The sequence below is a fragment of the Thunnus thynnus genome, chromosome 20, assembly GCF_963924715.1.
Source record: "Thunnus thynnus chromosome 20, fThuThy2.1, whole genome shotgun sequence".
Taxonomy (NCBI): domain Eukaryota; kingdom Metazoa; phylum Chordata; class Actinopteri; order Scombriformes; family Scombridae; genus Thunnus; species Thunnus thynnus.
This window is the reverse complement of record NC_089536.1, coordinates 19,998,086-20,277,742: the sequence shown is the minus strand read 5'-3', so window position 1 is coordinate 20,277,742 and position 279,657 is coordinate 19,998,086. Positions and strand designations below refer to the sequence as shown.

Here is a 279,657-nt window from a genome sequence, read left to right as displayed (position 1 = left end):
CAATCAATACAAACAGTAAATTTAATAAGCAGAGTTGATAAGAACCTGATAAGTCATTAGCATCATTAACTGTTACTGTATCTATAACAAAGGGATTCATTCAGCACTAGCAGTGAGTCCTGCAGTGAACCTACAGTGTCACCTTGTGGCTGTTCCTGCTATTACATGAAGCCAAAGCTTTCGTCATTATTGTCCTCAGATCTTAATCTACTCAGCTATAATGGCAAAAATAAGAGGTAACATTATCCTTCACAGGTCCATCCTAATCCTGTAAAAACCATCCACAAAACACTTCAGAGCACAACAATTTTAAGGAATAAAAGGATTATTTAATGCCACAACTTGAGTCAAGTTTCAAATGTCACACATTTAACAAAGTGCAGGGTATCAGAGTAAATTTAGTGCTTTTAGGACTATTAAGAAGAAGTTTTAGACTGATACTAGTGCAGATAAAAATGCAAATGTTTCTGTTAATTTCTCCATGCAGGTCAATATGTAGAACAAGCTTTTACCGAAAACGTACAGCCGCTTATTATAAGGTTCAGTGCAGCGCTACACTTCTGCTGTTGAAGAAATCCTCCACTACTAAAATTAAATAAGATTCAAATTTACAGTAAGGAAAATGAAGATTTCACAAATTTAGATTTATTTTTTTTTAATTTGGTGACTTTGGGGATCTTGCATGTTTTATAAAACTGAATTTTGATATTTTTTAATGACCTGCAAACAGCATTTAAGTGCAACAAGGTGTAATAAAAATGAGAAAAACAATAACAACAATAACTTCATTTTATAACAATTCATTAAACTCACTTCTGTTTTGTCCTAAAATGAGAATAAAGACACTGATGGTTTTAACAATATGTTTTTCCTTAAGGAGGAATTAATGGCCACACAATAATGGAGGTAAGTGGCAGTTAAGCTTATCATATAAGTCACAATGCCTGGCTGAGTCATGTAAATACAAACAATACAAATTATTAAAACTTCCATGTCATTAGACACATTTCCTGGATATGTCAAACTCTTTATAAACTGAACACATTGTCTGACTTGGCAGATGAAGGAACTGAAAGATGTGCAGATTGAACAGATATTTTAAAAAGCACAATCCTGGCCTATGTGGTCGTTAAATATACCTGAATTAGACAAGTGTACACTATCAAATCAGCACCTCAGATTTGGTCAAAATGTATTTCATAGAACACTGAATAAAAAGACAAGCCAGCAGAACATTTCACTGAGAGCTGTTTCCTTCCTTTGTACTTTCAATTACGCTGACCTTCCCTCGGAGTGCAGTCTAGTCATATTAATGACCACAGAAAAATAAAAAAATAAAAAAATACAGAAAATGCCACCTTACAAAGAAGATAGATTCAAATTGCAAGGAAAACAGTACAACACTAAGTAGTAAGCACACTAACACCTGTGCAGCAGTGAGCTAAATAGCTCTTCCTTAAAAAAACAAAACAAAAAAAACATTAAATTTACATTCACATGACCCTCAGCTCCTTGGGAAAGAAACTGGTCTTTCTGAAATGTACTACCTCTTCCAAGGAGGTTACATTTTTGGTCTTGTATATCTGGATCCAGATGTAGATTTAGGAGCTTTTCAAAGAACTTCTTGCAAGACACTGCGAGATAGAGCACTTTTGAACATTCACACTATTTTCTCAAGAATTTAAATTATTGGAATGACCAAAATTGGGCACTTATTTACTGTATCACTACAGTATTTTTAAAGACGATTCAGATCCAAATGCAGATTAAAAATTCAAAATATTTTCTGTTTTCAAAATAACAAATTTTGTGAATCACAGAGCGTTCATTAAAAAGCAATTTCTCTGAGAGCAGTATAAGATCTATTATAAGATCTCTTAAAATGATGCAAAAATATTGATTTAAGTATAACGTTGTTCAACATTTGAATTTTTTTTTAGAAATTCTAATGAACTTAACTGTTAAGAAACAGAGGCTGATCATCTCCTAATATCTGAATTTGTATATGTCAATCCATTTCTGGCCTGATGTAATTGTAACACACTTCTTGATCGACTGCCATAGTGACGCATCTCTGTGAATGCTGATAATATGTATTCAAATTCAGTGCCTCCCAAGAATACCAGGATCAATTTATCTGCTAAAAACTACAATTTAAAAAACATATCTGGAGGATAAATAATGATTTTGTTAAAAAAAAATTGAAGTATCAACACTTAAAGGACCAGTGTGTAAGATTTAGTGGCATCTAGTGGTGAGGTTGCAGAGTGCAACCAAATGAATTCACCTCCCCTTCCAAGCATGTGGGAGAAACTACGGTGGCTGTAAAAACGGGAAAGGCCCTCTCTAGAGCCAGTTTGTCCGTTGTGGGCTACTGTAGAAATATGGCGGTGCAACATGGCGGCATCCGTAGAAGAAGACCCACTCCCTATGTAGATATAAAGGGCTCATTCTAAGATAATGAAAACACAACAATTCTTATTTTCAGGTGATTATACACTAATTAAAACATATTTATGAATATTATATTCCATTTCTGGCAATAAATTCCCCCAAATCTTACACACTTGTCCTTTAATGAGCACACATGTGTAGCTGCAACTAATATAGCTGTCACATCCCCAACCAGTAGGAATCTTTTTAGTTCACTGGCCACAGAGGCTGGTATATGTTAAAACATTATATAGATCAGGTAGAATGTGTAGAAGAGCTTCCAAATGATGAGTGGTTAGCTGGAAAAGTGACTGGTAGCATATATCAACGAATCATCCACAGGCACAAATGTTATAAAGGTCTGGCTGGTGGTGAATGTCCCATTCTCACCCAAACCCTTAAATACAAATATTTTCTTTCATATGTTCAACCCTGTCTACCGCTGTCCAGTTATGTTGTTGCCTCCAGGATTTATGATGATGGAATCCAATAAGGGACGGAGAGCCTGGCCAAAAGGCCTACAGAGGAAACATAGCAGACAGAACAGTTAGAGTGAAACGAAAAGGCCTAAAGAGAGTCTAAACAAACTACAGTATGTGAGCTAGGCGACGGGGAAGGGGAAACAATAACCAGACCACAACACATCAAGACCACAGTCGAGACACACAAGGAAAGAGAGCTAGAAAAAGAGGCTCACAGATCACAGTGTTCACAATAATAAAGATTTCAATACTAGTGTTGCAAGCAATTGTGTTTGTAATGTTGATATTTTATAAATGCTTAATACAAATGTTTTAGTGTATTTGGAAAAGAAATAATGAGCTGTACTTTCACTTAAGTATGTTTAATTGGTTTATGTAAGATTTGCCAGCTGCACCTTTATTCATGAAGGTTTTTCCTGTCTCTGCTTCACTGGATTTCTCCCAATTCTATAACTGGTGAATACTGATACAAAACAGTAAAACTCTACTGTATCTATACTGTTTTTTTCCCACTTAATGTTATGTTTGTTTTTTTTCTGTTAAGAAACGATAAAAACGATAAAATGTGTGCACAAGAACAGTTTTCTGGTGTTTGAAGTTACCCGGGTAGATGAAAGATTGCATTAGCCTTGCTAACAGTGGAGTCAGAGTAGATCATGTGACAGCATTTGAAACACCAGGACGCCCTGAACTAAAACCAAGTTCACCTAAACTGATTGACAGGAGCCAAATATGAGGCCACTTACCGTACAGGGCAAGCAAAAATGGACATTAAATTTGCTAAAAAGTTGCAACTGGTTTGGTTTGGTATCAGTTCTTTAGGTACTAACCATAATTTATGAATCAGAGATTCAGTATAGACGGAGACACTTAAAACTACAAATGCAGAGACTAAGACAGAGAAAAAGAAGAGGTGCTTTGGTGATGTAAGAGCAGCTTTATGAAGCTTATTAGATAAGACTTGACTCACGTGGCTAGAACTTCTGATGGAAGGTCTGTGATGTACGATGGGATCTTTTTGCCCGTGAGGAACTGAGCCACCTCATTGGTGAAGGTGTTGCAGTTGTGTTCAAACAAGTTGTACTTGTCACCTCTGTGCACAAAGAGAATGAAAAACAGTAATAAAGAAGAACAGACAGAGGGAGGAAAAGGCAGAGATGTAAATTCAGTAAAAAGAAAGAGAGGCCAGAGAGGCCAGAGAGGGTGGAGAAGAGCAGATGAGACAACAAGATAGACATTTTGACAGAGAGATAACCGGAGGGACCGAGGAGTGTGAGACCAAGATGTTTTTGGTTTCTTTTTTTTGTTTCTCCTCTCTTCCTTAACGTATATCTTTAATGTATATTAGAGATAATGTGCCAGAAATTCAAAATCATGTTAACAAATAATCATCTGTAACGTGAAATAATTAAGAATTCACAATTTAAGCCAGGGTTTACATCCAGAGTGAAAACATACTGTAGTATTACTGTAGGTTATATTACATAATTCATTGAAAGAGTTTCCAATAGAGAAATTATGACTTATATCACAACTATGGTGTCGTAGACAATTTAAATTAATTATCAGTTAAATGTGACCCACAACTTTACCTCCCGAACGGTCTCACTGAGATTTAAACCTATGTTAAAACTGTCTGGTGAGCCTGAGTCTTTACCTGTATGTAGACTCTGCCAGTGAAGTCAGATAGTCCATAAAGATCTCTGCAGGCACCTCAGTGGAGCCCAGGTCCACCACGGAGTCAGGCTCCCCTAAAGGAGTGCTACCCTAGGACACAAACACATTAACACCTCAGTTAATACCTTATACTATGCACTTTTAGAAACACATCCCAATCCATCACTGTTTTCCTGTACAGCAGTAAAAGTTAAAAATATTAATGTGCTGCATGATTGGGGAGAATGTGGGAGATGATTCTTACAGGTGAGCAACTGTTGATGCCCTCTCCAACAAAGAAGAACTCCTTTCCATGGACCACAATAGCAGTGTGCCTGTAAGACACCAAAACACATTAATCCAATAAAACCAGGCCAATGAAAGTGGTTAAACACAGTTAACAGGATTTTTAGGGAAGATTTCCACAGAATAAACCAGTAAAAAGATGCACTCACCATATCCCATCAATCTGTTTCCCTGTAGTGACCGAAAAACCACAGAATTAGTCAGAGTAAGGCTTACTTAAAATGCATATAGGTATCAATTATTCTAGTAACAAGGTCACAGCTCAGGCCTGAGAAGCATCCCCGGTCTCTCGTGCTGTCTCTCGCGGGACTAGGCGCGCTCACTGCGGCTTTCATGAGGTCAACCAACAGGTAACAAGACAAAACTCACCTAGCATGAGAGGACTCAGCTGGCGGGCCATTCCTCTGGACAGGTCGTAAATATACACTTTCACCGGGTAAGGGCCAGTTTGCTCCATGATTACACAACGGAATTACTTCAAATTGTTTTTAAAAAAAAACTGCAGCTAACCATGCATAAAGTAAGCTGACTCACACCCAAACAAAACTTTGATAAAAATAGTTACATAAAGCAAAGCGTTGAATTGTTACGCATATAAACAAAGGCAAAAGACAATAAAATGTAAACGTAAGTGAGAAAGTAGCTAATTTAAGTTGTAAGGTTGAGCTGAGGATTGCCGGGTGCTGACAGTTTATGTTGTGTCACTGTCCGACTTAAAACAATAACATGTGGACCTCTTCCTGCAAGGACCCCCTCTCTGAAGACACGTCCCGCCTCCTTCACTGTGATTGGCCAGTATTATAGATTGGCGTACGAGGGTCCAATAGATGACGAGACGTCCCGCACGCCTCTTTAGCATGCTCATTCACGTACCTCAGCGCGCCCGTCATTGAAACTAGTCCGGACTTTTGTTGTGCTCAAAGTTGCAGCGTACGGTAAGTGACTGTATGCTTCTACAATGATTTAATACCTCCACAGGTTATTCCTATAAATTGTTTAGTCCATACAGTTTGTGTGCATCATCGGGCGTTTGCAGTTTGCAGCTTAGCAAGCCCAAAATACCAGTGACGCTAATAATGGCTAATTACAGGCTAAGCTAACTTGCGTTGCCTGTCAGAAGTTGAAACATCAATTAAACAGTAATAACATCTGTATTAAACACCAGTAATGTTTGCGAATGGCTCTGTCTTTTACACAATTATTGCTGCCTGATTTAATTAGCACCACTTCTTTATTACGACGCTTAAGTTAGCATCCGATTCAGGGTTGAGGGAAAAGTTCAGGTAAACATAGATAGTGATATTTAGCGGCTGATTTTAGCAGAGCAATATTGACAAGATCTAACACAATAATTGGCTCTATACCTGAGTTCTGGTTACGTTCCTTGGGTGTAACTATTCTTGATGAAGCTCCACTGCAAACAAAACTTGATGAGAGTCTACCCTGCATCAGTGTTATGTCCTGATCCAGGACACCATTAACAAGCTGCCGTCAGCCAAAAAAAGAATTTTTGTGGATCCAGTTCATGTGCACACACAGAGTTTAACACATTTAAGGGTTTCCAAGCTACTTCAGTTTCCTGTTTTTGTCGTCTAAAAGCTGCTTAATCCTTTGACAGGACCAACAGCAGCACCAATGGCAGAGTGGAATGCCTACTACCAGAATGATGAGGAGGAGGAAGAGCAGGAGGAAGGAGAGCAATCTGGAAGTGAGATGAAAGCCCCCTCATTATTTCCTCTGATGTGCTATTAATACATGATCAGCTATCATTGATCATTTTGATTTGGTCATTATATGTTAGCTGATATGATCTAATATAAAAAAAAGTAAGAATTTAGGCTTAAATATTCAGCAAAAACAAATCAGGGTCTCTGTTTGTCAGGAGAATACAAGATCACAGGCAGAGACAGTTTGGTGTTCTTGGTTGATGCCTCCAAGGAAATGTTCATCAAAGGAGAAGACGGAGAGCCATCCAACTTTGATATGACCATGCAGGTAAGCTGGCCAGTTGTCTTTGTCTCTTCCTTTGTCTTTGCTGTGTAGTGCTCAACCTGTTAATCTATCAGTCACCTTCATCCTCTAATAAAGAAGCTTCTGCACAGATCAACACAATCTAGAAATGTTTGGTATTGAATTTGATGATGATCTAGATGTTAACATGCAAAAAGGGGGTTTTGTGGGAAAGGTTGGATTTTGTTACTGAACTGAAGTGAACATCTCTCAAGAATCCCTACTTTAAATAACAGTATTATAGAATAATATAATCTGTCCATTTTTTCACAGATAAGTTTTCAGTCTCATGATAATAAGCGTCTGTTTGCTAGGTTGTGCGCAGTGTGTACTCCAGTAAGATCATCAGTAGTCACAGGGACCTGGTGGCTCTGGTGTTCTACGGCACAGAGCAGAGCAAGAACCCCAGGAACTCCTTCAAGCACGTCTACGTGTACCACAACCTCGATGAACCTGGTGAGATGCTACATACTTCAAGCTCACGCACAATCGATCATGCTGTGTGTTGCGCAGATCTCATGTTTCAAATGTGTTTGGATAAAACAGATTCCCGTTTGTGGCTTATTGTTGTGTTAACATTTTCTTCCAATTTTTATATCCACCTGAAGTACTGTTGTGCTGTTTTCATCCCAACAACACCCTTATCAATTCTGTGTTTCCTTATCTGTCGTTGTACTGTCTTTTATTCTACTCTGTCATTATCTTTCTTTCTACAGGTGCAAAGCGAGTGCAGGAAGTGGACTCCCTGCGCGGGGAAAAAGGTGCCCAGCTCGCGGCAGAGACCATGGGCAGCGGGGAGACGTCATTGGGTGATGCCCTATGGTGCTGCGCCAACCTCTACAGTGACATCAAGTTGCGCCTCTCACACAAGCGGCTCATGATCTTCACCTGCAGGGACGAACCGCATGAAGGCGACAGCGCGAAGGACCGGCAGGCTCGCACCAAGGCCAGTGACCTCAAAGAGACCGGTGCGTCTGAAGCAAAGACCTCTGTCATTTTTACGAAAACCTGTAGTAATGTTTTGTATTAGAGCTGCCCTTGGAAACTTCACATAAATCCTGTGAGTTTACAACAGCAATCTGCACACAAAAAGGTTTAGCTTTATCAACCCAGGTAGTCTTTAAAATGTACAATTTCTCTGTGACAGTAGCAACACTTTAATGTCACTTAGTAGCATTCTTGGTCGCAGTCCCATTTTATGACATAGGCTGATAATACATGTGCAACTGCTCATTAAAAACTTTGCACTGCAGCTTTAAAATATGTTTAACATATATGTGACTTCATTGACTCATCCCTCCTCTCTTAGGTGTTGTCATAGATTTAATGCACCTGATGAAACCAGGCGGCTTTGACGTCTCACTCTTCTTTTGTGACATTATGAGTCCACCAGAGGATGAGAATGAATTGGGGCTGCAGCTGGAGCCTTGTTACAAACTGGACGACCTCCAGAAGAGGGTTCGGGCCAAGGAGCAGAAGAAGAGAGCCATTGCCAGGTAGTGATACAAGATTTTTATGTATTGTTCCAGATTTTGCTCAATTTTATACACATCCTCAACTTCCTCTGTCTGTGGTTTGTATTTAAGTCTTCTTAACCACTAACTCTTGTTTTCTTCACACCAACCTGTCCTCTCTGCCATCTTCAGGCTTAATCTGTGTCTTGGCGAGGGCATAAACATAGCGGTGGGAATGTATGCGACCGCTGTGACTGCTCGGAAACCACCTCCCATCAGACTATACAGGGAATCCAATGAGCCAGTCCGCAGCAAAACCCGCACCTTCCACACCCAGACCGGCAGCCTGCTGTTGCCCAGTGAGATAAAGAAAGCCCAGGTAAGAGCAGACTGAATGAAGTGCCTGTTTTTTTAGTTGTTTTATTCATCATCCAACTGTGTTTTGTGAAAGATTACGCTCATTATCCCCACACGCTTGTGTCTGCTGCAGGTGTACGGTAACAAACAGATAGTGATGGAGCGGGACGAGGTGGACGCCATCAAGAAGTTTGAAGATCCTGGATTTTCTCTGATCGGATTCAAACCTATGGAGAAGCTCAAAGTGCACCACCACATCCGGCCTGCTGTCTTCATCTACCCTGAGGAGGACGAGGTGAAAGGTAACACTGTGTCTGTGTTGTCTGATTTTACTCCAAAACTAATGAGATTAAATCTTAGAACCACAGTTAAGAGGATGGATATTTCCACGTTGCACAGGGTTGAAATAGTTATCGATGGAAATGTGTTTAAGCCTAATAACTTGCAACTTTTTTCATAATTGGATCATTTAAGTCATTTTTTTCAGGCAAAACTACTGAATATTCTCCAGTTCCAGTTTCTCAGTGTTGAGAATTTTAATGTATTACTTTTAATACTTGCAATTTATTGGACAGTGTCATCAAAAGTGTCTTATATCATCAGCCCAGTGGGAATCTAAGCTTCTAACTTCTCTGTTCTCTGAGCTACAATATATTCTGTGTTTTCCACCTCAGGCAGTGCGTGTCTGTTCTCTGCCCTGTTGACGAAGTGCAGCGAGAAGAATGTGTTCGCTCTTTGCCGTTGCACCTCCCGCAGAAACTACCCTCCTCGATTTGTTGCCCTGGTGCCTCAGAAAGAGCAGGTTGACGAGGGGAAAGTACAGATTACACCGCCAGGTAATACGCTGCTGAGCTCAGCAGGAGATGTGATGGATTTAATTAATCCCAAGAGTTTCAGGCAACAAAGGTGAAGCAGTCTTTAAACTCAAACTTTAGTTCCCTCTGCAGTGACTACGACTGTATTGGACTAATCTAGCTTCTTGAGAAAAAAGCTGATCACTTTACAGTAGTAAGCAAGATAGGAAACAACACTATAGCTTAGATCATTGTAGTGTACTGTAACTCAGTATCTCTTATGCATATCAGGTTTCAACGTCATCTCCCTGCCGTACGCTGACGACCTGCGGACTCTGGATCCCCCTCAGTGTCCGTCTGCTTCACAAATGCAGGTGGACAAGATGAAGGAGATTGTCTCCAAGCTCCGCTTCAAATACAGGTAGCTGTACATGACATATGTACACAGTATAAAGTCTCAACAACAACTATCTTTAAAGGTTACAATGATCTTTTAGAAGAACACCAATCTATGATTTTATAATTGCTTTATATAGAAAAACTCTAAGAAAGTGTCTTTGTTTTTTCAGGGATACATATTTAGTGTGACACTTTCTTGTGGAATCTGTGGACACCTCATTGATAAATGTGTAAATAATACGTGTGATTCTGCTTATAACAAGGTAATTCAGTTGTTTTCTTTCCGTAAGGCGTTTTCATTCTTTGTAACAAATTGCAGGAGTGATGCTTTTGAGAATCCAGTCATCCAGCAGCATTTCAGGAACCTGGAGGCCTTGGCTCTGGATATGATGGCTCCAGAAGAAATAGAAGACCTCATCAGTAAGATGCAGACAAACATACATTCATGCAGTCAGATAACCTGGTTTCTCTTTTTTCTTCTACAACCATTGCCTGTTTCTCTTTCTTATACTTTCTGTACCTGTCTGTCTCTCTCTCTCTCTCTCTCAGTGCCAAAGGTGGACCAGATTGACCGCCGTCTGGGTCCTCTGATCCAGGAGTTTAAAGATCTGGTCTACCCCGCCGGCTACAACCCAGAGAACAAACCAGCTGCCAAACGCAAAGCAGGTCAGAGCTTGAATCATCACTGAAATTAAGGAAGACTGTGTTTGCTTGTTGGTGCAATAAGTTTAAGTTTGAATTTGATCATTTTTGTGTATGATAAAGGATTAATCTGATTCCTCTGACTGAATGTTAAATTACTGAACCCACAGATGATAACGGAGGAGGAGCGAAGAAGCCCAAAGTGGAGTTGCCAGAAGACGAGCTGAGGGCCCATGTGCAGAACGGCACCCTGGCAAAGCTGACAGTGCCTGTGCTGAAGGAGGCGTGTAAGCAGTTTGGGGTCCGGACCACTGGGACCAAGAAGCAGGAGCTGATAGATGCTCTGACAGCCCGAATGGGATCATGAGGCGTTACATATCTGACTCACTGTGCCTTCATCTGACTGGTTTCAGATCAGTGCTTCTGTGTCCCAAAATTGATTCCAAGTGTAGGAATGTCTCCAGCTACTTTTGCATGAACAGAGTTCTGGTCAATTTAAAAGCTGTTTTAAAAGCAGGGAGCCAAGCATCACTTGGGGGGTCCTGTGATTGTTTTAAACTCACTATGCGTAGATTTTTGGACAAGCAGCTGCTGCGTTCAGTGTACAATAGAAACAAGTTCTGCTTGATAAGATGAAACCTGTTGCTTTACCCCCTTTTGAAAGGCAGCAGTGTTATTGCCTGCAGTCAGTGTGTTTGTCCCACAGTAACCTCTTACATTATTAATGTTTGAATGGCTGGATCATGTTGGTTACGAGATTGTAAAAGAAGCGACTGCATTGTAAAACCCTGTACTGTAAACATGGTCATCAAAATACTCCAACCAGGAACGACACTTTTTTGATAATCTTGTATTTGCATTAATAAAAAACAAACCTTTTATAACCTGCATCAAATTTGTTTTATTGTCTTAACTGTATGAGTTGGTATACTTTACATGTTAAGCAGCATTTCAAGTTCTTCTTGTCCCTAGAAAAAAGGTGCGTCCTTCTAAAGTAAGACTACAGGATTATCAGCATACCAGGACCTTCCTGCTGCATTGTTTTGCTACACAGCACAATAAAGTGAGAGCAGTGTTCCTGCTGAGGGCAGGCCTGTGCAAGCAAATGCTTCTGTACAGCAGCAGAAAGAAGGGATCACACACACTATGACCACATGTCAGTTGCGTCAGGTTTTGACCGACTCAAAGTAGATGGCATTCCTGAAGGAATAAATCTGACTACACAGCAGGTAATGGAGCTTTAGCATAACATTTCTCCATGGCTATGGGTTAAAACAGACTTTTATATTATTATACTGTATATGTGGAGCTGTGTGTTTTCATTTTTGATCTTTTCTTGAAACTTTGCTTAATATTGAAAACACCTGACTGGAAGTGGACTGGATTCCTTCTCAAGTCTAGTTTATGTGTTGTGAAATTCTTGGAAAGCAGTTGTGTTTTTCAAAATGTATTCCAGGTTTTAATTTGTTTGTGCAACCACATTAACGTTGCAAAACAACAATTCAACCCAGGTGTACTTTTAACTTTATGGGCTTTTGTATTGAAAGCTCTGTGCAGAAGTTTAATCACATTTTCTCTTGACACAGACTGAGAGTCTGTCAGCTGCAGAGAAATGGAGTGTAAATGTGAAACAGACAACTCCGAAGATGCTGTTACGGGTGAGAGAGTTTTAATAATTCATCAAACATACCTTCAAAAACATTAAAGATGAGGTGCTTCATAGGATTTTTATATTTAAGCTCTAATGGTATGATAATGCAATTTAAATATGGACTTAATGAGATGTTCATAATTCACTTAATGCTCTTTTTTATCTTATTGTAATATTGTGCCTTTATGGTTACACAAAGCAATGCATTCAACAATAGGGGTTTTCTTGGGTTTTAGAGTGTTTCATTCTGCATGCCACATTTGGGTGAAAGGTGAACCTTATGATAAGTTGTGAACAACATTGCAATACTCATGTCACGCTTGACTTCCTCTCCTCTCTGTTTAGGCTGGTGGCTGAACGGGAACAGCACCCAGATGGGAGTTTACACTGTGGTGGGGTATCTTCTTTACAGATTCTCACAGAGTCAGTCATTCAACACAGACACATACATTCACTGACATTTGTAAAGACAGAAAGATTCCCCGACATATAAGCCACACACTGATTGATTGACTTGTCCTTTACTGAGATAATGAGTCTAGAAACTAGATAGAACAGCAGATGTGAGACTTGATACATTTGCTAGAATCCATCAGAAAATGGCTTGAAGTTAAAACAATTTTTTTAAGCGACCATTTTTATCTCATACCATTTCACAACTTAAACAGACCCGTGTACATTGATTTACTGATCAAATACACATAATATATATCTGTTTTAAATTCAAAGTCGCCTGTTTGAAATCTGTTTGAATTTTCTTTAACTCAGTGCAGGAGAAACCCTTCAACCACAGATGAACATATGAATTATTTATGAATACACACTTGAAGACAGCAAAAGGTATTTTAGTCAGTAGTCGGTGTCTCGACTGCAGCACCTCAGAGTTTTAATTTCAAAGGAACAGGTTGAATTTAGCACTCAAAGGTTTCACGTAATGTGAATATACATTTGCTGGTGGGTTCACTCAGGTATTGATTTACTGAAATCTGTCCAGTCAGGAATGTTTACACAATCTCACTTTGAATTGTCTTCTAACTGGCAGATTCACCTAAGTTAAATTAGAAAAGCTGCTACTATCAGCCAGGGGAGGTTTTAAAAACAAACTCATGAATATCGAACAATATGGGACCTTCATTTTTACCATTTTATATCATATATATATATATATATATATGCACACAGTATATGATCAAGTGTATGATGTATGTATGTATGATGACCCCTACAGTAAAACTGATCACTGGCACTCTGTTTTCCCTGCAGCTCTTCCAGCTCTGATCCGATGGCCAATTCGTCTCTTCTGCTCTTTAACTGGTGAGGTTACTTTGAGTCATGTGTCAGAGGTCACAGGTCACTTTGTGCTCCCCCCTTATTGGCTATTTAGGACTGATTCTAAAGGACAGGTTCACAACTTTTCAAGTCTGTCTTAAAACAACAGTCAGGTGCCCCTATGAACATTGAAACAGGTTTTTCTTGCTGTAATCATTCCTCATATTTATACTGAGCAATAAAAATCCCTTCTTAATGCACTTTCAATGTAAGTGATGTGTGACAAAATCCACTGACTTCTTTCTTTGCCAACATACATTCATGTTTAACTGAAACTAAACTGAGGCTTCAGTTGTCTAAATTAGTCAAATCAAGAGGAAAAGTTACAGGCTTTTTAGTGCAAAAGTCCCTCTTTTTGTTACAGTTCTTCCACTGTAGCTCAACAGAAAAACACTTCATCAAGACACCAAGAGGGAATTTTCCACTGAAAAGTTTGGAAGTTGGAACTTTGGAAGATTTCCACCAACATTAGACAAAGTTATTAATACATTTTTGAATGGAAAAAGGTCTTCAAAATCACCAGAAATGTAACATGTTGCTTTTTTGGCCTCAGGTCTATCAGCTCTTTGGAGCTGGGTGAGCCGCCTAGTAGGGACCCTCCGTGGTATGAAACACATCCCGAATTTCACACCAACAAATCAAATGTTACCTAAAAATCTGAAAAGGCATTTGCTGACTTGTCTATCTATGTCTTGTGTTTCAGGAATCCAGAGCCTGTTTAAATGGCTGTCTCGATTTTGGCGGTTTATCGTAGGTAAGCACACTTCCTGCTTTTTTTGAAGTGTTTTGTTTACTCTTCACCGTGAGCTGCAAATTGGCCTTTTAGGAGAAGGTAAACAAGTCAGGAGAAGTTTGCATTTTGAATTGGTATGTTTGGATAGCCAGAGGAAGTGAGAGACTCAGAAGTTCAGACACATGACAGCAATTTAGTATCTGAAGAGACTGGGGTTATTGTAGTGATAGGTCTACATGATGATTATTGGCTTAACAGTTGACTTCCAATCTACTTCTCCATCAGGATTTTCCTCAAAGTGCAAATGGCTGGTTGCTGCCATTAAAGCCATTACAGGTCAGTTCATTTTCCTCTGTGTTTTCTGAGTTCTCTGCTTTTTCTTGTTTCTGTCAAATGAAATATATTGAAACAAGAAAATCCTCCCATTCTGGCATCAGTCCTCATCTATCACTCAGCCATTCAATTCATTCAAATGCCTTTTAATGCAAAGCTGCAGGGCTATAGTGACCAAGATAGGTCTTCCTCTGCAGGGTCATCCGGTGATGGACCTTTGGAGACAGATCAGAACAGCAGCAGCATGAACATGACCGCTGACTTCTCCAGCAGCGGTCCCATGAAACCTGGCCTGAGACTGATCCTCCTGGGGCCTGCTGGTGGAGGACGGACTTCCCTAGCAGACAGTTTGTTGGGCTGCAGTGCAGCCCCAACTGTGGGACCCCTGATGGAGAGCACCAAGAGAAGGACAGTAGTGAACGGTAGAGAGGTTGTAGTGATCGACACCCCAGATCTTCTGGAGCCATCACTGGGGGACAGTAAGAGAGCCAGAGAAGCTCTGAGGAGCCTTCAGCTTGCTGGTCCCGGACCACATGCCTTCCTGCTGGTGATCCGGGCACCAGGCTCCAGCATGGGGATCGACCAAGATGCCACTCAGGCAATCCAAGCCACCCTGGAACTATTTGGAGATGGAGTCTTGGGGTACATCATCCCAGTGCTCACCCATGCAGACCATCTGGGTCGAAGGCGTACTGTAGAGCAGCTGCTGGATGTGGATGCTGGGGGTCTGAAAAGGGCTGTGTCTCTATGCGGCCAGATGCCTGAGCTGGTGGACAACAGGCCAGATAGCCCTCCAAAGGTACAGAGCGTGATGCGCAGGGAGCTGGTGGAACGTGTGGTGGAGATGGAGGAGCTGAGGGGGCATTTTGTCCACGAGCTGCAGAGGAGGGAGGACCGCGTCAGGGAGGAACTGCTGGCTGACATGGCCTCTGTACTGGCTGGAAAACTGGGACACATGTAAATAGGAGAAGGAGAAGAAGTGGTGATGTTGTTGATTGATGTGTGTCTGTGTCTGTGTCTGTCTGTCTGTCATAGGCTACTTTCAAATTTACACACATACATACAAATAAATACAAATTTCAGACTTAAGATCAGTCAATTGGGGATGGTAAAATTGATTGAAAACTGATTTTTGGGTTAGTGGCTAAGGTTAGGGTTAAGTCTCCAGTATGTGTGTATGTGTGTGTGATTTGTGGTCTGTCATAGGCTATTTTTGGGGACAAATTTCAGGCTTAAGACTAGTTAATTAGGGACAGCTTGTCCAACTGGGGACAAAAGCCATGTCCTCAATTGGGAAAAAGCTGATTCTTGGGTCAGTGGTTAAGGTTAGGTTCAGGTTAGGGTTAGGTTTAGGCAAATAGTGGTAATGGTTAGGGTTAGAGTTCAGTCTCCAGAAAATGAATATAAGTCTATGTAATGTCCCAAAAAGTGACCATGCCCTCATGTGTGTATGTGTGAGTGTGTGTGTGTGTGTGCGTGTGTTTCTGTAAAAGAACTGCTGGGGTAGTGAAAAAACAAGAAGGCAGGATTCATTCAAGTGTTAAACAGGCAATTTTGAGTTTTAGTGCAAGTGTGCTTCTCTGTCTGAGGTATTTTTGTCACTCTGCTTGGTTCCCACTGTCCAATGAATTTACTACTGCTGGCCTTTTGGTTTTCAACATGCCACAGATGCTTTTGGTTAGATATCATGGTCACACACACTTAATTTTCCTATTTTGAAGTGTTGTAATTCTTTGACATCTGTGAATTCTTGTGTATTGGCCTGTGCCTCATGTTTTCTTACACTGCTCCAGTGCTCCTTCTTCTCTTTCATAATTTATGAGACATATCAAACTTTAAATATGATCAAGGAAAATGAACTGAAGTCATATTGGGACTAGAGTTAAGAAATATGGTTTGATGTACTCTACTGCTTTTCCTAGACTGATGATGTGAAAAAAGCCCCTGAAACAGCATTTAGACAAATTATTTAACAATTGTGAAATAAAATCATTGCTATTTTTAGTTTGCTACCTTTTCATTTGCAAAGTTGTGGTCACCCACATTTTGAGGTAGACAAATCTTAATGGCCTGGAGTAGGCAGGCCCTGTAGTTAATGAGAGACCATTCAACACAGACCTTCAACAGACCAATCAGGTTCATCAAGGGCATGATGATGTATAAACTCAAAGGACAAAATATCACCTACTGGTCTGCTGTTCTGACACCAAGCCTGATCTCTGACCTGGGAAAGAGAGAGATTGGACTTAAAGAAAACCGTCAACTCAAAATGGAAAAGCAGTCATTATCTTTAAGCTGATCTGGGAGTGTTCAGGAACCCTCGAGGTAGGGCTGGAGGATGTTGTTTGCACTGCTCTGCTTGCTTTCTTGCCATGGATTAAAAGGTGAATGAGTGGATGGATGAAAGGAGTCCTTATAATTAAACACTACGAGTTAGGATGATTTGCAGTCAAACAAATGTAAAATCCAATATCTACCTCATTAGATTCAAGAGTTTCCACTGTCACTGTAGGATAGATGACAATAGAATAAATCTGGGGAAATGAGAGAAGAGGAAATAAGAGGTAATTACTGGACTTTTGAACCCACAGTAATATTGTTTAGCAATAAAGCTTGACCCTCCCTGTCTACACTTAAACCCAACACCAGCATTTTCCTGTGGCTGAACATGACATTAGCAGTGGCCGAAATACACAATAACATTTATCTACATGTCAGTGAACATATCCTGGTGGTCCTAGAAACTTTTTAATATTTTATATACTTTTTATATTAAAACTGAATCAAATAACTCCTGTAAAGTGAAAGTGTCATTCGTAGTGTAGAACCAATTGTTAACACCAAACTTTTCGTTACTTTCATAGCCATTTTTAGTACTGTTTTTTAGCTTTGCTGCCTGCATAACATTTTCGTGAGTTTGCAGACCAAACAAAAGCTACAAATCAAGTGAATATCTAACTTTTATTTGTCAGGTAGGCTGAAACCAATAGGATGCTTTGTGTCTGCTGGATGTGTAAATCATGGATGTATAAAGAGAACTGGATACAGGAAGAGCACTGGGCTTTGAAGCAAGTTTGACATAGCGGCCAAACTGTGTAATTATAATGTCAGGTGATGCACACTGGCCTAAAATGACTTTTTCCCATAGACTTACATTGTGAAAGACACATCTGTAAATCTGCGGATAATTTTTTTTGAGCATCACAACCCCCGCAAAATGACTTGTCTCACTGTCAGAATTTGATCCATTCAGTTTGATCACATTTCAAAAGCCTAGAAGAGCCGCACGATTGAGTTGTTTTATCCCCATTCACATTAGCCGGAGGGCTAAACCAGAAGTAGCCGACTTGGCTGGCGAAAGTCACTAATGTGCTTGCTCTATGGGCCCCACAAATGCAGAGGCAATGCAGAGGAATTTGAACTTTTTTGGCTTCATGCGCTACTGAGCAACTTTCATAGGAATGAACGGGGCGCCGCTTCTGACGTTATATCCAGTTCCCTTTATACATCCATGGTGTAAGTGGACACTTGTTTGCTAACATGTTGAGCTGATAGCTTCTCAAGGTTGTGTTTGTTGTGCCCCCTAGTGGTCAAAAATTGCTAAATGCAGCTTTAAGATTACGGTCCTGGTTGCTTAGGCCACACCTGTGGTTACTGGTGGCATGGCAAGTGTATTTTAACAATTTTAACAAAGAGTTACATCTGAAATTACTAGTTGACTACAGGGGAGCATCAAACACGCCTTCAATAGCTACTCCTGTATCTGTTTACAGCGCAACCAAGCAACAATAGGCTGAAAGAGGTATTTCAGTAAAAGAGACTAAAGAAGACCATCAACACTGTCATTTAACAGAGTCATACTGAATTCATGATCCAGTGATGTCTTACATATGATGTAAAGTATATCTTAATTGCATTGGTTTTTGTGTCCTACCTAGTGTCCAGTATGTGAATCTTTTGTTTTCTGTGAATCCTTTGTGTGTTGGTTTACAATTTGAATTCTACATGGGCAAGGCAGACATTGACATCATTGTATAAACAGGCAATTAAAAAGTGCTAATATATTCAATGGCTATTGCTGAGAAAGTGCCAGCCATAAATACTGGAATCAGAATTGGGATTGAATATAATAAAAATCTTAAGCATTATAACTTTAAAGATAGTGATAAATAAATATTGGCTCATATTCACATCTGAGCTGTAGCTGGATTAACCCACTTGGGAGCCCTGGGGCAAAAATGGGCCTCACCACCACAATCTTTCTGTGTATTGTGTATTTACAGTGTCTTATCATCTTCACCTAATTAAATGAAAAAGATTTATGAATTGTACAGTGTGAGTATAATATAAACTCAGATAATTAAGGTATTAAAACATTTTTTTTGACAAAGGGCTCTTCTATGTAACAGGGTCTCAAGACTAATGCAGGTCTCAGTCAAAGGACCTTGTCATTTCAATTTGAAGGTCTTGGGCCTCGTGACAGTTGCCTGGTTTGCCCAGTTGGATATCCAGCCTTGTTTTTTTTCCAACCCACATTCCACGAAGACTCACCCTACTCTGCCTCTGATTGGCTAGTACTTGTTGCCTTTGTTAGTTAGGTTGGTTAGGTTGGTTAGGGTTAGGGTAAGAATATCATGGTCAGAGCCAACTAGAGTCAGAGTAGGTGTGGGTCTTCACAGAATGCAGGTGGGAAAAAAATAACGCAGATATCCACTATTGGCAATATATCATATTGACTACATTGTAGCCTGCATTAGTAGCTATGTTTGGAAAATCGTAAACAGTGCCCCCTGTTGGCTAAGGGTTCATTTAATCAGTGTTGGCCTTCTGATCATTTTTGCATACTTGTTTTTTAAAACTGCATTCTTTGATTTTTTATTTATTTATTTATTTATTTTGGCTACCTAGAGGCAGCAGACACAAGCTGTAAACACAACAGCTTACAAAGTTGATATGGCAAACAACTGTCTTACATATCCAGTAGAAAAGGAGCAACATAAGATTTATTTGGAGTCATGTTTCTGGCCAAATGTAGGTCCTAAATTCACAATCCTTTCAACTCTATTTTTGGTCTCCACACTAGCTGTTGAGGTATCTCGAGTTAGTTCTCTGTTCTTTGTTCCTAGTTCCTCCTTTCTGTGCTCATTGAAAATATCTGATTGTGAGAGATGGGCCTACAAGCAGGATTTGTGACATCACAACTAGTTTGAAAGCCAATCCTGGTCCAGTATGCAATGTACAAACTTGTAGCCTCCAGTGCACAAACACTGAGAATGGACTTTCAGAAGTTCAACTTCTGAAATGAAAAATATTTACATATTCATAGATCCTAGACTTTTTTAATGAGGGAGAAGGAGTAGATGCATTTTACAGGATTTAAACAAGATAATCAAACTTTTTTGGTGGAAAACACGTATCAGTCTTTTGAATCTGTCATTGCAACAACTAATAATTACCAAGGAAAGTTTTATGAGGTTTGGTCTAATTTTCTGATGTATATAAAGGAAGGAACCTAACAGGAAGTTAATATTCCTACAATTTGTTTTTTGGGGGGTTGTTGTTGTTGTTGTTGTTACTATTTATTTTTTAAGGAAAATGTGCTACCCCACTTATTGATACACGGTGCCCCCTTTTTTATCTTTCATTTGTCTCCACAGTTTACTGATTGTTTTTAACTGTACTTGTAGCTAATTCTGTTTGTTCTGTTACTTATTTTTCATTGATTTACTGAAACAACTGGTCTTGTGTTTCATTATGTTTGTATATATTGAAAAAGTTAATAAAAACTTAAGTTACAAAAAACCCCATATAAGACACAAATTATTATCCAAATTAGAGTATTTTATATATGTCACTGAGTGACGGCAGCATAATGTGCATTGAATGGATGTTCATATTTTGTTTTGGGGTTTCAAATTAATCTTGTGTTTGTATATACTGTGTTTTGGTGATTTTAACATGTTGTATAGTTGTGGACAACTTTTTTTTTATCTATTGCATGATGCATGTAGAATGAACATTGTATGTTTGGGACTTGACACACCTGCACCTCATTGTGCTGCAAAGTTTAAGAAAAAAAATGTCCACAACAATGCAATATATTAAAAGCACACATTAGATGATTTAAAAAAAAACACAAAAACACAATATATACACACACGACTAATAAAAAAAACACCAAAACAAAATATGAACACCCATTCAATGTACATTATGCTGCTGTCACTCAGTGACATATACATCTTAAAACATGTCTGGAGGGGATCTTTAAACTTTTTTGTAATAAATATACATAAATGCTGCAAACAGGGTGTAAAGCAGTGTTGTGTTATCTATGTATTGAATCAATCAGGTGAAATTAAAGTGGAGATGTGGGGTTTCGCAGTCTCAGGGGAGGGACTGCTCCGCTGTCTACTGACGCAGGCGGTGACAGCAATACGGAGCCAGGGGGACGCTACTGCGCATGTCCGCGTCTGAGACACTCACACATACACACATACACACACACAGGGAGAGAAAGAGAGAGCTCACCAGGAAAAAAGTGGCAAAGACAAAGGACTGAACAGCCTTTTGGGAAGGAGTAGAGAGCATATTAACGTTTTAAAACCGGTTTATGACAGTCCAGCTGTAACACCACCGGCTGGAAGCGGCTGGGTAAGTGGTCGTTGAGAGAAAACGAAGTTATAAGTCGTAAAGGAGGCGTTGTGGTTGTGTTTGCTGGAGACACGGGAGTCACGTAGAGTAGCCTGAAGACTTAACGACAGATCTCTGTTACTATCATGGATTAATAGCATCTGTACATGTATGTTTTTGAGTATAACAACGGGTATCCGTCCCTAATAAGAGCGTAAACCTTCCAGTGTGTGTGTCTTGATTTGTACGGGGCTGTTGTCATATTTTGCTAGCTAACAGAACAGCTTCCTCTATCCAGTCCAAGCTGCTGGAAATGTTTACCTTCTTCTTATTTTGGTGTCTGCTGACCAAGCAGAGATTGTAGCAGCTTATAATGTTATCTCAGCCATCTACCAACTGTAAGTAGTGACTTAAGAACAAAACTAACATTGCTATAAAGTGGTGTTTAAGGTGTTTGGCTGCTGATCAGATTGAGAAAGCAGTTTTAAAAATGTCACTAACTTGTGATGGGCATTTGTAATGTGACATTTTTTTGTGCCTTTAAATGATAAATTAGAAAAATAAGTTAATAAAGGGAAACTTCTTTTCTTCTTTCTTCCAGCAGTTTTCTTCTAGACATTCTTCTCCGCTCAGCATCAAATCCCCGTCACATTTGTTCCAGTGGAAGTGAGGCTTCATGGTCAGCAGCCTGCTGATGGAAAGAACTGCACAGCTATAGGCTTTGGTGGAGTGGATGGAAAGAGCTGTCAACACACACACAAACGCACAGAGGATGGAGGAAGTGGAAACACACACAGAGCCACAGCAGTTTGACTGACAACGCTGACGACTGCGGCGTTGTTGGGGGAGTGATCTTTAATTTGGGATTGTCTCTGTTTGCGAGTTTGACCAGAAATCCCCTCTGGAGTTCCACTGTTTGCCCCCGCACCCTCCCTCCTGTTGAGCTGTCCTCACATCTATTCTTTAGAGGAAGCAGGTGTTTGCTGTGTTAAAACAGCCACAGGTCTCATTTACCTTGCAACCCCCGCCTCCCCCCCTCGAAACACACAAGCTCCTCTCTTCCAAGCGGCTGAGAGGTTGCCATGGCAATCATTGTCATGATGCCGATGTAGCGTCCTGAAGGTGGTAGTTGTGGAGGTAGTGGTGGAGCTGGAGGAGGTGGTGGCGGCGGTGGCGGTGGTGGTGGTGGTGAACGCCCAGGAATGGGAAGCGCTCCGTATCCAGCTGGTGAGTGGAAGGGGAAGGGGAGAGGTGGCCTGCAGGAGCTGGGCTGCATGCCCTGGAAGGTCAGCAAGCAGAAAGGAGGAGGAGGAGGAGGAGGAGGAGGGGAGGTGGTGGGAGCAGAGGAGCGAAGGTGCAAGGATCCCAGGGACTCTCAGCAGCAGCAGCAGCAACAGCAGCAGGATCTCTCATCCTCCTCTTCCTCCCTCACCCCCCCAGCACCTGCCCAGCCCTCTCTAACACCTCCAGCTATTTATCATGAGAAGCAGCGGAGGGAGCTTTGCGCCCTGCACGCGCTCAATAACGTCTTCCAGGACGGGACAGCCTTCAGCAGGGACACCTTGCAGGAGATCTACCAGAGGTGAGTGAGTTTGTTTACTAAGCTGTACCAATATTTAGCCCGTGTGCATAATATGTTGTGGATAAATCTGTCAAGTCTCTCTTGTCAACCCGTTGCAGGCTTTCTCCCAGCACTCTGGTGACACCTCACAAGAAGAGCATGCTGGGAAATGGGAACTATGATGTAAATGTCATCATGGCAGCCCTGCAGACCCGAGGGTTTGAGGCAGTTTGGTGGGATAAAAGAAGGTATGTCGCTGAAAACTGCCACCGTCTGATGGCTTAATTCTTGCTCTACAAAAATCTAAGGCAGTGATTTTATTTATTTTTAGATTTTTTTTTTTCCACCCAATTGCTGATGGTGTTGCTGCGGTATATCTCATGACTGCTGGCCTAGTTGTTTCCCTAAATGGTCACTATGAGGGTCAGGCAGACGGAGCCTGAAAGAGAGAAAAACAATTTGTCTTCATCCCTGGTGCTTTGTTTCTTTTGTTACTTTCTCATCCTTCAGGAATATACAAGGTGACAGGAACATTTCAAATAACCACTGCTAGCTCTGATATCTGCAGTATAGGAGCATCCACTGAAACTGTAAAATGCAAATATAAGGTAAACGTTGTAAAGAGGCTCCCTATGTCCTCCTCTGCAACTCCGTCATCTAATTAGCTGGGTCTTCAATAATCTCTTTGATTAGTCAGCGCTTCCATTAGCAGACCAACTCTCAGAGACAGTTTTATCAGCATTCCTACTTCCCACATTATCAGTCTTACATGACTGTTGACATGAACAACGACCGCTGACTTGCTTTTATCAGTCAAATGTTAATGTTATCAGAAAAGCCATATTCCTGTTTCTCTGTCTTTGGCCCAAACAGGAACAAAATCACAGCTACTCTTTATCTGGTGACAAAATCAACAATACTACTCTCTGCTTCTGATTGGTTCATCACAGTAGGAATAGAACCTATAGCCAGTTCATGAAAGCTTTTACGTTTTTGCTGTTGTAAATATTCAGTGGTGATATGTTTTAAGTTTCAAACCAGATATAAAAAAACACAATTTACAGACTACTCCTTAAACCTCACAGTACAAATAATAAGCCACCTTCGTGCGACTTGCTGAAGATTTCCTACAAACGTGTCAGGGGAAAAGATGAAAGACATTTGTTGCTTGGTAATGTAGCTGCAACCTTTGTCTGATTTTAATCACTCTACTTGTTGGTGCATTCAGGTACTTTTTGGAGACTGTTGACATATTCACAACATTAGTGTTTGCCTATTATACCATACAATTATAATGTAAATTTGACAAAGCTCACAGAACTACATGTGAATTAAGAAAGAGACAGATCATCGATTCTGCAACATATTGTGAAACGCTGTGTTCCAGTATATTTTTGTTATACTGGGAACAATACTGAAAGTGAAACATCTTGACACTGAAACACAGATGTGTCAATCTTTTATTGCCACAGACATTTCAATACTGAAACTTTTCTGATTTGTTGTGGTTTGGCCTTTTGTGAGATTGTGGTTGTTTGGCATTTGATGGATGGAAAGTTTGAACACTGAAATGAATGGTTGGAATGTATATGACTAATTTAAAACATGTAGTGTGCTTTAGAAAATGGTCAACAGTAATGTTAGGCTTACAGAATTTGTCGGTAATGGGTAAAAGAATTTCCACCAGCATTACACATAGACCGTATTTACTACTATAATAAATTGCAGTATGATACAGCTATCTTGTCGACCATTTCTCTATAATGTTTTCTCACGGTCTCGGAAATCTGCCTTATCTAGTTGCTGATCCTCTTGTCTCTCTGCTTCAACACAAAAGGGAAGTTTACAAAAAACAAATGTTGCCTTTGTTCCTCCAGGGACGTAGGAAGCATCGAGCTGTCCAACGTGACGGGCTTCATTCTGAACGTGCCGTCCAATCTACGCTGGGGGCCTCTGCGGCTGCCGCTCAAACGCCAGCACTGGATAGGAGTCAGAGAGGTGGGAGGAGTCTACTACAACTTGGACTCCAAGCTGCGTAGCCCTCAACCTATCGGCAATCCGGATGAGCTCAGGTGAGAGTGATGGGATGTGTGCTCACTATGACAGCGATGATCAAAAACTCAGAATTATTGTTTTGTTGTTGGAGAGCGTTTTAAGGGTTGGGATGATTGTGCCATAGATGTACTGGATGTATCCAGCACATGCATAACATGTGTTAAAGGAATACACCAGCCAGTGTTTTGGTCTCTTTAAGTATGCAATCAATAACCTCTGATACTTAATTAACACACAGTAAAAGCCTTGAAATGGTTTACAGCTGGAAGGCTTTCTACTGTGAAGCAGCTGCAGGAAGTGTTGAGTTTTTCTTTAAAATTTGCTAAATTTACCAGTATACTCCATCAGACTTGCTTGTCAGATGGTACCTCCACAACTTTGTGACTTTGGAGTTGGGGGGCTGTACCCGACAATCTCCATAATTTTCGGAAAACACTTGCGTTTACACTAGAGTGCAAGCCTATGAACGCCTCGTAGGAGAGACTGTCTGAACATGTGTGCCGTTATCCCCATATGAAGGCTAGATTTTCACCCTGCCATCGTGTGGTCGGTCAGAAACGGTTAAAAACACTTTTGCCTTCTGACGTGGTCGAACAACACGTCGTACAAACTAGCTCTTTACTAGCAAACCCGGACCTAACACTGCAGTGCAAATCATCACAACTTTTTTAACATAGAAGAATAGAAAAGTGGGTCAGAAAAATGTATAGCTCCAATCTGATAGATAAAAGTCAGAACAGGAATGTTTGAGGAAAACAAAGCTGAAGTGACGCCAAGTGCTACTGAACGTAGCTTGTCATTCTCTTGATTTGCCTGCATGACCACATGCAGACGGGTGACAAATGAAAGGAAAATCCGGTAAAGGCCTGAATGCTTGACCCCCTACAGTGAGGGGATCTGCTGGCTCTGTTATGCTTTGTGGGGTATTTTGCTGGCATGGTTTTGGATCCACTTGTCCCCTTAGACGTAAGGGTCACTGCAAATCAATACAAAGTTGTTCTGAGTCATCAACTTTATCCTATGATGAAACATTTCTATCCTGATGGGAGTGGTCTCTTCCAGGATGACAATACCCCCATCCATAGGGCACGAGGGGTCACTGAATTGTTTGTTGAGTATGAAAATGATGTGAATCATATGCTATGGCCTTCACAGTCACCAGATCTCAACCCAATTGAACAACTATGGGAGATTTTGGACTGACGTGTTAGACAGCACTCTCCACCACCATCATCAAAACACCAAATGAGGGAATATCTTTTTGAAGAATGATGTTCATCTCTCCAGAAGAGTTCCAGAGACTTGTAGAATGAATGCCAAGGCTTAGGAACACTGGTGACTGCGTAGGCCATAGCATATGATTCATATGCTATGGCCTTTTTCATGCTCATCAAACCATTTAGTGACCCCTCCTGTCCTATGGATGGGGGCACTGTCATCCTGGAAGAGACCACTCCCATCAGGATAGAAATGTTTCATCATAGGATAAAGGTGATGACTCAGAACAACTTTGTATTGATGTGCAGTGACCCTTCCCTCTAAGGGGACAAGTTGACCCAATCCATGCCAGCAAAACGCCCCTCACAGCATAACAGAGCCACCAGATCCCCTCACTGTAGGGGTCCATTCAGACCTGTGTTTTTCCTTTCATTTGTCACCCGTCTGTGTTCAGCAAGTCACTTCACCATGACGATGAACACTGCTCAGTTGAAGCCAGGGACCACCATCATTTGCTTGTGAGCAGAGCTATGATTTTCCATTTTTATTGTTTGGTATCGCCCTACTGTGTGGCAAAAGTGAGCATGGTATGTCATAAGCCAGGGGTTTCCGAACATGTAGGTCAGGACCCCAAAGGGGGTCGCAAGATGAATCTAAGGGGTGAGATGATTGCTATGATAGGAAATAAGAAAATCTAAATTCTTTTATTTTATGTTTATTTTTTCAGGCTTTTCTCTCATCTTTGCTTTTTTCCTGTGAAAAACTGTAGTGTTGCAATATTGTTCCAGTGGAAAAAGGACAGTGGTGTGTTTATTATGGCATGAGCAATCTAGCAGGAACACATGGATTGTTTTAGTGTCTATATTTTAACAGCCATTGTTGCAAAAAATGTTAACCCCTAAAAATGTGTTGTCTTAAAGCTGCACTAATTAATATTTTTAAATCCACAATAGATCAAATGACTATGTATGATGTGAAAAGGGTCACTCATGGTGACAGTGACGAACCCGCAGAGAATTATAAGTTTACTCAGCAGTTCCCCTCAGCTCTATGGAGCATTTTAACATCTTTAAGCTCACCATTTTGGTTTTCAGGCCCGTAAAGTGCTGCTCTCATGCTTTCAGGAAAAAAAGCTCTGATAAATGCAATGTATGGTACCTGCCCAGCAACAAACCACAGATAAGATAGACAAAGTAGGTGACTAGCTGGTGAACGTAGCAGTTAAAGAGCCAGACATTTCCTTCAGTCTTTGGTGGATACAAAAACAGAGCTAAGAGAATGAAAATTGACTTACAGTTGTCAGGTGGATAGAAACATGACTCCAAATGAATGCTTATGTTGCTCCGTGTCTGCAGGATGTGTAACTAGGCAACTGTTAACAAACACATTCACCATAACAACTTTAAAGGTAATAATTTTAGTCATTTAAAGTCATTTGTGTGCTTAAAATTGGTTGCACTGCCCCCAAGTGGTCAAAAAATGAATTAGTGCAGCTTTAAAGCAGGTTCCCCCTTTGAAATAGTGACGTTGGGTATTGTCTGGTTTGGCGTTTTTCTTCAGATCAACACAAACAAATTGCTCACCTTTCTTTTCAATATCATAACTATCGCTGTCTTGTTTGCTGTCGATTTCCCAAACCAGGAAGTTTCTCCGCCAGCAGCTGCGAGGGAAGAACTGTGAACTCCTGTTGGTCGTCTCAGAGGAAGTGGAGGCGCACCAAACATGGCGGTCTGATGGCTAAGAGTGAACCAGCCAATATCAACTCCAACTAGCCCAATGGGCCAATCAGAGAATAAACATGAGAAGAAGCGGAGTCGTGCACAGCCAATCACTTGGATGCACACTTGCATATGTAATTTTTTCCCCCTTTTTTGGGTTTTGTTTACACGGCCATTGCTGGACACTTATCTGACAAGATGCAAAGCAATGAAGGAAGCAAACACTTTACAGGGAGAATCAAAGAATCACAGTCCTTTACTCACAACACAGTTAAGACTTATAAGAAGTTATTATTAAGTTTCTGCTCTTCTTGTGTTTTTATATATTGACTATTTTCAATGTCAGTTTTGATCTGTTTATTTTTTTTTTTTTCCTTTTTACTGTTCAAGTCTCCAAAGTTATGGGAGCACAGGCTGTATGGAAAATGCTGTGTTTATCTGTGTGTGTCTCCTTCAGTGATCCTCTCTGCTTCAGGCATGATGATCACTGATGTGTCTTCGTGTTTCTGTCTCTCCTTTCATGTCGTGAATCCCCCCCGTCCCCGTCCTACACTTTCACCAAAGCGTGCCCTTCCTCGCCTCAGTGTGACTCCATCTCACTCCTCTTCTCTGTCGCTTTTTCATATCACAGGTCAAAATCAGCGATTTTATCACATATGCCAACTTTCTATGTCATCCAGTTCCCTGACACCACTGGCACAGATTGAGCCCATACTGTACAGTCTGTGCTGACACAACAGTTTTATATGGCAACAAAGCAATGCAACACCCAAGCCAAGCACTCCCTCTAGTGGATGTTTGTCTTAGTTTCCTTCCAAGGAAGAAGTAACAGCAGCATTCATTTCATTTTTTTTAACTGTTCACATTCAAATGGTTACTATAAAGTAATGAAGTCTGCTCGTCATCAAGGAGATGATGCAGTACGAGAGAAAACCTCTTGTCTTAATTATTGATAAAAATCAAACTTATCAAAATCTGTCCCAAAATATAAAATGAGATAAATTGGCCATGTTTTGTATTTCCATGCGACAGTTACATGAAGCAGTCAGCAAACAAACTCAGTGTAAGGTCCACGTACTCACTTGTTCTGGAGTTTTTGACTGTGTCACATGGTCTTCATCAACAGACTGAGTTTACTCTGTTTCCATGGAACTGTAGATATTCAAACTTTCCTGTAGAGCTGACATGATCAGTCGATTTATCGATTAGTTGACCAACAGACAATTAATCAGCAACAATCTCGATCATCTATTAATCGTTCAAGTAATTTTGTAAAACTCTTTCCAGCTTCTTATATGTGAATAATTGCTGGTTTTATGAGTCATTTATGATAGTAAACTAAATATTTTTGGGTTCTGGGCTGTTAAATGTCCAAAACCTGTTCAATAAAAACAGTTAAATATGTAAACTTGGGGAAATTGTGACAGTTTCTTGACATTTTATGGACCAAACTTAATTGATTAATCATGAAAATAAACAGCAGGTGAATCTATTATGAAAGATGCTTTGCAGTATCTTCATCATCTACGGTTCCATGGCAACTGAGCAGTCTGCTGATGAGGACCGTGTGATACAGTCAAAAGCTCCAGAAAAACCAAGTAAATGGACTATGAGTTTTGTTTTGCCAATACTGAATGTGAGGTGAGTTATTGTTACAGATCATATCAATAGAAAGAAATATTATTTTTATTTGTCCATATCACCCAGTCCTGCTTAATTAGAACCACAAAAACTTTTTGCCGCAGTGGTAAAATGTCACCACACAGACAGGTGACAAAACAAGGTTACACCACAAGGGGTGACACTTTTTTTTTTTTTTTTTTGGCTCCATACCACAGCAGTCCTCTGTAGCACAGGAGCTCAGCTGATGCCAGGCTCCTCATCCTCCTCTTAAATGTTTTTTGTCAAACCTGCCAAACACAGTTCTGAGAGGATGTCCCACTGAGTCTTACATAGTCAGCAGTGGTCTCTAACGTGCAAAGGTTTCAGTCTGAGGAGGGGGTTTGATGATCGGTCGTGTGAAGGGAAGTTTGAGAAAGAAAGTGGAGGAGGTGCCTGAGGAGTAAATCATATAGAAAAAGAAAATGTGATTTTGTGTGTAGACTGGAAAGAGAAGAGAAAGTTGACTAGCGAGCACACGTCCAACTAGACGTGCGATGTTGATTATTGTGAAAATGAGCCTTACGAGAGATTCACTGTTGCTTTGAGATCTATCAGCTTAAAAAGAAACTGTTTATACTATTATACATGTATTGTCTTCTAATGACAGTACTGGCCTTAACTTGTTTACATAAAAAAAATGAATGTTCTGAAAGTTTAAGATGGGCTGTGCAGTTTGACACCGTTTCAGGAGATTTATTCCAAAGCATCAATTTATTGTAAATTTAGAGGAGAATAAGCTTATAGGTTATACAGAGCAATCAATCTCTAATGATGTTTTCACTTTTGCAGCCAAGGACTTTATGTTATGTACGATTGTTTGAAATGATTTTATAAAGACAAAGATCACGTGTTTTTCAACGGTGCATGTCTTTTCCAGCCCGGTCTGTAGACCTTTAATGTCATATTATATCCAAGTGAACCTGCATCCAGACATCAGAGAGGCTGTCACTGATTTGCTGAGATTTGTATCCAATCACATCACGACTAGCGTCTCACAACTTCATTCAATATTTGCTTTTTTTTGCCATGACAATCCATTCAGCCTTTCTTGAGTAAGGAATCCTGATTGTCACTGTATTTTCTTTTTTATTATTATTATTTTTTGCATAGAAATAAAATGCTTATAATGGCACTTTATGTATAAGCTACAGTGTGGGTGTGTTAAATGGGTCTTTATTTGCTCTGCAAGGCTGATTGTGTTATGCACATGAAGCAGAAATTCCCTGTTCTCAGCCTGGATGGGAAGGTTATCGTCAATGGTGGAAAGAAACTAAGGATATTTACTCAAGTACTGCACTTAAGTACCATTTTGAGGTGCTTGTATTTCCATTTTATGCTACTTTAGTCTCCTACTTCACTACATTTCAGAGGGGATATTGTACTTTTCACTCCTCTACATTTATGTGAGAGTTGCAGTTACTAGTTCATTTTCAGATTTAAGAATTTACATTGAAAACATATGAAAAGATTATAAAGTACTATGCATTGTTAAAGATTAAATCAAGGATTTACATCATTTTTGGCTGGTGACCCCTTACGAGAAAACAAAACAATGTCTGGTCATGTTTCAGATGTCTGAGTTGTTAGCACTTCCATCAAAGAGTGATCTCCCCTCTAAACTTCTCAGATGGTTTCATTTAAATCAGTGTTTAAGGTCCAAAGAAGTCAAATCAGATAAAAGTCCAAAAATGAATACAAATTTGTGAAGCAGAACTTTGTTTTTCTTCTGTCCTACCCCATTAATGACCAACCAGATTTATCTTGTGACCCTATAGAGAGGGTCCGACCCCTACTGTAAGTTAGAAACCACTCAGCTACACCACAAACTACACAGTACTTAAAACTATCTCAACCTAAACCTGCTGTAAAATGCTACTTTTTATTTGATGCATCATTATTATCAATCTAATAATGTCATATATATACAATAATATATCAATCACAGGGGCTATTATGCATACTTTTGCTACTTCAAAGTCCCCATCCACCCAAAAATGTGTTGTGCTTCTTGTTCCTTCACTGAGCGTCATTGTGCAGAGTGACGTACGTGTTTGACAATAGAAGATTGTTTTCATGTTTATCTGCTGAATGGGGAAAGTTTCTGAGTTTAAAACATGTACGTACAAACAGGATTTGAGACATCACAACTATTTTTATAGCCAATTATGGTCCAATATTCAGCTTACACAAGTGTGGTGTGGAAACCTTCAGTTTCAATTATGCAAAACAGTCTTTTTATATGTTTTAAAACATGTGTAGAGGAGATCTTTAAGTACATTTTGCTAATAAGACTTTACACTTTTGAATGTCAGACTTTAACTTGAACCTTTTTACATTGAAGTACTGCAACTTTTACTCACAGATCCCCTCCTGACACGTTTTAAGATGTATATAAAATACTCCACTTTGAATAATAATGTGTCTGATAAGTTTTTTTCCACAAAAAAAGTTAAATTATATGATTATAATCCCTAAAATTACATCAACTCCTTCCTCATTAAACATCCAGAATCTATGAATATGCAAATATATTTCATTGCAGAAGTTGAACTGCTGGACACAAGATGTCTCCTAATTCACTGTAAAGTCTATTCACAGTGTTTGTGCGCTAGAGGCTTCAAGTTTCCACATCACACTTGTGTAAATTGAATACTGGACCAGAATCGGCTCCAAACTAGTTGTGATGTCACAAATCCTGCTTATAAGCCCATCCCTTCAAATCAGATTTTCAATGATCACAGAGAAACTTTCCACTTCCAGCAGATGAATGTGAAAACTGCTTCTAGTGTCAAACTCTGCACATACATCATCCTGCACAGTGATGAAAAACACATTTTTGAGTGTAAGGAGATTTTAAAATAATCATTTGAGTACCTCTTCCAGCACTGGTTTTGGTATCATCCACACCATGGATGTATTATATATACATCCATGATCCACGCATTGACTGATGAGGATGATGAAGCACCCGGTAGCGCGCGCGCGCGCAACAAGGGAGCGCGCTTTTTGGGCACGGGGCCGCGCGAAGCGGTGTGCAGATGTGTCGCAGATTTTGTAAAGTCACTGGACGCACAGAAAGACTCAGCACAAGGAAGTCTCTCCTGATAAATGGGCCTCAAACTGTGAGGAAAACAAGCGGCTGAAGGGGAGAAACGCGGAGCAGAGGACGGAGCCGAGGGACCGCTGTCATAAGCAGTTAACGTTAGCTTAGTTTGTGGAGCAGAAAGACGCTACTTTAACGGACGGCGGCGTGCGCAGAGATGGAGCTGTCCGCGATTGGAGAGCAAGTGTTTGCTGTAGAAGCAATCGTCAAGAAAAGAGTTAGAAAGGTAACGTTTTGACATTTATCACCCCCCCCTCCGAAAAAAATGTGTCAGTCCATTTTGCTACGGGACGTTGTCAGCGTTTGAAGGAGACAGTTTAACACATTATTATTTTAGAGGAGATGACGCTACTTTGGATGCTAATGAAAGCTTGAGAGATTAAATGAACAGAATTGCGCGACTAATCTGGTTATTTAATTGCCGGCTGTAAAAAAAACAAAAACAAAAAAAAGCCAAGAGGGGGGGGTAAGCCAGAGGAGGATGTGTCTTTTAATGTAACGTGGAGTGTGTTGTCATTGCACTACAGCTCACCATGTCAGGTGTTTGGCTAAAGAGGCTGGAGGAGGGACATGTTATCAACCAAATACCTTCGTTTTTGGGCCTGTTCGCTCGCTAATTGGGTTACAGTCTAAGTTACCATATGGTGTTGACAAATGCAGGTGCGTAGCTACAAAACATGGCTTCCCCAGAGCTAGAGGGGCCCCTGTACCCCCCCTCTCCGTTTTACAATAGTTTCCCCACCACTGTTGCTACTGTGACAAATGTCTCCCTGAACAATTCAACACTGATAAACTCTTTAAATGTACAGGAGTGGAGAAAATAATTTAAACACTTTGAGGAAAAGGAACTCTAACTGTGTAGTAGTTATAAGCACAGATATAAAGCTTATTAACACTTTAACATGTGAGTTTGTATGAGACAGTAGATAGCTGAGAGCTATATATAGCTAGTAGCAGCTAATCTTCATCTGTAAAGGCAACAGACTCTCATATGTTATGTCTGCAGCTGCAAGTAACAGTTGATGTGATTATTAATTAAGCTGTCAAACTTTTTTTTTTGGTTAATCAATTAGGAGTGTTGTCTAAAATGCCCATCACAGAGCCAAAAGTAACTTCTTTAAATTGCTTGTTTTGTCTGATTGACAGTCCAAACTCCTCCAAACTCTTTGAAATAATATGAAATAGAGAAAACTTTTTTATAACTTCACATTTAAAAGGCTGCAAGCAGCACATGTCTTGGTTAATGAATTAAACGGTTAATCAATCATCACAGTTGCTGCCTACTGTATTATTGTTTGATGTTTACTTTGTGTCAACTTGTCTAGACCCTGTGTAACTCGTTTGATGTCAAGCTTAAAGTTGGGCTACATAGAGTATAAACTGAAAGTTTAGTAGACACAGAATATACATAGCCCAATTTTAGACTAAGTGCTTCAGCATAGATGTGATGTTGAAACCACAGATATACAGGAACTCTAACTTTGAAGTGGGTTAGGTCATAAGCACAGATACAAACATATTACTGGGTGATACCCTGTTATCGCTGTTAGAGGAGGATTGCTGTACTTATACTGCATTTATAGATAGATATCAAGAAGGAGGTTTTTGTGGTATCAGTAGTATGTTGAGTTAAACTCTCATCCAGATTCTTAATTGCCATGAAGCCAATATTTGCACATAATATTTACATAGTTTACAGGTAAAATTAATGATATAATCAATGCTGCAAGTTATGGAAAATATGGATCCTTCTTAAATGTTATACGTCCTATGTTTCATTCAGTATACAGTACATTCATGTCCTCTGTACTGTATACGGATGAGTAACCGGATGAAGTCGGGAAAAGTGATGACTTCACCCGCTGAGAATACCTTTGAGAGTGTGGAAGTTAACGGTGGATGATGTCACCGAGGATGACTAACTCTGAGTGGCTTGGCTGTTACATAGAAGACATATATTACATTTTACAATATCTGTTAATTATAGATATGGCTCGATGGCATGGCAACATCCTACAAGTACAGTAAACTCTGTTCAGTGTTAAGAATATACTGGAACATTGGCATTAAATACATTTTTCCCAAAAAATGAAATATCACCTCCAGGAATTGATCATTGTCATCAGGCAGGAGAGCGCTCATGTTACGTTTTCATGTAATGTACTGTACATCAGTATAATTATGCAGCTTGTATATGTATTATAACATTTGTTATTCTTGAAATTTTGTTGGAAACTTTGAGTGTAATCAGGGCTAAACAGGTAAGCATGTCATCTCCCACATATGATGCGGGCACCCTTGGGCCAATCATTAACAAGATGCTTCACCCCTGCAAGTTTCATTGAAATATTAATCAGTGTTGAGGCAATTACAGCCATTCAGAGTTTGACATTATGACCATAACGACCCTAATCAGACTGAAATCTAACCTGTGGTCTCTGAGATATCATATTGTATCTTACAGTTGTTTACTTTGATCGTAGAACCTTCATCAGTCCAATCAGGACTAACTTTTTAACAGTAGAACACTAGAAAAAACAAATTCCTTCAATTTTGTATGAAAATCAGGTGTGTAGCATCTGCGATAATGCATCATCCAAGTCTTCCGATGGCATTAGGAAGGCTGTGAAAAGCTACGGTGTATACTGTGATGTTATTTCTGACATGAGCTTCTTGACTAAAGCTGCTCTAAATCTTCACAGGGGAATGTGGAGTACCTGTTGAAGTGGAAAGGATGGCCTCCAAAGTGAGTATGTAAACTTGATCAGAAGTATGGATGGATAACATGAAATATTCACACTGACACGTACAACAGATTATACATATGCACATAAAAGCACCATGGCCATATGTAAATCAACTCAAAATCAGAAATATATGCTCTTTAACAATAATAATACAGCATAACATGTGTACAGAATGTTGTCAGATGACTGATGAGAAACTGAATTTATTAACAGCTCCAGAAGATACTGAAAAGTATGATTTCATTTTTAAAAAATTATTTCACAATATGTTTAAAAAAAAAAAACAACAACTTTCTTTCACATTTTGTGATTAAAAAGTAATGATTGGTAGGTGATATCATCCACTCTGACTGTTTGCTCCGCACATAGTTATTGTTTGAGTAGAGAAGATGGAGCCATTGTTTGAGCCCCTTTTTCAGCCAACACATAGTGATTAACTAGAAGAGCACGCTCAGTAGAGTGCAGGTCTCCGCCAGGTCTGTACAATGAAGATGGCAGCGAAGATAACAAAAACAGAGATTTATTCATCTCGTCTTGTGTCTGACTTTAGTGGATCATAACATATCAGGTATGGAATTAATCTGCAGATACTCCGGTTCAAGATGAGATCAAACTTTTCTATGGATGTCAGTTTTTGAGCCACGACAAAAGGCCAAAATGTGGCCAGCAACAGACTAGGTAAGCCTTGTTTTTAGCCTAGCCGATTGCTGGAAATGCCTTTTGCTATGTCGAAACACATGTTGTAAAATGGTGAGGACTGCTGAAAAGAGGAAAGTCTCTAAGCTTTATGATAGGCTCATAAGGAATCTTATCAATATTTATATGAATTCACAAGTAGCTCTCAAGGTACTGAGATTTGGCACCGATTGATCTAACGGGGCAACACGGATTGATTGGTTGTTCCCAGCAGAAACAAGATTCTAAATTGAAGCAGTTGTTGATCCCTTGCAGCCCCTACCAGCCAGTTAAGAGGAGCGAGGAGTCAGCAGTCAATGGAGGTATAAAACAGGTTTTTCAAAAATTGTGAATCACTGCAACCACAAGAGATCCTTGAACACACAGTCATAAATATGCACAAAAATATTAGACTGATGAGTCCAATAGTATGTGAGATTAGCTGCAGACAGATACGCTCACGGACACATACACACATATACACACACAGAGACACACACAACCAAATGTGTGATCCCCTCCAGGCTTACGCCTGGCGGAGATAATAAGAATCTTTTTTAATGGAAAATATCAAAGGATGCCACATTAATGGACAGACTGATTTAATTAGCTGACTGAATGCATTAACAAATGAATGAAGGCATTAAAAGGAAAACAAAGTCTTTTATATACTTTTTTTTGTAATCTGTCACAGGTACAGCACATGGGAACCCGAGGAACACATTCTGGACCAGCGTTTAGTGCAGGCCTACGAAGAGAAGTAAGGTTCCACTCAACAGCTAATACTTGTAAGATGGAAAGCCCAGAAGGTTTGACACATTGTGGAGCAGGAATGTGCAGACTAAAGCGGTTTTCTTACATTTTATGAATCATAAAGGAGATGGAAGATGAATCAGCAGACCAAGACCCAGATACAAGACCTCTCTGCTACTTTTAGTTTTAAAAGATGCAATCAAATTCAATTTGACATAACAGAGTTTAATGTTTAAATCTTATGTCCTGTGAAAGATTGATGTAATGTAAACACATTTAGACACAAGGAACGTGTAACATGTTATGTTATATGTATGTTATGTAACTGGGCCTGAAGTCAGTACTTACAGTCCTGTTAACAGTTTGCTTGGCTTTCCTAGAGAGCAGAGAGACAGAGCTCTGGGTCACAGGAGGAAAGGATCCAAAGCCAAAAGACTCATACTGCAGGTAAAGTTTGGAGTTCAATACAAAAAGTTTAAGACAGTTTTTTTAACAGACTTCACAGTGGTTCATACTTGGGTGTTCAGCTCTCTCTCTGTTTTCCTTTCCTTGTTGGATACTGTCCAGTGATTGTGCTTGCAGTTTCTCAACCTTATGTAGTTTTCTGTTTGTAAGCCACCACCTCTCAACTCTCCTTTGTGACCAGTTTGAACTTTTTTGTACAATTATCCAAATACTTCTAAAAAAATGATTTAATTCTGCTGTGCATGTTTTTCTTTTTGATCCTGATGCAGAATACGCTCTACACCATGGACCTCCGCAGCGCTCACAAGACTCCAGAGCAGCCTCCGCCTCGCCTGCGTCTCTCCCTGACGCGCTCCCTGGACCCCGAGGACGAGGATCAACCATACAGTCCCTGCAAGCATGCGCCACGACCGCAACTGGCACATCATAAAAGCAAACAAAGGAGGTCGCAGTTCAGGTTCTTCAACTCAAACCCCCCAAGTCCTACACAAGAGGACTGGAAAAGTGGGGGAGAGGAAGAGGAAGAGGAGGAGGAGGACGAGGAGGAGGAGGAGGAAGAGGAGGAGGAGGAGGAGGAGGACAATGTAGAAGATGAGGAGGATATGGAAGAGGAGAGGGAGGAGGCTGAGGAGGAGACAGCAGAGAAGAGCAGAGGCATTCTTGATGGTAAGTGTGTCAGTCGGTCAGCCAGTGGACTCTAATCACCATCATGACCCAGTTTACTTGAGTCTGTGTGAACCTCTTAGTAGGCACTGACAGACTCTCTTCACTGGGCATGCAACCAAAAAACATTAAACTTCCTTCATCCTGAGCTGACTGATGAGAAGATTATCAAGAGGATGAATCCTAATACTTGTGGTGATCCCCCGACTTTACCTCTAGCGAGACTATTAAGTTGACATTTGTGGTTCACGGTGAAAAGTTGAAAACTACAGGATTGCTGTGAAATTTGCAACAGACATTAAAGGACCCAAGAGGATGAAATCAAATATCTTTGGCAATCCCCTGACTTCTCATCTAGTGCGATTATCAGCTCAAAATTTCAACGTGTCTAGAATTTTGGTTCATGACCAAATTCCTGCAAGATGAGTTCTCGTCGGCCTCAGCTGAACATTATACCTGCTAAACATCAATACGCCATTATTGTCAGCGAAGCGCATGTTAGCATGCTGATGTTAGCATTTAGCTCAAAGCTGCACAGCCTCACAGACATTTCTAATCATTTTTATTCAATAATTCAGCCCTGCCTGTCTTCTTAGAAACACTAATAGCTGTCTGTTCACGCTGCCAAATGTGTCCTATCTGCCTTTGTGAGTTTACAACATCTATCAGAGCAGAGATAATCTGTCCAGGTCAGTCCAGGGAGGTTAACTCAATAACAGTACACGTGATAGGCTTGATGCAATCACTGTCTGACTGCAACTCTACCCTTTTCTCCTTCTGTCTCTCCCCGCCTCATTCAGGACAGAAGAGGACAGACGAGTGGAGCTCCGCTGTCGGACCGGACGAGGTCACCGCAGCAGAGAAGCCGGACATGGACTGGAGACCCGTCATCGGTCCGGGAGAGGTGACGGTCACAGACGTCACCATCAACTCCCTCACAGTGACTTTCCGAGAGTCGCGAGTGGCCAAAGGCTTCTTCAGAGACTGGGGGCTGGAGGTCTGAATGAGGGTGAAGTGGACGTGGGTTGGAGGCAGGGAGGGTTGGAGGCGCCGGCTTTTCAGTGTGTGAGTTGTGGTTGAGGGTCAGCGTTGGTGTTTCATTCCCTCTCTGCAACCTCTCACTCTGCTCTTCCACCTGCCAAATACTTCCAGTCTGGTCAGTGGTTCGTTTACATGCACAGAGTCACCTGGATATAAACTCAACTTATTTAGGTTGAGCTGCTTGCGTGTATCTTTGATTGGTTGGGACTTGAATTGATTGTGGTTTCTATGAGAACCACAGAAATGAAAAAAAACATACACAACTCTAATAAACCCAAACATTTTCTCCACAGAGAGAAAGTTGGCTGATTAGAACAGAGATCCAACAGAAACATCTGGTGAAGAAGTAAAACTTTGTATCATCATACTAAATATTAGAATTTAACTTATATTTTGGCTTTTTGGCTCTAGAACAAAAGATGTGACCCCAGTCACATGGCTGATTGTGATTGTGTGAGGTGCAATCCCTGGCGCTGGAAGACAAAATGTGTGCAGGCTCTAGCCAGTTTTAGGTAGATTTGGAGCTGCACACTTTGGCTGAGAATCAGTTCAGTTAGCAGGACTTAGGCCAGCTGTGGGCCAGTGGCAGCCCAATGAATCTTCCTTTGTCAAACAGTTGAAAATATGTATACAGTAAGTAGAGGGAATGACTGGTAATTCCCTTAAAAAGGGTACGAGTCATCATCATCATATCACACTTATCTAAGTAATCTCTGAATTTTTGGTACTGGTTAAAATGTGCAGACATGGTAAATGTTTTTTTGGCATGGGTCTTTTCCACATTAAAGGTGCCCTGGGGAGTTTCTTCTAAACAAACACAGTTATGTTAACATTCAATGTCTCTCACCAAAAAGCTTTGTAAGAACCCTACAAACGGGTTGAATACACTTCATTCCTCATAAAACATTTGCAAAGCCATTTTTTTTTGGCTAAATTGAACCCAACACTGTTCACATCCCAGTCTTCTTTTTCCTCACCATTTGCTTACACATTGCTACTTGGCATGGCACATTTCTGCCACCTGTTGATCAGTGGAATAGTGCGAAACTGGTGGCAGTACTGTGTAGCACATCAAGCACATGCTTGTGTGCATGAGTCCTCGTGCATCTCCGCAGGATACAAAAAAAACAGGGACACACTCATAAAAACATTGCTCCACAGCGCTACTAGTGGTCAAAAACTCCATGGGGTACCTTTAAAGCAGTTAACAGAATGAGCCTCATGTATTAACATTTACTTTTCTTACAAGTTTGCCACGCCAGATTCAACAGACACTCACATTTGTAAATTTCATGCAAAACCTTATTAAATAGCAGTGGTGAAAGAAGTACTTATATTCTTTATTGAAGCAAAAGTAGCAATACCAAAATTTAAAAATACTCCATTACAAGTAGTCCTACACTTAAAATGTAACAGTAATATTATCAGCAAAATGCTCTTAAGTATTAAATGTAAAAGTACTCATTACACAGAACACCCCCCCTTTCAGAGGTTTATGGTAGTAGATATATTATATTATTGGACTATTATTATTGATACATTGAAATGTAAGCAGTATTTTAATGTTGCAGCTGGTTGAACCATTTTAATCTACTTTATACAGTGTTGAGCATTTTTATCTATTACACTACATCATATTTCATAAGATGATGTGTTTTGTATCAAACATTTTAATCTGTAAAGTAACTAAAAACTACAATTTCCCCTCAGAATAATGGGAATACTCAAGTAAAGCGCATGTATGTCAAAAAGTATAGTTTTTTAGTAGTAGCAGTTACTTTCCACCACTCTTCAATAGTAACTACAGTCGTCAGATTAATGCTCATGTGTTACACTATACAGCAGCACAAAATTGAAATGGAAATTCTCATGAGTATATAACGCCTACAGAGTAAAGACATTTATATTCAATCATGTAAAATGAAGTAACCTGAATAATCATGTGAAGAAGAAGAAGAGTCCTCTGTGCATGTAAACGAAGCCACTGTTTTCCACATCTCTCTTCCACACTACTAAGCTTACCGTTCAATACTGGACTCAAACACACAGTAATATTGTACATACTTCAAACTACAGTGAGGTGGGCATAGCTGTCAGTCCCACACTAACATGCAGTGCTGTACCCGTAAACACATAGACTGTTACTACCTGTACAACACGTGGCTTAGTCCTGTATGCGTTTCAAAATCCTCTGACGATTTGAGATGATTTGATCCGCCTGCATGCCTTTCTCCTCCAGTACAGTTATATCAATGCAAAGACGTGCATACTTCTCTGTCCACCCGGCTCTTCAACAACTCAAAACACCACACGAGCGACAAGTGAATCTTGTACCAAAATCAGAAACTAGACGAAGCTTGATGACAGAATGTATTATGGAATTGCACTGTACATTACATCAAATGGGTTTGTATTTCCATCAGGAGCCTTTTGAGTTTGACCGTTAGGGTTTTAAATGCAGGTATCAATGCTGAGATTTCACTCTGAAGTTGTTAATACCTGATAGTTTGTGCAGATATTCTTCTAATTAGGTCATTTCCATGTCCAGAAGTGACGTGATGAGATTTCAGTGTTTACCCCTGAATTTAATTCTTGTGAAGGTTGATATAGACAATAATCAGACAATAAAAATGCCCACTGAAATCCAGGCTAATAGGTTTAGTTTAGTTACCATGCCATATACATTTATTCAATCATTACCTTTTAGGAATTCAAAAATCACTCTGTCTTTGAACCACTCACAACTTATAGACAACATATGACGGCGGGATGCATGGAGACATTGCATCATATTAATGGGTAACAAAAAAACAAAAATAGAAAACAGAACTACTGCTCTAAGTCTTGGATGTTGGAAATTCCCAAAGGCACTTAAATGCACCAACAAAGAGAGCTCTCCAAACAATCTCCTCATGGCATTGCATTATCATTCGATTATGTAACGGACTAAAAAAGTAAATGCAAGTGAATGTTCACTGCAGTGTCAAAGTTTCGAGTTAATACAGCATGAAAATCAAGGTGTCAGTAGATTATATAGTATGTTGAAATACTTAAAACTGCCTCAAGGATAAGAAAGTATATGCAAGTGAAAACACTTCAATAATTGCTAAATTAATAATAATAATTACTTCACCAAGAACACAGGACAATAAAAAAAATATGTAAATTGAAGGTGAAATGTTTACCCACAACTTAACAGGCTAATTTCATGTAAGTGCTGTCAGGGGTAAACACTGAAATCATTTAAAAGCGAAAAGGCCAACTCTGAACCCAGTATGTCGGTCTAACCCTGCTGGCTTCCTGCCCATTGGACACAGGAGCTGATGTGATGTGTCATGTCTGTGGAATCTCCCACAGCAGCGTCCCATTGGTCAAAAAGTTGTTTATCCCACAGTGAGGATGATGGGCGAGCGTCTCGTGATCCCAAAACTGTCTGTGTGTGACAATGAAGCTGCAGGGAATGGAAGTGCCTGATGTTGCATAATTTTGTTGTTTTGTCTGTGGAGCTTTTAGGGCTCATGTTGCTCTCTATCCTACACACACACACACACACACACACACACACACACACACACACACACACACACACACACACATCATTACTGTCCCAGCTTATTTGGTTTCTGTATGAATGCAGGATCCTCCTCTGATGTTATTAAGACTTGAAATATGAGGAGACACTAAAGCGGAGGAAGCAGGAGGGACAGTAAGGAGAACACGTATTTTTAGTCGTTATTTTTCTACATTGACCTGAATGTATATTTATTCTTTAAAGGAGATACCTGTGTGTTTGTCACGCTGAACAGAATCGTTTTTATACAGTTTGTGATAACCGATGCCATATCTAAGTGTACTGACCTGTCAAAAAACAAGCACCTGGATTTTTGACGTCGCCTAATGTGGTCGCTTGTGCTGCTTTTGTCCACCACCAAGCGAAGAACCTTGCACTTTATTGTGATGTAAACCTGCACATTACCCGCTCCTGTCTACAGAAGTGTCATTGTGTATAGAATATTTCTATGGTAATATTAAAATAAATGTTGCTCATGTTTAATATCATTTTTATCTGACTTTATCTTGCTTGTTCACGTTAACGGAGGTGTTTTCAGTTACTAATGGATGCAGCTGTGTTCAGAGATTATTACAGATTTACAAGGTGTCGGCATCAGTTTAATACTAATGAGTGAATTTTTTAAAAAGTTCAACTGAAATGTAAGAAACTTAATAAGTGAAACTGAGTAATTGTGACCCAAGAAATCGCACGCAAAATAAGTTTCACCTAAAGCCTTTAAATCCTTTTAGGGACTGTATGAAAATTATCAGGCAGGAAGGTCAGAAAAGGAAGGGGGACGTTTTTTTTTTTTTTTTTTAAGGGAAGGTAGTCTGACTCTTTTGGGAGAGCTTTTAGTCACCCCAAATTTATATTTCAGCCATCACTTGTGAGATTCTTTTTATCTTTAAAAAAGGATCAAATGATGACTTTCGTGTGCATCATGGGTCATAATGATGCATTTTGCCATTATATAGACAACGATCTTATTACTGTCTAATATTTCCCAGCACAGTCAACTAACTAATAGCACCAATATTTAATTTGTGTGACACACTAGGACATGTGGATCTTTATCAGTATTGGTGATTAAATGTTATCTCTACCAAGGCGTCTCCTCTTTCACTTCACTTCGCTAGTCTGCATCATAACAAAGTTTTTAAAAAAAAGTTAATGACTCATATTAAGTTGGCCTATGGTATAAATCAAGTTTAGCCTTGTATTTATCTAAAACAGTGTCTGTAATATTCCTAATTTTATGTTTGCCATAGATTTGGACATGTCTAATTCCACTTCAAATGTCAAGTATTATTCCATTATACTAGTTCTAAATACAGTATGCAACCTTAAATTCTTTATGCTTTGCCTCTTTAAGTTAATGGTGAGACAAATTTTGACAACTCAGTATTATATAAGATATTAAAAGGGGGTGTTGCAGGTTTTTATTCCCAAAGTTAAGGGGAGGGCCCAAAAAATATATTAATAATGTTGAGGAGGGTCTTTCTTTTTCAAAAAGTAACTTTAAAAGAAACTTTAGATTTAACCCCCCTCCCCTCCCAAATAATTTTCATACAGACCCTTTAATGTATTTATGTATTTAAACCTACTTCATAATCAATAAAGGGAAAACAAATGTCAAAGTATTTAGATTTTTCTTGGATCTGCAGATACTGAATTTCCATTGAATGATGCTCAAATGTGACAAATGGTCATTTCTTCATGTGCAGATAATATCAATCAATAGCAACAATCAAGTATTTTTCCAATGGTACAAACATACTTTATTGTACAATTAATTTATTGGCAAAAAACAATCAGACCACCAAAATAACTTAAAAAAAGAAACTAATGAAAATGGAGCAACAGTTATTTTTGCTTTCTCTCAGCAAGCACCAAAATTGTTAACAAGAGGAACGAAAAAGTGGTCAAAGATTCCATTTGAATACTAAACAAATATTTAAATAGTCTTATTTCCAGTCTCTTTTTAGGAGAAGAAATGATAAAAACAAAACTATTTGTTCAGTTGCCATCAGTTTGTACAGTGACTCAGTATGTTTACATCTATATTCATGTACATGAAACATTTCTTCAAAAAGGATGGTATAATATACTCCACGGCCTCCCCGGGGCAAACTGAATGACTGTCTGCAGTGTCTTTTTGCATCACCATAACATCTTTAATACAAAACAAAACATGTTTTATCTAATAATTCCTGTAGCTTCAAGTTTTATTTCCAAAAAATAAAATTAAATAATATATCTATATATAAAAGACAGTTTTTCCTTGTTTTTTCTTATAAAATAAGTCTCAAGATATATTGCCACCTGGTTCTGATGCGTTCCCTCCCCATACCCAGCAAGCCCAACCTTTTGAGAAAAATAGTGAGCATGTGAATATTGTCTTCAGTCCTCTCCATAAAAAGCTAAATGACCAAATTTAAATTCTTTCACATCACACCTCTAATCAACCCCTGCCTCGGCTTTAACTTTGTGCGGCTTTCAACGTCTTAAGTTTTGAGATTGTTCAGGTGTGTGACTTGTTGCAATAACCCCTCCCTCCCTAAAACCTTGTCAAAAATACACAGAAAAAGGCGCATTGGTGCTTGTGACCTACTACACCTCATACTGTACCTTTTAGAAAATATCTCAATACTGTACAGTAGCTCAGGAGTACTTTTGTAGTTTTTACAGATACAGCAAATATCCAATCAAACAAGAGGGGAAACAAGCAGCAGAAAATAATTTCTCTCTGCTCATAAGGTTTTAAAGTATGTACAGTTCTTTTTACATCTTTCACTTTCATTACAAAAAAAACAGTATCTAAGTCCACCATTTCTTACTTTGTACAGTACTAACATTGAATTAAACCTTGTGGCTGAGAGGCAGTCATGAGGATGAGGAACAAAGGGGGGAGAGAGAGAGAAAAAAAAAGACTAGTGAAAGGGGAAACCGTTGGGGTTGAGGACACAGGCAGGACTTTCTTAAACCTCTGCAGCCCAAAAACATGACAACTTCATCGACCTCTTCTCCATATCACAGTTCATTAACAAAGTTGTAATATATGTACACGCGCAACGTTTTAATATCGGCCAGCTGGAAACAGGGGCACATGCCGCTGACAGCCGGACGATCAGGCATTGACAGTTCATCCCTCCAGTTTTGGGGTAGGGGTGGGGGGGTTTCGGGGGTAAGGAAGGTGTGCACATTCATAGGATAAGTGGAGATGGAGGGTGGAGAGGTGGCCCGTGGGTGCAAGGACTTCTATCTGTTCTGCGGATCTGGCCGTCGTTTGCAGAAAAGAATACGACCAAACCCGCTGTCGATCTCGACCACCCCCCAAACACTGTTAAGGTTTAATTCAAACCTATAAAGCCTGTCCAAAAAATAAAAACGCACCTTCCCGCCCACCAAATGAAAGTAAAATATTCTATATATATACGTGAATTTTTGCAGTCGCCATACAATGTACATTGCTGCGTAAAACGGTCCAGAAGACGACTCCTGTAACGGAAGATATGTTGATGCTTGTTTTATGATCCATTGAGGGAAAAAAAAAAAATTATAATAATTCAGAAATAAAATATACTTATTCTCTGCAAAATAGATACAATCATGACTGGGTATTTCAGGAGAAAAAACAAAATAAAAAAAAGGTACATCGTGTCAACTCACTTTAATTTTTAGCCACATTTAAAATCTTAAAAATATTGATAAAAAGGCAAAATTTTCAGTCCCCAAAAATATTGTCATAGACTAAGGAAGAAACATCTTCAACCTGAAACATTGCCCTTCCACCTTTTTGTACACAATTGGCAAAAATATATAGATATATATTAACAGCAATAACTTACCATTGTTTTAATTTATTCATTTATTGACTTCTAAGATTTATGTTGCATCTCCCATAGGAAGGAAGCTTCAGTTCTTATTTATACATCACAAAAATATTTAAATAAAAAATAAAAACTTCTAAAACCCCAAAGCTGTAGTCCCGCCTCACTCTCCTTTCATGGCAGTTTGTCATTTGGGGCGACTGATCAGAGCATCAAGACAGAAAGACTGTATGGAGTCAAGGCTACATAAGGTCTAAACTGTTGTGGTTAATGTTCGTTCCCAGCTCCTGGTTGTTGTTGCTGCTGTTGTTGTTATTCCCACCCAACATGTCCGACGGCCCCCCCTGCCCACCGTGCATCCCTGTCATCCCGCTCAGCTGGGACATGATGGAGTTCTGGTCTGAGCTGAACTGACCGGGATCTACAGAACTACCTGGCTGCTGCTGAGATAACGGCTGCTGCTGGGGTTGTGGAGGTTGGGGCGGCGCCATACTGGGGTGATGTTGGCCTATGTGGCCCGGGTGAGGGGAGCCAGTCTGGGTCTGCGGGGATATGCGATGAGGTGAGGGCTGAGGTTGGGAGGAGGGCTGCATGCGTGGGGACGGGCTGGAGTGCGGAGGCTGCGACTGTGGTCTTGGCGAGGGCTGAGGTGACCTGACCTGACTGCTGAGCGACCCTGCTGGACCAAGTCCTCCTTGTCCTTGGAGATGGGGGTGGGGGGACTGAGCCATCTGCTGTTGGGGACTCATAGGACTGCTGTGCTGGGCTGGAGAGCCTCCACCAAGATGCTGCTGCTGCAGGAGCCTCTGGTGGATGTTCTGGTGAAGCATGCCTTGGGACGTCTGTGGGAGTGGGGGCCCACCACCACCTCCGCCAACTACACCTTGCTGTTGTTGCCCCTGTCCTGGTCCGCCTTGTCCAGGCTGGAGCGAAGGTCCTCCTGGTCCTCCAGCACCCCCGCCTGGCCCTCCATCTTGTCCTTGAAGCCCACCCATTGAATTTTGCTGCTGCTGCTGTTGCTGCTGCTGCATCTGGATCTGGTGCTGGAGCCTTTGCTGGAGAGCTGCAGCTACTTGAGACACAGTTCCTGAGTAGCCCTGCTGCTGGCCTATCTGTCCTGGCCCACCCTGTGGCCCTCCTTGCTGCTGCTGGGGAACCCCTACTCCTCCACCCCCAGGCTGGGGTTGGGAAGAGGGGGGTACTCCTGGCTGTCCCTGGCCAGGCTGCATGAAGCCTTGCTGACCTTGCTGCTGTTGGAGTCCTTGAGGCTGCTGGAACTGCCCGTGGTTACCAATCTGCTGCTGCTGCTGTTGTTGCTGTTGTTGTTGTTGCTGCTGCTGCTGCAGGTGTCGTCTCATCAACAGCTCTCTGAACTGTGGGTTCATATTGGACATGTTGCCTTGTTGCCCTGCTTGCATTGCTCCATGTTGTTGCTGCTGCTGCTGCTGCTGCAACGCAGCCATTTGCTGTTGCTGTAGGTTTCCAGGCAACATTGGGCGCTGTTGTTGTTGTTGTTGCTGCTGCTGCTGTTGTAACTGCTGAATCTGAGCCATGGTGGGCATATTCCCTCCCCCTGCTCCACCCTGAGCCATATTCATTCCTGGCTGGCCTGCCTGGTTCACATTAACCTGCTGCTGTCCATCCATGTTGGCCAACTGGTTAGCCCCAGGCCCTCCCACACCAGGCAGCCCTCCAGCAGCCCCCTGGAACCTCACACCTCCAGGGCCCCCTTGTGGAGGCCCTCCTGGTCCTCCAGGACCACCCTGATACCTGGCTGCTCTCTGTCTGATGAAAGCAGCCATAAGGGTTGGGTTGGAACGCAGGATGTTGAGGACTTGCTGCTGTTGAAGGGGTGAGCTTGGGGAGCGCAATGTTCGTAGGAGATCCTGTAGCGCTGCCTGGGGTAGGTTTCCTGATCCACCTGCTATAGAAGCAGGTGCCCCTGCTGCCCCTCCTGATACACCCATTACCTGCATTAGCCCACGGTTTCCTGGTTGTGGTTGTTGCTGATTCATTGCCTGCTGCTGTTGCTGGGCAACTGCTGGCTGCTGCTGTGGTGCCATGTGACTCATCATGCCTGCCCTTTGCTGTGGGTTCATGGCTGGTCCCCCAGCACTCCACTGCTGGTTTGTTGGCTGAAGTTGTCCACCACCTCCTTGCTGTACTTGCTGGAGCTGCTGCTGAACTTGAGGCGGCAACTGAGATTGAGGACCACCTTGCTGCATCCCTGCGAGCATTCCCTGTTGCTGTGGGTCTAACATAGTCCTGCCTACAACTCCCTGAGCCTGGGGGGGCATGCCCTGGGCCCCAATGTGGGGCATGCCCATCTGGGCCTGGGTGTTCTGATGTTGAGGATGTGGGGGTATCATGCCCCCCTGTCCCAAGCCACGGATTTGGGCTTGGGCCTGGACCTGAGCCATCTGTCTCTGGGACTCTGCGAGGCGCTGGATTTTTAGGGCTGTCTCTACAGCAGCCAGAGGGGGCCCTTGCTGCGGGCCTTGTACAGGCATGGACCCCTGGCCCTGGTTGGGTTGTTGCTGCTGTTGGGGTGGGGTGGCTGGGCCCAGTCCAGGTTTTCCCAAGGACTGGTGGAGAGGAGAGGCTCCTGGTGGTCTGGGGTTGTACGGAGGCAAACCACCAGGGTGTTGCTGCTGCTGCTGGAGTTGTGGGACATTTGGAGGCTGCTGCTGGAGTTGAGACACCATCTGCTGCTGGGGAGAGTTCATCATCCCCCCTCCACCTCCTCCACCCATTGGTGGGTATTGATGATGTAGATGATGTTGAGGAGGCATGGTACCACCTTGCTGCTGGACCTGCTGTTGCTGTCCCGGAGTTCCCATTCCTCCCATTCCACCCATCCCAACTGCCTGCTGCTGAGGGAGAGCGGGCATGTTCCCCTGGGTGGGTGTCTGTGGGGTAGGAGGCTGCGTGCCTACAGATGTAGGTGTACCAGGACCAGTTGCTCCATTGTTAGCTCCTGGAGAGGGTAGGCCATTGCCCCCAGGAGTTCCTCCAGGAGCAGGCTGGCCCGCTCTCTGCATGCTGGCCATCCTCCTTCTTAGCATCTGGGCTTGCTGGAGCCTGTGCTGCAGCTGCTGCTGTCGGAGCTTGTGCTTGATGTTCAGACAGAATGGGACTGGGCACTTGTTCTCCTGACAGTGCTTAGCATGGTAGCAACACAACGCGATAAGCTGCTTGCAGATGGGGCAGCCACCATTGGTTTTTCTCTTGCAGCCTTTTGTGTGCTGAACGACACGTTTCATCTTCTGGCAGGACGGCAGAGAGCAGTTTGCGTTTCGACACTGGCAGGCATGGACCAAGGACTGAATGCAGCGCTGGATGCTGAGGCGACGAGAGTCTCCAGGGCTCTGAGTGGTAGCGGCAGTCTGGTTGCTGCTCTCATCATCCAAACCGAGACCTAACTTCTCCATCTTGTGCTCATGCCCCTTAGTGTTGTAACATGTGATGCAGAGGTCGTAATCCTGTGAGGGATGACATGAATGGCAGTTAAAAATGTTTAGAAGTGATAAATGGTAAGTTTTAGAGTATAATAACTACTACAACCTACTTATCATCTTTTGTCAATACCTGTTACCACAAATCAAACCCTCCAAAACAACCTCCCTTCCCCAACTCACCTCACAGACGGTACAGTGGAAGCGAGTCTCCACGTGGTGCTTGCACAGATTGCATGTGTAGACGAAACGGTCCTGGCTTTGGTTATGCAACTCCACCAGCATGCACATGGAGCTCCACTTGGACCTCCTCAGCGAGCTGAACTCCAGGTGTTTGTCCCGGGCCAATGTCAGGAAAGCATCACGGCCATCCATGAGATCACATGCCATAAGGGGATCCAGGTCTACAATAGGGGGCAAGGCATTTGCCATGGGGGCTGCGATCAGCCGGATCACAAAGAACACCTAGGACGGGAGAAAGAACAGATGAGGGAGAGGTGAAATGAGGCCATGTAGCTTGATGGGTAGAGGAATGGTGGTTGCTTTATTTTAAAAACGGGGAAAAAACAGGAAGTCCATTCACATGATCCTCTTTTATCAATCTGCCAACAATAGTAGCTGCAAGGCAGAAATCAGCTAGTTTGAGAAGGTGTTACTTCAGTCCACTCACTTCAATAAATCATGTGAGAGTGATATACTTATTTTTCTTATACCTCTTTGTGTTTTTCCATAGTGGCATAAAGTTTCTGTGAAAGGTCGTTGGAGACGTTGGGCATCCCTGGCTTCTTCTTATTGGCTCTGCTCAGACTGCTCTTGTTCTTACTCGTCTTCTTGTTGTTCTTCTTCTTTGCATTTTTACTGTCACCTTTCGTGTCCTGCACAAAAAATAAGGGGGAAAAAATTAATCAGAGATCACCTAATCAACAAGCTCATGTGTTTACGCATCAACCAAAAACTTCTCTTCATGATACTGACACTTTTTATCCCTCAATCACAACAAAATATATACAGTCAGAAGTTTGGACACACTTAAAGGGAATGAATGGGAAGGTGTGTCCAAACCTTTAACTGGTCTTGTATATAGACTCTACATATCATTAGATCACATGGTTCTTACATCAATACTCTCATTCGAAGTGCTGTTCTCCTCCCTTTTCCTCTCCTCCTCCTCCTGCTCCAGCTCTTTGATACTCTCCTCCAGCACATTGGGCCAAAAGTCGCCCTCAAAGTAAGGCAACTCCTTGGCACTGGTCAAACGATCCTCTGTCGCTTGCTTGAAGATATCCTTTTAGAGTAAATTGAAGATAAAGTTATTTAGTTTTGCATAGATATGATCAGAATCAGTCATTACTAGCAAATATGTACATTGATGTTGTGAAAAAATAGAGACTCGAGGTTGGAGAAGTATGCTTGTAAAAGGACGTTCTTTACCTCAAATCCTGGTTCTCATAAATTACCATAATTCATAAATCACAACATAAATAAAAGAATTAAGTTAAATGTGGCCTTTCTACCTTGTAGTCGTGCACTATCCGCTCTGCCACGGCTTTGTCCAACATCTTCTTGTACCACTCCTGGAGGCGTTTGGGCTTTGGGATCTTCTGATCTGCAGGGTGACAGTGGAAGATGTAGTCGTCCCCTTCACTAGGTGGACAGGCCCAGATGTGGCCGGTGGTGTAGCTGAGGAGTAAACACAAGAGATCACACAAAGTGAGCATGATGCTAACAGACCAGGCAAACTGAGCGTTGTGATGGAACATGTCAAAACAAGGGTTGGCAAACCGTCTTTGATTGTGCTTTATGTCATTTTCTATATGTTCATACCTCCTGTTTTTTTTTCCAATAAATGAGACCATGTTCAGTTCCTTATCCACAATGCTGATTATGACGTGTCAATGTAACTAAAATCAAGCTTAAATCAATAATATAAAAACTATTTCAAAAGATACATTTTGCATAAGCATTCAGTTACACATGACCAAAACGATATGCTTTCTGTGAGCAGCAGCACTTACCCTAACTTCTTGACATACTCCAAGTAGCCAATGAGGATTTCATGGTAAACTGCTGTTCTTAGACTGCGAGGCCGAAAAAAGTGCACACTGTCCAGGTAGGAGATATATACTCGCCTGAGTGGGTGAAAGAGGAGTGAAATTCAATGTAAATGTCAAAAACAACTGAAATTGAATTTATTTGTTCTTTCATTCCATTTTCAAGTAGACAAAAAAAGAGAAAAGTACTATGTAAAATATTGTTTAACATGTACTTACCTCTGGTTGGGCTGAGGACAGTCGGACCCGTACTCTTGAACATGCATACCAAAGAAGCAGACGTCTGCTCCGTCAATGTCTTCAAATGCAAAAAGGGCTTTTGTCCTGTAGGGGAAAGACTCTGACATCTCTCCGCTGTCCACAAATCTGGAGACAAAAACATGAGTGAAACTTAGAAACTTATATAAACTTACCAACAATAAAACCGAGAAACAGAAAAAATAACTGTGTTAATAAAATATCATTTACTTTTTACATCAACAGATTCTTCACTAGATATGAGAAGCCACTATTTAAACTGTACCAGAAAATATTCAGTTGTGTGTCTTCTTGCTTTTCCCCTGAAATTTTGGCATTTGCAAGTAATTTCTACAAGGCCAAAAGCTAGAGAGAAAGATCAGTTTGTGTTGAAGTCTGACTGTTTCTACTTCCCATACCTGGACTTCATGCCTGGTTTAACCTCCACCACTTTGTCAGAGACGTGCACCACACGAATGGAGACCTCTCCAGACTCCGGGTGGTTCTGGCGCTTCAGGAAGTCATTCACCCTCGACTCTAGGTAACAGCCCAACTTTGTCTGGGGCAACCCTGTGCCGGAGAGAGCCAGGCAAAGCATTTTTACGTTTAGTTAACAGCTGATAAAAACAGCAGGGAGAAAAATGACTTGAAGCTATAAGTAACCTGTTTATTACACATCTATCAAATTTAAGTTTTCTCATGAAACTCCAGGTGCAACTGGCTCACATTGTTAAGGTAGAAAATCCAGACACAAACTGTATGTTTCAGCAAAATGGAGAAGTTTGTGCTCTGTGTGTGTGTGTGTGTGTGTGTGTGTGTGTGTGTGTGTATGGGTGTAGTTGAGGCAGAAAGGAGTGGAACATATTACCACTTACTTTTGGCACAATACTTGTTCTCTTTCCTTGTCTTATTGGTCTTCTTTAAACAGCCATCACATACAAAACTGAGATACAGCAAATAGAAAAAAAAAGAAGTAAATTCAGTTTAATTAAATAAAAAATATATTTAGCGAATGACATCAGGACTTTCACATTATCCTTGAGAACTGGAAATAAAAAATAGCTACTCACCCCGATGGCCAGATTGTGTCATTGTGCAAGACACAAATTTGGTGCATCCTGCGCCCACAGTCCATACATTCAACAAGCCTGAAGTAAAGAGGGAATGAGATACAAATTACACACTTTGGTCTTTAGAACCAATTTGGTTTCATCTTGTTACCCCATGCTCAGATATTTGAAACATTTGAGAGTGGTCAACTTACAGTTCGGGATCCAGTGTGTCATTCTTCTTCTTCTCAAACTGATCTTTGTTAATGGATCTGAAAGGAATTTAAAAAAGGTAGTGTGACAATATGTAGAATAACAAGAGGAAACTGTCAACGCACAAGCAAAACTCTTTCAAATGTATCAAAGGATCTTATACAGTTTCTCATTTACAGTTCCAAAACTTTACAGACTGTTAGTTTATAATCAAAAATATTTTGCAGTGGCAGTACCATTGACAATTATCACCTTTATTGATTCATAATATTAAGCCATATAATATAGTGATGATTCTGAAAACGTGTACTATAATCATACTGAGATGGAGCAACTTTTTCAAACATGTCTTCAGATTTTTGGCCAAATTCAAAAACACTTCAAGACTGGGAAATAACCAAACTTATTCTCTATACAAATACTTCACATGCTCATAATTTATTAGACACCCAACTTGCAACATGCAGCATTTTATATATACTTTTAAAAGATTTTTATAAATATGTAATGCAGTCCAGTTGCTAGTCTACACTTTTTATGTGTGCGTATAGATAAATGCCACAGTGACGTCTTTACAGGATTGTTAAGTAACAACCAGAGCTGCCGGCCAAAAAATGAGTCAGTTGTAGAGTTTTTCAATAGCTGTCAAACCATTCAAATGATGTTATCTTAGCTGGAAGGTCAATGGAGCTAGTTAGTTAATGTAGAGTATATAAATATAATGTTTCAAAATGTCAGGACTTTTCAACTTTTTATGTGGAGTTATCTTTCTTGTTAAATGCAGAAATACTTACGTCTGTGGCTGGGTGGGGTCGTCGCCCAGGGAAACAGTCTCTCCCTGGATCTCGTTGAAACACTTCTCGCAATAGTGGTACCTGTTAGCAAGAAGCCCAAATTTTGGTGAACTACACCGTTCCGCCCACAGCACAGTCAATCACAGACAGCGCACGGGAGGGCAGTCACCAAGTGGTACAGGACATGGGCAAGGCAGGGTGCCACAAGCAGGGCAAGCAGGAAGTAGGAGCGCGGGACAGCAGGAAGTCGTCACGCAACAGCCAGTCATGAGTTTGGAGGGGGTAGGGGTAGGGGTGGCGGGGTCAGGGGGATGGGGAATGGTTTTGGAGGTGCATGGTTGGTCAAGGCAAAAGCAAGCCAATGCGGACATCACAGCCATTGGAAGGGAGGACAGACAAGTCATATAGACCAGGAACAAGACGAGACAAACATCCAAGACAACACACAGCAGAGAGCCGAGGCAAAGCACAGATTAGCAATTTGGACATGAGAGGATGGGCAACAACAATCACCATCACAGCTAACAGAGCAGGAGCAGAATCGACAGGAACTAAATGGGAGAAGGGAACTGGAATAGGAAGTTATAACACAAGACATAATACACACACTGAACAAATGTGAACAAGTAAGCACAGACAACTGCTCAGCTGTTTGTTCATTCCAACAGTTCATTTTAAAGTCGGTCTTTTCACATTCCAGTAAGGTTTTCATGGGTGAGTAGCAAGACTGAAGACAGGTAGACACAAAAAAAAAAGATAGTGGTGTGGACTTTACAGGTGTATAAGGCATGGGTCAGGATGTTGGAACAGCAGCAACAAAACTTCAAATTTTAGCATTATTGCTGCGTCTTCCAGCCCAAAAGAAGATTTTATGCAAAACCGCAAACAGCACCAGAGAAACAAGACGTTGTCTTTGGTTTGTCTGACACCAACACCTTCTGTGTTGATTATAGATTTATTCAATCAAACTATGAACAACTGCAGGAATGTGATAAGAGAGGACCAACTGTTAAAATGCCAGTGCATTAGGCACCATATGAAGGTATTTAAAAAAAAGGGGAGAACATGAAGTGAAGGGAAGCGTTTAGGGAAACAAAATTAATCAGATGAACACTTGGTTTCTACCTTATTATTCTTTGACAGGGTACAAGTCAACTTTTACTTTTTCAAAATGCAACCGGTTTCAATCTTTTTCAATGAATCTCTACTATAATCCCTTCTGCTTTTTACTAACCCATCCATTCATGTAGTCCTCCCTCCACCCTGCATTACATGGGAGTTTTCCCTCCCTCCATACCTGTTCTGGTAGCTGAAGTAAGCAGCGTCTCGGGGAATAGTGCACAGCTGCTTTCCATAGCAGCACAGTGTCTGAGGAGAGAACTCCAGCTGATGGCCAGAAGCAAACAAACAGGATGAAAAACATTAATCATGGTCAACAATAGTAACTTTAGACAAACCCACCTCTGCTAATCAATACTAGTTTACACTAACTGCTACTCCATATGATAGGATTAAAGTGACCTTTAAGTGAAATATTAACATGGTTTCCCCAACAAGACTTTCAGTGGACTCACATTATGATAATATGATTATATTATATATCATTTTATCTCCCTGAAGAGCTGAGTGAAGTCATTTCTGATCGGCTTAATGTTGTGAAAAATAATTACAGCTAAAGTCTCATTGTCAGAAGTCAACCCTTTAGCCAGCCTCTCAGGATAAGGGCCAATCAGTTTTGTTTGCCTGCAAAACCAAAAATAGCAGAGTCTAATGAGATCTGAAATGTGATATGGCGGTGGTGTGTCCAAGGCCAAATTTAGCTATGAACCCACTTCGCTGCTTCCATTTTCAGATGTGAGTGAGGGGAGGTAAATTCTGCATCTACATACTCAAAACATTTATACGCACCACCTTATCGAGACATATTCTCAGTTCAACAAAATTGTCAAACTGTTATTATTTTTTACACCCAGTTAAACTCTGCGTTTCGCTGGAAGGTTCTGTTCACCTATTGATACGAGTCACAGGCCAAACAGTACTAAAGAACATGTTTTGTATGTATCGGTGCAGCCTGTTACTTTATCAAGTTAAGATTTACATTGACTTCTTATGTTTCAGCATCTCAACTTAAACATCGCCCCACACCAAGAGATTTCCATATCTATCCATCGAGCATTATATCTCACCTTCCTGCCGCAACAGTAGCCCAGGCCCTGCATGACAGGGTCGATCTCCTGTTCAAAGACCTCAGCCAGTTTGGAGCAGTACTTGTAGACTCGGGATGTTTTTCGATTGTACAGCCAGGCGTTGTTGAACATCAGCCAGATGTCATCCACGTACTGCCATGGATCCTGGTACTGACCTACAACCAAAACACAAAGCATGAGATGATGGAAAGAGAAAGACTCTCCTGGGTCTAATTGGAGAATCTCCTATAAAAGCAGCAAGAAAGTCAGGACTCGCTTGTAGAGATTATTGTTCATTTCCTACCCTGAGTAAAAACCAAAATTAATGTTAAATAAAAATACAGACAGTGTATTCTCCTTTATGCTGTCATTTATTTATTTATTGCATTTCTGTATATCCCCATTAGCAACAACCGCTCTTCCTGGGGTCCACAAAGCACACAAATAATAGCTTCACCACATCTACACTTATTTTGATTCATCTTGGAAAGAAGCAAAGGACAGTTTAACGAAGCCTGTTGAGTTTCTCAGGAATTACAAAACCTTTTAGCATGAAGCAGCAAATACTAACCTGTGTCTAGCTTTCGCTTGATAGTAGATAAGTCCATGGGGTTCTTCACAATGTCAAAGTAGTCCTGCAACATCACAATGAGTACGTATTAGAGTTGAGCTGTTTAAACCAAGTAAAGCAAGACAAGCTGCTCAGTTCACACAAACTGAGGGAACTACAAGAAAGACGTATAGATTGAGGCAGTGGGGAAAAGAATACACACATAGACATGTCAAATACTACACTAGGGAAACCTCCTTGCGGTTGTATGCCTCCTTAAAACAGTCAAGTTACAGTTTACATCCATATCTGTCCAGATTCATATATTTGTAGTGAAGACTTTGAAGGAATTTAACAAAAGGTATTAAGTGTATTTTTCTTGTATGTGTTCACATGCTGCCAATAAAGCTGATTCTGATAGAACAAAGTTGTAGACAGTTGTTGACAGTAGACGATGCTTCAGATATGGATGATGCTGCAAAGAAGCTACTGATTTTAAAATTTGTATGCTTCACACACATCTTCAACACGGCAGCACAAGATCTATACAATCAACACAGTTTCAAGGTGGGTACCCGAGATTAGTGTCATCCATTCACTATCTGACCAAATGTGAAATATGGTCACAATCTGCCCTTCTGTTCCTGAGTTGTGGTGTTGAATAACGGCCAGAAAAGTGTTTTTGCCGAACACGATGATCTCACAGTGAAGTTGACCTTTGACCTTTTGGATATAAAATGTCATCACTTCATCCTATTACATTTGTGTGAAACTTTGTCATAATTAGCATATGAATTCTTCAGTTTTGTGAGGTCACAGTGACCTTGACCTTTGACCACCTAAATCATCGGCATCGTTTGTCCCTCGAGGCATTCCTGAGACAGATAACCCAAAAACATAATGCTCCGGCTGCTGCTGTCGCCATCGCGGAGGCATAACAAGGGGCACTGTGGTTTATACAAGGCATAGGAACAGATAGTCCTCAACCTCAGCAGGGATACGTACAGGTATGCACAGCAGTTGTGGGTCAACGGGCATTCTGAAGGGCAGAGACTCTGGGTCTTGTCTGTAGAGAGACTCCAGAGTGGGCATCAGGGCCTGACGAAGCTCCTCCGGCTTGAAGACTGGGAAGAGGGTAAGAGATGAAGGAGTGATAAAAAATGGTTAATTTTACTCTGCTTTAATTAACCCTTTGGATTCCATGATGAAAAAAAAATATTAATGAAACAGCCTCAATTTGGATCAATAACAATATACAGTGAGATGTTTAAAAAAGGCGCACACAAGAAAAAGTTCTCCTTACTCTTCTTTTTTACTGGAGCTTGTGGAACAACCGCATCTGACGTCTCCTCTTCTTCTTTCACCTCCTTCTTCACCTCTGGTTTCCTGTCTTCCGTCTTCACGCCCGACGTCGGCGTTGTTGTTGATGTATCCATGGGAACTCCTTTACCTCCCTCTCCGGAACACTCCTCCTTTTTCAGCTCTGATTTCACAGGTTTTTCTTCCGTTTTGAGGTTGCTGAGCTTCCCTCCTTTGGAGCAGCTGCCGGCGTCACTTTCATCGTCCTCATCCTGCTGCTTGACCTCCATCTTGGAGTCGAGGTTGGCGGCTGAGGTGTTTGACTGCGGCTGCTGGGAGGAAGTGTCCAAGCTGCTGACAGAGGCTGGAGTCAGAGCCTGACTGTCCGCAGCGAATGATCCCTTTTGGGACAACTAGAGACAGAGAAAGAAACAAACTCAGGTGCATGGAAATAGGAAACGTGAGATAATGATGAGATAATGATGCATTCATGGGAACAGGATGAAAGGTTTTATCATAACTGTGGCAATGTATGAAAAAAGGAATCAAAAATAATCCTTAAATGCATACTATGCAGGATTTTCCAACAAAACAATGTGTAGATTCATACAAAAGTTATCCCACTCAATCATGACTTATGACCCACTAGAAGTGTGTAGTGGTGTATTTATCTACTCTGCCTGTATTTTCTTATTATATTGCTGTGCTCGGGACACTTCTGGGTTGCAACCTTCGGGCAGTGGGTGTGTAGCCCCCAGCCAATAACAGCGCACAGAGTGTATAAAAACATGTGACCAGGTGCCAGATCATAAGCACACGTAGAGGAAGCTACGAAAATGGTGTACACAGCGCCAGTGTACTACCTGTTCAACAGTTGTTTGATAAATTGCTCGTATTGTCTCCCTTACTGCCGGATTTTGTTGCGCTTACGGCAGTGAGCAGTCGTACTCAACTCAAGTACAGTCCATTTTCATTATGTCTGCTGAGGACTCTGCTCTGCAGAAGACTGCTGTCCCCTCTATCTGTGTGCGTGTGTGCGTGTGTGTGTGTGGAGCTCAGCCCCGCACTCGTGCATACAGAAACAGAGAGCAAAGGAGAGAGACGTTGAGCTGGGGAGGAGTGGAATGCTGTGTTTACAAACAGTAACCAACAGTAACCAACAAATCCCACATAGTCTGCCTTTAAGAACTCGAGTTACGGTTATGGAACACTGACCGGAGTGCGTGGCAGTTGAGCACTGTGTGGCGTTGAGCTGGAGGCCAGTCCAGGGTGAGATGGAGTGGTGGAACCAGCTGCCCCAATATGCGGCTGTTGGAGGGGCTTGTTGGAGCCGGGGCCCTGGCCAAGTTGGTTCTGCTGCGGGGCTGGAGGTGGAGCCAGCTGTGGTGCATTAGGGGTGTGTGGCTGTGGGGTCTGGGACCCAGCTAGTCTGGGGGGTGTCTGGTGAGGGGTAGGGGACCGGCTGTGAGCAGGGGAGGGCGAGCTGCCACGCATGGCTCCCAGGTGGGGGATGGAGTTGGGTTGCTGGTTTGTGTTAGATGGCGTCATTGAGGAAGCAGGGGCTCCAACAGCTGAGTTGGGACCTCCGCCACCCACACTCTGGGGACCCATAGGCCCTACAGAGGGGACCCCGCTGGGACCACTGGCTGAACCTGGCTGCGCTAGAGGACTAGCAACTGGGAGAGAGGGAGGAGTGCCCATCTGCGTCTGAGGATATAAGACAAGGATGAGGGTAAGGACAGGAGTGACAATCATAGGTATATAGAAAGTTATAATTCAAGAAGAACATTAAACATGTATGACATGAGATCACTCTTAAGATCCTTTATACAAGTTGAATAATATGTACTTAAGAAAATCTAGACATTAAAGGTTTATAACAACAACAACAGTGCCCAAGAAGCGGAAGCCGTTTATTTAGTCCTCAGCAGTTCAATTCTACCCATTTTTGATTGAAGAACTTTTCGATGAACCCAGGAACATTTTTTTAGGAACTCTACATTTTGACATTTAGTTTCCTAAGCCACAGCTCCTGCCCCATAAATCCCCTGCTGGGTCCCTGGTAATACTCTCAGATTGCCCAGGAACTATTGGGGTGTAGAGTGTTCCTGGTTGGTCAGACACTGGCATTTACACAACATTTTACCATAGCTATTTTTAAAAACCTCTGACAGCAAGGCAGCTGGATTTGCGAGATCACGACATCAGGCGAGAATCCATCTTGTCAGGCTTCAAATTATGCACTTGGTGGTTTGGACCAATCAGCGTCCTATGAGGATTCTTGTGTGATCTCACAAATCTAGCTGCCTCCAAGGTAAGATGGTAATTAACAGACGTTTAATACAATCACCTGCCAAGTATTTTCTTTTCTAAAGTGTCTGTCCTTTTCCAAACAGTTTCCAAAGTTCTGTGATGGTTCTGTATAACAAACCATCTGGTGCATCAGATTAGACAGTAAGCACATTTTTGTTAATTTTTTCTGTTTTGGGAAACAGAACCACAGAGAAGACTGAAGAGTTTAATCCAATTTTGAATCCTTCCACCAAGCTCAAATTTATGAAGAGATTAAAACAGATTTTATTCATTAATTCTATCAACACCTGACATCTAAAATAACATCTACAGATAACTGTAGCTGCAATTTGTGCTTCCGAATTTTAACGTCTTTCTTTAGTAAAGACCAGCTTGGAGCAACGTGCAGCTTGACACACATCTACTAGCAGGGGATCTCTTGACACACAACTACAGGTCACTTTACCTGTGCCATGCCTCCCTGTGCTCCAGGTTGGGCCATCCCAGGTTGAGCTGTTCCAACCCCTGGTCCTGAGCCAGGAAACTGCCCCTGGGACAGATACTGGTTCTGCAGCTGATTGACATTTGGCTGCCCCATCCTGGGTCCAACCATTCCCATCTAGAGGTGTATGAGAGCATGGGCAAAGTTCTTACAAAACGTTTCTACCAAGCAGTTTGATTAAAATAGCGTTTTTGTAAGCTAGTTCAAACAAAACACAGCATGATAGGCAAGAAAAAAAAAGCCCTCTCAAATATTAGTACTGTTGTATCTACCATTAATGAATATGTTATTAATAAAGTTGTTAATGATAAAAAAAAATAGCAGCAAAGATTAGTAGTAAGTAGTAAGTAACACAAGGCACCATCAAAATATTGGTAAATAATTGTATAAATATTATGTGGTTGGTCATTTTAAAAACATTAAGACTCTTTTGACAGGTGACAATTTGTCCTTTCATAAAACTAATTTTTGAAACCTCTAGACACTGGGGATTAACAAAAACCAATTACATGGATTAAAAACAATCTTCTGAGTTAAAGAAACTAAGGCAGAACCATGGCTTTAAAACAAAACAGTGGGACAAACGCTTTATTCGGTACTGACCTGGTTGCCAGATGTTCCCATGGGGAGAGGAGGCGTGGATCTCTGGCCCATGGACTGCATCCCCATCTGATTGAACTGATTCATACCTGACAAAACACAGAGACTGTTATGATACAACGCATAACATTTCATGTGGAAACTACACTACATATTGTGTTGTGTAAAAGTGTCCTAAACGCAACATACTGTCAACACCAGAGCAAGGAAATATCACAAGCTTCCAGTCTAATACCTCTTTTATGTAGATGAACATTTGAGCTGATACAACAGGTACAATGTGTTGATTTGACCATAAAGTGATCTAACTATAAAGCAAGGACTCTGTCTGTCTGTATATATGTCCTTTGCATATCTCGAGGACTGCTCATTCAATCTACTTCACACTTGGTGGGTGTATTGCTGGGGACCCAAGGACATGCAGTGTCGAATTTGATACAATTTGGACAGGTGATGTCCAATATTAATTTATTTTGAATAAACAAGCGATCCGTGTTCTGTGCAGCATAAACAGAGCTTTTAATCAAGAATGGATAGACTATCACATGTTCATTCTTCCCACAGGCAGTTCGTCTGGATTAGCGAAATAACCGATAAATTGTATGACAGAGCATATCTGTTTTAATCGGCGCAGCTTTTCTAGCCTTTACAGTATACACAGAGATAGAGGGAGAGACGAGACAAGATAAATGCAGTCGGAGAAATCACACGGCATGCTCTAAAAAGGAAACGGTAGATAGCAAAAACAGAGCTTTTAAATCAAGAATGGACAGACTCCTACATGTTCCTTCTTCCCACAGGCAGTTCAAAACTAGTATGTCTCATGTTCTGAGACCGTGGCGATTGTGAAGCGCCACTACGAGACAAAGCACAAATCTATTGAGCAAACGTACCCACTCAAATCCGGCACAGAAAATAAACCATCTAAGAGCCCAATATGATCGATCCACTTTATTTTAGGATGCACATTTTTTCCAAAAGCTCTGTTATGTGTTTTATATTTAAGTGTAGCCTATATTTTACTTGAAATAAGAACATTTATTTACTATTAGAATATTTATTATTTACAACATCTGTGTAGGTTATAACAGAATGTTAGTTTCTTTCATGTTGTTGGTGTATACACTCATTCACACCTCACATCAACTGTATTAATTTTCCTATACACTGAAGCAACAAAACCAGTGTCCAAGCAATCGGCCCGTTCCGAACAAGCACGTTTTAAACGCGCACTGCACTAGTAAATTTAAATGTTGGGTTTCAGTCCCAAGTGTCTCTTTACCTGGGCCCTGCATCCTGTTGACCATCTGATTTGGTCCAGCAGGTCGCACCATTGATGTGTCAGGGAGAGGACCGTCTGTAAAAACAGAGGCAGAAGATTAAGAAAATCAGGAGGGAAAAGAGGTGGAAATGTCCTTCACAAGCATGTGTGAAGAGGTTTGCACAAAACTTTTTTTGGTCAGGAAAGATAAGTGGCATTTGAGTTCAAGAGACACCAAATGATGACACAGAGACACCTGAAAAGGTAGTTTGATCCAAATAAACTGTGAAAAATCTGGAGAAGGTGTTTTTCTTAGAAAAAGAAACATAGCAATGAATGAGATTTAGATTAAGAAAATTGTGCCAAATGCAGCAAAAAGGACATCAAGATAATATAAATATGATACAAATAATACGGCAGTGACAAATCTGCAATCACGTACCATGTCGTGCATTAAATCTAAAAGCATGAGGTAAGAGATACAAAACAATAATAAAATGTCACAATGTCACATTCCGTCGGATTAAATTATCATTCACATGAATGCGTGCAGCCCAGTGCAACATTATCTCATCCAAGTCTACATGTGCTGCATGTCCACTCACTTGGAGGCAGTCCAGTGGGAGGCTGACCCATGCTGGCAGGCCCGAGGCCCAGACTGTGCTTCTGGAGCCGGGTCCTCCTCTTCTCCTCCAGCTCCTTCTGGATCTTGTAGATCTTCTCTGCTAGCAGGTGATAGTACTCAGCCTGCCAAAAAAGGGTAAAGAAATAAGAGAAAAGGGTAAGAGGGGCAGTAGGAAAAAAGAGTACACAATAAATACTTGCTGCTATAAAACCACAAAAAGTTTTTTGTAGAACTCGACAGGTCCTGTGCATGATCCTGTTGTCTTATTTTTTTGTTAAATTGATACCAAGCTGACTCAAGACTTTCGGTGTGACAAACTTCAATTAAACTTCAAGCCACATCCCGCAATAGCACATAAGCTATACAATTTTTCATGTTTGAGACCGACCTATGACTAACTGAGTAACTTGGCAGCTGGGTACAACACAGCTGCAAAATGACAAAATTCCCAGCATTCCCCCTCCTTTTTTTGAGTAATGCCGTGAGCTAAAAGAGAGAGAAACTTACTCTGCTGTTGGCTGACTCATACATGTCTCCTTCAACTTTTCTGGCATAGGCCACCAGGTTCTCCATCCGACGGTCCTTTAGGGCAGCAGGATCTGGAGTCGGAAAGATGGCCTGAACACTGTGGGTGAGACGGGGGGGCAGAAAGAGGAGAAAATGGGGAAGGAGGTTAAAAATATTATCAATTATATATTATTAAATATTATATGTCATAATGATAATTATTTGTTAACTCCTCTCAGTGGCATTAAAGTTCTTAAGTATTACATATGTAAATGTGTAGTAATATGCAATGGTAGATGTTTGTCAAACAGCCAAACATTAGCAACTTAAAACAAGAAGGTATGAAGCCAGAGAGCTGAGATCAAACGCTAATAAAAGTGACTGTGTAAGGGGCTGTATATGTTCCACGGTTAATACTTACAGTTTGTGTACCAAGTGGTTTCGTAGGTCCTGCGTGATGTCCTCATGCCAGCCTTTCCTCATGCCTGAGGCAGAGGGAGGGCCTGCTGTGGGCATGGAGCCAACCCCACCAGCATCATTTATCAGACTGAGAGGAGAGAGGGAAGGCATCATTTTATTAGTAACTTCTTTAAAAAACATAGATGTGGGCCTTGGTCTGATGTAGAATTGAGAAGAATTCATTTAACAAAAATGTAAAGCTCTTAAAAGGTGTTAAATGCTTTTGATTATGGTGCGTCAATTCTCCTCACCCTTGGCTGTTCACATTGAGGTGCATCATGGTGTCCTGCAGTAGGCTGGCTTGGTTCTGAGATGGAGCACCTACACCTCCATTGACTCCCATAGTATTCGCACCTACACATGGACAAGACATTATATGTTTGCATTACTTGTGTTCCTCTACTACTAATAATGCAGTTATTGTTGAGGACTTAATCAGACTGTGTCTACAGGACTATTTTTTTGCTTGGAGCCCTATGACAGCTGACAACTTTTAGTAGGCACTTTTCAGGATTCTTTCCGATAGTAAGTGAATACTTAAACACTTCTAGAAACATCTACATCTCTACATAACTCTCCAAATCTTAAAACTCAAAGTTTAATATTCTTGTCTGGGCTCTGAGATCTATCAGGAACAGGGTGTAATACAATACATCTTTTTACTTGAAAGACCTGAAGAGGGAGGCAGGTGAACATGCAAGCTAACTCACCCATCGGGTTCATAGGCCTCATGCCAGCCTGGCCTTGCAGGCCTTGGTTGGGCATATTAGGCTGGGCAGTCTGAGCCTGGATCTGGTTTCCCTGGTAGGTGAGGCCCAGAGCTGCGTAGGCTCTTTCTATGGAGCTCGGGTCAATCTGGCTCGGTGGGTTGAGGTTGGGAGCACTTGGTTGGCCACCAGAGACTGCCCCAAGAGAGCTGCCCAGACCTGCACCGGCCCCCGCCAGTAGAGCTGTGAGGACAAAAGAGGAGGAGGTGGTTGATAACACATCTGATCAGTTTGAGAGCGTATAATTTCCTGAAGCTTGAGAAAACCCTATGACTAAATAATTAAGAAAAACTCACTAAAACCATACTGCAAATCACACTTTCTCAAGTTCCTTTCAAACTGAGGAAGATTCATGCTAAGAATGAAAGTATACACTTGGACACAATAGTAATAGAAATATTTTTAGATACATGTATCAAAACATATGGCAAACGTATGCAAACTCATATCTCTTCAAACATTTTAAAACAAAACATGTCATTTTGTTATTTATTATACTTTGCTTGGAATCATTCATTTAAAACATTTTGTATAATAATGGCATAATATGATCATTCATCATTATGTTATTCCACTTAAGTTATCACCTTTCAGATCAAGTGAAATTGCTGTGTACAATAAGGATGAAGATAGTTTGCGTAATGTGAACAAAAGGAATGTATAAGAATATTGTTGTTTGGTCAGATACAGACACTCACACTGCGGGTTCCTCTTGTCCCCAGCATTCTTCAGTGGCAGGCAGACAGGACAGTCATGTCGCGTGCAGTTCTTCCAATGGGAGATGATCTGCCTTGATGATGCACAGTGAGCAACTGAGGATGAAAAAGGGGAGACAGACAGGAAGAGCGGGGAAACAGAGGATGGGGAAAGAGGCAGAACAAAGTGAGGTCAATGTCAATCAACAAGACACAGAAAACTGTTAGGAAGTTAACCTAAGGCTGGTGTTATTTTATATTTTCATTCTTATCAAAAAAAAAAACATTTCTGTTTAGTCATAACCTTATAAAGCTTATGCCTCCTGCGCCATGTGCCTAAGAGCTATACCGTTTCATTGGGCGACATAAACCTTCATTAGGAGGATTATTTCTCTCAGCTCGTCAACCTAGCAAAGCAGTGTAAATTCTGGACTGCATCCCAGAGCATGCACAGTGATATCTGCACAACACAGAACTACTCTATATAAAAGTAAAAATGCACCCAGAGTTCCTTTCAGAATAAAGTACACTAGTCATGTCCGTTGCAGTGAAGGAACATGTTACCTGATGCAACCATATGGCTGATTTATGTTTAATAGTTTTTGGAGGACAGTTAAGGTCTATAGCACAGAGACACAAGCTGTGTAAAAGTGAGGATATACAGACAGTATTTGTTAAAAGGATACAAAAATTATGCTTTTTGTCTCACAATGTGAGGATAGGATAACTCCAGTTCTTACCCTACTGTTATAATTGATACCACTTGAATAATGTTGAAACACGTGTTCTTGTCAGACACATGTAGCATCCCTTCTACTCACCCTGACAGGACTTGCCAGCCTGGCAGTGAGTCATGTGGTTGAGGACGTTCTTCATAGTGCGGCAGTGGGGCAGGTTGCACTGCCGGACTTCACCATTGGCCTGCTCCCGCCGCTGGCACTTGTGTGCATGAAGCAGGAGTACCAGTTGCTGCTGGATGAGTTTGCGCTTCTCAGGATCTGCTGTGGGTGGCGCTCCGGCTGCAGCAGATGCTGCAGAAACCTGGGCACCGGGACCCACCAGACCTCCCTGAGCACTGGGCACCATCCCAGGGGCCCCTCCCACAGGTGCACCAGAGGGACCGCCCACACCTGTCTGTGACTGCTGGGAGCCCTGCAGTAAGTGAAGTGAGAGGAATAAGAAGATGTGACATGGATGAGACAAGAGAAGTACATAAACAGGAAATAAGGAAATGTGAGGGAGAAGGTAACAGGGAGTAATGAGAGGAGAGGAGAGGAGGCGCAGAATAAGAATAGATAAGGGGTGGTGAATAAATAATAAGAGGAGAGTTGAAAATAAATAGTCACGGTTGGGTCAAATGAAAGGAAACATGGAATACAGAGGAGTAAAACAGTGGTGCAGTGGGAGGCGAGGTTCGTGGGAAGAGGTGAGACATAAGGGAATAATTTTGAGTTGTCTGCCAGTTTGGGACCGGGATTAATAGAGTAGAGTACAACATTTTCTTGCATCTGACATGTGAACATTTCTTCAGGGAGTATATATTCCTTACCATGGCAGCCATTCCTTGCATTGGCTGATTCTTCTTGTCCACATTAAACTGGGCCAGACTGTTGGCCATCGGACCTTTGTTCTGGAGCTGAGGGCCCAGCCCTGCGCCTCCAAGACCTTGATTCCCTTGCCCTGCATATGGCCCTCCAAAAGGGACCCCTGGGTTGCCCATCATCCCCATCTAGGAGGAGAAATAAGAAAACATCAAGAAGGCGTTCAACTATGTAGTTGCAAACACATTTCACTTACATTATCAGCGGCAGCATCTGAACTGAACATGTGACAGTATTTCTAGTTCTGACAGATTCCACCGTGATTTTGCAGAGTCTCCTATGATCTCAACATTAGCTGTTAAATGAGGAAGTCCTGTGGAGATTTACATACACCGTGAACCCCATCAAAGTTAACGTTAGGGGGAAGCTTTCACCCCCCCAAAAAACAAAAGAGCATAAAATCACATCTGTTTTTAAACCACTTTCCACTTCCTACTGCTCAAGAGCAATTAAGTCACCCACTTCTAAACGGCTAAAATGTACTTCTCAGTCAATTAAAGAAGTTATTTACAGCATCAAGTTTAATTGAATCATTAGAAAATTGCCTAAAAATTACACAAACCTAGATTTACACATCAATCGCTTAAAACAGACAAGCACTGAGATAGACTCAAGTTGTAACTTAAGTGACCAGCAGTGTGGGTAAAAGCAATCTGTTATGAATAGTTCATCTTTTTCTGAGCAGACTGTTCTTTCCTTTTCCCCCCCAATTCCTTCATTCATCTTCACAACCTCCATTGCATTTTTCTTTTACTGCTCCCCAAACATGACCTGGAAATCCTCTCACTGCTTTTGATCTCAACGGCTAAATCAAACATCAGTGTCTCCACCACATTCATTCAGCAGCAGCAGTCTGCTGCTGCAACATTTTTACTGTCACTCCTGTGGGAGTGCCAATCACACAAACACAACAGTTTTCTGCCACTTGAACTGCAAGCATAAGCCCACTATGCATCTCTCGTGGTTGTAAAAATACATAGATACAGTCATGGACCCAAAGCACTATTTTGTGGTTCTATAGAGAAAAAAGCACATCTTTCAAAAGAACCAAAATAAAGCCTGCAGTAGGGTAGCAAATGTTAAAAACGGCAACATTCAGTTTGTGAACAGGTTTTGCAGTTCACATAAACAATAAAGGATCACACACGTTCTTCAGTTATAATGAATCATCAATCATGTGCTAAAAACGATTTGCCATCAACTGTCGTTTATGTCTTAGCAGCAAACTAGTGATGCAATGAAAAGAATTATGTCGCATAATTATATACCTAAGTTCAACTAAGTTAGGAACAAAGTTTATGCTGTAAACAAAATAAGAATGAGTTCTTAATGAACATTTCTAATTTAAAATTAAGTGGGTAGTAATAAAAGGTTCCTGAGTATTAACTACCACATAATTTGAGTCTCACAAGTTACTGCTGAATACAACAACGTAACTACATGTGTAACATGTTTTTTATTTTCAACCACAGCTGGCATTATGGCCTTCTTGCTCCCTGTACTAAAGTCCATCAAATTAAAAGAAATGGGTGAAATATTTCCTGTGGAATGTTAAACTATTTCCACTGAAAAAAGAAAAAAAAAATTCTATGAAGGAGTTCCTACCTTGTTCAGTGCTCCAGGTTGCTGGCCTCTCATCCCAGCCTGGCCCCCAGCTCCCTGCTGCTGTAGGGTCTCAGCCAACAGGTTGCTGTTGCCACCCATCCCCTGATTCCCAAAACCCATCCTGGGAGAGCCATTCATCACCTGACTCCCAATCATGCCTGGCTGCTGCTGTCCATTATTTCCTTTCTGCTGCGCTCCCATCATGGCCCTATTCATGCCACCCATCATTCCAGCCGCAGCATTCTGCTGCATCATGTTGGCCTGCTGCTGGGGGGAGAGGTGCTGCTGCTGTCCCTGGCCCATCATCTGCTGAGGCCCCTGGCCAGGGGATGCCTTCATGTTTGCCAAGTGTTGCCCCATGGCATTGGGTCCTCCTGGGCTGCCCATAGCTCCTTGGTGTCCCGGTTGGGTCGAGGTGGGTGCCCCTGAACGCAAGAGCTCAGACAGCTGTTTGTGCTTGGCCACCGCATCCTGGCCTCCGCCAACACCACCAGGACCTCCTCCAGGGCCAAGCCCAAGACCCATTCCTCCTGCTCCTCCACCGCCTCCTCCAGGACCCAGGCCTGTAGGGCCTCCTCCAAGGGTGGTGTGCAACTGGTTGAGGTCCCCACCATTGACAAGGCCTGGATCATTAGAGCTGATGAGCTCATCTGGGAGGTCATGCTCCAAGTCGAACAGCGAGCCGAAATCTGAAATAGAAAAGAAATGCACAGTTTAGGAAAGGGGGAGACAACAAGACAAAAACAGGCAAAGGGTTAGAGGAAGACAAAATGGGCCACAGCCATGTAAGCTGGTATAATCCTTCATTTTTTAACATGACAGAGTGAAAATCAATTGCATGCTTGATGTTAAAAACTGATAAAAGCTGTTTAGAGGTGTATGACCAATTTTCTCCTGTCAGAAATAAATAACATTCCACTAAGCGCAACACAGATGAGCACCATACTACTAACTGAAGTCCATACCTTATGTATGTGTGTCAAGCAGTATGTACAAACATATATGCAAACACACACGCCCACATGGTCTGCTCACACAGATAATCCCTGACCAGCGAAGTGATTCAAAGTGTTGCAAAGACAGGTTTATACAGACATGGTGACAAATGGGTTGTTTAATAGAAATAATGCCACAAAATGGAGCCAAGTCGAGACGCATACTTTGTGTGTCAGTTTGTATACAGTGGGTTCAACAGCACACAACTTAGGCAATCAAGACAGATGGACATCATGTATCTTTCTGAATCTTTAAGCTGGACATCAAGACCAAAAAGCACACACAAATTTCTCAAGGTACAGAATCTAATTTAGACCCGACTTATGTTGTTCTGTAAATCACTGTTTTTTCTAACACAGTATACGTACCATATAGTGTCTCACTCACCCAAACAGCTTCTATACATCAATTATTTGTTCAGCTAATTTTTCAAGTTACAATACATTTGCTCATTACAGATCACAAATGTGAGAAGTTGTTTTTTTTGTTTCATATGACTACAAATCGAATACTTTGGATTTCTGGTTATATATTAGATTAAATAAACTATCAAGACATCAGTTTCAGCTCAGGATGCTTGCAGTGGTGATTCACCAGTCTTTTTTTACATGATTAATAGTGTATATTAAATGATTGGCCTACAACGAAAATACCTGTAAACTGTACTTGCAGCCCAACTAACATTAAGCAAACTAAATATAAAAATTAACAAATTGCATTTGTCACCAGCTAAATTTAATTACAAACTGCTTTTTGAAGGTAGACGCACAAAAACAAGTAACTTGCATGCAAAGAACTTGTACCAATTTCTCGACATATGCTTTTTTCCCTCAAATTAACTATTGCAATTAACAACCTGCATGACACCGTCGCAAATGATCGCAGGGGAAATACATTTGAGTGCAATAATTTGCAGATTTCGTTTTCTTGACAGCACTGGACCGATCTTCAAAATGTGCCATGCAAGGTAGCGTAACATGTGTGCAATGTCTGAATGATTTCGCCATCAAAGTCCCTTTCCACAGACGCTGACTGACACTGACAGCCTATTCCCGAGTAGACAGCCGTAAAATGCAGCAGTTCGGAGTAAAAAAATGATTAAGTGGTGAAATCTGGATGACCATTTCGTGCTTGGACGAGTGTTTGCTTGCTATCTTGACTCGGTGGTTAATATATTGCAGTGGCTGGACATGTCGCTGTCCATGCTGCACAGTTTTGCTCTCAGGCCACTATTCCAGCTGCTGCCATACGCCATCCACACACAAAAAACACACCAACAATGGCAATTTGAGTTTAACAATCAGTCGGACCCATGCCGTGGGCCTAAATTTAGCTCCCCAACAAGGCAACCTCTGCTTTGGTTAACGCTATTAACGGTAGCTAACGTTAGTTGGGAGAGGGTCCGAGTTATGATGGGGCAAAACAACAGATTGTTTCATACGTTGGGAGCCTTAAAAACTCAAATCCCTGCTTGGGAGTGGCTGTAACTTACTGCCAATTTGGTACAGCTGTAAAACATTTAAAACTTTATCATAACTTGGTGTTGAGCTTATCATCAGCCCGGCTAAAGTAGCCATTAAGACACGGGACCGTCCATTGAAGACCCGCATTCAGCTATCTAGCTTAGCGCTAGCCGAGTGTTGGCTAATCGAGCTACCTCCGGCTAAAATGGCTGTTAGCATGCGAGCTAGCTCCTCTGCACGTATCCGACACTACTAGCGCGCTAACGTTAGCGAGCTACGACAAAAACAGAAGAGTAATCCCGCGTCCTCTTCCTCTTTCAAGTACACCGAAGCCGCCGAAAAACGACAAACTTAACGAATAACACCCTTAACAAATGATATAGTTAAACAATACTCACCGTTTCCATCGCTGGCGGAGGCGGAAAGTGCCGGAGAGGAGAGTTTAGGCCTCTTGGCTGAAGGCGGGCCAGAGTCCAGAACGTTCTCGGCCATATTTTTTCGAAATAAAAATATATAAAGTATCCACAATTGCAGACGTTTTCACGCCCTTAGAAGCTCATTCCTTTTCGTTTCCAATATTGCGACTTTTCCCCCTCCTTTTGGGGGACTAAGAGGGGGAAAGTCCCGTGTACAAATTACTCCTCTTTCCCTGGGTTCGCCTCTCGATTTCAGCCTCGGCGTATATCAACCCCCCTCCCTCCCTCGTCGGATTTTTTGTTCTTTATAAATTTCTGCCAGCGGAGGAGGAGGAGGGGGTCGGTGAAAGTAAAAAGAGGGAGACACACGCTGCGGCTTCCCTCTAAACTTACACAGCCTCCTCCGATGTAAATAAACTGTCCCCGTGTCTCTCTCCCATGGTTGCATCCGTCATTTCAGCCTCCTTTCCAGCGGAGCCTGGATGAAGATAATGTCGGGCAGAAAAGGCTTGTTTGCCTGCGAAGTGATGGTGGAGCTGCTGGTGGCAGCGGGTGAGGATGAGGGGATGCAAATAAAAAAATAATAAAGCTGACAAACGTGCAGCTGCAGTGGTGGATAAAGTGTGATGTTTATTCACGGATAAAAAAAAAAAAAAAAAAGTTAGTCATTATCAGATTCCTCCATGCAGCCTACCTGAACTTGCACGTTTTCTGGGTGAGGTTTAGCTGTAAAGGCTGAAGTTGGATTATGTTCAACAGTTACCTTAAATGCAAGGAATCTAATTATTAATCAGTTTTGCAGCCTCCGCCTGTAAAATAGCTAATTAAACATTTACTTTTCCTTTCAAGGGTAGCAGACCAAGGTGGATTCACAAACACTGAGAACTGTTTGGCTGCTCATGATTTTAGAGAGGACCCCATCCCTTTTCTTTCTTCTTTGTTTGCTTTCTCATAAAATGGTGGTAAATGGTCTAAAATCTCTATCATGTAGGGCAGAATAAAGCCATTTTCTCAGCATGTTCTTGTGTTGGCATGTTTGGCTCTAGTCTTCTCATTCATGAGCCTTCCATCAAAAATATTCTTCCCTTCATGGACCAAAACCTTCTTTGGTCTTTCCTCAATTACTTGTTATTGGGTATTTATTAAGCCTACCGTGCTGCTCGAGTGTCACCCTTGATTTTTGCTCTTTTGGAACACATTCAATTTGGCAATTCAAGGCAAATGTTCAAAATCATCCCACAGACTTGTAAATTTCTTACTGCAGAGCAATGATCTGTTGGCTGAGAAGCCAACATTTTCTCATGTCTTTAACTCCAAACTGCAGCACAAGAGCTGCTCAGTTTACAGTAGATATAACTGCTGCACAGCTATTGATTCCATCTTATTCACACTGGTTAATCTTAAACTATCAACCTTCAGTGTTCTCAGTGTTTCCTAAATAACCTCCATAAGTAGTTTTAAATTAAATTGAAATATTAATATTGTACGACAATGTTTAACATCCTTTTTTGCTTGGTCCAGAAATAATTTTAAGTAGTATCATGCTTATATGAGTTGAATATTTCAAACAAAAATGTCATTTTTAATGACTACACCAATACATGAAAACATCTTTGTCTTGAGCATTGCTGACATGTTTCCCTGCAGTTCGACATGATTTTATGTTTTAAAACTTCAGCTGCTGTACTACAACTTAGAAAAAAGGTTTTGTGAGAATAAAGTTTTGTGTATCCACTTAGTATCCCTAATGACTGGCCAAACTGCAGAAGCAGTTTGTAAAAGATGAAAGCTAATGTGTTTGCTGTCAGCAGTGTGAAAGAGTGGGAGCTAGAGATGCTCGATGAAGAGGAAAGAACTTATGCACACTATGTGAAGAGATTGTCCTTGTTAAAACCTGCCTGATTCAGGCCTTCTGGGGATGTATGTTATATTCATATAAGTTATGAAATGGCACATTTGGAGGATAAAATCATTCACTGCATGTGGTCATTATTAGAGAAAACGAGCAATAACACAAAAGAATTTATTTTTTCTTTACCACACCAAGTCTATCATCTTTAATGGAGGTGGCAGCACTTTTTGAAGGTGAATTCAATGGAAATTGTCACAATTAGGAGTACAAAATCCTTACAATGGGAAAAAATGCTCCCATAATTTAACAGATTGTAGGTTTTGTGAAAAAAAATTTAACTTTTGCAAATCTGTGTGTGTGCACAGCCTAGGGAGTCAGTGTTACAATCTAGATTTCCTCATCCACAGGACTAGACAAAATCATTACCTCCATAGTGCATAGCCAAGCCATCTACTTGCCTCTAAACTTAAATCTAATGAACAAATAGCAAATATAACTTCAGTCAAATCCCCCATAGATGATATGTGTACGAACCTAGTGGATATCAATAACAGTTTTCGCATATTCTACTCTGCTTTGTATATGTGAGAGATAAGTTACAATGAACAATGTTGCAATGCCTTTCTGACCTCTCTACAGCTAACACAACTTCACCCAGAAGCCCACCTTGAATTAGATGCATCTATAATGCTGTGTGAACTCCATAAAGCCCTTGGTAACATGAACAAAGGGAAGTCACCAGGTCTACATAGTCTACCGCCTGACCTCTACTTGTCTTTTTGGCCTTAGGTGGGCCTTCATATTCTTGAAATGATTCATTCTGCTATCAAAAAAGGATCTTTATCTAATAACAATAACAAGGCTCTTATCTCTCTTATTCTAAAAAAGGGCAAGGACCCATCTATCTGTTCAGGCTACTTCATCAATTTTGAACTTAGATATGATGCTTTACACCAAAATACCAGCTTCTCGACTGGAAACATTTATGACCTCTCTGGTACGGGTTTCATCAAAAATCATCTTGTCTTAGACAATATATGTTGCCTTCTCCATGTTATGGAAACTTCACATACTGCTGAAACATCAAATGCTATTCTGTCTCCAGATGTGGAGAAGGCATTTGACCGCCTCGAGTGGCACTTCTTATGGGCTGTATTACACTGCATGGGTTTTGGAAATCCTTTTAAGCAATGGTTCAATTACTGTATACCAACCCAACAGCTATGGTGTTGACAGGTAACACTTGTTCCAAAATTTTCCCAGTCTCACGTAGCTCTTGCCAAGGCTGCCCTCTCTTATCTCTTGAACCTGTGGCCCAGGCTGTCTGGCAATCATGACCCTATTATTGTTCACAACACCAAACACCACATATCTCTCTATGCAGATGATATACTGCTCTTTATTCAGAATGTCCCCCAATCTCTTCCCCACCTTCTACATATTTCAGCTAGATCTCTGGATACAAAATCAACCAGGGAAAATCTACACTATTGCCCCTGAACGACTCTACCAGACATTCAGCTACCCCATTAAACATCCCAGCGGTTCAGAGCCTTAAATAATTGAGGGTCTCTATCCACCCCTCAGTTATAAACACTGTGTCAATTAATTACAAGAAAGTGCTCACAGAGGTAAAAACTGACCTTCCGATATTATTCTCCCAGTGGAGTAATAATTGTGTACTCACTCTTTATGATATGTTTGGGGTGGTGGGTCTCCGCTCATTCCAAGACATTCAAAAGCACTTTAATTTAAGCACTTGAATTTACCTGGATCTTTGGGTTTTTTTCTATCTACAACTGCGCACAACAATGTGCACCTATGGTGTACCTTGGGATGGCCCATTGGGTATTCATCCATTTCACACAGCACTGACCAAACCCAGTGGTCTAGTCTCTAGCACTTATGCTCTCCTGGCAAAGGCTTCTTCTAAGCCTCTTTCCATTATCCATGTGTGGAAGAGGGGCCTGTCATCTAATGGCAGCAATCTGAATTGGCAACTTATTTGGCACAATACTCTGCTATCCTCCAGGAACCCTAACCACCAAGTTATTCACTTTAATTTTATTCATCCAACATACTATAGTCCTCGCACATTACATAAAATGAAAGCTTTACCATCACCTAACTGCTGTTTATGCACTCATAACACTTTGGGCACCTTTCTTCACATGGTATGGGAATGTGCAGGGGTTGCAGACTTCTGGAAGAAGGTTTGCTGCATGTTGTCCACCATATTGTCCAAACCAATCCCATACCCACCATCTGTCCTCTTACTTAATGACAGATCTAACCTAGATCTTTCTATCAGACAGAGACGCCTCTGGTTGTCCGGCCTCACAGCTGCAAAAAGACTCATAGCCTGCAGATGGAAGCCTCCCCACTCTCCGTCTGTACAGAAGTGGTTATTAGACTTTATTGATATATCCAACATGGAACGCTGGGTGGCTGATATGCATCATGCAAAATCCAACAATGTTACATGCCGGAATCATATCATCAATACTCTTAAGTCCTTATTATAAACTTATTCTGTTCATCCATGGGGTCCTTGGGGTAGGGTTGGGGGGGTATGAGGCTGGAGGGTAGTTAAGAAGGGGAGGGGGGAGGGACAGAGTTAGGGAGGGCGGGCAAGATAGGGTTTTGATATGGCTGGTAGTTTGTTTTCCTCTCTGTGCCCCCAACCCCCCACCCACCCATCCATGTCTATTTCATGTCTATTTGTTTATTTTTTCTCTGTTTGTACTGACCCAGGGGAGAGTGACAACTCAGTCTTTCTTTTTTGTTTGTTTGTTTGTTCTGTTATATCTCTTGGGACTTTTGTAATGCAATAGGAAAATGTACGCTTAATTTCTCTCCTCTGTGAATTGAGTTTATAACCACATCCCTGTATCTTTACTCTAACTTCCAATGAAAAATTGATCACAAAAAGATTTTTGCAAATGTATTAATTATCACCAGTACATGATCTCAAGGCCACAAAGATCCTATTTAAAAATCCACCTGGAAAAAAAGGTCCCAAACAGATTACAGTCAGAAGTCAATTTACTTTTCTCCAACAGAAATCTACAGACTGTTTTGTTCCTGCTTTGCTGCAGGCACTGTGTGCTGTTTTAATATCGAAGGTGTTGAATTCATTGACTTCCTTTATTTATGTCAATAAATGGGATTCCCCTGCATAACAAAACATTATGTTCCTATTTTGGCTTCATGAAACCTGCATGATCCTTTAATAACCATAGTAACGAATCATGACACTTGTGGAAAGGCCCAAAAGAGCATACATCATACAGGGAATCAAACCCTGGCAGTGTTAGTACCATCCCCAGTCACATTACTGGGACCAGGGTTGGATTAAACCACTGGGGGGCTCCTGGGCAAAAATCTACTCTGCCCCCAACTCTGTGAGAGATCAGCCTTGCCCACTTTTGACGTTGTGCATGTTGGAGCTGTTGTCACATCTTGTTTGTACAGGATCTGAAAATAAAATAATACTTTGTTGCATCTTAATCATGTGTCAGTTACTTTGCCTAAAACTTTACATGCCAGGGTCTCGATCATGCACAGCCTTTTTTAAGGCCTCTATCATTACAGAAAAAAAAGAAACAACATAAAGACAAAATTTAAAAGATAGGTTCACAATTTTTCAAGTCTGTCTTAAAACAACAGTCAGGTGACCATATGGAGGCTGAAAGAGGTTTTCCTTGCTGTAATCATTCCTTCTGTTAATACTGGCTATTAAAAGATCCCCTTCAAATGTGCTTTCAATGTAAGTAAATCCACAGTGTGTCTATATAGTCATTTTGTGCAAAAATGTATTTAAAAGTTGATGTGAAGCTTATATGAGTTAGTCATATCAAGTAGATATCTGACACATTTACAGTCTTTTTAGCATCAAATTCCTTCCCTGTGTTTCTTTGGACAGTGTTTCCCTGTTGAGCTACGATGGAAGTATAGTAACAAAAAGAGGGACTTTTGCTCTAAAAAAACTGTAACATTGAGAGATATCTACTTGATTTGACTCATTTGGATGACTGAAGCTTCATATTAGCTTCAGATAAACCTTTAAATACATTTTTCTACAGAAGGAAGCTTGTAGATTTTGGCCCCCATCACTTACATGCAGTATGAAGGGATCTTCTAATGGCCAGTATGAACAGGAGGAATGATTATGACAAGAAAAACCTGTTTCATTTGGACACCTGCATATTCTTTTAAGACAGACTTGAAGAATGATGAACCCGTGCTTTAAGGAATGTGTTGATGAAGACATACATTAGATTACTTCAGAACAGTGGGTGGCAGTAATGCACCATTACTACCAATACCTAACTTAATCACAGAAGAAACAATTAACCAGAAGATTGAGGCAAGACTTGGACTATCACTGACATGTAGTGGCTGAATATTATTTAGAGGCTGAAGTAATCAAGTTGGAAATGTTTATTGAAAATTAGATGTTTATTTCAGAACATATTTGACAATTCCACTTTTTCAAAAACAATATTTCAAATAAAGATGCAAGCTGTCACTCATCATTAATATTTTTGGATTATGTTGCTCACAATATGTTGTTATTTTCAGTAATTGAAGTTTGCTTCCTTTCACATGCTTTAATGCTCACCAAAATAACTGACAGACAACTGGTTTGTGATTTCCAGGAGAAATATTCCAAGGTAAAGCTACTAATATTCAAAGGTGCTTTTTGTTTTCAACAATTTGGCTGATATTCAATCCAAAAGCAATGAGACAGTTAACAGGGTAATAGATAAGTGAGATAGCTGTAGGCTGAATTTGAATAGGTGCTTCTTGACACAGTTTGATATGTCTAACAATGATTTTCATCTGAGATAGCACAATTTTACTCACCTTGAATAAGAGAAGTAAAGGATGTAAACACCTATGTGACCCTAAATGGTGTACTGAAAGAATATAATTATTATCTATAGCCCCTGACATTTTCCAGAGCCCCTGTCCAGCTCTGGTCTGTGCTAATATGACTCCATTCATACACTCATACTGGCTGTTTAGTGCTCAATATATTACTCTTGCAAATGGAAGTAAATCACATTACTTGCATTAGCAGTGCATTACCTGTGCGTGTGTTGTGTACATATGTGCACGTGTTTATGCATGTAGTATTCTGTTTTTATGTGTATGTGAATATTGACCTGTAGTGATATATGAACTGTCCTCTGTAATTGTTATCTGTGAAATGTGTTGAGATCTGTATTGATGGTAATGTAGAATAAATTAAATAAATTTGGTGATATTATTTGTAATGTTTTGACTTGGAAATGTTGCATATATCACAAATATATTGCTACGGTTGGGTTCGTTTTTGTGGTGGCATACATTCCTATCTAACTGTTATGGCCTATTTATCTAATAGTTCCTTGGTTGATTAGATAAAATCAGGAAAGCACTTTTGGATTGCAGTGTGTTTTAAAGGGCCATATCGTTTTTAGCTATGTAAGCAGCTTTGGGATGGCAGTTGCGGCTGTCTATTGGTCACCACTTTGGTCCAGACCGAAATACCTCAACAATCATTAGATGGGTTGCCATCACATTTTGTTCAGATATTTGAGGTTCCTCCCAGAACCATCTCCTGAAGTTTCCTCTAAATGTTAACATTTATGGTTCTGACTGAAATGTCTTGACAACTACTGGACAGATTGCCATAAACTTTGGTACATAAATTCTGCCTCATGATGAATTGTGATTTTGCCCAAAATCACTGCTAAGCTTATGTACAACCTCACAGAGCCGCTGGGATGGTTGTAGAATTACAGGTATATTTCACATTCACAATTGAGAATTTTTACTTGCAGAAAAAAATCTCACTTTCTCAGTTGATCTCAATTGAAAATACAGTTTTGTTTCTATTTTGACAATTACTGGTGTAATAAAGCATTTAACAGTATAAGGGAACATTATTAGATTAGATTCAGTTGATGTCTGGTGTTAATATCTGTATTGAGAGAATTTAGGAGTAATGGCAGGTTCCAGTTTTGTTTAGATAACAGATTTTATGATGTTGGTACAAACTGGATGCTGTTCAGCAGGTGAAGAAATCCATGCAGAGAATGTTTACATCATATGTGTAGATTAATAGTCCAAAAGTAAAACCCTGCTGCAGACTAGTGCATTTGTGTACAATTCAATTTCTAATGATTTTAATCTTATACTGTATTGTATCTTTTAATTTTTTTGTTGTGGCTTGCTACAGGAATTTCATTGTATATTTCTATACAGTTGACAATAAACTTTAACTTGATCTTAAAGATCCCCTCCAGACACGTTTTAAGACATAAAAATACTCTGATTGCATGAGTAATTTGTGTATGACAGGATTCTTCCACAAAAGATGTACATTTACACATATAAAATGACATCATCACCTTAAAGTTACATCTACTCTTTCTCCCTCATTGAAAAGCTTCTTTAAATATGATAATGTGGTTAAAAAATTATAATTTTGCAGATACAAAACTAAAGATTACTGGAGGTTCAAAAGGAAGTAGGCTTATTTTACTAGACAAGTGGTTCCCAAACTGGGGGTCAGGACCCCCATAAGGTATCGCTGGATTAACCAAAGGGGTCGTGAGATGATAAAACAGAATAGGACAGAAAAAAAAACAACATATTTTGGACTTCAAATTTTTGCTTTATTTCTTGTGGATTGATGTGTTTTATCTCCTCAAGCCTCTAAAAGTTATTCAAAAAAAACAAAATAAGTCCTGTTTCTAGAGCTGCAAGGTTAGTCGATTAGTTGATTAGTCGATTGACAGAAGATTAATTAACAACTAATTTGATAACTGAGCAATTGTTTTAGCCTTTTTTTAAGCAAAAATGAAAAAAATAAGCCAATTTCAGCTTCTCAAATGTGATTTATTACTTTTCTTTGTCGAACACTTAATCTTTGGGCTTTGGACTGTTAGTCAGACAAAACTTTGGACTGTGGAGAACTTTAAGGGATATTATTTTCTGACATTTTGTTGTCAAAACAATTAACTGATGACTTAAGACAATAATCGGTAACTTAACTAGTAGACACTGCAATGTGTGACAAGGGTTCCCAAGTAGACTTCGCCTTATTTTAAGGGGTCACAGGCCAAAAAGGTTGGGAACCACTGCTCTACACCAATAAAACTACAATTGGTACTATTATTGCTAAATTCTACTTTATTCATTAGTGGCTAAGTTGTAGAAAACATTTTAACGCTCTTAAACCTGTAAACGTAATTATTTTTGATCAAGAGGATGGGATGACTGATTGGTGATCCCTTTCCAAGTCTGCTAAAACTCCAACTCCCATAATTCCGTGCGGAAGAAGTAACCGCTATGACGTTCAAGGTAGGTGACCACAATACTGTACCGGGGAACCAAGAAGAAACAGCTGAACAACTTAACCAAGTAGCTTTGTAGTTGTTGAAATACTTCAGTGAGTATCTAAATATTATTATCCTCTGTAAATAGTAAATTAAACTATTAATAAGCGAACTGCTGTCATAGAGTTGGATACGTGCCATTAGCAGCATTAGCAGTTAGGTTGTAATATACTGTAAGTAACGATAGCATGTGAGTTAGCCACGTTTGTGTTTATGTTTTGACTTGGTGATAAACCGGTTAGCTGTAACAATTTACTCAACAGTTGGTATAAAAGCAAAAATCAATGTAAGTTGTATATTACTGTGCTTTTTGGGTTAACTCTGTGCTCACTTTACCAAATATTTCTGGTTTGTAGAGGTAGAGGTCTGTGTGTTTAGGGCTTAATATAACTGACAACAGCACATATTAACATTTTTAACTAATCAATTGAGTATGAATAATAAAACAATATATTGTAATATAATGTTTATACATGAGAACATTTAGAGAAACTATTTTTTCTGATATGAATACACTGGCTGTGCAGATAGAGGCCTATATATTGTTAATTTTTCTCAACTCGAACTGACTGTATCATTTAACTGTAAGCATTCAGACCAAGAAGCAGCACAGATATTATATCACCTGTCATTCTGCTCTACCCGTGTCTGCCCCTGTTTACCAACTGTTTTTCATCCCTTGTGTCTAGAAATTGAGCTTACCTACCTTTAGTATAAATGTATTTTCTGTAGCACAATTAGAAAATTGTCTGCAGGTTGTAACATACAATCACCACTTCCCTCTGCAGAGCTCATAGAACAACACCTTACTGCTTAAAAGAAGAGAGGATGTTTGGGGTGTAGATCTTGCTTCAGACTCGGTGGCACTCTGTGGAAGACAGGATGCCGTACCACTGTGTGGCCTATGGATGTGGCAAAACTGCTGAAGATGGTGTGACATTGTTTAGATTCCCCAAAGACCCTGAGGAGTTTCACAAATGGGAGAAGCAGGTCCAGCGCACCCGCAGCCAGTGGCTCGCCACACCCAACTCCCACCTCTGCAGCGAGCACTTTGGCAAGGAGTACTTTGAGCCCAAACCACCCACGGGGACTCTGAAGCTGAGGCCGGGAGCCGCTCCCACAGTGTTTGTCCGTCCTCACTGCTCCTCCTGCAACGGAGATGGTTGTACTAACTGCCTGCCTGCTATACAACGCCGGGGTATTGCAGCTGAGCCAAGAGAGCGTAACATTTCTGTGAGTAGTTATTGTTGTAGATCAGGAACAGTCTCTATAGAGAGAAAGAGAGGCCTTTAAACAATCAAAATCAAGTCTGTCTGAGAGTTTAACTTTTTGATTTTTACCCTTCACAGGCAGAATACAATGAAATGGCGCCCTTACAGTTTGATGATACGGATGCAGGAGGTGACGAAGAACATCTACCGGGAGAAGGGGTGAAGCTGTCGGGAAACCCCAAAGAAGAACGAGGTGCAAATCAGCAGATGAGAGAACATGTTTTGAGAGCAAAAAATGGATTCTTTGTAAAAAAATTCTAATTTCTTTTTTTTTTTTTTTTTTTTTTACAGTGGTGTGTGAGATGTGTGGCACCACCGGCAGTAGTAGCAGCTTCTTTTCGAAGACCAAGCGTTTCTGCAGTACATCCTGCTCACGCTCCTATTCATCCAACTCCAAGAAGTCCTCCATACTGGCACGTCTGCAGGTGAGAAAGAGTGTTGCTGCTCGCATGGGTATTTTTCTAAAGTAGAAAATATTTTTCTCTCAAAAAGCTTTTATCATTTTATATATTACACCTCACAATGTTAAACTGTATTTTCATACCAGGAAAATGTGCCTGTTTTTACAACAACATACTGCTTCATTTATTTGTTCAGTTAAACACAGAGAGCTGGCCAGTACAATCACAGTACTGCTGACCACTGGGTAGCACTAATGCGGCAGTTGTTCATTGAATCACTTAATTAAGAAATTAGACTAACTTATTGGGAGTTTGACGCACTGGTAACCTTACTCAATATGTGACAAGAGGTTTTCTGACAAAAATGTCTGTAGGGTGTCTTTTTGTCAGCTCTGCCTGCCAGTCATGTTACTGTTGTATCAGACAGTAAGTTAATTATAAGTGTTAGTAATGCAGAGTTAGTATTGTTTTCCAGTTCTATAACTTGTGAAAATCTCATATAACAACATATATAACACAACCTGTTGTACCTCCACTATTGCTTGTAGACCAACAACGATGTCATTAGTTGGGGATCACTGAAGCCTTGTCGCTTGTCCATTTACGCGTGCCTTATGGTGCAGATATGCCTCTCAATACAACTGTCTACACAGTCAATGTAATAGCTCACATTTCAGTCATGCTATACACACATGAAACTGCAACCTGAAGTTTACGCTTCAAGTCTATTTTGTACACATGTAACCACAGTGGTAGCGTATGGGGTGCTGCTGCTCAGCTAAAATGCTGCTTTCGCTATGCAGACATTATGTTAGTGATGGGAAGTGGCAGGTTTTTGTTCCTGCTACCTCTCATTGCTGGTCTTCATCCAGCTGTTCTTTAGTTCTTAGATAACTTCTGTTGTGATTAGGCGCTATATAAATAAAATTGACTTGACTAGTCTCCATCTCCTGCTCATCCTCCTGAGCCACAGACTCTTTACTACTAGCACCACTGCCACTTCTGTTCATGTTTCTCTCGGAGGGTAGATTGTCGAGGCTGCTACAAAGCCTCTGCATCCCTCTTATATCGGGCAGAACTTCTATTCAGCCAGCTTGGAGTGCTTAAGACCTTTGCTTTTGTAAGCGGCCTTAACCCACTCTTCCTTTCACAGACTCCATCAGCAAATCTATAATATGTATCTGATGAAGTGACAGCATATTTTGGACCTATATCAGTACAACAAAAGCTTTTCCACCTGCTTCATATTGATGTTTTAGCTGCACGCCGAGGCTTGAGTTTTTAAAGCAATCTAAGTCAGCACAGCATTTTCTTGCTACACAGGTGAGAGCACATACAGTAGACAAAAAGGAGAAATGTGAAACAGTGTGAAAAGATTATTATTAAGGCTTTAAGGGGATGTGGCTTTAACTTCTTGTTTCAGTGCTAAAAAGAATCAGTATTAAAATATTCTTGCGGGTTTCGTTTTTTTGGGATTGTTGCTTAATCAATTGTTTTAAAAAAAAAGAGGGATTATCAGACGCCATTAATCTATGCACATTGTTTCAGTGTGATAGGTTTTAAGATTTTTACAGGTCTGTGTGTAGTGATTAAACCACAAAAAAATACTCTTTGAATTCTTAACCCTTAAATGTGGCACTCCAGCGATTTTTACACATCAAGTTCAGTTTGCTCATCATGAAGAGTAGTATGCAGCCTGTGAAAACTCATATAATGTTTTCAGTGGGTCTGGAGGCAGGTTTCCAAAGTTGTGATGTCATCAGAGTTATCTAAATTGTATCTTAAACTTTAAATTAACAAGAGAAAGCCTGAGTTACCAAGTGAGGGACGTTGAGATTGAAATGAGGATGACCAGATGGGGAGGGTCTAATGAAAAACACTGATGAGCTGCATTATGGGAATTGTAGGATCTTGTGTTTTTGGACTCATACTAGGGACTCATAAAAGTCAGGTTTAGGGCTGCACCTAACAATTATTTTCATAATTGATTAATCTGTCTATTATTTTTGCAATTAATGAATTAATAGTTAGGTCTATAAAATGTCAGAAAATAGTGAAAATACCATCACAATCAACTAAAGCCCAAGGTCAATCACATTGTTTCTTTTGTCCTAATCACATGACATGAAGAAAGGCAGCAAATCCTCACAATCTTTTTACTTGAAAAATGATTTAAACTATTGATTATCAAAGTAGTTGCTGATTGGTTTTCTGTCTATCTGCAGCTCAAGTTTTAGCAAGATGATATTTACCACCAAGTGATTTTCAAACCCAAGATTCCTAATGTTTTATAGCTGCACTGTTCCATCAAATGGACAATCCTTTGATATCTTGTACATCATTATATAGACTTTTACACACACTACACTTTAGATACACACATACACTCATGTTTTATACTTGTCTTGTTGCTTATACTCTTATCTATTACCATAGGTCTTACTATTTTAAATATTTCTTTTTTTTCCCTTACTGCATTGTCGAGGAGACAGTGTTTTTACTCACTTATACTTGTGTAATGAGATTTAACAAGAAAGAAACTTGAAACTTAAATTTACAGATTTAACCAAAACACAACCTTACATGAAATGTGTCTTGGGGAATTTTTTGTTCCGGTGTTACACCATATTTGGTGACCCATCAGATTTTATGACCCGCAGTGTTGGAAGAAGTACTCAGATGCTTTATTAAGGTAAAAGTATCTATACTACTATGTAAAAATACCTGCATTAAGATCATACTTAAGTAAAAGTATGAACGTATTACCAGCTAAATTTACTTAAAGTACTAAAGTAAAAGTACTAATTTTGCAGAAAATCGGGCTGTGACCGATATATTAGCATGCTACTTGTGCACATCAGTATTAATTATCTACTTTGTTAAATGCATTTAATATATCAGATACTTTTACCTAAGTGAAGGATCTGAGCACGGGTCTCATCTCCAGCACTGCAGGGCACTGATGGGTCACCAAATACGGTTGAACACCGGAATTTCTTTCTACTAAGTACACAAAAGGACGTTGCTGCTGAGTGTCTTAAATGTATTTTATACTTTGGGCGTTTAATTGTGTTTAAATAATGTATAATTATGCCCATATATTGGCAGTGTCTGACAAAAAGCTGCCACCATTGCAGAAAGAGAAGAAGAGGCTGACCGCGCCGTGCTTGAAATCTTCGGTCCGACCGCCTTACTTTTTTCCCCCACCCGCAATCCACGAAGACCCGCCCTCCTCTGCATCTGATTGGCTAGTGCTCGCTGCTTTCGTTGACTGGATTGGTTAGGTTTACGTACGAGGAGTGAGATTGGCTGGGTTAGTGTAAGAATATAAGGATCAGAGCCAATCAGAGGCAGAGTAGGGGCGGGTCTTCGTGGAATGCGGGTAGAAAAGATATAAGGCGCTCCGACCTGAGAGGCTCCTCTCACGCTTTAATTTGAGGGACATTTCCACTGGTTTTGCATTAAAACAGCTGAAATGGTTCACAAGTGCTGCGTTGAAACATGCTGCAACTTAAAACGTCCGAACCTCGTCTTTCACCGGCTCCCACTCGGGGACCCGGAGAGACTGAGGCAGTGGCTGTTTGCACTGAACATGGATGTAAACACGCCGCTCCACACCCTCAACAAGCTGTTCGTCTGCCAGAAGCATTTTCAGCCCGACGACTACTACAGCAGCCCGGACCAGCCGACCCGACAGGCCCGGCATCTTAAGACCACCGCCGTCCCCACCCTGTTCAGACACACAGGTGACCCCACATCGTCGGTCATTTACCTGGATCCACTGGTAAGTGGACAGCACTTCGATACCTGAAGACGTGACCTACATGGTAACTCTTACCCCGAATAAGGCAGAAATGTGTTGATCCTCTTGTTCCCCTAATTGGATGTTTGAGCTTCACTGTGCAGGATGATGTATGTACAGAGTGTGACATTAGATGGACATTTTCACATTCATCTGATGAAAGTGGAAAGTTAATCTGTGTTCACTGAAAAATGTATTTTAAGGGGTGGGCCTACGAGAAGGATTTGTGACATCACAACTAGTTTGGAGCCAATTCTGGTCCAACATTCAATTTACACAAGTGTGATGTGGAAACTTGAAGCCTCCAGTGCACAAACACTGAGAACAGACAGTGAAGCAGGAGACATGCTGTGTCCAGCAGGAAAGCTTCTGAGATTAATATACTTGCATATTTATAAAGTCTGGAATTTTTAATGGAGAAAAAGTAAATGTCATTTGATTTAAAGTGGTAATTATACTTTTTTGTGGAAAAACCACCAGACACATATTACTGTTCCAAGAAGAGTATGTATATATGTCTTAATACATGTATGGAGGGAGTCTTTAACTGAACCTGCTGAAACAAGATCAATATGTGATCAGATCAGGGCAGCATATTAAGATTATGGTTCCCTCCTTTTTTCCTGAATATTTATTTGAACTTTTATGAAATTTGTAAGTTAAGTATATCATTTGTAGCCTAAATAGTGCAAAAACTAAGGAGTGTTCAAACTTGAGCTGAAATGATTGATCACTTTAATTGGTAGACGGAAAATTAATTGTTCAAAAAAATATTTGGGATTGATTAATTGTTTGTTTGCAAAAATTAGAAGAACATCCTTGGTTCCTACTTCTGAAATATGAATATTTGCTGGCTTTTGGCTTTTATGATCCTAAATTGGATGTCTTTGAGTTTTGCAATTTGAAAACATAAACTTTGACTCTGAGAAGATTTGTTGGGTGATTTTTGCCATATTCGGACATTTTACAGACCAAATGATAAATTAATTAAAGGATAGGTTCACAAGTCTGACCTAAAACAACAATCAGATGGCCAAATAAACATTGACACATGTTTTTCTTGGCGTAATCATTCCATCTGTTTATATTGACCATTAAGAAATCCCCTCATAATGCACTCTCAATGTAAGGGATGGGGGACAAAATCCACAGTCCTCCTTCTGTGCAAAATGTACTTGGAAGTTTATTTGAAGTGTATATGATGCTTCAGTCATCCAAATTAGTCAAATCAAGTCAATATCTTTCACAGTTATGGTCTTTTTAGTGCCAAATTCCCTCTTTTTATTACTATACTTCCTCTGCAGCTGAACAGGAAATCACTGACCATAGAGACACAAAGAGGGAATTTTGTACTAAAAAGACTGAAGACTAACTCAGACAAGTGAAGCCTCATATTATCTTCAGATAGCTCAAAACAAGGACAGTGGATTTTGTTGCCCATCACTTACATCGTAAGCATGTTTGAAAGAGATCTTCTAATGGTCAGTATGAACAGGAGGAATGATTAAGCAAAATAATCAATAATGAAAACAATTATTAGTTGCAGCCAACGTTGTAAGTGTAGCTGTAATTCCTGTGTGTGTGTGTGTTTTGTATGTCTCTTATATATTAAGACTGGAAGTCTTACTGGAAAAACTGAAAACTGCCATATATTCAATAAAGGAAAAAAAAAACTGTATTTGTCAGATGTTTCTTTCTATAGTTTTGTTTGAAGAGATGTTTCCTGGTGATGACATTAGTCCAAGAGTTTGATTTTTGTCAAATGTTCAATCTGTTTTACCAGTTTTATTGCTGCCACTGCTACTCATTTTCACTTTAACAACAATGCTGTGACCTACCTGTGACTACTGCATCAACTTTATATCAAAGCATTTGCATGCAGAGAGCTATCTACTGCAGACAGGTGATTTGGGTGCCACGTCTCTCATTACATTTCAATTTTGTCAAACTCCCAAAATGTTTTCACCTTTGACAGCACTTTATGTTATAATGACTCATTCCTGTTGCCAACATTTATGAGCAAAATAGATGGCTAGTTGTGCTTCAACTTGCTTGTTGTATTAAGTCTTTTCTTTGTGCTCCTCTCTCTTCAGGGAAGACCCTCAAAAAAAGGCACAGTAGCGAACAAGGTGCACAAAGCCCCTCCAGCCCCAGTAGGACTAGATGGTGAGGCCACTGACCACACACACACACACACACACACACACACACACACGATCAAAATCACTTTATTTCATTACAAAAGTTGATGTCATATTAAATTTGTCTCAACATTTATCACCATCAAAACTCAAAGTTACAAAGTGCTTCTCACACACATTTTTAAGATATTGCTTCCTCTCTGGTAACTATAGAAACTGTGTACAGTGTTCATACACAGACTTTAATTGTAGCTGTGTGATTCCTCTCTTCTGTAGCATCTGCTGTGGGCTTTGAGTGGGGCGAATACTTGGATAAGGAAACATCTCTGGCTGCATCTGTCTCCTGCTTCAGACATGTGAGTCCTCTCTGCGATGTGTGATAAGAAACAGTTTTTCACTCACAGATGACAAACGTTGGTAAACTAATGTTGGTGGAAGGATCATTATGTGGGCTTATGTAAACGTTCATGCTTGCACACATCACAGGCGCAACATGCTCAGTGTGATGACATTAAATAGAGTAGTGGCTCACATTGTTTCACACACAGTGTCACATGTCCAACCATACCAACCAGAATAGCAGTAACTGTAAAAAGTTGTTAGTTTTTTTCCCCACAGTGTTATTTATGGCTGGATAGTGGCTTCAGCTCATGAATGTGAGGTGACCCAAGTTTGTCAGTAGTTAAAGAAAACAGTTTGATTGTCATGTTAATTAAGAAGAAAACTGAACACTAAGATGTGACAATGAAAATGAAGATTTATATGCTGTTTATGTAGCTGTAGTTTGAAGAACATCCATCATACTGAAGGTGGAAATGGCAACACCTGATATTTACGCAAAGGAACATTATGTGCAAACGAAACAGTTTAACACTAGAAATCAGCTATGCTGGCAATAACTTTTGGAAAATATCTAATGATCTGTAAGAAAACATCTGACTTCCTCACTCTACAGGCTCCCCTGTGTGCCCAGTGGGACGACATCGCAGTAGGAATGAAGGTGGAGGTCTTGAATACTAACGCTGTCCTACCCAGTAAAGTTTACTGGATCGCTACTGTCATCCAGGTCGCAGGTGTGTACATCTGGTCTGTCAGTGTTTGTTTTAGCAGGCTGTTACTCCATTGAACCGTCAGCTTCATGATCATGAAGTTTTCTAGTTGTCACATTTATTTTCTTATTCTTAATACATGTTAAGAATAAAGGGCTAAAGCACTGCTAGCATCTCCTAGACGCTCAAATAATCATAACATGATACAAAAATGTTAGTTGGGTAAAACTAATACTGGATACAAGGAGTACCTGGACACTAATCTTTTTCAGATCACCTTTGAATAAGCTGTGGTAAAGGCTTTCAATAGATAACCAATGTTATGTTAATTAAAAGTGCAGGTAACTCTTCATCAGAAGAAACTGCTTCATAATCCAGTTCTGTTACCCAATATCTGATCTTAAACAAAAAGCACATTTTGGCAAAACAGTAGCATCAACAGCAACTTAAGTCTTTCCCTCCTCTTCTTCCTCGTCTCCAGGATACAAAGCCCTGTTGAGGTATGAAGGCTTCGAGCACGACAGCAGCCGTGATTTCTGGTGTAGCCTCGTTTCAGGAGAGCTGAACCCGATTGGATGGTGCGCCATGACGAGCAAGCTGCTGGTGCCTCCACAAGGTGAGGATTCACGATCATATTCAGATAAAGGGGTAAAAAAGTTATTAAAATCAATTCAGGCTAAACGATAATGGTTCCTCAAACGGGTCAGTAGAATATGGCAATAAGAAGGTAAATATGATCAATTGAAATATGTTGTGATCAGATATATTAGCAAAAGGATATTTTTTAATTTGACAAATTGTGTGTTTGTAGATGTGAATCAGAACATCCCAGACTGGAAGGAGTATCTGATGAAAAAGTTGGTGGGCGCCCACACGCTACCTGTTGACTTCTACCTGAAGGTAAAACTGCTGATGACGTTTAATAAAGATGACAGTCTCATTCTCCCCTCTTCTACATTTCTGAGCTCTTCTTTGAATCTCTTTATATCAGGTTCAAAGCTGGAAACAGAAGAAAACTATTTCTATCAGTTTCTCATTGCTATGTAATGTCAATTTTTTAAAAAGATTTTTAGAAGTTAGAAGTTTTGGTAATCTGAGCTTCTGAAGTAGAAAAATATACAGTATAAGTTTTTGGTGAGTGTTTGTTTTTTAGAATATACTTAAGAACAGCTGATAAATGCTAACCAGAGCTGTACATGTGAAGCATTCAATATGATGAATGGCTTAATTTTACTGACTTCATTCATCACAAATTCAACATCTGTGTCCTGGTGCCGCCCTCCTTCTGTCCTCTTCCTAGTTGGCAGAGAACATGAAGCACTCTTTCAGAATAGGCATGCGTGTGGAGGTGGTGGACCCCAAATATGTGAGCCGGACCCGCGTGGCCATCATAGACTCCATTATTGGTGGCCGTCTGCGGCTGGTGTATCTAGACCAAAGCGACTCCCCTGAGAATGTCATCTCTGATTTCTGGTGCCACATGGCGAGCCCCCTCCTGCACCCAATTGGCTGGTCCAGCAAAGTGGGTCATGACATTAAAGCACCTGGTAAGTATAGGATTTAGTTTTTTGTTTTTAGTTTTATTGAAGACCTTTTTGGAGCATTTTTGCCTTTATTTGGTAGTGGAAAGTAGAGATGACAGGAAATTAGGTAAAAAGAGATGCAACAAAGGTCCCTTGTTGAACCAGGGATGTTGCAGTTCATGTTCAGTGTCTTAGAAACTAACTGAATATTGTATAACAATTAAAATACATAAAGGGAATTCACGCTGATGTGGGGAAGGGTACAAACCAGCTGATCAGTCAGTGTTAAACACTGGGGGAGGGCGGTGACTAGACCTCTACTGGTTACAATTTAGGACCCAAAGCTGTAGTCAAGAAGAAAAGAATAGTGTCAGACCTACAGAACATTTAGTAGAAAAAAATATTGATGTGGAAATCTGTGAACGGATTGATTAAATGGGAACAACCACTCATAGTTGTGTATAAATTAGACACTGCAGGTCCTATTTGATTGTTAATGCATAATTTCTATGTGATAAAGTACAAGCCAGTGGATGTGTTTTGACGTATTAAATAAAGGAATTGTGCAATGGCTAATATGCTGAAACTCGCTTGTTTTCAGTCTATTGAGTACAGCATATGGGATATTACTGTTTTTTCATTATTTTTAACACCAGTTGTAAATTATAATTCTTCGTCTTTATTTATACTGAATGGCAGATGCCTTTCCCAGAAGCCGGAGTTTCATCTGTTCGCTTGGTTTAGCAAACACGATCACACAGATTCCCATGCCAGACATCAAATGACCCCCAGGGGCCTCTGTACAGTCCAGACCAGCTGGTTGGGTTAAAGGTTTTGTTTTAAAGAAGAAATAGAAGGAGGACAAAAAAATCACCAAACACACTGGTTTATTTAGGTCAATTGTGTTCACGCTGTCCAATCTCCCTCCTACCTTGACAGGTATTATATGTGGTTAAAGTATTCTAAAAATCACAAGCAGTGATTAAAATAGTTGAAACTAGATCTGTGCTATTTGTTATCTGCCATTTGCTGTGGCTTGTGGATGAAAGAGTTAGTTTCTTCCCTCAGGTACAGGAATACTTGGAATTGACTGGATTCATTTTGCACATGTCTGAACTAAAGCTTTTAACTTTTAAGTATTTTTTATATGCCAATAAAAATGAAGGTTTTGCCTTTTTGTTATAGTAAGCAGTGCGGAATCTGCTGCCGGTGGTTTTAAGGGTAACTCTGACAGTCCGTTCCAGCTCTTTAAAAAGGTAAGGAAATGTTAATGCCTAAGAGACAAGTTATCAAATGAATTCAATTCACAAAAGTAGACAGCTGCTTTATATTGTAACTTTTACTTTTACTAAAGTAATAAAAGACATTGGTGGAGCTACTAGCATTTATCCATACTTGATAGCACTGCAGTTTGTCTTTTAACAAACCTTAGCAGTGATGATATTAAGTTTATATGTGCTTCAATCTAAACACCAAAAGCCAATGGTTTGGTAAGTTTAAAACGATTGTGATGTGGTTAAATGAATAACCAGTAAACATTATATTAGCATGTAACTCTTGTTAGTTTAGCCAAGAACTAAATGTGTATGTTAAAAGAAGTAGAAACAACAGATAGAGAAACAATAGAAACATTCTCAACGCTATACTTTGGCTCTGTTTCAAAATCACAAATACTAGTCTCTGTGATTTTATTTAGTTTTTTATTGTCTCTTCACTATGTTATATGATCGTAGCCAGTATTCTGCAAAAATAAAACCACTACACTGCTTTAGCACGACTCTTGACCACCACTGTGTGATCTACAGCCCAGGATCGTCTACATGGAGGGGGGGTTCTTTGAGGAAGGAATGAAGCTGGAGGCCATTGACCCACTAAATATGGGGACCATCTGTGTGGCCACTGTGCACAAGGTAAAGAGGACATGGCAGGTCATGTAAAAATCCCCTAGTTGGATCCAGTCTTAACACACTACTTCTTACATTGTTTTTTTTCTCTCTCTCTGTTTCTTCTATGTCTCTCACTCTGTCACCTTTCACACCTCACAGGTGCTGTTAGATGGCTATCTGATGGTTGGTATTGATGGCACCATATCCAACAACGGCTCTGACTGGTTTTGTTACCATGCCTCCTCTCATGCCATCCTACCCATAAACTTCTGTAAAAAGAGCAAGATCCCTCTCACGGTACCTCAAGGTAAATATAAACATGCCTGTGTGGTGTATTTGTCACACACTCTGCTTTATTCAGTCTCTAATTCAGCTCACACTCACAGTATACTGTCAATGAAAATACTTACTGATGTTTACCTGGCAGGTTATGACTCCAAGACCTTCTCCTGGGACAAATACCTGAAGGAGACCAAAGCTAAACCTGCACCAGTACACCTGTTCAACACTGTAAGACAGAAACCTAAAAGGAACCAAATATAGTGCAGCATTTGAAATCAACTTGAACATATGAGTAAATGTTTACGTCCAGATATTAGGGGTGTAAACTCTTAACTTAAATTTTGTACAAACTTTATCAAACAGCACATGAACATGCAGTGTGTGATTTTCTTCAGGACTACCCAGGTCATAACTTCTCCCCCAATTTGAAGCTGGAGGCAGTGGACCTCATGGAGCCGCGCCTGGTGTGTGTGGCCACCGTGAAACGCTGCGTGGGTCGACTGCTGCTTATCCACTTTGACGGCTGGGAGGATGAGTTTGACCAGTGGGTCGACTACCAGTCCCCAGACATCTACCCTGTTGGCTGGTGCGAGCTTGCAGGCTACCAGCTCCAGTCGCCCCCTGGACTTGGTAAGCAGCTAATTTAATAGAAATACCGCCTACTGCTATGAAAAGTGAGTGTCAATGTTTTTGACTGTGTATCAAACTGATGGGTATTTTGCTGTGTTCAAGTTGATGCAACCGAAAACCAGACAGCACGGAACAAGACATGCAAGCCACATATGTACGGGAAAAAGAGTAAGTTTTGACTAGAAATCTACATGGAGTTTGTGTTTTGCCACATCAAATTTAGTGTTTTCTGATTGTTAAAAATATTCCTTCACTTGTTTTGCTTCATTAAGAGAAGAAGAATGCAAAGAAGAGACTGCTCTCTCATGACCAAAACAAAGATGATGATGGTCAGCACCCTAAGGTCATTGGTAGTAACAGTCCTCCGGGGCTGGTAGGCCTCAGGCCTCAACCAGAGGTGCCCCTCATCCAGCTCAAAAATGAGCCAGAGGAACAGGAGAGTAAGTGGACAAAACTTGTACAACATGCTGTTCACTTGTATGTTGACATGTTCATTTGCTGACTGAATTCTGTCTCTTCAGTCTTTGCAGTGCAGGTGAAAGTGGAGGAGGTAGAGATGGAGATGGAGATCCCAAATGGTCCTCCAGATAACACTCGACAAGTCTCTCTGGCTAAGATCAAGCAAGAGAAGGTAGGGAAGGAGGGAAGCCGAAGAGATGACAGTGCCATGGATGAAATGTTGGATAGCAATACCGAGCAGGACACGACAGGAGAGGCTGAAGGATTGGAGACATGACACAAGTACGTCTGTTCAAAGAATGAAGAGGAGAAGTAAAGAAACTGGGATGACTCCATGATGGAGTAATGTGAAGTCTATGTGGCAATGAAGGGACCGAAAGGAAACACTGAAAAAGACCAAAATAAGACCATCAAAAGCAGGCTGGAACATATTGAGCAACATCCAGAGAGAGCCAGTGCACCTTTTAAAGTCTGGTGGTTTAATTACTTTATATACCCTAAAATCATGAACGCATATGGTTCACAAGATACACTATAGCCAGTTTTGAAGCTACCTCCTTTTCTAATTAAGTTCCTCAACAGACTAATGTCATTTGTGCAGATGTGATTGCTTTTGACTTGTTTAGTTGAGTTGAACTGTGTATAATTAAGTCGAACAAATCTGTTAAATGTGGCTCAAAATGTCTTGAGTGTTTCTTCATCGAGATTTAATGACATGGCAGACAAATGTTTGTTGTAAAGATTTATTTTTCCTGTTTTATATCCAGATGTGTTTTTTGTAAATATGCACTCATAAAAAATACTGTGACTGATTTAATGCTGTTGGGACTTGAAATTCAGTGATTTCAGTACATTGTGCAGTTGTGTAGTGGTTAAGGATTACTAGCATGAAGCCAAAGATTATCATTTTTAAGTAAGTAACAGCAGTGTTGCATTTGACTTGTTGACATTCATTTCATTTGCCTCCTTTCAACAGCTGCTCAGGAGCTCAAAGTTTGAACCAACACAATCTTAAGTGGGAATGTGTATCTAATGCTATGAATGTGAAGCAAGGCAGTGCTGACAAAAGAGCATTTATGCTCAGTCGAGGCTTCCTGGATTTAAAAAAAATAATCTTTTGATGTTTTCAACCCTGTATTTATCAGACAGCAAAGAGGAAATACTGCAAAGAACAGGCTGTTGTGATTGATGGTGTGATTGAAGACTAACCCTCAGCAGCTACAGCTTTCATAGCTGGCAGAGGTTATAGTTTTTACAAGCAGAGCATTCAATCCATGGTTAACTTTCAAAACCTTCAACAGTCGCCTGTTTACAGGAAGTTGTATCAAAAACATCAGTACAGAAACCCGACCAATCTCCAAACACAGCATGTTCAAGCCATGCTGCGTCTCTTGGTGGTTCTCCTGGTGGCTGCTGGTTTCATGTTTGGACTCTTGCGAAGTTTTGATTTGGCTTTGAGCATTTTGACCTGCCGAAGGGCGTTGAGGTGCATTGGTTTGGGTTTTGTTGCCTTGGGCGCCTTGGCCGGCTTCGAGGTGACAGTAGGGGTAGAGGGGAGGCTCTCACCTCCGGGACAGGCCTTGAAAACATGGACGTCTTTTACCTTGCGACCCCTCAGCTCAGGTGGGTTGGCACAGGTGGCTCGTACCTTCAGGTTGACTTTCTCAATCCACCTAGGTGAAGAAAAAAGACCAAATTTTAAAACTTAACACTTTTAGATGGTTTACTCAGCACCTGGGCAGTTATCAGCTAAAATATAACAAGGATGTAGCTACATGTCAGACTGGAGTGTAATCAAGTTTTCCCACTATACTTTTTTTAGATTTATTACTGATTTATTACTACTTTAACCAGTATATTCCAGTATGGGCCTTAAAACTAATCAGATTGGCAAAAACATTATTTTAGGGGTAAAATTTGCTTCAGCCTGCGTTAAGGAGCTGCTTTTCTTACTTTGGGAAATGCGCTTTTTTTCTGAGTTTGATGAGAAGATCACTCATCTCTGTACAATAAAAATGAAACTACAGCCAGCAGTCTTAGTATTAAGACTGGAAATGGGTGAAACAGCTAGCACGGCTCTGTCAGATGGTGACAAAATCTACATACCAGCACCTCTAAAGCTCACTAATTAACGCTTTTTATCTTGTTTGTTTAATCCGTACAAAAACCAAAGTGTAACAACAACAGGCTGTGGTTTTCCAGGGGGTTATGTGGGGGACTATTTGCTGGGAGCAGTGACTTTCTGAAATCTTGTTGTCGTGGTGAAGATGCCAGGCAAGTTTTATCAATGACTGAACAAGAAAGTGAATAAGCATATTTCCCAAAAAAGAAAAAAAATCAGTCTCTTAAAAAATCAACTGCTAGTCAAACCCCAATCCTTTCTGCCTGCTCTTGCAATGTTGTGAGGAATTTTGACTTACATGCGGAGAGGCAGCAGAGGGCAGTCACACATCAGAGGGTTGTTGGCCAGGTTGATGACCTCCAAAGAGGTGAGTGGGTGGAGGTCAGGCACCTCCTCCAGTTGGTTGCCCTCCAGAAAGAGACTCCTCAACCCTGGACCCAGGCCTGCCAGGGAGTTCTGTGACATCTAGAGTGTGAGGGATTACAAAGGAAAAATGATGAAAGGCTAATACTGCTATTTGATAACTAAATGGGGAGGTTAGAGAAAGAATAATGTGAAGGTTTGCAGAGAAAGTGATAACACAGAAGTGCCTCACATCCACAGCCCTCACCTTCTCCAGTCCCATGTTATCCAGATACAGCTCCTTCAGTGACCTCTCCAAAGATTGAAAAGCATTTGGCCCCACCCAGCGAATTGGATTCCCAGACAGCCTCAGGTCTCTGAGGTTCCCCGCCTTGCTCAGTGCTTCGGAGGGCAAGTCCTTCAGCTTGTTTCCTCCCAGGTGGAGTGTATCGAGGTCACTGGCCTGGTCCAGAGTCCGGGGTGACATGTGCTCGATGGCATTCCCGGTGAGGTAGAGGGCTCTGAGGCCCTCAGCTCCGCTCAAGATGTCCGGCTCAAGCTTGGTGATAGAGTTGTTCTCCAAATGAAGTGCCAGCAAGCCCGGCAGCAGCTTGAAGGCTCCTCTTGGGAAGCTGGTGAAGCGGTTCTTCTCAAGGTGGAGGTAAGTCAGCTGAGGGAGCCCTGTGAATTAAACACAATGCATTGGACTGAAATGGTGTTTAAACAGTAACCATATAAAGCCATTCAGAATAACGCAACAAAAAAAAGACCTTTAAATGCATCAGGACTGAGGGAAGTGAGGTCATTCTCCGACAGGTACAGGTAGATCAGTCCCTTCATCCCACTGAAAGCTCCACCCTCCACCTCCACAATCTTGCAGCGCTGCAGATGCAGGGACACGACCTGGGCGACGCCGGGGAAGCTGTTGCTAGGGATGTAGTGGAAGTTGTTGCCACGCAGGTCGAGGAGGCGCGTGTTTGAAGAGAAACCCCGTGGTACTTTGGTGTGACCACGGTTCTCACATGAGGAATGGTGTGTCTCTGCCTGAAGACAGGGACGTAAAGGGAGTGTAGTGGACAGACACTCTACCAGCATAAATCATATTTTCTTCCACTGTCTCTCATACACTGTATTCAGGGATGGGCTTTACCATTACGCAAGGTAGATACTGTCTGGGGCCCCCAACTAAACACCTATAGATTTATTATGATGTTTAGATATGAAAAATATTGAACTATGTTGCCATTCTAACTCATTGTACCCCAAAATAACTCACAAAAGGCCCCCAAAGCACTTAAAAAATATACAAGTGTATACTTCTACTTCAGAGGAGAACATTGCACCACATTTACCTAACAGATAAATGTTACTGGTTACGCTGCAGATTCAGATTTACTCACAAAATGCAACAAATGAAATATGATGCATTATTATTGATTAAACTATCCAGCATTACATAAGAATTAAAAGCTCCACCTTGAACAGATGTTAAGTAAATGTAAGTAAACTGTGCTTTGACTTTTTTGTCCCATCACCACAACTTTTCCCCATTTTATTAGCCATTTGCATGTTCAAATAAAAGTAAACTGATGCTACGCTGCAAAACATTTTGTGAAGAATATGTTCATGCAAACTTTTAACTGAACAAATATTTGTGATGGTGGTAAAAGAATCTGGAATATTAATCATAGCAGGAAACTGACCAAACTTAAAGCAAGACTTTAACTTTTCCACAGCAGCCACTAATCACAAGGAATGATTATGTGATAATAGTAAATGCTTAAAAAGTAATATACGAGTATTACAAGTAGAGGATTGTCTTAAAGTCAGCTATCTGAATCAGTAATGCCAGTTACACAGCAATATCTATCTAAAGTTAGCTACAATTAGCCACCATGAGCTACTAGCAGACCAAGTAAGGATGTAGCGGCAAAACTGAGTGTATTGAATTGAGCAATTGAGCAGCATTGAGTGTTTTATTGAATATGAAGTAAACTTTTCATTTGTAGGAGGAATAAGTTATTCATACTTTCAAAAGTTACATTAAGACTTTTACATTTTGTTTTATTTCCAACTGAGAAAAGTACTTGACACCGTGTGGAGGTATTTCCATCATCTGCAGTGGTGATTGGTAACAGAAAATATTTCCAGGATTTAAAACTGTTAGTTAAAGTGATTGTATGTAACTTTTGCTAAACAGCGGCCACAAGTGGATAACAGAAAATGCTAAGTGTAATGTAACAGTGGCACTAGTAGTAAAGACTTAGACTCAAAGAAAGTGCAAATACTAGCTACATAACATTTTGTGCGAGAGGTTAAAATCTTTTGGTGAAAACTACTAAACCAATAAAATTTGTCCACCGCATACACCCCACTCACTTACCTCGCAGACACAGTTAGCAGGACACTTGACCTTTTTCTCCGGCTCTGCAGTGGGTGGTGGTGTGATCCTGGTTGCCTCCTCAAACTCTGCCTTTAGCATGGCCTCTTGGCTCTGACAACGCAGCTCCTGAGGGTAGACAGCATCCAAATTCTCTCCAGAGAGATGGGCCGGTCCTCCACAAGTCCCGATCAGCTTCACCTTTCTACGGATCGCCCACTCCCTGTAGGCAGGTCAAAACAAAGGTCAAAGTGAGGATTAGTCCTCTGTGGTTGACAGGAAGCGGTCGGTTCATAATCCAGAAAGGTCTTCTGTACCTGAGCGGACGCAGGTAGCAGTTGCAGTAGATGGGGTTCCCTCCCAGGTTTAGGCGTGCCAGCTTCGGGGAGCCTTCGGAGAAAGGTTGGATGACACGCAGCTGGTTGTGGCTGAGGTCCAGGTGGGCGAGGCTGGGGCATTTTGATACAGCTGTGTTGGCCAAGTCCTGCAGGGACATGTGGTCCAGGAAGAGGTGGGTCAGCTTGGCCATGGACACTGCTTCCTCCCCCAGGTAAGTCATGGGGTTGTAGCTCAGATCCAGACGGGTCACCTCTGGGAGTCTGGATAGCGAGAGGGAGAAGTGTGGAAAGTCAGGATGTAAATTTGAGGTTTCTTTTGTAAATATTACTAATATAGAGAGGTGTCTTCCCTCCAAGACACCAGACAACTGTGAGTTTTACTAGCAATGTTGACGGTTGTTTGGGTGGTCGGATTGAAATTAAATTGTACAGACATTCATGGTTCCCAGAGAATGAAGCTCAATGACTTTGGTGACTTTTGACTTTCTGACTTTTCTTCAAGTGTCACCAGCAGATCAAAGTTTTCACTGGATTGGCACAGAATTTTGTACATTCCTTTGGATCAGTTGGTTCAGATGAATACTATTGATTTTGGAGATCCCCCGCCTATCTCTCTAGCACCACCATGAGGTCCACATTTGTGGTTTTAATTGGAATGTCTCAACAACTACTGGATTGATTACCATTAAATTTGGTACAAATATTCATGCCCCCCTCAGAACTGTAATAAACTCTGTGATCCCCTGACTTTGGATCTAGCACCATCATCGGGTCAAAATTTTAATTTGGCCAATACTTCATAAGCCACAGATGTAGACCTCACTGCTTACTAAGAAGCATACCTGGTCATGGTCTCAGTGGGGAAGAACTGCAGCTCGTTGTTGTCCAGACTTAGACGAGTGAGCGTGAACAGACCAGCGAAGGCCTCAATGTCCAGGTAGTTTAGAGAGTTGTGACTGAGACGAAGCCACTTGATGTTCTGCAAGCCCTGGAAGGAGAAGAGACCGGCTGTAGTATTCACATTCTCAGAGACACTGATGCATTTCTTTAAATCATGTTTGCAGTTTGCAGGTATTTTGTGTGGGTGTGTACCTGGAAGGCCATGTTGGGGATGTAGACCAGCTGGTTGTGTGTAAGGGAGAGCAGGTTGAGGAAGCCGAGCTGAGAGAAAGCTCCAGGCTGGATCTCCTCCACGCGGTTACGGTCGATCATGAGCTGCTTCAACGAGGACAGACCGTCAAAAGACTCCTGGACTCACAGAGCACAAAGAAGGCAAAGTTGTTATCCTGCTGCACTGAAAATGTCTGACCAGAACAGTAGATGGAGAGATTTTTTTGGATTCTAATGAGAAACATAATTTGTGTGTGACCACCTGGTAGAGGATCTCAATGTTGTTGTTGGCCAGGTTGAGGAAGACCAGGCGGCCGAGGCCACGGAAAGCTCCCTCTTTCACCCTGCGGATGTTGCAGCGCTGTAGCGACAGGTGAGTCAGGTAGGGAGTGTGTTTGAAAGCCCCGGTGGGAAGTTCCTGGATGTCGTTTCCACGAAGATCCAATTTCACAGTGATCTATGAAGACAGTTAATTACATATTGGATGGAAAAGGATTATAATTTGTCTAAAAGAGTTTAACCTAGAGGTTATTATCCTTTAATATGGTTTGTTTTTTTTTAAATGTTTTTCTAATGTTTCTACACACTAGGGGATACACTATATAAATATTGGTTTGTGTGTGAATAAGAAACCTCATCCACTGTAGGAGGGACTTGGGTCAGGTTCTTGTTGACGCAGGTCACAGTGAGCTGGATCTGGTCACAGACGCACTGCTGTGGACATTTTGCTGTGTGTGCTGCTGGGATGCAGAGGAGCAGCAGGCTGAGCAGCCCAACCCAGAGGGTGTCTGGACAGTGCTGGGAGTACATCTGAGACAGAAAATAACAGTGTTTACTTCATTCACACTACTGTGTGTGGTGGCAATTGACAGTCAGCAATGTTGCAGTAAAGAAAAAGGTTGAAATCAGATATTTCCAGAGAAGTATTCATGCTTTTTCCATGAAATCTAGAAGGGACAAGTCACCAACATCGGACCACTTTAGTGAGGTAAGATTATTTGCCCCTTAGTGGACATTCAGAGGCGTGGTAGTGTCGTCTACAGACAGCAACAGTCATCATTCACTTCTCTCTGCAAACTTTCACATCTACTACAAACTGTTAAGTGTTTCACATCTACTATGACTGTTTTTTTTTTTAAATTAAGAATGAATGATTTCAGCATCTAAAATGTTCCTTCAGAACTTTAGAGTTATTTTTTGTAGTTTGTGAAAAACCTGCTGGCCTGTCTCTTATTAATAGACCTTATTTCAAATAACTTACACTTGTTTGATACCATGATGCCATGTTCCCTTCATCTAAGTTAGATATCCCAGGGCTCCAGGAGCCAGGGTTTTGGATATAGATAAATGTTTAAAGCATCTAATTTCAAACAGAATTAGTGCCTGTGCAGGTAATATCAAAAATTTAAGAAGTTTTCCAAGTTCAGACACAAGCAGGGGCCCCTATTTCATATACAGACCCTGTGATGCAACCTGTTACTGTTTGGTGAAGGTATATGACCTCCAGAGTATTAGAAGATGTACAGTACCATTCAAAGGTCTGGACACACTTTCTCATTCAAGGGAATGGGAAGGTGTATCCATACTTTTGACTGGTACTGTACCTACAACATATACTGTACTTTACTATCACAGTCTGAAAATGTTTTACTGTATTCCAACAGTTGTGTGTCATTGTTTTACATTATCTTACTGCAGCTCAGTTTGACAAAAAAAATATCTCCATCATTCTGTACTTTTGGGGGATTAGTGTCATTTTGGTCAGATCGGGCAGCCCCAGTCTTCACTGGAATGCCTTAAAACCACATTCCCATGTCGGATCAACTGTCTTGATCCGCAGGAATGGACATGAAAAGCTCCACAGCTCCACACTCTGAAATTTGGAGTCTCAGAATGTTGACACGGTGAAATGGTGCCATGCCTGAAACCTTTCTGTGAAAACTGCTGCACCAAATCCTGCCAGAGATGGACCTGACTGAGTCCCATGACTGCATCAATCAGAGCATAGAGAACACAGTTAAATTTCATTAATGAATTTGTTATGCACATTTGGAGTCAACTTTCATCATAAATTTTGGTATGCAAGAAAAAAAGTGTCTTTTTATTGCCTCAGACTGCCAGAAACTGGCCTCTAGTTTGAATCAATCTCTTCAGCTCTATTTATGTTGCAGGGACCCCAAGCTGACTGTGCAGTAGCCAAAATGAAACGTCTTGATGTTTTAGCAGCATAATTTGTTTTGTTCCCAAGATGCCCTGAGCAGAAAGGGGCAAAGAAACTAGAGACGGAGGAATTTCCTCCGGCCGGACTGTTTGTCCGCGTCCCCCCGGGGATCAACACAGCCCAGACCGCAGAGGAGCTGCCGCGCCGGCCGCGCACAAAGACGCACAGTGTCTCTGCCGGTGTTGTGCCAAAATGTGTTTCCCCTGAAAAATGTGTGTCCCCTGGCCAGGGACGGTGAGAGAAGTGCTCCCTCATCAGCTCTGAATACTTCAACCAGAAATAATTCTTACAAATATTTTTCGACATGAATGTTAACCTGTGCGTAAACAGAAATTCAAGAAACTTTTGGAAATGCTCATTTATATAATTAATTGAGCAATTTGGACATTCAACTTTGAGTCTGATTTTGTAAGTGTTCAAATGATCTTTCATTTTTACAGTCTCGAGACATTAATACATGTTTGAAATCATAACGTTTGTTCATTTCAGTCGATGGAAATCCATTTTACGCACATAGAGGACTCACCTTAGTTCCGTCTTGCTGCTGTTCGTTACTGGCCGCCGACTCTCTCACGGTCTCTGCTCCCTGTGCTGCTCTTCCCCCGGCTGTCCCCCATCCAAAACAAACTTCGTTTATCCCCTCATTCACTGCCACTCCCCCCGAAGCACACCTCCTCTAAACCCGTTAAAGGAATAGATCAACCCAAAATCCAAAGTTGGTAGATCCACCTCAGTTTTCTTGTAGGTTAGCTGAGTTACAGCTCCAACAAAAAACTTAACATTAACTATTTTTCTCTTCCAGGTCCAGTATTTACAACAATATCTCCAGATTAAAAAAAATATTCACCAAAGATGCTGTCTTTTCTGAAAACTACCAGTAACAAACCATAAGTGGCAGCATCAGTGAGGAAAATGTAAGTTTAAAGAGTTTTAAGAGGCATGTTGACAGACACATTCACAGACCAAGAGTCAGCCTTGTTAGATTAGTTAAATTTATGACAGAGCTTCAGTACAAAACATTAAACAAACATCATGACAATATATATGTGATCCTCATTGTCTATGTTATTCAGAAGATTATCTAAATGTCATTAAAGAATATCCCTTTCTCACCTTATTCCCTTAAATGCTCTATTACATTACCGACAAGCATTAACAGCTATATGAGGTAATGCACTGCGACTGAATGCGTGTAACACAAAGTCGTACAAGAGCTTTCACTAAGACTGTTGAATATGGATCACAAAAAGAAAAGAAAAAAAAAAACAGCAGGTAAAAGTGATAGTGGTCCCCTGAGCTGTGCAGTGTTATGACTGTGCTCAGTGCAGGGTGATGCACACATGCGGTGTGTATTCAAGTTCATGGGTGTGTGTGTGTGTGTGTGTGTGTGTGTGTGTGTGTGTGTGTGTGTGAAGCTCATTCCTGCTCACAGTCTGATGCACACAGCGCTCTGACTTGACTGAACCTTACGAGCAAAAGCAGCGTGATGTCTGACTGGACAGTCTGCCCTAAAAGTTTGTTTCCTTTCCTTTTTTTATTCTTTTCAGATAAGCAACGACAACAAACATTAACAGTGTGTAATGCATCATATTGATAAAATGGAACAATAAAGCCAGGTCTTTATTTCTGACTGATTTATTTTGATTTAAAGACTTTTTTTGTTCTGTATGATTTACATGAATAATTGTCTTGTGCCGACTGATTATACCTCAAAACTCCAAAGTGAAGTTTTGACAGCGACAAATATCAGAGCATGTGTGATACAAGTTTGACACTACAGCAAATCTGTAGAACATTTTAACAATACCTGCTTTACTTTGCCAATTTCCAAACTCACCAAGACCTGGAAATAACCTCATTCACCTTATTCTGAAAGAGGTGCGCTGCTTTGTTCCAAGATTTAACAGTAAACTTTGAAACTATATAAAATGACTTGCTTCACTAAATGCAAAGCAATATGCTACACAAGGTGCCAGACTGATATCGTCTAATGTTAGCTCCACTCCAAGTTACAATCAGTTTGATTTTTACACATTAACCTCGAGGTTAACTGATGTGAAGTTCTATATTTTTATTATTTATATGTTTATTTTCTATAAAAATATAAGTCACAAGCGTAAGTAGAAAAATAAAAATTAGAAGACGTCCTGGACAGTCTTTGTCATGTCTTCATAAAATATACAAGTAAGAGTGGAGATCAGTGGTCGTCTTTGTCCCTTGTTCAAGTGTAAAAGCTTCCCTGTTGGTGAAAAGATGGATGTCTGTACAGTGTGTGTGTGTGTGTGTGTGTGTGTGTGTGTGTGTGTCGGTGCCGTCAGTGGTTGATCAGTGTTGGTCGAGGCACCTCTTCTCCAGAGCAGAGCTCAGCCTCTCTTTGCTACTGCTGCAGGACTTGAGAGCCTCACCGTTCCTGCAGATTCACACAGAAACATACGACATATAAGACTTTTGTAATAGGCATCCTTCTAAAAAAAACACAGGCCACAATTTCATTAACTTTAAAAAAGGGACAACACATTTTGTCACTAAGTTTGAATGAAAAACAAAACAAAACCCCAAAACAATCACACTGACTGTAAGCCAGATACTTGTGTAGATAAAAGAAAGAATTGTCCTACTTGGACAGGAAGGTGTGAAGCAGCGAGGCGTGGTGCTGGGGGAAGTAATCCTGCTGGACGGCGTGTTCCAAACACAACAGCTGACCTGGGACCAGCGACGCCTTTTTCGTCTTGCCCTCTCCCTGAAACACAGAACAGAAAAGTAAAAAACTAAATCAAGTGATACAGATTGAACTCATACTGTGAGACAGATAAATGTAAAACTGTGCAACATTGTGACAAATGTAAAAATTCTGCAGGGATTTTAAGCCACATGAAAAGAAAATGTGAATGAATGAATCAGCTGTTTTTTTCTTTTACTTCTTACAAGATAAGATGACAAACTGAACAAAAAATGCAGTTCATAAAGTTTGACAGCAGGGGGACTCCAAAAGCACACACACACACCAGCATGGAAAATCCACAAACACTACTTTACAGAAACTGACTTCATGATTTGTGATCAAGCTTGCACAAAATAGCAAAAAACAAAAAAAAACTGGAACCACATAATTTCCGTGGAATCATATAGTGACAGTTCAGTCTATAAAATCCTTCAGATACACATCAGATTCAGCAACAAGAACTCAAGCACAGAGTTTATCTGAGGAAACAAACTCAATCTCTAAAATTAGTTTTCAGCTGCAGATTCAGCACCTTGGAGAGGGAACAGCATGTCAGTCTAATACAGATGAAGAGTGTGTTTCTGAGGTGTTTGTTAAAAAAAAAAAGCTCTTTGTGCCACTAGCATGGCAGTCAGGCCACCAATTTGGTCCAGACTGAAACATCTCAAATGCTGCAGTCAATGTAGTTGTTTCAGCCACTTGGATCTGTGGAGGATGTGTGTGGGGGAAGCTGTAGCAGCACTGTACCTTAAGGAGCCCCATCCTGACCAGCAGCGTGGAGAGGAAGCAGTATGACGGGAGGGCTGAACCACAGAGGAGCTTCTTCAGCAACGCGTCTGTGTTACACAGTAATACAAGTCATTGAAATGATGCAGTATGGGTAACTCTCATACAAATGACATCACTGCAGAAAGATGAGATCCATCAACTTAAAACAAATATTTGAACCACTAAGAGAAAAACACTTCATACAACACTCTTGTTTGGCCAAATCTGTAAAATTACAGATGTGTTGTTATTGCACAGCTATTTAAAGAAAGGTGTCCCTTTCAGATACTGTACACCTGTATTATATTACTGTATTATTACTGTAAAAATTAGAGCTTGGTCAATATAAGAAGAAGAAGGGAAAGTGAGACAGCAGTGTTTTATTCACCTGTAGTTTCCAGAACGGCTACCTTGATCTCTGGTTCCTCGCTGTACAAAGAAGCGATATTCAGAAGCACATCAGCGGCTTTGTGTGGGTCAGATGTATCCACCTGGTGACAGAGGAGAAGAGTCTCAGCACATCTATTCACTGCAAACTCTGTTTGTACACCCGAACCAGCAGTTTAATCATCACAACGAACACAGACAACCTGCTGGGATGCTTTATTTTCACTTTTTTTTCTTTTGAATTCCCACCTGTTGCTGCAGATCTGTCCTCATCTCTCCCAGCTGAAGAAGCTTCTCAGCGGACGGGCAGCTGAGGAAAGACATGACCTCTGCCTGAGGAACCACACAAAGCCAAAATGATTGAAATGCAAACATTTGAAGGTGATGTCAGTATGATGCTTAGTTCACGGTTTACCAACATGAAAGTTTAATATCTTTCTGATGTAAATGATTTTGTTAAACAGTTCATTTACAAGCTGTCAATTTATGCACGATATTGCTTGTTAATAAACAAAATAGACCCAAAATCAAATGTCTGTCACTCTGTGTCTGGTTGTTTGGTAAATACATAAATACTAATTTGTAATGCAACATGTATTTTATGTGGTCTTACTGGGCTCTGAGGTTTAACAGGACTGTCTTCTTTTCTTGTCATGCCATTTTCCTTCACATATTCACCATCCTCTTCGTTTTCTTCATCACAGTTGTCACTCGCATCATCATCATCGTTTTCTTCGTCATCTTCATCATCTTCGTCATCAGGTTCTCCTTCGTCATCACTAAAGTGAGGTCAAAGGAATCAAATTTTACCACTCAGTAAATGTTATTTTTTGTGTTAAATGAGCTGCTTCAGGAAAGATGTATTTGTTTACTTGATATTACACAAACACACAGGTGTTACCTGAGTGACGCCAGCATGTCTCCTTTGTCCAAGTTCTCCATAGCTGCCCTCAAAGCCTCACAGCCCTCCTCTCCCAGACTATTACCTGTCAGAGTCACAGACCAGAGTCATTCTCAACCTTTACTCATTATTAAAAACTTGTAACAATATGGTTTTACAATAATCATATGCTTGGGTTACTATACAGTATTTCAAATTTAACAGCTTTTCCAATATTTTCCTCATATTTAACACTTTTCCAAGAACATTCCATAACTTCTCATGACAATGGGAACCCTGCACGTAACTGCCTCTTCTACAGTGATATTGAGAAAGTCAGTGTGTGTACCGTTCAGATCCACTTTCTCCATGTGCGGTTTGTCCATGACAGCCCGAGCCACCACTAGCGCCGCCGCCTCAGTGATCTCACCGAATGACAGATTGAGCTCCTGAAGACGAGATACATGACAGAGTTGACGGAGCAGACACACACTGACGCAGACGCCTGAACTTTGATGATTTGATGACTGACCTTCAGGATGGGCAATCCTTCTCTCAGGACTGCGGCGAGGGCGATAGCTCCCTCACAGCGGACCAGACAGTCGCCGAAGTTGATCACCTGGACGTTCCTCAGGTGCCTCAGAGCCTGCGTGGCCAGGACAGGAGCGAAAAAACGGTTTGGCTTAAGCAGACTGGCTATATTTACTTTGTTTGTAGGTATTTTCTGAGAATAAACAGGCCTCACCTGTGCCATGGCCAGCGTTCCCCTCTTTGTGAAGGTGTTGTCATTGAAGTTGAGGACACGGAGCTCTGGGTTGTGTCGCATGGCTGAGGCTAACGCCATCACACCTGCGTAGTTGATTCCATTCTGGGGCATGTGGACCTCCTCCAGGCTGCCCATCAGCTTACATGAGAAAACAGAGCAGCGTTTAAGGTTAAAGAAACTGTTATTAATATCTTGCTTCTATCAAGGCTGTTATGATTCTTACAAATGTGATTTTAAAACATGTGAATGAATTAAAATGGCCATAATACTTTGTACCTATGATGCAGGTATTAGTCACACTATATCAGCACACATAAAAACTGGATGGAGACACAGATGACGACTATTTCCTCGATTAATCAGTTATATAAAAAGTGAAAAATAGTGAATAAACAGACAAAAACAAAACACAAACAGTCCAAAATGAAAAGACATTCAATTCATGAATACATAAAACAGAGAAAATCAGGGGTCTGGAACTGGTTTGCAGCATGTTTTTCTTGTTTGCTTTGCTTGAGAAATGACTAACAATTAAATCAAAATAGTTTTGTTTATTTTCAGAAAATCGTTTCAGCTGTATTTGAAATGTTGCCTTGATTATCAGATGATGTAACAGTCAGCGTTTCATATGTTTTAATTTTTATTAAATTATTACTGACATGGAAAATGTTTGTGTTATGTGTCACTCAGCTGATAACAATTGTACTCACAACAATGACAGTGTTAACAAATGTTAATAATGTAAAGCTGTAACGTCATCAGTTTTTGGCTGTCTAGTTATAGTCCATGCATTGTGTGTTTTTACCTGGAAGGCTTTGGCCAGGGCGCTGGCTCCTTCATTCTCCAGGCGGTTCCTCCCTGCGATAAACACTCTCAGTTTGAGTGGAGCTCCGAGGGCCGACGACTGTCTGTGGCACTCGATCAGAGCTTCAGCCAGGATCTACACAAACCATACAACACCGTCACTGTCATGCAAACATGTATGATACCTTTCCTTGAGAAACATGTTTGCAGCGGCTTACTCTTTATTTTTTCGTTTGTTGTGCACTGTCAAATAGCAGATTGCAGTACTTTTATCCCCAAACAGAGCACTGGTGATGAGTCAAAACACATGAAGACATTCAGCATGTCTGCCTGAGAGCTTACCTTTCCTCCTCCGATCCCCATGCCACAATTGTTAAGCCTCAGCTCTCTCAGGGTGTGGCAGGACGGGCTCTTCAGCAGCTGCTCGATTCCCTTCACACCGTCTGGCCCGAAGGCGTTATCACTCAGGTCCAGCTCGGTCAGCCTGGCCCCTGCACTCATTAATCCATTGCCCAAGGACCTCTGATGAAAGCACAAAAAGAGGACATGTGGAGATTTTTTTTTTTTTTTTAAAAAAGCAGGAGACTATACATGCATCCATAAAAAACCTTTATTAATCCAGTGGGTGAAATTCTCACCAGGGCTGTTGGGATTTCAGAACGTAGCCTCCCGGTGAAAATGTCACTCCAATAGCATCTCTGAAAGACACAAAGAGTTGTTAACAGAATGTAAACAGTAAGTATGAGGAGTGTTGTGTCTATCAATACTATGAGGCTGCATATTGAACAATAATGTCAACTTGTATGAAAGTACTGACAGTTGGCATGAATGATTAGTCAAATTCTAAGTTTTATTGACAAACACCTGAATAGATTTTAGCTGTTCAGCAGTATAATAATCAGCCTACTCCTGACACAAAATGTTTATTATGTTGATATTGTTCTCCTTACATTGATTCAAAGTTCTCAAAGTCCCCTCCACTCAAATTTTTTATATACATCTTAAAACATGTCTGTAGGGGATCTTTAACAATTAAGAGCATCAGTGATGATGACAACTTCCCTGGTTTTAGGCTACTTGATAGATTAAAGCTGAAATTTGTGGTATGGCCCATGTTTACTTTTCAGGGACCTGAAACCATTAAGTGAGGAGTACCTGGAGCAGGTCTTTGCTCTCTAGAGCCTTGGCGATGGCTCGGGCTGCCTCCACTCCCACAGTGTTCCCCTCCAGGCGCAAAGCTCTCAGACTGTGGTACTGCTCGATCTCACGGACCAGCTCTTCCACTGTAAGAGCAGAGAGAGAGAGCAGGTTATCAGATCTGAAGAGGAAACACTTACAGGGACCACTCATGTGAAATCGACAGTGCACTGAAATCCATCTCTGCTGTTGCCAAGCATCTGACCTGACTCAGCATTGTCCAGCTTCAGTCCCAGGCCTTTGTAGCTCAACTCTCCATCCCCGACATGGGTCTTGGAAAGAGCATCAGCCAGCTGAGCAATGTCATCTGAAGCCATAACGACTCTATGGAGACATCCAGAAGTCAAATATTAGGGAGAAGAATCACATTCTTCAGCATACAAACCAGTAGAAGTGGCATTTAATTTAGCAGTTAATACCCAAAACTGACAAATGATGTTCTATGACACACTTTAAGCCGATAATTTACTTTATCAATACAAAAACTAATAACAATGACGTTAGCTATTAGCTTTACAGGTGCTAGTTGGTATTAACATACAGTAACAGTTAGCTCAATTAAAACTGGTGTGACTGTATCAAAGTTAATTATCGTGTTTCCCAGCCTCCGACTCAGTCATAAAGTTGTCATTAGGACGACAGGTAACTGTGAACAAGCATTGTGCCTCACCACAAAGAGTAATTTCCACGGAAATGAAGTGATAGCTTTGACACACACGCCGCTCCTTTTGCGCCGGTTGCTAAACCACGTGACGTCATACTGCCTGGTTTCTTCTTCATTGGTTCCGCTCACCTCATTTAGAATTCATCTGCAGGTGTGCTAGCGCCGCCTGCTGGTTTCTCCGTCAACGCTCTTTATTGTATGCTATATATATATATATATATATATTATCTTTTTTTTGGTTTGTTCTGTTCTGTTTTTAATTCAGACTACCTAACAAACCTTTCCATTCTTTACAATCCCCATGAACTAGCCTACTTAGCGTCATTATGTAAAGCTAGGGGCATCGATGCTTTGCTAAACGTGTCATAAAAATAAAATACATGGTTTGAAAGTTTACATTCGCCTAAATTTGCGCCGACGTTACGCCAAAGCGGGAAAAATGCAACGCGCTGGACAGGTAACACGTTTCTAGTAGAAGGGAGATTTTAGAAAACACCAGGAAGGTATTTGGTGCAAGTTGTTGTCCTCACTCTGCATGACTGTCACTGAAGTGCCAGTAAAGTTGTACGAGGAACTTTGACTGCTTTTGCAAGGTTAGGGCCGCGATTTAAAGAAGCATTTGCCTGTGTGTTTGGTTTCCCTACTGGAAAGATGTTGTGGCAGGTGTTTAGGAGGTTCATCTGGACGCCCACCTGTAAGGATGGAGACAGAGAGGAGCCACTCCTGCAGGTGAGCGGAGAAGATGACCTAAAGAAGACTGAAACACAGCTCAAACCTCCTGCAGCCAGAGACACACCTGCACCTGAGAAAGGCTTGATTACTAACTGGCCAAAGCAGGTGACTATCCCATGCCTTTGGGGGCCCTAAAAGCTCTGTATTTTCCAATTATTGAATTGATTGTAAATTTGTTTGAGAACATTCATCACTTAAGCACAATATCAACTGGAATGATAAAGGCCATAATATAGTCTTGCATTATTACCTGTCATGTTTTATTGTCTTGTTGAGGGGCCCAGTTTCAGAATTAACATGGTGTATATTCCGAAACACATTGTGCAATCTCACATTCACAACAGCGGTAAATTGTTGTTTCTAATGTCAATAATGAATACAAATTAGGTGAAAATTTCAGTTATTGATTTCAATAGCTTTGATATAGCCTCTGAATGGATAAGTGCTGGTCCAGTGTAACAGGACACAGTGTGCCGCACATGTGTTTAATGTTGTTTTTAGTCTCTGAATAAATCCAATACAGATATATTTAATTATAAAGTAAGAACTTTTGCTGTTTACCAAGATTGTGAAGGGTAAACCACATAATTACAAACAGGCTACAAATAATTTTTGCCCAGGGGCCCCCAAGCAGGTTAACCATGGAAAGAGGAACACCTGTGGGGCTTCTCAAAACCTTGGTTTTCAGGTAACTTTAACAGCTGTGATGTAATTAAGCCAAATGTTATGAAGCCCACCGCTTATACTTACTGGCCTGGTAGTCAGTATTTGTAACAACTCACCAAAATCCAAGTGGTACAGTGTGATACGGCATGTCATTTAGGACAGAACAGGGTGAAACTACCAGTCTGCTAAATGAAATTGTAGCATTACAACATTGTGACCAGTGATGGAAAGTAATTAAGTGCATTTACTCAAGTACTTTACTTATGTACAATTTGGAGTACAGCTTGGACCTAGACATGAGGTCATTTTATACTGTGGTATTATAAGATAAGATAAGACTATGATCCCAGAGGGGAATTTCACATGTTACAGCAATACAGGGAACAAGCTAATAGATAAGAACTAGGAGGAATAAACACACCAAAATAAAAGTCAAGCAACTGGAATTTAACCTATATACATTATTATCATTATACACATTACAAGTGTGTGAAGTGTGCTGTAATATTTAATAGGCTACTGTACTTTTTCCATAACTGAAAAATAAAAAGTCATGCAAATGGAATTCAATCTATGTACATTATCAACATTATACACATTACAATACTTAGGCTAAATGACCAAGAGAAGGATTTAATCCTTTTTCCACAACTACAGAATAAAGCTAAATTGGCACATGCAACATGTCAAGTGAAATACAGCTCAGCCAAATCAATGCATAGCGCAGTTTTTGCAGGTTTTGCTGTCCTCTGGTGGTGGAGCTTCTCCTGGATACTTGTTGCGATACTGCACTGTTCAAAACAGCCAGCATCGTGCTCCGTCCACACGTCAATGACAGCAACACTACATTTACAAATATGCGCCTGGATATTGATTGATACTTGGCTGGCTTGTTTTTTCCTATCAATATCGCCATCGCGCTGTGAAGCTGTGTCTGACCTGAGAAAGCGTAATAACTGAACTGTGGGTGAGTTGCTCTGCTAACTGGGGGCTTCACTAGTGAATTAAATAGTGAACCAGCTAACTTATCTAGTAGCTAGTTAATACTGTGTGTGTGTGTGTGTGCAGTGTCTGTCAGCTCAACAGCCATTTTTTGTAAACTGTAAACTCTACATGTTCATAAGATAATCTAACTTTATTCATTTCTATGTAGTGAAGCTAAATTTCAGTGATTAGCCTTTAGCCTGAGTAAGAAGTAGTAGGTTAGCGTTAGCTGGCTAATCCTGACCACCGGTAAGTAAAATCAGGTAGTGTTAACTAACGTTACACTAAGGTCAGTGACCGTTAGCAGCTTATCGGATGCAAATTGTTTATTTTAGTTACATGCATTGTAGTGGATGTAACGTTTAGTTGTAACGTTAATTGTCGATCTTTTTCAGCCTGCTTAGCATATGCTACCGTTAGCTATCATTTCCCCAACATTGTTGTGGCTAACGTTTTGAACTTGTGTGAACCGTTCAGATGTCCCCTCTCTAAAAACCCCCCCACAGATTATGCGTCAAATATGTCTCTAGTGTCCAGCGTCACTTTCAGATTAACATAATGCTAACCTAGCTGAGGCTAACTAGCAGCCAGCCTCACCGTTAGCTGACCCCGCTGTTTTGTTTAAGCAAGTCCGATGATTGCTCAGCGTGTTTCAATGGCAGGCCTTGGCTTGTCACTGCAAACAGTTAGCAGTGTTTGCAAACATTTTTAATAACTACGAGCTATAATCTTATCCATAAGGATACTAACGATACAGGTGTGTATTGTTACCGTAGCTGTCAAAGTTGTTAATGCTGTTTGTGCAATAAGTTTGAGTTTTAAGCTGCTGCGAGTAGAACTGCAACATCAGTCCATTTATCGATTAGTTGCTAATTATTAAATTAATCGCCAACTACTATGATAATAAGTTAATCGTTTTGAGTGTTTTTTTAAAGAAAAAAGTCAAAGTTCTCTGATTTAAGCTTCTCAAATGTGAATATGTTCTGGTTTCTTTAGTCTTCTATGATAGTAACTGGAGCGAACATTTGAAGATGTCACCTTGTGCTTTGGGAAACAATGATCAACATTTTTCACAATTTTTTGACAATGCAAAAGCCAAACAACTAATCGATTAATTGAGAAAATAATCAATAGATTAATGGATAATGAAAACAATGGTTAGTTGCAGCCCTAGTTGCGAGTCTCAACCTTGTCTTCACCCTCAGGCAATGGATCCTGAACGACAGAAGCGAAGAGAAGAGATTCAGAAAGCAATGAGTTTTATCCAGTAAGTAAATTTTTAATGTCTCCTTTATGCCTATCACTGTGACTAAAGTGCACACTTCTACTACATGGACAACACTGACAGCCTCCCTATTTTCTCACCATAGGTCCTCATTACCTTTCCCAGAGCCAGAGAGTTATGAGGTTTGAAATGACCCTTTTCTACTTTTTTTTTGTTTACAATTGTGGATTTAATATAGTGCACCTACTATATACACATGTGCTTCAGTGCAGCCATCCTCACACACACACACACATACACATACACATCCTCACGTTATTTCTTAGACCTTGACATTGTCATTTATCTTGTCCTCAATCTTTTTCTAATTCCTGTCTTCTCCTCTTGGCCTTTCTGATCCTCTCATATTTCCTCCCTGTTTTTTTTACATTGCCCTTTACCTCCCTCTCTCAACCCTCTCATCATTAAATCTTTTATCTCTCTTTGCCCTCTCTCTGCACGCTCCCTTCAGGCGTTTCTGACTCAGTTGGTGTGTCACTTGCTGGATGAGGGCAATTCTTGCTACCGAGATGGGGACTGGCGTCAGGCCACCCAGCAGTATGGGGAGGGTATCAGTGTCGCCCGCTACGCCCAGGCTGAGGCCCTCGTCATCCCCCAAGAGCTGCTGGAGAGCCTGTATGTCAACAGGGCGGCTGCCTACTACCAGACGGTGAGTGAGAAGAGGTTGTGTCACTCGCAGATGTTTATGTGGACACGTAGAAAACACAGTAGGGAGTGGATGTCTGTTCCACTTTTAAAAGGACAAAAACTGTTTGTTTGGTCAAAAACTGTTTTTAAAATGATGTCAGACGACACGTGGTGACTTAGTAATCACTACACTACTTTTGCACGCCACCACTCGTAGGATCTTGTTCCATTTAATTTATAAATGACACTCAACCTTTGATTCCTAATTTTCACATTCTGTCTGTTTTTTTCCTAACTCTATTTTTTCCTGTCTCAGAGGGAGTATGAGCGCGGTGTTCAGGACTGTGACAGTGCACTGTGCGTGTCAGAGGGTAGTCGCAGGGCTTTGTACCGCAAAGCGCTCTGTCTGAGGGAGCTGGGACGACTCAGAGAGGCTTACGAGTGTGGAACCAAATGTCTCCTCACAGCACCACACGTATGTCATCAACACTTAAAATATTGATGCCAAAGACATTTTGGCAGATAATAAAGAATGTAAAACATTGCCATTAAAATTAAATTTTTAGTGCAAGCAGAAATCTGATAAATAAGATATTCAATTCCAGTTTCAGTAGAAGTAGAAGTAAACGGCGCCCCTTGTTTTCTTTTTTGTTCTTCCAGGACAGGCAGGTGAGCGACCTGGCCCAGGATCTGGCCAATAAACTGGGCCTCAAGGGCCGTAAAGCTTACGTCAGCCCTCAGACAGAGTCCACGGCGACAGAAGGGGACAGTCATGGGGAGACTTCCCCACCTACAGGAGAGGTGGGTGCTGCTGTCACATTGTAGAGTTAGTGAGTGTTCAGACTGAAAACTGCCGTACGTTTAAAAAAAAAAAGAGAAAATGCAAGGGGTTGTGTAAAAGAGGAGAGAGAGGTGGGAGTGTGTTGCTAAAGGGGCTGTAGTCGGCCTGAATACAACCTTACATATTATTGATGTGCTAACTGAATTAGAATCTGCTATTTTCTTCGTCTTTTCTTTAGCTGTCCTCCAATGGGCTGGAATCTCTACGTGACATTGGACCAGGTACGGCAAACTTGCAAACCATAAACACATCCGCTCCCTCCCAGACTCCCATCCGCTTCCCACATTCATCCCCTCATCTCCGTTTCTGTTTTCCTCCTCCTCCTCAGCGGACCTTTCCAGCGCACAGTGCATCCCTGCGCCTTTGGCCACGCCCATCCCTGTCAGCGACGACCCCGCGACCTCGGTGGTGACCCCATGCACCGACCTGTCGGAGAGCCCCAGCAGCCAGGCCCTGCCTCCTATGCCGTACTCTGTCCCTGTGTCGGAACACATGGACGAATGCAGCAGCAGCGTCATCAAGGACGAGCTGGACAGCCTGCTGGAATGCATCCCCAAGAAAGTCAGTGAGGTGACTGAGGGGCAGAATCAACCAATCATGCACCATTGTAGGGCCATGGCTGTATATTTACTGTTTAGTATGTGTTAGATGGAAGGCAGAGTTAGGGTTCTGGTGGGATTTGATTGTCAGCCAGCAGGGTTATATTTGCGTTTTTTAGTCGGGGTGAGTGAAGTAATCCTCATCTCTGTCTTGTCTCCTGGTCCAGAATCCAGTCCAGGGTGCTATCCCCACCAACCTTCCCAACACAGCAGTGGGTCTGCGGCCTCCTTACTCCCCCAGCCTTCCCGCCCCGTCACCCCAGCTTCCCCCTGCCTTCTTCAGCTCCACCATCAGTGACATGCCTCCTCTGGAGCCTTACTCGCCGCTGGTCCAGCGGGACCAGGGCTCCACCCAGGCGCAGGACGCACTGGGAGGATTCTCCACTGGGGCCACGGATGGAGAAGGGAAGGCGGGAGTCATCGCTGGCGGGCTGGACTCCTTGTCTGAGTACACTCTCCCTGGTGAGCTAAAGACAAGAAACATTGTGTTTTATCTCATTCAAGGATAACAATCTTTGATTTTTTTTTTTTTAGTGTTGCAGTGCAGTAACTTGTCATAGCACGTTGGTTGCACCAGATGAGAGAGAGATAATTTTGCACATTTTAAACTTCAATAACCAGAAATCCTGTAAAGTGTTAGTAGATACACATGGATTCATATATGTATTTAAGGTTGTCTAGTGCAACTTTTAACAGTAATTTTCTGTAGCTCAGGAATATGTGAAGACACTATGCCTTTCAGCTATATGAATCTTACTGTTGTTTACTCATAAAACATGGTGTTACATGAATTTGAGCGAGTGTTTTTATCTTGATAAGTGTGTCAGCTAAAGCTTAAAAGAAACGACATGCAGTAATACAGCAGTAACAAGAGCAGTATTAGTTTCAGCGTCTTAGCCTTCTCTTGCGTAGCTGCCAGAGCACAGCTCTTAGGGAGTTGGCTTTAACCTGAGACGTGCATCAGCAGCAGCAGCAGGCAGTGTGAGTCAGCACCCTTCAAATACGGTGTCTGACATCAGTGTCCTTGTGTCTGTGGTCTTCAGGGGGACGAGTGTGTCACAGCTTCATCCCTGGAATGCGCAACCACAGTGCCGCACATGCAGTGAGTAACAAACACACATTACTTACATTCTTTGCGTCATCTCTTTTTTTTTTTTTTCAGATTTTAAATTGTGCTGTTAATGGTACTGTTCCATTATTTAACAGCCTTTTCTGACTATGCAGCTAAGTTGCCCTTTATGTTTTATATCACATCTCCTCCTCATCTTCTTCTGCAGAATGGTCCAGCAGGAACCAACCTGTCTCTGCTCTCCAGGAATCCTCTAGCAGCCACGCATGAGTTTCGGCAGGCCTGTCACGCCTGTTACAGCCGAATAGGTTGGTTCAAGTGGCCGACATCTGAGTGTCTTTCTCTTTTTTTCTCCAAATGTTCACAGTAGGATGTTGCAGCATTGCCTTCTCTTTTAGCTTGCCAACTGTTTATGTGTGAAATAGTCAAACATTGTTTTGAAGGAGTGTTAAGTCATTAAAGACATACCGCCTCAAACACTAACCACTAGGACAGAATGCATCTCATCTCACAAAAATCCTAAAGATTTGTAGTTATTGCTCTTTTTTTTTTTTGGTGTTATTTCACCTACTTCTTTCTCGTCTTGCTCACAGGACCGCGAGTGATGGACTACAAATATCAGCCAGAGGCAGCTCATCGATGCAAGAGGGATGTCCTGCTCTGTCGCCTCAAAAACATAGATGACCCCACCTGGAAGAGGATCCGGCCCCGGCCCGCACGGAACAACTTCCTGGGGGCATTTGTACTCTGTAAAGGTATGTTTACATTCTGAATTAAAAGCTTGACTGTATATTCTAGGTGGGGAAAATCAAGTTGTAAAACAGCGGCGTGTTCATGTTTTCCTTTTAACATTCTCACTCTCTCCCCTCTCCATGTTCCACAGAGGTGCAGGAGCGTCAGGAGTGTCAGTACGGGGAGAACTGTACATTTGCTTACTGCCAGGAGGAGATTGACGTGTGGACCCAGGAGAGGAAGGGCGCGTTGAGCCGAGAGCTGCTGTTCGATCCGCTGGGCAGCACAGAGAGACGGGCGCTTAGCGTCACCAGACTGCTGCAGCTCCACATGGGCATGTTCATGTTCCTCTGTGAGGTGAGATCACAGCCTGTGAAGCAATCCTGTTCTTTTTTTTTTTTTTTTTTGCTCTCTCCGGATTTACTTTTCTGGAGCGCTGGAACAAGACCGTGACTTATCAGTGTCTTTTTTCCTCTTTCTACAGGAATGTTTTGACAGTAAGCCTCGCATCATCAGCAAACGCAGCAAAGAAAACTTAGCAGTCTGTTCAAACCTCACAGCTCGACACCCGTTCGACGATAACAAGTGAGTGTATTTTTTTAAATCTTCCTCAAATACAACGCCCTCAAATTTTGTTCCGCTAAGCTTATCAAAAGCGTGATAAAGACACTCATAATTTCATTTAGTCTTTATTGTCCGTCTGCAGACTTATAAAAACATATCATTATGTACCTCTGCTCACTCCAGGTGCCTGGTGCACGTGGTGAGGTCAGCCAATGTGCGCTACAGTAAGGTGCGTCCCCTGCACCCCCTCTGCCAGTTTGACGTGTGCCGCCACGAGGTTCGCTACGGCTGCCAGCGCGAGGACAGCTGCTCCTTCGCACACTCCGTCATAGAGCTGAAATGCTGGGTCCTGCAGCAGGACACCGGTGGGTAGAACACACACGTTACATCTTTAGTTGATTTAAAAATGTCTCCATCTGTCAGTCGTATGAATAAACCTTTATCTGGGATCCAGGTTGGGAAGATTATATCCTGCTCTTAACTGAGGCTTCACATGTGATTAAATGTAATCCAGTACAGTGTTGCTTTCTGTGATGGATAATAGAGTTCTGGCATACAAACATTTAGAATATATGTGGTATTTTTAAGATGTTGATATGCAAAAGGTGCTTTTGGGATTAAGATCATAATCAATACTTGTCAAATAACTGATGAATCATTTAAGGTATTTTCCCTAATGTTTCCTACAGGAATCACTCATGAAGAGATGGTGCAGGAGTCCAAGAGACACTGGCAGAGGCTGGAGCAGAACGCACAAAAGCAGCAGAAGGTGAGGCAGGAGAGTTGGATATTTCACACTTTTCCCCCCCACTGATTAACTGTGGCCACTTCCCCCCCTGAACTACAGTTGACCCCTGACTCCGTTAGCCTGCGAAGGACAGCACCATACCTCCTCAGCCAGTTTTTCTCACCTCGCATCAAAGAAGTTCACTTGTAGAGCATAAAGAGAAGCAGTAAGAGCTTCTAGCAATGACGAGGACATGATCCTTCATGGCCTTCTCACCTGCAAACACAGCCCTATGTGTTTATTATAATGTACATTGAAGCCACAAGGTCCTCTGGGGGTTGAAGTGTGAATGTTTTAAGTGACAAAATGTGCAAAGCAAAATAGATTTGCATAATCAATGTTAACCGTCTCTATTCTCTCCCTTTTTTTCAGCCCATCCATATCTCCCATCCGAGCAGCAGCGTACCTGCAGGAGGAGTAGGGGGAATGGGTGGCGGGGGCGGAGGAGGAGGGGGAGATGGTATCGGCGGGGGAGGGGTCAGCCCGGTGGGAGGGCTGGGGGTGGGAGGGTTAGGAGCAGGGGTGGGAAGGGGACGCCCCCTCAACCTGAAAATGAAGTTTGTGTGCGGCCAGTGCTGGAGAGAAGGGCAGGTCAACGAGCCCGACAAGAACCTCAAGTACTGCACCGCCAAAGCACGACACAGGTGAGGCAGGACTCGCACACGCACGGCTGTTTGCGTTCTTCCCATGAGTCAAAGCGATTTATGGCTGACTGTCTACATTGCAGTTTACATGTCACTGACTTTGATTTGTGTGTCTAGGACGTGTAAATCATTTTAACTTAAGAGTTGTGTGCTACTACAAAATAAAACTCTCGATTGTTGTTCAGTCATCGCTGCTGTTTTGCTTCTCTGTTCAGAGTTAAGTTTGTTTCCTTCGTTTGAATTCATGTTGGCTCTCCGCTTCCTCAGCTGGACGAAGGAGCGTCGAGTCTTGTTGGTGAAATCATTTGAGAAAAAGAAGTGGGTTGTCGTTCGGCCTCTGCCTTTCTCCCGCACCTATCCACAGCAATATGACGTGAGTTCCTCCCCCCTTTTTTTTTTTCCTGCAGTCCTCAGACACATTTTTCTCTCCCCTCTTTCTGCCCCTCGGCCAATTGTTCTGCCCCTCGACCTCTCTCTCACATGTCGAATCCAACCTCTCTCACATGCTGAATACATCTGACTCTGGTTTTGCCCTGGGGGGCAGGTGTCGTAGTAAACGTCCTAACCCCTGCAGTTCTGTCTTCTTCTGTGGTTATATGTGTGTCTATGACCGTGTTGTCACGTTGCTTTCAATCCGCAAGAGATTTTTTTTTTGAAGGTTGGTCATTTAAAATAAGTATTAATTAACACAGTACTCCAGTAACTGTAGGATTACCACATTCTAGTCATAATTTTAAGGCAAACTTTCATCTAACTCTTACCAGTAACCATAGCAGCTGCAACAGTAGTTCTCCATTGACATAAACAACAACAAAATGACATTTTCACAAAAGAAAGGTGTAAGTTAGTTGAACCCTTCACTCTTAACGCCTGTGTGTCTCCCAGATGTGTGTGCATGTGATGAAGCAGAAGAAGTGCCACTATATTGGAAACTGCTCATTCGCCCACAGTCTGGAGGAGAGGGACGTGTGGACGTACATGAAGAACAACAGCCGTAAGCTCAAATTGACTAGTACCTGCTTTACCAAGTGATGCATTCCTAAACTTTTGTTAATTGTAATAAATTGCACTCCAATAAAACTTTGTAGATTCACGTACTGGATTTGAAGATAATATATCAAAATACTAATAGTACTTAACACATAGATCTATATATTGGTTGGCTTTTTTGTAATTTTAAAATAGTCATTTATAATTTCTAATCTATTAATTTAGAAAAGAAAATGTGAAAAATGACACATTTGCTATGGTTTGTTTTATTTATCCAGGCCTGTTTTTCCGTTTTTAATCATATCTTCTGATCTGTTTGCTCACCATTACAATCTAGACAAAAGCCCGATACTCACATTGATGTTTAGGGCGAAGTGCCAACTCCACTCCACTCACACTGATTGTCTGATTGTTGTCGTTCAAGATAACACACCCGCATTCAAGGTCACTCAGCCTCTTTTTTTTTTTTTTTTTTCCTTCCTTACCTCGCTCCTCTGCAGTGAGAGACATGCAACAGATGTACGAACTGTGGCTGCAGCTCACCAATCAGAGTAGACGCACAGACAGCTCCGTCGTGACCCCGCCCCCGGAGGACAAGCAGGTCACCATAACAGCAGATTACACAGAGAGCATGGTGAGTGAGATCAAACCTGCCCGCACCTTTCAGCAGCATCAGAATATGTGGCATTTGTCTTCTCTAGAGACGCCTCAGACAATTATGAGGAAGAAGGAAGGAAGGTGTTGTATTTGACTGAGTAAAGATTTGAACTGTATCGATTGTTCCAGGGAGGCCGGCGGTTGTCAGACGGGGACGACCTCTGAGTGTTGCTGCGTTGACTAGAGGCAGCGGATCGGTGCTGAGCTGCAGACAGAGAGACAGGCCTGCCACACCAGCTACAACTCAACAGTCTGTCATCTTGCCAGTCTGACCTCCTCTAGCATCTAGCCAGCAGCGTGAGAGCAGATGACGAACAGTCGAACCCCCACCACCCCCCCCCCTCCCCTCCATAATCACACACAGGCATACAAACACATTAACACAGCATATAATACACAGATAATAGGCACAGATTAACACGAAGAGAAAAGCTTTGTTAGTGAAAATACCGGACTTGGCTTCAGCATTTTGTTTTATATCATCACGCAGTTACACACAGCATCTTTAGGTTCCCCTCCAGCAGATCACACTGCAGGAATTCCACATACAACTAGTTTTGCTCTGACTAAAATAATCAATTAGCGTTCCCTAGTGCTATTGAGACTGAGCATCTGTGTCCACCAGGTACCTCCTTTTCTTTTTCTTTTTTCTTTTCTTTTTTTTTTTTTTTGAAATCCTTGCAGCACTGAAATGATTCTTGGATGGGCGCGCTGGTCGCGGTTCTTAAATTTTGCTCGGCATTAATTCAAAGCTCGCTCGAAGCAACGGCGCTCTCACGCTTAAAGTTGATATTTCAACTTTCAGAGTGCCAAAAAAAAATGCCAAGCTCTCAGTGCTGCTGGTGGCAATTGAGGCTGAAGGAACTATGAATTATGGTTCACAGAGGCTCTTGGTGGACGCTCCTCATTAAGCTACAAAATAACCAAATCCTAATCTCCCTCCTGTTGTGGAAATACAGCGAGAGGGTCAAAATAATTTTCTGGAGATAATTTTTTTTTTTTTTTCTTCAATGGGAGTTGTGCTTCCTTGTTATATTGTCTGCCATATTGGTAGAACGCTATGAATGTAACGCCTGCATGGGCCTTTAAAACGAGGAAATCGGTCATTTAAGAACAATGCTGTGGTTGTGGAATGTATGTAATTATACTTACATGCCCAGAACCAAACTTGTGTAACATTACGGTTTTACCCCCCCCCCCCCCCCCCCCCCCCCCCCCCACCACCACCTTTATTGGTAGAAAAAAAAAAAAAGCCCTCGATAGCTGGTGCTGTAATCATACCAACCGTTCCTGTATGGGACGAGCACAGACACGTACACACTCTCACATGTTAACCTTGTAGTCGCTGTCAGCCGGTGTCCCGGTGAATCAAAGCAGGCTTCAGCGTCGGCTCCTCTCAGGTTCACTAAAAGAGGAGTAAATCGACAATTTGGCAACAAAAAAATCGCAACTAAACGTTTGTGGCTAAAGTTCAGAAAGCTACTAGCTTGAAGCAGTTGCCAAAGTGACAAAGGGGCTATTCACCATCACATACTTTACACTGAGCTGGTAAGCAGCTGACAGAGATGTGAAGCTGGTGTAGGAGGGCTACAAAAGAAGTAACTGCAGCACACATATTGAGTCGTGGCTAGAGCTGCTCTCAGCAATAGATCAGATCAGACCGCAGATGCCCATTAAGAAATGATGACCTCACTTGGACTGAAGCACAGTGAAAATACTGCAGAAGACTTAAGTTGTGTAAAAAAAAAAAAAGAAAAAAAAAAAGGAAGGAGCTTTGTAATAATTTAAAAAAGATGCTCACATGAATGATAATTTAAAGACTGGAAAGCTTAAGGATAAAATGATGAATGAAAAGATTGAAGATGATGAAGAATATATTTTTCTGTAGGTGATGGTTAGAATATTTAAGATTATTTGAAAGTAAGGGCAAGTTGACACGTCTTCAGTCGAACTGGGGGAGGTCATTATTTCACTTAAAACCAATCATGCTCCCACAGCCTTCAAATGGAAACCTGTGTTCCTCATATGCACCCAAATGTCATGTTCCTGATAGCTAACGGTAGGCCCTAAAGAAACATTTTCATAATGGGGAAACCTGCTAGCTTGAGACCGGGAAACAATTCGCACCACATTTTGTGCCTATAAACAACACATCAACATGTGACACGAACACACATGCAAAAACATGCAGAGAGAGAGAGAAAGAGAGAGAGAGAGAGAGAGAGAGGCAGGATATCTGTGGCCATCTTATTCTAGCCTTTAATGTGGACGGAGACACGATGGAGGTATGTCTATATTCAGATACATATACACACATATTATACATATTTACGAATAATGGTATACTACTAATAATAATTGATAACTTAGCGGTTAAGCTTAATAAATACATAACCTGAAAAACCTGTATTGATTACATAGAACTTCTTGTTATTGAGGTATTGCTATATGACATGTATCGCTGAACTAGATGACTATAGTGATTTTTATTTTTTTCTTAATGATTCTTTTGTAATTTTTCCTTCTGTGTGGGTTGTTCCAGGCAGGGTTAGCATGAAGGGGTTGCAGCAGAGCTCGATCAGAGTTTCACGCCCAACGTGTCGAAACGGAACACAGAAGGCGCCAAAAATCGAGCGAGAATAAGGGAAATTTTTACCGCTCAGCAAGGTGTAGATCAAAATTTCGAAAGAAGCTGCACTTTATATTTAAAATATCAGTCGATGTTTGTGTCCCATCGGCTTAGTGCATAAAATCTATAACGTTACACTCAACCAGCGCTAAAGGAATGTTATGGTCAGTAGGAGCAAAAACGTTTAAAAAAAAAAAAAAAAGTTCAGAAGTTACACTTTTGAACCTTTTTAGATGAGGTCTTAAAACCACAGGATAGTCTACACGTGTCTTGTGATGTTCCAGCTTTGTCTGCAGTCCCTTCATTTCGTCCATGTTTGTGACACCAAAGGCTGCCGTGTTTTTAATCATCCAGCTCCTGACACGCAGATCTCAGGTCAGTTTCGCTGGACGCTCAGCAGCAGTTTTGGGATTATTGTTAACGAGCCCTCGTCTGGAACAGCCCAGGTATTAGCTTCTTCGAGGGATCGTATTACTACTACTCCTAGTATTATGATGAATATGATGACGATAATGATTGCTATCTATTGACTATTTCTATTTCTCTTCTATATGCTATGGATATATGTATGTTAATTGCAATGTATAACTCTCTCTTTATATATGTATCCATGTATGAATATAATAATTAACAGTAAATATGCGTCTGTGTATGCAGCAGTGCACAGCTCTGTCTGGGAGGCAGTGAGCAGGAAACTTGTGATATTAACTGTAAGGCTCCTGAGGTCTTAATCCTACAGGTGGTGAAGCCAGTTATCAGCCACCAGCAGCTGTAGGTTGTGGATAGTACAACATAATTTACACAGTATGGTAGACCTGCTATATATTCATGCTAATGAGCTCTGTTTGTAAGCATTAGGATAGTTGGGTGCTGGCCAAAGGGGGGGAAAAAAAAGAGAGTTGATTAAATTTATATATACTGTTAACTGTTTCCCCTTCACAGTGTCACAGTGATATTACCAACAGAGCTGGCTGCTCACTGCCTGAGCTGTGCTTTTTTTTCTTTAAATTAATCCATCAGGCAAAGACAGATCTGGAAACAAAAGCATACATAGAGGCCTATATACTCCCGTATAGCGCCTTATTCGATATACTACACCTATAAGATGATACATACCCCTATTGTATAATCCTGCTTACTATATACAGTATATGATACCTGATACCTATTATAATACTTAGACACCCTTATAAGGTAATTTAGATAAGAGATGGTGGAGCTGTTTTTTCTGTGGCTGTGGAAGAAGTTTGCTGTGTTCAGTAATGTGTTGCCATCTTGTTTTTCAGGGTGTTGGGTTGGAAAGGACAAGTTGTTAGGAGAGTGATACCACACCCAAATGCTCTTTATCCACTGAAATAATGTCGGTTCAGGATAATTTACATTAAAGGCAGCTGAGATGGGAAATGAACATCAGCCGCCACCAGCCAAACATTTGTAAATCTTAATTTTGGCAGGAAAAGCTGTAGTAGGTAAATCATCATCAATTTAATTTACAAAAAAATATACAATTTGGCTTCATGAATTTGTGAATATGGCTGGTACTAGCCACTATGACGAGTGGATTATAAAAATAGTCTATCCGTGTTTGAAATCCTGCAGAGCATTTGAGGGGAGGCTCCTCTTCCGTTGTTGGAGAACGGCCAGTGTTAATGATGTAACTGACATGCACAGAAAAAAACAACAACAACAAAAAAACAAACTGGATACCTGTGCTGCATGTACTGTGTGTGTGTTGTTAAAGGCGAATCATGACACAAACCTAGAGGGGAGGCAGGTCGCTGCTGCTGTGTCTGTACACTCAACGAACCACAGAGTGTGACTTTTACTAGATTAGCCCGTCTTAAACAAACTGGTGCGCAACATGACGTTATGTGTATATCCTGTAAGCCTGCCTTACTAAACACCACTGACCATTCATTTGGTGAGGAAAACCAGGCCATGAGACCTGAAGGTTGCTGGGCAGCGGACATTGACTCTGATGCCAGAATCACTCTGTTACTACAACATATTCAAACTTGCACATTGATAACACATTGATGCGTTAAAGCGTTAAATTGTTCCCTTTTAGTTTATCTTTATGTCTTCCTGAGCAATTCATAGCATGGTCAGGGCTGTCAAGGAAGCAGGTTTCTTTCACTTTAAGGGTTGTAACATAAAAAAATATAAGTTATTTTAGTTAAAGTGTTTTAAGCTTCTCAAGCTTGCTGCAGTATATGATACCTCTGATGTGCAGACGGCCTACTGTGCCATCTTTACATACAGTAATTAAGCTTTGAAGTATGAATAATAATAATAATTCACGTTGTGCATAAGCAGGCAGACATTTTGGCATTAATCACTTTTCTTTTTAATTTCTCGAAGGCAAAAGGTTCATGCTGACTTTAATGAATAGTTTATTTCTGTTTATAGATGTCAAACTTCTGTGCTGGATAAAGCACACACAGCAAAATGTTATTGTGTTCATTCATTTATTCATTCATGAGTTTATGAAGTTATAGCAAACTGTTTCTCCTTGGGTAGTATTTTCCTAAATGTCACTTGACTTAAAGGTTGTCTTAGTTCTCTTGACACAAGTGGTTTATGTGTTAAACTAACCAGAGTCTGTGCATCAGTGTTAGTTACTACAAACAAACGTTTTTTCCTGGCTGCATTAAATGAAATATGGAGGTTTTCAGCCGTGAAACAAGTTTCTGCTCAGCAAATATTCATGTGACCTAACCCCCACCTCTCCCTTCTGCCCCCTGATACAGTTTGTGTCATTTGATTCCCTGCACCAACACACACCCACACAGCCACAAAAAATCCTTAATGAATCGGTTTTCATTCAATGAGAAGTTATTGGTTATTTGAATTGTTTTCAATAACTTGGATGAAGAAACCAGGGTTGTAAGAAATGGAAAAAACAAGACTTCTTTTTGTACTGTATTTTTACATTTTGTTGTTTTACGTTTTGTTTTATCTTCTTGACTTTGTTTTTTCTTTTCTCCTCCCTGGTTGGAAGTTCATGATCACACAAGTGGACCAAATCTCTTGAAAGCATTTAATAAACAGACTGTTTAAAAAAAAAAAAAAGCGTTTGTCCATTTTTAGAGGTGATGAAGGACCCTCATGTGTTACTTATTTATGTCATATACATATATAGTCATTAGTTCATTGTTTTCTATTCTAAAACACTCTGTCTTGATCTTGATAGTTTTTTATCTTAAGCTTTTAGAAGAAGTAATTGTACTACGCATGAGCAACAAATGCCGCCATGGCTGAGAGAAGAGCACCTCACTGTTGATTGAGGGGTGGTATACAGAATCCAAGATGGGAGGACTGGGAGGTGGCGTGCGATGACAACATCACTGAATACATAGAGGAAGGCACAGGATACATCAGTAGGTGCATTGATTGCCTAAGATTACTGTGCAGAAGTTCCCAAATTAAAAACCTTGGATTAACAGCAAGGTTCATGATACCCTCCACACATGCACGGCTCCTCACAAAGGTAGAGATATGTTGAACTATAAAACAAGCAAATATCAAGTCAGGAAAGCCATCAAAGAGGCAGTACAAGGACCACTTAGGCTCCTCCACTAACCTAAGGACAATGTGGAATTGAGCCATGGACTGAGAGCCATTACAGGCTACAAAGGGGGAGCCAGCTCTGTTGGGGGTGCAACTGTCCCTCTTGCAGATGACTTTAACACCTTTTACTCCCACTTTGAGATCAACACCTCCTCTATGCCAGAAGTGCCAATATGCCTCATCCGAGTAACATCTTTGTACTCCCTCATGGCAGGGTTGTTTAGCTCTGGTGCTACATGGTAAACAAAGTTCTTCCTCCCGTGGGCGTCTTAGATCTGATAGCTTACGTAATTGGCCACTGCAGCATGATGTTGGGTTGCATTTCAGCAAAAGTTGATTCTGGTTTCTGATTCAACTTCTTGAAGGGAAAGCAGCTGCTGCTGAACCCCAGACAGTCCCCACCCCCGCAAACACACTCCCCCCATTCAAAGAATGAGAGGACTGCTGTTTTTCCTGTGACTCTGGATCTGGAGTTAATGTGGCCTAAGGCTTCTTGCCCAGACCGCATTCCCAGTTGAGTCCTCAAAGGATGTGCAGATGAGCTGGCAGATGTTTTTACAGATATCTTCAACCTCTTCCTGGCCCAGTCTGTGGTCTCCAATGTGGCAGTTTTATCTCTGGCTCTTCCTGTCCATGTGTCAAAGTGTCCTTGAGCAAAACACTGAACCCCAAGTTGCTCCCGAGGGTCAGGCCAGTCCAGGACCTCTACATCCAGTGGAACTTCTCCAAGTGCAGTCCATTTACCATTTACCATCATCGGCCTGATCACCAGGAGTGACGAGTCGGCTTACAGAGAGGATGTAAGAGCACTGACATCATGGTGTCAGGACAACAACCTCCATCTCAAATTCCAAGATCAAGGAGATGGTGTTGGATTTCAGGTAGGTACAGGAAGTGCACGCACCCATCTACATTCAGAGGGTGCTTGTGGAGAGAGTCAGCAGCTTCAGATTCCTCGTGGTCCACATCAGTGTGAACTTGAAGAACTCACACTGAGTCGCTGATGGTCGGTCGTGGTCGGTGGTGATGACCGTGAACCAGCACCTTGTCTTCCTCAGGAGACTGCGTAGGTTTGGCATGGACAGGAGGACACTCTGAAACTTCTACAGATGCACTATTGAGCGTGTCCTCTCTGGCTGCATCATGGCCTGGTATGGGGGCAGCTACTAGCAGGACCGCAAAGTCCTGCAGAGAGTCATCAAAGCTGCTCAGCGTATCACCTGTCTCGTCATCACGTCTGAACTACCATCCACGCAGGACCTCTACATCCAGAGGAGCATGAGGAAAGCTAGAAAAATCATCAAACACCCCAACTACAGACTGTTTTCACTGCTACCATTAGGCAAACTGTAAAGAAGCATCAGAGCTAGATCCAGCATACACACATACAGTCTCTCTCTCTTCCTGTCCTACACGCAATCTCTTTCTCACTAAACAACATTTATATTTTTATAAGTATTTATCACCCATCACTTATGTGCAATATAATGTATATTTATATATATTTTAATTTGTCTCTCTCTTATCTTCCTCTTCTCTCTCATTTTATTATATACTCTAACTGGAACTAGAGCTTGAGGAAGCCAAATTTCACTTCCTTCAGTGTCTGCTGTGTTGCTGTGCATGTGACAATAAAAACTCTTGAAATCTCTCTTTCCCTTTTGAAGATGTGGCGACGACCTTATTGGAAACACAATAGTCCACCAAGAAGACAGAAATGACTTCCCCAGCAGTTTCCTTGAACAGAGAATGATCTGATTAATGAACCAAACTGATAGAGTTGTGAGTATAAATAAAGGGTTACAGGGTCACTTCACAGGCCCATCAAGTTCTTCAAATCCACTGACCTTCCTCTGGACAACTGATACTCTGGTCTCCATTGCATTGCATAATGGGGGGTGTCTAACTCCCTAATGTATGTAAATGAAGAAGAATGAAGAGAATTTATATTAGAAACACGTCTTAATTTAACGCAGTACAACAACACTACCTCTCTAATAGTGTCGACAAAAATTGAATGACAGAATCGATCTGAATGCGCTAGAGTTGCGTTTTAGAGGGTTTTTTTTTCTTTACACGTGTCTACAAAGCTCATAAAAGCAGTCCTGCACGTGTGAATACCCTCAGTGCCCTACACACAGCATGCTCTTCAGCCTGAGGCCCTAACGTGTAAGTACTTTGTACTCACAGTCTGAGTCAAAGCAAGGCTTTTGTGGAGCTGTCAGTTGCCACAATGCCTTGTCAAACTATTGTTAATAACATTAATTAGTATAATTCATGCAGCTGTGCCAGTTTCAGGTCACCACTGGCATATTTCTCTGGCACACCCAAAATGAAATGAGCCATCATTAACTATAATTGGTTCAACCTGTGCTTTTCCTGCAAATATGTCTGCTGTGAGACTTTAACGTGTATTATTTTAATGCAGGAGTATTATCTACTTTCATCATTTTTATATCATTGTTTAAACATTCTGAGAAATTACGTTACGTTAAAACAGTTGGGACTGTCAGCTTAAAGTTAGCAAACTAGTTTAGATATATTAAACTATAACCTAAAATTTGTAAACTAATTATATTAAACTCACCATATGATTATTACAGTTCATTTTCATAAAGATAGATTCGGGAGAAGCTGTAGACGTTGTTTGTAACTCACTATGTTTAATTGCCCGTCTTACATAACAGTCTGCTACATTTAGGTCCAACACTTTTCCCCTTTTTTTCTTACTTTTTTTATTTTTTTTTTTTTTTACCTTAGGTAATGCCGACCTGGCTCCGGGATTGGCTGTCACCACTGTGAGGGACACACCTACTGGCCAATCGGCGCTCTTTCCGTCGATTGCTAGGCAAAGCTCGCTGCTGATTGGCCGCGGGGGAGCGAAGGGGGCGGTCTGCGTTAAGTAACTTGTTTAGAGTTCACAACGACTGACCCGTCATATTTGTAGAATTCACACCACTTTTTGGGAGCTGTCCGTCTTGTAAATATCCTGCACGGCCTCAGGATCTCTTTAAATTTTATTCCGCATCCTCTGAGCTGCTCACCTGCTCTGAGATATTTGTTGCGCGAATTGCAAGTTAAAGAAAAAACAAAAACATGACTACTGAGATCCCGGAGATTTTCAGGTCTCTTCTTGAGCATCCATTTACTCTCCCGAACTTTGATGAAAATGGTAAGTGGCGGTCAAACCAAACGATGAAATTCGTTTTGTTGGAATTTTGCCTCTAATCACATGCAGCACTGTCTTTTCTTTTCATGCAAAGACTGTTGTTCGAGTTGTATCTCAAAACGCTCTGAAATTTCAGCAAAAAACTGCGTGCGTGTTGTGTAATAGTCAGCTGAGCTGGATGGGAATTTGTAGCAGCTGAGAGATCAGCTGGCTTTAGTTGGAATCCACAGGTTGTTGGGATTCATTAAATCAATTTCCTTCAGATGTACTGACTTGTTGGACAACTTCAGCAGATAGTTTAAACGATGCAGTGGCACATAATGTAGTGTAGATTAAGTCAAAATGAAGTATCCTCAGTGATCATGTGATGGTGTAAATTAAGTTGGAGCAGGTAAATGTAGCTATTTATATTGTGATATAAGACCACATAATGTTTGTGATTTTGGTAATCACAATATATTAATACAGCCTATTTAAAATGTATTTCTTTTCAATAACTTCATTAACTTTCTGTGGTAACTCAATTACAGTATTTATCTCAATGACTGCTTTTGCAGAAGCCATGTTTTTTCAGACCATATCCTCCCACAAGCTCAGTAAAATACTGTATAAAAGCTTTAATAATCAGTTAAAAAGATCTGAAGAAGAAATCTCCATTCACATACTGTGTCAAACTGGCACTTACTTCCAGCAGCAGGAACTCTCTCTTCTGTTGCATCTTTGTTAAGCAAATACTACAAGTGTCCTTTAACACCAACTGGTTAAGAGCAACTTAATCAGTGACACCTACATGGTGAGTAAAGTGATAGTTGAGACGTGCTGCTGGTTCTTTCCTTTAATTAAATCTCGTCCTGTGATGTTTCAATTAGATAAAAATGCAGGTAAGCAAAAAAGATTGTATTCCTGTTATTTCCCTAATGTTTGCTGTTTTTAATAGTGAATGAATGAAGCCAGTCTTGGTAAAAACCAACTGATTGTGCTGGTAATTCTGTGCTGATCTGTGTGCGTGTGTGTGTGTGTGTGTGTGTGTGTGTGTGTGTGCGTGTACGTGTGCGTGTGTGTGTGTGTGTGTGTTGAAAGAGGTTAGTGGGCTTTGTAGATTCATGATTGAATCACTAGATTGCTCTGTTTGCCTTACATTTCCAGTCTGGACCATGCTACAAAAATCAGATTAGAGACAAGTAATGTAATTACATTGACAGGTGTGCTGCTGTTGGCCACATTTTAACACGATTTCATAATCACTTCTCAGTGTTTGTGTTTTGTTAAATGAACTAAACAACCCTTAAAATCAGACACGACTCTCCAATAGTTCACCCTCATATGAAATGTATATGCTCACCATTATCACATATTTGCAAGTATAATGAGTAGTAGTTTGGTTGAGTTATGTCTTTGACAGTCCCACAAACTGAATGAAATTTAATTTTGGGGGTGAACTGCTCCTTTACTACAATAATTTAGATAAAAAGATTATACCGTCTGCTTGCCATGATCATGGGTTGCAGGGCTCACAGGAACCGTCAGTCAAGACCAAAGTATCACTGACCATAATTAGACTCACTATGTGACACATGTCTGAAGTGACCAGTGTGGAGCAGCTTTCATAATTATTTTGGCACATGTACAGCTCCAGGACCCCCAGCTTGCCGCTGCACATTGAATTTGCTTTGAAAGGTTGTAACTTTGGCTTCTGTATTTTTAGATTGTGTTTACTATAGCACCTGTGGAAAGGCAGTTAACATATGCACTGTGAGTGTCTCAATAGTTATTACCTTCAAAGTTAAGGTTGTATTTACTGTGTGTGACAATGCATCATGACTTGTCTAGGCAGGAAAACACATACTCTTTAAAGGTGTCAGCAAAGCAAAACGTGCTGCAAGCATTTTCTAAGTTTGTGCATTTCTGAAAGTTGACAGTTAGGGTTGATCATTTTGTATAATGTTTGAACAGCTAAAAAACCACACAGTCATGCTAACAACAAAGCTTGTTTCTAGAAAAATCCACTTTCACATCCATTTTATTAACTTGCCAGGCAGGGAGTTGGCATTGTAGTCAGACAGATTAAATTTGTTGCCATGCATCCACGTGAGCCAAAACAGCCTGTGGCCGCTGCTTCCAGCCTTCTCTGTACCTGTTGGCTAAGTCACATGCACTGTACCTTGACTATGAGCCACATATTTTATGATCACACCTAGTTTAAGGCTTTCAACAACACTGAATGATTTATTGTTGTTCATTCAGAAAAGAACCAAGGCATCAAACAGTGAAATATTTGCTTGTATATTGTCTGTGTGAATGCATTTGTGATAAAAATATCATTTCAAAGTCTGTCTGTGTTCCCATGAGAAATTGAGCTTCATGGAGGACTAAGATTTTTATTTAGGTTTGCTTTAGACTTTTTTTAAACTGCAAGGTAGAGTGTGTTTATGCATAATTGGCAGGGTGAGAGGACATCTGTCTCACATTCTCACACAGCACAAACACATGATGTCAAGGTGGTTTTCCATAAACCTTGTACTCTACACAGAGCCTGGAACACATAAATACCACTATATCTTCCTGCTTTATCATTTATTTTCCAGGACTGTAAAGGCTTTGAAAACTTGTAAAATGTCATTCAACTATAGGAAAAGTAATCATGTCTTAACAACATAGTTTATAATTTTGGTAAACTTAGGGATAATATTCCAGGAATAGTTTTAAAAATCATTAGATTGATGTCAGAGGTTTTTTAATGAGACACTGTTGAGTATGTGATGAAGGCGATGTTCAGTTTGACTCCAGCTCACGTGCACTTTTTACTGTAGCAGCCAACCTTGAAGACTTCGCCTCTTGGTTATGTTGTGCCAAAAACAGATTCTGTGTGACACATACAAACAACATAGGAGGCAAACCCCCTCTAAAACCTCAGCTTGTATCAAGGACACTGTGTGCACAGCTGCCTCTTGCCATTTATCATATTGATTTTGGCATATAAACATGCTGAATAACCCATTTAGTGATAAGGATGCACACATTGGGTAAACACAGGATGATGATGTGTCCTCTTTGTTGTTGTTGTTGTCGTTGAAGATGAAGTGTAGGTTCATCCTGTTTTTTCTTCCTTAATAAATGAAAAAAGGCGAAACATTTTTTTGAATGGGATTAACATTGTATTCAGGATGAACCAGACCAAATGTGATATAGTCCTTGTGGGACAGGCAAAACAAACCTAAAGGTGATGTGGCGGAGGCTGTTTTGACACCAATCACGGGCTTTTTGTTCTTTGCTGTTGAGGCAACTTTGTGAACACATGTGTTACATATGGATCCCTGCCCTTGGGATGTCTGCTAAGCTTCAGCAATGCAACCGCGATGTAACTTAAACCTCAAGGTGGCACCTCTGTATGGCTATTAACTGCAGTGCCGCCCTTCTTGCACGTTTCCGCGTGAGTGACACGGAGCATCTCCATTGGACGTCGCCGGCAGATATGTAAGGTCTGCAACTGCACATGTCTTCGCATGTGAGCGGAGGCATAGAGACAGACCGCCTATATGCTATATGTGCCCCCGAGTGATGTTGTCCGCCATAAGTTGAATAGCGAAGTAAATACCTAGATAAAAATAGAGAAAACGTGTTCAATGTGTAATGTCCTATCTAATGATCGTGTGGCGGCACTGTAAATACATGTTTATATTGACTTTTCACTAATCATAACTTGCTGAAAGTTTTGGAGCCTCTCAATCGACGACTGTATGAACAAATAACGCAAAAAAGTTTTGATTAGCTGTATGAACTTAAATGAATGAGGCCGATCACTGCAGGAACAGACTGGATCCAGATCAGACAGTGAGATTACTGTATCAATGTTATTTTACTCGTGACACGTTTTTCTGTTGATGTATTCAGGGAACATATATAACTCGGTCAACCAATGAAATCCCAGCTATTTGACACGACGACAGCCATTGGTTCCTCGCAAGAGTGCCCGCCCCTTTATTTATAAATTTTCATTAACATTAATGAGGACGCGACAAAGCCAGCCAATCAGCGCAGGGCTGGGTCGGACTTTTTCCTTTTTTTGACGAGGGGGAGCGGTTTGTTCTGAACACTAAAATCTCTAAATCACCTAATTTTCAGAGGAAGTGGGTCAATACTGCCGGGGATGCGTTGACGGTCGTTGTTACACTTTTTGCGAGGATTTAGTTAATTTAAAAGCACCACAGACAGCCGCCGACAGCGACTAAACCGGTCAGAGCGCTAACGTTAACGTTGTCGAGAGACAGGTCCAACCGCCGTTGTGTTCTTTTGGTTTCTACGTTGATAACAGCAACAACAAGGAGGAAAATGTCGGGAGAGCCTATTCTCATCACACTGGAAACGGCCACCGGGGCCCCCAGTGCACTCCCGGTGGTTCTGAAGAAAATAATGGAAATGCCTCCGCCGAATATACTGGACGGCGACGACGGTAAGGCCCGCAACTGTTAAATGGACGCGGAATAAACAGCGAGTAATGTAGGTTAAATACTAACTAAACACGTGAGAAAAATGGCGAAATAACAATGTAATGTTAGCCGCCAGAAAAATATCCCTTAACGCTGTGTTTCAAGGGTGGGTTAACATACGTGCAACGACACTTATGTATTATTATTATTATTATTATTATTAGTGTTAGTAGGCCTATTAGTATTTTCCTTTATTAAACAAGGGCCATGCATCAAAAACATTAATCTTAAAGTGAGAAGAGATTATTTATGCCAGATTTAGCTAATTTCCATTTGCAGTCTATGGGCAGGTACACACAGCAACACAACAATCACCAGATACTGTAAACATTGATTTTACATGCAACATCATTACAGTCTCGATCGACAGTTATACAGTCAAATCTACAAGCACACACTAACATGTAAATACCAGCACATTCATTCAATGCAACTATGAAATGACAGATCATTATAATTAAAAATCTTGATCACGGTCAAATTAACGACGACATGATTAGTTGCTCAATATCCATGTTTTTGCACCACAGGAAAATGGTGAAAGTCTGTTCAAGCTGTAAGCTCAGTTGGAAGTATATTTCACTGTTTGTATACACACCATAAACGAAACACTGAAGCTATACGCTGAACACAATGTGTACACTGGCCTCTCTTCTCTTGACCCACCTCACCATACAGAGGTTTCTAGAAATGTCTCAGTGTTTGTGTGTTTTTTGTTAAATGAGCTAAACAACCCCTTGAAAACAGATATGACTCTTAAAAAGAATAGTTCGCCCTCATATGAAATGTATATGTCCACCATTATCACTTATTTGCCACTATTCAGTATTTTAACAAATAGTATAATTAGATATTTTGATGCTTGTGAACTCTTTCTGTAGTAGTTTGGTTGAGTTATCAAAGTGTCTCTGATTGTCCCACAAACTAACGAGTGAAATTAAATTTTGTGGGTGAACTGCTCCTTTACTACAATAACGAGATCAAACATTGCACCATCTGCTTGCCATGATCATTGGCTGCAGGGCTTCTACACATGCCTCTGACTTCAAATACAGGTTTTGTTGTCATTAAGCTCTTCTCCCCAGTTGACTTTGTATTTTGTTGATTCAAAAAATAGTCACAAGTATGTGAGGGGAAATGTGTGTGACCTGTCAAAGTTTGTTGTATTAAAGGGTGTTAGGTAGCATGTAGCAATATCTGTGTCCAATAATTAAGTCCTCCACATTTCCAATAAATAATAACAAAAATATGACTTTCAATGTGACCCAGCTGAGGTTAATCTGTTTGTGGTTTTATTATGTTGTACCTTTGGGATATCAAACATTGCCAAGCCACAGTGTTTCCTGCGAAGTCGAGATGCTTTGTAGCAGAGTGTGTGTTGAAATTACATTTATAGCAGTTTTGGAAGTTTACAGGTTTTACAATCAGTCCCTTACTTGTTGAAAGACGCAATAAAAGTGCTTGGGTTTGAGTCCTGAGGGACATTTTGGGATGAGATTTTAAATCTTGGTAAGGAAAAACAAACAAGGTTTACCTCTTAGGAAATGATGCACTGTGGCATTATGATACATCAGTCCATTTAACTTGATGGCAGTGTACCCCATTCAGGTCCGTCCAGGGAGTGTACAAAGCTCCAGGGAGCTTTATTAGATATCATCCCCATCTCTCTGTCCCGACATTTCCTGTCTGTCTCTACCGTCTCCTGTCAATAAAGACTGTAATAATCGTTGAGAAAAGGGTGCACTGTCAACTGTGTGTTATTTCAGTAGATTTCCTGTTTACCTTCATAAGAACAGACACATATCTGCCTTCTGGTTAAACATGACCTTTTTGCAACTGCATGTTTATCTTTCTTGTGTTGCAGACACTGACAAAGAAAAGCTGTCCCTGGGAGATAATGTCGACTTGGGTGGAGGAGGTAGTGATATGGGGCCATCAGCCGCCCTGACCCCCGCTATCTGGGAGAAGACCATTCCCTACGATGGCGAGAACTTCCACCTGGAGTACATGGAACTTGAGGAGTTTCTTATGGAGAACGGCATCCCAGCCGATGAAGACTCCCAGAGGAGCAGCATAGACGGCGATGCCATAATGAATCTGAAGGCTGCCCCCTCTTCCCAGATGAAGGGTACCAAGCCAGCAAGTTTGGCCTCAGTGGCCTTGCTGCCCATTCAGGAGTTGGATAAGTGTGATGAGGAAGTGGTGATAATCACCAACAGCGAGTCTGAGATTACCTGTGATGTTACCGCAGGTGAGTGGCGGTGGGAGGATCACAGACAAGACGGCTACACAGTTTCATTTAACTCTCCTGTTGAGTGTATTTTACAAGATAGAAAACCAGCTGTTCAGGTTCAGTGAGATTATTCTTAGTTATAACCTTAGGAGACATAACAATTAACTGCATCAAACCGACAGTAGAGAAGTCTCCATAAACATACATACTGATCTGGCCCAAGATTCAAATCTCTACATCCATTTTCCATGTTACAGTTACTATGTGTTTATGGGCTGTAACCTCAGAACGCCACTGGGTTCTGAAATAAGCCCCGGGGAGGTGGGGGGGCATGCATAGTGGAGATAGTAGAGTTTCATTCATATACTTAAGAAAAACTGTATTAGTTGTAGCCTTGGTGCAGGTTTGCACTTTGATCTGCAGCTGTATAATATTTCCTTGTGTTTTTCTGCTCAGAAGTGACCACTAATGAGGACAGCGAGACGCCTGAGGCCATCGACCCTGAAGATATCGAGGTTGATATCAACTATGAGCCAGATCCCACTGACCTGGTCCTGTCAAGTGTCCCGGGGGGCGAACTGTTTAACCCACGCAAACATAAGTTCAGCGAAGACGAGCTCAAGCCACAACCTATGATCAAAAAGGCCAAGAAGGTGTTTGTGCCTGAAGAACAGAAGGTATGCTGCAAAATAGACACATGAATCCTCTGAAACACAATCTTTCAATGCAGCTGTTGCCTGCATGATTTTTGTACATAATTTGTTTTCACTAATAAAGAAAGGCAGACGTATCTATAAATCAGGGTTTCAACACTTAGCAAACATTGTCAAAATAGCAGAATAAGCTCCAGTTCTTAGATTAATATCAGTATGTAGGAGCATGAGCATGCTACCTGCATGTTGCAGCTAAGTGCTGCACTGCTAAAATGTTCTACGTGGAACTCAAGCGCTAGAATTATTGTTTGGTACGTCGGAGTAAGTGGATTATTAAAATGTTTTGACAGTAACTGTTTGGGTCAGGGAGCATACCCAACTGAGGAAAGTTGAGTACCAAACCAAACATCCTGTACCGAATGGTTCGTGACAAATACACAAACCGTTACACCCCTATTGTTTACCCATCTCTAAGCACACGGAAAACAATTTAAGAAGATTAAGATCACCATAAAAACTTGTTTCTTCGTAGAAATGGAAAGTACCATTTTTCCTCCACAATGCACAAGCGGTGTAAGGGCCATAGATGTTAGAATATGTGACTTGCGGGGTAGAAATGAGGCCATGTCACAATGAAACTGTTCTGGCAACTCACTGTGACTCAGCAGTCTGATGATTTTGTCTAAACTGAAATTTTACTTCCTTCCTAGCCTGTGAAAGAACACTGGCTTTGTTTATGTGCACAAGTGAGCCTGGCTGTGGGCCATATTAAACACTTGGCTGGGGTCAGATTTGGGCTAATATGTTGGCAATAAGAAACCCAGTTTTCACTAGTACTGGAAAATTAGATTTAAGAAGGCAGTTTTGTTAAATGAGCTAAACAACCCCTTAACGACTCTTTAAAAGAACAGTTCATCCTCCATCCTATGAAATGTTTATGTCCAATATTATCACATATCTACTACAGTTTAGTATTCTGACAAATAGTATAATGAGATATTTTGATGCTTGTGAACTCTTTCTGTAGTAGTTTGGTTGAGTTATCAAAGTGTCTCTGATTGTCCCACAAACTAATGAGTGAAATTAAATTTTGTGGGTGAACTGCTCCTTTACTACAATAATGAGATCAAACATTGCACCATCTGCTTGCCATGATCATTGGCTGCAGGGCTTCTACACATGCCTCTGACTTTAAATACAGGTTTTGTTGTCATTAAGCTCTTTTCCCCAGTTGACTTTGTATTTTGTCGATTTAAAAAAAATAATATTTTCACTGTGGTAATGAGCTGAATGGGCATTTAGCAGTATGTGGATGACTTCTTTATAAAAGTTTGATCATAAAGTCTTCCACATTTGCAATTAATGATGACAAAAATACGCCTTTAAATGTGACACTCATATCAGGACAGCGCAACATAACAAAACCACAGACAGATGAACCTCAATAAACATCCATCCAACAAACATCCGTGAGCACGCTACAGCTAAGTGCTGCACTGCCAAAATGTTCCGCTAGAATTATTGTTCTGCACGTGGATGTAAGTGAATTATTAGATTGTTTTGACAGTAATTGTTTTGGTCAGGGAGCAAACCGAGGGAAATCACATACCAAACCAAACATCCTGTACCGAACAGTTCGGGACGAGTACACAAACCGTTACAACCTCTACTGTTTATCTCAAAGCACACTGAAAACAAGAAGATTAAGATCACCATTCAAAAACTTGTTTCTTCGTAGAAATGAAACATAATATTTTAGCGGTGTAAGGGCTATAGACACGTTAGAATATCCGACTTGCAGGGTAGAAATGAGGCCATGTCACAATGAAACTGTTCTGGCAACTCACAGTGACTCAGCAGTCTGATGATTTCTCTAAACTGAGATTTTACTTCCTTTCCAGCCCATGAGAGAACACTGGCTTTGTTTATGTGCACAAGTGAGCCTGGCTGTGGGCCATATTAAACACTTGGCTGGGGTCAGATTTGGGCTAATATGTTGGCAATAAGAATGCATTTTTTCACTAGTACTGGACAACTGATATTTCAGAAGGCATTGGCCATCTTTACTCTGTCATAATCAAGACTATTATTAACCAAGACATGTCTCCACGCATCAAACTAAAACCAAGATGTTTCTTAAACCCTGCTGCTTATTTCCCGTCCACCTCCCCCTAGGATGAAAAGTACTGGCAGAGGAGGAAGAAGAACAACCTCGCCGCCAAACGCTCGCGTGACGCCCGCAGGTTAAAGGAGAACCAGATCACCGTCCGAGCGGCTTTCCTGGAGCGCGAGAACGCAGCGCTGCGGACGGAGGTGGCCGACCTACGGAAGGAGTGCAGCCGCTACAAGAACATCGCCGGAAGCTACGAAGCCAAATTCGGACCACTGTAAGGGACCAAAGAAAACCACATGAAACTGTAAATGGCCATCCGTAGAGCAGACAGAGCATCAGTCTCTTAGTTTTCAGACATTTTTAAGTCCTGATTGTTAGCCAAGCCGACAGGTAACTAAATCTACCGTACTGCTGAGAAGACGCTGTTGGACTGGTGTGTTACGCAGGGAGAGGAGAGGAGAGGAGGGAGAGAATATTTCTTTCAAACCAACAAAGTGATGTGGGTTAAATCTTTGTTCTGTTAAGAAAAAGTGTTATCTGATACTTGGGTCAGAAACTCCCTGACTTAAGTTACTAGGCGTTTCTTTTAGAAATGGTTTTATGATGTAATACATAACAAATGCAAGTTCAGCAGACAAGCGTGCTGCTTCTCCTGTATGAAAGGGTAGAAGTAAAGCTCTAGGTTTTGACCTTTAGTCTTCAGTCTCAACTGTAAGACTGTAGGTAATTCCCATATATTCTACCTTACAACATGAATATTCATTGACCTACAGCGGTTTAATACATCAGGGTTCATCTATCAGGTTGGAAAAAGTGAACAATGTGTGAACAGTGTCTCTCTCTCCTCCCTCCTCCCCTTGTCATTCATCCTTCTTCTCTTCTCTTTCAAGTGCGGTGCCAGAAGACCAATAGACCACAGTTGATTTATTCATTTATTTCCCTAATGAATCAATAAATCAAACCCATTTGAGGATTTGACATGTGAAAACATTAGAATCGATCAGATGAAGAAGAGGAGGAAGAGGATGAGTGAGAGCATGAGATGCAATACCACATTAGGATCCGATATCTGTTTTTTTTTTTTGTTTTTTTTTTATTATTAAGAATTCTATTTACCATCCATGTGTGTGAGCTGAGTGTGTGAGGATATTCAAGTGCTTCTTAAGGACACCTGTTTCATGAGGTTTCCTTTTATCATGTTTTGTATGCCTTTGGCCGAAAGAGATCATTTTTGATGTTTATTATGGAGAAACTGTTGGTTTTGTTTAATTTTATTTTATTTTTTAAATAAGATAGTTGATACTTTGGTAGCGGTTGTAAAAGTTTAGTGTTAGTCATCACAAGGGTGTTGTAGAGATAAACTTATTTGCAGGTTTTTTCCAGTTCTTTCCACGTTTTAATGAATACTGATGATATCCACTTTTGTTTTTATTTTTCAAAGTTTATATTCTAATGAGGCAGATTACGTGAAGAGCTGGGCTTTTCTTTTGCCCACAAACACTTTGTGACTGTGACATTTCCAATAACTTAAGCTTCTTCAGGGGATTACAGTGACATGGCAAACAAAAAAAAAAAAAAAAAAAAAAGCATTTGAGCAGCCAGGTTCACTTCTCTTTGTGTAAAACTTCTTCTTACCAGCGGCACAGAGCCGTACATAAACACTCTGTTCTACCTGCCTCAGCGTGCGTCTCCGTCGCTCCGCCTCGCTCTCCATTTACGTCTGTAACGCTTTCGATGACTCATGTACCACTGATGCATGTTCTGTAAATAGTTGTAGCCTAAAATGATACTTTCTGGGCTTTTTTTTTTTTCTCCTATTTTATAATGTTTTCAGTATCATGACATAGAAGCTCAGATACAACGCTAGTGCAGGTTTTTGAATCGCCTTTGTTTAGTTTTGAACGCAATGACATTGTAATTAATATAAGCGCTAACCATCTTATGCTAATGCTAATTGAACTATTTTAATGAGTGCCTTATTAAAGGCAGCTGTTGGTGAAAGGTTCAACTTATTAAGCTTGTTATGTTGTCTATTACAGGTGAAGATCTCACTATTATTACAGTGCTACAGACAAAACAACAAAACTAAACTGGGCTTTCAAAAACCCCCTAGCAGTGTACGTGCATTTAGATTGTATCAACTGTTATTAGGTTTTTAGGATGTTTGCACACATCTTCATCAGACTTCACCCAACTTTTCTAACTCATTTCTGTCTAAGGATTCTCTCTTGAGACATTTAAACTGGTAATGTTTATTGCCAGTTTAGTTTTTTATTTTTATTTTATTTTTTTTTAATTTCTTGACAAACCAGGAAGTCTCAGTATGTGCAGACTGTATTGGGGTATCTCGAAAATTAGGAACCCCTTAATCTCTTTTAAGTGTCTTCTACGTCTAAAGCCATTTCAATGCAGTGTGCAGTCTGCCAGATTAGAGATGGGGGCATATTATTTCAAGGCATACTATGCAGGATTGTATATGTATAGACTCATACAAAAATAATCCCTCTCAATCATCATTACATCTGAAACTAAAGTTGTGACTCACTCTGGGTTTTTTTCACTGTACACTTCAGATAAAAAAGGGATTTTTTTTTATTTTTTATTTTTTGTGCTGCTGTGCTTCCATCCAGATAAATTTATTTTGCCATTTAGGAAAGGGGGGGCGATTTCTATTGTTAGGAAAGGGGTTCTCTTATGTTCCTCTAATAAAATTTAAACAAATGTAGGCTCTTTTTTTTTTCTTTTTTAAGATGACAACCTGCAGTAAATACATCTTTCTGTTGTCATACAGAACAACATTTGTTACGGAGTAAAACTAAACGTCAGGATTATTAGGTGTGTCCGCAGTGATTCTGTGGAAATATTCCAACACGCCTCTCCAGCTCTACAGAGTCAGCAATACTCCCAGCTTCATTCCTTTCAGTCTAAACGAGTCACATTATCCATAAACGAGGTCTCCAAAGTGTAAGTTTAAGCATCATGCTGATATGGATGATTATGAGCTTCCTGACTTGTTTAACTGTTTTTTTTTTAATGCTTTCTGCTACAATCCAGATTGCATCTACTTTCTCTCTGGAACAGGTCAATTTGATAACTTTGAGGGGTTGATTTTAAACTTCCTGGTTCAGTCTTTGTATTTATTTGTAAAGAAATGTCTTTGCATTTTGAGTGTGGTTACTCTCTGTGTCTTGTATATACAGTATGTAAAAATAAAAAGCCTTGTTGAGAAAGTCTTACAGTGCTGAAGTCTTTTCTACTGAGATGGTGGGTTGAGATCAATCAAGTCCAACAGGAGAAAATGGAAGAAATATGAATATGACAAGATCTGTTAGTGAATGAAAAACACTCATTTATGTGGTTGATGTTTATCACAATGTATCAAACTGGAACTGTCATTTGTCAGATAGCTTCAGTATCAATAATGCTGGACATATTGACTCAGTGATAGTGTGAATAAATATGATCACACTTCTAGAAAAATAGCACTGTATGGCTAGAATTGTGTCAATATGTTGCCCTGGACTAATCTTTCATGTGTAACCTTACAGTTCAAGATACTGACCATGAAAACCTCTCCCAGGCACTAGACATTCATCTGTCAATGCTTCAACACTATCTTTAATCATCATTTCATTATTTTATCACTTCTCCCCAGTTTAAACAAATCAACAAAATGGAAAACTGTAGAGCGTTTTCACTTCCTGTTTTACATATCAGGACCTGTGTATGGTTTCAGAGTGAGGATGTAGAAAGTGGCAAACGTTGAGGAAGAACAGGCGAAGAAGAATAAGCTGGACAGTCTCTTCTCTAACTGGCACATTCACAATTTCTACCAGGAGACTAAATGCCTGAAATCAAAACTGCCACTGGGGACGTTTGGACTGCATCATATTTGTTCAGACAAAAGACAGGATATGTTTCAGGAAGACCAAGCAACCTGATAGTTAGTATTAAATGTTCACCCTTGTTCCATGATAAAAGACAGATTTTGTTTCCTTTATTCATTCAATAGTCATGCCAATACTAGTGAATATAAATATTATTTATTAATATCTTAATATAACCATGGTTATACCAGTAGTGGCTTAAGTAGACCTACTACCCAGTTAACCAAAATATGTGCCGTTGTCATGACAATGTAATCACGACGTAAATAAAACATTGTCAGATGGTAAGTCAGAAACTTACCAAAAATAACTATTAGGTGACATCATCAATTAGTCATGTGTTACTCATGTGGTCTTAAGCAGGTCTAGTAATGTGAGTCTTCTTTGTAACTCTGCAACCTCTCAGATTCTTTTCATTTTCAGTCTTGTTGTCTTCAGCCCCAACCGGCATTATTTATCTGAATTCACACTGCTGGAGCCACAAAAGGCTTTAAACAACTTTCTGTCACACATGCAAACCAAGACCTGTGAACAGAGTTTGATGTGTAAAAAAAAAAAAAAAGAGTTCTCCTTTAATTAAACAATGAAATCCCAGTGGAATTTGAACTGGAAAGGTGAAGTAGTTACATCACCCAAGCAAGAGTTAAATACCTCCAAATATTTCATTATAAGTAGGGCTGCAAATAATGATTATTTTGATTATTGATTAATCTGTTGACTATTTGCTCGATAAATCAACTTTTAGTCTATAAATTGGTGAAACATGTTGATTATGGTTTCACAAAGCTCAAGATACAACCAACAATGTCTTCTTTTGTCCCGACCAACAGTCCAATCATAGTACTATCATATAGGACTAAAGAAACCAGAAAATATTCACGTTTAAGAAGATGGAACCAGAGAATTTTAACATTTTTTCTTAAAAAACTCCTTTAAACAACTATCAAAAAGGTTGACTAACTTTCTGTTGATCGACTAATTGATAAATCAACTAATCATTGCAGCTCTAATAACACAGTAAGGAGGAGTGTTTGTTAGTGGTGACGCTAAATCGGCCCTGGTCAGTTTCCTGTTTAGTGCCTAATATAAAGCACTGCATGATCATGAGCAGGCTTACAAAAGCTTAAACAGTTGAATGTTCAAAGCAGTCACACAGAAATGAAGAAAGAAATATAAAAGAGAGTTTTATTGACATATCACAAAAATGTTTCTTGAAGCCTTAAAGTAAACCTGGAAAAGCTGAGACTAAAACAAGGACTGGGCCACAGCGTCTTCACCTCTTCTTGAAGCCGTACTTCTTCCTTTCATAAAACAGATCTGTTTTTGAGCTGCCCAGATTCACAATCTTAGGACAGCCATCTCGCTGTAAAGACAACAGAAAGAGGACAGAGAAGACTTTGTTAGTGTACTCTGAAAAACATCTCACAGAGACTTGGTTCTTGTTTTTATTGCTCAATTTAGAAGTTAAAGTCTATTTTTGTCTTTAAGGCTTGCTACATTATTGTAAGTGCATTATAACAATCTAAGGAAGCCAGATTGCTTTTCCTTCCATCATACTTGAACGGTCTCAGCCGCAGCATTTCTTGAGTAGTAAAGCAAGAAGCACTAGCAAGCAGAGACTAGATGACACTCACATCTTTCTCCTGGATCGTGCACTCTTTACAGTAGTAGGCATCAGATACACCGGGCCCTCCGCAGATGACACAGCGTCCCTGATAGGAGCCGTAGTTGCACTCGTCACAGATGCGCACCAGCGTGCACGGCCTCACATAGGAATCGCAGATGACACACTTGCCGTCGCCTTGGAGGAGCAGAAAAAGGACCAATAAGAAGATTGATGGAGAATAAAGGTGGATTTAAAAAAAAAGTACACAATGTGGACAAAAGAACGTAAACAGAAGAGAATGATAGTTATCAATGAAAATCTATTCATCAAGTACTTCACAACTGATGATGTATTTGACATTTTTTAGACTCAACTATAAATCATAAGAATAATTGACGGGTGTATTGACTATGAGAACAAACATATAGTATAAAAGCTGAGACAGCCTTCATTATCATTGAAAAACTACAGTAACAAATGAATACTGAAACTATGTATGACTGAAGTCTTTCACAGCTGCAACATGAACTGATAGTGTGTTGAAAAGGTTCAAAAAGCTGTTTTGACATTATTACTATACTACTTTGGTGTGTCTCTGTGCCATAAACGTTTCTATTACAGATTAATATACATTATTATTCAATTAGTTGATTGATCATTAACTCTCTGAAATGAGTTTTCAAAAGTATTCACAACCCAATGAGATATCTACATCATAGAAAGGTTGATGGTAGTATTAGCATAATTTGTGAAGTATTGAGTGTAATAAATGTCATTAACTGTGTAATACATTAATCTGTAATTTTCACTCTTCAGAAAAAATAAAATTATCTGATTAAACTTCAGTACAACGTTTCTGTTACACAAACAAAGGTGAAAACAAGTCATAAGGCTGATGCCAGCAAATGTACTAATAACTAATAACTAAACTAATAACTAAAAGCTTGAAGGAAAACACACGACTGTGAACACAATACTCAAACTATTCAAATCATTTTAGGTGTTAATACTTACATTTCTCGCAAAGTCTTCCAATAGCTGCGGAATTAAAACAAAGCAGTCAGAGTCATTAACAGATATCACTTTGCTACATTAAAGGCTCTTCTTCTGTCACATGTTCACAGTAAAATCCATTATTAAATACAAAAACATTAATATTTAGTGAAATAATAACGTTGTTAATCCTTAACTTGTAAACATTTCTGTGCTAGCACCACGGCTAACTTTGAATGAAGTCCATGCTGTAACCGTTAGCATTGTAGCTAGCGTTATCTTTAACAAAGCAATCATAAAAGACATCCGGTTAAAGCTGAAATAACAACGTTTGGTTTGACTTCGAGATAAATTAATTAAAACATACCGACACCGGCTTGTTTTCTGCAGAAGATCAAATCTGGATGATGCTTAGCCATTGTTGGCTAACGTAAGGCTGCCGTTTAGCTTCAACTTTCACCTTTGACCTGTAAATCTGAGCGAGGAGTTGCATTACCGCCACCTACAGTCTCCAAAGGAAAGAACAGAAAAAAAAGATTGAATTTTTTTTTTTTTACAGTCTATGGATTGAACGCATCTTTAATCCATTTTTTCTTATTTACCCCACAAAATATAGTTAAATAATTACCTTTCATTGAAAAATGTTTCCTGTGCAGGAATTACAACTCTTTAATATATAAACCATGGATACAGCCATGATAAAAACTACAGATAAAATTAAAACTATCGGTATCCTTTCTGTTTTATAGAAATCAATAAAATCTTAAATCACAGATTTTGTCTGTTTCGAATCTGTATCGATTCTACATTCAAAAAAATATAGTTTGAATATTTAGCTAAACAAGAAATAATTTTAAGTACATTTTGGTGACAATCTTGATGAAATTTAAGCTATTTAAAATATTTTGTCCTTGAAGGACCTGCAAGACCGCGGCTTATAAGTATGTGACGTCACGACTGACCCGACACATCTTTGTCAGTGAACAAAATGGCAACCTACTGTCTCACTGTCGCCCGGCTTCAGGTAAGAGACACGATTTGCTCATTTTTTAATCATATTTAAGAGGCAGATGAGGATGTCATTTGCTGTTTTATTTAATGTAAACCCAGTCTAATGTGAATCTAGTGTAATAAAAACGTTAAGAGCCGCTGCTGCGGACAAATAAGCTGTTGAGCAGTCACCGGCTAGCTGGCCGGGTCATCGTGTCCCGGCTGCACTGAAGCATCCAGCGGGCAACATCGAGTCACTGGCGTCATTAAACATTAACGGATAGTGTCTCCGTTTATGAGAAGTAAACGCTGATATCCTCAGTCATGAAACGAACATAGCTGGGTGTGTTTAAATGCCGGAGTTTGGTGTCAAACAGCAAGGTTAACCACAAGGTTAGAGCTCCCAGCAGACACTCAGGCGAGCAACGTGAAACAGACAGAAACATGTCTGATCAGTTACAGCAGATAAAACAGAAAACAGTCTTATCCTTTAATGTTTGAGGATTCGATTAAGAGAAAATCATTTATTCTCCTATTTTAAAGCTAACGGGACGGGGGTATGCCGCTCCAATCACAGCAAAGTGTTGTGAATGACTGCGTTAGTGTTAACATATGAATCCACATTTTTTGTCTCTCGTTTTACTGTTTTGTCTTTGTGGACTTTAACTTTGAATTGTATGAAAACACCTTTTTAAAAAAGGCAGATAGTATGGCTTGTTTTACTTTTGATCCACTGAGATGCATATTAATTTAATTATACTATTATTATTATGATGTAACTGATTCTCATTGTTAGACTGACATTTTCTCCTCTCATGCACCTCTTTATTAATAAAAAATATTATACTAAAAAACAAACAAACATCTGAATCCAATAGACTTCTATTAGAGCTCACTTTGATAGAAGAAAGAAGAATGAGAGCAGACAATTCTAATATAGATATAGGCTAATAAAGAATATCTCTCTAGGCTTGAAAAATCATGTTAGTAGTTTAACACATACCACATTGATGACATTAAATAAAAAGTCTTAAGTGTCAACTGTCCATCAGCCAGGGTGCAAAATTAACTTTTTTTCCACTGGCCAAATGGCTAGTGAATGTTAAAACTTTATCAACCACTCAATAGATTACCATTGTTTGTTTTTTTTTTGGCTGATGAGTGACGCAAATCTACCAGCCACTTGCGTCTTTTACTAGCATTTGGCTGGTGACGGGTGCTAATTTGGTGCCCGAGGGCTCTGTAATTGATACATGAACCGTTTTTAACTCAGTTTGAAGTGTTTTGTTGAGTCTTAATTTAGCTCTTAATTGATTGGCAGCTAGAAGCTCCTAGACAGCAGAAGTCACCTGATTAGTGGCTGTAAGTTCAGCTGTTCACCTCTAGTTCTTTTATTGCAGGACTGCTAATCTTTACCACAGATTGTTTAGTCATAAGACACCTTCATCTGGAGAAACTCTACTGACGTAGTGATCTATAATCATACACGAAGACTTATTTAAACACACCTGCCCAGTATTATTAGCTCAGTGTTCTCCTGGCACTTACTCAAGCAGCTTTGCTGGACTGAGTTTGTGTTAAAGTGGCTTCCTCAAGGACACCTGAGCAGTAGTTTGGTCCAGGGGTTTGATCTGGCAAGACTCTGGACACATTATTTAATATGTATGATTTATATCGCACCCTCCTAAGTGGAAGACTTGCACATTGTGTAATAGGATTGGAGGCAGTGTATTCACAGGTTGAGAATGTGTTTGTGGTTGGCCTCATTCGGGGGGGGGGGGCGCGGGAGAGCTTCAGATGCATCAGGGAGTCTCTGACACCTGACACTTGTGTGTCCACTGCAAAACACCATTTCATTCACAAGCTAACTTCCTAATATGGAATTCAGTTTTACAATAAGAAGGATTTTAGGCTCAATATTCACTCATCTTGCTCTTTCAACTGTATTTTTAAGACAATTTTAAAAGAAAAATGTAATACAATAGTCTAAAGTATTTTTGGGTATGGCCTAATGTATTCATTTAAGCTGCCCAAATAAATGTTGTATGTTAGAAATACTGCTGCAGCCTGCGTGTGTCTGGTTTTCGCCTCTACTCTGTAATTGATATGCTTATGTTATTAAAAATGCTTGTCTATGCTTTTGTTGTCGTCTCCAGCTGGCTCTGGGCCATGGTGCACGCCGCCTGCATGTATCGGCAGCTTACAGAGCCAAGGCCCAAGTGTCCATGAGCCGCTTCGAGCCAACTTCCTTCGTCAACTACGAGAAGCTCCAATCGAACATCGACATTGTGCGAAAAAGGTCAGACAGCGTCCTCCCTAATCTGCTCCGTGTGTTTACTCTTGCCCACATCACTGTGTTCTCCAACACTCATATCTCTATAATGTTTTATCTCTATCTCTAGTGTTTGTTTGCCCTTTAACACAGTTTTTCCATCAAAGTTGGAGCCTCAACAAACTCTAGTCTGTCATCGTGACTCGTGTGCTGTGCTTGAATTATTGTACAGCTCTCTAAAGTTGTTGTATGGTGTGTCGGGGGGAGACATGGTGCTGTGATGGAAGTGTAGATCACTTGCTTCTCTTTGTTCAGCCCTGTAATTACACTGCAGTTTTAGACTGGTATAAACTGATAATTATAAACCCTGTGATTTCACTGTATTTTAAGATGAAAAAGATTTATTTTGGATGTATAAAGTAAATCATTTTATTTCAACCAGAGGAGGAAACCCTCAATATGTACTTTGGATCAAACAATCAAAAAAAAAAAAAAAATCAAACACAATTATTCTGGCCAAAATAATTGCAATTCATGGTATTATCCCGACATTCATCAAAATATGCTTAAAACTCTTAAAATGGCACTTTAACATACTGGAATCACTTAACCTTACATTTTGTTAAGAAACAAACATTTTTATTGCTCACAGATTGGACACACATCTTTGTTTAGTGAACATCCTTTCTATCAATAACTGGAAAGATGAGGGCTCCCCCTTGTGGCAGTTAAAAATAAATCAGAGAATTAATATAGAACTATACGTTAGCGAGCTAGACAGCTTTTCCAAGTCACTTGTGTGAGGATTATCACAATTATCCTGATTCATGATTATCTCTATAAAGGAAATTCACCACAATCAACTTATCTTGAATGTTCTTTATCCCAATACACAATAAAATCCTTTATACTCTCATCCCTAGTCAGCATATTGCATCTACAAGACCTCACAACTGTCTATACAAATAGTTTCTTTCCTTTATTTTGTCCTCTACTTTTTGTTGGTTATTTTAATATTGCACCTCACATCTCCCCCTTCTGAAACTTCCTCCGCCGTCGCAGCGTCCTACAACCAATAAAATTTTATTCCATGTTTTCTTCCCAGACTCAACCGGCCTCTCACTCTGTCAGAGAAGATCGTGTATGGCCACCTCGATGATCCCCACAACCAGGATATTGATCGTGGTCGCACCTACCTGCGGTTGCGTCCTGACCGTGTGGCCATGCAGGACGCCACAGCCCAGATGGCGATGCTCCAGTTTATCAGCAGCGGCCTGCCAAAGGTTGCCGTACCCTCCACCATCCACTGTGATCACTTGATCGAGGCCCAGACCGGAGGGGTGAAGGATCTGGCTAGGGCGAAGGTGGGGGGTCTTTGTTTACAGAAATTACACTAAACTCTCAAAAGTAATGTTGTAATGAGTTGGTAAAATGAGTTGTGGTCACGGTTCACATCCTAGGAAGTCAACCAAGAAGTCTACAACTTCCTGTCAAGTGCTGGTGCAAAATATGGAGTTGGCTTCTGGAGACCAGGCTCTGGGATCATCCATCAGGTATTATTACTCAAAGTTTGGATGCAGTTTTAGCCCTGAAATGACAATTGTTAATCCCACTCTAATTTTAGCACGCTAACATTAAGATTTGTTACCCAAACAGATCATCCTAGAGAACTATGCCTACCCTGGGGTGATGCTAATTGGCACAGATTCCCACACACCAAACGGTGGTGGACTTGGTGCTATCTGCATTGGAGTCGGAGGAGCTGATGCTGTAGATGTCATGGCAGGAATCCCCTGGGAGCTTAAGTGTCCAAAGGTTAACAGAAATTCTACATCTTTGTCCCTGTTTCTCTTTCATTCTCCAGTGTAGCAGTAGCTGTTTTTATTTCTACCCCTGAACTGATGACAGTTGACCTCCCTATCAATTCATTAAGGTGATCGGGGTGAAGCTGACAGGCACTCTGTCTGGCTGGACGTCTCCCAAGGATATCATCTTGAAGGTGGCCGGCATCCTGACGGTTAAGGGAGGCACTGGAGCTATTGTAGAGTACCATGGACCAGGAGTCGACTCCATTTCCTGCACTGGTCAGTAAAAAAGGAAAACTTGTTTTTTATTTTGCCTGTTACTCTTATATGTAGTATTATGTATTACTCTACATTAGAAACAACTTGTTTGTGTCAGAGCCAATGTATAGAAACAATACAGTATGATTGATAGCCTCAATAATGTGTGGTTTTTTTTAAATGTGTGTGCAGGAATGGCCACCATCTGTAACATGGGAGCAGAGATCGGAGCCACAACCTCAGTGTTCCCCTACAACCACCGCATGAAGACCTACCTGGAGAAGACTGGACGTGGACGTATGTGAAGACCTCACAATTAATCAATGTCAACACATTAAAAAAAATAATACTAATACAGAAAAATGGAAAAGTAGAGCCAATGAAACTGTCGGTGTATGTCAATGTATTGTGTCCATTTTCCTGATAGACTTGCTTGTTAATGAGGGTTTGTCATCTCAACACTCCTTCGTCATCCTCTTGTTTCTTCTCAGAGATTGCCGCCCTGGCTGATGAATACGCAGACATACTGGTACCGGACAAAGGCTGCGAGTATGACCAGGTCATCGAGCTCAATCTGGACGAGGTCTGTCCTTTTTAAGTTTAGCTTTTGGCACTTCTGAATTTATTAAATAGTTCAAAGTGGAGAGCCACGGAAAATACTGGGAGGAGGTGACATGAAACAAAGGTCTTTGGGCAGATTTGAACTATCCGGGGGCCACTGTAGACCTCCAGTGCAGTAAGGCGCACAACTATTATGAGACGTATCTCAGAGGGAATGTTGGAACTTGATTAAGTCTCTGCAGCTTTTTTGAAATTCAGATTTTTTTATTTTTTATTTTTTTGCAGTAGATGGTGTTTTTCGGTTCATGGGAAACCATATTGTAAAAAAATGTTTCATCTGTTCTCAGTTGTATAAAAACTAACAAAGCTGGATCTATGTAAATACTCCACATTAGTCTATAAAGTCAGAAAAGTTACGGATTGTTATATCAAAGTCTTGGTTGGATTTGTACAAATAGGAAAGGGAGAGCTTTATTTTACAACATCTATGTTCCTAAGTGTTATGTGGTGTCTTCCTGTAGCTGAAGCCCCATATTAACGGACCATTCACCCCTGACCTGGCTCACCCAGTGTCTGAAGTCGGTGCTGTGGCTGAGAAGAGCGGTTGGCCACTGGAGGTTAAAGTTGGTAAGAACTGACTGGGGATGGATGATGGGATATTCCTGCTTCTTACCTCCCTAAATTACAGAATATGGATTAAAATTACCAGCACTTTGGTAATGACTCCTCTCCCCATTTTAGGTCTGATTGGCAGCTGCACCAACTCCAGCTACGAGGACATGGGCCGCGCCGCCTCTGTGGCCAAGCAGGCTTTGGATAAAGGCCTGAAGTGTAAAGCTCAGTTCACCGTCACCCCCGGCTCCGAGCAGATTCGCGCCACCATCGAAAGAGATGGATACGTGAGTGCTGGCATTGGAGGGGGGAAAAAAAACAAAAAACAAAAGTGGTGACTTGCATCTCCCTTATTCTCTGGCTGATTTGAGGAAATGTGTTTGTGTCTTCCTGTAGTCAAAGATCCTGGGCGATGTTGGAGGTGTGGTCCTGGCCAACGCATGTGGACCCTGCATTGGACAGTGGGACAGGTAGGTGAGGCTGTAAGTTCACGTCATGCAAAATAGCTCAGTTAGACTTGGGTGTTAATACATGATGTGTGTTGGTATTCAGGCAAGATGTGAAGAAGGGAGAGAAGAACACAATCGTCACCTCCTTCAACAGAAACTTCACTGCCAGGAACGACGCTAACCCTGCAACACACGCCTTTGTTACCTCCCCTGAGGTAAACTCACTAAACTAACCCACATTGCTGGATTTTCAGCACTGGGTTCACTGGTTTTGATGCTGCCACACTAGAATACATTTTGAAGCTCTATGCCTTTCCTCAGATTGTCACTGCCCTGGCCATCGCTGGCACGCTAAACTTCAACCCAGAGACAGACTTCCTTACAGCCCCCAATGGTGAGAAATTCAAGCTGGACCCCCCCAACGGAGATGAACTGCCTTCCAGAGACTTTGACCCGGGCCAGGACACCTACCAGCATCCTCCCGCTGACGGCAGCAGCCTGAGGGTGGACGTCAGCCCTCAGAGCAACCGTCTGCAGCTGCTGGAGCCCTTTGACAAATGGAGCGGAAAGGATCTGGAGAACCTGCAGGTCCTCATCAAGGTCAGGTCCTTTTTAAATCAGGTTGGTGCACTTTCTCTGTAAACATCTTGGGGCTGTTTTTAACTTTCCCTTCTGTCTCCACAGGTGAAAGGCAAATGCACCACAGACCACATCAGCGCTGCCGGGCCTTGGCTGAAGTTCCGCGGTCACCTGGATAACATCTCCAACAACATGCTGATCGGTGCGGTCAACAGCGAGAATGATGCCGTGAACAAGGTGAAGAACTACCTGACAGGAGAGTACGGAGGAGTGCCTGATGTGGCCCGGCACTACAAGGTGAGGACTGTAGAGGGGAAAGGTTCAGGTACTGGATTATTGGACCAAAGCTGCTCTTTTGGCAGAATGCTAGTCTGTTTTGTACTATAATTTATTCATGCTCTAAAAAGAAACCCTTGTAGCTCCCAAAAAATACATGTGGGGGCTATGGCAGCTACAGAGATACCATGTGGAGGCTGCAACTGTGATTGGATGCTGATGGGGATTGTTGAGATTGAAGACAATGTTAAGAAAGTTGTACTCAGTAGTCTTCTTCTTTTCAGTAACACACATCTAGCAAAGACATCTCTGATGGCAACTGCATGATAGATAGATGAGGTGAAATAGTAACTTCCTGGATGCAAGTATATCCTTAGCCCGCCGTCACTCTGCATCACAAAGTGAATGAAAGAATATGAACACAGTTACAGCCTGATTGCATACGATGTGGTTCTCTTTACAGCTGAAATCTGATAAATCTAAACCAACACTGTAGATCTCTACAGCAGGACTACTGTTAACCTGGTGCGTTAAAGCACAAACCCGGGTTAACACTTTTTCCTCTCCGTTGTCTGCAGGCTAACAGTGTCTCATGGGTCGTGGTTGGAGACGACAACTACGGCGAGGGCTCCAGCAGAGAGCACGCGGCGCTGGAGCCCAGGCATCTGGGAGGCAGAGCCATCATTGTGAAGAGCTTCGCCAGAATCCATGGTACTGCATGAACACTGCAGAGGTTGACTGTTGTAAAATCCAGTGCATGAAAAGAAGTCTTAAGCCCTATTCGCACGAGACTAGTACTACCTGGGGACGTCTAGTAATTTATAATAATTGCGGAGGTCGTATGTGATCTTAATCCCGTGTGAAACTGCCATGTCTGTAACTTGTAAAGTAAATGACCTACCATATTTCACCAAACAAGGAGGTCGCAATAATATTAGTCCTGTGCGAATCATATATCATATCATATTTCAAATAGGGCTTTAGAGGCGCTTTTATTTGATGTCCGGAGAAGCCTAATAGTATTTTCTCCTGAGTTTATATAAGGTAATCGTTGTTTTTACCTGCAGCTAGGACTTAATGAAATCCTACACCTCAGCATTTTCAGATTTTATATCATCACATTCATTCTCAAAGCTGACATACATGTGTCCTGTCCTCAGAAACTAACCTGAAGAAGCAGGGTCTGCTGCCTCTGACCTTCAGCAACCCATCAGACTACGATAAGATCCGCCCCGATGACAAGATCTCCATCAAAGGACTCGAAAGCTTCACTCCAGGAAAGGTGAGAGTGCAATTTCTTACATTTTACATGTAGTCTGCCTGTTCCAAACTTCTCCGCTGCGTTTAATGAAAAAAAAAACCCATAACAAGAACTCCCTCCCCTCCTTTCACTCTCTCCCAGCCTCTGACTGCAGTCGTGAAGCACAGCGACGGCAGCTCGGATACCCTGGAACTCAACCACAGCTTCAACGAGACACAGATCGAATGGTTCCAGGCAGGCTCCGCCCTCAACAGGATGAAGTCGCTGCAGAAATGAGGAAAGAGGGAAAACGTGGAGGAAGAGGAGGATTTTCAGGGAGGAAACAGGGTGTTAGGGATTGTGGGAAAGAAGGAGGATGAAGAATGTCAACGATTGCTCCATCATCTGCATTAGCATACAGTTTGGACTGAAGTAATGTGTCGGTATACCTCTAAGAGTTCAGCGTTGTCAGTAGGTTACTTCAGACTAAGTGCCAAGCTAATGTCGATGATGGAGCAACAGCAACCGGTCTGTGGTCAGATATCTCTAAAAACCTTCATTCGTCACAGCGCAGTGTTTCCCTGAAGGTACCGTACGCTGCTATGTTTCAAAGTACAACAGTGATAAACAGGTGAAGATAAGAATCTGTGCTGTAAAAACAAAGGGGTCACACACACACACACACACTCACTCCGAAACACTAAGCTTTGACCCAAGCGGTGACGTAGTACCCTGCCAGCTGATGTGCTGCCAGTGTGTTTGCAGTCGTTCCAACAGGTCAGTACAGCGTGGAAGCCACTTCACACTGGAGCGCAGCCAGCTGATGGCACTCAGTCTCCTTGTCGCTTTTAGGATTGTGTTGCACACTGCATGGCAATAATCAGCTTTACTCAACCTGCACCAGTGCTATTTAAAGTCCACCCTGGAACAGGTAAACAGCGTCTTTTGGTTTCATCTCTGGGTCTATTTGTTGCTCGTTGTAGTTGCAAAGATCACATACTGTACTTGTTGTTAGCCTGTCCGCCCCCTTGTGGCCATGAGGAGGTACTGTCGTGTCTACGATACATAGAAACCATGCCCACTCCCAAAGCAACACCTCATCCGTTAACGGTCTTTATAGATTGTTTCAAGGTTTTCTGGGAAATGTAGGAAATCCTGCAAGTACATGAGGAAGTGGATTCAATGTAAAATTAAATTAATCAACTTCTGAGATCCATTTAACATCATTTAGGGGTCGTTTTTGTAATCATGTCCTGTATATGTGCAGTACGTTGTCATCCATCGCAGCACATATTGTCCAAGATCACATTTCCTAATATATAAAGGTACTTGTATTCTTTAATACTGTGTAAGAATACAGTAGCTCACCCTCTTCTTCCCTGCCGCCATCACCACTGACATTAAACTTCCCTTCCTCCCTCCTTCCCTATCAACCTTAACCTTCACAAGGTCAAACACACCATATGGTTTCTCCCTTTTGTTTATATATTTATATTTTTTTGCTGCAAAAGGTTCAGATTCTGTGTGCATTTTCATTTTCTTCATGCACAGGGTTAACTTCATCTAGTATTTCATGCCCTTTTTTGTAGGGTAACAAGTCAATTTTTGTGTTACTTTTGCCCAACAAAAATGAAATTGTATTTAAGAAAAGGAAAGACTTGAAAGCAGATTTTAGACTGTAAGTTACCACTCGATCAGAAACAATGACTTTTTTGTCCTCATGTCTATATTCACTCCCTCTGTCCCTGCAGACAAAATGCAGTTTTCATCAAGACCTTAATCAGATGAAGCGAAGTCATATTAAATCTAAAGCTTAAACCAATCTCTTCCTCTAACCCACTGTATATGAAGTGTCTGGTTCCATGTACATTTAAGTGTTTGTGTTTTTTTTTCTCCCAGATCATCTCTTCTGTATTACAGAAATGCCAATGGGTTGTAAAATAAAACTTCACAGATCTCATTTATTTACATCGGCTCCAATGATGTGGCTAAAATCTGTTCAAGGTTGAGTTACTGATATTTGTTCAGATATACGGTGATCCATTCTCTTCATTTAAAGTCATAATAATGTAGGATGTGTGTGTTACATGCACCTGGACAAATTACAACAAGCATTACATCTGAAATCCAGTGATTTATAATCATGTTTAATGAAACGGGCTCATTGCAAGGTGTTTAGAGAGCAGTGACATATAAGGATAAAGTGTGTATCATCCTTTTAAATATATGAATATGAGTCCATAGATCCTATTTTGGGCGACATGTTCTCAACAGCTCTGGTGTATCTGCGCAACAGACGACACAGATCCGGGAAAAGTAATCAACAAGGTCTGCGTTGCCTCTATGGAGGGTAATTTGTCTCTGACACATTCTGATTATGATATCCTGTATTCTGTAAGTGAATGTGAACAAGAGTCAATGCTGTTTTTGATCTCTTTCAGTAACAGTTTGACATGTCATGGGTCAAATGCAGATTAAAATCAGCACTATTTACAGTGATGAGCTGATGAGCTGTAGGTTAAACTGGAAACCAGTCTGAATTACATTTACGCTGCCTGTTTCTGTGAACATTTAAAACTAGACGAATGTTCTGCGGGAGCATAATAAGACACTTGTCTCCTCTTATCCAATCTGTGCTGAAAAAAAAGTCCAGAGCTCTTTCAGACAAAGTGGTCATTCTGAAATGTCACAGAAAGAAGAAAGCCTGGAAAGAATTTCTGAGGAAGAATTTCAACTGAACTGGAACCAAAGCAAGTTTATAATACCAGAGCTGCAAACAATAGTTTGTAGAGTTTACAGCTTTAAAAAATGGACATGCATAAATAGATTTTAAACCACATGCGTAACATGTCATTTAACCCAAAAGGTTTGAGTAAGAGCTCGTGTGCTGCTGTAGGTTATAAGTGAACCACTTTGCTCAAGAGCATCTGGGTGGGATCAGTCAAGGGAACTTTTAACTTTAACTTTATTGTCTCTGTGGGGAAATGTTGTCTTGCTGACAGATAAAACATGTAACATGTGTACATCAAGTGACATACAACATAAAACCTAAGAGTGTGTCATCACCCCTTGATAGTTACATAGAAAACTCATCATGAGCTGAGTCATCATGAATATTTCACAGTGTGATGGACTGAGAGAGAAAAGAAAAAAAAATCAAACCCTGGAAGGATGTTTTTAGCCATGCAGGAGCTTTATGAATGTTAGTCTGTCCACCACTTTAGTCCAGACTGAACAACTGGAATCATCATTAAAATGTGTTTAGACATTCATGGTCCCCAGATGATACAGCCTCACAGAGCTGCAGGCCAGCCTGTTACAGGCGCTTGTTAGTTTACATCCTGATATAAGTAAAACATATAGAGGACAGTAGCTTTTAGCAAGGCACTTACAACTGTTGATGATGTCACCTAAAACGTCATCATGGACATGGTCAATTGAAATGAATGGGAGACCAGAGGCTGGTGGGGCAAGGGGGGATACCCAAAAACATACATAAATTAATTTTGTTCATATATACATATATATATGTCTTTTCATGTTAATTCTTATTATTATTATCTTTATGTTGTATGTTATTAATATTGTAGCACTTTGAGCTTCACTATGAATGAAAGTACAAATTTACGTATTATTATTATTATTATTATTATTATTATTATTATTAACTGGATAAATAAAATGGGAGAGTACTGTATTTGTAGTTATATTTTATCGACACTAAAAATAATCACAAATTCTATCATGTGTTTAATAATTGATGTGACTTTAATGTATTTATTGTAAAGGACACTGAGCATTCATATAGAGATGAGTAACGCAAATAAACAAACAGCCAGTCTCAGTCCATTAAACATCTAATTAAATCTCACTATATGCGCCGAATAAAACATTAGAAAACGTGCACGAGCAGAACAAAGACTTGACTGTAGTGTAGTGTTGTTTTTAGCACAGTGACCCCCGGCACCCCCCGCCCCATCTCCCCTCTGCCTCCTTTTCATTTGCTGCTTTCTCATCCCGCCTGTGTGCGCCGCATCCACACCAAGATCCACTGACTTCTCCACCACATGTCCCCGCAGCTTTCACCGGATTCAATTACATAATTACCCTCAGATCGCCTCAAAAGTCGCGTCTGACTTGACAGCTGATCACGGTAAGACGTCGTTTAATCGATCGGGGTTTTTTTTAAGGGGGGAGGGTGATGGGGGGTGATTTGCAGCTTGGCTTTACACATCCGATCCTTTCATTCTTCCAGCCGGGCAGACGGCGTCGGGTTGTGGCAGTATTGTGATAAAATGCCGGGTGGTTGTCTTTACATCTGAGCACAGATTTACCACCTCAGGCGTCATGTTTTCACGTTTTATCCCGGAGTCAAATTTTATTTTATTGGAGGAGAGGGTGATGCAGTTTGTTGAGCATCCTTCTTTCTGGCTTCTTGTCTGAAGCTGCCACAGTATGTTCTGGAAACAAACCGCCTGGAGTGAATAATTCAGGCTCTGCCAGCTACACTTTCAAACAAATCATACCATTAAAAAAATGCTGTTATTTGTTTTTTAAAAGGGCTAATTTAAAGTTTAAAGACAGGCTCTCTCTCTCTCTCTCTCTCTCTCTCTCTCTCTCTCTCTCTCTCTCTCTCTCTCTCTCTCTCTCTCTCTCTCTCTCTCTCTCTGTCTCTCTCTCTCTCTCTCTCTCTCTCTCTCTCTCTCTCTCTCTGTGTGTGTGTGTGTCTGTGTGTATCTGTATCTGTGTATGTGTGTGTGTGTGGAGAGCAGTTGACGTGCCTCACATGCTGATGAAGAGGAGTACAGACAGCCACAGTGCCCTGGTTTCACTGTGAGGTTTTGGCCTTTTGTCTGTCTTTTCAAAGCTCCTCCAGCTCTCTTCTTTCCTTTCCTTCCTCTAGTCCGGCCCCCTATCTGAGCAGTTCTCAAACTTTTTCTTATCAAGGACCCCTAAACTGAGACGAATCAGACCACGGACCCCCATTTGACAAGATTTTGTCCCAGGGTCCCCCATCTGATAAGACTTTGTGTTACTTATGGATGGAATTATAGTGAAAATCAATGATTCCCCTTTCGCTGGGGACCCCCTCAAGGACCCCTGGAGGTCCCCGGACCCCACTTTGAGAACCACTGCCCTATCTGGCTTCTGTTTTTAAAGCAGCCCGACACCCTCCTGATTAAGTGTTTCGTCAGCTCATCTGACACAGAAGCACTGCAGACCCATTAAAGAAGTCCATTTCCTGGTGCGCTCTCGGCCTAATAAGCGGGCTAATGAAAGAGGAGCTCACCAGTCAAGTCGCTGAATTATTTAGGCTACATACTTATGCCTTGTCATCCATCAGTCATGGTATCAGTGCTCTCCCCTGTGCCACCGTCATGACAGATGTGCATGTTCATCATCAACACTGTCCAACATGATACCAGGAGGATAAAAGCCTCACTCATCAGCCATTTGCTGTATCTTTTCCCCTAAATGAAAATAAATAAATGAGCTTAAAGGATGGAGAGATTAGTGCCACTCCTGTGATGATGACTGTGATCTTTGAACCCTTGTACTGCCAGCTTAAATCTGTGTAGTTTTCTCATGTTACTCAGAGGTACAAATTGCTTGCCCTTTAAAAATCCCATCCCTTAATCTCATTGGCAAAGAAAATATGCTTTTTTTCCCCAAATAATAATAAAAGCAACATAAGGTCTTCCCAAGGAGACATTGTTTCATGACCAAATATGGCTTAATAGAGATTTACAATGGAGAATATATGAACGCTACCCCACAGTTTCTGAGTCAGGTGTCACATAAGATTATGCAAAATTGTTGCAATGTGCAAACTGCAGTAAAAATAAGCATCATATTGTAGAGTTTAAACCTGATACTGAATCAATATGAACTGTTGCTCCTGTAATGCTCAGTCTGGAACGCTGATACATTTATTTTTGCTGTGTTGACATGTGAAAAGTTTCATATGATGTTGCTAGATTTATTTGCATTTTCTCTGTATTATCATTCCTCTGTTCAATCTATACACATAAGTGCACATGCCGTGATAAATGGTAATGGTTCACGACAGCGGGTGACCTTTGAAATATTTGACTAGTTATGAAAGAGGAAAATCCGATTCCATGATTGTAGTTACAAATCTGAAAAGCATCTGATCAATTGAACAAGAGTTAGACAAAAGTATGAGTGTAGTAACAAGTAAGCTGTCTTTACAAAAATAATATCAAAGTACAGCTGCAACTAACGATTATTTTCATTATTGATTAAATCGTTTGGTCTATAAAATGTCAGATAATAGTGAAAAATGCCTGTTGTAATGTTCCAAGCACATCAAATTTCTTGTTTTGTGTGACCAACAGTCCAAAACCCAAAAGTATTCAATTTAAAGCATATAAAACATAGAAATGCAGCATATCTTTGCATTTGAGAAGCTGGAACCAGCAAATGTTTGGCATTTTTTCTTAAAGACTGACTAAAACAATTAATCGATTATCAAAATAGTTGCTGATTATTTTTCTGTCAGTTGATTAATTGACTTATTGTTGCAGCTCTAAAATTAGTTAAATTGTCCCCATAATGAAACATGCCAAGAAAGAATCAAAGTATCCTCAGTGAAAACATATTAGGTCCCCATGGAAGGTAAAACACAGTAATAAATATGATACACTTAAACATATAGAGTCCATAAGAGGAATAAAACATGTGACATTCACTGTAGTTCAACAGAAAAAAGAGTAGCATTAGCAGCACATTAGCATCAGACAGCTAGCATAATGACAGGTTATCTGATCACAGAAATAGCTGGAATAAATGGAACACCAATGAAGCTATCTGGAGAGTAGACAAAATATTCCTGTTAACATCTGCTTGTTTTACAGTTATGACAAACGACGGATATAAAAATGTCAGTTAAACTGTAACTTCGAGCAACAGAAAGTTCAACTGAAACTGCTGGTGTCAGATATGATATAATGTGCTGTTTGGGTTCCATACTTTCCATAAATCTAAAGAAAAACATTGACCATGTAAGTTTAATTATATATTTTTTTATCATATGCACATATGCAAATGATGAACAAACAGGAATTTAAAACATCACATTAGATTTACTGAACTGTCAATTCACAAGAAAACTTTTAAAACATAATTAGTCTGTAACACTTTAAATAAAGAGAGAAGAAATAAAAATCTCACTATGAGATATCAGCCAACTGACAGATACGTCCAATCAGAATAATTTGAGACCAGCAGGTGAAAGTTAGACCAATCAGCAGAAGCTGGGAAGAGGATGAGATGATGATAAGTGCTAACATAATGCTAACATCTTCATATGTAGCCACTGGTGTTGTCTGAGGACTTGGACTTCATCTCTGACATGTATCTCAGTGGTCGGACAGACAGAACACATTGCAAGTCTCAACTCAACCGACCAATGAAATGATCATTGCATCTCAGAAATGTTTGTGAAACAAAAAAACTCCAGTGTGGTATGTTAACCTTTGCCTCAGAAAGTTTTAAAGCCTCCAGCCTGAGACTCTGCTGTCCAGTTTAAAAGACCGCCTCCATCTCACCACACACTGCTATATTTAGACTGACAGAGAGAGAGGCTGAGTGTGATATTGAAAGGAGCCTGAGGGATTCACTCTGACACGCCATCAACTCATCAGTCTTTGTCACACATTCAGACTGCAGATGTCACATCAATACTAAGACTCAGTGGGAGGTGGCTGCTGATAACCCCAATAACACATCCGCCTACGTCAGTGTTGCAGTTAAACCAGGTTTCTGTGTAAAGCAATTTATAACCCTTTGTGTTTGTAGCTACAGTAACGATACACACGTCACTTCCCCCCCCACCAGTTACAAAATGATAACTGGCTTTGTGTCATGGTGTGGAGACAGAGCTCATTCGTCCTACTGGGACTGTCTGAAACGGTTCGGAGAGCAGCTTGCTGTTTGGTTACAGACTATAAAGAGCAATCCTGTAATGGATGTCAGTTTTGTGCGTGCAGAGCTTTTAATATAATAAAGTGTGATGAGCCAAGCCAAGGCCCTCCGGGGCAGGATTGGTATTTACATCATCTTGGGACCTTTTCAAAGCGAGCTAGATCACAGTCTGGCACTCGGAAATCAAATTGCTTTGTTATTCTCACAGAAGCTTCCAGCTGTTGTACGCCTGGTTGTTGCTTCTACCTACCAGGAAAAATCCACTTAAACACTGTTAAAAAAAAAGAACCAGCTATTGATTCGTTTTTAGAGGCAACGTCTGGGTCTATTAGCTCATCTCTTGATGTAATTTTCTTTCAATGCGCCTGTGACGACTCCAACATTGTGGGATACTTCCCTGAACACTGACAATGTAGTCTGACAATAAACTTAAAGATCCCATCCTGTCATATTTTTAGACATATAAAAACACTCTGCCTGGAATAATAAACTGTGTCTGATATGTATTTTTAAAATGGCCTTGACTGCTTCTTCCTAATTGAAAAATCCAGAATCTCTGAATATGTAAAATAAATTTATTTCTAAAGTTTAACTACAAGATGTTACTTCACTGCAAAGTCCTTTCTCAGTGTTTGTGCACTGGAGGCTTCAAGTTTCCACATCACACTTGTGTGAATTGAATACTGTAATAAGAAGAAAAACACAACTTTGACTGGAGGGGACTTTAAACAGTAAATATCACAAAGAAAAAAAAACAAAGAAAACAATTTCCACTCAGAAAGGTTATCTTTTGAATGCTGTATTTTTCAGTAAAGTGAAACAGAAATATACTTAGAAAAGAGACTCAAAAGACCAGAATGCAATGCAGCCAGAGGTAATGTTATATTTTGAGTGTTAAATCTTGCGATTCTCAATTATAGCTTATCAGTATTGAATAATAATTTCTTAAAAATATGTTAGGTCCTCATCCCATAATATCATTAATATGCCTGATATTAGACACTGAGTTGATATGTGGAAGATTGCACAAGTGTGCTACTTTAGTTTGATGACAGTGCATATTTTATGTAATCCAATAGTTTATTTAGTCTAAGATGTAGAGAATTTTCTCCAAAAGGAACGCCTAATCCCTCTGTTTCTCTGAACATTTTCTAAATCACCAAATATGGTGATACATGGTTTTCACTGGACAGCGATTGTATGTGCAGTGGCCTATTTGGGAAAAAGTTGATCTCTAAGTTCCTGTTTGTTTCTAGAGGCCTGTTGTGATGAGTGAAGGGAGCAGATTCCTACTGTTATATTTAATAAAACGTCATTGAAGGTAACATGACAGTCAGCATCTTAGAGGGAAGCTTTCAAGGATTCACTAAGTGGAGAAAATACAACAACAATGAGATTTGAAAATCAATGACTAAATAATCGCTACATGTTTCTACATTTAAGATGATGTGATTTTCTCACCTTTCACTCAATCATAGTGCAGTGTTCATAATAATGTAGGGCAGGCTGTGCTTTTAGAGCACAGCAGCTCCCACATCAGCTCCACCGGTGGAAACTTGGCACATAATGGGGTTGCAATAAAATGAAAAATATCTATATCACTATTGGCCTAAATGAAATGAGACTGTTTGGTTACTGGATTTTGGTAAAACTTGTGTTCCTGGTGTTTTATGACATTTTTGTCTGACAGTAGAGAGCTGACTAGAAATTAAGTGGTACAGATGGGTGACATGCACCAAACCAGGGATGTTGGTCAGCATCTTTAAGTCCTCTACTGTTTTTCTTCTTGTTCTCTCAGTTGAATGTTTGAGCTTCACTGTGCTGAATGATGTATGAACAGTTTGACACTAGAAGACTATTTTCATATTAATCTGCTGAGGGGGAAAAATTTCTCTTTGCTCACCTTGAATTGACTTTAAGACTTGTATAAACGAGCATGATTTGTGACATCACAACTCATTTGGAGCCAATCCCGGTCCAGTATTCAATTTACACAAATGTGATGTGGAAACTTGAAGTCTCAAGTGCACAAACACTGAGTCATTTTAAGTATTATAACAAGGTAGCTGAAAAAACACATCAGACACAATTTAATATTCCAAGCAGAGAATGTTTATATGTCCTAAGACGAGTCTGGAGGAGATTTTTAAATGCCATAGCCACCAGTAAACCCTGTGTGTCATACAGGAATACAGGAAATAGAGGAAATCTCTGCCTGAAGTGAAAGTAAATGTACAATCAAAAAGAAAATTATAGCAATTGAATATAAAAATTTCTTTCCCTTTCTCTCTCATTCTTCTTTTCTTTCAGGATCTCACTGCTGCCCTCCACCTGTAAGACCTCCTCATTGAGTACCTCCCCTCCCTCACATACATTCTTGCCATGCAGGAGGTGTAACCCTCCTTTCTCTTCTTCCTTGTGTGCCGCCGGAGAAAACCCAAAACAGAAAAAAAAACCCAAACCCCAAGAACTCGCAACAAGTCAAGATGTCTGACCCTGACCCTTCTTCGCCGACTGACCCCCCGCTGCCACTCGCGTCCCCACGCACCCCGCTGCAGCTCTCCTTCCCCTTCCTGAGGGAGGGCAGCCGGGTTTGGGAGAGGGAGAGGAAACCGCCTCAACCTGGAGAGCTGCCCAGCCCACTGCCCACCAAACGCACCCGCACATACTCAGCGTGAGTAGGAAAGACACAAGTGTTTGAGTCTCCTTGTACATATTATGATCTTGATAATCATCTTTACACACAGCAAACCGTGGGCACGGCAGTATTTCATGTAATAACTGTTTATGCTATCCCGTTCTCTTTCTCGATCTCTCCCACTGTGCCTCTTTCTCTCTGTCCTGGTCGCTCTCTCTTTCTCTGCAGGACAGTGCGAGCCAAATCAGGTCCCGTATTTAAAGGTGTGTGTAAGAACTTCTCCAGGTCTCAGGGTCATGGATTCATACGCCCTACTCATGGAGGAGAGGACATCTTCGTCCACATCTCTGAGTGAGTGACCATTCAGCTAACTTTTACACTGTTACGGTTTTCCCGGCATCAGATGGTTTTCTGGAGGTTGCCCTGTGAAATTATGATTTTAGCTCAGTTCATAGTATATCATTTTGCTTGTAGAGAATACAGAAGAACAGCATCTTTTGACATAAAACACCAGATCCTATTAACTCCATAGCTTCCCTCAGAGTAAGCCGATTCATTATTTGCTAAATTACATGAACTTGTCAAATAAAATGAACCAAAACTTATGATAATCACACAATCAGACTATGACAAGCTTTCATTTGAACAATTAAGTTATCAAACATATCAGAAATTATTTCGTTGAAATGAACTGTTGACTTAAACTACAAGGCTGACCATTGCTGGGAAGAATTTAAAGGATAAGGTTTTCTATATTTTTCTTATTGTCAACAAATCTCATGTGCAGAGCCAAACCAACAATGAACTCATCCTACTTACAAGTATGGTGTGTGTATCTTAAGCCTGATATATCTGATTCCTCTGTGCCGTAGACCTGTACTGTTGTCCAAAAACTATTAAAAACACATCAATGAGTCACACTGCTGCACTGGTGGTACTTCACCACAAAGATTATGGTCACAGTAGTTTGCTTAGACAGAAGACTAAAAACAGCATTCATGTTTTCAGTCCCCGGAGAGTAGTTCCTTGTACAGCAGTTATACTCGTCAAATAACACACTGTGCATGTGCAGGACCGTGGTTGTGTTTAGAGTGCTTTGCTAGTTTGTTGTGCTACATATCACAACTTCTTGACTTTGTATTGTATTGTGCATTGTAAATGACTTTAGTAACATGCCCAAACTCTTCATGGCGGAGGAACATGTTACCCGATGTAGCGGTGTGGCTCATTGATGTGTTTTTAATAGTTTTTGGACAACAATGGAGTTCTACAGCACAGAGGAATATGATATGTCACACTTTGGATTCACACACAATACTTGTAAGTAGAATATTAATTAATTGCTGGTTTGGCTCTGCACATGAGATTTGTTGACAAAAAGAAAAATATAGAAAATCACCAGTCAAAACCTTTAAAAAAAATGTCATGCAACAAAAGTTTGACTTGGCTTTTTTACCGTGTAGAGTCTGTTTTGGTACAGTATTTTAAACCTTATTTTAGGGATATGTTCAAATTTTTTCAAGTGTTTCTTTAAAAAAAAATACTCATATCCCCATATGTACATTGAAAGAGGAGAGCAATCCTCTCCTAACGCTATAAACAAAGGTAAGAGATACAGGACAAACTCCACAGTCCTCTTTCTGTGCAAAAATACATTCCAAAGGCATTACTTTAAATAACTGCACAGGTCAGATGTAGTGGTCTCATCATTTATGAATCATTCCTTATACCCGAAAGGTTACTCATTTCAGTTCCACTACACTACAGTTTCTCCTGCTCATTGGAGTAAACTAAAATGTATCCTAGGGATAGAGCCAACTCATACTTCATGTTTAAAGAAGGCACTGTCCTTAAATGGCTGAACTATATTTGACTGAGTTTGTAATATCTGTTTCTTTGACAGCATTGAGGGAGAGTACGTGCCTATGGAAGGAGATGAGGTCACGTACAAGGTGTGCCCCATCCCTCCCAAGAACCAGAAGATCCAGGCGGTCGATGTGGTGATCACCCACCTGAATCCGGGCACCAAGCATGAGACCTGGTCAGGTCAGATCATCAGCTCCTAGACTCTAGCGCTCCAGGCTGCAGGGCTGCAGAGGCTCATGAAATGGAGCCGGGGGGATTTGGATTTAATTTGAGGTTTTTTGTTTTCGGGGTGTTAAGTGTGGGACCAGATCAGCAGGATCGGAGCATGGCGAAGTTCAGCCTGAGGTGGCTTGGACTTAGGACAGGCACAGTATAGGTCTGAGGGAGAAGAGAGGGTGAACATTTAAGTATAAAGGATTGGGTTGAAAATTAAGCTTTGAATGTATTTGTTTGAATGTTTTTCTTTGAAGGGCAGGGGTTGGTGAAGTGATGTCTTAGAGGGGGCGGGATGCTGAGAAGAGGCAGCTGGGTCAGAGGCCGAAATGCATTTTGAGCAAATTTGACATAATTTGGTCATACTGACTCTCCATGGGTACACTACAGATGAGAAATTGCAAATTTTAAGGGACCAACTCTGTTGAGGTCTGAATTTCACTCCCACTTTAAATTAAGTCATGGGACAAAAATCTATTCCAGCCACATTTTGTCTGTTTACAATGACAGATTTTGATAGTTTCCACCAGTAAAACAAAGATTAAAAGGGGAAAATAAAATTACCTTCATCAATTACCAATCACGATTGGGTTTGCAGTTTTCTTAAAGGTGCAATATGTAAGAATTTTAGTTTACACACATTACATTAGTTTACAAACATTCAAAAATTAACTAAAATTATCAACAGAATCTGAAGAAATAATAAAATTAGACCTTCCCTGACTTTCTCGGTTGCCTATAGCAGCCTGTGGATTGATTTCTATGTAAAGGACTCAGGACGGTTTTGCCAGGAGCCCTACAGCACCAAGAGGGTGCAACACTAGCTAACGTTAGCTTAGAAATTGAGTCCATTAACATCTGACCCCAGGCTGGCTTTCTTTCTACTGGACAGGTAAGCTAACATCACTGCAAAGCGTGTGAAATATATGTTGTGATATTGTGGCTTCAGCTGACTAATGTTAGTGCCACTGCTCACTTGGGTGCTGACTGAGCAACAGGATTCTGACTGCAGCTCATATAATGGCCACCGGTGTCATTAATGAGAAGGAATTTCTGATTCTTATATATTGCACCTTTAAACAGAAAAGTTATGTTTACATTCAGTGTTTCTCAACAATATGCATTGTGTACATCATTAAGGTGTAACAAAAGTATTGGAATGGATCATAAATCGTGCATTGTTTACATCAGTCAATGTTTATTAGCTTGCAGTCTTCTTCCTTGCCTTTGTTGCAAGTGCCGTTCTTTGTACATTACCGCCACCTGCAGATCAGCTGAATACCATGAAACTGGTGGCAGGAATGTGTATTGCGTTGCCAAACGGGGACCCACTTGTAAAAACATTGTTCATGATGCTACTAGTGGTCAAAAACTCCACATGGTATCTTTAATGAAGGGACAGCTGCTCAGATCTGCCTTCTCAAGTATTTTCAAGGTTGCTACACAATGCTCCTTGTGTGTGGCTGCCAAATGAGCACACTAAAATGGAACTTGTGAGCTCAACATGGGAAGTTATGTACATGATGTGCTTGGCATTCAAGTGGTTAAGTTGTGAGAACACCGCTGCTAAGCAACATGGATGCCAAAAGCTAGCTACATTAGCTAATATTAACATTACTGTTGGTGTAGTCACAAGGCCAACAATTTAGCTAGCTAGCAAGCAGGTAACATAATGCAGGAAATGCACAGGCATAACGACATAGGAAAAAGATGAGGCTGCTGGGAATATCAACATTTTCCTCGGACATATAAAATTACTAAGAGAAACTCTAAACGACTAAAATTAAAATATATTAACTTACCATCCACCGAAAAATTAACTTCCATGGCTTCCACTGTTTCTGAAAATGTCAACAATACATCGCAACTTGTGAACTTGGAGCTTTCAGAAAATTTCCACTTTCAAAGTTGTGAATACCACCAGAGGGCGGGCATTCATAGAGACTCTTCTCATGAACGCGACCCCATTTGAAGGCATGTGACACATTCAGTTCACTCTTACTGCATTTCGGCCTCCGGAGCTAAGATTAGCTCCACATATAAGGATTTATTTTCCTTTTAAATATTGTAGCACTACTGTATTTTTGTCTATTTGGCAAGTGTAGAAATCCAGTATTATTGTAGCCAGCTCCTATGACGGTCATATGTTTCGGTGGTAGAGGCGGTAGCTGTATGTTGTGTGTGCCTGCCACTGGGAAACCAGGCCAGAGGGTTTTGGGTTGGGGAAGGAAACCGGAAAGGGAGGAGGGTCAGGGAACGGGCAGAGGATGGAGTGACTGTAGATGTACTTGAGCACTGATACATCTAGGTTTGAAATGTTTAAAGCACGTGTACGGAGGAAGACCAAGATTAAAATCAGCAGTTCTCAACTTGCGGGTCATCAGGTGAAAGTTGTAACCTTTAAAATAATTGCTAGAAATTTTGAGAAATATCCTTACTCACTTTCTTGCCCGGAGTTAAATGAGAAGATCAATGCCACTTTTATGTCTTAGAGTGGTATCGTTATTCTCATCTAACTCTCAAGGAAGAAAGGGAATAACTGTGTTTCCCCAAATTGCTAATATTCCTTTAAATCGTTTATGTAATCAGAAAAGAAAAGTTTTAATGCCCAGATTTTTCTCATGTTTTCTATCTTTGTGATAATGACTCCCTCTTGTGAAATGCAGTATTTTCACCCCTCAGGTTTTCCCTTTTCTTTATATCAATCAATTAATAATAAATTAAAAGGTGTTGGGTCAGGCTGAGGAGGATGAACTGCTGATTTAGGTTGAACACGGGGGAGTCCAGTAAGTTTCATACATCACGGCAAATGACTGTGAAAAATAGCAAAACAAAAACAGAGCAGCAAAAGCTTCCTGGTGTAAGTTTTAGATTACTATTTATTTATTGACTTATTTATTTTCATTTGTAACTATGGGAACATCAGGTGTTTGGTAATTAAAGGCTGCATTTATAAGTATTTGTGCAAACTGAAGCCTGTTTGAATACACTGCACACCTCACTCTAATGATACTACCCTGTTAAAATCCCTTTGCTACCGTCATGTCATCATCGACAGGCAAAACAAAAAAAAACCCCTTCAACCTTTCTTGTCACAAGTTTCTAATTTCTACATAATCTTTGTCTAATTTTTAATAACTATGTGACGTTCAAAATAACAAGCAGTTTTGTTGTTTTGGAAATCGGCATGTTCTGTACTGTTTGTGTAATTTTACGTAGAATGTGTTGATTCTGTTTCATCATGCAGTAACGCAGTTGGAGCCTTCAGAGAGGCGTCATCAGCTCTCCTATGCATCTTTGATTTCTCGCCACAAGTGTGACTTACAGTAACATCAGTAACACACTGCATCTGTTTGGTTTCTTTACTGTGAGAGGAACAAGTTTGATTGTGTTCATGAGCATTTTTTAATTTTGTCAAATCACTGTGACATTGTCTTTTGTCATTAAGATAAAGTTTGAATAAAACTTACTACTGTATTCACAGACCTGTGTGTTTATTATTTCATTAATGTGGTGCAAAGACTGTTCTGTGCTCTTTTTGAGTTTAGACTTTCCCTTAGTTTTTCTTCACTGGTGTCTGAACAAAGTAGAATAAATAGGGCAGTTATTTTGAGAGTCCTCCTTTACTTGGATAAAGTTTTTGCTATGTGCTCTGCTTCAGTGTCTCAGACAGCTGTGTGTGTGTGTGTGTGCGTGTGTGTGATCTTTGGAAATATTCATTTGGGCTTGTTTTTGCACAGACCGCATCCTGTCTGTGCCTTATTGTATCGCTGGAATCCGTTAGAGGACATCCCAGCACAAATAATCTTCAAGTTGACTCCTACATAGTGGGTTACAACACAAGGGTCAATGGCAAAAAAGCCACTTGTGTACATACAAAACAGTTACATTTATTTCTATAGCTGCAAGAATGTTTAAACAGGACTTTACGGAGAAAGATCAATCACAAACAAAGTTGATGCAAGACATTTTGCAACAACAAGTAAAAGAAAACACAAGCAGATTGAGTAAGAGGCCAAATGGACAACACGATTCCAAACTAAACACAGTTTTAAACTTCCTTTTTACTCTCTGACAAAAAACAGGCCACTGCTGGAGCTGACAGACCTGGTGCCCCTAGAGACAGCAGTCTGGATTTCTATATACAGCACTGTGCAAAGGTTTTAGACACTAAAAGTAAAATGAGGATGCTTTCAAAAATAATGTCAGGAATAGTTTTGATTTGTCAATTAACTTCATGCAAAGTTCAGTAAACAGAAGGAACCTAAATGAAATCGATATTTGGTGTGAGCAGCTTTGCCTTTAAAACAGCAGCAGTTCTCCTCAGTTCACCTGCACACAGTTTTTCTTGGAGAACTTGCTACAGTTCTTCTGTTGATTTAGGCGTCCTAGTTGCTTCTGTCTCCTCCATCATATTGAGATCAGGGCTCTGTGGGGGCCAAACCATCTGTTGTTGGACTTCTTTTTCTTCTTGTTGATGAAGATAGTTATTTATGACTTTGGCTGTATGTTTGGGGTCGTTGTCATGCTGTAGAATAAATTTGGGACTGATCAGACGCCTCCCTGATGGTATTGCATTATGGATAAGAATCTAAACATCTCAAGTGCTTAAAACCTTTGCACAGTACTGTATATCAACAGCAGTGGTGGAGGAAGCATTCAGATCCTTTACTTATGCAAGTAAAGTAGCAGTACTACACTGTGAAAATACTTGACTGCAAGTAAAAGTCCTGCATTGAAAATGTTACATTAATAAAAGTATAAGGAGCAAAATGTATTTAAAAGTATCGAAAGTAAAAGTATTCATAATGCTGTCTGACTATCATATATTATAGTACTGGATAATTACTGATGAATTACTGTGTATGTAGCATTTTACTATTGTGTTTGGTTGAGATGGAGCTAGTTTTAACTATTTTATATACTGTTGGGTGGTTTAATTCATCCATCATGTTTTATAAGATCAACCCGGATTTTGCATGTAAAGTAACTAGTAACTATAGCTGACAAATACATGTAGTGGAGTAAAAACAACATTTCCATTTGAAAGGTAGAGGAGTAGAACAATGAAATGGCATGAGAACACTCAATCACCTCAGTTTGTACTGAAGAACAGTAAATGCTGGCTTCCACCACTGATCAAGGGAGGCTATAGAGATGGTTTTGTTACATGCTGTAACAAAACAAAAACAAACAAAATTAAAGAGGGTATTATTGGGAAAACATGTCTGGTCTCTTTTCTTTGACCTTTTTCATTATTAAGCCCAATAGCGGCCACTAGATGTCAGTAATGTGAATGTTTAGTCCAACTGCTTTTTGATGAATGAATATCAGGTGAAGGAGACGCAGTGACATCATCTGCTAGAGGACAAATTGAGCTTTCGCTGCTCCATCTAGCAATTACAGTCTCTTTCTGTCTGGACATCTATCTGTCTGTGCACTTTGAGAGGTACAAAGAAGTAAGAGAGTTACATTGAAACTGGAGCCTTTTAAAGTGTCCAACTGCAGCAGAGTCCCTTCGTCACAAACATACAGCAATAGAAAAATGCAAAGACATGCTCCAGTTTTTTTCCCTTTTTTTTGTGATTTAGAAATGGACGTTTCATGGTTTGTCTATTATGGTCAACCTCACAGACATGCCGACAGTCAGTGGACGTACACACACAGATAGAAGCTCAGTGAACTGCAAGTGATTGAGACTTACTGTAATTCAGACAGATAACATCTGAGCATGCTGCAGGTGCCGGGAGAAAATCAACACTGATAATAAAAAAATCAAGAAAGCAAACAAAGGGAGACACAATGAGGCAGAAAAAATGGGACTTTGGTCAGATTTCTGTTTTCAGACATGACGTCACTGTTTTTTTCCTCACAGGTTTCCCACTCTTTCTGCCCTGCTTTAATGCCTCACCTATACAGTATATTTTTGCGCAAAATCATATATAACAGCAAAAAATGCTCAAATGAGATTCAATAAGAAAAAAATTAATTAATAAAGATGTCATTGGGAGTTTTAAAATAAAAAAATGTATAAACATAAGAGGCATAAAGGTAAATTATGGGCTTGATTTTAACCCTGATGAAATACTAAAATAACCTCGAACATGGAATTATATCCACATATGCCCACTGGATGATGCAGGCAAGCTTTGGCAAATTGTTAACAACATACATCATCCCTCAATATGATGTTGATGCAGCAGTTGAAAATGTACAGTTTAAAAATGTGAAATTTTATTATAATGCAATAAATACAATCAGGACATGAAACAGAATCTACATAAAGCCGACAGTATTTTTCTCCATTTTAAATCTAAACCTACCCAAGTTAATATCCTAATTCTATGACTCAAGTCACCCTTTGGAAGCCAAAAAACCATAACATCTGTCTTTACATTTGACTGATCTGCATCTGAGCACTGATGAGCATCATCAGTTTTTGTTTTTTTTCTCTGATAAAACTATCTTGTACCTCACATGTCATTTCGCTTTCAATATAAACTTTGCTAACTTGAATCTTGACAGTCTTTGTTAGCATCAGAGCGTTGTTGTTTTCTTATTTTTCAAAAGTAAATTTAGATTCATAGACTTTTTCTCACAGCAGACATTTTCATTGCAGGAAAAGCACAGTTGAGACTAATACCATTGACAATGGCTCCGGTCCAGCAGTTAGTATGATGTCATGCAGCGATTAATAATGTTAGTTTGACTGTTATGGGCAGTTTTTGTCGTAAATACTGTATGTGACGGTTGTGCACATTACAAGAGCGAAACCACTGGATAAAAAAACAAATAAAATGTATGAGTGTACAGTAACTAAAAGACATTGATTGAGATACTGATTTGTTTTTATTAAGTTTATTGTTAAAAAATCCTTTTATTTTCAGTTACAGTTACCACACAGACATCCTTACAGTCACACACATACACACATGCTTTTACTGCCAGGTTCAGATTGGTTCCCTCAATGTCACAGTGATAGATGAGTAACATTTGTGTTGTAGGGAGCAAACGTGGGAAATCTGGTCACCCACTGATAGATGTGACTGAGTGAATGTGTGTGTGTGTTTGTGTGGGTCTGTCATAGGCTACTTTTGGGGACAAATTTCAGACTTAGGGCCAGTTAGATGGAGACAGCTTGTCCAATTGGGGACAAAAGCCATGTCCCCAGTTAGGACATGGTTAAGGTTAGGGTTATGTAAGTCTCCAGAAAATGAATGTAAGTCTATACAATTTCCCCAGAAGTGACCATGATTTATGATGATTATTGCAGGTAATGAGCTGATAATAAATTCTTGTCATTAAATTGTGTGCGTGTGTGTGTGTGTGTGTGTGCGTGTGTGTGGCCTACATGTGGATGTAAAGAGTCACACTGCCACTGCTCAGACCATCAGACACCAGAGTTACTTGATCACTTAATGATTTAATTAAGGTGAACAGATTGTACTAATTGAGTGGGGGTGCTCTCGTTTGAGAATAATTAGTTTGGGGATTAATTCACTTCATTCAATCGTCCCCATTGCAAGGTGAAACAGATAAACAGTACAAAAAGCTTCCCGAGCTGAATCGCAGATGTGGGTGTGTTTTTACAGCGCGAGGATGTTATCTGTGGTGAGTTTTTATGGCCCGGCCAACCTTTGCTCTTCTCTTTTCTGTCCTTGCTTTACTTTGTCTATTGCCTACATGTGTTTACTTAAATTTTACAAGCTGTCCGTCTGTGTTTGCTGTCTGCCCATTTCTGACACATTCAATTATATGCACAACACGCACACACACACACAGATGCCTTCCTCCGCCTGTCATTTGCAGGGTGGACTCAGTATTTGTCTTTATTTCACCATAAATCACAATAATATGAGTATTTAAAGTTTATTATCTTAACGTTTGTTTATATTCCTTTCCAGTTTAAGCTCATTGTGAACCAGTATATGGAGATTTTCTGAGCAATCCAGCCTCTTTCCTTCACATCAAATAAAAAATGCTTCTTGTTGGTTTCTCATTGGTATTCTATTATTTTTTTTTGCATTTTTTGCCTTTATTGGACAGTTGATAGTGAAGATTCAGACAGGAAACAAGGAAAGAGAGAGAGGAATATGACATGCAACAAAGGTCCCTGGCAATCAAACAGCATATCCTTAATCATTCACCTGCCAGGACACTCCAAAAATTTTGTTTTTAATGTATTTTTTTAGGCAGGACTCATCCATCCATGCATGTGTGTATGCAACAGTATGTTCTTTACTGGGAATCCTACCAGTTCAGCATGGAGATCCAAAGTGTTCAATCGTTAATGAATAAATAAGACACTGTCAAATATCTATTATCATTTATTTCCAGCAGTTGTTATTTCAAAGTGTCTTATTTCCAAAGTGTTTTTATTTCACAAAATCATTTTTAGTTCCACTTTTCATCACAAATTATTTCAGTTAAGAAAAACTGGACAGAGCCAGATATGATTGCTGCTGATTTTTTTCAGTTCCCCCCAATCTAAATGCAATCTAGTCATACTAGTTAATTTTGATGAGCTATAGTGAGTTGAGTTAGCCATATTACCCTGTAGCTATGAGGGTAAGCTAGTTAGCTAACCTGCTTGCACGCGACACCATCAATGGGTTTGAAACAAATAAAAAAATATTAAAGTTCATTTTCACCACATTTTTTTGGTTCTGTGGCTTTGTTTTCTGAGGCAACCAGATGACAACTACCATAGCTTACTGGGTTTTGTTAAGCTGCAGTCCCTCTAATGGCCAGTGTTTGCCGGCTCCAGGAAAACTCAAAACTGTAACTAGCGGGGAAAATCTTAAACAAATTTTTTGCAAATATTTAGCCTAGCTTAGCACAAACACTGGAAGCAGGGAGAAACAGCTACCCTCAACAAAAGACAGAAAACAATCTTCATACTGCTCCAACGTTTTATATATACGTTGTACAAAAGAGTCACTTGGACTTTGCTAAAAAATGTACAACTAAGTGTTAAATACACATGTATACCATTTAAATATATGTATATGTAGAAGGCACTTATGTTGGACAGAAACATATAGACTATCTGTGTTCCTCTGCTCCCCTCTCTGTGTTTGTGCTAAATTAAGCTGAAAACGGTTAAGTCTGATTGCATTCAGGGACCATGTTCTCAGTTCTGAGCCTGGTAACCATGTGTCTTCGGTAAAAATTAAACTTTGTCATTTTACAAAGGGTTATGTGCCAGAAGTTACTGGTCCTAGGTGGCAAATTGTCATTTTCACATTTCGGTTTCGGTTTGGATTAAACAAAAAAGGTAAAATGTGTCAATTTAGTGAGCTTTAGAAGTGCTGATAGGTTACTGTTGGACAGAGCTAGGCTAGCTGTTTCCACATTTCCAGTTTTTGTGCTAAGCTATGCTAACCGTAGCTTCCTATGAAAGTTGTATCAATCCTCTCGTCTAACTCTTAGTAAGAAAATGAATAAACATATTTCCCCACAAAGTCAAACTATTCCTTTAAAATCGGATTCAGTCAGAGCCTCTCTTGTAATATTAAATCAGCTGGATAATTACATGTCTTCTAACGTGTTATTAGTGGTACAATATGTTGTGGGGCCTGCTTCCTTGATTGACAAGTATGTCAACACATCATCACCATAGTGGCTTCACCTCACACCTCAGGTCCCCATGAGCACACAGTAAACTGAAGGACTAGTTCCAGTCGACTTTCCAGACATTGCACATGGGCAGGGGCTTGCCATCATCCTGCTGTCGAAGGTCAGTATCTTCTCACAGTCCCCTGCTTTTAAGCCTACATTACAGTGACATCCCAAATACAATTATTTTCTTTTACTAACTAAACCATCCTGAAGGTTTGAATCATTATTGGTATTATTTCACTTTAAAATGCCTGTCTTTTGTCATGGTGTAATCTGTGTATATTACCAGCAAGATCACAACCAGGTTCAATCTGTGCTCTTTGTGTTTGTCTGCGTTTCAAGCTTGTGATTTGACCTCAGCACACCAGCAGTGAGAAGGTTATATGGCCTGCCTCTGTGTCTTTAAAGGTTGTATATTAACAACGTGATGTGGTAAGGACAGATGAGTGCCTACTTAGAGGAAGTGTGAATCTGAGAAGCGAAAGACTCAGAGGAGAAAACAGAAGAGGACTTGGGCAAGGGATATTATTTGTGTAAATGAAACCTTTCAGTGAGTCTTTGGTGGATTAGACAGAATTTTATTTCCGGAGGTCTTGGAGTGTGTGGTGACTTTATTGTGCTGTTGACGCACTGGACTCTGGAGTAGGAAAGGTGGAGAAAGCACTGAAAGCCTTCGTCAGACCATGGACTCTAATTGTTAGCTCAGGAATATAAATACTGCAAACTTCTGAGCTGAGAATGGGCCCGGATCACTGGTGGCTGTGTTTGTGCACCTTGGTGATTCTTGCTGCTTCATGTCGGGTCAATGGACAGTGTCCAAATGGGACTACGATCAATGTGATCCTGCTGAAAGACAACACGTCTCTATGGAGCCTTGATTATGTGGAGGGACAAATACTGAAGGCCATAGAGATGGATTCTGCCATTCATGCTGGAGACGGTAAAAAAATAAGAATTACAACATAGAGACATCTGTCACTTACACTTAACATGTGTTCACAGAATTATGGTGCATTATGAATTCAATATTATATTACTATATGCTGTAGTACTAGATTCTATGGTAGAAATTAGGCACACTATTTAGAAGTGCAAAAATCTGAAGAATACAGTAGTTTACTGTATCATTATACATAATGTAGTGTAATAAAATGATCATCTTTTTAGGTATTTTTTTGTCTTACAGTTTTAATTTCTTGTCCAGTGCTTTTAAACTAAAAAATACAATAAAAATAAATAAAATAAAATCGCAACCTTTCTTAGATTTCATGGGACAAGTGAAGCAATGACTGCTAACTGATAAGATTTTATTTACTCAGTGTAATAAATAACTAGATATGAGTTGTACCAAAAGGAAACAATTATCTTTAATGCGTACTTAATGTTCAGTGAACATTATCATGATCTTTGGTTTGGATTACAGTGATAAAATTCCTTTGACCCACTTAGTCATTGCCAGATTAATCTGTTATGGGCCCTGTGGCAAAAAATAACCAAGAATTAACTACTGTAAGACACAACCATCATAGCAAAACATATCTTTCCCCAAAGCCTTCAAAATGCCCCTATATGCCCCCTGATAGTGTGTGATACTTTAAATTTGGACCCATGGCAAACATGAACTCAGTAAATAGTTCCATCTGTTAAAACTACATAGGTGGAATTGGGTGTTTTTGACTGGGGTCCCCTAGAACCCCAATACATTGGTATTTTTAAAAAGCACTAATTAAAACAAAAAACAATGATATGAAGTCATTAGGAACAAAATGATTGGCAAAGTCATGAAAAAATTGGAATGATAGAATAAAGCACCTGCGACATAGACAAAAAGTATACCTCTGGGGTCTGCTGGTACCCCAGTTGGTAGGATTAAGTTTAAACACACATTTATTTAGCAGTATGGGACATGTTAGTTTTGGCAGAAGTCCCCTCTACAAGACAGGTAATGATACAGAACCCTGAACCCCATTTTATGCTTTATCCCAAACAAATTTGCACTAATCCAAATTACCACAGAGAAACACCCAAAGCAATCCAGCCCTGCACCCATATTTTAAAGGAGGATATATTGATGACATCAATTTTACTGAAAATCCACAAACTAAACTAAAAGAAAATCCTGAAATGTTTTTCTGCTTTTCTTTCTTTTCACAAACCACAATAAAGACACGAAGATTAATCTCAAACCCAGCTTTGACGGGTTTGACACAAGCATTTTTAAACATAAAGGCTGCTATGGAAGCACGTGCGAGGGAGTGGAAATGCTAAAAAACCTGACGGTGAGTAGCTATAGCATTACATTCCAAACAAATTAGCCTCATGATATACATTTACCAACATATATGCATAGATTTGCCTGTATGCTAAAAGCAAGTATATCAGTGCTCTTAACGTTAGCTCTGCACACAAACATGAGAAACAAACAACCACAGTGACACACAGACAAAAACTCACACTTATCACACTTCTTTTCTCTTGCAGAGATCAGGCAGGCTGGGATGTGCTGTGCTTGGGCCCACCTGCACCTATGCTGCTTTCCAAATGGTTGAGTAAGTGCTGGTTTTTCAACGTCATGTCTACACATTTGAAAACACCATTTACACATCGAAACCGGATTTGACATGTATAAATGTTACAGTATGGTGCATGTGTACTCAGCTCATAGATGCATTTCCTAACATTAGGTAGTTTTGTAGTGGACTGTCTTTTCTCTCTCTTCCTCTCTCTCTGTCAGTCTGGAAAAAGGTCTGAAGCTCAGCACACCCATCATCTCAGCGGGCAGCTTCGGTCTCTCCTGTGACAACACTCACAACCTACAGCGCCTCTTGCCGCCAGCACGCAAGGTCTCAGACTTCTTCATCGAATTCTGGAAAAGCCGTAACAAGCTCAAACCTAAGTGGGAGACAGCCTATTTATACAAGAAACAGAACAACACAGAGGACTGCTTTTGGTGAGTCACCTAAGAGGTGTCTTTAAAGAGAAACATTTGTGAGTATATTATATGTACAGTCACTTAATTGAACTATCAAGTGGTTATAGTCTGTGTAATAAAAAAAATGAGTAATATTGTGTCCAAAGCACAAGGCAATATGTCACGCTCTGGGTTTGAATGTATTTTTGGAAATTTGAAGGGCAGGTTCAAGCAACAGTAACAATAAGCTATGAGAATAATCTGTATCTGCTGTATCTTTGCAGAATTTCTAAGTGACTTTCTTCTACAGGTATATAAATGCACTGGATTCACACTTGAGCCAGTTTGCCCTAAAAATTCAGAGAACGGTCCTGCGCAGACCAGAAGAACTGAACACAGTACTTACATCACCCAAAAACAGGACCAGCAACCGTGAGTTAAAAAAAACAAAACAACTTAAAAACATACATCGTGTCAACAGCTCCTTGTCTGATCTCACTGGTCAGCTATTGTCATAGATGGTAATGACTGTACATTAAGCACAAATTAAATACTACTTTAGAGTAAATACTAAAAACACAAAAAGTTAGACTTTCAGAGGTTGAAAATGCCAACTTTCTCATTTTTAACCTTTCAAGTATACGACCATAAATGGAAACAGGACAAATTACTCAGTGTCTCAACAACCATTGAGACCTGTGATGTAGCTCAGGAGACCTATTGCTGTTGAGATGGCTCAATAACAATATTACTTCTATGACAAACAAGATATTAAAAAGACAAATAAATCTGACAGTGTGTAAATGTTTCAAGTCCAACAGTGTCCAAAAAAACTGTCCTTTCCAAGTTTCAAGATGAATAACAGGCAAAGTCACTTATTTTTATTGCGTTAATGCAGCTAAGAGGACATTTTTGGTTTGGTATTAACTTTGGTTTCAAGGTTGAAGTAGACATTTAAATAGAAATCAGAGTCTGGTGGTTAAATGGGGTTTGACTCCCACCAAGGTCACCTATGCTATAAATGCATACACAATCAGACTCTGGTGTTACAAAAAGCTTTTCTGTTTGCAGTGTTCATCATGTGTGGATCACCAAAGGATTTAGCGGAGTTGAAAAATGGCTCTAGAGAGGCAGACAGCAGTGATATAGCCTTCATCCTTATTGATCTTTACAAGTCAGTACTCTCTTTCATATCTTGGTACTTTCTGTATACATCTGTCTCTATACATTTGCACATATTGTACTTACTTAAGGGCTTTCAGTATATTCTCACATCCTTATAGTATGCACTCACCAAGCACTTTGCACCAAGCTTATACTTTCAGTTTTTGTTGACATTGTCATAAAGTTGATCATTTTACTTCATGTTTATTATTGAGATCGTAGTGGATGGTGGTAGTTTACTGGAGTGTATTTTATTGACAAGTGTTGCTAATATTTTGCCCCCTTCAAGTATGTTAATGGAGTGGTCCTTGTTTCCTCTCATGTCTCAACTGTAGCTATCCAATAAAAGCATAAAATACCCAAAAATATATTAAAAAAATAAAAATATTTCCACATACTGATCATAGCTATACTAAACTATAGTTACCTACCTAGCAAGATAAATAACGGATAAACAGTTGAAATAGTTAGTTTAAAGTAATGAATAAATGGTTGAAACAAAATGAGGATAAATGATTAAAATAGTTGGCTAAAAGTAATAGATAAAAAGTTGAAACAGTTTAAATTAAGGATAAATGTTTGACATAGGTAACTAAAAGTACTACAAAAGGTTGTTCCAGCTTCCGTCACCAGTGGTAAAACTTAGGTTAAGATTGCAAACTTAACCAAACTGACCTAAACAGTTCAGTTGTCTTATTGTAACATCATATCCACTTTTATATCAACAATAGTTAAATAATATCCATTTTAAATTAACACATTTGTAACATGATGGGTTGTATCAGTGAAGTGGTACCTGAGTTCAGCTGACAGGGCTGTGGGTAGTATGTCTGACAAAAAGATTTGGAAACACTGATAATTAAGAATTCTAATTTATATCCACATATTGAGTCAGCTGACACCCAACATCACAAGCTCCAACTACAGTGCCTGAAAAATAGTTAACAAGCAGAAAGAAACATTAGCTAACTTGTAAGCTATAAGTAACAAATAAATGGTTGAAACAAAAGTAAGGACAAATGTCAAAATAGTTAGCTAAAAGTAATAGATAAACAGTAGTTAGCTTAAAGTAAGAATAAATGTTTGAAATAGTTAGCTAAAAGTAATAGATAAACAGTAGTTAGCTCAAAGTAAGAATAAATGTTTGAAATAGTTAGCTAGTCCAGCTCTACTCCAAGTGGTAAGACTGCTGGTAAAAATGCAAACTTAACCACACAGATGTGAACATTCAACTGTATTACAGTAATATCATATCCACTTTTATATTATCAATAGTTAAATAATATCAATTTTAAACGAACAGATTTGTAACATGATGTGTTGTGCCAATGATGGGGTAACATTACTGAAATTCATCTGACAGGGATGTGGTGAGTACGTCCGAAAAAAAAGGTTCTAATTTCAGGCAAATGACATTTCAAAGGTTTCACTGACAATTCAGTTTAAATTTATTCAGTCATTCTTGATGAGTTTTCTGCTCAATTTTAATGAGTGAATCAATTTTTTTTTTACTAAATCTTCCAGCTACAGATACTCAGGCAGGGAATTATAATTATTATACTGATGTGGGAATAATATATATAGGATATGTAAGGATTTTAAGAGCGCCTCTCCTCTCTCCTTTCCACAGTGATGAATACTACACCAACACATCGTCATTTCCATTCATGAAGAATGTGTTGGTAGTGACGATGCCCAACTCCAGGAATTACACAATCAACACAAACCTGACAGACAACAACATAGTGAGAAAACAGAATATTACTCATTGACCTTCCTCCACATTCTACTGTTTGGTTTTTTGGGAGATGCTGTCATGTTTTCTTGCCAAGATTTTAAGAAGATCGATACCACCCTCGTATCTGTCTGTTAAATACAAAGTGTAATGGGAAATTGCTGATCACTCAATAAACACACAAAGAGAGCATTGTCAGGTTATGAAATAATGTAATCAAATAATACAATCAGAAGTATAATGCATCATAGTTCTGGAGACAAAGATGCATACCACCTAGCTATCTTTTCTTTGTCTGAAAGGTTGGCACTTAACCAGTCCCTTAAATACTACGCGTACAGAATTTAAGACATCTGTTTACTAACCTTACAGGTCAGCAACCAACCCTCAGATAGAAACATAAGTCAAAAGTTCAGATAACCTAGGAACAGTCTTTCTTCACGACCATATATGACAGTACATAAGCATGCACCAAGTAGCATCACAAAATAACATTACTACTATATTAAATTAAGGACAAACCACACTATCCTCTAAAAGCTTATCAGTTTTACACATAAACATCTACATAACTACAGTTTATCTTATCACTGGCTCAGGTAAGGATATAACAGAATGAACTTAACTGTTAAACACACAACTACCTCATCTTACACAGCAAAGAACTAAGTTTAGAATAGACATAGCACAGAGGAATTTAGAACATGTGTGAAACACAAACTAACACTAAACTGAACTTAAAGACCATCTGAAACATGTATGATATATTCAAGAAATACATCAAATGATAACCTATTATTCCGTTTTCTTTTACAGAAGCTACAGCCAAGAGATGGTTAACTTTGTCAATCTGGGGTTGCCATAGTTGCTTTGTTGGGTGGCAAATAAGTGCATTTCCCAAAATGTAAAACAATGCCTTTTAGGATCTGTATGCTGTATGTATGTATAATAGTATAATGTATGTATAATGCAGATAGGCTCTTTTTCTATCTGCCTTAAAATGTCTGTTTGTAGTGTAATGTAGTTAGAATCTAGTTAAAGGGTCAGTTCACCCAAATTACAAATAAACATATTTCTCACCTATATCTATGCAGATATTTTTGATTTTATTTGCCCAGTTTTGAGGTAAATGTCTCTAAGATTTCTGTATCCAAGTAATGGAGAAATTAAAATTTTGACCCAATGAGGGTGATAGATGAAAAGTCAGAGGATCACCAAAGCTTATAGCAATGTCTGCTGGTTATCCAGAGTAACGGGGAGTAACTGCTGCTGTTGAATTAAAAAAAGAAAAGTAAAGTTTTGAGCACAACAAACAATATTCCATTCAATTTTCTCTCTCTCTGCAGATGAATGACTACATAGCTGCATACCATGATTCAGTGCTGCTGATAGGTCGTGTAATGCGGGAAATTGCCCAACAACCTACGTCAGAGATCCAGCAGACACAGTATACCAACGTGGCTTACTTCAGGAACACCTCCTTTGATGGTAAGGAAGGTGGAAGAGACACTAAGAAAAGGACAGAGGAAATGAAAGTAAAATGTCTCTAAATCTTTAATATACTTTTAATCATAACTTTGCAGACTTTTAGAGTGAAACAGAAAAGTTTCAGAAAAGAAAGAAAGAAAAGAAAGAGAGGGAGAGAGATTGAATTTTTTTTTTTATTGCAATCCAATGAAAAACATCTATCTCCAAAATGTCACCTTTTCATTAAATAATTTCTGAAAAAATAGCAATATTTTGGTTATTGTTCAGTCATTTTTCTGTAAATTTGAATTTACAATATCAAGGTTGAAATGCTGTTTCAAATCCCTCTCCACATTGCCAAGCAGGCTTTATTTTTAAAATTATCTCATTGGCCTACAAATTGTCCAATTAAAGGACCAGTGTGTAGGATTTAGTGCCATTTAGCGGTGAGGTTGCAGATGGCAACCAACTCAATACCTCCCCAACCCCTCCCCTTCCAAGCATGTAGAAGAATCTACAATGACCACAAAACTCACGAAAAACGTGAAAGGCCCTCTCTAGAGCCAGTGTTTGGTTTGTCCGTTCTGGGCTACTGTAGAAACATGGCGGTGCAAAATGGCGGGCTCTATGGAAGAGGACCCACTCCCTATGTAGACATAAAGGGCTCATTCTAAGATAATAAAAACACAATAATTCTTATTTTCAGGTGATTGTACACCAATTAAAACATATTCATGAATATTATGTTCCATTGTTCTGCCAAATCTGTTCTGCTAGATACCACTAAATTCTACATACTGCACCTTTAAGTCTAAAAATGCTGGAATAAGCTTATCAAATATTCACAATGTGCAAGATTTACCTCAGTGTCCACACTTCAGCCCCTGAGATCTGACATTGGTTACTGTTGTGTGTGAGGTCTAACAGATGGAGGCTGTCAGCTACGATCACTTATTTTTGTTTTTGATTGGCATGATGGAGACAGAACTGAGATTAGGTGTTATAGCCTGCAGGCTGCAGCTGTAAGTAGCCTGTGTGCATTTGGGTGTGAGTGTGTCATTGAGACACACACATTCAAAGAGAGGACCAAACCTTTAGAAATCAATTAGTTAACATTAAACAGTACACTTGTTAACAGTAGTCTTAACAACCAGTGAACAGAAAACAAACAGAAGTTTTGGATGACAAACTGCTGCGATGTGTCTGTGTAAAGACATTTCTATGATTCTTTTCAGGCATTGCTGGAAACTACAGACTGGACAAGCATGGAGACAGAGACGTAACTCTCTCAATCATTTACACCACTACTGACAACAAGGTATTTTCTTCTACTGTGTTAATTATTATGCTATTCAGTAGTGAACATACGAAGAAAGACAAGATAACTCTTCATTTTGTTGACAATGTCTAAAAAAGATCTTCAGAAATAAAAACCACCTCCAGCTGAATTTTTGCTGTTATACAGTGTTTTATCCTGAAATGTGTCATTTTCTCCTCACATTTGATCCTCAGTATCGAATTTTATTCACATTCGACACTGAGCACAAAATCACTGAAGTGATTGAGACAAACCCTTCCTTCCACTGGGGACAAAGACTTCCTGACTCCATACCAGACGGAGGTACAGGCAAAATACACACACATATGCACACACACCCACGACTAGCCTGACTGTGTCAGCTGACCGTCACAAGCTATAATCATTAACTTTCTTCCTGCTCACATTCACACACATACAAGCGCACAAACAGACACAGTACATCTGTTTGGTGATCATCGTTGGCTGTTTATTGCTGTCAGTTAGATGTGCTATCAGTTGGAAGTAGAGTGATCTGAGATTGAACTCCAGATATGTTGTAAAGACGAATATGTTTTTATTGAAGGTTTTACTGTCTGTAAAGTGAAGCAGGAAATGTCCCAGTTATAGTTTAGTGCAGTGTCTGTGTTTCAAGGCTAAATGTTGTTAAAGAGGCTTTCATACCCATTAAAATGACAAATTTTACCTACAACTGAGTGTTTGTTTGTAGCTTAGAACTGCTTTAACACAGAAAACACTGGTTCAACCCATGTTTGACCATTCATACCAGATTATTGCTCATGGTTGAAGGTACCCTGCAGAGTTTTCTTCAAGTTATGTCAACAGTCAGTTTTTTTCACCAGTAAGTATTGTGTGTATCAGTTAGGTCTGACAAATGTGATAATAAATCCATCCTCATAAAACACCTGCAAAGTGGATTTTAAAAATATTTAAAATTGTGCATTGTTTACATCCATGTTTACCAGCTTGCAGTGTCGTTCTTCATGACCTTAGCAGGTACATTGCAGCCACCGACTTCTGCTCATCCGCCATTGTGCATGTGCAAGATACAAACAAAACATCGATTCATGGTTAAAATATTGCTCCATAATGCTACTAGTGGTCAAACACTCCACAGGGGTACCTTTAGCTATCAGGCCATCAATGTCCAAACTGTGGTCAACCAGTGACTCAAAGATGAACCTATTTCCTGCCAATTGTGAAACCAGAAGCTCTAGTGACACTGGGGTCACTTCAGCTGCACAACATATAAATATATAGTTCACAACATATAGACAGCATTTGGCAGAGATTTATGTGATTTTAAGAGCTGCCTACACTTCAGTGTGTCATAGACCAAAAAAATGGTTTAAATCCTGCTAAATGCCTAAACTGTAAATTGTAATTGTGCTTTTTTCACACTTCAGGCCCTGCAATTCATGACATCATTGTCATTGTGTTGGCTGTCACAGTGGTTGTCGTGGCCACCATCGCCTTCATTTTCTACAGGTGAGTATTTAATCCTTTTATGGCAACAGCACCTGTACTCAACACATAGTGTTGGAGAGACATCAACACATAGTGGAGGAGAGACATATCACACCTACAATATGTTTGAGACTCATGGGAACTGTAGTTGTTGAATGCTAAAAGTTAGACCAACCAGAGGGTCTCCAATCACTTAAAGCCCCTCTGTATTCAAAAATTTCTTTTGTTTATTGTTAATTCACTTGGATGTTAGAATGTGCAGACTTTGACACTAGAGGGCTTTATTTTTATTTATAAAATTTTTATTTATATATTTATTTATTTTATTTTATTTATTTTTTACACATTCATCTGCTGAGGAGGGGGCTGGGGGGTCTTTAAATTGCAATTTGCAATTGAGATAATATTCATACTGAGTCTTTTAAAATCACAAAAGATATTAATATGGAAGTTTCTTGTTTAAGTTTTAAATTTCCACATATTTGCATGTGGTTTGGTGCATCTCTTGAAAGCAACTTTTCTGATTTTGATTCAGATTTTTTGGTGCTGATTTTAGAGGCAGCTGAAGTTGAAGTACATAATTTACGGTTGAAATTAAACGAAGTTGACCAAATTTTGAAAGTGCACATCTTAGGTATCTCCTCTGTACCACATTTCCACATCTTCATGGCTAGCTGAGTCATTTTTTATCACCTGGTGGTATGTTTTGTTCCTTTCAGACAGAACAGGAGAGATCGACTGCTGAGGAAACGCTGGTCTCACATCAGCTCTCATCTCATCACACTGCTGGAGAACAACCAACTAAACGTCATCTCTCTTAAGGTAAATGGAGTGGAAAAACCTCTCAGTCAACATGGAGGCTTTTCTACAGGACTGTGAAGCTTATCCTGCAGTCAGAAATCTGTGATCATTGCTCTAACCACTTTTCTCACCATAGATTTCTCCATAACGTTTATCTCATTCTTGAACATGAATGCACCAGAGCACACATTAAGAGAAACAAAGAGTTTTGACATGTTTAATCTTTTAAATCTGCCCCCATCAGATTGAAGATGAGAGGAAAAAATTCCCTATCCGCCGTGCACTCTACGATAAGAAGGTAGACACACTCTGCAGTTGTTCTCAGCAAACAAATAAATATACTTTTGCACTGAAGATGTTTTATTCAGGATTACTGCTCTGACTGGTGCTGCTGCAACATTTTCAGATTGTGATTCTGAAGGAGCTCAAGCACTCAGACGGGAACTTCGATGAGACCCAGAGGATAGACCTGAACGCGGTGAGATGCATGCACACAGCAGGTGGCATGTGTGATGTTGTGGTTTTGTCTTAACGCACTTTATGGTCTCTGCAGATGTTTATTGCTTGTCCTTTGTGATAATGTGTTTCCAAGCAAGTCTCTGTGCTACTCAAAGAGCTACTGCCTCTCATCAACCCCCCCTTCCTTTTTCTCTGCAGCTCCTGCAAATCGACTATTACAATCTCACAAAGTTTTATGGCACAGTGAAGTTTGATCAGGGTGTGTTTGGAGTGTTTGAGTATGGAGAGCGGGGATCACTCAGGGTAAGTATGGCATGTACACACTCAGGTCAAGTCCCTTCAGTCGTCAATGGAAGTTCAGCTTGCACGTATCAAATAACTACTTTGAATGACAAGTCAGGAATATGAGCAGCTTACTACAGAACAAAAGATCAAATATGAGTGCAGAATGCAATGGATTTATCAGAGACTGATTCATTTCATCATATATTTCAAACATATATTCATTGAGACAGAAAGCAGCAATACACACACACACACACACACACACACACATACACACGTAAACACAAACAGAAATGCCCTCTGTCCCTGTCTTCTTCCAGTATGTGCTGAACGACAAGGTTTCGTACCCAGAGGAGACCTTCATGGACTGGGAGTTCAAGATCTCCGTCATGTATGACATCGCTAAGGTGAGACAGAAACTCTCTGTTCTGCTGGTGAACAATGCATTATGTAACTCTCAAGTATTTTATTGTGTGTGGAGCATGTCACGTGATGTTGTATGGAGCTTTATGAATACCTGGAGCAGGCATCATTATGTTCAGCTTGGCAGAAACACACTTCAACATGCTATTATATCACACAGAACTGACATATTGTCCTAGAGATGAGTAACAATCATCTGTATCAGACATAAAGGACTAATTTGCAAGACTGACTCAATAATAGTGATCAATAGCAGTGCCTCTGTGAGAATTACAGTACTCAGATTACTTGTACGTGATAAAAGGCTAGCTGTTTCCCCTTGTTTCCAGTCTTTGTGCTAAGCTAAGCTAACTGGCTGCTGGCTCTAGCTTCATATTTACCGTACAGGCAGGAAATTGGTATCAATCTTCTCATCAAACTATCAGCAGAAAAGGGAATAAGTGCATCTCCCAAAATGTCAAACCGTTTCTTAAATTTGGATGTACTGAGAAAATCGGAACAAAATAAAAGACAATACAGCAGACGATTTGCTATGTCTCATTATTATTATTTCTGTCACTTTGAAAAGAAACTTTCCCTAACACGAGTAAATACTTGCTCTAAATTCTAATTTAGAGCAACTTTACTCATTACACTCTGAAGTGATAACACTAAAAAAAGAAGCACGCAGATAGACACAGAATCTAAGTTTCTGTGGTGCAGACTGGAGTGGACATATGTTGATATCTCAAGTTGTCAGTCTGGTTGTAATCTCAAGTTAATTTGAGAGAGAGAGAGAGAGAGAGAGAGAGAGAGAGAGAGAGAGAGAGAGAGAGAGAGAGAGCTTCAAAGCAAACAGTTTCATCTGCTATTCTTCAAGTAACTACTTTTTAAAAATGGTCCTCTAATCGCTCGTCTCTCTATTTCTTGGTAGGGGAATTGTAAACACACACATGTTCAGTAACTGTAATGTAATAGAAAAAATAGAAACAGTAATGCTTTACACTACATCATTAATGGGAAAAGTAATCATGTGTTAATGATGGATTAGCTCCAGGAGTAATCACCGTAACACAAATTGAGTATAATAGGATTTACTGTATGTGGGGGGTTTATCCCAAGCAGAATGTATTTGTAAAGACACATGAATGATTCACACTAACAAAATTGTTGTTGCAGTTCCTCCATACTGCCAGTAGAGATCAGTAAAGATCACAGATGACTTGCTTCCTCTTTAAGATCTCTTCATCTCCTACTCAGTTGTAGTGTATATATATGTGTGTGTGTGTGTGTGTGTGTGTGTGTGTGTGTACTCCAGCCTGATGTTCATTCACTCCGGTGTATATATCCTCTGTGCAGGGCATGTCCTACCTTCATACTAGTGACATTCAGGTGCACGGTCGACTCAAGTCCACCAACTGTGTGGTGGACAATCGCATGGTGGTGAAGATCACTGACTTTGGCTGCAACAGCTTCCTCAGCCCTGGCGAAGGTAAAACCACAGTTGCAGTGTGTCTACAGTAGTCCTAACTCATTGTGTTTTTGTTCATTTCTTCACTTTAATCACATAATTTCTTCTGTTTTCCTTTCTCTTGAAACTCTTCTCTCCTCTCCCTCTGCTCAGACTTGTGGACAGCCCCTGAGCATCTGAGGAAACAGGGCACCTCGCAGAAAGGAGATGTCTACAGCTTTGCCATCATCGCTCAGGAGATTGTTCTCAGAAAGTGCACCTTCTACACTGAGTGCTGCTCTGATCGAGCAGGTGTAACACAAGTTCATACATTTACACAATCATGGTCCAAAATTAAGCCCCAATAGTGTTATAAAAAATATTAAGTGTTTATATACTGACATACAGTGATCCCCTCTCAGAAAGAATAAATGTGGCTCATTATTTAGGTTGCCACATACACTGTGGTGTCAAACACAATAACGCTTCACCATCAGGCTTTGATGATTCAGTTTGAGAGACTTTTACTGTAGACAATTAGTTATCTCTGAATCAACTTGAATGTAGCATTAAGTTTAGAGGCTTTTTCTGTGTTTAAAGTCGGTACAAGAGGCAGACAGTCCAGAGCCTGTCTGATCCAGAGCCAATGTTTTGCTTTGATATAAACACTCAGTGATACTGTTTTGTGGAGAAATAAATGTATGTCTCTTTCCTAACAGAAAAGCTGTCCAAGGTCATCATGTCCTACTTTAGACCTGATCTTGACTTTGAGACGGCTTCAGAGAAAGAATTAGAGGTGCGTTATTGCCATTTTGGTGGCAACTTTATCTATAGTTGTGTGATTGTGTATTGTCTGTTATGTCTATAAAGGAGCAGTTTGACATTTTGGGGAAAAGGGTTATTTGCTCGCTGACAGCGAGTTAGATGACAAGATCAATACTCATATCTGCATAAATATGAAGCTACAGCCAGCAGTTGGTTTGCTTAGCTTAGCACAAAGACTGGAAACAGGAGGAAACAGCTAGTCTGGTTCTGGCCAAAGGTAACAAAGTTGTCAGACAACCAGCACAGGCAAGACATAGTCTGGCACATGATGCACTGTAAAACGGCCAATTGTTGTTTTTATGTTTCAGTTTTTCATACAGTTTGATGTGTTAATAAGTGAGCTTGTGCCAGTTGGCAGATTTTTTTTAACCTCTGGACAGCTGTTTCCATTTGTTTCCAGTTTTTGTGCTAAGCTAAGCTAACAAGTGTCGTAGCTTCGTATTTTACATAGTCATGAAAGTGGTATCAGTCTTCTCATCCAATTCTACACCAGAATAAGTACAGGCCTATTTCCCCAAAACAGTGAATAAGCAAATAAGTACAGTATATTTCCCCAAATGTCAAACTGTTCCTTTAAAGCTTTGTGTCCTCTGTCTCTTACTGTAGGTGTACATGTTGATAAAAACCTGTTGGGAGGAGGATCCAGAAAAAAGACCTGACTTTAAGAGGGTAGAAAACTGTCTGGGGAAAATCATCAGGTAACGGCTTCTTTACATTCTTGGACTCATGTTGCCATCAGAGATGTGATCAACATATGTGGCCATGTGTAGCCTATGAGCTTTGAGAAATGAATCACAGGTTTTAGTGAAAGATCATGTTTTTCTTTGCCCTCTCCTCCAGTAAAATTCATAATCAGGACAATGAGAGCTACATGGATAACATGATCAGACGGCTGCAGAGTTATTCCAGAAACTTGGAGTACCTGGTGGAAGCGAGAACGGTTCTCTACAAAGCTGAGAGAGACCGCGCCGACCTCCTCAACTTCATGCTACTTCCTCGGTCCGTTTACACTAAAAAGAGCACTCCACATTTTGTTACATATTGGCCTGAGAACACATACAAAATCATACATGTACCCCTGGTCTCCAAAAAACAGTATCACAGCTGAAAACAGGATATTTAGCCGTAATAAAAGGTGGATCATCTTGTTTCATCTGACTTTGTACACGTTTCTCTCTGTGTAGCCCAGTGGTGAAAAGCCTGAAGGAGACTGGTGCGGTGGAGCCAGAGCTGTACGAGGAGGTGACAATATATTTCAGTGACATAGTGGGTTTCACCACTCTTTGCCAGTACAGCACACCCATGGAGGTTGTGGACATGCTCAATGACATCTACAAGGGCTTTGACAGCATCGTCGACCACCACGATGTTTATAAGGTATTGATAAGGCTGGTGTATAGATAGATAGACAGATAGATTACATGTTAAATACTGGAGGTCATCTTTTTCCCATTTACTCTCAGGTGGAGACGATAGGCGATGCCTACATGGTGGCCTCTGGTCTACCAAGGCGAAATGGGAACAGACACGCGGTGGATATCTGCCGCATGGCCTTGGACATCTTGGCGTTCATGGGCACCTTCCAGCTTCGACACCTGCCTGGCATCCCTGTGTGGATACGCATCGGTGTACACTCAGGTAGACTGTGCAAAAGTCAGGGATGTGCTTATTACTTCTTAATGTTGCAATAAAAAAAATCACATTATTAACTAAAGAGCGAAGAAAAATCAACAAGTTTAATATACTATGCTTATTCATCACCTGAGGTACCTGCTTGCAAGTTTTCAGAGAAATGCCACAAGTACTTTAGACGTGACATGGATTAACTGAGCCTCATTAAAGTTCCTGTTACCAAATATGCAAGAGACTTGAAAATGGCAATTAAGCATTTGATGAATTCATATTTAATTGGACAAACAATTAGGGGCTAATGAAATTAGATTTATGAAATGAATCAGTTGATTATAAATTAATAATATGTGTCTGTTAAAGATACAGTTGTGCAGTTTAAACAAACAAGATTTAGCATGTTAATTAGTGAGCTGCTGGTAGGTGGATTTTGTTTCCAGAGCCAGGCTGGCTGTTTCTCCCTGTTTCTAGTGTTTCTACTAAGCTAAGCTGACCAGCTGCTGTCTGTGGCGTCATATTTACTGGACAAACATGAGAGTAGTATCCATCTTCTCATCTTAGTTTCTGCAAGAAACTGAGGGGAGCTTAGTTCCCAAAATGTTGAACTACTCCTTTAGTGCAAATTATAACAGTTGGTAAATGGAGAAGTAGGAACCCGTCAAATTGCAAACTCAAAGAAGAATTCCACATTTTTTAAGTATTAATCTACTTATCAGTTGTGCAATTTTAAACCCATTTTAATGTAATCTATCAATTGGTCTGCATACTTAATGTCTTTTATTTTATGAGAAGTTGTAATCTATGTTGGAAAACTGGCTGAATGTGTGTGTGTGTGTGTGTGTCCAGGTCCGTGTGCAGCAGGTGTTGTGGGGCTAAAGATGCCCAGGTATTGTTTATTTGGAGACACAGTCAACACGGCATCTCGCATGGAGTCCACAGGCCACCGTGAGTACAGAAATAAACACACGCATACTAAGAGACATTTTTAACGAGCAAACTGATTTACACTGACATTGTCGCAGCCGACTAGTTTGGTCTAGCTATGTTACATTAGCATCTTACTGCATATTACTCATGTGCAATTACAGAATCTACCAATCAAACTAATTAAATAAACTCACCCCAGCCAAACTTGGGTGAATAACAAATGATGTTGATGTATCATTTAATATCCTCCAGCCCTGCGGATCCACGTCAGTCAGCCTACTATAAATATCCTGCAGAGGACAGACTGCAAGTTTGAGTATGAGATCAGAGGAGAAACATATCTGAAGGTAAAGATGAGATTCTTCATTTAAAAAAAACATGTCAGTCATTCAAATGAACAGTTTTGAAATAAATTCAGAAACACTAAATTCTGCAGAAAGTGTGGGTGTCTGCAGACTTACTGCCACACACTGATGCCAAAAGTCATAAGTGTGTGTGCATGTGTGTGTTTCCCCAGGGTAAAGGAATGGAGACAACCTACTGGTTAACAGGTGAGATGGGTGAGGACTACGACCTCCCACATCCACCCACAACGTAAGCAAACCCTTCAACTGCTGAAATATTACTGCTCTCAAATGTCTTTTATTACTGTTTTCTACTATTACTACTGAACTTAGTTTATTTAGCTTGCTGAGCTGCTTTTTTTAGATTGATGATGAGATTGAAATTCATGAAGGAGTGTTTAGGGCTCACTTTATATACATATAGTTGCTTAATAGTGTTGGTGAGTGCAGGTCTGATCACTGTGAGCAGGTTGGAAGAGGCTTTTCTGGGATATGGAGAATTACACATCCCCTGTCAACAACATCGGCTTGTTCTTTAAAGCTACATTGAATTAATAATGAAGCTACAGTAGGTTTTTAGCCATGTAAGCAGCCTCTAAGGATGGTAATGTTGGTACAGACATTCATGTGCTCCTCACAATGAACTGTAGTAACTTCCGCCGACTTTTCATTAAGCCTAATCAGGTCAAAATTTCACTTTTTCCAATTTGGTTTATGTCCAAATGACATTCCCATTAGCCTCAGCTGTACTTTGTATGAATATGAATAGTATGAATAGTGAAATTAGTAGGGCTGCAATGATAAGTCAATTAATCGATTAGTTGATCGCCAGAAAATTAATCGCCAACAATTTTGATAATCAATTAATTGTTTCGAGTCATTTTTTAAAGAAAAACTTTCCAAATTTTCAGATTCCAGCTTCTTAAATGTGAATATTTTCTGGTTTCTTTAGTCCTCTATGATAGTAAACTACATATCTTTGGGTTGAGGACTGTTGGTTGGAACATTTGAGAGCTTCATCTTGGGCTTTGGGAAAAAGTGATGGACATTTTTCACCATTTTCAGACATTTATAGATATATATGTACAGTAGATATAATTGATAATGAGAACAATCGTTAGTTGCAGCCCTAGAAATGAACAAACATTAGCATGCTAACAGGCTAAACTGAGTTAGTGAACATGGTAAACATTACCTCTCACTGTGGGCATGTTATTTAGCTCAAGTACAGCCTCACAGAGCTGCTAGCATGGCTGTAGACTCTCAATGCTCCCTGAACATCAAAAGGAACCTCAGGTCTTGTGAATCAGTTTTTTAGGAATGTGTTCATCTTGGAGACTTGACTTGAAATTTGGTAAATGGTATTTCATTAAAAGCTTTATGTGTTGATTGATTATGATTGTAGATAATAATTTGAGACAGATGTCTTATTTAGTCTGAGTTGACTTTACACATTGAACTTGGCCTGGCCTTGACATGGACCTGATCCTCTGCTCCTGTACCGGCTCCTGTTTTTGCAGAGAGAACGTCCAGCGGCTCCAGCAGGACCTTGCCAACATGATCCTGATGTGTCTGGAGCACCGATCCCGAGCGTCTGTCCGGAGAAAGCAGCCGTTTTTGAGTCATGTAAAGGAGAAAGACAAGGACCAGGAATCAGAGGCGGAGTCTGAGAGTGACCATCCTGAGTACCTGCATCTGGCCACGGTGGATAACACCCTCAGTACCTTCCTGTAGGACAAACCTGCCGTAGAGTACGTCACTGTCAAACTCTGACTCTATGTTATGACACTATTCAATAAGAGTGGTAAAAATATCCAAAAGATAGAGCTGCACAGGGAAGAAAGAGTAAGGACTGTAACTACAAGTGTTTAAAGACGTCAAATATTAATGTACAAATAAGTGCCTTGTTTAAGACCTGAAAGTCTCAGTAAGGATATATCTGTCAGTGGGTCCTCTCATTGTTGGTTTGTATTGTGTAAGAAGGACAAGGGTATGAAATGTGCTTGTTTGTTTTTATTTCAGGATACATTTGTGACATGCATCTTGTCTTATCAGAAATGACAGTTTCCTGCATGGTCCTTGCCTTTTGTGCTCTTTATTGAACCCCTGGTTAGACGTGCAATGACAAGCACAGATGAGAAGATAACACTGAGCCCAGCAGGGTTTGTTATAAATTCTATCCAAATCTATCTGAGGTTAAACTGAGGCTATAAGGAACAGCAATCTCCCAGGCTACATCCAAATATGTTCTTGGACTTTCCTCCTGTGTATGCTTGTGACTTACAGAGCTTCATCAATTGTTTAAATATGTAATTTATTTACTGCTGGATCTAAAAGTGTGTCATATGGAGCCAGAAATATCCTGTGCACCATGAGAAATGTTGCAGTTACTTGTGTGTCCAGTGCTCAGTATGTCTTCCACATCTTTGGAGGGGAGTAGTGCATCCACAGGATGACAATAAGAGGTAACATAAAAATAAACAAGACAAGTCTACAGACAGGCTAGAGAGGCTGTATTTAGGCAAAGCTGTGTTTTGAGCTTAACACTAACATCAGCATACAAAGACAATGCTTACACCTAATGTTTAGCAGGTCTGTTTAATATATTCACCATCTTAGTTTGCATGCTAACATTTGCTAATTAGCACTAAACACAAAGTACAGCAGCTGCTGGTTGTAATATCATTAGTTTTGAAGGTACTTGGTCATAAACCAAAATATTTGACAAATTAAATTTTTTTGACATGATGGAAAGTTAAAAGATCATGAAAGATGTGAAAAATTCCTCCTCAGGGCACCATGAATAGTTGCCATGATATTTCAGTCAGGACCAAAGTTGAACTGACTAGCTGACCAACATTTCCATTATAGAGCCATGCTGCTAGTATGGCTAAAAACTGACTTAGCTATCTAATTAGCAATTACCAAATTTGGTCCATATCTGTACATATCTGTTTTACTTTTGTTCTTGCAATGGGAACTTTACATGCATTTATATTTTTTTAACCAAATGACATATTTGAAGATGCCTGAAGGGGTTCAGGGTGGTGATTACTGCTTCTGCTACTCAAATGTTGAATGTATTTACTGGCTTTGTTTTCATTTTCTAGCACTAAATACCAGTGTATGGGCTCATTATGATCACATTGTAGTTGTGATGGTGCTTCCAAAAAATGAGAAATTTGTATTTTAAACCAAAGGACAAAGTTTTATTTTATTGATAATGGTGACATTCATTTACATTAAATTAAAAAACAAAACAAAAAAAAACAATTGACCCTCTGTCACATTGTTGAAAATGTATGTATGTTGTTCAGGTCCTGATGAAATACAGTTGAAAAAATAAAAAAAACAGTGTTTCTTGAAGCCTGTGCAGGTTCATCTGAGGCGTTACAATTCATGTGTCACATTGTTTTGTTGTGTATGTATACAGACAAAGTAGACTGAGGCTCTATGGACAGCAGAGGAAAGAAACTCCAGCATCAGATAAAAAACAAACAAACAAAAAAGAACTTTTCTATCCACATTTGCCTGACAGATGTTTGGGTTTTCTGCACAGAATAATGAAAAGAGGACTTCTATGTAGACATCAAATACTATGTGAAGACGCACTCTACTGTACAGCAGAAACCATTCAACAAGTAGTGTACAAATTAAAAAAAATGAAGTGTGGATCCAGCAAACCAAACAGAGTAACTGTACATGCAAATGGAGGTTTATAAAACTGACCTAATGGTAACACATTTTAAAAACTATTTGAGAGGAAAACTTTATTCTTGGGGGAATGTATGTTCAACAGCATTCATGATGTGAAAACTACAAACTAGCCTATTTGGTAAACCTGATGATTATATTTCTATATGCTTTTAAAGACCATCAGGTAAAACATAAAAGCTAGTCATTAAGTAGAAAAAAAGCAAAAGGTCACCATAAGATGACATAAATCCCCCCGCTAAAAAAAGTCAAAACCCAAATTCTTTTCACCATGTAACATTCAAAAAGAAACCTTGAGAATAAATTAGACAATCAAACGTACAAAAGAATAAAAAAGGCATGACATTTTATACAAAACAGCTAAGCCTTCTACGAGAGCTGCAATGAAACGGCTTCCCCTCAAACATGCAGCTGTATGTTCTGTACGTTCACTCTCTTTATCTGCTTGTCAGCACCTTCTGAAAAACAAAACTCTCAGAGCAAATAAGCACTGGAAGAAGTTTATATGAATACCAAAGCTGGACTCTGACTGGAGATTGTAAACTACCCATTCTTCGACTAAAATATTGAAACAGCTATTTAAAAAAAAAAGAAGCATGTAATAACACCTACGATCATTTTTGACATGTCAGTTTTACTTCTTGAACTCAAGGCACCGAATGATCCCAGTTAAAAGCCTCAAAAAACAAACAAACAAACAAAAAAAAGTGAAGTAACAGAACATAACTAAAAAAAAATGTGTCTCTTTCAGTCTTCTCCCTCCTGTTACTATTACTGTTGTGATTATCATAAGCATAATCAGTAACTGTATTATACTAACATTTATTGTCTTCTGGTGATCCAGCTAATAAGGTATTGCATGGATCCTAACGATCCAGGATATCAGTTTATACTCTACACCTAAAATAGATGAGACACATCTGCACACACACAGACACAAACACACTCTCGTTATTGTATTTGCAGCCTATTTTTTCAGCTTTAGTTTTACCTTAAAATTATCAAAATGTTATCAAAAACTCGCTAACTGTGATCTTAATTCTCGATTGTCTCACATTGTATCTCTAACTGCTTATTGCCTATATAAGACAGTCCGAGTGTATTTGTGTGTTTGCTTTGTGTTGCTGGTCAGTCATTGTTGAAACAGGAGCTACACAGCGGGGGGGGAGGCTCAGACATAAGCTGTTGACAGCCAACGTTTCAATATGTCTGCAGAAGTCTCAGAGGCAGAAATAATCTCTCAGGTTGTGGTAAACCTCAGCAGGCTGAGCCAAAGAACTGCAGTTTTTTAGGGTTACTGAAGGATAGCTTTAATGACTAAAGTGAAGTGGTGATGGTTATGTTTTTCTTTTCTGTCTAAAGAAAATGTATCATGGAAAGACCAAAACCAACAATAAATGTATCCGAATAACAAGAAGTGTCTGTGTAGCCAAAGCCTGATACAGCTTATTCCTCTGTGCCTCCATTATTGTCCAAAAACTATTACTTCGACTTTATTACTTCCACTCAACACACACACATTGTCCTGTGGCCGTAAATAGTTACTAGCACACCAAATGTGTATCAACTTGTGGCTGAAAATAGTTCTGAACCTATTTGCGATATTGACTTCTGTTTGAGTAACATTTCCTAAAATCTACAGTAAAAAATATTAAACTATATATATCTTCTTGAGACATTTTGTAGGATTTACATCAGGGAAGTAAGTGAGTAAGAGAAGGTCGAACACACTGTTGGTTTTAGTCTTTTCATGGTATTTGTGGACAATAAGCAAATATAGATTAACACCAAACTTATCTTTTAAAGACAAAAACACAGAAATGAAGATGTTGGAATGCTGTTAACTATCTTATCCAGTTAGCTGTTGGCTAGTACGGCTAACCTGAATTTGGAATATCAACTGTGCTAACTAGCTAACCTACAAAACTCGGTATGGTTACCAATTCTTTTTTCCCCTTTTTTTGTTTTTCTACTGTTGGAGTTGTTTGTCTCCTACTACTGATGATTAACACCATTACAGTTATTTATGCCTCAAAGAAATATTTCAAAAGAGCCAAAGTCCTGCCCCGTCTCCATGTTAGCATCTGTTCTACCATGTATTTTCTGTTTTATTTGGTTAAATGTTTTCTGATAAGCTACGATGTGACATTGGGCTATTGTAGACATATTCTAGGCTGAATGCGCATTTACACATTTTATTACTTGCTGATACAAACTGAATGTTTTATTTTTAAGTAATGTATAACCCTTTATTTTCCAGCATTCAACAACTTCACCTCCAGTGTTTTTCCATACAGTAAATGTGCTGTCAAATTCTTGTGGGAGGTGTATTTGCTGAATGACAGCTGGACACGAATTCTTTCATTACACACACTTAAGTTAATCCAATTAAATTCATTACACAACATGATTCAAACTACTGTCAAGGTTTGTGACTTGTGGAGGGGACACAAATTTGATTTGTGGTGCAGTTCCTGCAAGTTGCCAATAGAGGTTGTTCAAGGTCACGTGTTATCTAACTAACTGCTTCTATAAGTCCTTTTCAATCACACACCTGCACTGCGGCAGATTTAAGTGCTGAACCTTATCCTACCAAACAAAGAAAATGGCAGAGTGACTAATTTTTACAACACACATATAAACTTCACTTTCTCTCACCCTCCCCTCCCTTTCTCTCTCTGTTCACGCTTTTCCTGACTCTCACCAACATCTCTGTCAGCTGGGGCCAAAGCTGGCTCTGGATCCCAGCCAGAGCAACAGACTGACACAACGCTGCTGCTGCTGCTGCTGAGCTAGCATGCACGGGCAAAAGGTGATGCAGGTGTGTGTCAGAGCATGACTAGGTAAATGTAAAGCAGTGTGTGTTTTTGTCAGTGTAGTGCATGCGAGCTGGCTGCTCTTCCTCTACAGTGTGAAGCCAGATGAATCTTTGTAACGAGACCCAGTAAAATAATCAGTCAGATGCTCCAAAAGCAGAAAATGCCCTCCTCTTTCTCCGGCTACATTGTTTAAATCTGTTAATGTACATCCAAACGAACCAATAAAATGCTACGCTAACATTTAATACAATGAAATCAGTGTTGACCCATGTTCATGCCGTGAGCAACAAACAATTAGACCTGCAAGCAGGTATACTGGGGTCCAAGCATCCGACGCAATTTGAAACCGGAGGCATACCGACTCTAGCCGACCAGGAGTATGAGGCCTTCTCTGAATTAAGCTTAAACAGGTGGTTCAACACATGTTTGTGTGCTTTTTTATGCAGTAAACACTGCTGAGATCTGCTCCAGCCTTGACCACATGAGCCGTGGAGTCTGTGTTCGATCAAACCAGCATTAACACATTTTCACACTGAGAGCAACAAATAATTAAATATTTCCAAAAAAGGTTAACGACCAAGTAGAGCTGGTAATGACTGAAATGTTTGCCATTAACAGTTAGTGGTTTCATCGTGGTTGTTGGTTTCCCAACCAAACTTCTGCCTCAAGTACAGAAGAAATGAAAAGTTGCTTACAGTCAGGTCTTTATAACACATATGACGGATTATAGGGGTAATGGTCTTAATTACATTTGGGAAACAACTGCATCCATCACTGGGATGATAATAAGTTTTGAAATATTTGGTTTAAATTTGATTAACGGAATTAATGCCTCCATGCCAGCTGGAAATGCAATAGCTAGGCAGTAAATGATCCAAAGCTGCACAACACAGATGCAATCTGATGCTCTGGCACCATCTGCTATCCGTCAGATCATAATGTCACAGCCGCATCTCCTCACTGTGTAACCAAAACTATTCCTATTTTCTTCAGGCGGATTTTATATTCTTGTTCAGCACCTTGGTTCAGCCAGCTTTAATCTGGATCTTTGGTTATAATTTACTAAGCTTCACTAACGCCCTTGGCAATAAAACATTTGCACAACAACACATGATCATTTCCACTAATAAAATGAGTTTCACTGTGAAATATGTTTGAAGACATTGCTCCGACTGACTGTAGGATTTTGTTTTTTTGTGTGTTTTTTGGTCATCTTTATAACCAGCATTTTGTCAATGAACCAATAAAAACACTACAAATCTGTTTTGGTGACTGTCCATTTGATGCAAAACACACACATACACCATGTACAGGATGTCATAATAAGCCTAGAAAAAAATAACTTAGATTCTTGCGATTTCTACATCCGGGACCCATGGATCTGGAAAAGCTGTGAAATAAAAGAAAAACATGAAAACATTAGGAACTGCAGATTCACACCAATCTAATCTATAAACATTTTACATATTCTAACTACAGCTATGTTTTGGCCGTGATGATAGTGATGATGGTGATGGAAATGGTGACGAAATGAGAGCAAAAATGACATTGATGACATGTGTAATGGCTGAAAATTAACGAAAACGTACACAGCCATGTCTTAAAATGTGCGTGTCCCTTTGACATTTGTTTGGTTTTGTGTGTTTAAATGTATGTGTCCATCATGTGGTGGGTGTAACTGTGTGTGATTCTACATTGATAGTGTGTATACAGTATGTACACAGATTTGGAAGGACATCTAACACTACTACTGCTGCACTAAAAGGTCAAGGATATTCCATGTCACAGCATTGGTAATTAGAGCCCGTAGAGACGCAGCGCTCAATCAATATATCTGTAAGGCTGTGTCGGGTCGCTGTTGGACCAGATAAAGCATGTGCATGTATATGCATCTTTATCCAACGTCTACTTAGCAGAATTCACCAAACATGCCACGTATTTTGCCAAATGGGATTTTATATCACCAAGGCTTTTCATAAAAAAACTGACCTCTTATTAATTGTATTTAATGGCTTTGAATCCTCACAGTTTGAAGAGAAATCCTCTGAGTGTCCAACAGCTGGAAACTGACCTTCGCTTCATCACAGCAGCTTTTTCTACAGACGTGGTGATGTCGGTTGTAAAAAAGGTGGTTCCAACCCAACCTCATTCATTAGTAAAGACCATCAGTAACCAGCATCACAACTGGTCTGAAAAACTGGTAAAATATTTATTTTTTTGCTTTTACTACTATTATAACTTAATGCCAATAGCATTAATTAACGTCATCATTGGGTATGGGTGATAATTTAACATTATTGTTATTTGTCTTTCTGTAATAAATCTTTTTTTAATTCTCATATTGACATGTTTTGCTTCATGTTTCCCATGTGCTACATGAATCAACTGTTTGACCAAAGACTTATAACTTAAATTTAAACCAAAATATCTCTCTGCGTGAGATATTAAATTAGGGCTCCAATTAATGTTTGTTTTCATTAACTATTCATCTGTTGATTATTTTCTCAATAAATCGATTTTTCACCTTTTCTCAATACATCGAAATGGTGAAAAATGTTGATTATAGTTTCCCAGAGCCCAAGGTTACGTCCTCAAATGTCTCCTTTTTGTCCCAACCATAAGCGACCAGTCCATAAACCAGAGATATTCAGTTTAATATCATAGCAGACTAATGAAACCAGAAAACATTCACATTTGGGAATTTGGAATCAAAGAATTTGGACATTTTTTCTTTAAAAAATTACTCAAAACGATTATTCAATCATAAAAATAGTTGGCGATTAATTTTCTGTAGATCAATCAATCATTGCAGCTCTGTTTTAAATAAACAAAAAGAATATTTCTAAATAATGTACAATGAGTACTGTACCAGACCAATATTGAGATACTGCTGTGATATTATTGTAATTTTTATTTTGTCCGATGGAACAACAGAAGGATACTGCTAGCCTGCGTAGACTGTTCAAAGTAGAAGCGTAGCTGACGTTGTCAAGCCTTGAATCAGTGTGCTGTATGATTGGACGTTAAAGCTGCTTGTAAAAGAGACAAACATCCTCACCAGCATGTAGTAATTTACTATGTTGCTGCTGGTTGTAAAGATACAGGTGTGTGTTCGGTTGCTTGAGACTTTGTCTTAGTTTGGTTGCCATGGAGTTTATGAGTTAGGGTGATGGTCGGTTGAAATCTGGACGGAGACCTTTGTTGCCCAGCTTTCTCCAGATGGAGCGCTCCCTCACTGCCGCTTGCATTTGTCTATTACGCATCTTTTAAATTCACACGGTTTTCATTAAGTGCTGCGTCTACTGAAAACAGAGGAAGAGCTCGGACTTCATACTCAATGCAGTGCCATGAAACACCCTGAATCCTCATAGACATCACACATATACACATACACACACTAAAATCTACCAGGTCTACCCACTAGCACATCTATTGCACTCTAGCACAGTTCCTCACCCATTCCCGCCTCTCTTTGGAACAAAGAAACATGACTCCCTCATTCTCTAAGCCACTCATTCGGTGCGGTATCTCTCCCTCCCTCCTCCTCCTCCTCCTCCTCATCCTTCGCTGCTTCCTCCTCCTGCGTCTCCGCCGGCTTCATTCGGCATGAAGGACGGAGGGGGAAAACACAAAAGAAAAAAAAAACAAACAAACAAAAAGACAGAAAACGACAAAAAAATGAACACGCTGATGAGTGTCAGTGAGCGGACAGAGAGAAGCTGAGAGGTAAATACAGGGACAGATATATATATCAATATATCCATATGAAAGAGCCAGAAAACAGACGGATACAGTGAGGGATAGACAGGAAGACAAAGTGAGAGATCGATAACAGCGGGAGAGGGAGGCAGAGGTGTGTGGATGATGGAGTGAATGTGTTTGTGAATGACATTTTGAGGCGATTGACATTTGGGAGCGTTCAGTGGAGAGTGCAGGATCAAAGCACACACACGCTTCCAATGAGAGGAGATACCCCCCCCCCTCCTTCTCTCACACACACCGTGACAAAACAGTAATACACACATACAGAACGAGGAAAGGACCCCACATGGACACACAGCCTAGCAGCTTGATCCTGTTGTTTGTGTGTGTGTGTGTGTGTGAGAAAAAAAAAATAGAGTTTCACCTTAGTTTTGTGGCTCTGTTCCGTACCCAGTCCAGATCCTGGAGTGTGAAGCTCCTTGGAGACAACACACAGAAACTCAGCCTGGTCCTCCGTACCGTAGCTGTACGACGAGCCGATGTTCACCATCTAGAAAAAGAGAGAGACACAGATCCAGAAAGATATACAGAGGAGAGAGGGGGGACAGAGGCAGACAGAAAGTGAGTGTCAGAAAGAATTAAGAGATTGCAGCAGAGAAAACAAAGACAGCAGAGAGCTGAGATCCCAAACTAAAGCAGAGGAAAGACTCTTGTGCTCATGCATGGAAGAAGGGGGGAGTGGTGGGGGGGGCAAGGAGCGGACAGCCTGCCGTTACACATACAGCAGTGGACTCAACAAGAAGCGTCTTTTACTTGTGGGAAGAGCAAAATAACTGCGGGTCAGCTTGTGCAGAAATTGTGTGCAAACCATAGCTGTGTAGCATGCATTGGAGCTTGGTGCCAAAGCAGAAGGACAAGGAGGGATTTCTAGGCTGACCTATTCGACACCACGAGGCTCTGAGATGTCACTAAAGGAGAGGGTGTCAAATGAATTAAAGCAACCTAGGAGGCTCAGCCCTCACTGTAAGAGATAACTTTAACTCTGAAAGACTTTCCTCTATTACTGACATTACATCTTGACTGTGTGTTCGCACTGTGAGCAACACAGTTAGTGGGTCGCTCTTTTCTAAACAGACTGCTGGTGGTGTGAGATTAGGCACTTATCATTATTCTGCCGACTATTTTCTCAATCAATCAATTCATTTTGGTCTGTAATTGCTTGTTTTGTCCGAGCAGCAGTGCAAACCCAAATGCTTTCAGTGCAGTCAAATAAAAAGCCAGCGAATATTCACATTTGAGAAGCTCAAATCAGTGAATTTAAAATAAACTGAACGTAAAATAAACTTGAACGACTAATAATCAAAATAGTTGCCCGTTAATTTCCTAACCACTTATTTATTGATTAATTGACTCATTGTTTCTGCTCTAGTACGGTTTGGTCTAACATCTGTAACCAAGACAGTCTAAATATCATGAGAAAACGTAAAGAAATCAGAAAGGCAAACCTTGAAGGCCACATTCAAGTTTCTAAAATAAACGCATGTGTGGTATGAGTTACTCGCTGGTAGAGATAGCAATGTAAGGACATGCATACATGCATAAAAGTGACTAATTAGTAGTTGATTCATTAGTTGTGTTGCTCACAATGTGAACACTTGCTTTGTGTCATTACAGCTGTCCTGTGATCAACAGAAGACTTAATGAACACGTTGTCTGAGGTTTAATCGTTCACAGAAAGGTTCTACAATATATTTTTAAAAATGTAACAGCTACAAACCAACCAGCTTAACAAAGACAAAGGCTACAGGTATGGTGTGACCGTTCCAGGTTGCACCCGGTGCCACAGTGCAGGATATAGACTAACTGGGTTCTGAACCCTTTGTTAGAGGCTGAAAGTGAAAGACTGAAAATTATGGGGTGCAGTGGACGATGTCTTACTGGAACGATCTGTAAAAATAAAGTGGTACTTAAGGTTGATAAATCAAGATCTAGCCTACGCGATCTCTATCTATCTAGACTACGTGAAAAAAGATCTAGACTATCTAGACTGGGACACCTAAACTCATTTTAGGAGTGCAGAAGGAAGGGCTCAGGTCAGGGCCAAGGGATCAGGCCAAGGGTCAAGATTGAAGGGTCAGCAGCAGCGTGAGTCCAACCCACAGTCCAGAGCAGTCCGGTGCGGGGCTTTCTGCAGGTGCGCACGCTGACCTGCTCAAACTTCCAGCCGTCCGACATTGTGGAGACCATCTGGGTCAGCTCCTCTTCCTGGCACTGCAACACTCGGTAGACGTGCTTGGGGGGCACCTGCTGGGGAAAGAGAGCGAGAAGGTGTTGAAGAGGAAGTAGATGAATCTAACAGAAGGTACGATCATCTTCAGAGGGAGAAAAAATAAGATAAAGATGTGGTGATGATCGACTAATAATGTTGTTACAATGACCAAAATGTTAATAAACTGACTTTAATTTCAACGTTTTAGAAACATTATGTAAACCAGTGTTCAAAGTGAACAAAAAAAATTAAATTACAAGCAAAAAAACTGACTTGGAATAAGAATTACATAATATTCAAAAGAAAAAAAAAAGAATTTAAAAGAGAAAAATACATTGTAGTTGTGGGCTGTCTACAAAATCAGCATTTCTATTTTCAGATTATCGCATCATATTTAACAGCAGGCAAGCTATAGCTTATGTACAGTAAAGTACAGTAGAACATAGGGAAAGTGGGTGTATGTTTGCGAGAGCAGTGGGATTATATAAGAGAGAGTGCAACCATCCTGAGAGAGAAAAGAAAGGAGAGAGAAGCCTGGTGTGCAGCAGCGCTCTCTTTAGAGAAGCACAGAAGGATGAAATCACTGACAAAGAAGAAAATGACTGCGAGGCATTGCTCTTACACCATAATGGTGTACTCTGTGTGTGTATGTTTGTGTGTCTGTGTGTTGTGGGTGCAGATAGTAAGTATTGCAATATTTAGTACAGGATGTATTAGAAAGGTTAGATGCAAAATAAATTCCATATGGTTCAAGAATATTAATATAATTGTTCTGTTAGCCTGTATCTCTATTTTTATCATAATTTAAACATGATATCCAGTGACTGAGATGATCTGTGTATGACTGTTAAAGCCCTTAGACAGAGTGAAGCAGCAAACACTTTTTGTTTATATACAGATATATTCTGTGTATACCTGTGTGGCCTTGGAGTCCCTCTCCACGATCCTCTCCTTGATCAGTTTGATCAGTGGGGTGATGTTGTAAAACTCAGCCTCTTCCAGGACACCTTGTAACAGAAGAAACACACAACTCAGCTGCTGTGTGAGTGCTATAGCGCCGACTTACATGCTGTCAGGTGAACTCAAGAACCCGTTCATCGAAACCACCCGTCATGTTACAAATGTGTTCATTTAAAAAGATTTTAAATTGCATACCATTTAAGTATCAGTGATATGTTGGTATTATGGTGGATACAAATGTTTTCATACAAGTGAAATGTCATGTTTTGGTTAAATTTGCATGCATACTACCACCACTTTGAGTGGCAGAAGCTGGATGTTTCAACCATTGATCCATTACTTCAAGCTAACAATTTTGACTGTTTATTCAGTACTTTTGGCTATTTCCAATATTCATACATTACTTTTAGTAACTATTTCAACCATTTATCATCAAGCTAACAATTTCAACTGTTTGCCATTTATTCATTGGCTACCATTTATCCACTATTTTTAGCTAACAATTTCAACTGCTAATCCAGTACTTTTAGCTATTTACACCATTTATCCATTACTTTTAGCTAACATTTAACTTTTCCATCCATTTATCCATTAAGCTAACAATTGCAACTGTCTCCATTACTATTATTAATCATTTCTCCATTAGCTATGTATTTCAACAATGTATCCATTACTTTTAGCTAACAATGTTCATGTTCAGGTGTTATAGGTGACTCAATATGTGGATATATATATATATATATATATATATATATATATATATATATATATATATATATATATATATATATACACACACACACACTTTTTAAAAAAAAATCAATTTGTAATTTCTATTTCATCAAATTACTTGAACTACTACACTTTCCATGTAAGTGCAGTAGCAGTATTTTCACATTTACTTAAATAGAAAATATGATGGTAAAAGAACTGACGTTACATGAGGCAGCGTGGGGGAATTTGATTATTTACACCTGCCCAAAAATGAAACAAACTCATGCACCCAGCACCCCTCATATGCATTATGAGACCTTCTTCAGCCAGCTCCTTGTTGTAGACCAGCTTTCCGTGCCGCAAGTAGTTGAGGATGGGACCGAAGTAGGTGGGATCTCTGTCGATCACATACGCTCCCGTCTCATCCTGTTACAGAGGAGGAACAGACAGAAAGTACACTGTCCATTAACACCTTTATCACATCAGGAACTGTTTTCACACTATGACACCGAGTCACTTTGAGCTCTTTCCTTGTGTTGTCACTAATGAACAGAGGGTTTTTGATGAACTAAACTAGTGATGTTCAATGCAATCTTAGTTATTCTATATAAGCAGTATTTTGTCACTTAAATATAACTTTTTAGTGATCATGAGTAATTAAATGCTGTTTTTCCATGTACAGTATTTCTCAAACTTGAATTGTGCTACTACTTTTCCTTCCAACTGACCTTTTCTGTAATATATTAAGTATTTTTAGATACTCACTGGGGAATAACATCCTGGCTGGCTATTTTCATCTTGGCAGAGGACTTTGTCTCCAAAATATAAGTCTCCTGTACAGCGGAGGTTCTGTTGATGTTATAAGGATGTGATGCTTTTGTAGTTTTTGAGAAAAAAACTTATATCTTTAGAATTACCTGACTGATAAAATGTTTTTGCAATATTTTTGTGTACAAAGGTACAACAACTCCCAGTAGTCAGATAGAAAAGTAACTTTTCCCAGCCCTGATTATAAAAAGTTCTGTGTTTCCCCTCCTTTTCCATTAAACCCTGATGCTTCCTGCTGCAAACACTGCTATTTGCTTTTCCCTTGAGAGCTTCCTGCCACAACAACAGCCTTTTGCAGCTGGACACAGAAGTTCTGGTTACTGTCACTCCAGAGTAGTTGTTGGTGACTTTATTATCCCACGTGTCCTTCTTCTGTCCCACTTCCAGGCTACTTCTGCTAAGCCAGCCTGGCTGTTAGCGTTACGTCATGACTACATACTGCCCCTCCAGCATACACACACACACACACCACCCCCCTGCTGTTCCTTGTGATGATTGCTTGAAGCAGAGACCCCTTTTAGAGCTGAATTCACAAAAGAGCTAGTGCTTGAGAAATGCATACAGGCCTTTAGGAGATTCAAGCAGAGAGATACAGGAGGGGAAAAGAGCAGGAATTGTTGGGAAAATGAAAGAGGATGTTAAGAACTTTGGTCACATCTGCTGATTATGTGTCATTAAAACAGTTCAGTGGGTTACCTCTGTCGAGAGAGAAGCAAACTGGACAGGCAGATTTGAGAAATATTACATCTTTTTTGGGCAAAGTTTTTCACGCAATTATTTCCTACTGACACACAGAGTCACAAAAGTGTTTCCTTAACCAACCACCAACATTTGGCTGGTGGCATGTACATTCATATTTCAGTCAAAGAGCAAAAAATTGTTCAGCTTGATAAAGAGAACCTGCTCGATTCACATGACTGATTCTTTTTATGGCTGTTTGCTGAAGCAGCAATGGACAACCTTACCCTCCAGCAGCATCTTGTACAGAAGCATGTTATTGCTTTTGTTACCGGGTCCTCTAATCCCAACCTCAACGACTAAATGCACACAAAACATTTCTAATAAAAAAAATCTGACATTCCAGAGTCCAGTTTGGTGGTGTGTTTTGACTGCTGTAGATAGACGTGTTTGGGAATTTTGTGCTTTCAGATATCTGAAGGGCTTAACTGGACTTTCAGGTTGTTCATGCAAATCCCAGTTTGTTCGTTTGGATCTGCAGCTACCCTGAATTTGAGAGTTCCTGATCTATTGTCCAACTGGACTGTAAACAAAAGAGCTGGCTTACAGTCAAGTTTAGAGTTTGCTATCAGGTCAGTCTCTACCTCCTCCTAACCTCCTGTATGGAAGTAGAAGCTTTTAGGTCACTCTGAGGCCCAAACCTGTGGAAGTGGTTTGTTCAACCCTGAGCCCTTAGGAATGTGTTTGCTAGGAGAAGCCTGATGCCTGTGCTTCGAGCAGCCTGGGCCAATATTATCATTGACTCTGTTTTTTTCTCCTCACACTTCTTTTGTATAAAAGTGAGAGCTGCACCAATGGGGCTCTGAGGTGTTAATGGGGTATCAAGGACGTCGTCCCTCTCAATGTTCTTGCAGAACCACCCCAAAGTTAATTACCTCACCAGCATTTAAGATGTTTATTATTGATGACAGCAGCTGAGGTGGTGTGTGACTCAGGTGTTAGCTTAGCTCCGGCTATGCTGAGAAGCGAGTTTGAAGATAAATCCACTTAATCCCAAAAGTTGAAAAAATAAACTCCTCTCGCCGGTAAACTGCTCTGGATCAGAGCAGAATTGGGTGTTTAATCCTCCAGAAGATGAAAACAGCAGCAGCAGCAACACAGGACTCTTCAGCTCTGCTCCCTAGCTCTCTCCTACAGAGCTGGCTGGCGCTCAGCAGGCGTCAGTCAGCAACCAGCAGCTCTGTTGCCTGGTCCCGCCCCACAATACATACATAATTTTTCACCCTTAGCTTAGCTTAGCTTAGCCGAGTCCCAGCTGGCGCTTGCAAGAAAAACATGGCGGACCTCAGGATATTTAGTGGGTGAAGTCTCAGATAGAGGCATGGATGGGGGGGGGTTTCACAGTTTGTGTGTTAGTAGGCACATCAGAGACCCAACTATATACAAACAAGCACTGAAAAAGTGAGTTTTTTTATAATACAGCCCTTTAAACTGAGTTAATACTTAGGCTAAGTGGATATTTACGCATCAGATCTTACATAGAGATTAGTTGCTACTAAATATTAGCCTAACACCCAGTAACTGGGTTGCATAGCTAACAGGATTAATTGACAAATCTAACATTAGTTTGGTTATATTTGATCTTAGACTTAACAGTAAAACAGATAATACGGAATATGGACGACACATCTGACCCTGCATGTGATGAAATGCTATTTAATAATGATGCACACTTGGAGGATTTGAAATTATTTTTCACAAAAATTAAACTAATCTACCACAAATAAAGAAGAAAAAAAACATTTCACAGCTTTGTTCTCGTCAACATCACTAACTCTCTTCATTCACTCTCTAGCTCGCTGGACCAACGCTGCTCTCTCTCTCTTCTTTTGCTCGGGAGGAGGGGCCAACTTTGAATGCTGCATGTTTACAAACACCAACCAAAAAATCCTGCACATTATACCTTTAATAAGAGCTTCGGAAGAGCTTTATGCAGAAACATTATAATGGATTAACAAATAGTTAGTGCACTATAATCCTGAAAATAGAGAGTTGAATCTGAGAATAGGTTCGTTCCTTTAACAGTGAGAAGAAATTAATGAATGATTGACGGTGTGTTGTCAGCCCAATCTATATGGGGAAGAATCTCTTTCATGTCTTTGGGTCCAGCCAATCTTTGCTGGCATAGCGTGACAGGAGCTTCTGATGAGTTCAGTCACGCAGGAGGCGTTCCCAATGTGAGACATGAAGCGAATACAATGAACAAAGACACCTAGATACAAGCACGTCATTACCGCAAGATGAGGAGAAGAATTAAGAGGAGAAAGAGACGAGCGGGAGACGGACCTGGAGAGATCGACGGAGGAGAAAGAGAGCAGGGTTGAAAGAAACAGTGTGATAAATAACTTCCTATTAGAAATGAAACGTGGATACACAAAGAAGCGAAGAGCGATTCTGCCGTCAAGACGGAAGATGAAGACGCGTGAGGTTTCTGTGTGTGATGGAGAGGATGGAGGGGAAGGGATATGAAGACTAGGAGGCAGCTGGTATAGACACAGCACTGTGTGTGCCTGCACTGAAAATCACAGTGATTAGAGTGTGTAGAGGCTGTGACTGCAGCACAGAGTATAAACGGTTTCACCCACACACACACACACCCCATCCTAAATGAGCGGAGCTGCAGTAGAGGACAGACTAACGCCTCGTCAACGTGACTTGACTTGACAGTGTGGGCTTGACAACACCAAGGAAAAGCTTCCTGAATGTGTCAGAGCCATAGTTTCTCTCACACACACATACACACAATTACTAGTTATTCATTATGACAGGCATTGCAGCCATAGGACAATGACTTCTAAAAAATTTGGTCAACTTGCTCAATCACTGATTGTATATTTTTTTACATTCTCCATTGAATGCAGTCTGCACGCCTTTTCACGCCACCGTCTTCTCTTGCTCTCATCTTCTGCTGCCTCTACGTACTACAGATTCAGTACTGCAGTACTGTATCACGGAAATTAAAAATACAGCAAAAACACAGCATTTACTCTTTTTCTCAGGAAATTCCCCTTAGATTTCCCCACAGGTTTCTCTGACTTCCCCATACAGAATGATTGTATCATGCACATATTCTGCATCTGCTTGTTGCCACAGTTGACGGAAGCTTTATGATGCTTACGGACTGAAAAACTCAACCAGGAAGTCATGGTGTATGACTCTCACCATTAACCCAAAATAAAAATTCTATATGTCCAATGCAATGCACAAACTGAGTCTGTAAAGATGTTCCCATGTACATATAACATTTTACTAGATTCAATGTATAGCTGGAGCATGCCCACAAGATCATTTTTTTCAGTTACTGAGAGGACAGGAACACTAGTTGGTGAGTTAATGTTTTACAGAACGTGTGTTCAGGGAAATAGGATGTGACTCCACAACATCTCTCTGTAGAGGTGAGTACATCCCACAGGCTATCATCACCAATAGCCAAACAAAAGCCCCGTTCACCTCTAAACACGCACACACACACACACACACACACACACACACACACACACACACGCTCGCCTGCATTCTGCTGTTTGCTTGAGCATGTGTCAACACTGTGGCTCAACTAACATTGCAAAATCTGTTGTGTATCCTGTTTAACTTCTGCAGCTTTTATTTGAAATTATTTATCACTCAAGAGGTAGATTTAAGAGAAAGTAGAGCAACTGTTTGATTTTCTTGTTGTTTTAACACAAAACCTACACATCAGTCACATTTCATCTATACACATCGATCAATCCAGGCTTGGCTTACTCTTATGTCGGGCTCAGACTACAGGAATTTTAAAATCCTAACAGATTTTTTTTAATTGGGTTGCTTCACAGACATAAGGAGAAACTTCTCTCTAATCTCAAACACGCACACACTACAAGATTTGAAAATAACGGTGCATCACACACTACAAGATATTATTAAGATTATTGTACCAGAAGGAGCAACGCACCACCTCATGTGATCTCACATGATCTCATGAGGAAGCAGATGTAAACAAAATGAGAAAATGAGAAAAAACTGAAGCAGAAGGCTAAACGAATGTAGATGAAAAAATGTTTGTGTAGACGCGGTCAACACGGGTTGTCTGTTCTTCAGCCAGAACTGGAGGTGAGATTTTAACTGTAAGTTTTAATATCTGTCAACAGTAGTATGCTAGCTAACGTTAGCCTCAAGGGCTAGAATGTTCACCGTTGCTTGGCAACACCATCTCCTTGTAGACTTGTCTCTCTCGTTGGCTATTGTAGTCCCGCTCGGAAAGTAGTGACGTAATCATCCAGATTTTAAATCCTAAATATCAAACAAGTTTGAAATGATCAGGGTGGCCCTGATGAGCAGCTCTGGAGGTTTAAGATTGGATCTATAAACCACTCACATTACCAGATAATCTGGGCCGAACATCAGTACCAACCAAACTCCCAGACCAGATTTCTCCACCGATTGTCGGGAGGGGTATAAAACCCCAAACTCCTGAAGTCTGGGATGGCCACCTCCTAAAGGGGGCAGGAACAGTGAGAAAACTCTAGATGTGAGTGCAATCAGTAGGGCTGTAGTCTGCTGGTCGACTGATTAGTTGTGTCGATATGCTCTCGTCTGACTCATCTCTGTGTTATTTTCATAAGGAGAAAAGTTCTACATCAATAGCTTTCCAGGAGTAAAACATTATTTCCTGCGGCGGGAGGTACACACTAACAAATTACCTGTGAAAACCTGTGTATTCAAAACACCCCCGTTGTTTTCACAACTTTGCACTCGCCCAACTTAATGAAGACTACTGGGTCTAACTGTACTGAACGTTTACTGAACGTACTGCACGTTTACTGAATCTGTGTTTCTCCATGACACAACGAGAACCCCCGCCAGGCCAAAAAAAATGTTTTTTATTATTTGAAATGGAAATCGATAGCGTTTGGGAATCTCTGTGCAGCGCTGTTCCGGTATGTGAGTCAACCTCTGTTGTTGCCTGGGAAACTATTGGTAGCGTGGCTCCATTAAGGAGTATGTTAGCATAGTGAGCGGGGCAGAGGAAAAGGTAAGTAGTAAGTTTTCAGTCTGGCAGTAAATGTACAGTACAGACTACAGTGTGTCAGTTAATAATTGCTAAAAAGTCACATCTGTTGTTTCCCCAAATGCTGGAAAAATAAAGGGAGTTAGCTCTAAAGTTAGCAACAATGGGTTAGCTAACCTGAAGACACAAAAACAGAGAAATACAGAACAGAGAAATGTGTGGCTGACGAGTTTACTGCGCACTCTGTCCCGTTACACCTGCCCCCCGCGCGACTAATCGATTACTTGAAGATTATGTATGGTTTTAGTCGACCAAGATTTTCTTTGGTTGACTACAGCCCTAGCAATCAGCCTACTTTATTATCCCCGACATCACAGATGGTCTGGTTGAACTACTGACTTCTCAGTGTTTGTGACATTTTTGATGTAGGAGGCATCACAGCAGCTCCGCACCTATAAACGCATTTCATTTCATGTGGTTCTGCTCCTTGCTGAGTGAATAAAAACACTATTGCAGATGTGAAAAAGTCCCCAAACCTAAAGCCCTACTGAAAAAAAGTCGTTAGCGTAATTCTCTCTTGATAGGTTTCATCTCTTATGAAAATCTTTTTTTTTTCCCCAAAAAGACAACCACCTGCTACAACCTATATTACTTCAATCCAGTAGATATAGTGATACTGTAATACTGAAACTGTGGTGATGAATAGCAGCATTTTCATGTTTTTCCTAAGAAAGGTGTGTACATTGCATACAAGGTCTATTTGTGTAGCCCAGACAAGTCTAATTTGTGTATCTTGATGGAAACAGAAACAAGTTCACACAACTCTGTACTATTTATTCAAATGAGAACTTTGGCTCTAGCGGGGTTTTTTTTATGATTTTTTTTTTTTTATGATCCCTGGTTGCTGCCAATGCCTCTCTTAGCACAGATAAGGTAATAAAGCGAGTTTGGGCATGTGGTAGAATCCATGCTGACGCTGTGAAATTGGACAGAGAGTCTCACAGAATTTTAAAGTGAAACACAGCAGAAAATGTGTCCAGATAATCTGAGTCACAGCATCATTCAAAACTCATCTGCATGATCCCTGTGATATTTAATATGCGTAATTCATAATCTGCGGTAATACGATTATGTGGTTATCATCTGCGACCGGCCGCCATGATACACCTGTTCAGTTAACATCACCTTGGTGTCAAGGCTTCATAATGTAATTGGCTTGGGACGGCGTGAGGTCAGATTGGGTTGTATGAATGGCAGAAAGCCCTGGGTTTGGTTTGGTGAGGGGGTAGGGCAGCTGAAGTGCCGTAATCTCATTAAAACAGTCGAACACAGCCAGACAGTGTGTGTGCGTGTGTGTGTGTGTGTGTGTGTGTGTGTGTTTAAAAACAGCCAAGAACCCCTGAGAAGAGACACGCTAACGCCAGAGGATTAGAGAGAGACTCCAGTGCGGATAAAATCAGCTTCTCTACTGAGTGAGACAAGAAAACCAAAGGCTGGACTGCTCCTCTGTGTCATTCAGCTTCAGGTTGTTCTGTGTACGAAAACAACCGGAGCAAAGGCTGGTTTTCAGCCTGGTGTCTGTTGGGTTTAGACCCTTCACAGACACTTCCATATGCACTTCAGGCTTTTCAAGACCATAAGATTAAAGTCCCCCTTCACTCAAAAATATGTTTTGCTTTTTGTGATGCCACGTTGATGTTTTATCCTCACTGTGCAGTTTGACACTAGAAGTCTGTTTTCACATCCATCTGCTGAAGGGGCAAACGTTTTTCTGTACTCACTTTATATCTGACATCACATCTAGTTTGGCCAATCGTGATCCAGTATGCGACTTATACAAGCGTGATGTGGAGCCGTTGGAGCACAAATGAGGCAAAATGAGAGAGACGAAGTAGATGTAATTTTAAGATTTTTAAATAGGTTATTGAACTTTTTCGTAGGGAAAAAAAAATTATGTCAAAAATCATGTCTGGACGGGATCTTTAACTTTGTTTATATGTGGTGTACCACGTCACATATCATCGTGCTCGTATAACCAAGAGAGAAATAAACTACACTTACTGTGAAATGTTTTCTCTAATAAAAAAAACAATGTTGCATCTTTGTTGCCTTTTGCAAAAATTTAAAAAGACACTGATTCTCCCCCTTCACTCCCACCCGGCTGCACCCAGTCTGTTGTATCATTCATGCTTGTGTGCACCCACAGCTGTTATGCTCAGTGGTCTGACTGATTCAGTCCGTATTCATCATGAGGCTTTTGAGGGTAAACCTGCCGAATGAAAACAATTACTTTGAACTTGGTGTCACTGATTTCATTTTTCCACAATAATTATTCACGTGACTTACATACATATACATACATATACATACATATACATATATATACATACATATCCAACCAAACAACATTTACTTTGGGCTACTGGATTGCAGCTCTGCATATATCTGACAACCTCATTAATATTTTTTGCTCAGTCAAATACGTGGTCCTCCAGTGACCAACATTTTGGTTGTGACTTTGAAAATGAGAGTCTGTGTGTAGAATACAAAGGGATTACTGCTTGTGCCAGCAGTGAGGGAGCTTCAACATCTAGTTAATGACATAAGTACACAAAGGAACAACAGACCAGGCAGTATACGATAAATATCTCTATGATCAACTGGCAGACAAAAACACGTCTCTCTGGAAGGGAAATATTTGCATTTCAAAAGCCTTCCTATAGTGTACCATCTATTTTAGCATACAGAGCCGTTTCTTGCATGTGCGTAGGGCCCAGAACGCGACTGCTAGGGGGGTCCCGGTGTGCCAACGTATTTTTTATCTCCTCAAATATAAATTGACACTCTTGGTAACTATAACCCAGTGGAGAAAAGAGTCACATACATTTTCCTATTATTTAGTATTATTTTCTGTTTTATGAGAAAATGACAGAGAGTAAGTTAACTCATCTGCGTGTCAGACTGATTTTGTTTACATTAGTTTAACATTGGTTAGAAAGTTCCTGTTGGAGGAAATACGTTAAGTCCCGTCCTTCCCTGACGGTGAGGAAAAAGTTGATGAGAGCGGACGTAAAGAAGAGTGTGGAGTGAGTGAGAAACTCTGTGGGTAAATGTAAAACCAAGTCTTGAGGACAGCAGACAAATGGAGTGACTGAGTGACCAATCCAGGTGCCTCCGAGTCATGTGTTAAAGGACCAGTTTGTAAGATTTAGTGGCATCTAGCGGAACGGACTTGACAGAAATGGAATATAATATTCAGAAGTATGTTTTCATTAGTGTATAATCCCATGAAAATAAGAATTGTTGTGTTTTGGTTACCTTAGAATGAGCCCTTTATATCTACAGAGGGAGCAGGTCCCTTTCCTGGAAGCCCACCATGTTGCACCACCATGTTTCTACAGTGGCCCAGAATGGACAAACCAAAAAGTGGTTGAATTGGTTTGAGTTATGTCTGTTATTGGTTTTAAAAATTCCAGCATCATTTTATTTTCTTACAACAGAAAAGTTTTAATACAATCTTCTACTGAGCCTATCCTCTGGCTCCAGCTACTGGTTGAGTCCTTTACTTTCCTTCAACTTCTCCCTACGAATGTACACACTGGTTCATTTAACTAGGTGTTGCAGGGGTTATGTAACCAAGCATTGTCAGCGGTCTTGCCATTATCATTATCAGTCATGCGATTGGCCAACAGCTGTCCTACGATGACATCATTGATGACTTTGCTTCTAAAAAATCTTCAAAGTTTTGAAGATGGTGATGATGATCTTAACAATGGACTAAGTTCCTTAAATTAAAATAGGAAGCATTTGGTCTCATTTATATGCGTATAGAATATAATGCAAACAAGATATTGCACAGGGCCCTGAAAAAGCTAGAAACGGCCTTGACTGCATAAATACTAAATCCTGACTCAGATAGCTGTGTGACACGCCTGACAAAAAGCAGCTTTGGTGCTCCTCGCCTGTCTTGCTCATAAGTCACAACTCTCAGAGGATTCAGCTCCTTGCCTACAGCTCAGTTCCCGTTTTTAGGATGACAGCAGTGTGATGGAGCCAGGAAAACAAAAATTAAGTCTCTCCGTGTCTCTCTGGACTCAACTCAAAGAGTTTGTGATAGAGAGCGGATATCAAAGACGCAGACGAGAAAAAGACAAACATGGGTTAGGCATTCAGAGTGAGTCAGCTGCTGAGAGTGAGAATGACGAGAGGACGGGATAATGATGATGACGACAGGGATGGAAAGAGCGGGGATGAAGAGAGGAAAGAGATGTAGGTGCGTGTGTTTGTATGCGTGTGAGACACAGGGAGATACAGTGTGTGACTGTGTGTCTTCGGGCGGTGCAGAGGGAGCTCCTGTCAGGTCGCGGTTGAAGGTCACATGGGAATATTCTTTCCACAGAGCCTGCCGGTGCAGCAGGGGAACAGTCACTGCTGCTGTGGAGCTGAAACCTCCAAACTCTGCTCCTCTGCAAGGTCACATGACTCTGTTTAAAACCCTCCGCTGGATAACGTCCAAGGGACACGATGGTGAAGTTAACACAGTTTGTACTGTGGTTCAGTATCTCTGGGTGTGTAACACTGTTATGGGCGACGCTGCATATAAATGAGCAGGATGGTTTTACAGTATTAAAGGATTTTTCTTTGATTTCTGCCAAAATGTGATGAAGTACCAACATTTACTGGGATTGAATTTTAAACAGACTTTCTTATTTGGTTATTTTATCCATAAACAATCCCTCAACTGATTAGAGTTACAACGATTAGTCAAGAAAATTAAACTTTTTTGATAATTGATTAATTGTTAGTAATGTAATCGTAATAAAAAATATCAAAATTCTCTAATTTTTTAAATGTGTAGATTTCCTGGTTTCTTTGTTCTTCTCTGACAGACACTTTGGGTTGTGGACGGTCATTCAGGACAAAAGAAGACATCAGAGGACGTCACCTTGGGCTTTGGGAAGCAGTGACTGACATTTTTCACCATTTTCTGACATTTTATAGACAAAACTAATCAATTAATTGAGAAAATAATCAACAGATTAATCAATAATGAAAACAATCGTTAATTGCAGCCCAACAACGACTTTCAAATAACCTTACAAGAGCAACAACTAAAGATTATTTACATTTTCATTAATCCTTCCACTGTTTCATCTATCAATGATCAGGAAATAGTGAAAATGGCCGTCACAAGTCCCCAGAGCTCATGATGACGTCCTCAGATGTCTTGTGTAGTCTGACCATTAGTCAAAAATTCAGTTTCCTGTCTTAGAAGAGTAAGAAAACCAGACAATATTCACATTTGAGAAGCTGAGACAAGTGATTTTTTAAAAAATAATTTAAACAATCGTTTGAATTTTAAAAGCTGACGCAGATTAACTTTCTGTCGATTGATTAATCAAATAATTGTCGCAGCTCTAAACTTTATTATATTGTGTGTCCTGGTTTAACACGCTGACCATGTAATTACAACATCAGGGGCCTTTATTGAATGTAATCCCCTTCTCTCTCTCTCTCGCTTACCTGATTTCCTTTCTGTCATACAACAACCAAAAAACACATACGTATCGACGTAGTGGTATAAAATCACATGTGCTGCCTTCCTAAGGCGGATTTCTCAGTGACATTTTGAAGATGAGAGGTTTTCACCCAAAAGCAACCAAATGTCAACAGACAGTGGACTCCAGGCTGTGAGGAAGACCTACCGCGCTCTCTCTGTCACATGCATACATATCAAAGGCCGCAGCATAATAGAAATCTGCATCATTTATGAGTCTTGCCAGCCCTTACAGTGCGCTCAGACTACATGTGACTGGGAGACACATAATACATCTCTCTCCTCATAAGATGCCAGCTGTACAGCTACTGACTGTGCAGCTCCCTGCAGAAGAGGAGGCACGTGTTCATCCATCTGACCTGAGCTACATTCACACCACAAAACGATGCTGAGACACACTAACACACACACACACACACACACACACACAAGAGAAAGAGAGAGTGGGAGCGCTTCATGCTGCACATACTGCATATCAGCTGGTCATTAGGCAACTCCACGCCCGCTCTGAAGCTGCAGGCGTGCATTTCCGGGAGCGGAGTTGTAGTAATAGGTTTTGTTGATGGCACACAGATGACAACAGATAAATATTGTTGGTGCCTTTAAGCCTATGGTGATACATTAGAAGATATCTCTGGATAAATTACTCATTTTCTATCACAATCGGCTTTACTTCATGCCAAGACCTGCACACATATTATAATCCTTTTAGTCATGTTTGGGCAAATCCACCCTTCATACCACAGCAATGCCTTTGAAAATAAATCGTGTTAAGGTTTTTTTTTTTTAGACATATCAAACTATAGTTTGACCGCTTTTGAGTGTATAAAAAAACACAACAATGTTCCTAGTCACTGTGAACTCACTACTGGGAGCCACAGAAAAACTATGGGTCACTACAGGAATGTTGTAAAATGTTATTGTGATTTTTCACCAGCTTTGTCTCAGTGTAAAACTGACAGAAGGTTCAGTTTCACATGCCCTTCAGGTTAGGCCACTACCAGCCTCCTCCTCCTCCTTCCATGACTGTACTCACTAATGAATATTACATGCAGACTAATGTACTGACAGATGTCCTAACTCAACTGCCCAGAGGAAAAGCAAAGCAGTGTCTAAGTCAGTGGTTCCCAACCTAGTCCGATCGTCAGAAGATTAATCAGCAACTATTTTGATAATCAAATAATTGTTTTAGTCATTTTTTAAGCAAAAATGGAAAAAAAGCTGGTTCCAGCTTTTCAAATCTGATGATTTATTGCTTTTCTGTGTTGAACATGATGATAAACTGAATATCTTCAGGTTTTGAATTGTTAGTCAGACAAAACCTTGGACTGTGCGGAACTTTAACAGATCTTTTTCACTACTTTCTGACATGTTATGGACAAAACGATTGACAGATGAATCAAGACAATACTCAGTAACTTAACTGGTAGACAAAGTAACATGAGGAGGGGTCCCAGTTGCACTTTCCTTTATTTTAAGGGGTCACAGGACAATGGGAGTCACTGCTCTAAGTCACATAGAGCAGTAGTTCTCAAACTTTTTCACATCAAGGATCCCTAAATAGACACAAATTAGACCACGTACCCCCATTTGATAAGATCTTTGCTTTTAGATGTTTTATTACAGAAAGCTTATGAACCCCGTGACCAGAATAGTCAAACATTCTGTCATTGTGTTACTTATGGATTGAATTATAATGAAAATGAATTTTTCCCCTTTTTGCTGGGGACCACCTCAAGAACCTAGGGGGGGTCCCCGGACCCCACTTTGAGAACCACTGACGTAGAAGAAGGCCAAATCATCATCAGTAAGTGCCACAGACACGTGCAAAGCTCCGCTTGTAACATTGTTATGGTTGTATTTGGCATCCAACTGGCCGGACTCACCGTGTCAGAGTGCAGGTCCTGCTGCTGGCACAGCCGGTACAGGAATGAAGTTTGCTCTTTTAGGAGCGTCTGTCGCGTCGTGAGGAACACGGTGCCGCCGACGTTCAGCCGGACCCACTTTCCGTTACTCCCCCCGCTGGGGTTGATGACCGAGCCGTTACCGATGCTCTGCGGCGCCGTCCCGCCGGGCTCGGTCGGGCTGGCGGTAGCGGAGGTCGCGCTCTCTCCCGCCTCGCTGTCTTTGTTGTTGTTGTTATTGTTGTTGTTGTTGTTGCTATTATTGTTGTGATGGCGGCAGCCGTGGTGTGTCGGCAGCGCAGCGACGTCCGCCGGTTCCCGCTGGTCGTCCGCTGTCGTTGCCATTTGGAAAACCGCCGCTTTGACACACAGTGAAGACGTCCGTGTATCCGCTGCTGCCTCGGCTTTTTCTCTCCTCCGTCACCCGCCGAGCACGCTCCGCCCCGCACACCCGCACAACTCACACCAGCCATGAAGGTGCAGCAAGTGAGACATACTACATCCGAGAAATACTCTCACAATAAAGGCTGGGTCCCGTTCATAGCTGACAATTTACTCATACATGAGGTTAAAATGTGGAGTGTTATTATCATAACCGGATTAACTCTCTGGGGGCCTTGCGGGCCCCTATTTACCCCAGGATCCTCCTACTATGTACAGAATCAGAACCTGTTTATTAGACGAGTCTGCAGCATACAAGGCATGTGTCTATGTGTTTGCTCCCACAAAAGCAACATGGAAGAATAAAAGTAGAACATAATAATAATAATGATGAAATAAACAAGGTAGTAATAAAAGTAAATGAAAATGTTAAATTTTAAAAATGTAAAATCTATTTACAGAATTGAATAATAATAGTTGGGATATAAAATTTGAAATGAAGTATTGACTGTACAAAGGAAATATGAACTGTGCTATGGACAAATAAATGAAGTGTATGAAGTATATGAATGTGACAAGAGCAAAAATTAAATGTGACATGTACAAATAATTAAATTATGTAACAGTGGAGGTTGAATGCAATGCACAGTGTAAAGTCCAAGTTGATGAAATATATAAAAGTGACAAGTGCAGAGATTAAATGAGGGATGTGAAATGTAAAGTCCAGTTTGATAACAGAAAAGTTCAGCTAACAGCTTTTAAAAAGAAGTATGAGTAATGAGGTAATGTAATTAAGCACTTTATTTTGTTATATGCACCATGTAAGCACAAGATAAACTGAAATAATAAACCTGTTAAAACCAGATTCTGGCCGTTCTATAACACAGAGCCTCAATTTTAGGTAATAATGCTGGAGGCCCTATCATTTCAATTCATATTGCAATTTAGTGGTGCATACAGTATTAACAAACCACCCATTAGCACTTAATCATATTACCACAAATTGATTGCAACAATGGTGACCCCAGAACTTTTGGGCCCCCTAATGGTCTGGGGCCCTGGGACAATCCAAGCTTGAGTTTTATCAAATATTTAAGAAGTCTATATGTTGTTATGTGGCTCATTTGTTCAGGTAACCCAACACCCAAAGACTGGACTTTCAAAAATACATTATAGTTTCAGACAATCATTTAATTCTAGTTCTTGCTTGACATATCATTTATTACTGTCACATATAACTAATTCTGTTTCATACTATTTACAGTGAATTAGGTTAATGGTTTAAATGCAGGTGGAGTTATCAGGCCACAATGGTGGAAAAAATATTCTGCAAATCAAAAAGTACACATGTCCCCTCCTACAAAGTACCAAAGTTAATTATATGTTTCAGTGGGAATGATGGAGAACCACATCTGTCATACAATCAAATGTTGTGTCAGTAAACTGTATTATACTGAAGTTATGAATGTCTGGGTTTTGTTCTTTTTTTTTAGCAATTCTTTTATTTTGAAAGCTAAATTTGCTCAACTTCCGGTTTTGGTCTCGTTCTCATTTGTAGACTTGATAAAGACCAAAAGAACTGGGTTTTGTAGTTTTTAGCTGTTACATGGATTTAAAGAAGGTAGCGTCGGTCTGTCTGTTGGTCGTTCAGCCTACTTTGGTCCAGACTGAAATATCTTTATAGCTATTTGATGCTTTGCCATGAAACTTTGTACAGACATTCATGGTTCCCAGAGGATGAAGCCTACTGACTCTGGTGATCCCCTGACTTTTCCTCTTGCATCACCAGCAGGCTGACTGATGTGCCTGAGTGCCACCTCACTGAGGCTGTAGACTTGTAACCTTGTTGTAAAACTTCTCTGATTGCTTGAGAGGCGTAAACGCACCACAGTTTATAACATTCAAACACTTTATTACTGTTAATATTTACATAAAGTCTGTCAAATAATAGAAGTTCACACCGTGTAAACCTGAGTCAACATTGCATAGAACCTAAGACAAATAAATTAATACCCCCAACAAAATGTCTAAAATCGAACACGGTCTGAAAACATGTCTAATTAGTCAATTATCCTCATGTTAATTAAGAATGAACCCTCATCATACTGTCACTGTTTGCAGTGTTCTGGTTCGGTGGTGAAACAAGCATATTTATTTAGAAATGTGTTTTTAGAATGGTGTATTCATGGATTAGTAAATAACTTAGAAACAAACAGTAAACCTGGTGTCTATCTACCTCAGACTGACATGAATCATGAATAAATGACTTTAATGTAATTACACTAAATTGAAATTCAGTCAGACAAGACATTTGACAATGGGGACATGAGGTTAACTAGACTGTCCCATGTCAAGACCAGCTGCAGTTCTGATGATGCACTGTGTCTGGGAATTAAAACTACTCGTATTTTAATATTTTTTCACCAAAGTAGAGGGACGTTTGTATAATATTTTATATTCAGTGTTGTGACAAAACATTTCAGGATTCCTGATTTGAACAGAAACAGTATCTTCCACCTCTGTGCTCTCAGGGCCGGCACAGTGTGGGCCTCATGGTGACGAAGGTAAAGTTGTAGCTGTGTGGGAGACCCTGATGAGTGGTGAGGTTGAAGGATTGCCATGAGAACGGATGCAGACCCCCCTGCGTCGTAGGGCCATTTATTGCCTCCGTGACCAGCTGGAGAGCCATCTGGTAGTCCGTCACCTGTACCATGAGAGAAATGAGGAGGGAGGCGCATGGGAGGGAGGGAGGGAGGGTTTTTGTGTTTGATGAATGTGGGTTCCATGACATTTTTAAACTGCTGATCATTTGACCTTTTCCATGCCAGAAATAAAAAGGATTCAGTGTTTTCCCTCTGTTTTTTGTTTTTTTTTGTGGAAAGGCCTCTGAAGAAAGCCCCAGGCTAACAAACATGTCCATGTTAGCAGTTCTTTCAGATAGGGTAACTGAGTGTGCACATTATGAACTCTGGGATCTTTGAGTGAAGAATTTTAGTAATTTGTAGCCAGGTTCCCACAAAATTTTGTACAGACATTCACGGTTCCCAGAGGACGACTCCAACTGACTTTGATGATCCCCTGACTTTTCCTCTGGTACCAAAATAAGTTTCAATTGTGGTTTTGAGTGAAATGTCACAGAAACTACTAGATGGATTGCCATAAATGTGGTACAGACATTCACATCCCCCTAACCTCTTACCTTAGTGTCATAGCAACCCCCTGGGCGTGGTCTCCTTGGTCTTAGGTCGTTACGGCAACAGATGGTTTTACATGGATGGCCCTTGGAATAGGGATCTCTCCTGTAGTCTGAAACAGAACCAGTTTGACCTTACAGTCTGAAAACAGCCACAATATCCTGAACAGCACCAGAAAAATTAACTGTTTGAGCTGTCAGTCACATCTCCGAGAAGTTCGAAAGGCCTTTGAGTTCAGGAAAATATATAAAATGACTACTCTTCAGAAATGCTGAAATACCAGAGATTCAAAGTCCCTCAAAAGAAAAAAAGAACAAACTGATACTTCTTAATTTTCAGTATATTAGGAAAAGTCAACCCTCATGTTGAGGAATGCAGGAGTTAATGTTGAACCTACTGTTGTATCTCATGATGTGTTTGAGGGAGCTGAGGTCAGACACCTTCGCCTGGTCCCTGCGCAGGATTTTGGCTCGGGGACAGAGGTCATAGGAGAAGTCTTCTCCGTGTCTCCTCCACATCACGCCGTACCCACTCAGATTGTAGATTTCAACGTGAAATGGTATATTGTAGGACGGCCAATACCCTATCAAATGTGGCAAACTGAAGGTAAAGGTTGTCCAGACACATTATTACCTTGAACAGCCATCTTGGTCAACACTGAAAAATCTATAGAAACAGACAGTATGTCTTTGTTTCTTACCTCTTCGTAAAGCTTCGGTCTGGTCCGAGTGTATCACCTTCCTGGGAATCTGCTCCACAATGGTCAGAGCTCCATTCCTGATGCTGTGACCCAGAGAAACCCTGCTCAGGTCCACCACCATGTACTGACTGTTATATGTACCTGAAATACAGGGAGATAAAACCTTGCTCAACAGCATGTAAGAAACCCTGAATGAGTGAATGAGAAGACAATGTTGCTAGAAGATATTTTCTTTCTCATAATTTTCCTTTTGACCCACCTTTCTGACTGCTGCTTTAACAGATTAAACAGATGGACTACCACAACAAGGATACTTATCCACATTGGATTTGAAGGTCAGCATCACTTTACGCTAAAAGGACATACCTAAACAATGGTGGCTTTGCATGTTTTAACCCTTTAACTACAGATTACATATTTTTTTTACATATCTGCTTACCATTTTCAAACACACACTGTTAGTTGTTTAGCAAGTGTTTGCACTAAAAGCAACTTGCAGAGACTTAAAGCTTTCTTTAAACAGGTAAACCATCACAGCAAATAATTTGTGTCATAGTTACACCATCATTGTGTGCTACTGTAGGTGCAAGCAGGGTTCATTTTCAAAACTCTCCTGGCTGGCACTTTCACTCTGACAGCTGAGAACTGACAGTAAGCTGCTGAAAAGCAGCTGCGTTGTCAGAAAGGACATCCAGAAGATAAACAAGCAAACCTAGAAGTTGTGCTTCCATAACTCACATAAATAGTTTAATAAAATTTTTAGGCCTTGCTCTCCGGATGGCAATATCAGGTAAGTCAGTCAGCCGGTTGGTCTGTCATTCGATCAGTCAGTGCACCACTTTTGGTCCAGCCTGAAATATCTCAACAACTATTAGATGAATTGCTGTGTAATTTTGTACCGACATTCATGGTCCCCAGAGGATGAATCCCTCTGACTTTGGTGATCCCTTGACTTTTCCTGTAGTGCCACCAGCAGGTCAGAGTTTTCACTTATCCTTTGAAATATCTCAAAAAGTTTGTCCAGACGTTAATTTTTCCCAGATGATGTATCCAAATGACTTTGTCACTTGACTTTTCCTCTTGCGCCACCAGGAGGGTGACATTAGTGTTTTTGAGTTAAATGTCTCAATAACTATTGAACAGATTGGCTTGAAATTTGGCACAAACGTACATGTTCCCCACAGGATGAATTGTAATCACTTTAGTGATCTAGTGGCATCATCAGGTCAGAATTTTCATTTGGCCTGTACATTGGTTTAAGACCAAATACTCAGCTGTACTTTGTGTTTAATGCTAATTAGCAAATGTTAGCATGCTAACACGCCAAACTAAGATGGTGAACATGGTCAGCACCTGCTACATCAGCATGTTAGCACTGTAATTACATTTTAGCATGCAAGTACAGCCTCACAGAGCCTATAGTGTAGCTGAAGACTTGTTGATCAGCAGAACGGTTGACACATCCTTATCCACACCAACAGGTAAAGTTAGACTGTCTACATTACCACCTATGGTAAAGTAACTTATGAAACCAGCAATGTAGTGTTCAGTGTGACGGATTACATATCTACACACCAAGTCTTTGCAAGTACATTGAAACTGTATTGACATAAACTCCTGACTACCAAAGGAAGGCAAATCATTATAAAACTTAAAGTGACATTTGACAAATGAGCATTTAATATAAAACTCATACGATTTGGGCCAAAACATGCAAAACCACCACAATGATTAAAGACCATTGTTTGGAAGTCTCTCTCCTCTTACAGACTTCATTGCTATCAGAACTAAAGTGGTTTTACAACAGACTCATCAATCTAACTCCAGCTGCATCTGCTTCTTGCAAATTAGATGGCTGGCACAGGAAAAATAACATGCACAGTCTTGCATGTGCCTTGGGGATCTGGAACTAGCGGAAGAAACACAGTAAACTTCTGGCTCAGGAGTTTATACTGACTTGCACGATAAAGCCCCAACTTAACCGTGAATGAAATGAAGACAGAGAAAAAAGTAAAGGCTCTTGTATTTACTGCCTACAGTTTGGAAGGAGGGCGGATATGAGAGCAGAGTCTGCTGGGTCACCAGAGGACTTTCAGTCTCAAGAACACTCTGTCCTGTTGTCCTCTGCCCTCCCATAGCAACATGATGTGAAAGATCAAACCAGCTGCCCAATTAACAGACACAAGTGTTGTGCAATGAGAAGGATTGGTCTAATTTGAGAGTCTGATGAATCTCTTTGGAAATTTGTCTGTGAATTTTTACATATCCAGGGTTTTAATCCCAAACAAATGTAATCATTCAAACCCTTCTGCAAGTCTCATTTTCTTCTAATCTGCTCTTATTTCTATTATTTCTCTGTTCTGTCCCATTTTTTCTATCACTCAAATAGAAGTTAGTTTACTTGAGATAAACTATTAAAGTAAAAATACAAAAGTAATTATTTTTAACTTAATCTGAGTAACATTTAGTACTTTAAGATCTTCATTAAAGGGCAAGCATGGCATTATGACTGTAACTGCTGCAACCAACCCATCCTAATGATGCACTGATGATAAAAAGTAGTGACTATCTTTTTTATCTGAAAGGTCTTAAGAGGGAAGTGGGGTTCAAAGTAAATTTACATGGAATATACTAGTGTAATCACATTCCTGGGTGGTGTATTTTTGTGTTGTATCCTACAGATTCAGTTCAATTTAAGAATCAAATTTCTTACATATTTATTTTAAAAGTGCGTAACCTTCATTCACTAACAAAAACCCCCTCCTACACAACCCCCTCAACAGCATCTCACCTGAGTTGTATTTGGAGAAGATGCGCGCCCACTCCTCTCCGCTGTGCGCCAGGCTGTTGGCCAGGCGGACTCTCTGCCAGGCCAGCAGGCTGTGAGGGCTGAGCCGCGAGAACAGAGAGACGTTGAAGACACTGTTGGAGGTCTGAGTCATCAGCAGGCCGCTCCCAAGCAGGTAGAAGTCATCGAGAGACATCAGGAAGCCTGGAGAGGGAGGAGGAGGAGGAGGAGGAGGAGGAGGAGGAGGAGGAGGAGGAGGGAATGGTGGTCATTTAGAAGCCAAGGTTAACAGCAGTGAGTGGAGGAGGATATTTTAGGACAAATATTGAAAATATAATATTTGAGCAGGGTGGGAAAAGTAAACAGTTGAGATTAGATAATTTCTTATCGTCAACTGCAACCCACAGCTTGTGTAACTATTTATCAGTGGTGGAATTTATACTCAACTGTTGTTTTCAAGCTACATTTTGAAGTACTTGTACTTTATCTGAACATTTCCAAATCAAACGTCTACTGCACCACATCAGAGGAAAATATTGTATTTTTTATGCTTTACTGGTTGTTTTGCAGATTATGATTTTTCAATCAAAACATATCAATGGGATGCTTGAAAATGTGCATGAAACTACTAAATAAAATATTAGCTGCTTACATATTACATATCTTCCAGTATCGTGTTGGGTGCTTGCTAGCAGGTTTTTAATACTTCAGATTGCTGCTGTTTCTCAGTCCAATTTTGGTATGTTTTAAGGCTGTATTTTTATTTTCTCTTCTATTATAATTTTATTATTTTATATAGACTAATGGGAGGCTGTGACAGATCTGTCTGTCTCACTTGTTTTTATGTTGCTGCCTGTCCTGGCACGAGGTTCTCCTTGCAAAATAAATATTAAACAAATAAAATAATTAATGAATAATAATAATGCAATAGCCCTAAGAGGAACTATTGTGCATAATGAGTGCTCTTACTTTTGAGAAATAAGTAAATTTTGCTGCCATTATTTTCTTACTTTTACTAAATGTAAAGATCACTGCTATTAAGGTATTTAGAAGTATTAATAGCAGTACTGTGAAGACTATTACTGCCATTGTTGTCATTTCAGCCAATAATACTGCTATTAGTATTATTCATACTACTATTACTATTATACCTGCTGCTATAACTATTACAAATTACAGGAACAGAGATTTCCTTCTACTTCTTTTAATACCACTGCTACTACTAAAACATTACCATTAGAGCTGCAACGATTAGTTGATTAATTTATTTGTCAATCAACAGAAAATGAATTGGCAACTCTGATTAAAAATTGATCAATCATTTATACCAAAAAATCACTAATTCCAGTTTTTTAATTTACTGTTATTCTTCCAACATACTGTATATAACAGTCAATTGAAAATCAAAGGCATCTAAGAAATGGTAAATGGCATTTTCACTACTTTTTAATATTTCACAGATCAAACAATCAAGAAAATAATTGGTTACAGCCCTAATTAAAACGACTACTTCTGCTGCTGCTACTCTGCAGTTAATAATGAGTATACAACACTGCTGCTGCTATCAATAATAAAATCATAAGCAGAGGAATATTTTCACCACTACTACTACAAAAAGTATTTGTGAGTGTATTTCATCGTTTCTGTTGGCCCTGACCTGCTGTGTATGCTAAATGTTTCACATTGTCAGAGAGAAAGCAGCTTAAGAAGGCTGCAGAGGTCACACACTACCTCCGCTGGCAGGAGTGTATTTCATCTCTTCATTTTAATATAGTGAAGTGATATCCTTGGCCTGCCAGTCTCTAAAAATAGTACTTTAAACCACTTGTGTTGTGATAGCAATGGAGCCTGTAAGAGGATTTTTATGGCCCACACCACTCGGCAAATCTTTGTCGACAAAATTACTCAGCCTCCTCTGACTTGACAGTGAGGGAATACATTTCATCATGGTTCTGTTTGGGTGCACACACACACACACTCTGGGGTGGATGTTTCCTCGTCACTGACTAAGCTGTGTGCTTAGCAGAAGAATTACTTTCAGTAGAGACTGTTCATTGAGGATTTGGGTTAAGTCCTGCATGCCAGTGTTGATATTTTCCAAGATGAAAACGAAACCATGTGGATTAAGGACAAGCAGGTCACCTCAGCTCAGGGTTTCTTCCAAGAAAGTTGTGACTTTACGTTGAGGAACTCTGTACTGTTGAAAATTCAGGTCATGCCCTGAGAAAAGACAGTTTTGGCTGTCAAATCATCTAACAAGCTATAAATCTCACTTTTGCCAATTTTACTTTTGCCATGAGGTTCTTGTACAAAAAAGGCTCATGTGTGATATTGTACTTTGTGTGTATGGGAGTGTGTGTGTGTACCAGGGTAGCTGCTGAACGACATCTTTCCGGTGGCGGTGTGCATGTCAGACACCCTGAAGTCCCAGTGTTTGTAGATACGCATGGTGGCTGCATAAGTATACCAGCTAGAGTGGCCAAACAGCAGGTTCTCAAAGCCTGGCAGCACCTGAGACACAGAAAAAGAGAGGATGGGTTGTGGTGAGGGATGTGTGTGTGTGTGTGTGTGTGTGTGTGTGTGTGTGTGTGTGTCTGAAGGGGGAAGTAATAAAAAGGTTCTTCTTATTGGTCGGGCCATGTATGCTGTTTGTTTTTAAAAAAAAAATCACCCTCAGTATCTCTTATCTGGATTTTTGCATGTGTTGAAGAGATGTTAGCCATGCTAGCGGTGTGTCTCTATGGACGCCAACATAGGACAGAAATATTTCAACAACTGTTGGATGGATTGCCATGAAATTTGGTTCAAATCCATTAAGTCGAGATGATGAATCTCAGTGACTTTGGTGATTCCCTGACTTTAGCACCATGAAGTTTACATTAGTGTTTTTATCTCAACAGCTATTGAATGGATTGTCATGTTCCCCTAATTTTCACACTTAAAATTGTAATCACTTTGTGGATGTCCTGACATTTTCTCTAGCACCATCATCAGCTCAAACTCACAGAACTATATTTCGTATAAGGATCGAAATCTCAATCCAGACTCTTTGTCTTTTGTGGTTCTGCGATGGTGGAATGAGGCAACCAGCTCCACACGGTGTGCTGACTCCCTTGGTGCATTCAAGAAACACCTGAAAACTCAGCTCTTCTGTAAACACCTCAACACTTAAGCCCCTTTAACTTTTTAGCACTTTGTTTCCAAAGATACCAGGTATGTGATGCTGAATTACAATGAAATGTTTTTAAAATTATGCACAGGACATCTAGTATTTTCCATTCCTTGTAATGGTGCAGCCATTAAAACTTTGTTTCAGATATGAATATTTCACTCAGTACTGGTAAGTGTGATAACTTTTTGTTTAACGTTGGGGCTACTTAAGGGAAAATTAAATATAACAATAAAATAAAATCTCAATGTACTCAAAGGACAATAAAATCTCATAAAATGATAATGTGGAGTTTCTGTTGATTTGTGACACAAAAGGACAGATGGTATTGACTCACTGACACATTTAAGAGGAGGGAACCCATGCACAAGGATCTACAAGAAAACCAGTTAGGCCTACGTAGAGGTTTTCCAAGCTTGCTCACAGCTTGAGCTAAATGAGCTTGGCCTAACCTTTATGAGAGCAGTGCAGTGGCCCATTCCTGGCATTCTGAAAGCACTGGTCCCTGTGGAGGAGTTGGAGCGAGGTGTCAGAGCTGGGACGAGGTCCAACAGGTCACCGACACCGTTCAGGAACTGGACCGCAAACGCTGATAGAGGCTGGGCAGGGAAGGAGGGCAGAGTGGCAGAGATGAATGAAACGATACTGTGACAACTCTCTCACCATCTCTCCAACACACACACACACACACACACACACACACACACACATACACACATACACATTCACACACCTCTCTGTGTTTGCTTTTGGCCCATTGTGCAGCTCCGGCGTGGAGCCCGTCCAGCTGGGCCAGGATCAGTCCCAGATGCTTCCACAGAGGGTCGCTGTTCCTCCGCTGTTTCACCTGCTCTCTGGCCCACTGGTCTTGTTTGCTGCAGATCATTAGGAGAACAGAGAGACACTTTGGACTGTTTCTCTGTGTGATGCGTGCAATCTGTTAACTTCTCAAATCTGCTACCAGATCTTACTATAAAATTAACTTAAAAATTACAACAAACACTGAATGCATAAATTCCATTTTTGCATTTAGTATAAACTAATGTCAAGACAGATGAGAGTGGTGAAGTTGATAATAGTTCACATTCAATACCTTAAGATTTTACTATTTCTATGACAAACAAACATAAAAAAAAATTGTAAATATTCCAAGAAACCTATATAGTCATGTGAAAAAGCCTCTGAAAAAGCATGTGAGACATATATATCAAGAGTGAACTAGATAAAATATCTGGCAGCATACGTGGTTTTAATCTTAGTTTAATCTAAGCCATAAAGATGAACAGAGAGTAAGACTGCACCTTAAAAACCTTTTCAGGGGATTCAGAACCTTCTCATCTTTTATCAGCTGAGGATACATGTTGGAGTAGTGACTGAACATCTGTCTGCGTTGGAGAAAGAATGACAATATTCAGTATGTGTCAGCCACTTACAACAGCCTTGTTGAGTGATATTTATATTTTCAGAGATAGGTATATTATAAGCTACACGGTGAAAATTGTAATCAGAAATGTCACATAATTATTAACATAGTTAAAATGAAAATAGTCTTTTGTGTAACATTGTATGATAGTATACAACAGGTGCCACATTTTAAAGGGCTCTTTCAGTATTTTGCTAGTATTCCCACAATTAATGTTACTGCATGCTTTCTTGAGTGTTTTAATTTAGAATTGACTGTTTTTAAGGAAAGTAACACAGTATACAGTCAGAATTATTTACATTTATAATATATTAACACTGATACAAGTCAGCTACTTGGTAATGATCTGTAAGACTTTAATATGATAATTTAGAAAGTCGTTTTGTCGGTTTTCTCTGCCCTGCATTGCAAGGTCATTGAGTGTAATAATTTGTAGAGATAAATAGAAGTTATTCTTTATTTTCCTTGGAAAATAAAGAAAACATCTCATGTTGAAGAAAAATGAAAACATAAAATATGCTTGTTCGTATGCAAAATCTGAGACACCACTGATCGTTCAAAATGTATTATATATAACATACTGCTGCACTTGACCATGGAAAATGATGCTGATTCACCCAGACAGAGACGTCATTATTCATGGTAGATGAATGCTTATTGTATTATTTCTGATTCTGATTTCGTAAAGTTAATACCTACAACACAGACTTGAATTAACAATGTGTTCAGGTGAGTTTGACCGTTGATAGTAAACTAGTGATTGACTCTGTAGACTCAAAGACCTGAGGCACGTATTGGACTACTCGCCCAGCAGTGAGGTAGCCTTCCAGGTAGCCAGCCAGGAAGAAGGTAGTCTCATCTTCCTGTGTGATTCCTCCGTAACCGGCACAGATCTCCAAGACGCCCCATCCAGAGAGGAGCAGAGTGTCATTGAAGTAACCGTAGGCTCCCCCCTCTGTCTCCATCACCCCCTCCTTCAGGATCACACTTTTCTGGGCAGCATCCCAGGACACGGTGGCCTCTTGGAACTCTACCATTCAAGGAGGATGGACAGGGTTACAGGGCTGAGGTTGGATAACACACATTATGTAAGATAATGACATGACACCAATAGAAGGAACTATTGGGAGTGTTTTTACATTCTTGTTGCTTCGTTTAGTAGACAAATGAATATTTATCTTTATAGACTATCACAAGGATTCACATTGATTATAGGTGTAGTTACTTGGACATAGTACAGGTATTATAATTTTCTATTTGAAACAGAATCTGATTTATTGAACGGGTACGTTGACACACACAAGGAAACATACATGGTTTGCTCCCAGTAAACATAAAGTATATACAGTATATAATTGCTTTAATATACTGTATATTGATGTTTAATTTTGAAGTATATATTCTAATCACTATCTGTCATTTTCAATATGACAGAATATGAAAAATGCTTTAAAAAATAAAAATTTACATTGCAATAATATAGTCTGTATAAGACAGAAGAGAATAGAAACAACATGGAACAGACAGAACAAACAAAAAATAGCATTTTATAAAATGTAATATGGGAATGGTTGCCACCATGCTGTTTCCATATAAACAAACAACCTTTCTTTTTTAGCAGTAGGTTCAACTCAATCATTATGGATTCAGAATTAGTTTCCGTCATGTTCAGATACACCACACCACCGTTACTCACGGTAAGTTTGCACCGATGTAGCCAAAGTCAGCAGTATGCACAGTTTCATGCTCTGCTTCTCCATGTCAGCTGATAATTTCCTGCAAATTTCTGCCTCTCATGAATTTCAATAAATAAAAATGTCTTATTACGGTCACTTCTGTATTGAGAGCGACGATGATGTCGTGCGATTCCGCCGGTTGCTGTTTTTTTTAGTGGGCTGAAACATTTTTCGTAAACATAATTAACGCGAATAATCCCTGTATAAAGTTCTTCCTCCACGAGAGAAAAAGAATCATTCACCCCAGATGGGACTCGAACCCACAATCCCTGGCTTAGGAGGCCAGTGCCTTATCCATTAGGCCACTGGGGCTTGATGAGAAAGAGGCGTGGTCGTTGTTATTTATATCTACACGTCTAAAGTACTTAATACATCTCAGTTTTAGCTGTATATTTAGCATTCTTATCGCGCAGGACATTGCAAGACGTTGCTTTTGACAAGTAAAGTTCCGGAAACAATATTTACTTCATTTTGAATATACAACAAGAGCATGATAATAAACCATTGAAAAGGCCGAGTGACGCGATCACCATGGTGATGCGCCTACGTTTCAAGGATGGTTCTACTATCTCTCCCACATAGGGGTATTTATGTTATTCAAATGCGACAGTGATTATTAAAATATGCATACAACGCCCTAAATAGAGCATTAAAACAATAAATTGTACCTTAAATTTCTTAAATTATGTTATATTATGCAAACCCTTCCAACTGCTGTATAGTTTCACCGTGCAATAAATGAGAGTTGCCTATTTTAGACAAATGGAACTTTCACACTTGCGCAGTAGCAAGCATGGTTTTGTTTGGAGAGAAAATAAATTCAACCACCACGTTAAGACGTTTAATAAATAGTCTGTATGGAGGTAAATATATTAGCTATATATTTTCAGTGACACTACAACCACTAACCCACCTGTGAGGCAGTCGACAGTTTCAATTAAATGTCAGGTATGAGTAGAACTCACAGCGAGTTTGTATTAGGTAACTAGCATTAGCATTAGCTCGGTATATTAGTAACGATAAACACATAACTGTGGCTGCCTGATACTGTTATCTAAAGAAATACTAATGCTGCCATTGGTCTACCATCTGTTATCCAGGATCTTAAAAAATCACTGAAGATGCCTCTTTTTGGAAACACATTCAGCCCGAAGAAGATTCCTCCTCGTAAATGTGCATCTTTGTCCAGCCTTCACGCGGTGAGTTTAGAGAACAACTGATAGTACTAAAGACATTATGAAGTGCACTGATGGGAAGCTAATACCCTCATCTCCTATTTGAACTCTTATTAAACCTTTTCTGATGACTCGGAGACATATGCAGAGAATAAACAAAAGCTAATTAACGACGTTGAAGTTAGCTTCCGACTCGAGGTTGAGGGGAAAGTTAAAGGAAACATAAATAATTATATTTAGTGGCGGACTTTTTCACCACTTACACTTTTGAAAAAGTTTTATACATCGTAGCAAAAGCCGTAAGCCAGTTTAAACCCACTTTCAGATTCGTGAAACCTTTGTTTCACGAACAAAGGTTGAAAAAGGGGCGATTTCACTGCTTTTTTCCCCATCCAGACCACAGTAGACCAGGTCCAGATAAAAAACTACTATATATAGACCTGTCAAATCTGGACTAGATTAACATGGAGACTCCAGATACTCATTAAAACAGGCTCAGATTTGTGAAACCTTTCTATTTGTGAAAAATAAAAAAGGGCGATTTCATTGATAATTCTGGTCAGTTTAATTCGATTGATTGAAATTATTTATTGACAATATGAAAGATGTATGATATATATAAATAAATGAATAATATATGCACAGCCTCAACCAGGAGGCATAATTTCTTTGGACAGTAGCTGTTGAAAGGATAAAACACAATAAAGCTCAAGCGCTTATTTCCATTGTGGTCCTTTGGGTGCAGGTGTGTGTTTGACTGTAAGTATGTAAGTGAGTATATGAGCCAATAACATAAGTTAATGTGTGTGTGAGCTTAATCTATACTTAAATAAGTCAAAATCAATTGGACTTAAAAACCATATGTTCTCTTAACCCAGACACAATTACTCTAGGAATGCATGAACAACAATCATTTTCTATTCAAAAGAAAAATTTGAGTGAGTAAAGAAAATTTACTATATATATATATATATATATATATATATATATATATATATATATATTGTGATTGTATTTCAAAAATAGTAGTATAATATAGTGTTTTGTGATCTAGACCTGGGTATATTCCAGAAAGCAGGTTTAGTGAAAACTCTGAGTTTTTAACCCTGAGATGAGGGAAACTTTGGGTTTTCAGTTCCAGAAAGAGAAGTAACAAAAACTTGGGGTCAGTTACCGCAGTAACTGACTCTGTGAAGCTAACCTGCTCACTGGCAGGTTAATGTATAATGTATAATCTCAGTTTAAATCTAAAAAATCAGTATGAAGCTTTAGACACATGGGATCAATGAATAATTATCTCTATCACTCATGATGTGATTGGTCGCACTAATGAAACATCATTCCTATAATATTGGAGATTATATGTTAATACATCTGAGCAGGTTGGAGCAGCATTGCTGAAAGTTGTTGAGCAAAGATACAAATTGATGTCTAAAATTTTAAATTTAAATTTAAATGATGAATTAATGGACAACACTGAATAAAACTATATTGTATAAAAAGACAAATGTGCATCGTCCACATACACATGCATTAATATCTCTACGTCCACTGGATTAAAATGGAGGCTCTGCCTTTTATTTACCTGTTGCCATAGTAACTCATAGTATTGGAGCTCTATTGATGATGGCTTTTTTCTTTCATCATGAACACGCTTAAATCAGAGTAAACATACTCAGAGTTGATTGAACTGACTCTGATGGAACCGAAAACTCTGAGTTTCCCATCTCGGGGTTCATCAACTCAGAGTTCAAGGTTAGACTCAGTTTGATAAACCTGTTTTTTTCTGTAACAGACCCCTGGTCTAATGTGGTCTGGATGGGGGAAAAAAACAGTGAAATCACCCTTTTTTCTCATTTTTCATAAGCAAAATAAAGTTTTCACAAATCTGAAAGTGGGTTTAAACAGCTTGAAGGCTTTTGCTAAAATGTCTAACACTCTTTCATAAGTGTAAGTAAAAAAAAAAAAAAACAGAGAATCTGCTGCTTTATATCAATATTTATGTTTCCCTTGACTTTTTCCTTAACCTTGAATCAGAAGCTAACTTCAGCATCGTAGCAAATTACTGTTTTGAGACTGCTGAGATGTGGATTGTGCATAAGGGGCTGCAGCTTGACATCATGGTGGCTACTAGTATTGTGCATTTGGCAAACATGCAGACTTATCTGTTTTCATTTTATTGTTTCATCCCTTTGAGTTGGATCGCTCAACAAGGGAAGTAGAGCTGGGCCTCGAGTATGGACCTCCTGTAATGAACATTGGAGGCCAGAGTTGGAAATTTGAAGAAGGACAATGGATAACAGGTAATGACTTCCATCATGTTGAACACAGACCGGTGCAGCGGCTGTGTCTGCAGATTAAGTGCAGAGAACTTTTTTTGCTCTCATGTGTGTTGCAATATCTGCTGGATAACTGCCTCCAAATGTCCCAACATTCATGTGATTTTTTTTCTGCATTTGTTAAAACCAGAATCTGGTGGGAATGGGTCCAGTAGAGAATTGCAGCGGCTCAAGAAAAGAAATGTACAGCTGGAGGAGGAGAACAACCTCCTGAAACTAAAGATTGAAATTCTCCTGGACATGGTGAGAACTGAGCACACAGAACATTTGAATTTATTAAAGATGTAATATCTGTATACATTGAGGCAAGAAAGTTTGTTTGCAACATAGGTTTAGCCCAACACTGCTTGGCTTTGTTATAAAAGCTTGCTTACAACATTTTAATTATACCCTTAATTACTAGTGTACGTGATGTAATTTACTGTCTTACCAAAGCTGTTGTACCTGTATTTAATATTTCCCCTCTAGCTGACAGAGACTACAGTAGATAACCACATGATGGGGAAAGAAGTGGAGGAGATAAAGACTCAGCATCGAAGGAAAAAATGACAAATCTGATTTGATGCCTTCATCATAGGAAATGTTCTTAAAGGGAGTTTGTTGTTGTAAAAAAGGTCTTACTTTGTTTTCTTTTCAGCACAGAGATAAAATAAAGGTCTCTTAATTTTCTCAAAGATGAGGACTGTTGTGTTACAGGTTGTTCGGCTTCAGCTGTAGAGCAAAAGTACAGCTGAATCACTTAAGGAACTACTTTTATCTGCTCTATAGCATTTGTTGAAGTACATCACCCTAAATATGAACAATCTGTGAACATCTTTGTTCAATATACACATTTTCTTTTTTATATTTCTTTGTATTTACTGTATTTTCTATTGAGATTAAAAGTAAAATCCATCACAGGGAAACAGGTGTTTTTCTTGTTTTTTTCATTCACAGTTTTTAGAACATTACATTAATCCTTTTTGTATATAAATCTCTTTTTGAGTTGTAACCAGGGACACATTCACAAAAGGACAGAAACTTGAAGACTACCCAAGATAAAAGCTTAGTTTTTAGAATAGAACAGAATAGTCCATCTCCACACAATATTTGAGCTGTGATGTTGAAAATCTAGTAGTTATACTGTATGTTGCCTCGTGGTCCACATATAAAACCATGTAAATAACCCTTGTAATCTGAAAGTTTATTCTTGAACTTGGGAAAAGTAGTTTCAGTTGCATCATGAGTTGCATTTTTTTTTAGGGCTACAACTAACAATTATTTTCATCATCAATTCATCTGCTGATTATTTTCTTAATGGACAAATCTATAAAATGTCACAAAATAGTGAAAAATGCCTGTTATAATATCTTAGAGCTCATGGTTGCATCTTCAAATAACTTGTTTTGTCTGATCAGAAGTTGAAACTCCAAAGATGTTCAGTTTACTATCATATATGACAAAGAAAAGCCTCAAGTCATCACGTTTGAGAAGCTTAAACCAACAAATTATTGGTGTTTTTGCTTTAAAAAAGTGACTGAAACTATTATAACATATTTCTATCCCTTGTGGTATGTAGTTTGTTTGTTTTTCCGTCTATTTATAGAAACCATCACTTACAGCATGTGACATGAAGATAATAACAGAAACACTTTGGCATCAGAATGAAATAAAGATAACAGCATGACTTCACAGTGTCACTGAGAGGCTAAAGGACTGCATTTCAAATCCATGTTGAAATTCCGTTTTATTCATTTATCAATGTATTTTTGAATGATGTACTTATTGACTATTTTATGTTGTTTTTGTAAATCCCTCTTTAATTTGAATGATTTATTGATGGATAATTATTTCATTTGTAAATTCTTTTTATAATTCCTCTTTTTATTACCCATTAAAATATCAAATAATGAATTGCTTTGTAATTTAGTCTCTATTTATGGATACATTAATTGATTTGTAAACCAATTTATTAATTCTTGTTTTTATTGTACTATTAGTTATTAATTAATGATATGCTTTATTACTATATCCATGATAGTTGTGGTCCTCCATACAAAATACTTTCTAAATTCAGTCATGAAAAGTTTAAACGATGGGCGAGACCTTGACAGCTTGGATTTATGGATGTTAACTTTTTTTGGCTCATTTTCTCAAAACTCTGAACACAAATTCTAAACACAAAACCACAAACACAAAATGCAAAACTACAAAGTTTTTGCATCAAAATGACACACACACACATGCCATCACATGAATAGGTCTTTTTACCAACTAAAAACACACGGATGTGCTCAACACAAAACACTATTATGAATATCTTATCAGTAGGTTTATGGCTTTCAGTGTTACACTGTAGACGGTTGTAAAAGGTGAACATACACAAATGCAATACAGTAACATTTTTTTTCCTCCCCAAAATGCTGTATTTTGGAACACTTGTCTTTTGTTTGTCACACAACAGGAGAAAACCAGGAAAAACGCATAAGCAATGCTTTTCACAGGAACGCAAGAGGTTTTAATTTTGTATGTCGTGCCAAATGTAGAGAACTGTGTGCAGTGTTTTGCAGAAAGTGTGATTTAGAATTGAAAACTGAGTGTAAACCAGAAATTATGATTGCAATTTTGCAAACTTGGTTTAGGGATTTGCTGAGTTTCAGGTTTCAGTGACTGCGTTTCAAGTTCCAATTTCAGCGAGTAGGCAATTGTGAAAAACTTTGAAGTATTCCTGTCAATGAAAGGTACCGCCTTGTATGCGTCATATTTTACTGTCTTTAGCTAATTGGTGGATATACCTGTCAATCAAATTTTCAGTGAAACGATTGGTTGAAGGTTTCTAACCAGGCATGCGCAGATAGGTGCTAGTGAATGCGGTGCAGCGACGTATGTGCTGCCGACAGCGGGAGACACGAAGCCGCTTGTAGCCTTTTCTTCTGTCGACTGTTCAACCTGTACGACTGTCAAATTATTCAGCGGTATAATAGTGTAGATAAGCTGTATAAACGTGACTCTTCATAATGCCACGGGGCGGTAAGTATCATTGTTCAAAATAATGTAATGTTCATTTTTTTAAGCAAGCTAGCCCTAGCTAGCAAACTGTTAGCTCAGGTCGTACGAATTCCTGTTGAACTCTCACATGCTTAGCTTTTAGCGTGCTAACCGGTTAGCAGAGCGGGGGAATTGTATTGACGACCCGCGAAAGCCCGTAAATGTGCCAATGGGGGTTCACTTATGTTCTTACCTGAACACAGCTGTCATTTTAGCCGCTTAAACGGTTTGAATTATTAGATTTTTAACCGTCTACGTTTAACCGCCATGTGCACAAGAGGTCCTTCAGCTCACTTCTAACATATTTATAATCATTTATTTTAAGTCCTGGCATATGGCGGTTATTACTGTCACCAGATACGTTCACAAATACTTGTATCAAATGTTCACTAGCTCCGTATTTGGCTGTATTTGTCTTCACTTGTAATGACACTTACGTTACCTCACCCAGTTAACGTCATGTGTGACTCATCTCCAACCAACCACACACACACACACATACGATCTCTGCGTATTTTCACTCTCTGCAACAGCGCTTTGAGTGATGAGACTATAAATACAAGTCTGAACTTACCTGACCTGAACTGTATTGTATGTATGTATTGTATCTAACATCACATCACTACAAACGCTGACCTCAGAAATTACTGTAGTGTTTAGTTCAGGCCTCTCATTAACAGCTAAAAAGCTTCATTATGGTGTTTTTTATTTTATTATTGGCTACTTTATTGAATCATGTTGTATTGTTTAGGTGTAGCTGTTATTGTGTGCAAAGTTTTAGAACAGTTAGCTGATTTGACAACTTTGACAATTGTGTTGCAGGGAAAAAGGGCCACAAGGGCAGAGGAAAGCAGTTCAGCAATCCTGAGGAGATTGACCGACAGATGAAAGCACAGAGAGAGCTGGTGAGTGAAAGACCTTTGTGGCAGACAATGGGTGCGCCTTCAAACCTGCTCTGATGTGATTGTCTGTGTATGTTCATTGTTGTTATGTGGGCCTTTTTACTACTGATGTCATTTCACTCGCTACTGTTGTTCCTTTCACTGTAATTTGTACAGGACTTTGGACAACTCCAGTTGTTTTTAAATGTGTCATATAAATCTATTTGACTGTGTTGACAGGAGGCAAATGCTGGTGTAGAGAAGGAGAGCTCTGAGGATTCAGAGGAAGAGAGCAGCAGTGATGAAGAATCTGAGGTGAGTGAGGACAACGATATATTGTTGTCTGAGCAGTGGAACTTCTTGGTCTATTTTATTGCTATTGGGTGCATATTGCATAAGTGAATCTTAAGCTTTTGGGTGATTTTAGGATATCCCCTGTAAGGAAGTATAACTTGCTACTCTTTTGGACCTGCTTTCCCTCAAACCGCCTTTGTGCCAAAGTAAGAGTAGAGGGAGAGCAATACTGTGGTGCCCTAAGCCCAATTGTTAAAATTTCTATACAGTAAAAAAGGTTTTGATTTTCAGATGTTTTTGGTGACAGATATTCAAAGATGCATTCTGGTCTTGAGGCCACTGTTTGAGATTGATTTGCCATTTGGCATGTCACTGCACAGATGTAAACAATAAACTAAATGATAACCGATTCATGTCATGGCATACTGGGAGACTTTAATAGAAAGGAGCCATGGTTAAGGTTATTAGTAACACCTGTGCTTTTCTACACATGAGGAAAAATATCTGAAGATAACCTGTTATTTGAACTGATGGCTGGAGTCATCTTTCTGTCTCACTGATGTTAAAAAGGTGTTTGTTTTTGCACACAGTCCAAGAGGAGGAGCGGAGTGGAGGGGCTTATAGAAATTGAGAATCCCAACCGTGTGTCTCAGAAGAGCAAGAAGGTGTCTGAAGTAGACGTCTCCGCTCCCAGAGAGCTGTCCCGCAGAGAGAGGTGGGTGTGTCTCAGTCACTCGGAAAAGGGATGTTTAATTTGTTATATTACTTTATGTGGCCTCTGAAATTATACAATGCTATCAACCCTGGTTGCTGGCAACAGGTTGTTTTTTTTGACTAAGTATCACATTATCTTGTGTTCTGTCGGTCAGAGAAGAGATAGAGAAGCAGAAATCAAAAGAACGCTACATGAAGCTCCATCTTGAGGGGAAGACTGATCAGGCCAAGGCTGACCTGGCCAGACTCGCCATCATCAAGAAACAGAGGGAGGATGCTGCCAAGAAGAGAGACGAACTCAGGAAAGGTGAGAAGATGCAAAAATGGCCACAGAACAATTCTGGTAGAGGTCAAACAAACAACGACACAAGATTTGTCACTTTTTAAAAGCAGCTAACAGTACACACATCAGAAAGCAATCGCATCATCATCAAAATGTTACGGCACAGCTTTTGGCTGTCTTCAGTTCAGTAGTTCATTCTGTGCTGGTTCTGTTCAGTATAATAATTAGGCCTGTGTAAGCATGAATCCACTTATCTGCAACACAGTAATTGCATCATGTTTTTCTTTCAACCAGCAGGTAATATACTGTATGACAATAGGGCTTTAATCACCCGTGAGGGAAGCTCCATTGCAAAATATGTCATAAAAGATTTGTTTTTACATGTACGGGACAGCTACTGTATGAACACTCTGACCTGACTTGTAGGGCAAGAAAATACACATGTGTTTAGTTAAGAAAAGAAGGTGGGAACCTCTTACAAACAGTAATGATGTCATATCTTGGCATCATGTAAGATTTGCCTTTTTATGAGGTTGTTTGTGTATGTTCTCCTCATAATTTTAATGTCTAACAGAAGACTTTATGACTCCGAGAAATTATTTGTCTTTGAATTTTATGGAAAGTTCTACTGTTTTGAAACTCAAAGCCTCACACTTTTCTCTTTGTTTCTCTTTTTTTACCAGAAAAAGAAGCCGAAGAAGCCAAAGCAAAGCGCTAGTCCTCCACTTCAAGGCTTCAACATGCACATCAGTCTCAGAGTGATGGAGAAAGATGGGAATAAGGAGATCTGGAGAACATGGAGGGAACCAATACGAGTTGCGTCAGATCAGGGGTGCTCCTGAGCTCCTGTCCCTCATTTTAAATCAGAGGGGCGTGGGTCTTCATGACGGTGTGGTCAGGACAGGGAAAACGGGTGAAGCAAAGCAAGATGAAGAGGAATGCAACATTTGGGATGCCTCTGATTTTGTTTAAAATTCCTCTCGAAGTTTCAAGAGGAGACAATCGCAGGTTTTCCAAGTGCTTCAGAGCCTCTTTACTCTTAATCACCCACCAGGGTTTTAATTCTAAAGCTGCTGAAGTTATTTCCATTCCTTTTGATTCATACATTTTTACAAGGTTACTAATTACAAGTTTACTTATTGACTGAACAGGTATCACAAGGAGCGTGCATGAGGATTTTTCTTGGGTGCTTTACTTTTTCTTCTATCTATCCTGTTTTTGTAAAAAGGCAAACCAGTGACAGATGGAGAAAAGAACAATATTTAGAAGATAAACTGATATATAGGAAATATACGATGTAGATTAGTATTTTGTTCTGGATTAAAAATGGCATGCGGCACCGCAGCTACATCTTTCATGAATGTAGTTGTGTGGATATAAGATATTGGTATACATTTCTAAAGATTTTCTTTACACACCATCCAAACATAATTTGAATGTTCGGCTTTTCCCACCACTTTATCTTTGTCTCAGTGTAGGTTTTGCCTTATTTTCAGCCCCCTTTTTTTGAATTGGCAATTTACAGAGTAGGAAGACGTAGCTGTCCTACCTACCACAACACATGTAGAAAGTAGTAAATGTTTAGTTTGTTTTGGTGTCTCAAATTTACACTTTTCTCCCTAGAATCCACTTATTGCTGTCAGTTCAAGTGTATTTCAAAATGTGTCTTGTAGTCCTTTGCTTAAAGCATCATGAATATTACTTGAATTGCCTAAAATAAGCATTTGGGGTTATTTTTTAAGTTGTCAAACCTCAGTGTTGGAAAGCATTGTCTCCAACTGCCTCAGTAACTGTGGCCTTGGCCTGTTTCTGATGGGATCCTCTGTGGTTCTGAAGGAGGGATTGTGTCTTTTGTTGCCTTGTCAAAGTTTACACAAGACCAGTTCACTGTCTTTCTCCTGTACTAGAGCTTTTTCACAGCAGGCATATTGACATGTCATAGCAGTAAAGGCACAGCTGTAATTAATAACATGAACGATTGCAGCGTGACATTATGGTGTTGCAGTTCCAGAGCCATGCTGCTGTGCATGTTTGCTTGCTAATATTCATTTCATGTTCTTAGTTCCACCTGCGCATTTCCTGCCTTGACAAGTCAAAATGTCTGCTGTGAAAAAGGACAATTAGAGTGCTACAAAAAGCCTACACCTGAGTTAATTTATTAGGTACACTTAGAATCTAATGCTATCCAGCACATCAGCACCACTAAATGCAGTTTCCACAATGATCACAGACAGCTCAACTCCTCTCTGATGGTATAAAATAAAACAGAACATGATAAACTTCACAAAAATTGGATTTACAGCAGAGCATTTGTATGGTTTAGACTGCACAGGTGTACATAATATACTGGTAACTCAGCATGTGGTGGATTAGGAAATTCCAGGAAAGCAGTATTCCCTATAATATGGAAGTAGTTCAAAGAACAAACTGTTGAAACCACAAAGGGTGAGAAATGTAGCCACAACATACAAATGAATTCCTAAGTTTTCCATCATGTATTTGAAGTCATTTTTAAAAATAAATTCATTAATAGACAAATTACTGTGTTGTGTTTTCATATTCTGCACTGTTAACATGAAAGACTGATAGGAGACAATGATGCTATGTATTAAAAGAGTACAGCTTCTTGTGTGTGATGTGCATTTTGCTGTTGCTATCACTAGACTGCAGCATCTGACCACCAAGCACCAGAGTTAACACCTCCGTCTGTGCAGCTCATGCACTGCTAAGATCTGAAGACGGATGTTCAGCAATGCATTGATTTGAAAGTTCACCTCAATCCAACATGAGAGTTTACACAGGAGATCAGATATTAAGAGAAGCAGATGATAATTTACCAACCCAAAACTTGTCCTTATAAATCTACAGGACCATGACTGGTAGTCTTCATTAAAATGTTGCAGGGCAGAGTGATTGCAGGAATGTCACAAGTGAGCTCCTCCCATCACATACTGGATGTTTAATTGTATTATACACACATAAACTCTAGAAAGTTTAACAGGGGTTTTTGCAAAAATGAACACGTAGACAAGTGTTTACTACTAAAAAATCTAAGTCAGTATGAAATAAATGCTAATACGGACAAATAGAACTTAGACCTACACACATTATTATCTCTCTTCACCCCAGTTCAGATAATGTTTACCAGCTTCATCTGAGGAGCCATGACTACACATTATTATTATTATTATTATTATTATTATTATAACAGTAACATCAGTAGTGCATTGCAGCATAGAACAATAAATAATCTCAAAGTTTTGGGAGGTGACATGATTTTATAGACAACAGGCAGGTGTTCTTTGGGCATAATAACTGGATACATTTGGGCAGTGTTTACAACCATCATTGTTACAAAATGTTCCTAGCTGGACAATAAAATACAGTTTAAGTCGCTATAATCAATATTTTTATATTAACAATTGATCATATGGCTACTTGTATGTTAAAGGGGTCACTCATAGTGATGAACCCACAGAGAATTATTACCAAGCTCTGCAGTCGATGCTATAAAGCTCTACGGAGCTTTAGTGACTTTCAGCTAATTGTTTTGTTTTCCAGACCTGCAACTTTACTATTCTGGTTGACTTTCACAGCTCTCATAGTGGAGTTTTCAGCTCCACCAGGCAGCTGTGATAGATAGATAGATAGATAGATAGATAGATAGATAGATAGAGAAACCCATGCAATTAAAGGCTAAATTATATACAATAACTAAATAATCTAACTAAACTAAATAGACTAATTCAAATATTTAAAAAAATTATCAGAAAAGAAAGAATTAAATGTGTGAAATAAAAAAAAAAAGTCCAAAATACACCCAAGTTAACAGAAGCTACTGCAACAGGTGAGAAGAGACACAACTCCGGGAGTGAATTAATGTTAATGTTGTTTCCTACTGCTGGATGTGTAAATTAGCAACTGTGTGCTAATACATTTAGCATATCAATTTAAAAGGTGATAATATTTCAGGGTTGTGTTTACAGCTTGTTTTTGCTGCCCCCAAGTGGAAAGAGAAAACCATTTGCAGGGTAAAGATAAAGGAAACAATAATGATGTGAAGAACTGTGTTGAAAAGGCCTACAATAAAAAACAACAGAGGCTTGAGATCAACCCCATTAAAATAAAAATGTGTTTTTAAACCGACTAAAAGAAAAATAGTGTGACAGATAAACTACATAAGAGTTACAGCAGCATGGATAGTTTCCTCTTTTGGACTTTTCACATCCTTTTAACTCTATAGCACATGTTAGCATTTACAGAAGTACAGATTAACCAACAGACCTGCCAGAAGGATATCTTAAAAGAGTATAAGCATCAACAACAAGCAGATCTGCAGCACAGTATTATACAAATTCAGGCCTTTAATGAGCTGTCAGTATGCAAATATCGTATTATTACTATCCAGAAGTATTGTGTAGAGTTATCTGCTCATGAAGTTGGAGGAAACAGTACTTTCTGTCTGAAAAACAGAAAAAAAACCCAAATATTCTGCTTTAATGCTTTGAAAAATATGAGTTAACACCATGTCGTTTGGCATTTTCACTCTCTGAATATATGTGGTTTAGGTTAGTGTCTTCACAGGGTGACTATTAAATCATTGAGTGACAGAACTGAGAAAAAAAATCTCTCTCTTCCCCCTAACACTTCATCTGTTCAACTTCCTCATTCGCTGACTTGTGTTAAATGTGACCTAAGAGACACGCTTCTGAAACAAGAACGAAAACCGACGACCAAAACACGCAGACAGCAACACACAAAGGGACGCACAGACACACAGAGGCAGAGGCAACCGGTCTGTACCTTCTTTACCTGATGAAGTGACACAGCTGGACCCTGTGTGGACGGTTTTTTTTCGGAGCAGGAAAACTTTAGGTTGAAAGAGAGAAGGTCTTCACAGCCAGCATGCTCCGACAGTCTCTGAGCATCCTGAAGCAGTTTGGCTATGCTGTAAAGTGAGTACTTATCTCCTCTGATATCTGTAGAAACTGTCCCATACACATCAAGGCTCTAATACTGAAATCTACACTGAATTCAATGGCTTTCAAATCTGGTTTTTGTGGATAGGATGTTGGTCAAAACATTTTAATTTCTCAGTAGTCACGGTGGTTTTAAAGTTACACTGTGCACATTTTGAAAGAATTTACGCAATCTTCCTTTTATGAATGAAAAGTTGAATTTGTAAGAAAAAAAAAAAAACCCACTCCCTTGCTCAGATCAGTGCACTTAGGGGTTTTACCGCCACAGTCTCACGCCCTTTGTTTGTCTCTCTTTAAGCTGCTACTGATTCTGTTGATCTCGGGCTGGATTATTTCACTTATAAAAACTTTCAAGGCTCATTTTATACAGGAATTTAAATCCTATGGGAGCTCCTGTGCATGATTACCTGCTGAACTAGAGAGGCTGACATTTCACTTTGATATTCTGCTATGAGGAAACGATTGATTTCATGTTCTTGTTTTCACTGTTGCAAATACGGTGTCGAAAGGTGTGTAAAGCTGGCATGCTTCAGTCTCTGGTTCCTCTTTAAAGAGAAATATACTTTTTGGGTTTTGAGGGAAACCTCAGGCTCCTCTACATGTGACAGCCAGAGAAGTGTTGGCCGCTGAGGCTCAGAACACTTGAATGGACAAACTGTCTCCAGGATGTGGTATCAGCAACACTGAGGGCAATGGTAGTGACGGGAGGGTGGTATTCTGTGTGGTGTTGTGGCATAATCTCTAAGATTGAACAACACTTTGACATTTGTTTGACTTTTGTTTTTATGTCTCCTGATAATCAAAAAACCTTAAATAAGAGAAAAAATGTTTGCTTTTGCTGCTTATTACCTCACAAGCAAGTCTAACTTTGTTTTAAGCATTCATGAGCTAAAAAAATCGAGTATCTCTGACTGATATCTCTGACTGAGACCAAGTGACACGCCTACGCCCTCTCTGGTTTTCTTGGTACAAATATGCATGCAGCAGGGCGAAAGGAGTGTGTGTTTGCAGGCCATGCTGCCTCTACCTCTGACGCATTCGGGTTTAATAATAAACCAACACAGCATGCATCTGCAGCAGAGCAACATGGACTCCAAACTACCACAACAGCACTTAACCCAGTTCTTAGTTTGTACAGACACTGCCTGGGTGACCTTTGATTTCAGATAAACATACATTTACACGCACACACGCACAAAGTATTTACATGTACAGTATGTACAGTTTATATGTATAGAGGACAGTTTCATTGTTATATCTCCTTCAATTTAAACCATTAAGTGTAACAATACAGATTCTGATTGATACATAATCTTCACAACCTTAATTATGCCAGCACTGATCTGACATACACACAGCCACAAACACACACACTTTTACTTTCTAAATAAAGCATGCAGCACATCTGCTCAAATGTTCTGATGTAATTTTACTCTTTGGGGAATGATGATAATAACAATAATAATAATAATAATGATAATAAGGCTTTTTTCTGTCCCAAAGGTAAAAGTTAAAAGGAGAATCAGAGAGTTAAAAAAAGGGAACTGGCTTGTGGTTCAAACACACTGGGGATTTCTCCTCTTGTGTTTTCATATGTTAGGTTCACTGTGGGAAACATGATACTACACCTCAGAGGTTCTGAAGCTCATCTGACCGCCTTTTGAACTGGGTTGGGCTTCCTCCTGGTGTGACACAAGCTTGAAGATGTTCAAAAAGCTGCAGAGAAGTTGAGAAGCCCATCCCTCCTCTGAACTAAACCACAGCCGCCTGTGCTCCAGGTTTAGGCTGTTGGCTATTTGTTGCATGTCAGTCAGGCCTAAAAATGTCCTAACATGTCAGCTAGCAGTTATACTGAGGGATGAGTGCAGATGAGGTGCACTTGGATTTTAAACTACAAGGCCTCTGCAGTAGTTTTGTTGATTAGTTACCTTTCAAAGTTAAAAGGGTCGGCATTATAAGCTGTGGTTTCAGCCTGCAAGTTTTTTTCTGGACTGCAGAAAAACAAAACTTTAAACTGGGTTATCGTGCTGGTTTGAGCTGCTCTATTTAGTTATCTGTCTCTTTTTTCATGCATGAATGTATGTATAAAAATGGATTTGTATATGCAGACCGGAAAATAAATTTTAACTGTTTATACTTGATTATCATCTGTTATCATTATCTTCATCATCTCCAAAGTAGGACATGATTGTAATGCTTCTTAGCAAACAACTTATCCTTGTAAAATCTGTCCCACCAGCACATGCATGCTGCACAATAGTTGACTTCTTTTTGTATTCAACATATAACATAAGAAAAATTTATACTTGGTGTGAAAATATTTGGTATTTTTTAAAAGTTACCATGTGCAGTGGCAACCTTTGTACTTTGCTAACGTGCTAGCAGGTTGGCTTTACGACAATGTCGGTCTGTCGGTCCAGGCTGAAAAACCTCAAAAACTATTGGATGTATTGCCATGAAATTTTGTTCAGACATTCATGGTTCTAAGAGAATGAATCCCTCTGACTTTGGTGATCCAACCTGTACTCAATTCTCTGACATTTGTGGTTACATTTGTGAGCGTTAGCATGCTGCCATTGGCATGTGGTTAAAACCTGCCATGGCTAAGTACAACCTCAGTAATCCCTGGTAGTTTTCTTGTTTTCACTTTTAATTCCATTTTACTGTAAATAGATTTGAAATATGATCACATATGTTCTTTTCACTCTCTGTGAGAGACTTTAATGATATTTGACACAAATTTCAAGTCAAACGTCACTTCTCTGCCCATTTAAAAGACACTCTAACATGTACTGTACACTTCTGTCTAGGGTTGCAATAAACAATTTTCATTTTTAATCAATTAATCGTATTATTCTGATCTTTTTTTGATGAACCACTTTGTCATTTGGTCTATAAAATGCCAAAATTTTTATAAATGACCATCATAATTTTCCATAGTCAAATCTTCAAATTTCTTGTCTTATCTGGGTCAACTGTCCAAAGATTTATTTATGTTTTATTCAGTTTACAATAATACAACTCAGTGACAGCAAATGAAAACCTGAAATCAGTAAATGTTTTAGCATTTTTGCTTAACATATGTTAGTTAATAAGAAAAGATTAATCAGAAATCAGCACCACTTTTGACATCAGAGTTATTTGTATATTCACTAACCAACACAACATACACACCTGCAGGTCACAAGATGCCACTGAACTTCTACATGAGGACCTCGTTATGGTGAGAAAAAGAGAAAATTTCGTTTCATCCCTAGAGTTCATACTTTTCTATTTTAACTTTATTGTGCCATGAGCAGTGAAGGATACACCTGCTATAACCTCGTTGTCAGTCTGACATCATTCCTTGATATATAAAATTGATAACACAACATTTTTGATCCTGATGACATCAAGGAACACATTTCTGCTAAAAGATTCAAATGTGAAAAGAGATTGACTGTGGTTGGTCATTAACTCTCTCATTAACAAACATAGCAGAGTATCATGCTGCTGGTTAACAGATCACATTGTTTCAGCTCTAAGCTTCACTGTATGTGTCTCTCTGACTGAATGAAGGTGGAGCAGCGGGTGGAGCCGGCCAAGAAGGCGGCTCAAGTGCTGCATAAGAAGCTGCAGTGCTGCATGCAGAGTCAGACGGGGCTGGAGGCTGAAAAACGAATGGTACTGAGACTTTTGCATCCATGTGAACATGTCAGAAAAGTTTTCGATCGGTGATTGAAAGGTGTAACATTTGCTTGTGTCTCCGCAGAAAAAGCTCCCTCTGATGCTGCTGTCTATCAGCATGGCAGAAAGCCTCAAAGACTTCGATGCAGAGTCCTCTATCAGGTGACAGGTTTGATCCTCAACAGTTAATCTTCCATCCCTCCGTGCTCTTGACCTGAACAGCTGACTAACAGCCATGTGATAACCTCATGACTTTAGTATGTCAGTTTTCATGTTTTCAGTTCTGGATGAAAAAGGAAGAGGATCTCCCACAATGTCTAAAGCTTGTGACTAAAACCCTACATCTCTTTTATATTTCGAGGCTCAAACAGACTTAGCAAAAATATCAAGTTATAGTTTCAAGCTCTCCATAGTGTGCTGGATCCTCCTCTGCGTATGTTTAATAGTTTTTCTTCCTATGTTCTCATAGTTTTCAGTTCTTCCATCATATATAGTAAATAAACTCAAAAACACTAAAATAACATTTTGGAGACAAGATTTGGCTGTGAGCTGTGTGTGTCTGTGTGTGGCAGGAGGGTGTTGGAGATGTGCTGTTTCATGGAGAAGATGTTGGCCACGATGCTGGCAGAGTTTGAGATGAAAGTAGAGAAGGAAGTCCTGGAGCCGCTCAACAAGCTCAGCGAGGTGAAAATGTGAAAATGTGTACTTGTGTGTTGTCAAACAGAAACTACTATAATACTTCTGATCTCTGAACCAGCCTGTGCATATATACCACAGCTGCAATGTTTCAAAAATGACGCACCAGAACATATAATTTGAAGGGGGAGGTGTAAATAGAGAAATGTTAAATATAGGTTGGTTTTATAGCTGAGAGATATGGCTGTGAGTGGAGTGCCTAAAAATGTAAAGGAAAAAAAAAAGTTTTATCTTTTAGTTCACATCACAGTACATACCAGTACATGCATTGTATTGTCAGCAATTTATGTCATTTGTACACCCCGTGTAAGAGATGCACAAGATGTGTTTTTGATCATTTCTGTCTGTGATCAACATCTCATTAAATGCACTGATGTTAATCCATTCAAATATAGTTTTTCCACAATTTTCTTACCATATTTTTAATTTTCCTTTAAGGATGATTTACCAGAGATCCTCAAGAACAAGAAGCAGTTTGCAAAGCTCACTACAGACTGGAACAACGCAAAAATCAAGTCAGTTACACGGCCTCAGTCGGGGCTACGAGTGGTACAATTTCTCCATGCAACAAGTAGCCAATTATACTTATTACAACTGTGTGTTTGTGTGTGTGTGTGTATGTGTGTGTCAGGAGCCAGGCCAGCACTGGTCCCCAGGCAAAGCAGGATGGTCTCAGGGAAGAAGTGGAGGAGGCTTGGAGGAAGCTGGAGAGCATCAAGGTACCAGTGTTCACTCTTTCAACACTGAACCTCTTCCATCTCTGTGGAATCAGTCTTGATCTTGACCTCTCTGCCTTTTCTTGTCTTTCCAGGACCAGTATTCAGCAGATTTGTATCACTTTGCAACTAAAGAAGATGATTACGCTAACTACTTCATCCGTGTGAGTTGAACTTGCGATGGCCTGATTTTTTTTTTCTTCTTCATTAATTCAGACAAACTGAATCTTGTGTGAACAACAGATGTAATTCTCTTGTTCCCTCAACCGTAGCTTCTCGAGCTCCAAGCAGAGTACCACAAAACTTCACAACAGTTCCTTGACAAAAACATCAGCGAGCTCAAAGAGAATCATAGTCAAAAAGGTGAACTTAGTTTGCGTCAGTTTGTGTATTTCTCTGTTGTGGCATTATTGCAGTATTTCCCATGAACTTCTTATTTCCTCTGTTGTGTGCTTATCTGATTCCACAGGGCCACCACTATGCCTCTCTAACCAGAAGGTCTATGGGGAGCCTCTGCTCTCCCATCTGTCTCAAAGCAACAGAGAAATTGCTACACCCATCCAGGAGTGTATTCACATGCTGCTGAGAACAGGCATGAGAGAGGAGGTAGGACTGACAGTGATCATCTTAATGCAGTGTGCACCATCTCAGCATCCATTTATGTTTTACATGAGTCCAGTCTGCAGGCCGCGTTCATGCGTTTCGTTCTTATGTTTATTTTGATGCTGACTTTTTCCCCCTTAAAAAAGTGTCATTTTATTGATGTATGATTTAATTTCCTCCTGGCGCTGCAAAGAGATTTCCCAATAGAAACCAGCATGTTTCTGGTCCGCAAACTTATACAGATAAATACATGTTGAAAGGTAAAGGACAGAGCAGTTTCCCATGTAGATACATAAACATAAACATTATCATTTAAATTCGAAAGATAAAGTACTGTGGTTATTATGTGAAAAAAAACAAAAACTAATCTGGCTTCTAGGGACTGTGGACCTCACAGGTCTAAGACTAAACACAGAAAATTTCAACTTCTAGGAAACCTGAGATCTGCTCCAACTCTCACTTCTTACACTTTTCTCTTTTCCAGTGCAAGTTAAATTTGAGATTTATTTCTCACTGTACTGTAACTTTCTATTCCTCTGTTTATTCTGTTTTATTACATTTTAGCTTATTTTTATCTTATATGATTGTAGACATTTTCATAGATGATCTTATATGTTTATTTTATTCTTTTTAAATCCTATATGTCTTTTTTTTTATATCACTTTGTGTTTTCTTATTATTGTCTTAATGATTTTTTATGTCTTACTGTATACAGGGCTATTTGAATTTGCCTTGTTGAAAGGTTCATTACAAATAAACCAGCTTTGCAATGTACTGTAGGTAGCTGTGAAATACAGGAGGACAATGCAAAGAGTCCATAGAAGATTACATTTGCAAAACACTTTAAATTCCTCAACAGATTTGTCTCAGCTCATTTGTTATATAATCAGTGGAGTAGAAGAGTCACAATTACTAATCTGTTTTTTTTTTTTTTTTACTGTGCACCAAACCTTCTGTAGATTATTTATTACTTTTTTTCTTTAGCTTGTCTGTGGTCTGGTTTCTCCTTGGACTCAAATTCCACCAAACCTGTTCTTAGAGTTGGTTGAACTTGACTGCAGTTCACAACCATCACCAGCTCTCCAACTTAATCACTCTTTTCCTCCGTTTCCTTCCTCCTCCTCTCCCTCCTTGTCCCTAAGGGTCTGTTTCGGCTGGCGGCGGCAGCTTCGGTGGTGAAGAGGCTAAAGACTTGTCTGGATCAAGAGGTGGTTGACCACAGCGAGTTCAGCATGGACCCTCACGCTGTGGCCGGTAAAGATGTGTCCACTACTTTTTCCTTTAAGTAGTGGAGTCTGAATTTCTGTCGTGGGCAATCTTCCCTCGTCTGTTCAGCCATCGTGACTTTCGCTGTATCCAGTTCCTCTTCTGTTTCTGTTTATTCTAAACATGGCCTCATTGCATCTTCCAGTAATGCAGAATGCATCATATCCTGTGCACTGACTGTTAAAATACTATATATATAAAAACTTTCATGAATCACTAGTTTCTCTCCACCAGTGAGAGAAAACCGCACACGTTTATTCACATGACAGTATCCTTGAATGTTCACCTTTTTATATCTGATTGTTTAAACTAACTGTAATGATGGGTATTTATATGACAGGAGCTTTGAAGTGTTACCTGAGAGAACTCCCTGAACCTCTTATGACCTTTGAACTCTACAATGACTGGTTTAAAGCAGCAGGGTGCGTATAATATCTACACCACTCTTACATATTTTACACAGTGGTTTCAAGACATTAACTTGAGTTTGATGTTTTTCTTCACAGGGAGAAAGACTTGACAGAAAAGATGGAGCAGTTCAGAGTACTGCTGAAGAAACTGCCGCTTGAAAATTACAACAACCTCAGGTGTGAACTTACTGGTGCACATTGTTTTTTACAGTATCCTCTATATGCTTTGGTTATCAACTAAACAAGATCAAATGGCTCTTGTGTTTCTGGTGTTTTACTGTCTCTGGTGGTCACAAATTCACTTCTGTTGGGTGAAAACGTATCTCAGAAGTGTCAACGTTTCATCAACAAAGAAGAACAGTCTGATATTTCTCTTGATCAGAATGAATTTTTATCCATGCTAACAGCGTGGCTTTAGTTAGTCCACCACTTTGCTCCAGACTAAAATATCTATTTGATGGATTGCCATGAAACTTTGTACAGACATTCATGGTGCCCAGAGGATGAATCCTACTGACTGTGGTGATCCCCTGACTTTTTCTCTAGCGCCACCAGCAGGTCAAAGTTTTCACTTATCCAGTGAAACAATCAACATCTACTATTGGAGCAAATTTTAGTACAAACAGTCATGGACTCTGGATGATGTATCATAAGAATTTTTGCTCCAGATGGGGACATTGGTGGTTTTTAGTGCAATATCTTGACTACTATTGGATCGATTGTCATGAACTTTGGTACAGACATTACTGTTTCCTGCACGATAAATTGTAATCACTTTGAGGATCCCCTGACTTTTATTCCACTGACACCATGAGGTCAACATTTTTATGATATTTTTTTTAATTTTAATTACATTTTTTTTTAAATTAGTAAATGGTAAATGGACTGCATTTATATAGTGCTCTTCTAGTCTACCGATCACTCAAAGCACTTTATAACACATGCTAACAATCACCCATTCAGACATACACATTCACACACTGATGGCAGAGGTTGATATGCAAGGTGCCAACCTGCTCATCAGGATTGAAATAGCACTTTACAAATGTTTCTAATGCTCATTCACCCATTCTGACACACATGATGCAGCCATCAGGAGCAATTTGGGGTTCAGTATCTTTGCCCAAGGACACCTCAACATGCTGATGGGGGGAGCCAGGGATCGAGCCACCGACCCTCTGATTTGTGGGCCCCCCGCTCTACCTCCTGAGCCACAGTCGCCCCATGCATGCAAATTATTTTTGCATGCAAAACTAATTTCACCCCCATCGGCCCCAGCTGTATTTTTATTTCTTAGTTTTACTTTGTTTTTCCAAAGAGTTTTGAAAGGAGTTAAAACATTTGGGTGTCTGAGTTTCACCTAACAGCATCAATATGTCATATTGTCCATAGGACAGCATAAGTGTTTATTGTGACACTGTTAGAGCATCCTCAAATCATTTTTCATCCAGCTGTGTATTCCTCTGTTTAATTAGTTTCTTCCTCTTCCTCCCTGTTAGGTACCTGATCCAGTTCTTGTCTCTGTTGTCGGAGCAGCAGGCTATAAACAAGATGACCCCCAGTAACATTGCCATCGTCTTGGGGCCCAACTTGCTTTGGCCACAAGCTGAAGGGTGCGTACTGATCAGCTTGCCTTTCTGTCTTTACCCTGCATATCACCACACTTCATTCACTCATGTCCTGCCTGCTCTTTCTCTGTCATTAGCTGTATGTCTCTGCATTCTTTCATGAACCAGCACTGGTAGTCACATGAAGCTAAAAGCTAATACTTTTTTGGCACGTTAAGTGCAACAGTAGCAGCTTTGGTGACATAAATACTCTCAGTGGTTAAACCTCAATGGGGAGTTTTTTGAGTCTGAGTATTTTTCTAGCTAAATAAACCGCTGTTAGCAACGTTAGTTTTTACTTATTGTGACATCATGGTTGAATTGGCCTATAAAAAGTAACTTGTGACACATGCACTGGCTTTCTCAAACCATGAAGTATAGAAATAATGTCAACATATTCTGCGGTCTGAGCCCTTATGTGTCTCACTTGTGTTTCTTCTCCCACTCTCTGCCTCTTTAGGGAAGTTGCTCTGTTTGACATGGCGTCAGCTTCTTCAGTCCAGGTGGTGACGGTCATTGAGCCTCTTATTCAGTACAGCTCCAGCCTCTTTCCTGAAGGTATACGATCACAGACGAACCTTCTTAATTTGACATTAGCGTTCAGTCTTTTAAGGATAATTCTGGTTTATTGCATCGTGGATTTTGGTTTTGTTGTTTGGGCATTTCGTAATTTCTATTGTTATGACATAAGTCTCCCCAAAATAAAAATGCTGAGCTCTGAGAACGCAGCAGCATTGCTACAACACAGTCCAACCCCCCATTTCTCCTACTCAGGCATTGTGTATGTATCAGTTGGTAACTACTAATTAGTTTGTGGTAACTTGATTATGCACAAATATATTAAGATTATGCACCATGTAAACTCAAGGTAATCTGAAATAACATAGGTTTAAAAATTTGATTTTAACTCAGGGCCCCATTTCAAGGGAGGGCCTCAAGATCATATACTAATGCAGGTGCAACCTCAAGGCCCCTGACATTTCTGTTTATGTTATTTTTGTGGTGCAGACAGTATTACAAAACAAATTTCAGATTAATCAAATTACCAGACACACCACACAGTGTACCTGGTGCCTTCAGGTCTCCTGATAGTCTGGGGCCACTTTTTGTAGGATTTAATTCTTTTAGATGACTATTTCTAACTGTAGTGCATCTGGAAAACTGAAAAAACTGTGTTGCGTTACTATGACAACAGGCAAATGACAGCTGTTATGCCTTTAGCTGTGACATAACTCCATATTTAACAGGGTTTTTGATATGATTTTGGTGATGGTATTGTACATGTTGCCTCATTTTTATGTGGTGAAACGTTATGTGAATGTGCAGAAAAAAAGTGAAAATGAGCATCAGCACCCACTATGGAATTTTATCTCAAGGTAAAAGTGAAAGTCAGCACACCCAGTAAACATATATTGCACAGGAAACACAAACAATTACTGCAAGGACACCAGGTCAAAGTTTAACCAGGAAGTTGGTCTGCAAATGTGATGAATGTTTACAACAGAAAGTCTGTTTGTTTATTGTCTGTCTGATTGTTGACTGCTCATATTTCCTGCCCCATTGGACATTTTTTTTGCAATGTCACTGTTTTCAAAGATCTCAGCAATTAACTTGATGAGTGCAATGTTAGTATAACTAATGGGAATGATTACTAAAACTACAAAAATAAGAACAAAGTTATAATAAACTGTAATTTTTCTTTAAATCTAATGCGGTCAAACTGATGTAGATGTCATGACTGACTTTGTTTTGTTTTGGTCAGCTGTATCCTTTGAGATCCCAGAGCTTCCCGAGGTCCAAGATGTGACCCTGTCTGCCCCTGTTACCCAGTGTCTGATGTCACAAAAAGAGAAACTGAACAGAACAGTGTCCTCCTCTTCCTCCACTGCCTCCTCCTGCTCCTCCCATCATGTCCTTCTCTCCAAGACAAACAGGTACTGCTCTGTAAGGAAAGGATTCACAAAGTGCAGCCGTGCAATACATTGAATCTCAAAGTTTTTATCTCAACGTTCCTCTCCGTTGCTGTAGTTTTACAAAAAACTTCTATTTATTCCCAATCAGCACAGCCTCTCAGGACAGTGGCGGCTTCTTCTTGATAAAATCCGGCTCTGTGAGTCGCAGTGGCACCTCCACATGGGCCAGCCCTACAGCTGAGTCGACGACCCCGGGCCAACAAAACACAACACCCAGCAGTTCATCCTCCATCGATCCCATCTCCCTTCTGGCCCCTAACGCTTTCACTGCCTGCAGCTCAACAGCAAACCAAAACCCACCCCCACCTCCCACAGCTACAGGATCAGTGTCAAGCCCAGGTCAGACCTGGACTCCCACCCAGAGGCAGTGCTCAGATCAGGGCCAGCTGGAGCCAATATTGGAAGCACCTCCAGATTCTCCCAGAGCCTTTGTGAAGCTCTCCACACCGTATAAACGTAAGTCAAAATCCTCTGAGCCCAATGAAAATCTACAGGTGCATCCAAAGATATCGATTTATGAATACTTTACTGAAATCTGGAACATTTTAGCCGACTGGCCCACGTGTGAACAACGCTGTTTCAAGACCAAACACTTAATAACCACAGCAGGAAATGCAAAACAAGCTGTAGTTTGTTGACTTACTCAGCGCCACTTAAGCAACCCAAAACCTATTTTCTGACAGAAGCAGCAGCCCCTTCATTCATTGTTGTTACTGGGCCGAGGGAACAGACCCGCCTCATTATTTATACGTCTCTTTCTATTGTGTAATGTCCTGTGCAGATTCTTTACTTCTACCCCTTTCCTTTCACAAAGTTAAAGTGAGGGCTTGTTAGTACAAACCTACAGAGAGAAAATAAATCTACCGCTTTTGCTGTAAGAACCAGGAAGTACACAGGAAACAGGAAGTCTCACGCCACTGACCAAAATATCAACCTCTCGGGTCGTGCGTCATCTCTCACATTGTTATAACTGCCTCGCTGTCGGACAGAGGCTGAAATACTTTCCCTCATAGTGAGTCTTCTCATCCTGATGTTTGTCTGCCCATTTCTACTTTAAGTAGACTTACTTAACTTATTAAGCAGTAGTTTCTCACTCGTTTCACCATCACAACCCATTGACATATTTTAAAGTCAATAAAGCACAAAATCTCTGCCAGTAAAAAACATTTCTCCAAATTTGATATTAGTTAATCTTTCAGATTATTTTTCTAACAACATAGAATATAAATACACAATTGTTTGACAGCCTCTAGTCAGACTAATGTCAGACCTTCCTTGCACTTGAATGCAGCTACAAATAGTCTAAACACTGATAACCGTCTAAAACTGGAAATGCCACATCCGGACTGACAAAATCAGATCGGCTGATCCACCATATTTCATACTAAAATGACATTGCAACTTTCTTGTTAGAGGCAGTAAATATAAGTTCTGAGATTCACTGTGGATATCAAATATCTTTAGATATACATATCACATTGGACTGTATTAATTATATTTATCACAATATATTCTCTGACAAAAGACTGTGGATAAACTGGTACCAAATGTCACTGTTTCTGATGAACAAATTGATTATGAATTGTACATTACAATTTTTTATTTTTGGTTAATTGAATTTATGCTTTGTTATTTTAAGTTTTATGTCAAATAGGCAGCATATGTGGTAACAGTTGCCCGTTGCTTCACATTTCTCTTTAAAATTCAGTTTACAGAGAGGTTATGTAACTTTTGCAAAAGCAGCAACCACTGTAGCCACATGTGACAATTATCAGATAATGGTCAAAGCTAGTGTGTAGTGTAACAGTAGTGCAAGTAGAGAGGAGTCATAGAGTCAGCAAACTGACTTGTAATGTCAGTTATACAACAATATCTCTCTGTTACACTGAACTTCATGCAATGTACATGACTTTCTTGCAGTATATTGTGTATAGATGGCTTTTTAATAGTGCTACTGTCTTCCATTTCTCTTCTTAAAGCAAAGAGATCTTTCAACGTGAACAAAGATAATGAGCAGGCCACAGTTCTCTTCTCCAAACCGAGAGCCCCAGCGCCTTCTAAACCCCAGGCCCCGCCACCACCCCCCATTTCGGCTGCGCCAGCAGACACTAAGACCCAGCCGACGCCTGCACCCCGAGCTCACCCAGCCATTCCCAAGAAGCCTCCGCCGAAAAAGCCTGGACTCAAAGCCCCAAACTGCCCTCCACCACTTCCTCCTCCATCACAGGCAAAAGAGGTTCCTTCTATAGCACAGTGAGAAACGTTATGTATGTGTGACTGTGACTTTTTGTTGTTGTACATCTTCAAAGATCCAAGGTATATTGGCTGTCTAGTACAGTTGAAACACTTGCGATTTGTGAAAAAAATCTTCCCTTTTATACATTTGCATTTTTCACTATTGCCATTATGTGTTGTGCAATACCTTCCAGGATGTATTTTGAGGTGAAGAGTTGCAGCTTAATTTACATTTTTTTGGTCCACTCACCTTTCTGTAATCAGTATAATTTATTTATTTTTCAATTGCCGCTGTGCCACATTTCCCAGAATGCAAAGTACATGCAGGAAAGTGTTCCTGGTTTAAAAAATAATCAGACATCCAAAACAAATTGCTACAGTTGCTGTTTTAAAGTGTTTTTAGGGTATAATTTTCTTTAAATGTAATAAAGAATAGTATCCATGTCAGCTAATAAAGGATAAGAAAATTATTTAATGAAACTTGAGACTGCATTTGGGTTTCTGTTGGGGACTTTTCAATTGTTAACTGATACTCCACCAGAGCTGTGATGATCTTGAATTCATGTCAGATACAACAAATTCCAAAAGGAATCAAAAATAATTCACTTTTTACAAACACCTTTCAGGATTTGGGTGGGAATATCACTTTAAACTGACCATAAATGTTAAACATGAAGCTGTACATAAATAAATGCATATTCAACCTATTTAAAAACATATTTATTGTCAATTTATAACATCATAGTATATCATTGGTATTGACTGCAGCATATGGATGTGAACTGCACTATGTACTGAAGGTGCATATTTATAGGAGGTCAGTTGATATCTTTATGTACATTTGTATAAAAGAACATATAAATGAGGATTCTTCTATAAAAAGCCATACAGGAGTCAGACTTCATAATCATAAAAGGTGCACAGAGTATTTATATAGAAGGTCTGCAGCATAAAATGAACATTTATATGGTTCAGCCTTTAGTTGCAACTAGCAAATACCGGTATTACTTGTCATATTCCCTCAGTCCGTGTAGTTTAATAACTGAGATGTTTGCATTTTCCTGGTCTATCTATCTATTAACAAATCCTGAGATTCCAGATCTCTCGTTAATAATCTTCCCTTTTTCTTTCTTGTTAGTGTATTCCTGAGTGAAAAGTTGACAAGAGATTGTAGTGATGCCAAAAGGTTGGAATTAGTTTAAATCTCCCCACATCCTCTTCTTTAGTGACATGGACTTGCGCTGAGAATATTTTCCTCTCATATGAGAAGAAGTGTGTGAAGCATAAAGTGAATTACAAGCCTTACAACTTCTACATTGAGTAATGTTGGTGTTTCCTTTGAGTCGCTTGCGATCTGACCACATTCTCTGGTACATCCTCACTTTCCATGCCTCCTCTTTGTTTGAGTCATAACCTTTTAAAAAGAAGCTGTTTGTCTTTTTGTGCGGAGCTTGGAAGAGTCTTTCACTTCTTTTAGATACATTCAGAAACAGGTTTGCATCAAAATTGTATATCCTTGCAGTGTCATTGCATAAAAGAAAGGGTTCCACCGAGCCGGCCTCATTGACCATAATAAGATTTTAGATGATTGATTGGAACTAAAGAGGAATCATACATCAGAAAAAGATTTTTTAGTTAAGTGTCAAAACTTCTCCAATTTCCTCAGCTTAGACCTTGATTTCATCCTCATCATCCATGTAACTGTAGGACATTTTCTTCTGTGGCTGGCTGACGGTCATCCTCTCTGAATCAGCAGCCTCCATCCTGCTCTGTCCCTTTAAGAGGCCGCTGACCCCATAATGGCGTGCAAGCACATCTGTGGCGCTCTGGAACCGCTCACTCTCCATCGCCATCCCTAACCTCACCCGCTCAGGTGAGCCCATCACAACATCAGGTACTTTAACAGAAAGCCCGACTCCGTTCACCTCCGTCACACTACCCCCCTCCTCATCCCATTCGGCCCCGTGCGGGCTCTTCCTGCCCCCGCAGTCCTCCTTCAGCAGGGAATCCACGTATGAGATAGTGGCTGAGTCCATCTCCGATCCATCGTTGGTCAACCCACATGCTGACCCCAACTCTTCTCCCTCCCAGGCGTGGCTATGCTCCTCTGGTTGGCTGTCGATTAGCCCGAAAACCTCACTCATGAGGGAGGGGCCGAGGTCAAAGGTGAAGGTGTCCAGGGAGGTGAGGGAGGGAAGGGAGTCAGAGTAGGCGGTGGTAGTGGGTTTGGGGTCGGAGGTCACAATCGAGGCAGAGCAGGTGGATAAGATGGCATCAGTGGGGTCGGTCAGAGAGCCGCGGTGGATGCCAGGGGAGCAGGAGGTGGGGATGGAGATGGAGGGCTGCTGACGCTCAGAGCGGGAGAGGCGAGGCAGAGTGACGAAACCAGACTCCAGCCCTGAGGAACAAACACAGATATCAACACATGAAAGTCATTCAGTGTATTTGAAAAAGTGTACTTTTTCAACTTCATCATTCAAATTTTTAAAGGAACTGTTCGACATTGTGGGACATACACCTATGTGCTTTTTCGGTGAGAGTTAGATGAAAAGATTGATACCACTCATTTCTGTTCATTGAGTATGAAGCTACAGCCAGGAGATGCGTAGCTTAGCATAAAGTCAAGAAGCAGGGGGAGCGGGCTTGCCTGGCTCAGTCAAAATCTGTCAACCAACACCTCTAAAGGCGTAAATGTAAAAATGAGAAATTGTGGTTTTACGGGGTTATGTGCTAAACTATTTTTTGGCAGGGTGCACTGACTTCCTAGAGTCTTGTCAACATGAGGTTGCGAGGCAACCAGCGGAGACTCACTGCGGGGTCACTGTGGCCTGCCTGGAAGTAGTCAAGCCCATAAAACCCTTGTAAAACCATTTATAGACTTTTTTTTTGTTAATTAGTGAGCTTTAGATGTACTGGTAGGTATATCTTGTTATTTTTGGAAAGTCAGGCTAGCTGTTTCCCTCTGTTTCCAGTCTTTGTGCTAAGCTAGGCTAATCAGCTGATGGTTGTAGTTTCATATTTCAGACATAAGAGTGATATTAAGCTTGTCATCTAACTCTCAGCAATGATGAACTCCTCCTTTAAGTGTATATGAAGAGACACCAAAAAGACTGTAGTTTTCACAAATCAAAATGAGCTTTAGTTATTTTATTATCCTCACATAGGTGTTTTATTTAATAACTTTCTTTTTTCTTGTTATAATATTCTTTTTTATTTTCTGCACTTTGAATTGCCCTGATATGAAACATGTTATATAAAGTTGCCTTGCCTTTAGAAAAAACAACTTGACACAAGAAATTTTTGATGTGAAAGACAGCACCCTCCTCAAAGGAGTGGACCCTTGCGTGGAAAAAGTGAGTCCGATTCATACATTTGGATACAATTTCTGATGTTTCCTCTTTCCATACAATTTGTATGGCTTTACCATGTGGTGATTTTTATGTGTTGTGACCTAAAACCTTTTAAATGAGTTGAGTTGGACACGATTCAAAACCCACAGGGTATTGTGCTATTTTTTTCTGTTACCTGCTTTGCTCTTAAGACTTTCCATGAACAATAACTTTACGTCTTATCACAATCACTAAATATTCAGATTCTTGTGCAGTCACACTCATAGAAGGACTAGCTTCATCTAGCATACAGTTCCAACAGGGGGCGGTATAAACTCATCAGAGAACATCCTGTCTGGTGATAACAAGCCAGCAATCTTGTCTGCAAAGTGCTGAGTTGTTCTGCTCTGTGAACATTGAATCATCTGCCCGACCCTGCCAGATCACGTAACAAGTCACACACTCTCACACTGCTGCCTTCATGATCTAAACTGGTAGATTACCGCAACACTTCTCAATGCCAGCCTCCAGTCCGGGGAGTGGAGGCGGGGGGGTTCATTCCAACCAAAAGAAACAGCATCTGATTTCACAGATTAACATAGTCCAACCAGAGACTAGGAAAGAAGTAATCTGTGGATCAGTAATCAGCTCCTGGAGTGTTTGGTGAGATGGAGATCTGCAGACTCTCAGACCTCTATGTGTCATGGTTGATAACAACTGGAGAGTGTAGCCTCAGTTATCACTATAAAAGTGAGCTGTGTATTACTTTTTGTCAATAATTTGAGAGGAAAAATGTCTTTATCAGGACATACACACTCTTTAATCAATCATTTATTGATGAGCACATATTGACTGAGGTCCCCAAAAGGCTCATATAGATGGAAATGTGTATTATCTCACACTTACTAGTTACCACATCCAAAATGTAGTCACATTTCAAGGATTACTAAGTGAAGTCATGTATTCAGATCACTTCCAGATTATTGATTGAATATATAGATTGAAGCTACAGCCAGGCAGTTAGCTAAGTTTAGCTGAGTTTAAGACTGGAAGCAGGAGGAAATGGCTAGTCTGGCCTTGTCAAAAGGTTAAAAAAAAATCCATCTGTCAGCACCTACAAAGTTCATTAATTAACACGTCATATCTCCTTTGTTTGATGTGTGCAAAAACTGAAGCGTGAAAATAGTCTAGCTAGTAGGCCAGCTCTCTGTCACATGCTGAGGTATAAAATAAAGATGTTAGCGTTAAAGCGAAAAATAAAGTTTTAGAGAAACTTTTCATCTGTATTGCATTTACATAGCTACATCAAACCCTTCAGACACAGCTGGGAGTCCCAATTTGCACTCTTTGTTGCATGTCTCTTGTGTTTATATCTAATCTAAGCTCATAAATAAGCTTGTTTATTTTCTTCTCTTTTTCTTCTTCTTCTTCTTCTTCTTCTCTCTCTCTTACACCCACACACACACTTACACAGGGGATGTCAGATTGCGTGAGCCATGAGTATGGTGTTAATGTGGGTCATTCAAACAGCCTCTCAGACAGTTTGTTGCCAGCTCTGTCTGGATCTCTGTGTTATCAGTGTGAGAGCTGCTGATTATGAGCCAAGGTGATTCATAAGGACATCTGGGGCAAATCTGTCTACATTACCGGGTAGAACTGATGGATGAGTTTCACTACAGCTCCACAGATGGTGGCCACTTCTCTGGAGTTTCCCGTTAACACGAGTTAACTCATTTGACCTTCTCCCATGTGTTTGTTTAGCAACAGTAACGTTTAATTTGAAGGAAGAGCTCTACCCTTAATCTTAGGGACAATTTTGGGATTTGGTGGAGTACTTTGCTCCTTGAATAACTGGGCAAAAATACATGACATGACATCATGTCAAAAAATTTCCACTGAAGATATATTGGACTTTGTCGGTAATCTAAAAACCTGATTTGAACCTCAAGTTTAAAGAGCCAAGAGAGCAGTAACGTTGTGTAACAAGAAGAGAAAACCTCAGTTTTTCTCCTACTATGCTGCTTTCCATCTACACATACTGAATACAACACATTCAGGCAGCAGCTGTAATAGAAATATACAGGCTGGATGAGTTTGTTAACCTGCATTAACTGATTTTTTGGCCACTTGGGGGCAGAGGAAACAAGCTGTGAACACCACATTGACATGTAAACAATATGTAAACAATATGTAAAAATACTCATTATAGCAGCTTTAAAAGGCAAAGATATCACCATGCTCACCATAAGAGCTTTTCTTCTCCTCTGGAGTGCTTTGAGAACTGGGGAAGAGCACTTTGGTGGTGGGACTCCCATTGGGCATATCCACATCCAGCCTGGGGAGGGAGATGGCGTTCTTGATTATGGGAGAAACGGCGGGAGGCGGCGGCGACAGATCCTTGGATCCTTCTCTGGGTCGGTTGTCTGAGCTCCTCCTGATTTGACGGATGGTCCTGGAGAAGAACGCCCCGATCTTGTTGTCAGGGTTGGAGATAGAATCCGTTTCCGCGTTGTTCCCGTTGGCTGTCCCGCCATGGTTGCTGAGGAAGGAGGTGTCCCCGAACACATCGCCACCACGGCCAACGTGCATGGTGTGGCGGAAGTCACCCAGAGGGGGGCTGATCATGTCCACCGTGAGGTCGCCTTTAAAGCGGCGCTTGCTATGAGAGACAAGACCTTTAAGGCCTGAGAGCTTTTCCTGAAGATTCATGGTCACGAAAAGTGAATGGCTTTTTATTTCTTCAAAATACACCTCAAACAATGTCTGAAATTGCCTTTAATCCCACTGAATGGCAAAACTGAACTATAAAGTTCAACTTTTCTCCTCTTAGATTTATGCCAAAATCAAGCTCTCCGAGGTTATTCCAAGATCTTGAAACCATGTAATTTCTACGGCTGAAGAGTTGAACTCCAGGCCTGCAGCGCCAAATAGTTCACTGGAATATTATCTCTGTTTATCATGTGCAAGCCAAAATCTGTCCCACTCTTTGTAGCTTGTTGTTATGCATAGCTGGCTGAATTAAACGGACATAAATTGAGGAGAACACTATGCAGTTGTGTTCCTGGAAGCAGCCGAGCCAGTTGGAGTGTGGTCAGGTCGCCTGGTTTCCCCCACTTGCTTTGGGCTTTGGCTTTGTCGACATGAGCTCAGAAATAGGTCCGAGTCCAGCTGCAAACAGTTCTGTGGTCGCACCATGGAACCATCTATCGAGAGTAAAAACAGGGAAAAACATCTATCTTTAAAATGTAGACAGGGATGTATTAGATTTTGAGAGATTTTGAGAGAAATTTGTGACATTTGCAGTTTATCATTAGTAGTTGAGAAGCTGAGATTCAGTGAGAGACCACGACAATTCCCCATTCTGAATACTGTATTTAGTTGTAAAGTAACCTCACTGCATTTTGGACAGATCTGTCTTTCCGCAGGTTTTTAGGATTCCGCGTTCCAAAGGTCAGCTGGTCTGGAACCATCTAATTTTAGACCAGTCACTCCTGTGTGCAACAAACCAAAGTCTGCCTCTTGTCCATTAAAATAGGTGGACTTTCAGGGAATTCCTGCTACCATTTTGTCCCGCTTTGACTGGCATGAAGGTTACACAAAGTTCATTCTACATTTCACTGAGAAAACTTATCACGGTTTTAAAGCGGCACTGCAGCCCTCATTCAACAGGCTTGGATTTGTTTATAAACAGGCAAAGTATGCTCAGCGAGACAGGAAGAGATAATGAAAATTTCCTGATAAGAACATCGCTGATGTACTGCCACACTGCCTGTGTATGCAGACCCCAAACCAACCGAAGACAGTAAAAGGTTATCAGACAAGACAAAAATGTAACAGAGTATATGAATTAATAGTACTACTAATAGTTAAATAATTAAAATAGAGTGTAAAAAGAAATGTAAAGCTTTATATGTGATGAAATAAATGAATATTTAATATATTTTACTGTTCTAGTCATCTGTACTACTTCATTTTACTTTTCAATTAGTTTACCTTTTTTCAGTGCAAGTTTAATCATTTATTCCCTATTTTCTTCATGCGACATTTCATTTTTTCTTCAGCATATTTCAAATGAGACGACAAAGTGGCTAGCTAGGTTAACTGAAAATGCAGGTACAGCTAACATTTGGGCAAGTGAAGCAGTCATACATCGTATACTGCTGTATCGTTACTGTATACACTATTAAAACAGCAGCAAAAGAATTTTAGCTGCCAAACAAATGCTAACAAAGCTAGCTAACGCTAATTAGCAATTCTCAGATAGCATATTTCTTTCTCCATAACATTATCTTACATTAGCTGCATCATTAAGGCTTTTCACCAACTGATTAAAGGTTAAAAGGAAAGTATAAAGCTTTATAATTCTTTTGACAACTGATTACACCTATTTGTTTAACTAATTGTATTATGAATTCATGTATTCCATTATATTTTTTGACTTGTCTGATGGCCTTTTACTGCCTTTTGTCAGTTTCTGAGCTCTGACTCTGTAAGTCTGTAAGTCTGCAATGAAGCCAGACAAAAAATTGGCCTTTTCTCACATGTTGTTCTTTGCCAGCAGAGTAATGGATATCCAATTCTAAAATATTTTGATAGCATAAGGCAGCCTTGACAAGGACCTCTGGTTCTCTTTAAAAGCTTTCCACTGCAGCAGCTAAATGTCGGCAGGCCTCCCACGCATGCACAACCCCGTCTGGCTTCATTAATGACCTGCTATGGTTCATGAGATGGGGATTGCGTCAGGTCCAAGGCAGCCCTTCTAATTTGCTGCTGACCGCAGTCCCAGGCCCTCCGCTCCACTTCCCCTGGCTGGCGTTTTAAGAGGGGCATCTGGGAACGGAGAGGAAACGCGCCACATACCAGCGCTGAGCAGAGCCATATCGAGGCTCACAAAGGGACGCGAGGGAACAGTATACCGAGGTGTGATGTCGAATCTGAGATGGCGAGAGCCTTTAGGGGCCTTATGCACGTTCCCATGAACGACATTGAAGTGACAGGCCACCTCTCTGGTTAAAACAACTCCCCAGTGACTGCAGCCGCAGACACAAAGGCGGTTATGCTTTTCCCAACAAGGGAAAAGGTTTGTCTTGCTATATCAAGGTTAAAAAAGAAAAACCGCAGTTTAATTGATAACCTAAAGGATTACAGGAATGCACATGGGGCCATTAATTACTCTGACTGTGTGCTTACGGAAAGCTCTGGTGTTTTGTCTCTGCCTGTAATCCTGTTAAAGACCTTTGACCACAGCTCAGAGGGGGTCGCTCCCTCCGACTCCTCTTATGTGTTTGGACCCTCCGGGCAAAGCTCATTTTATCTGCACATAGACTCCTATCCAACTGAACTCTCTTTCCCTCCTCTGTAGACCTTCTTTGCACTTGCTCCTGAGTTCACAGAGTCACACCAATACAGAAGCCAGAAAAACAGAGTCTTTAAAAAGTAATAAGTTTAATGCTATAATCCCAGTAGCAGCCTGCCTGCCCGCGCTTTGGACATTGGAAAAGAATAGGGGGACCTCTCAACAGGGGGGACATGGACGTACCCTGGATTATCCCCTAATCCTTCATCGTCTCTGTTACCCCCGGTTGGGTGCTTCTCTTCTGGAGCAAGGCTTGGCTGCTCCAGCTCTGGTGGGCTGGACCAGTGGTTCAGTCAAACTGATTCCTGCCAAAAAGAGAGGGAGTAAAACAGAAAATGAGTTTGTAGAAGGGAGAGAGTCGATTTAAGCTGAAGCAAGGCAGAGTGAGAAGTGATGAAAAAAGTTAAGTTTCATTTTTACAAATAGGAGTGAAGGGGGATGATGGCAAATTGGGGAAGAAATAAGGGTGAAAGGAATGGATGTAGAGAAATAAGAGAAGAGAAGAGAAAAGGTCAGATGAGGAGAGGAAGCGAGAGGAACAAGATGTGAGGGGAGGAGGGACGAATGATGGAAGGACATGTGAGAGGAGAAAAGAAAAAATACAGGCTGAGGAGGGGTTATGCAGGCTCAGACATAGAAGACCCAGAAAGGTCCCAGTGAATGGATCCGATCAGAGAAAAATGCATATTAGGAACATTTAAACATAGATTGATCAACAGCATCTTTGATATTAGCTTCACTGACACCTTATTCATTGTTTCTTTTCCTTATAATTTATGACTTTTGTTGTTTTTGTACCATTTATGTCGGTCACTTAGTCCACCACTTTGGTACAAACTGAAATATCTCAACAACTGTCAGATGGATTGTCATCAAATTTGACTTTTCCTCCAGCGCCACCAACAGGACAAAGATTTCTACATCTAGTAAGATATCTCTACAGCTACTCGATAGATTGGTGAAAGATTTTGTGCAGACATTCATGGTTCCCAGATGATGTATCTTAGTGACTTTGGTGATCCTGTGACTTTTCATAGTGCCATCATGAGGCCTGCACTTGTGGTTTTGATTGAAATATCTCAACAACCATTGGATGGATCGATGTGAAATTTGGCAGACATTCATGTCGCCCTCAGGGTAAATTGTAATAACTGGTGATCCCATAAAGTTTCATTTATTGCCATCATTACGTCAAAAATTGTAATTGTCCCAAACTTTGGTTTAAAATACCTGCAAAACTAATGTAATTCCCATTAGCCTCAACTACACTTCATGTTTATCACAACGTTAGCATTTAGCTCAAAGCGGCACAAACTCCCAGAGCCAGATTGTGACTTTTTTTTAACAGTCAAATTCCTCTTGATTGGTGAGATAGATGCTTTTATGAACCACTGCATGGCATTTTTAACAAAAAACGTTTGGCTTAGTTCAGCTTTTCGCTGCAGCTTTGCGTTGCTTTCTTTGGGCAAGTCACCGTTCAAGGGATTTCGGAGCATTCATACATCACAGACTGGCTCAATAAAATATTTCCATGTCACTGTGTACAGTACTTGCTTGAGGTGGCCTTGCTGGATATAAACCAGAGTAACCACAGTCTAATAGGAGCCGTGTGTGTGTGTTGTGTGTGTATGCGAACACATTCCTGAGCAGAGCATCGGTCGTTGGAGTCTTTCTCTCGATTACGACCATCAAACATCCTTCTCAACCTCAGTGCTGATTGAAACCACGTTTGGGTCTGAATCTCCACTTCTTCTTTCGTTCTCTCTCCTCCTCTTTCCTCACTTTTTTCTCTTTCTGCTTCTCTCAATTCTTTCGCTCCTTTTTCCATTCTTGCCTCTGAACATTACTTTTCTTCTCTTTGTCCTCTCTTTCTTTCCTTCTTTTTCCTTCACTTTTCACCCATTCTTCTCCCTTTTTCCTCAGTCTTCCCTCTGCTCCTCTCTTTTTTTGCCATTCCTCTTTCTCCATTCCGATTTTTCTTCTCATTTTCTCTCCTCTTTCCTCTTCATTTCTGTTTTTGCTTCCTTTTAAGTGTCTTGACAGGCTCAGGAAAGCTGAAAGCAGCTGTTGGGGCCACATGTGCAAACAAAATTGTTATTTGTGTTGACTGTATCTCAAAAATGTTTACTCTGCTATAGGTCCACTTGAGTAAAATCACTGTTGGACTTTGAGTTTTATCTCGGGCCTTTCCCTCCCTTCTCTCTCTCCCTCTCTCTTCTCATGTCCTTCAGTCACTAACCCCACTAACCAGGTGAACAAACATACAAGATAAGGCCACATTTTTTAGACTCACCCTTTGACTTTCAATTACGTTCCTATTTTCACCATCCTTGCTCAGTCTGAATCCAAGCAAAACACGGCTACACTTCCTCTTCAGCCAAGAAAACATTTTCATGCTTCAACAAATATCCATACTCTCTGAGGCTCTCTGCTTCCTGCATCTGCTGAAGCTGGCAGTCCCAATTTGCACTCTTTGTTGCTTCTCTCTTTGTGTTTATACCTAATCTACACTCATAAATAAACTTGCTTCTTTCCTCTTCCTTTCTTCTTCTCTCTCTCAAACACACACACACACACACTCTATTCATTTGATATTTTCCATGTTACAGGTCCTTAAAGTACGTTTTACACTTACATGGTCAATTTACCTGATGAGAGCATTATAGACACTACATCCAGACTGATAGATTGGCAAGATAATGAGTTGAAGATATTTTTGAGGTAATTTAGAAGCATTATTATTAGTTTGTTGAACATAGAGGAGAGACAAGTTTAATTTTCAACTTTAAAATGTTCTGATTAGTTCATATCTTAGTCACAACTTACAGCATTAATAACCAAATGTCAGGAATCCTTATCAAAAATGTTTGTGTTAATGTTAAAAAGTAAGTATTGGCCAATATTTTTATCTGATTTAAAAATAAATACATCAATACCTCTCTGATATTTGCTGATAAAATCATTAATTGTCATCAATTATTGTCGGAAATGGTGCAACAGTTTTGGAAGAAAACCCATTCACTTTTTCCCAGAGAGTTAGATGGGTTAGATATGACTAACTCTTGGCTGGGAGCAGCCCCATCCCACACATAACCCTCGTAAAATGGTGAATTAATGTCTTCACATATTTGTTTTTGTACAGATTAAACAAACAAGATATGATGTGTTAATTAGTGAGCTTTAGAGATGCCGGTACATGGATTTTATTACCTTTGGACAGATCCAGGCTAGCTGTTTCCCTTAATTTCAAGTCTTTATGCTTAGCCAAGCTAACAGACTTCTGGCGGTAACTTCATATTTAAGACAAACATATGAAAGTGGTATCGATTTTCTCATCTAACTCCCCAGCAGAGAGCAAATAAGCGTATTTCCCAAAATGTACATCAAATCATCAACGTGTCCCCTGGTGTATATTTCACTTAAGCACTCTAGGCTGAATCTAAAAAGTTAGACCTCTTCTTACTGTATTTTACTTAATAATGCTACTTGCTTGCTGTCACTCAACAGCAACAGTGCATTTGTATAATTTTGTTGTCTATAGTCTCATCACATACACTCAAAGAATACAGAATATCACAACAGCCAGGAGTTTCAGGGACAGTGGCGAGAGTGTGGAGGCTAGCCAGAGCTGGCAAAACTTTGCAATTGTCCACATCGATTGTCATCTGAAAAGTTCACATGCAGTCAAATTTTGGGCAGCAGCCAATCAACAAACAGACACGAGCTTACCCCTGCTTTTCAAACTGAAAAATCATAGTGGCTTGGTCAGCAACTCTTTTTTTAACCTACAAAGTCCAAAAAAAATCTGTTTCTGCAAATATCTGAAGTGACTTGTTGCATATCGAGTCGTTTATAAAACTATGAGAACCGCATGTAAGGTTTGTTCACAACATTTGTTGTCCAGAGCAGTGCGTTTGTTCCCTCCACACAGCAGCAACCAATCAGATGGGGTGCGTGACAGCGCTGTTGATGAGTTTAACGAGGTGTTGGATCATGTTGGCAGAAGAGTGAGTTGTGACCATTTGGTGACGACAGACCATGATGGAGCAATTTTCCTAATGTCACCATGTGTGGCCAAAAAAAGACCACAAAAAAAAGCCAGGGAACCCTTGGTGTGAAAACAAATAAAGCAGTCGGATTCAGAGTTCGCACCTCTGCTCCTGACCCTTTCCTGGTTGGTTGCGTCAATGACACCTAAAGGTCATAGAGGGTCCCCCTCAGAGGAATGTAGAACTCAGGTAAAAAAAAAAAAAAAAATGAAGACAAGGAATAAAGAGGAAGAAGTACAGGCGATGTCTGCACACGTTTACTTAATCAAGTGCTTTGTACTGTGTCATTAGTGTAAGTTATGAGGGAATGTACTGGAAACATATTACATGCATATGTTAATCATCATGCTGCTGGCTGAGCTGAGTGTATACACGAGTGAGACATGGAAATATCAAAGCATGCACTCAAGAAGGATATACTGTACGCCTGCTCTGGGGAAACGGACAGGGGGAACTGCAGAGCCAAATAAACATGAAAAAGTCACACACTGTATAGATCCACAGTAAAGAAGCTCATCAATGCATGTTGTTTATTGGATTTTATGTTATAATCACTAAAGCAGGCTGGCTTTTTATTGATCACCAGTGTGCGTGTTTGTTTATTGGCAGGTTTGAGCGAGCCAACAAGCTCTCCTATCCATGTGAGCGTGTGTTTGTGTGTGTATGTGTGTGTGTGTGTGTGTGGTATTTCACACGGTGGCCTCCCTTGTGGCATGTTGGCAGGTTTCAGGGGTCAGAAGGTCACTGCCCCCAACGTGTAATGAGTCCAACACCCTTCTGCCTGTTTGTCTCCATAATTAAAACACTTCAAGGCCACTGACTTCAACTTCACCATGTCGAGCTCCACTGAATCTAGCGTACATCGTAGTCATTTCAGTGACATGTATGAAAATTGATAGGTTATGTCATGTTACTGCTGTAATTATAAGGCAGGGTGATAAAAATCAAAGCACTGACAGAGTTTATTCTGACCAAGGTTGCAGTGGGGAAATAGTAATGATATACTGCTGCTGCTGCTGCTGCTGCTGCTGTTGCTGAGTATAAATATGTTGCGGAGCAGATTGAGTTTCATGTCAGAGATCTGAGAAAAGACTCTCACAACAACTGAAACGACTTACACAATATGACCATTACCACCGTGTGTGGTAACAGCTTACAGTTAATATTTTTACAAGTCTTATTGTGTTGCCTTATCTGAAATCTAATGTGTTTACTTTCTTTCTCTGGTCAGCAGGAGTCTTTTTTCCTGACAATTGACCTGATGATTAAACGTTTCATTTGAAAAGAAGAAAAAACGTCATTACTGATGATTAATCCTACTGTAATGCAACTTTGACATCAACAGGCATTTTCCAGTTATTCTCACTGAACAATAGCAAAAGTAGTGGTTGTGAAAGGATACAATACACATATAACATATAACAACACAAGGGGCATTTATGTGAATCTTTTACAAAGATTATTATATGAGTATTATACAAACGGTGCAGGATAAAGGCTATAAATCCCCATAGTGTTAAAATTACATGAATAAACAAGTTTTAGTCTCTACAGAAAACAAACACACTCAAAGTCTCTGTATGATTATTATAGAAACTGCGATAAAGTCTCCATTAACTTACCAGTGAGAATAATAGGCTCTGCACTCTTTATGGTGAATATTACAGGAATATTTAAAACAAAGACTCACCTCAGGAAACTGCGACACGAGGAAATGGAGACGAGTTGACTCCGGTTTAATTATCTTTCCAACAGAAATATATATTTGAAGTTCGTCGGGTCGGAGGGAGCCGGTGGTGCAGCCGGACTGTCCCGCTGGTGCGCCGGGTGTGCGGAGCGGCGCCGCGCGGAGGAGGGAGGGGAGGGGGCGGGCCGTGGATCAAATACCAATGAGACTGTCAGAGGGGGCTCCCGCACTGCTCCATGGTTAATAACACTTTAATTTCATGTCTTTCTACAACATGTCAATTGACTTGTCAACACGATTTGAAGCGATAAGTAAACACAGGAGTGACAATGGCGTAAACTAGAGGGCGCTGTAAGACCTTCTGAGGTGAGATAAGCTGCATTTTTAATAGGTTGCAATAAATAAATTGTTATTGGTGGGAGTTTATGTGGAGTCTGTTACAAAAGAACATTGTAAAGGGTTACAGTAACATGATACAGATGTGCTGAATA

General features: G+C 40.2%; 21 protein-coding genes, 1 long non-coding RNA gene and 1 other non-coding gene across 42 annotated transcripts; 14 read left to right on the top strand and 9 right to left on the bottom strand.

Annotated features, from left to right (window-relative positions):
- Positions 1 to 2,193: 2,193 nt before the first annotated feature.
- Positions 2,194 to 5,613, bottom strand: desi1b (desumoylating isopeptidase 1b). The gene is made up of 6 exons (XM_067575723.1): positions 5,247 to 5,613; positions 5,027 to 5,048; positions 4,837 to 4,906; positions 4,573 to 4,682; positions 3,886 to 4,008; positions 2,194 to 2,951 (listed from the first exon to the last, which is right to left on the bottom strand). Exons 1-6 carry the CDS (start codon positions 5,332 to 5,334, stop codon positions 2,870 to 2,872), a joined length of 495 nt encoding a protein of 164 aa, XP_067431824.1. The 5' UTR covers positions 5,335 to 5,613; the 3' UTR covers positions 2,194 to 2,869.
- Positions 5,297 to 11,417, top strand: xrcc6 (X-ray repair complementing defective repair in Chinese hamster cells 6). Its single transcript, XM_067575722.1, has 14 exons — positions 5,297 to 5,313; positions 5,625 to 5,812; positions 6,496 to 6,585; positions 6,760 to 6,872; positions 7,202 to 7,343; positions 7,604 to 7,855; positions 8,197 to 8,383; positions 8,534 to 8,720; positions 8,832 to 9,000; positions 9,373 to 9,534; positions 9,784 to 9,913; positions 10,211 to 10,311; positions 10,441 to 10,557; positions 10,704 to 11,417. The coding sequence occupies exons 3-14, from the start codon at positions 6,513 to 6,515 to the stop codon at positions 10,898 to 10,900; spliced, it is 1,830 nt and encodes a 609-aa protein (XP_067431823.1). The 5' UTR covers positions 5,297 to 5,313; positions 5,625 to 5,812; positions 6,496 to 6,512; the 3' UTR covers positions 10,901 to 11,417.
- Positions 11,418 to 12,045: 628 nt separating this feature from the next.
- On the top strand, positions 12,046 to 13,792 carry LOC137172334 (uncharacterized). The gene is made up of 3 exons (XR_010924947.1): positions 12,046 to 12,191; positions 12,530 to 12,607; positions 13,448 to 13,792. It is a non-coding gene; the product is annotated as an uncharacterized lncRNA (long non-coding RNA).
- A 926-nt stretch (positions 13,793 to 14,718) lies between these two features.
- On the top strand, positions 14,719 to 15,540 carry LOC137172628 (GTPase IMAP family member 4-like). Its single transcript, XM_067577140.1, has one exon. It carries the CDS (start codon positions 14,719 to 14,721, stop codon positions 15,538 to 15,540), a length of 822 nt encoding a protein of 273 aa, XP_067433241.1.
- Positions 15,541 to 21,042: 5,502 nt separating this feature from the next.
- On the top strand, positions 21,043 to 30,576 carry josd1 (Josephin domain containing 1). Of its 2 annotated transcripts, none has more exons than XM_067576249.1 (5): positions 21,043 to 21,233; positions 21,817 to 22,794; positions 22,893 to 23,021; positions 24,651 to 24,845; positions 27,688 to 30,576. In XM_067576249.1, the coding sequence occupies exons 2-5, from the start codon at positions 22,415 to 22,417 to the stop codon at positions 27,785 to 27,787; spliced, it is 804 nt and encodes a 267-aa protein (XP_067432350.1). In that variant the 5' UTR covers positions 21,043 to 21,233; positions 21,817 to 22,414; the 3' UTR covers positions 27,788 to 30,576. The 2 variants fall into 2 exon arrangements, with proteins under 2 accessions (XP_067432350.1, XP_067432349.1); XM_067576248.1 differs by having other exon boundaries at positions 21,814 to 22,794.
- Positions 30,577 to 32,357: 1,781 nt separating this feature from the next.
- Positions 32,358 to 42,932, top strand: cbx7b (chromobox homolog 7b). The gene is made up of 6 exons (XM_067576370.1): positions 32,358 to 32,755; positions 35,232 to 35,275; positions 36,646 to 36,711; positions 37,085 to 37,151; positions 37,439 to 37,835; positions 38,633 to 42,932. The coding sequence occupies exons 1-6, from the start codon at positions 32,687 to 32,689 to the stop codon at positions 38,833 to 38,835; spliced, it is 846 nt and encodes a 281-aa protein (XP_067432471.1). The 5' UTR covers positions 32,358 to 32,686; the 3' UTR covers positions 38,836 to 42,932.
- Positions 42,933 to 44,178: 1,246 nt separating this feature from the next.
- ep300a (E1A binding protein p300 a) lies at positions 44,179 to 72,562 on the bottom strand. 4 transcript variants are annotated; one of them, XM_067576953.1, is made up of 31 exons: positions 71,862 to 72,562; positions 69,005 to 69,693; positions 67,348 to 67,527; positions 66,620 to 66,950; positions 65,802 to 65,915; positions 65,047 to 65,286; positions 64,588 to 64,690; positions 64,299 to 64,424; positions 63,878 to 63,995; positions 63,351 to 63,492; positions 62,767 to 62,841; positions 61,488 to 61,573; positions 60,849 to 61,001; positions 59,306 to 59,797; positions 58,095 to 58,503; positions 57,797 to 57,915; positions 56,813 to 56,876; positions 56,242 to 56,417; positions 55,353 to 55,441; positions 54,056 to 54,166; positions 53,264 to 53,320; positions 53,070 to 53,147; positions 52,875 to 52,942; positions 52,419 to 52,569; positions 51,982 to 52,128; positions 51,727 to 51,840; positions 51,226 to 51,391; positions 50,829 to 50,996; positions 50,425 to 50,586; positions 49,895 to 50,176; positions 44,179 to 49,738 (listed from the first exon to the last, which is right to left on the bottom strand). In XM_067576953.1, exons 1-31 carry the CDS (start codon positions 71,953 to 71,955, stop codon positions 46,499 to 46,501), a joined length of 8,544 nt encoding a protein of 2,847 aa, XP_067433054.1. In that variant the 5' UTR covers positions 71,956 to 72,562; the 3' UTR covers positions 44,179 to 46,498. The 4 variants fall into 4 exon arrangements, with proteins under 4 accessions (XP_067433054.1, XP_067433053.1, XP_067433055.1 ...); XM_067576952.1 differs by having other exon boundaries at positions 65,796 to 65,915; positions 71,862 to 72,561; XM_067576954.1 differs by having other exon boundaries at positions 54,056 to 54,136; positions 65,796 to 65,915; positions 71,862 to 72,561.
- Positions 72,563 to 81,062: 8,500 nt separating this feature from the next.
- Positions 81,063 to 95,383, top strand: l3mbtl2 (L3MBTL histone methyl-lysine binding protein 2). 2 transcript variants are annotated; one of them, XM_067576402.1, is made up of 18 exons: positions 81,063 to 81,175; positions 81,911 to 82,355; positions 82,472 to 82,586; positions 82,685 to 82,818; positions 88,690 to 88,762; positions 89,014 to 89,093; positions 89,693 to 89,810; positions 90,268 to 90,402; positions 90,598 to 90,686; positions 91,087 to 91,333; positions 92,495 to 92,565; positions 93,115 to 93,219; positions 93,355 to 93,502; positions 93,623 to 93,705; positions 93,873 to 94,107; positions 94,210 to 94,275; positions 94,380 to 94,547; positions 94,629 to 95,383. In XM_067576402.1, the coding sequence occupies exons 2-18, from the start codon at positions 82,005 to 82,007 to the stop codon at positions 94,841 to 94,843; spliced, it is 2,433 nt and encodes an 810-aa protein (XP_067432503.1). In that variant the 5' UTR covers positions 81,063 to 81,175; positions 81,911 to 82,004; the 3' UTR covers positions 94,844 to 95,383. The 2 variants fall into 2 exon arrangements, with proteins under 2 accessions (XP_067432503.1, XP_067432504.1); XM_067576403.1 differs by lacking the exons at positions 81,063 to 81,175; positions 81,911 to 82,355; positions 82,472 to 82,586; positions 82,685 to 82,818 and adding an exon at positions 86,160 to 86,578.
- Positions 95,306 to 103,950, bottom strand: chadlb (chondroadherin-like b). The gene is made up of 11 exons (XM_067576404.1): positions 103,606 to 103,950; positions 101,492 to 101,668; positions 101,121 to 101,315; positions 100,841 to 100,996; positions 100,591 to 100,736; positions 99,728 to 100,009; positions 99,414 to 99,633; positions 97,801 to 98,074; positions 97,299 to 97,711; positions 96,987 to 97,153; positions 95,306 to 96,239 (listed from the first exon to the last, which is right to left on the bottom strand). The coding sequence occupies exons 2-11, from the start codon at positions 101,666 to 101,668 to the stop codon at positions 95,939 to 95,941; spliced, it is 2,331 nt and encodes a 776-aa protein (XP_067432505.1). The 5' UTR covers positions 103,606 to 103,950; the 3' UTR covers positions 95,306 to 95,938.
- A 98-nt stretch (positions 103,951 to 104,048) lies between these two features.
- Positions 104,049 to 112,048, bottom strand: rangap1b (Ran GTPase activating protein 1b). 2 transcript variants are annotated; one of them, XM_067576406.1, is made up of 16 exons: positions 111,960 to 112,048; positions 110,809 to 110,927; positions 110,562 to 110,689; positions 110,045 to 110,104; positions 109,749 to 109,928; positions 109,408 to 109,542; positions 108,582 to 108,740; positions 108,369 to 108,482; positions 108,186 to 108,285; positions 107,858 to 107,942; positions 107,570 to 107,735; positions 107,206 to 107,289; positions 106,958 to 107,060; positions 106,549 to 106,637; positions 105,698 to 105,819; positions 104,049 to 105,489 (listed from the first exon to the last, which is right to left on the bottom strand). In XM_067576406.1, the coding sequence occupies exons 2-16, from the start codon at positions 110,918 to 110,920 to the stop codon at positions 105,405 to 105,407; spliced, it is 1,722 nt and encodes a 573-aa protein (XP_067432507.1). In that variant the 5' UTR covers positions 110,921 to 110,927; positions 111,960 to 112,048; the 3' UTR covers positions 104,049 to 105,404. The 2 variants fall into 2 exon arrangements, with proteins under 2 accessions (XP_067432507.1, XP_067432506.1); XM_067576405.1 differs by lacking the exon at positions 111,960 to 112,048 and adding an exon at positions 111,274 to 111,388.
- zc3h7bb (zinc finger CCCH-type containing 7Bb) lies at positions 111,536 to 128,099 on the top strand. Of its 6 annotated transcripts, none has more exons than XM_067576398.1 (22): positions 111,536 to 111,724; positions 111,919 to 112,104; positions 114,855 to 114,916; positions 115,020 to 115,056; positions 115,386 to 115,583; positions 115,878 to 116,036; positions 116,222 to 116,362; positions 116,581 to 116,623; positions 116,731 to 116,963; positions 117,169 to 117,463; positions 118,045 to 118,103; positions 118,279 to 118,378; positions 118,664 to 118,825; positions 118,954 to 119,159; positions 119,287 to 119,387; positions 119,550 to 119,731; positions 120,056 to 120,135; positions 120,526 to 120,797; positions 121,065 to 121,170; positions 121,683 to 121,791; positions 122,288 to 122,421; positions 122,574 to 128,099. In XM_067576398.1, exons 1-22 carry the CDS (start codon positions 111,707 to 111,709, stop codon positions 122,607 to 122,609), a joined length of 2,919 nt encoding a protein of 972 aa, XP_067432499.1. In that variant the 5' UTR covers positions 111,536 to 111,706; the 3' UTR covers positions 122,610 to 128,099. The 6 variants fall into 6 exon arrangements, 5 of the variants coding, with proteins under 5 accessions (XP_067432499.1, XP_067432498.1, XP_067432500.1 ...); XR_010924894.1 differs by lacking the exon at positions 111,536 to 111,724 and having other exon boundaries at positions 111,939 to 112,104; positions 116,731 to 116,972; positions 122,574 to 124,729; positions 126,360 to 128,099; XM_067576397.1 differs by lacking the exon at positions 111,536 to 111,724 and having other exon boundaries at positions 111,939 to 112,104; positions 116,731 to 116,972.
- A 3,161-nt stretch (positions 128,100 to 131,260) lies between these two features.
- On the top strand, positions 131,261 to 144,531 carry tefa (TEF transcription factor, PAR bZIP family member a). Of its 3 annotated transcripts, none has more exons than XM_067575744.1 (5): positions 131,261 to 131,815; positions 138,164 to 138,550; positions 138,989 to 139,209; positions 141,361 to 141,572; positions 142,189 to 144,531. In XM_067575744.1, the coding sequence occupies exons 1-5, from the start codon at positions 131,740 to 131,742 to the stop codon at positions 142,208 to 142,210; spliced, it is 918 nt and encodes a 305-aa protein (XP_067431845.1). In that variant the 5' UTR covers positions 131,261 to 131,739; the 3' UTR covers positions 142,211 to 144,531. The 3 variants fall into 3 exon arrangements, with proteins under 3 accessions (XP_067431845.1, XP_067431844.1, XP_067431843.1); XM_067575742.1 differs by lacking the exon at positions 131,261 to 131,815 and adding an exon at positions 135,888 to 136,262; XM_067575743.1 differs by lacking the exon at positions 131,261 to 131,815 and adding an exon at positions 135,887 to 136,262 and having other exon boundaries at positions 141,361 to 144,531.
- A 1,825-nt stretch (positions 144,532 to 146,356) lies between these two features.
- On the bottom strand, positions 146,357 to 148,293 carry phf5a (PHD finger protein 5A). Its single transcript, XM_067575745.1, has 4 exons — positions 148,152 to 148,293; positions 147,806 to 147,829; positions 146,820 to 146,986; positions 146,357 to 146,548 (listed from the first exon to the last, which is right to left on the bottom strand). The coding sequence occupies exons 1-4, from the start codon at positions 148,201 to 148,203 to the stop codon at positions 146,459 to 146,461; spliced, it is 333 nt and encodes a 110-aa protein (XP_067431846.1). The 5' UTR covers positions 148,204 to 148,293; the 3' UTR covers positions 146,357 to 146,458.
- A 422-nt stretch (positions 148,294 to 148,715) lies between these two features.
- Positions 148,716 to 158,794, top strand: aco2 (aconitase 2, mitochondrial). The gene is made up of 17 exons (XM_067575428.1): positions 148,716 to 148,808; positions 150,931 to 151,073; positions 152,152 to 152,410; positions 152,507 to 152,599; positions 152,703 to 152,861; positions 152,980 to 153,130; positions 153,302 to 153,406; positions 153,601 to 153,692; positions 154,192 to 154,297; positions 154,412 to 154,569; positions 154,679 to 154,752; positions 154,835 to 154,946; positions 155,053 to 155,331; positions 155,416 to 155,607; positions 156,165 to 156,297; positions 156,747 to 156,868; positions 156,989 to 158,794. Exons 1-17 carry the CDS (start codon positions 148,773 to 148,775, stop codon positions 157,121 to 157,123), a joined length of 2,349 nt encoding a protein of 782 aa, XP_067431529.1. The 5' UTR covers positions 148,716 to 148,772; the 3' UTR covers positions 157,124 to 158,794.
- Positions 158,795 to 160,826: 2,032 nt separating this feature from the next.
- On the top strand, positions 160,827 to 172,967 carry csdc2a (cold shock domain containing C2, RNA binding a). The gene is made up of 4 exons (XM_067576447.1): positions 160,827 to 160,979; positions 167,084 to 167,447; positions 167,640 to 167,762; positions 169,315 to 172,967. The coding sequence occupies exons 2-4, from the start codon at positions 167,260 to 167,262 to the stop codon at positions 169,475 to 169,477; spliced, it is 474 nt and encodes a 157-aa protein (XP_067432548.1). The 5' UTR covers positions 160,827 to 160,979; positions 167,084 to 167,259; the 3' UTR covers positions 169,478 to 172,967.
- Positions 172,968 to 179,548: 6,581 nt separating this feature from the next.
- On the top strand, positions 179,549 to 199,568 carry gucy2cb (guanylate cyclase 2Cb). Its single transcript, XM_067575473.1, has 27 exons — positions 179,549 to 180,051; positions 181,278 to 181,390; positions 181,593 to 181,660; positions 181,846 to 182,061; positions 182,333 to 182,454; positions 183,094 to 183,196; positions 184,817 to 184,931; positions 186,268 to 186,409; positions 187,624 to 187,706; positions 187,901 to 188,009; positions 189,113 to 189,194; positions 189,893 to 189,995; positions 190,219 to 190,272; positions 190,381 to 190,452; positions 190,632 to 190,736; positions 191,039 to 191,125; positions 192,480 to 192,612; positions 192,745 to 192,882; positions 193,290 to 193,366; positions 194,002 to 194,093; positions 194,236 to 194,394; positions 194,580 to 194,772; positions 194,859 to 195,033; positions 195,871 to 195,969; positions 196,204 to 196,298; positions 196,469 to 196,545; positions 197,816 to 199,568. Exons 1-27 carry the CDS (start codon positions 179,850 to 179,852, stop codon positions 198,027 to 198,029), a joined length of 3,228 nt encoding a protein of 1,075 aa, XP_067431574.1. The 5' UTR covers positions 179,549 to 179,849; the 3' UTR covers positions 198,030 to 199,568.
- Positions 199,569 to 203,970: 4,402 nt separating this feature from the next.
- Positions 203,971 to 224,933, bottom strand: kctd17 (potassium channel tetramerization domain containing 17). Of its 5 annotated transcripts, none has more exons than XM_067575475.1 (7): positions 224,473 to 224,933; positions 210,791 to 210,899; positions 209,715 to 209,806; positions 208,691 to 208,834; positions 206,955 to 207,080; positions 206,285 to 206,423; positions 203,971 to 204,218 (listed from the first exon to the last, which is right to left on the bottom strand). In XM_067575475.1, exons 1-6 carry the CDS (start codon positions 224,833 to 224,835, stop codon positions 206,325 to 206,327), a joined length of 933 nt encoding a protein of 310 aa, XP_067431576.1. In that variant the 5' UTR covers positions 224,836 to 224,933; the 3' UTR covers positions 203,971 to 204,218; positions 206,285 to 206,324. The 5 variants fall into 5 exon arrangements, with proteins under 5 accessions (XP_067431576.1, XP_067431575.1, XP_067431578.1 ...); XM_067575474.1 differs by having other exon boundaries at positions 208,691 to 208,837; positions 224,473 to 224,932; XM_067575477.1 differs by having other exon boundaries at positions 208,739 to 208,834; positions 224,473 to 224,932.
- Positions 224,934 to 226,345: 1,412 nt separating this feature from the next.
- plbd1b (phospholipase B domain containing 1b) lies at positions 226,346 to 238,169 on the bottom strand. The gene is made up of 11 exons (XM_067576412.1): positions 237,842 to 238,169; positions 236,949 to 237,175; positions 236,024 to 236,103; positions 235,456 to 235,597; positions 235,175 to 235,321; positions 233,920 to 234,064; positions 231,557 to 231,757; positions 228,766 to 228,906; positions 228,463 to 228,648; positions 228,071 to 228,177; positions 226,346 to 227,575 (listed from the first exon to the last, which is right to left on the bottom strand). Exons 1-11 carry the CDS (start codon positions 237,903 to 237,905, stop codon positions 227,399 to 227,401), a joined length of 1,617 nt encoding a protein of 538 aa, XP_067432513.1. The 5' UTR covers positions 237,906 to 238,169; the 3' UTR covers positions 226,346 to 227,398.
- On the top strand, positions 237,745 to 242,069 carry cby1 (chibby 1, beta catenin antagonist). Of its 3 annotated transcripts, none has more exons than XM_067576413.1 (5): positions 237,745 to 237,842; positions 238,982 to 239,080; positions 241,254 to 241,359; positions 241,526 to 241,638; positions 241,864 to 242,069. In XM_067576413.1, exons 1-5 carry the CDS (start codon positions 237,786 to 237,788, stop codon positions 241,942 to 241,944), a joined length of 456 nt encoding a protein of 151 aa, XP_067432514.1. In that variant the 5' UTR covers positions 237,745 to 237,785; the 3' UTR covers positions 241,945 to 242,069. The 3 variants fall into 3 exon arrangements, with proteins under 3 accessions (XP_067432514.1, XP_067432515.1, XP_067432517.1); XM_067576414.1 differs by lacking the exon at positions 237,745 to 237,842 and adding an exon at positions 238,639 to 238,744; XM_067576416.1 differs by lacking the exon at positions 237,745 to 237,842 and adding an exon at positions 238,679 to 238,829.
- trnar-ccu (transfer RNA arginine (anticodon CCU)) lies at positions 238,121 to 238,193 on the bottom strand. Its single transcript has one exon. It is a non-coding gene; the product is annotated as a tRNA-Arg (tRNA).
- A 2,165-nt stretch (positions 242,070 to 244,234) lies between the features above and the next one.
- Positions 244,235 to 249,132, top strand: pdap1a (pdgfa associated protein 1a). The gene is made up of 6 exons (XM_067576055.1): positions 244,235 to 244,404; positions 245,245 to 245,327; positions 245,544 to 245,618; positions 246,188 to 246,312; positions 246,467 to 246,618; positions 247,278 to 249,132. Exons 1-6 carry the CDS (start codon positions 244,392 to 244,394, stop codon positions 247,310 to 247,312), a joined length of 483 nt encoding a protein of 160 aa, XP_067432156.1. The 5' UTR covers positions 244,235 to 244,391; the 3' UTR covers positions 247,313 to 249,132.
- A 2,223-nt stretch (positions 249,133 to 251,355) lies between these two features.
- On the top strand, positions 251,356 to 265,230 carry sh3bp1 (SH3-domain binding protein 1). The gene is made up of 18 exons (XM_067577260.1): positions 251,356 to 251,549; positions 254,754 to 254,796; positions 255,132 to 255,236; positions 255,325 to 255,401; positions 255,812 to 255,923; positions 256,374 to 256,450; positions 256,567 to 256,654; positions 256,747 to 256,815; positions 256,924 to 257,014; positions 257,121 to 257,257; positions 258,397 to 258,508; positions 258,861 to 258,942; positions 259,027 to 259,107; positions 260,430 to 260,543; positions 260,998 to 261,095; positions 262,300 to 262,471; positions 262,599 to 262,966; positions 264,490 to 265,230. The coding sequence occupies exons 1-18, from the start codon at positions 251,500 to 251,502 to the stop codon at positions 264,765 to 264,767; spliced, it is 2,154 nt and encodes a 717-aa protein (XP_067433361.1). The 5' UTR covers positions 251,356 to 251,499; the 3' UTR covers positions 264,768 to 265,230.
- A 220-nt stretch (positions 265,231 to 265,450) lies between these two features.
- Positions 265,451 to 279,326, bottom strand: cdc42ep1a (CDC42 effector protein (Rho GTPase binding) 1a). Its single transcript, XM_067577261.1, has 4 exons — positions 279,170 to 279,326; positions 273,614 to 273,735; positions 270,318 to 271,277; positions 265,451 to 267,143 (listed from the first exon to the last, which is right to left on the bottom strand). The coding sequence occupies exons 3-4, from the start codon at positions 270,781 to 270,783 to the stop codon at positions 266,413 to 266,415; spliced, it is 1,197 nt and encodes a 398-aa protein (XP_067433362.1). The 5' UTR covers positions 270,784 to 271,277; positions 273,614 to 273,735; positions 279,170 to 279,326; the 3' UTR covers positions 265,451 to 266,412.
- Positions 279,327 to 279,657: the final 331 nt, after the last annotated feature.

What these genes read in the sequence shown, in the direction of transcription:
- xrcc6 (XM_067575722.1), top strand. Translation starts at nt 6,513, where the DNA reads ATGGCAGAGTGGAATGCCTACTACCAGAATGATGAGGAGGAGGAAGAG. An exon ending in GGAAGGAGAGCAATCTGGAA is followed by an intron (nt 6,586 to 6,759) that starts GTGAGATGAAAG and finishes TCTGTTTGTCAG; the next exon opens with GAGAATACAAGATCACAGGC. An exon ending in AAGAAGAGAGCCATTGCCAG is followed by an intron (nt 8,384 to 8,533) that starts GTAGTGATACAA and finishes TGCCATCTTCAG; the next exon opens with GCTTAATCTGTGTCTTGGCG.
- sh3bp1 (XM_067577260.1), top strand. Translation starts at nt 251,500, where the DNA reads ATGCTCCGACAGTCTCTGAGCATCCTGAAGCAGTTTGGCTATGCTGTA. An exon ending in CGCTCAACAAGCTCAGCGAG is followed by an intron (nt 255,924 to 256,373) that starts GTGAAAATGTGA and finishes TTTTCCTTTAAG; the next exon opens with GATGATTTACCAGAGATCCT. An exon ending in GAACAGGCATGAGAGAGGAG is followed by an intron (nt 257,258 to 258,396) that starts GTAGGACTGACA and finishes CTTGTCCCTAAG; the next exon opens with GGTCTGTTTCGGCTGGCGGC.
- chadlb (XM_067576404.1), bottom strand. Translation starts at nt 101,668, where the DNA reads ATGTACTCCCAGCACTGTCCAGACACCCTCTGGGTTGGGCTGCTCAGC. An exon ending in ACATTGAGATCCTCTACCAG is followed by an intron (nt 100,997 to 101,120) that starts GTGGTCACACAC and finishes CTGTGAGTCCAG; the next exon opens with GAGTCTTTTGACGGTCTGTC. An exon ending in ATAACATGGGACTGGAGAAG is followed by an intron (nt 97,154 to 97,298) that starts GTGAGGGCTGTG and finishes CTCACACTCTAG; the next exon opens with ATGTCACAGAACTCCCTGGC.
- phf5a (XM_067575745.1), bottom strand. Translation starts at nt 148,203, where the DNA reads ATGGCTAAGCATCATCCAGATTTGATCTTCTGCAGAAAACAAGCCGGT. An exon ending in CAGAAAACAAGCCGGTGTCG is followed by an intron (nt 147,830 to 148,151) that starts GTATGTTTTAAT and finishes TTAATTCCGCAG; the next exon opens with CTATTGGAAGACTTTGCGAG. An exon ending in TGGAAGACTTTGCGAGAAAT is followed by an intron (nt 146,987 to 147,805) that starts GTAAGTATTAAC and finishes TGCTCCTCCAAG; the next exon opens with GCGACGGCAAGTGTGTCATC.
- josd1 (XM_067576249.1), top strand. Translation starts at nt 22,415, where the DNA reads ATGGGAAGCGCTCCGTATCCAGCTGGTGAGTGGAAGGGGAAGGGGAGA. An exon ending in GTTTGGTGGGATAAAAGAAG is followed by an intron (nt 23,022 to 24,650) that starts GTATGTCGCTGA and finishes TTGTTCCTCCAG; the next exon opens with GGACGTAGGAAGCATCGAGC. An exon ending in GGCAATCCGGATGAGCTCAG is followed by an intron (nt 24,846 to 27,687) that starts GTGAGAGTGATG and finishes TTCCCAAACCAG; the next exon opens with GAAGTTTCTCCGCCAGCAGC.
- plbd1b (XM_067576412.1), bottom strand. Translation starts at nt 237,905, where the DNA reads ATGGAGAAGCAGAGCATGAAACTGTGCATACTGCTGACTTTGGCTACA. An exon ending in CCCCTGAAAAGGTTTTTAAG is followed by an intron (nt 235,598 to 236,023) that starts GTGCAGTCTTAC and finishes AATGATCTGCAG; the next exon opens with CAAACAAGACCAGTGGGCCA. An exon ending in CTTCTCCAAATACAACTCAG is followed by an intron (nt 228,907 to 231,556) that starts GTGAGATGCTGT and finishes CCTGTATTTCAG; the next exon opens with GTACATATAACAGTCAGTAC.
- zc3h7bb (XM_067576398.1), top strand. An exon ending in AAAGCAATGAGTTTTATCCA is followed by an intron (nt 114,917 to 115,019) that starts GTAAGTAAATTT and finishes TTCTCACCATAG; the next exon opens with GTCCTCATTACCTTTCCCAG. An exon ending in ACCGCCAAAGCACGACACAG is followed by an intron (nt 120,798 to 121,064) that starts GTGAGGCAGGAC and finishes CCGCTTCCTCAG; the next exon opens with CTGGACGAAGGAGCGTCGAG.
- cbx7b (XM_067576370.1), top strand. Translation starts at nt 32,687, where the DNA reads ATGGAGCTGTCCGCGATTGGAGAGCAAGTGTTTGCTGTAGAAGCAATC. An exon ending in GTGCAGGCCTACGAAGAGAA is followed by an intron (nt 36,712 to 37,084) that starts GTAAGGTTCCAC and finishes TGGCTTTCCTAG; the next exon opens with AGAGCAGAGAGACAGAGCTC. An exon ending in GAGCAGAGGCATTCTTGATG is followed by an intron (nt 37,836 to 38,632) that starts GTAAGTGTGTCA and finishes CGCCTCATTCAG; the next exon opens with GACAGAAGAGGACAGACGAG.
- kctd17 (XM_067575474.1), bottom strand. Translation starts at nt 224,835, where the DNA reads ATGGCAACGACAGCGGACGACCAGCGGGAACCGGCGGACGTCGCTGCG. An exon ending in AGGACCTGCACTCTGACACG is followed by an intron (nt 210,900 to 224,472) that starts GTGAGTCCGGCC and finishes CCTCTGTAACAG; the next exon opens with GATGAGACGGGAGCGTATGT. An exon ending in GCACCGGACTGCTCTGGACT is followed by an intron (nt 207,081 to 208,690) that starts GTGGGTTGGACT and finishes CTCTTTTTCTAG; the next exon opens with ATGGTGAACATCGGCTCGTC.
- desi1b (XM_067575723.1), bottom strand. Translation starts at nt 5,334, where the DNA reads ATGGAGCAAACTGGCCCTTACCCGGTGAAAGTGTATATTTACGACCTG. An exon ending in GCTGAGTCCTCTCATGCTAG is followed by an intron (nt 5,049 to 5,246) that starts GTGAGTTTTGTC and finishes CGGTCACTACAG; the next exon opens with GGAAACAGATTGATGGGATA. An exon ending in CTGGCAGAGTCTACATACAG is followed by an intron (nt 4,009 to 4,572) that starts GTAAAGACTCAG and finishes CTTTGTGCACAG; the next exon opens with AGGTGACAAGTACAACTTGT.
- pdap1a (XM_067576055.1), top strand. An exon ending in GCAGTGATGAAGAATCTGAG is followed by an intron (nt 245,619 to 246,187) that starts GTGAGTGAGGAC and finishes TTTTGCACACAG; the next exon opens with TCCAAGAGGAGGAGCGGAGT. An exon ending in GAGCTGTCCCGCAGAGAGAG is followed by an intron (nt 246,313 to 246,466) that starts GTGGGTGTGTCT and finishes TCTGTCGGTCAG; the next exon opens with AGAAGAGATAGAGAAGCAGA.
- rangap1b (XM_067576406.1), bottom strand. Translation starts at nt 110,920, where the DNA reads ATGGCTTCAGATGACATTGCTCAGCTGGCTGATGCTCTTTCCAAGACC. An exon ending in CCCTGGCCAAAGCCTTCCAG is followed by an intron (nt 108,741 to 109,407) that starts GTAAAAACACAC and finishes TTCTCATGTAAG; the next exon opens with CTGATGGGCAGCCTGGAGGA. An exon ending in CTTCACACCTTCCTGTCCAA is followed by an intron (nt 105,490 to 105,697) that starts GTAGGACAATTC and finishes GTGAATCTGCAG; the next exon opens with GAACGGTGAGGCTCTCAAGT.
- l3mbtl2 (XM_067576402.1), top strand. Translation starts at nt 82,005, where the DNA reads ATGCCGTACCACTGTGTGGCCTATGGATGTGGCAAAACTGCTGAAGAT. An exon ending in AAACCCCAAAGAAGAACGAG is followed by an intron (nt 82,587 to 82,684) that starts GTGCAAATCAGC and finishes TTTTTTTTACAG; the next exon opens with TGGTGTGTGAGATGTGTGGC. An exon ending in ACATATGTACGGGAAAAAGA is followed by an intron (nt 94,276 to 94,379) that starts GTAAGTTTTGAC and finishes TGCTTCATTAAG; the next exon opens with AGAAGAAGAATGCAAAGAAG.
- gucy2cb (XM_067575473.1), top strand. Translation starts at nt 179,850, where the DNA reads ATGGGCCCGGATCACTGGTGGCTGTGTTTGTGCACCTTGGTGATTCTT. An exon ending in AGAGGATAGACCTGAACGCG is followed by an intron (nt 190,453 to 190,631) that starts GTGAGATGCATG and finishes TTTTCTCTGCAG; the next exon opens with CTCCTGCAAATCGACTATTA. An exon ending in AACTTCATGCTACTTCCTCG is followed by an intron (nt 194,395 to 194,579) that starts GTCCGTTTACAC and finishes CTCTCTGTGTAG; the next exon opens with CCCAGTGGTGAAAAGCCTGA.
- csdc2a (XM_067576447.1), top strand. Translation starts at nt 167,260, where the DNA reads ATGTCTGACCCTGACCCTTCTTCGCCGACTGACCCCCCGCTGCCACTC. An exon ending in CGCACCCGCACATACTCAGC is followed by an intron (nt 167,448 to 167,639) that starts GTGAGTAGGAAA and finishes CTTTCTCTGCAG; the next exon opens with GACAGTGCGAGCCAAATCAG. An exon ending in ATCTTCGTCCACATCTCTGA is followed by an intron (nt 167,763 to 169,314) that starts GTGAGTGACCAT and finishes TTTCTTTGACAG; the next exon opens with CATTGAGGGAGAGTACGTGC.
- aco2 (XM_067575428.1), top strand. Translation starts at nt 148,773, where the DNA reads ATGGCAACCTACTGTCTCACTGTCGCCCGGCTTCAG. An exon ending in ATCGACATTGTGCGAAAAAG is followed by an intron (nt 151,074 to 152,151) that starts GTCAGACAGCGT and finishes TTTTCTTCCCAG; the next exon opens with ACTCAACCGGCCTCTCACTC. An exon ending in ACCTGCAGGTCCTCATCAAG is followed by an intron (nt 155,332 to 155,415) that starts GTCAGGTCCTTT and finishes CTGTCTCCACAG; the next exon opens with GTGAAAGGCAAATGCACCAC.
- cby1 (XM_067576413.1), top strand. Translation starts at nt 237,786, where the DNA reads ATGGATTCAGAATTAGTTTCCGTCATGTTCAGATACACCACACCACCG. An exon ending in CTTTGTCCAGCCTTCACGCG is followed by an intron (nt 239,081 to 241,253) that starts GTGAGTTTAGAG and finishes CATCCCTTTGAG; the next exon opens with TTGGATCGCTCAACAAGGGA. An exon ending in AGAAGGACAATGGATAACAG is followed by an intron (nt 241,360 to 241,525) that starts GTAATGACTTCC and finishes TGTTAAAACCAG; the next exon opens with AATCTGGTGGGAATGGGTCC.
- cdc42ep1a (XM_067577261.1), bottom strand. Translation starts at nt 270,783, where the DNA reads ATGAATCTTCAGGAAAAGCTCTCAGGCCTTAAAGGTCTTGTCTCTCAT. An exon ending in GGAGAAGAAAAGCTCTTATG is followed by an intron (nt 267,144 to 270,317) that starts GTGAGCATGGTG and finishes TTTGTTCCTCAG; the next exon opens with GGCTGGAGTCTGGTTTCGTC.
- tefa (XM_067575742.1), top strand. Translation starts at nt 136,142, where the DNA reads ATGTCGGGAGAGCCTATTCTCATCACACTGGAAACGGCCACCGGGGCC. An exon ending in TATACTGGACGGCGACGACG is followed by an intron (nt 136,263 to 138,163) that starts GTAAGGCCCGCA and finishes CTTGTGTTGCAG; the next exon opens with ACACTGACAAAGAAAAGCTG. An exon ending in TACCTGTGATGTTACCGCAG is followed by an intron (nt 138,551 to 138,988) that starts GTGAGTGGCGGT and finishes TTTTCTGCTCAG; the next exon opens with AAGTGACCACTAATGAGGAC.
- ep300a (XM_067576952.1), bottom strand. Translation starts at nt 71,955, where the DNA reads ATGGCCGAGAACGTTCTGGACTCTGGCCCGCCTTCAGCCAAGAGGCCT. An exon ending in TGCAAGGAATGGCTGCCATG is followed by an intron (nt 66,951 to 67,347) that starts GTAAGGAATATA and finishes CACTTACTGCAG; the next exon opens with GGCTCCCAGCAGTCACAGAC. An exon ending in AACCACTTGGTACACAAACT is followed by an intron (nt 63,996 to 64,298) that starts GTAAGTATTAAC and finishes TCTCACCCACAG; the next exon opens with TGTTCAGGCCATCTTTCCGA.
- LOC137172628 (XM_067577140.1), top strand. Translation starts at nt 14,719, where the DNA reads ATGCCTTTTAATGCAAAGCTGCAGGGCTATAGTGACCAAGATAGGTCT.